This window comes from Dysidea avara, chromosome 8 (assembly GCF_963678975.1).
Source record: "Dysidea avara chromosome 8, odDysAvar1.4, whole genome shotgun sequence".
NCBI classification, from domain to species: Eukaryota; Metazoa; Porifera; class Demospongiae; order Dictyoceratida; family Dysideidae; genus Dysidea; species Dysidea avara.
Genome location: NC_089279.1, coordinates 23712743 through 23942206, shown reverse-complemented (window position 1 = coordinate 23942206; position 229464 = coordinate 23712743). Strand labels below are relative to the sequence as shown.

General features: G+C 38.2%; 9 protein-coding genes and 2 long non-coding RNA genes across 16 annotated transcripts; 6 read left to right on the top strand and 5 right to left on the bottom strand.

Annotated features, from left to right (window-relative positions):
* The first annotated feature begins 19288 nt into the window (after positions 1–19288).
* On the top strand, positions 19289–107139 carry LOC136264869 (probable serine/threonine-protein kinase drkD). The gene is made up of 5 exons (XM_066059631.1): positions 19289–19376; positions 37374–37847; positions 72444–72767; positions 90268–90931; positions 105775–107139. The coding sequence occupies exons 2-5, from the start codon at positions 37377–37379 to the stop codon at positions 106935–106937; spliced, it is 2622 nt and encodes an 873-aa protein (XP_065915703.1). The 5' UTR covers positions 19289–19376; positions 37374–37376; the 3' UTR covers positions 106938–107139.
* A 15587-nt stretch (positions 107140–122726) lies between these two features.
* Positions 122727–137382, top strand: LOC136262656 (probable serine/threonine-protein kinase drkB). The gene is made up of 2 exons (XM_066057017.1): positions 122727–123129; positions 136250–137382. Exons 1-2 carry the CDS (start codon positions 122916–122918, stop codon positions 137362–137364), a joined length of 1329 nt encoding a protein of 442 aa, XP_065913089.1. The 5' UTR covers positions 122727–122915; the 3' UTR covers positions 137365–137382.
* On the bottom strand, positions 126780–127368 carry LOC136262657 (uncharacterized). Its single transcript, XR_010704254.1, has 3 exons — positions 127322–127368; positions 127209–127270; positions 126780–127152 (listed from the first exon to the last, which is right to left on the bottom strand). It is a non-coding gene; the product is annotated as an uncharacterized lncRNA (long non-coding RNA).
* Positions 137383–143573: 6191 nt separating the features above from the next.
* On the top strand, positions 143574–153581 carry LOC136262654 (probable serine/threonine-protein kinase DDB_G0282963). Of its 2 annotated transcripts, none has more exons than XM_066057013.1 (5): positions 143574–143674; positions 144951–145395; positions 146923–147210; positions 149911–150385; positions 152060–153581. In XM_066057013.1, exons 2-5 carry the CDS (start codon positions 144961–144963, stop codon positions 153283–153285), a joined length of 2424 nt encoding a protein of 807 aa, XP_065913085.1. In that variant the 5' UTR covers positions 143574–143674; positions 144951–144960; the 3' UTR covers positions 153286–153581. The 2 variants fall into 2 exon arrangements, with proteins under 2 accessions (XP_065913085.1, XP_065913086.1); XM_066057014.1 differs by lacking the exon at positions 143574–143674 and adding an exon at positions 143997–144121.
* A 136-nt stretch (positions 153582–153717) lies between these two features.
* Positions 153718–156379, bottom strand: LOC136262651 (uncharacterized). Its single transcript, XR_010704253.1, has 3 exons — positions 156258–156379; positions 154055–154199; positions 153718–154000 (listed from the first exon to the last, which is right to left on the bottom strand). It is a non-coding gene; the product is annotated as an uncharacterized lncRNA (long non-coding RNA).
* Positions 156380–157112: 733 nt separating this feature from the next.
* Positions 157113–172275, top strand: LOC136263818 (uncharacterized). Of its 2 annotated transcripts, none has more exons than XM_066058442.1 (4): positions 157113–157223; positions 168318–168763; positions 169759–170085; positions 170646–172275. In XM_066058442.1, the coding sequence occupies exons 2-4, from the start codon at positions 168320–168322 to the stop codon at positions 172059–172061; spliced, it is 2187 nt and encodes a 728-aa protein (XP_065914514.1). In that variant the 5' UTR covers positions 157113–157223; positions 168318–168319; the 3' UTR covers positions 172062–172275. The 2 variants fall into 2 exon arrangements, with proteins under 2 accessions (XP_065914514.1, XP_065914513.1); XM_066058441.1 differs by having other exon boundaries at positions 157132–157245.
* A 6532-nt stretch (positions 172276–178807) lies between these two features.
* LOC136264467 (A disintegrin and metalloproteinase with thrombospondin motifs 10-like) lies at positions 178808–185457 on the bottom strand. Its single transcript, XM_066059215.1, has 28 exons — positions 185316–185457; positions 185133–185193; positions 184901–185072; positions 184711–184846; positions 184322–184469; positions 184079–184267; positions 183817–184023; positions 183552–183721; positions 183411–183497; positions 183228–183352; positions 183119–183171; positions 182954–183059; positions 182763–182897; positions 182553–182703; positions 182403–182501; positions 182203–182345; positions 182085–182148; positions 181925–182030; positions 181727–181869; positions 181552–181672; positions 181414–181491; positions 181192–181358; positions 180240–181133; positions 180083–180188; positions 179940–180023; positions 179731–179891; positions 179291–179452; positions 178808–179225 (listed from the first exon to the last, which is right to left on the bottom strand). The coding sequence occupies exons 1-28, from the start codon at positions 185433–185435 to the stop codon at positions 179073–179075; spliced, it is 4341 nt and encodes a 1446-aa protein (XP_065915287.1). The 5' UTR covers positions 185436–185457; the 3' UTR covers positions 178808–179072.
* Positions 185458–185644: 187 nt separating this feature from the next.
* LOC136264468 (pre-mRNA-splicing factor ATP-dependent RNA helicase PRP16-like) lies at positions 185645–206002 on the bottom strand. The gene is made up of 26 exons (XM_066059216.1): positions 205399–206002; positions 205045–205138; positions 204307–204392; positions 203582–203652; positions 203247–203402; positions 201913–202098; positions 201458–201616; positions 201132–201296; positions 200979–201059; positions 199635–199796; positions 198679–198825; positions 197587–197685; positions 196756–196867; positions 196441–196503; positions 192604–192759; positions 191655–191755; positions 191251–191297; positions 190262–190424; positions 189422–189586; positions 189029–189177; positions 188916–188970; positions 187259–187393; positions 186620–186745; positions 186394–186489; positions 185939–186054; positions 185645–185882 (listed from the first exon to the last, which is right to left on the bottom strand). The coding sequence occupies exons 1-26, from the start codon at positions 205964–205966 to the stop codon at positions 185810–185812; spliced, it is 3531 nt and encodes a 1176-aa protein (XP_065915288.1). The 5' UTR covers positions 205967–206002; the 3' UTR covers positions 185645–185809.
* On the top strand, positions 205965–207545 carry LOC136264470 (M-phase phosphoprotein 8-like). The gene is made up of 4 exons (XM_066059220.1): positions 205965–206069; positions 206265–206423; positions 206480–206593; positions 206648–207545. The coding sequence occupies exons 1-4, from the start codon at positions 206052–206054 to the stop codon at positions 207461–207463; spliced, it is 1107 nt and encodes a 368-aa protein (XP_065915292.1). The 5' UTR covers positions 205965–206051; the 3' UTR covers positions 207464–207545.
* A 56-nt stretch (positions 207546–207601) lies between these two features.
* LOC136264469 (progressive ankylosis protein homolog B-like) lies at positions 207602–212422 on the top strand. Of its 3 annotated transcripts, XM_066059217.1 has the most exons (13): positions 207602–207735; positions 207932–208145; positions 208756–208874; positions 208929–209012; positions 209189–209347; positions 209868–210002; positions 210054–210146; positions 210196–210276; positions 210325–210454; positions 210584–210707; positions 210790–210889; positions 211430–211585; positions 212271–212422. In XM_066059217.1, exons 1-13 carry the CDS (start codon positions 207637–207639, stop codon positions 212283–212285), a joined length of 1509 nt encoding a protein of 502 aa, XP_065915289.1. In that variant the 5' UTR covers positions 207602–207636; the 3' UTR covers positions 212286–212422. The 3 variants fall into 3 exon arrangements, with proteins under 3 accessions (XP_065915289.1, XP_065915290.1, XP_065915291.1); XM_066059218.1 differs by lacking the exon at positions 212271–212422 and having other exon boundaries at positions 211355–211573; XM_066059219.1 differs by lacking the exons at positions 211430–211585; positions 212271–212422 and having other exon boundaries at positions 210584–210740.
* LOC136264465 (uncharacterized) lies at positions 212334–223325 on the bottom strand. 2 transcript variants are annotated; one of them, XM_066059212.1, is made up of 41 exons: positions 223232–223325; positions 223110–223176; positions 222502–222538; positions 221527–222174; positions 221317–221434; positions 221065–221264; positions 219677–219782; positions 219424–219623; positions 219080–219367; positions 218759–218858; positions 218544–218704; positions 218275–218395; positions 218014–218219; positions 217678–217953; positions 217523–217619; positions 217310–217473; positions 217154–217255; positions 217018–217098; positions 216869–216958; positions 216581–216761; positions 216249–216382; positions 215916–216059; positions 215717–215863; positions 215515–215664; positions 215318–215463; positions 215085–215262; positions 214827–214985; positions 214618–214768; positions 214502–214561; positions 214376–214423; positions 214267–214316; positions 213865–214061; positions 213716–213807; positions 213596–213669; positions 213368–213536; positions 213259–213310; positions 213149–213210; positions 212929–213098; positions 212726–212784; positions 212586–212665; positions 212334–212533 (listed from the first exon to the last, which is right to left on the bottom strand). In XM_066059212.1, exons 2-41 carry the CDS (start codon positions 223137–223139, stop codon positions 212389–212391), a joined length of 5673 nt encoding a protein of 1890 aa, XP_065915284.1. In that variant the 5' UTR covers positions 223140–223176; positions 223232–223325; the 3' UTR covers positions 212334–212388. The 2 variants fall into 2 exon arrangements, with proteins under 2 accessions (XP_065915284.1, XP_065915285.1); XM_066059213.1 differs by having other exon boundaries at positions 223246–223300.
* Between the last annotated feature and the right edge of the window lie 6139 nt (positions 223326–229464).

Here is a 229464-nt window from a genome sequence, read left to right as displayed (position 1 = left end):
GAAGTATGAAAGGTAGTAGTAGCTATATACTGAGCTACAAAACAGAATTAATTTCCTCAATAATTTGAGATTGAATTTGGTAGCGATTTTGAATAAAATTTGTAAATGTAAAATTTGTTAATGTTATGAAAATTCAATGCTGGAAGTATGAATACTAATAAAGTCTATTAGGAAATTTTGAAAAATTGACCTTTTGAGAATGATTCTGGTGGTAATTGTGATTGCCATTCATGAGAAAGATGAATATTCTTTGCATCATCTACACCTAGAGATTGTAACTCTTTAAGGAGTGGCTACTATCACCAACCAATGACTCTAATTGATGCATACAAATTTTTCTTTTTCCCATCAACCATCAAATTATGGAACCAACTCCCTGCTGATGTAATTAATTCCTCTACCCCTAATGAGTTTTGTAATAACTTAAGTAACTTTTATGATCACACCTGTGCGAGTGGTAGCTGGTGAGGTGGAAAGCTCTTGTCAGTTGGTTGTGACCTTTTTTTTTTTTTTTTTTGGTCTCACCTTACCAAACTATAGAAATAAGTCTGGGTCAGCCCAGCCCCCCCTCATATCAACTACTTGCTCCGCCACTGATATAAACACTTCTGTGGCATTTTCTAAGTAATTTATTGTTAATGTTGTATTTCTTTCGTGTATTGGTATTTTGTTGTGTAATGTTGTCTTTGTTTTGTAATGTTGTATTTTGTAGTTATTTTTGTATTCTGGACAGTACCTTGTACAGGCTTACACCTTTTGTACTTGTCCTTCCCGGTCTGTGGTAAATTGAAGTATTTGCTCCAGGCCTGCCAACCTGGAAAGTAAAAAAATCTTGAGATTTCTGTACCTTTATTGTAGTATTGCAGTGTGTAGTAAAAAAAAAAACTGGTAGATGCACTTTTTAAACTTGAAATCCGTGACATTCGCGCTACAAACCGTGAGAGTTAGCAGGCCTCAAAAACCGTGAGATTCGATCTGCTGCCCTTGAGCAGGGTAGTGAAACCGTGAGACTCACGGTAAACCCGTGAGAGTTGGCAGGCCTGTTGCTCTGTATATACACTAGACTCACTACAATCTTCTTCTTCACTGCTTTGCTGCTTTTCATATCAACTGATTCATCACCAATTACTTCCTTGATAGACACATGCAGTAGAAGGAGTGGATGATATATAAATTAGATTGAATACTTGCAAACTAATTAAACCACCACGTGTTCTAATTAATGCACACCTCAAGAAATGAAGCTATGAAGATTGTGGGATTAGGATATCTACTGGCTGGAAAATTACGTTACAAGTAAGAATGTGTTACTATTATGCAGTAACTAGTGTTTCATGGATGTTTTTTACTGAGGGATGCTAGCTACACTGCTAACATGGATAGCTGGCTACTAATGCACTTGCCAATTTCATGCCCTACCCCCTGGCGTCCCCACACCCCAAGTGAAGATTTGACATTACTTCTTGTCCCCACCCCTTGGGCAATTGACAGTTGTCCAATTCACTGACCGATTTTTGGTAGTTGCATTCCTAATCAACAAAATCACACTCGCTATAATTTTACTAGCTACAGGTGCTAGGTGTATATATACCAGATTAATTACTAGTTGCATGCATGAAATATGCACTTAGTCATCCTTGAGGTGTTGTCAAATCCCCTACTAGGGGGTGGGGACATAGTGGGGATTTGACAGCCGATTTATCCCTAGTAGTGGGGAATTTAACACCACGATTTGTCAAATCCCCTGTATACCTCCCCCAACCACGGGCATGAAATTGACAGTGCAAATTCAGTTTTAAAAATATATATCAAGGTGCACTTCGTGTACCCCCGTATACCCTCAATTCGACCACTGATTTTGACATGAGAGTGATATCAATATTGCTTTACAGTGTGCATATTGAAAGGATGATATCCATTTTAAAGCCCAATTCACTTAGCCACCGAGTAGCTCTAAGCTGTACAAGTGAATGCTCTTATGAATCTATAAAAACTAGTAGTTATGTATTCATGTAAGAATCATTATCTGCATATTACTGAAGTGCTGGGGTCTTAGAATGGTTTGACATTCTTAATTGTGATACTGATTTCTGTTTCAAGTTTTAATTAAATTTTTATTAGAGTTGAAACTATCATGTTTTAAGCATTTGACTATTCTCTAGAGTAAATACTAGGTACTAAACTATTGCAATTGTGACATGTTTAATATCATTTTTTTTGAGTAACAGCAATGATACACAAAGTGCTGTTGTTCCTAACAAGTGACCTGTATCAAAATTGTAACACCAACCCACTACTACAGCCTTTATGGCATCATTCCATTTTTAAAAAATTACTGTGAGGTTTTGAACTGGGTCATGTGATCTCAATGAGTGCTCAAGTAGGTTTTTCACTATTCAAGTTAATTATAGTTCGCGTAAAATTTTCCCTTTAGTAAGCACATACTATGCAATTGCATGCATTGGGTTTTACGTCACTTACTCTGCGTAAAATGTTTCCATTAAGTACACAAAGGAGACATTGGCGTAAAATCTTCCCTTTATAAACAAAGAAAACATCCACATAAAATCTTCCCTTTATTAACAAAGGCAAGTTACCCCCATAATACGCCAAAGTATGCAGAACCAGATTTTCTTGTTAGTGGCTGCATTTTTGAAGCAGCAAATAATCACCTCTTAGTAGTATCTCACTGTTGATTTTTGCCATTTTGGCCCTTGCAGATGGTTGTGAAGTCTTAAAGCTGTTTTAAAGGATCTGAATGTCTTGAACCACAGCAACACGATAATTATTTTTAGAGGCGCTTAGTCCGCACGAAGGTGCTGCGTGGCTGTTTCACAGCTAGTTTGACTTTAGTTTCAGGCAAATTTGTAATAAATGCTAGTAAAATGTGTATATTTTCATGAGTTTTATGGCTTGACACAAAGTTCAGTAATTTAATTTTTAATCAGAAGTATTACTGGCTACTCCACAAGGTGAGGGGGGGGGCATTTGCCCCAAATGCCCCATCCTGGATCCGCCATTGGAGCAAACTATTGCCTGCAACTCTCAAGCAATTAATCATACATAGCTGATTATTGGAGGATAACTGTTTAGTGTAGCCTACCTTTTGGTACAATAACCTAAGCCGCAGGATTTCTAGGAAGTGAGTGGCAGCTGTTCAAACATCGCATTGTTCGTTAATCGATACTTGACTCTATACACAGGGGCGAATCCAGGAGCTGGCAAGGGGAGGAGCACAAACAAGCTAGCAGTTGGGGAGAACCAGACAATCTTTTGTTACACTTTACAGTGACCAGCACTGAAGGTCTTAATTGTTTTAAAAAACAGTTGCTGCATTTTGAAGCAGCAAATGATCATTTCTTAGTAGTGTATCACTGTTGATTTTTGCCATTATGGCCTTTGCAGATGGTTGTGAAGTCTTAAAAGCTGTTTAAAAGGCTCGGAATGTCTTAGACAACAGCAACACGATAAATAGTTTTAGAGGTACTTAGTGCGCATGACGGTGTTGGGTGACAATTTCACTAACTTCATTTCGTTTTAATTAATGCTAGTAAAATGTGCATATTTTCATGAGTTTTATAAACTGATCTTGGCCTGACAAATTTTAGTATTTTAATCAGAAGTATGGTTGCATGGCTCCTCCAGAAGGAGGAGGGGGGGGGGCTTTTGCCCCAAAATGTCCCATCCTGGATCCGCCATTGATACAGTACTATTGTTTTGTTTTATTTTTGTTGTTTTTTCCCTATTGCATGTACTGTACGATAATGTTTTATATTATGCTATGCAGCTCTATTATCATGGAGTTTCCACCTTATGGGATACTACTTAATGATGTTCAAGGGTTTAAACAAGGTCCTAGATATGGACAGCAACTTGAACATACTACTGTACAAAAGGGGTCTTTGATTAGCATTACTGTATCTTCAGATATCACAGCTCTGAGGGAAGCTCATAATCTCACTGTGAACTATCAATTAGATGTGCATTCATTTTCTACCACATACCTATATGCTAATTTTGATGACATTTTTGGCTTGTCAAGTTTGCAAAGGGATTTAATGTTTGGAGTAAAAGATTTAGATGACCGACTGAGTATGTTAAGCACCTTAATGTGGGTGGAGTCAGTGCTTGAGATAAGATCTGCAGTGTATGTTGCCATTTCTTCAATCCCTACTCCTGTAAGGGGTGTTGTGAGATATATTGGAGAACTACCTTGTGAATATGGAAGGAATTTTGGAATTGAGCTGTTGGTATGTATGTGTTGATAGTTTTAATTGTTTGGTAAGGATCATTGAACTTTATACTTTAAAGTACTGCGTAGTCTTACGACTGTGAGTCACTCACACACAAAGGGAAAAAATAATTGATGGTCAGACCACGCTATATAGATTACATTACAATAAAGGACAGTACATGCTCTCATAATGGTCAACAATTTGTGACAAAGGTTACTGCTTCCTGCATAATTTATTTCATAGCTACCTATACCTATTGCAATTCAAGTAAAATGGTAAAAACTGTGTCTGTCTATTACCCACTGAAAACTTTGGATAGGTAGCAAAATGATTTTAGTTATATAAACGTACTGTATATAGAAGAGCTGAGCCAGTACAATACTTCTATATAGTGGCTATAATAAAATGTATAGATTCATGCTAGGTATATGTATGCAATCTGATTTAATCACTTTGTAATTTTGTTAGGAAAGAAGAGGAGAAGGAACTCATGATGGCAGCTATAAGGACAGAGAATTTTTCAGATGTGGAGCAAATTGTGCCATGTTTGTGTCAATGGAAAAGTTATCTCCACTTGGCCCCAAAACTGAATTTCTCTCACATGGAGAAACTGAAATATCTGGCCCATTCAAGTTGAGAGATAGGGTTGTATTTTGCAACAAATATAACCAAAGGCTGAAGGGAACTGTAAGATGGATTGGAAGTAACAATTCTGTTTTGCCTGATGGTACTAACATTATGGGAATAGAAGCTGTAAGTGACCACAACATGCATTTGGTGTATGATAAATACACTCCACATGTTGCAAGGCTAAGTTGCATCATGTTTATGTAACAATATTTAATATGCATCATTCTATAGCTAGTGCACAAACAGTTTTTACGGTATACTTCTGACATAGGGATAAATACTATGCTTTATACTCTAACAGGATCAACATGTCAAGCATTTTGATATACCTTACAACATCAGAAAGATTAAGCACTGCTTTACATTGGAGAATGTTGAACACTCAAGTGTTCCTCCCTGTTACTTCAGTTCATAAAGATGGTTCTTCTTTGCTAAACAATGGAGGTGCTCATAGCACTGCTCAATTACACAAAACAGAGAATAAAACCCAAGACCTTTCTGCAATGTATGTCTTCATGATTCTGCAGAAATACAGTTTATTTGTCATGTCATTCATTGTACTCTTCCTGGTAGGAATTAGCTATGTGCTGGAGTTAAAATGGTAACCATTCTGTGTATTTATAAAACTTTTATACATACCAGTATTAGTAATAATAATAAGCAAATGCAACACCACTCTTTTAATGAAAAGTTTAACATCACAACAAAATTAAGTACACCTGCAATCTGGTCAATGTATTCATACACATGTTTATGAGACTTGTCCTATAATAACTCCTATTATTATTGATGGGTATACAAGCATATATAGTACCCTGTTAATCAGGACTCTTGAAAATAGGGTAGCACTAATTTCACGCTTTATGCCTTTTGTCTTAAAACTTGTAAAAATAAAATGTGAGATTTCTGAGCTCGATTTCAAGTCTTTTTATAATACAGCCCTAACCACTGTACCACTGCTGCCAGAGCCCTGAATTTTGTGTATTAAATGTACATACTTAAATGCAAGATAATAAAATATAGTGGTAATCTACCTATATGACTGAACCCAAACCCTAACTCTAAAAGGATTTAGTATCTAAGCTGAACCCAAATCCTAACTTTGTACTTCTACAGTCGGAGAAATGGTCCTGAACCAATTCTGGTATAAAATATATGTAGGGGTTCCCACTGGGCATGCAGTGCTGTGATATTAGTGCAAACCTTGAATTAAGGCAAGGGTAGCCCCTGGAATTTTGGTGACTGGTTTCCAAACTTTAGCTATATGCAAATTTAAATCTAGGGGAGTATGGGGGCAAGATTTTCCAGAAAACTGTGCAATTTGAAATTGGATCTGGTAGCAATATTGACAGTTTAAAAATATAATAATTATTATGTTGGGTATAATGTAGGCTGCTTAATTGTGCTTGCTTCTGGTACAGTAGCTATCAAGTGCAGACTAAAGAGTTAAGGGACAGAGCACATTTGACATTTGAAGCATACAACAGACATGGATGTTGTTCTGGGGGTCTGGGAGCATGCCCCCAGGAAGATTTTCAGATTTTAACACTTTTTATTAATAAGATTTTGAACTATGTTTTACTGTGTTCGCACAGGTAAATAAAGTAGCTAGTTAGCTAGTTAGCTACTTACAGTTCTTAAGAGAAATACAAAATGTGGCTGTTCTATTAGAGTGGTTGACTGCTCTATTAGAGTATTTTAATCTGAATCTTTGCACCATTGCAAATCACTGTAAAATATAATTTGATTATCTGGTACACTTGACCAGTTTCTGGAAACCTCAGAAACCCCCCTAGGTCTGCCCCTGTAAGGGCAGCTGCATAACCTAGACACCTGGAAATGGTCCTAAAGTTTCCCTTAGTATCAAAAGCTGACCTAGACAATCAGAAAACCTTGATAATCAGGACACTTTCAGTTAATTCCAAAGTGTCCTTCATATGATACTTGTGCACATTGGTGTATAATGTTTAAATAGTGAGATAAACAACATGTATATTGTCATGGTTATTTCAAAAAATAATGATTTTTCATTGGCTATGTACAGTATGTGTCTGTTAGCTTTATACTGTAGAGCCATGAAGTATTGCATGGAAATTACTGTTACAATAATAAAACTGCAGGTATTTACTGCAGGTATGTACCATACAGCAGGTTATTTTGAAGGGTACAGATTACCACCAACCAAAATTTATAGGGGGGATTTTGACTTCTTTAGCAACTTTAATGTATATAATGCAATGCTTAAATATTGTCATTTTGATTGAGCTGCAAATTTCATGGGGGACATTTTCATGGATAGCAGCCAATTATAAAAACCTCTAAATTTCCCCTTGAAAGAAGCCTGCTATATGATGTTTTAAGCTTTTCACATATTATAGGAAAATAATGTTGAATTATCTGAAGATGGATTTTGGGAAGGCAGAAGATACTTTGATTGCAAAGCAAACAAAGGAGTGTTCATATCCTTAAGCTCACTTCAATGTGACAAAAGATTGCTGTTAGCACAAGGTAACTCAGCTCTCTAAATGCTTTTACATGTCAACTCGGCACAATTTTGTTAGAGTCAAAAAGTCATTCTCATTGCTTATGAATTACCACTGATCTATACCCTATATGTACAGTATATATTGCTATATACATGTAGATTTCTCATGTGTTATATAGGCATTCAATCTCAATTACAAAGGAAAGTAAAAGTAGGTCATGACCTTACTCCTACTCCTTCTGCTCAACAAAAAGACGATAATCTTCACAAACTTGAAGTGGGGTCTACAGTACAGTATGGTGACCCACCACGTTATGGAGTGGTCAAGTGGATGGGGGTACTTCCTGACTGTGAAGAAGTTGTGTATGTGGGACTTGAAATGGTTAGTTTTCTGTAATTGGTGCTGCTAATAGTTCACAGCACAGGTTCAAATTTTATAGTTTGGGATTCATCTTAACTTAAAACATTTTACCATATACTAAGAAGTTAGCAGAAGTATAATTAAATTTTAAACGAAGGCAGGGAAGAGTTGAGCTCTGTAAGGATCAATGGGAGCGGCAAAATTTAAGACTAAAGCTGGTAGAAACCAGAATATTCTAATAGAACAGTCAACTACTTTATTATAGTGTCTGTATGCTGCAAATTGAAAGTTGTATTCTGTGTATTAATTGACAAACTGAACATTAGTAAGGACAAGTACATGTACAAAAACAAACTCAATATTACAATTTCTAGGTATAGCTACACTTTAATCATATTTATAGAACTTTGCATGGACGAGATCAAAGGAAAAAGTGTACTTTAAATTTCATAAAGTACACTCTCAGCTGGCCAACCGCTTCATCAACCACAAAGAGTGCTTTATTGCACCGCAAAGAGTGCTTTATTCGTTCAATGAAGCACTCTTTGCGGTGCAATAAAGCACTCTTTGTAGGCAATAAAGCACAGTTGCCCACGTGCCTTAGTGTAGGCTAATAGCCTATGGGGCTCGCGCCAGTACGACTAATCACCCAAGCCAGTGAAGGCTGATAGCCTCGCCGCGCTGAGTGATCAATCACCCCAGCCAATACGAGTTCCACCACTGGATTGCTTTTATAGACATACCTAAATGCTTCGATGATGGGTGGGAGAAGGTAACGTTGCTGTTACGTTTGTTAATGTAAACGGACAAGTCCTAGAGATATCACGGAAATACTTCACCATGTGACTCGGAATAGAATCGATTTTGGGTTGCGAACAAAACCTGCCAAAATACGCAATGAACGTCTACTATGCCAAACTATGGTGAAATACACGTGAGTTACTTTGTTAAACTAGTTTGTGTGCGTTCAAGCTGCTAATAGTTCGTGCAACGCTTGTTAATTACGAGTCCTAGTGTATGGTGAAGCTACACGACTAGAAAGTTCCATAAATCATTTAAAGCATAGCCTTGCTCGTGCTATATGAAAAATAAAGTACTCGGCACTTGGCCTCGTACTTTATTTTTCATATAGCACTCGCGGCTATACTTTAACATATACGAAATGAGATGACATTAACAAGCTCTAGCTTAATGGTTGAAAAGCTTATCTGATTGCCAGAGATACTATGACAGTATGACATTTGAAATAATTATAGACAAAGATGTACAAACTTAGAAGATGTTATAGTGTGATAGAATCCTTTCCTCAATCACTAACTAGCAGTGAATATTATAATTAGATTCCAGTGGCAGGCTATCGTGTTTACTGTTATAGGAAAAGGTGGTCAATAACTATTCCAATGGAGTATGGCAAGGTGTGAAATACTTCAAGTCACCACCTGGTAGAGGAAAGTTCATGCCACTGAAATTGCTTCAGCCAAATCAACGTTTTGTAGAAGTATCTACACCAAATCATTGTTAGTCAATTTTATTATGCAATGCACATCAAAAATAATATCCTAAAATCTGTGTTGTTGGGATATGTGTACTAGGAAGCTAAGGATCAAGCCTTTCTAAGGCATGCACATGTAATGTATTGCTTTTCAATTCAGTCCGTTTATAGTCACAGTTGTGTTGTTGCATTTCAGTTGTGCATGCATATACCGTTGCTGATGATAGCTAACTTAGTAGTAAGCAGTAACAAGTGATAATAAGTTAGGATTTTATCTAGGAAGAAATAAGCAGTGGAATGGAATGATGGAACAGATTAGATTATATTTAACTTGGCAATCAGCTAGACAATTTATGGTTGCATGCGTCTCATAAATGGAGTTTAACTAGTTAAACTAGGTTAATGTTGCAGTTGAGCATGCATGAGTGTATTATGATAGTGACTAACCCGAAGCTCCACCATGACTGGAGGGAAGATTGGGAAGGCACACACGTGAGAAAGGTTGGCAATAATTGGAGAATAACATTGCGCATGCGTTGCAAGAAAAGGGCACGTGGAGAGGTGTTAGAACACGTGGTGCTACGTGGCATAGTGAATCTTGTCATTTCGTTAACATACCACCTTTCCGGGAAAAAAAATGAAACAGTCTTGGTGCTATACCGGAAGTTCAATGCGGCCAACTCAGTGAGACATTCGTCGTTTCGTCAATATGCCGCCAGAAGGACACACAGGAGGGGCGTCTCAGAAGAGTCATGGAACTAGACCAGATGTTAATGCTAGTACATTTGTCGATATTCCGCCTAAAAGATACCGAATAGAGATGCAGTAAGGCGTTACAGCCAGAGATAACGGAAAAATCAGGGAACTTAATGGAAGCTACTGCTAATACAGGAACCAATGGAGGCTATTAAACGGCTCCCCTAACGCGGAATAACTTCCCCACAATCGTCCAGGAGATTACGAGATTGCTCCGTTCTTAACAACTAAACCTATGTATCAATGATGCCAAGCAAGTTCTAATTAGCTACAATGTATTTGTCTTCGTTGTTCATAGGGGACTCCCCTTCCATAGATGCCGTTGGGACCTTACTATTAGGGACACTCCTTGGTCTCAGGGTCCGCAGTGCCCTGGTGTAGACCACCGGGTGAAATAAGCAGTGGAATGGAATGATGGAACAGATTAGATTATATTTAACTTGGCAATCAGCTAGACAATTTATGGTTGCATGCGTCTCATAACAAGCAATGGTGTGGCCACAGAGAATGAGACAGTAATTATAGAATTATTCTGCTGCGATATTTGTTTCAACTATACTGCTGGGATATTATCTGTATGTGGTGTCCTTAGCTCTTGTAGATTTCTTGTCATCATTTTTCTTGTTCTCTTCTCTGTGTTCTTCGTCTTTCTACTGCACTATTGAAACACATTCGTATATAAAGACTTATATAGATAAGTATGGATGAATGTACTTTGAGGCTTGTTTAAAATACACACACTCGCCATTATGCATAATGATATTACTTGCTTCAGAAGATTTCAGTAACTTATGAATGCATTAAGCAGTAAATGGGTATGTAATAGTTACTGTAATCTGTGTATAGATTATTCATTGTTACCTTTGACCAGCTAGATGTGGGGTTTGTGCAGTATGTAAATAATACGTAGGTTGTTGACTGAGTTAAGCGACTCAGATATTATGTACATGCAAGCTATCATGGCAAGCTAGTTTGTTGGATCCTTGTCCATAGGATTCAATGTACTCCTGTTTGTAAATATACAGTCAACACATACAAACCTACATATAGCTGCTACTATTAATGAATGATCAATTATTTCAGCATCAACACCACCTGGGAACATGCAAGAAATACCATTAACATCAACTGGAGAACAAAATGTTTTTGTAGAATTACAACAAGACATTGCAACCCTTGAAGTCCAGATGGAACAATTACAGATTAATCATTCCGATCACAAAGTTCAGCTATCTGCTATTGACTGTACTGTCAACAAACTTCATATGAATTCAAACAAAATAGAGAGAACAGTTCAAGCAATAGAAAAAATGGCTAAATCAAATACAGAGAACATTCAAATGATGAATGCCACTGTATACAATGCTTTGGAAAAGGCATTGGATGCACAGAAGCACAATTAAGAACTAAGAGCTTCTCATTCTCAGTTACATAATCAATTATCTGCTACTCAACAAGAATTGCTGGATGTACACAAGCAATAAACAGTTAAAAGCAAGCAATACATTTTTACAGGATCGACTGTCCCACACTGAAAGCCAGCTATCCCTCACTCGACAACAGTTGTTGGGTGTACAGTCAATGGTGACCTGTATAGTAGGCTATGGGTTGTCTCACACGATCAATGCACAATTGGAAAGGACATTGCAAGAGGAGGTTGGGCTACTGTCCATGAAGCTACATTCAGAGGAGCCACTGTTGCTGCTAGGTGTCTTTATCAACTTATTACCATTCCAAGAACCAGGCATTTGTTTCAAAGAGAAATGGAAGTGGCTCTTCAGTGCCAGCATCAGAATGTTGTTACATTCCTAGGAGCTACACTAGAAGGTTCTCCAGTAATCTTGATGGAGATGATGGATGCTAGCTTGAGGAGTGCATATGAAGAAGAAAGAGTTAAGGATTACCAGATTAATGGTATTCTTCGTGATGTTGCTAAAGCACTTCATTTCTTGCACACCAGACCAGATCCAGTAATCCATCATGATGTGAGTAGTGCCAATGTGTTACTGAAGGTACTCTACAATGGTGAATGGCTGGCTAAACTGGGAGACTTGGGTACTGCTAACCTACAACATTACATAGCCACACCATTTCCTGAAGCAATGGCATATGGAGCCCCTGAAGCTGGTGACTATACAAGACATTCCGCCAAGATGGATGTGTATAGCTTTGGAGTTGTTATCATAGAGACACCCTTAAAGCACAGGTCCAACAACAATATCCACAGTATGATCAACTGGTCACCAGTTGTACCAAACAACATTCAAGTGACAGACCAACTATGTATGATGTTCTTGTACAGTTGGATGGGATTGCTGCTGCCAAGCATTGAGTATTACAGCAAAGTATAATAGATCTCTTTGAGAATTCTGTGTATGTATAAGCATGTTCTTGTGCAATTTTGAATATGCGTGTAGCAATAAATGTCTTAGTTTTGTTTTCTTTATTATTTTAAAATTTTATTTCTTTGTTAATTTTAGTAGTTATGCCCTTTGTGTTTTATCATTCTTATATAATTAGCTTGGAGCTATACACAGCTCATAAATTGACTAATGAATTTTGTCAAACCACTAATACACAGTGTAGTAGAGGGAGGATAATATGCAATAGCTATCTGTACTTATGCTATTCATAAAGCACATTTTGGTAGGTAGGGAGTATTCCTAAATAAATGGTATACATGATTCCACTTAGAAGGAATTGAGTTTTACATGATAATTATTTGGTGTAACAGGTCACTGTGCATACAAGTATCTTGAATGGTATGTTGTGATGTATGACAGAAATAATTTATGCCATGGATTTCTTATATATATAAAGTATGTGCTCTTGAGTTCAAATTGAATCTGCAAGCATTTTCAGAGACATCTATTTAGCTGTAATATAGTATATTCATAGTGTCAACTATGTATTAACAATGTTCCTATCTCTTAGCAACTAAGGGACAGTTACTTTTAGTAATCAAACAAATTAGTATGCCGCAACCTATAGGCTCCTTTCTAGGGCTGTACCGATACCGCATTTTACATCCGATACCAAAATCCAATATTCATTGTCTATTTCCAATACAGGTTTTCTAATGAACTAATACCATATACACAGCCGATACTTCAAAGTTGAACTATTATGCAAAAAGAGTATGTAGGATGATCACTATGGCTGCATTAAATTACTATAATTCATATTATGCTTTTTAACAATGTAATCCTTTTATTTCTTGGTATTTATGACTGTTCAGAAATGGCAAACTTGTCTATTTTTGTCAGTGAAAATCACAGAACAAAAAAATTCAACTACCCTACAACCAAAAAAGCAGTGCAAAAAAACCCTCAGAAAAGAAAAGAATTTGACTACCAGTAACCTATAGGACTTGAACCCAGGCCAACTCATACTAGGTAAGGACTGCTAGGAACCATTTAACAAATAAGTCACTTGAACAGTAGGCACTTTTCATGGTACTTGTACTACTTTTAATGGTGCATATAACTCAAGTGAAATATCTGTGTTGTAGACTTGCAATTGACCGATACTGAAACTCGTAATATCAGTACAGCCCTACTCCCTTCCTCTGACTGTGTGGGAGTACAACTGAAACATGCTGTTTACCAGGCTTTACCGATCACAACAATCATTGGATGACAGACCAGTCTATTTGTCTCTGAGATTGGCCACATAATTATTATGAGGTAGACAATCTCATAATTAAGGTATATGTTTAATGGTACGCATGTACTCACAAGGTACACCCTAATGGTAAACATGATTAAGGTACACAGAAGGTTATGTAACACTATTTAATGGTACAGATGAGATGTACATTACATGTACTCATAAGGTACATGCATATGTACAATACACCACAGCTGGCTTCAGTATCCTTGAGACCAAGACAAACTAAATTTAGATGGCCCATCAAGAAACCATGCTATTAATTTTTTTTAGTTCTTACAGTGACACTGCTGAGTAGAAATTTTGTATTAAACTAAGTGCTGGGTAAGAGCTATTCATACATTACTGTAGTCTGCTAATGCCTAGAAGTGCTTACCAAATATGCAGCATATTGCTGAGTAGAAGGAAGTGTGAATTGCAATTGGCGGTATGAATAGCATTACATATGAATCTAAAGTTTAATGACCCTTTACTACGTAGAAACCTGGGGGCCTTTGTACACTAAGGCCCATCAGGTACACTCAATGGTACATAAGATACATGTTACATGTACTCACAAGGCATTCCCCTAATGGTACGTGCATTACAATACTCACAAGGTACACGCAAGATCCACATTACATATACTGACAAAGCATACATGATATACTAAAGTATCAAGACTCATAGTAGTGAGGTGTGCGGCCAAGAAACTACAAATTACACGGCCACATTAAAAGACACGTGGCCACTACTGTGAGTTATTTACATGTAGGGACGGTTTTGCAATTACCCCTGGATTTTGCAATTACCCTTGGATTATGCAATTGTAACATCTCTCAATAGATTTGTATTGTTTAAAAAATCTTTTTGTTGTAGTAGTCGTAGTAGTTTTTTTGTGACCGGTATTAAAATGCATATTTAGACATATATAATTTCGCTTTATTTCTCAACCTTGTGTTACACCTAGCATCACGTTATACCAGTCAACATACCCATGTTTGTACTGTCCATCTAGTACTGACATTATCTACTTCTGGTTTGTCCATATGCGTATTTTCTTCAATTGAACCTCTAATCCATACAATATAACTTTTAAAGACACGATGTGGACACAAGCTCTAATGTCTGATAACCAAGTTGTGAAATTGTGCAAAACCATAAGCTCCCTAGGGAAGGCGTTTTAAGCAGAAATCTTCTAGACTCCATTTAATGCCACGCTTCATGCAAGCATTTATAATTGGTGGCAGATGTCTTATAAACAAGATGTGAAAGTTTGAAGAACATACAGAAGGTGTTTCAAGCATAATTCTTGTATTGCTACACCACACATGGTGTGCATATTAAAATTGCTTAGCCTTTGTGACTTGTCTAGTCAGGGTTGTAAGCCTTTTAAAAAGGCCTTTTTGTCCCCTTTTGGATAAAAGCATTAAACTTGGAAAAAAGTTTGTGTGTATGACAAAGATTATTTTTTGATAGGGAGCCACCTCAGATTTGACCTTTGGTGACCTTTACAGACAATTTAATGCTCAAAAACTGTCAGTTTTGTCTCTATTTCATGTTTGTATGACTAGGTATCAAATTGAAGCATTTGCCCTAAAGAATAAGTTGGTTTTATAGAAAGTCTATAGCTTATTCTGTTCTAAAGTTACAATGATTTTTGTGGTAGAATATGCCACTATTGTCTCCCGCTCACGTATAATTTTGAAATATGTACAGAAATAAGGTTTACTTTTCAATACTTTATATTTTTTTATTAAGGCTTTACAGCACAAGTATTGAAGGTCAGTAGGACACCCAGTCCTACAGCCTGTTCAAATTTGTTGAATTTTGAAAAGGTGGAGAAAGGAGAAAAAATCCATTGCTAGAATGACCTAGGCAGCCTCAAACCTGCAGCTATCTGATTAATACTCAAACGCTTACAGGAGTCTGCCAGGCAGCCAGGATGTTCAATTTCATGTATATGTATCCATAGGAACTCTAGAGAGTGACTTATTATCTCATGCAAAGTACCCCAGGTGGAAACAAATGGACATTATAGTATATTTATTAAGGATTTACAGCACAAGTGCTTCAGTAGGACGCCTGGTCCTACACCCTGTTTAAAGTTGTTACATAAAGTGTACTTATTCTGTATAACAATTTGACATATTAAATAGGCATGATACTTAGGGATAGATCAATTGACTGTCATGGGTTACATGCCCATGCAGGTCATTATTTTGAATGGCTGGTTTATGTATGAGGTACAATTTGTGTAAATTTTGCAAATTCTTGAAATTTTAACTGCATGCTTTTGTAGGAGTTCACACATTTCAACTAAGCTTTCTGGATTCTACTTTCATTGAATTGAAGACAATTACTTGTGTTTTGTAGACTAAAGTTTTCAATTGCAGAAATTTCTGCTATGAACTTGTAAATATAGCTATAGTAGTATCACTAATGTTTAGTAGCTATCACTGAAGGATATTTGAAACCACCCTATGCAATAGCAACTCAGTATATTAGTGCATACCATACCATATAAGCATTGTTCTTATTATAAATTTTTAAAGCTGTCACTGCGAAACCTCTCTAATTCAACACCCATATCTAAACCAGAATATTGCTGTAATCTGACTCCGTTTGCTATACCAATGAAATAAGATCAATATGTGCAGATATTATAATGCTGTTTGGCTAGTGGTGTTTATACTGCTATTGTAAATAAACTACCATTCCTTTACTATCTTATTACACCAGGTTAGTAAGCACAGCTTAATGCTAGTTCCTTGTACTACCAATCACAACACAAATCACAACACACTAACATAATGCTTGGTATACTGTATAATATTATACAGTTTAATGATACACATAGAATGAGGAATTGTTACAGGGTGACAACTAAACATATACTCCATGCTTAAGCATAGCTACTGGTTATTTTTAGGCATTAGCACCGTTTAAGTTTTTAACCAAGTGTCGACAAGTATGCAGTACGTTTTACTATACAATGTACATTCTATGTCTTCAAGTTAACTTTTATAGAAATGTGGTCTCTTAACACAGGTGGTCACTATATGTCGACAGGTTCCACCTTACAATTGTAAATGATATCACATATCTAACTCAGCATCTAATAATTATGTTGGAAATACAAATATGCACTATGTACAAGTACCATACTGCATGGTGTGCGTGGGCGGGAGAAAACAGGGCTATTTTTTGCTCTTATAAATGGCTATAACTTTGCAATAGTAAAAGTTATGGACTTTCCGGCTTTAAATATTAGTGTATTCTTCAAAGCAAGAACATTATGGAAAACTGACCATTTTTAAGCATTAAATTGGGTGTAAAGGTCACCAGAGGTCAAATCTGAGGTGGCTCCCTATCAAAAAATAACCTTTATGATACATACAAACTATGTGGCAAGTTTCACGCTTTTATCCAAAAGTGCACAAAAAAGGTCTTAGCACCCTAACTAGTCACATCTTAGAATGTAGCTAAAACTTCTGGTAGTGCTCAAACCAGCTTGTTACATAGCCTAACAACAAGCAGTCACTCCCATTGTGGCTTTCATCATGCATGCCTCTTAATATGCATGTTACATAGCAAAATACATCACATTAATTATTTGTGATATTAACAATAAAATTCTGACAGTTAAATGGGATAGTGACATAACCTACAAATTAGCTTAATCCCATCACAACTGTATACCTCATCCTGGAGATCATAAACAACTGAGATACAGTATAATGCTAAGATCTTACTAGGCCAGGTGAATCTCATCATTGACCTGGGTATTAGTTTGGTCCAGTACAATCAGGAAATGTCTGAGATCATAAACAATGCTGATTTTACCAGGACAGATGAATCTTGTCGCTGAAGTAACAGAAGCATCTGGCAGACCACACTCTGTAACTTACTCCTTCCTGATTTTAATATACAAAACGTCGATATCACACATTTGCTTACTGACTTTTTCCACCTGCAGCCAAAGTTCCAGGACTTCTGATGATGTAAGTGCATGGCAAATGATAAGTGAGTTACTTGGTATTTGGCCCATACACCTTGTCAACAATCCCACCATGAGTTAATACTGGAATTTGAAGTACTAGAAGTTTTCACCTGGCGGGTCTCAGTGAATTTGTACTGCATACACATACATCTAAAAACCAATCGCATAAATGCGGTTAATCAGTGTGTGTCAAAGTTGATCTAATCACCAAGTAAGAGTACTGTTCTCCACCCCTGTTGTTGACATATAGTATATCGCAGTAAACCTTCCAAGACTACAGAGCAAACAGAAGAGGATATAGTGGTAATAGTGATAATGAAGCAGAAATGCCAAATAGCTATGATGAAGCAAATAGTTAATCATGACTAGCTATAAAGCTAGTTAAATGCTTGAAGCTAATCATCTATCACAGCTAACTACATAACTATTGGTGAAAACATGACATATTAAATGCCATGATATATAATTAGCATCAGTAGATCAGAAACTCTGTAAAAGTGTAGGTTTTAAACAGTAAGTTTCATTAAATTTCAAAGTATTGTAAAATCAAATGTCTGGGGGCTGTGTCCCCAGACCCCCACATCTGAGTCCTACTACCACTGGAAACCCCTTCTAAAATCCTATATCTGCCCCTGATGTAAAAGCTTTTGTGGGCATTGCTGCACAAAACATAGCACTTATGAATTTAAATAATTACTAATCTACTACAAAAATATTTATGTATAGCTACTACTGTAACAATTATTTCATCCAAGTACGTGTACAAATTAAATAAAGCAGAATTAATATTAATATTCAGAGGTTGTCCAGGGACAACTCCAAGGGTTTACAGAAAATGGTCAAGCATATAATATTATATGTTTAAGTGATTAAAACAAGCGTGATGTTCAAGGTTCCAATTGAAATACTCTATAATATTTTTAGCTTGCTCTAATTCCTGAGATATAATATAATGTATACTGTGCCAGTAGAAACAAAAACAAGAATGCAGTATAATATTATATGCCAGTTTTTTTTATTTTTTGTTCAAATTTAGCTAGCTATAGCTAGCTATTTCAGTAAAATTTGTACATGACTCAGAATATTTACAATACTCTAATAATGGTCCCCAAATGGTTTAGAAGCCTGTGTGTGGACTGAATGATGATAAAAGCTGGTATAAATACGGACCAGGGTCTGCATGAATATTTCAGTATACAGCTATAGCTACTCATATTGAGGGGCCAGTGTAATTCTCTTGACCCCTCCATAGAGGTCACGGGGGATCCAAACATTTCGAATTAGTTGGACCGGGGGGACAAAAGTGTAGGGATCCAGTTTTCGCGTGACATGACACGCACGCAAGGGGTAGTCACTTCCATACCGCCTATTGATGCGCTCGCGACCGGGATCAAAAAGTTTGACCGCCAAAATATTGCCTTGATCACTTGATTTCATCTATTTAAGAGCCTTGATTCTTGATCGTCAACCCTAAAAGCTTACTAAATTCTCGTGTTTCCCAAAGTTAGCTTCCCAAAGGTGCTTGATCGCCACTTTTGCGAACGCCTTGATCGCTTGATTCAGTGCAAGAATACCCCTTGATCGCTTGATTAAATCTTGATCCCGGTCGCAAGCGCATCAATTGGTGGTATGGAGGTTACTACCCCTTGGCACGCGAGCACTGAAAACTAGTCTCCTACCCACGTCAGTGTCAACTCGGTTAAACATCTGTCCATGCCTCGGTCCATGCTGATTGAGATCCAGTTTTTTCTGTAAGAGGGTCTGAGGTATGTCACTTGTATTTAGAACATACAGTAGCTAGTCTAATGGCTTGCTGTATTTCCTTCTATTATTTATATGTAGAGGTCTACTCTTAAGTTCACTATTGTTCCAGTATCAAACTGCAGCTGGTTTATATATTAAAGTGATGCGGTACCGCAGTGATGTAGCTTCTTAGTGACGCGCGTTCTAGTTACTAAGTTCCTTTATGACTAATAGCCGGTCGAAAGGCAACAGTGCATAGCGGGTAAATCGCGTACCGTCGGTCTATCTTTCCCTAGTCTCGCGTAGCCAGACCGCTTTTTTCCGTATATTGGGTGGGGAAAAAAGGGTCTGGTGCAACTCCAATAGCTGTTTACTTCTGAGCCGTCCCCACATTCCGGGGACGCTAATTGAATAACATTGGTCACAAAGGAGGTGCCATGACGTCAGTAAGTTAACTAGAGATCTGTTTATCCTTTAAACGAATCTTAATTTGCTCCAATGTCTCTTTTATAGCGTCTTGAAAGTTAATCCTCATCGTGTAACAAGACTCACAACCGGAGCAGGAGTGTAGGAATACTTCATAGTTTTACTGACGTCATGGCACCTCCTTTGTGACCAATGTTATTCAATTAGCGTCCCCGGAATGTGGGGACGGCTCAGAAGTAAACAGCTATTGTAGTTGCACCAGACCCTTTTTTCCCCACCCAATATACGGAAAAAAGCGGTCTGGCCACGCGAGACTAATCTTTCCCTATGCTATTTTGTTTGCCCTTGTATGTATATATATATATATATAGGTTTGGATTCCAGAGTTTGGAGGAGGATACTGAGATGCAGTAAGGGGGTGACACACATGCACTCACTGTAGGTAGATCTGCGACCGTGGTCTAAGTCAAAGGTCAAGGCCACCAAAATTGTGCCAATTCAACGGTCAAGGAAAAAAGCTTCCAACCTACTATCGAAAAGTGCTGAAATATTGTGGCTAAGTCACCGGTCAAAGGTCGAAAAAGGCTCTTAGTCACAGGTGAAATTTAGGCCGGTCAAGTCTTTGACGGCGGTCACAGATCTACACCTACAGCGCGTACCTACGTGACACCCCTTGTGCAGTTTAAGTGCCGTTAAAATAAATTAGGAAATGGTTAGCTACTGACCCGAATTTTTTTTTGGGAATGACACAAACTACTCTAGCATGCTAGTTGTACATATCAAAACTACTCTGTACATTTTGTCAAATCACAGCCAAAACCTCAATTGTCAATTTTTTTTCACAGAATTCTTTAAGTTTTACCCTTAATTCTAAGGAATTAAACATTAAAAAGATGTAATATCTACTTAATCCAACAAGTGAATGTGTTACAGTATAATACTCTCAATAGCACCTTGACGTATTGTTTTGAAATATGTTAAGCGATTAGCCAATAGAATTATATAGTATTACACTTGTTTGTCAAGGTCCCTTAACAAAAACCTGTAATACTAATTTGATTGGCTTAAATAGTGTGGTGTGTTTCTATTAGAAGTAAATGTCCGACTTGACAACTAGTATTACCATGGTGATAGATGCCCCATGGCATAGCAACATATGGTTGCTTAGCAACGGTTGCTAAGGTAAACATCACTCTGAGACCATAGCAACGGTTGTTAAGTGTGATTGGTCTTTTGCAGTGGTTTTTTTTTTTTGAATTTCTGTTGCCTAGTAACAGTTGCTATGGTTGTCAGATTAATTTGCAATAGGACGGATGTCTGTGGTATTCGGGATTAATAGTTCTCGCATTGTAAACAGGAAGGAAATAGTGCTTGGCTTTGCTTCGCTACTATTTTACTCCTTCCTGTTTACAATGCTTGCACTATTAATCCTGAATACCACAGCCATCCATCCTATTACATATACTTATAACCCTTTCACTACCTCAGGTTTGTCAAACAAGCTGATTAAAAAAACCTTGTAATTCCCTTGTCCAATACAAAATACATGCGTTTTGTAATATATTCAGAAAACACAAAAGTACAGGCATTAGCACCCATAATTTCTACAGCACATTATACAATGAAAGAAAGCCCATGAATTGCCCTACACAATGCCGTCTGTACTGGGATTGTAATGTTACCACAGTGTCATTTATTCATTGTTGATTACAGCATAATGCGCACTCCATACAAAAGCCTATTGGAGAAATTGATTGCGTAGGTGGACAAATCCCAAAAGTACAGACTGTTATCCTCCACCAAATCCCCAAAACTTGGTATCATTGTATGTGTTGAAGCATACTGGTTAAGAATTCACCCGTACTTAGTGTTTAACTGGTAATTTTACAGAGAAGTGTTTTTCCAGCATATTTTTACGTACCTGATGATACGTAATTCACCAGAACAAGGCTCTTGCTACCCTTCCCATTCATCTCAAAGCAAAATCTAATATACCACATGACTTGCCTGACATTAACAAATTCGATAAACCAAACGGTGTTTCTGTAAACTGAAGTATGCGGAAGTTATAGTGGTTTGTTTACGAGGTGGTGTAATTTTTACTGGAAACGGGCAAAACCTTGCAGAATCCAGTAAATTTGACGTTAGTTTTGATATGATGGAGGCCAGTAAGTTTTTGGTGAGTTCAAACTCTTACCTTCATACAGACAGTGAAAGACATCATTATGCTTAACAGGCAAACCTCAAGTTATCGTTAGGGTCGGGTTCAGCCTTGGTTTCTTCTTCACCTCTTCTTATTATATTTATACAGGTTTCTTCTTGAGTCACATTTATAATATAGAAAAGTAAGGAAGGTGAGTAGCACAGCTGGTAGCACAGCTGGTAGCACACTGACCTAACACACAGATGTTTTATTTATTATTTTTGTTTTAGCAACCTTTTTTGTAATGCACCTATCAATGTCATGCCCCACCCCCACCCCTGGATAGGGTGGGGGGAATACAGGGGATTTGACAAAGTCTAGTGTCAAATTCCCCAGTACTGGGGCTAAGAAACTTGTCAAAACCACACTATGTCCCCACTTCAAGAGAGGGGTTTCTATAGGGGATTTGATTTACTTATTAAAATAATTTTTGGTTCAGCAAACTGTCGCCGTCAAAAGCCCCAGGGGTGGGGCAAGTGTAAATGTCAATTCCCCAGTACATGTGTGGGGACCCCTGGGGGTGGGGGTGGGGCTTGACATTGATAGGTGCATAAGTTTTACTATCGGTTCAATAACCAGTACATTATTTTGGTTCAGTATCCACTGTCAATAAATTATTTTAAAAACTCATATTCTAAATTCGGGATGATGATGATGTAATGAACTAGCTTGTCAGAATATACATACCTGTAGAATTGCGACGCCTGAAATACATAATGTTTGATCGGTTTTAACAAGAAAACTATTCAAGTGCTATTGTAAAAGAAAGTATATGTGACCGTCTCGGCAAAAACCCGACTTGTTCGTACAAGCATTTATTTTGAGAAAAGCAAACTCCAAAAGGGCTTATAAAATTATGCATGCTACAAAGACAAAATTATTATTCAAGTTTTTATCGAGCCATTACTCAGAAGGAAGACTCAAACTATACACCATATCATCCCCCTGCTTGTTAAGAATTCGAAAATCTTTACTTTGTTTGAGTAGCCCTAATGGTATGCATGTCACGTGTGTTTGTTTACGATGTGGTAAACGTAGGTCGTCATCATTTTTTCAACTAAACTGCTTTCATATCCATATGCATAAGTGACTAGGGCTAACACTATACCTTGGATGATTTGCTAATCCATGTTGGAAAATTCCAACATTGTAGACTAATTTAAACAGAAGTTATGGCTGCGAATGTAAGCTCCTGTAATCCATTGCTTGGACACTGTTAGTAGATAATGCTGAGAAAAAAAAATTGAAAAGTTGTCCGAAAAAGTTAGGGTTTTGCTGATACAGTCACATACCGTATAGCAGGTTTTTACCGCTAAAACTTTATTTTCGAAAATAGTGGCTAGCCGCAGTAATTAAATTCGTGCTTATTTTATCTCTTGTGTTTTCAACTTTTCGTGTCTTCTAGCCCTGTAACTCGATACGTACTATTGTGCCACCATGAAACAAAAACAAACTGCATATCCTTGAGAGGGTGCATAGTAAGTGCCCCACTGCTGCTGGGTCATCACGAAGCAGCACACATCCCCACTACAAGTAAGTTCTTCGCGAGGTTCTTTGCCAATGACAGAAGTCCAAAATGTCTTTATAAACATGGTAGCCATGTATATATCTGCTTAACAACCGAGGTAACAATGCTTCCATCTCCTCTTTCAATGCAAGTTGGTTAGAAACCATGCCCTCGGTTCCTATCCTATACTTAGGATATTGTAGTTTGTCAATTAGCTTGTGTCATAATGCATCATACTAAGAAACTTCAGTATGCAAATGATACACAGAAGTGTCCATGTCGATCCATATGTAACCAGCTTCAATTTAGTTTCAACTCATACCAGCCATGAAGACTAGAAATACAGTAAAAACTTGTACTGCAGCCAGTTACAAGCCTACGGGAATGGGTGCTAATGCAGCTTTGTAAATGAACTGAATCAAAGCCTGAGAAGAAGGTGAGCTTTGATAGTACTCGGAGAATGCAAAAAAGTATAGCTCATACTACAGCAACAACTTCACTATTATTTACCAGAACTCTTCAGTGATCTTGGTACGCTATGATGAAGTGCTTGGTATTGCTACCCTCACTGTAGATTTTCACCCTTTCCCATTATAGTGTGTGTGTGTGTGTACGTAGCAGTACTTCCAGTTCTGGGTCTGACATCACATTGTGACACAACTAGACTTTGTGGCTTAATATCTCAGTAGAACATAACTGAATTGTGTTTTTGTACATTGCATGATACAAACTACGTATTTATTCAATAAAATGGCAAGTGAATTTTCCATTTCAGTGGACCTATAAGCATAATTGTATCTTTCATTGTCTGTATGTATAAAAGTAAGTTTTTGGTGAGTTCAAGGCAAAATAGGGTTTGAAGGAACGAAGTTCCTGGAAGATGGGTGTGAGTTATGATGGAGGACTGCTGGATGAATAGGAATGAATACATAATTTATGTTCTGCATACTGTAACTGCCATACGATATTGTATTGATATGAGCCACTCTGTAATTTTGCCTATAAGGTGATAGCTACAAGACTCTAAGCTTGTCAAAGCATTTTTATTTCTACCATGTGGAGCTGTTTCCTCCCCATCTCTGAGATGAGTCACATTCATTATTGTTGGATCAATAAAATCCATATACAGAAACTAGGAGCATGGTTGGGATTTGATCAGCTTTTTTGCCCCAGTACTGGGAAATTTGGCATTAAAGGTCAACTATTATAATATATTGTTGTTAGTACTATTAGTTTTTGAGTTTCTGCATACTTTGGCTAATAATTATAGTCCTATAAGTCGCTTGTGGTATCATTCTGGAAGCCATACAGGAGAGTGTACAAGCTGAAGTACAGCAGAACTGAAGTAGCTGCAAGTATAAGTACACAACTACAGCCAGCATTGTGTTTATAAAACTGGTTTGCAGCTGTGTAATTATTTAACAAAGAAATATACCTACCCACTGTATAGTAGCTGGTTGTAATGCTGCTAGTAGATTTGAGAGTGGGAAAGATTGCAGTTTTCACGCTTTTCCACAAGTTAAAGATTACAAAAAAAGTGGACCTATGCAGTGAAAAAGCAAAGGAAAGACTGGGAAGGCCCAACTTCAAGCTCGCTAGTATGCTCCAAGCACTTTGAAGCCAGCTGCTTTGTTACTCGCTATAGGGGATTGCCAGCAGCCAAGTGCCTGAAGCCAGATGCTGTCCCCACTATATATTCTCAAGGTCAATTGATAGGTTTGAGCCAACTTGGAGTAGTTGCATACTGAGACTGGAATTTGAAAAGTATCAACAGAAGTCTGTAAGCTATAGAGCTAAATGTAATACAACTTGAATAACATTTATATATATACATATGACCCGCTGAGCGAAAACCCAACTTGTTTGTATAATTCTGTTTTTGAGATAAATGCTATTGAAATACCTAGGGTAAAAATATGGGCTGCATCTAGAATTATGCATGTTTTAATTGCTTCAGTAAACAGTGAAAAAAGAATCTAATGTAATATACATACTAATGGATTTGTCTCTTCATGGAGTGTAAGAATATTTTAGTTTCGTTTCTGTACCATAAAGCAAATGTGAGTTATGTATGTGTGTTTGGCTATGTTGTGATAAAACGTGACTTTATCGTTGCTGTTTCTAAGCTTGAACAACCTTCGTGCTAAATAGCATGGGTGTATTTAAGCCAAATACTATACCTTGATGAATGCCCCAGTTCATGGTGAATAGAATGACACAAGTCCAATTAACTCTGTAGTCCATTACACTCAAGACTTACGATCGATTAAACAAGTGCCTGTAATTTTTTTCTACATAGGCACTTTACAAATTGATTGTTTTGCTCTTCTTGTTGTCTATATCTCTATAACTATGAAAGTACTTACCAGATAAGGCTAAATCTTTAACAGCCCATTGTTTTTTTTCCCTCTAGACAACACAAAGGTCAGTTTGAGAAAAATGCAAACAGGTCGGGTTTTGCTCAGTGGGTCATATATATATATATATATATATATATACATAGATAATGGCATATGTCCTCTCCACTAGTACTGCCATGGATAATGTTCTTTTGTTAGAATCATCACTAACTCCGTTTAAGTGAAGAAATGGATACACTTATCCCCTAAACCACAGGTGAGGGCCTGCTACCTGTGTCGTTTAAAACAGAAACATTAGTCCATCCCAAATTAGTAGAAACACAGTACATGTTCAGTGTAATCTGATTGATGCTCCACCTGTATAAGTTATGATGCATGAGCCATCACCATTACAACACACAGGCATTGAACCAGATCTCCAGTCCATCACAATGTACCCAGATGATTCGTTTACTGATGTTGATGTGGATGCTTCGTTCTGCCTTAACCTAGAGGAATAAACCACAGAATAAGCCTGTATGACGGCATGATTTAAACATGCATAGTGACATGATTTAAACACACTGTTACATGTATAACAACATTGATTTAAACATGTTGTACTGTATAGAGATGACATTAAAACACCTCCATAAAATGAAATCAAATACTTAGTATTTCATTCTCACCTACTAAGCCTATTTACCTAATGTAGGTCATGTCATTTATCATGTATTGGTAGAATTTCAGACAAGAAGGGAATTAAGTTATATTCAAGAAGTATTCCCATTATGGCAATTGGTGGACTTGGAGAAGCCAACCATTTATCCATGACACATTTGTGGAGATTTGTTGTCAGTTTGTCTGTCACATTCCCTTCTTTCTCTTCTCAATTCTGCTTCTTCTGGTGTTTCTCTTTCAAACTGCAATTTGTAAAGTTCCCTGTATTATTTGTTTCTTTCATTTAGAGCACAAAAAAGGTATGAATTACAAGATTCTGGTTAGTGTTACAAAGTTAGTGACACTAAGTACAACCAAATATGGAATTATTTATGAGACTGGTCAGTGCCCGAAATCTGTGACACAATCAAATGTATGTATGACCAAATAAGGAATGATTTATGAGAGTCTCTGGTTAGCATCCAAAATCCATGATACAGTTGAACGTATGTACAACCAAATATGGAATGATTTATGAGGCTGGTTAGTGTCTGAAATCCATGATACAGTCAAATGTACCTACAACCAAATATGGAATGATTTATAAGATTCTAATTAGTGTCCGAAATCCGTGATACAATCAAACATATGTATGACCAAATATAGAATGATTTATAAGACTGATTTACAAGACTCTGGTTAGTGTCTGAAATCCGTGATACAGTCAAATGTATGTATGACCAAATAAGAAATATTTTCAAGAATCTCACTAGTGTGGGGCTCACTCAGGCTTACCCCAATTAGATTCATGATCACTGCAGATCATGACGTCACTCACGAATATGATTAAAACTAGAATGGTATTACATATGTGAGGATAGCTAGCTATTTAATAGTGGTCATGAATTGACAACAAGAAAAAAGAATTTACAAACAAATGTAAGAAAAAATTAGGGATTTTAAACTAGAGTAGGGAGAATGCAGTATCACTGCAATAAAAAGTACTGAAACAATCTGGATCAGAGTAGTACGTAATGTCCAGGTACTGTAAAACAATAAGAAGTGAATGCTTTTTGATTCTCCATAGCACAGTAGGGATGTTCACTTCTTATTGTTTTACAGTATCTGGACATTATGTACTACTCTGATCCAGCAGTACTTTTTTATTGCAGTGATACTATATAGATTGTCCCTACTCTAGTTTAAAATTCCTAATTTTTTCTTATACTTGCATACATAGCAAGTAACATACACGACAACCCTAAAAGTGACCACATTACATAATCAATGACAGAATCATACAATAGAATGATATTCTTAAGTCTTACGAAAGTCTTTATACATGATTGACTGGCGAAAGAAAAAGTGTAGTGTATTACTGGACAAGTAAGTCACAACATCTAAGCACATGATCAGTTTAGTTCACTGTACTATTTGCAAAGTTTGAAGCATTCTGCAAGGCTAAGCAGAATGCACCATATGGCAATGAGACAATAGACCAATATGTAATAGTATACAGTCACCCTATTAGAACATTAAGCTATGTAATAAACCACTCTAGTAGAACATTATAGTCACCATGTAGAGATCCACACAAAAAGCCAAGCTGTGAAAATATGGTGCAACCTTAAAAAACCTGGGTGAAAAAAATTGTGAAATCAAAGGTGGCAGCCAAGAAATGGCTGCAACGATGTTAATGCTAATAAATTTTAACAATGCACACAGCCGTTATTAAAAATTTTTAGCATTGCAGTCATTTCTTGGCCGCCACCTTTGATTTCACAACTTTATCACCCAGGCTTTTTAAGGCCACATCATTTTTTCACAACTTGGCTGTTTTTGTATGGATTTCACTTCTTTTTGTACTTTATAAGACCCCAAAACCAGCCTATGGCTAACTTTGAGGTTTGTTTTTACTCACATTTGTTCTTTTCTATGTAGATACAATGATGATTATTGAAGACCGACTTATAAATGTATTTCATTGCATGATTTAATTCAATATAATTTTGATACTATTGTAATACTCTAATAGAGTGCACATTTTTTTGTGGACTTCTAATAGAACATGCATAGAATGTTGTAGAACAATCTAGTATTTCTATTGGTAGATCTATGAAATTACAAACATTTGATTATAAGCAGATTTCAACTAGAAATTTCATTTATAAAACAGAAATTAAGTGAAGTGATCAGCCAAGGTAGCAGTGGTTCAGTGGTTAAGGGTGCAGGTGTTAGGATGGAGGTTCCTGGTTCAAACTCTGGTAAGTTTTTTTTGACATTTTTTGCACATCTTTTTTACCCCACGGTGACTGCTCTATTAGAGTATCTCGATCCTGCAATTTTACTCTTGCTTGGTTTTTGCTTTATAACTTTGTCACTGTAACTCTATTGCTATTCAAACTATCAAAAGGTACTACTACGATGATCAGCCTATCTACACACCAATTTTCAAGTTATTTCTATACTCGGTTTACCCTGTAGCCGTGACAGAAGTTTGATGATCTTTTTTCGTGAATAAACGCTCATAACTCCTTGAATATTCCTCAGGTTCACAGCAAACTTGATACGTGAATCCACCATTACACGCTCTTCGTTTGTGCCAAAGATCAAGGCAATCGAGTTGCATGTTTGCATTTTATAGTAATTTTTGCAAAGTGTGTGACAAGAAATCGAAGCCCCCGTAGCCCCCGTACAGCATAAGAAGAAAAAATGAAGAAATTAAAACAAAATTTTGAATGCCCATATCTCGCAAATGGCTGATTTGAATTTAATCAAATTTGCTGTGTGGCGTACCCTACCTGGGGGACAGCTATAATGCAAAATGGTGTGCTTTGGAGAAGGAGCCATAGAGCTATGCACGCATGAAAAAGCTGTTTTCTTTCTTACTGTCAATATACTCATGGTGTGTTTGCCGGCGCTCTTGGCCACATGACACACTACCATGTGTCTTGATTTCAACTACACCCTGTAGAGAGTTCAGCTACATAATAAGTGACGCTGCAGAGAGTTCAGTTGCATTAAAGGTCATCCTGTAGAGAGTTTTAGCTACAAATAGATCACCCTTTAGAGACTAGTATTCAGCTACTGTACAAACAAGTCAACTTGTAGAGAGTTCAGCTACAGTACGTTTGTTACAAGTCACCCTGTAGAGAGACTAGCTGCACCATGTAGAGAGTTCAGCTCCAAACTAGTCACCGTATAGAGAGTTCAGCTATATACTGTACGTAACAAACCACCGTAGTGAGTTCAACTAACAACAAGTCACCCTGTATAGAGTTCAGCCACAAACAAGTCACCCTATAGAGAGTTCAGCTACATACAGGTAAGTCGCTCCTGTAGAGCTACAATCAAGTCACCGTATAGTGAGTTCAGCTACAAACAGTTGTCCTGTGGAGAGATCAGCTACAATCAAGTCACTATGTAGAGAGTTCAGCCACAAATAAGTCACCCTGTTGAAATTTCAGCTACGAACAAGTCACACTGAGAGAGATTAGCTGCAATTATGTCATCCTGTAGAGAGTTTAAGTCACCCTGTTGAAATTGCAGCTCTGAACAAGTTACACTGTAGGGAGATCAGCTGCAATTAAGTCACCCTGTAGAGATTTCAGCTACATGCAAGTCATCCTGTTGAGAGTTCAGCAATGTTTCAAGTCACCTTATATAGAGATCAGCTACAATGAGATCACTCTATTTTTTGGAAAACTTTTAGGTGGGTTCATGTCCCCTCGCTAGGTCCTTTCCTGAGAAATGAGTGTAAGTTTAATGTTACTGTAAATAGTTGTGCTGTACCGCATGCTGTTATAATACTCATTTACTCTAAACTTAGCTATTATGCTTCCTGTAAAACCTCAGGAATCTAAATCTTGAACCCTCTCCCTATTCCCCTACATCAAATGTAATTAAACAATAATTCACTTTTTTCAATTGTTCAATTATACATGATGGCAGGTTTTTTTTTATTTATCAAAAAGTGAAAAAGCCTTGCTCCAGATGCCAAGCAAAGCAGAAATACATGTACATAGGCATGAGGCTATTATGCTCTACATGACTGCTTTATTAAAGTAGTACAAGTATGCAAATGTTCTATTAGAATTTCTGACTACATTTGAGTATAATATTAATCTTTTCTAATGGAGGTGTGCAAATAGAATTTTTTTTACTGTTGTAACAATTACTCCATAATGCCAGCATAATTCTTGATTCCCACATACTGTATTTACTTGGCTAAACACCGCACCTTCAATAGAAGCCGCACTTGAGTAGTGCCATGCTTGATTTTGAAAATAAGGCCTTAAACATTGGTTACAAGCATTGAGTGGTAGTCAAATTTGAATAATCGTTGCATTGATTTTATGAACTAGGGTAGTAAATACCATGGTGTGTAACCAGGTAAATATGATCTAATCCAAAACAGCCAAGCTGTAAAAAAAGTGCGGCCCTCAAAAAGGTTATGGTGAAAAAAGATGTGAAAAATCAAAGGTGGCAGCCAAGAAAAGGCTGTGATGGTAGGTTAATGGTAAAACTTTTAACAACGACAATTCAGGTGAATTTGGTGCTGCTTGATTTTGGCACCAAATTCATCTGAATTGTCGTTATTAAAATTTTTACCATTAACCTACCATCACAGCCATTTCTTGACCACCACCTTTATTTTTCACATCTTTTTTCACCATAGCCTTTTTGAGGGCTGTACTTTTTTTTTACAGCTTGGCTGTTTTGGATTAGATTTCACTTCTTTTTGTGTTTGCATTCCCCAAAGCCGGCCTATGGCCGGCTTTGGTGCTTTTTAACCTATCATTTTTTTACCTCAGGAAGAAGAAAAAGGTAAAGCAGATTTTTAATACTTTAACTATTTCTGATTTATCAGTAAATATACAAATTATATAATACATGCATTTATTTCATGCCAATTATTCCCTACAGGATAACTTGTTTGCAGCTGATCTCTTTACTGGACGACTTGAAATGTAGTTGAACTCTCTATAGGGTGATTTGCTTATAGCTGAACCATCTACAGGGTGATTTGTTTGTAGATGAAGTCTCTACAGGGTGGGTGATTTGTTCATAACTGAACTCTCTACAGGGTGATTTTGTTTGTAGCTAAACTCTCTACAAGGTGACTTGTTTCTAGCTGATCTCTCTACAGGGTAACTTGTTTACACAGTAGCTTAACTCTCTACGGGGTAGTTTCTTTGTAGCTGAACTCTCTACAGGGTGACTTGTTTCTAGCTGATCTCTCTATCTAATCAAAAACAGCCAAGCTGTAAAAAAAGGGGTGTGGCCTCCAAAAAATCCAGGGTGAAAAAAGATGTGAAATCAAAGGTGACAGCCAAGAAATGGCTGTGATGGTAGGTTAATGGCAAAAATTTTAATGATGACAATTCAGGTGAATTTGTGTTGCCAGCACCAAATTCACTTGAATTGTTGTTGTTAATATTTTTGCCATTAACCTACCATCACAGCCATTTCTTGGCCGCCACCTTTGATTTCACATCTTTTTACATCTTGGCTTTTTTGGAGGCCGCACTCTTTTTTTATAACTTGGCTGTTTTTGATTAGATATCACTTCTTTTTGTAATTTCATACCTAAACCAACCTATGGCCAGCTTTAGGTATTTCTTTTAATTTGTCTTTTTCTTTACCACAGATCTAGAGAGAAGATTATTATGAAGAAGATTTTAATGATTTGTTTAGCTACATGTACTTTAGGCAATAGTATTATTTTTAATTTTGTTGATTGATCATAAAAATAAGTCACACAGATTAAACTGTTTGCAGCTACAGGGAAATGTGTATGTAGTTCTTTTCTGCAGGGAGCCTCATAATGTAACTATACTCTTTGACTACATGGTGGATGGTTCGTAGTTGAACTCACCACATGGTGGCTTATTTCTAGCTGAAAAACTCTACAAAATGTAGCTGAATTATCTCCAGTTTCCAGTTGATCTCTCTACAGGGTGACTTGTTTCTAGCTGATCTCTCTACAGGATGATTTGTTTCTAGCCAATCTTTACAGGGTGAATTGTTTCTAGCTGATCTTTCTACTGGTCGACTTGTTTCCAGCTGAACTCTCTACAGGGTGACTTCTTTCTAGCTACACTCTCTACAGGGTGACTTGAAATGTAGTTGAACGCCCTACTGGGTGACTTGATCCAGCTGATTTCTCTACAGGGTGATTTGTTTCTGGCTGATCTTTCTACAGGGTTATTTGTTTCTAGCTGATCTCTCTACAGGGCTGCTTGTTTCTACTGAGCTCTCTCTTAAAAAATAGTTGGACTCTTTGCAGGTAACAGGGTAACTTGCCTAACTGATCTCTCTACAGGGGGTTTTGTTTGTGGCTGAATACTGTGCAGAGTGATTTATTTCTAGCTGATCTTTCTACTGAGAGATTTGTTCATAGCTGGATTCTCCATTGGGTAACTTGAAAAGTAGTTGGGCTTTTGCAGGGTGACTTGATCACGCTGACCTCCCACAGCCTCACTCTACAGGGTGCCTTGTTTCCAGCTGATCTCTCTATAGAGTGATTTTTCTAGTTGATCTCTCTACAACGTGGTTTTTTTCTGGCTGGTCTGATTTATTTCTAGCTGAACACTCAGAGAAAAGCCTATGAAAATGTGCTGGTAAACCATAAAATTTCATGTAGTTTTCAAGGGCGCTGTCTATAAATATTCATGGACACTGCCTATGAAAATTTGACAGTTCATGGCCACTTAAATCATGAAATTTTCTTGTGCCATGAAATAATTTGTCAGTGCTATAAAATTACCATGAAATCATGAGTATTTCATGGCATGGATATTACAATGAAATATCAATGAAATGACTTTCATGACACTTAATGGGGATTATTTTACTGTTCATGGATAATCCATAGGTGTTTCATGGCACTGTTCTCTGGTAGTGCTATACGATGCAGACTTCATTCTATCTGATCTTTCTACAGGGTGACTTGTTTCTGACTAATCTTTCAACAGTGTGGTTTGTTTCAAGCTGATCTTTCTACAGGGTGATTTGTTTCTAGCTGATCTCTCTACAGGGTGACTTGCTTCTAACTGATCCTTCTATAAGATGATTTGTTTCAAGCTGATCTTTCTACAGGGTGAATGAAATGTAGCTAATCTCGTTGCAGGGTGACTTGTTTCTAGCTGATCTTTCTACAGGTGATTTTTTTCCAGTTGCATAATTTCTCTACGGGTGACTTCTTACTGGTTGAACTCTCTACAGGCTGACTTGTTTCTACCAGACCTCTTTACAGGGTGATTTGTTTTGAGCTGATCTCTCTACAAGATGATTTGAAATGTAGCTTATCTCTTCACAAGGCTATACTGGTTTCTAGCTGTCTTCTCTACAGGGTGACTTCAAATGTAGCTGTTGAATCCTTCACAGGATAACTTGTTTCTAACTGATCTCTCTACTGAAAAGAGTTTGTTTGTAGCTGAACTCTCTACAGGGTTGCTTATTTCTAGCTGAATCACTCTACGAAATGTAGCTGAATTTTCTCTAGGTGGTTTGTTTTTAACTGATCTCTCTACAGGTGACTTTTTCCAGCTGAACTGTCTACAGGGTAACTTATTTCTAGCTGATCTCTCTACAAAATGATTTGTTTCTAGCTGATCTCTACAGGGTGAATTGTTTCTAGCTAATTTCTTTACAGGGTGACTTTTTTCTACCAGATCTCTCTACAGGGTGATTTGTGTTGAGCTGATCTCCTGATTTGTTTCTAGCTGATCTGTACAGGGTGAATTGTTTTTAGCCAATTTCTCTACAGTTTACAGCTCAACTCTCTACAGGGTGACTTGTTTCTGGCTGACCTTTCTACCGGGTAATTTGTTTCTAGCTGATCTCTACAGGGTGAATTGTTTCTAGCTGATTTGTCTACAGAGTGACTTGTTTCTACTACATATCTCTACAGGGTGATTTCTGTCAAGCTGATCTCTCTACAGGATGATTTGAAATGTAGCTTATCTCTTTACAAGGTTACTTGACTCTCTACAGAGTGACTTCAGAATTAACGGATTTGAACTCTTTATCCTGTGGGCGTGACAGGAGTTCAACCTTATTTTATGCAAATAATTGGTCATAACTCTGTGAATGTTAATCAGATTCCTATCAAACTTGATACTGAGATTTGCCTTAATGCGCCCTTTAAGTGTGCCAAATTTTAGCCTGATTGGAGCACGCATTCATGTTTTATGGTGGATTTTGCAAAGTGTGCAAAATGAAGGAAAAAAATGAACACATTAAAACAAAATTTTGGCCGCTCGTATCTACGGAAATGTCTGGGATGATTTTCTTTAAATTTGGTATGTAGATTCCCCTACCTGGCCGGCACTTCTGTAGCAAATTTGGTTCCAATCAGATAAGGGATCACAAAGTACATATATGCGTGAAAAACACATTTTCTTCCTGTCAATATACTCACGGTGTGGCACGCCGGTTCTTGGGCCGCACGACACACTACCGTGTGTCTTGATATACTTATTTTTCCTAAATTGTATCGGCATAATTACCACATCCCTATACAATGAGGGTTATAACCAAGTACAACAGTAGGGGAATTGGCTAATGCCCTGAACAAATACATTGTTAAATGCTATATATCCACAATATTACCTGTGGAGTATTGTTGCTGAAACTGTTTAATTGTGGCTTTGTAGAGCAAAATTTGCACTTGGTCTAAAATTTTTGGTGACTAAAGCATACGTATGTAATAGTTATACCATGGCTGCGAGGGATTTTGCTGATATATACACCCAAAGCGCGAGGGCCACAGGCCCGAGGGCTGCGGGTGTATATGTCAGCAAAATCCCAAGCAGCTATGGTACAAGTGATATATATCACTTGGGGCGCACTCACCTAATAGGTGAAAGAACTAACGAGAACTCATCCCATTTGTTTTATACAGTAGCATCTGAAGATCGATTGTGGTTTTAATAGCGTGGGCTAATAGCCATCAAAACGTTGTCCATACGTTAAAACGTCATTAATACGTTACTATGCTTCAACACGCAATGTTAGAAAACTTGCGATTGTGGGATGGAGTTTATAATGTTATCATATTTTTTTTTGTACTAAGTTAAGCCAACTAACTTCGCTATTGGGACAGTAAGTAAGTTATTATATTAAGTTAAGTACTTAGAACTGTAAGTTACTAACCTATTTCAACGTAGCAGTAGTAGCTTTGCTGTTCCATGGTCTGTTCAAAGGCTGATACGCGGTGGGTAGAAATACGCATCCACAATCGCCCAAACAATTATCTTGTGCCTTCATTATCCTTTAGTAACAACCAACTACTCTATCTTAGCCTATGTACTAAGCTTAGCAACCTCTACAAAACCAAGTCCCACAATACAAAGCTCTATGTCGCTCAATATAACGAGTCAAAGCGCATCGATTCTTTGAACTGGCTGGGTATCAAAGTCATTGGCAAACCGCTTTCCCAGGCAATATCTTGATATTGCCCGGGCAATATGCGAGTTAAACACTGAGCGGCGCCTTTGAACGCCCACGCTAAAGTGGTATATGTACCAATATTCCTGTCTTCGTTTTTACAGTACTAGTATACACCCATCATTCACTGTTTCTTTATACATCCTCTAACAGCCATTACTTATACATAAGTCATCTTAAAATAACTGATGCATCCAGTCTGAGAGTCTTTCATCCAGCATGTTTTCGATATTGCTTGTAAAGTATCACAGCAATTAACATGATCTAACAGTGTCCTGTAAATATACATGCTCTCAGGTTCTTCTGAAGACCTCTATAAGAATTACTAATTCTTGTCACTACAAAGTGAAACTAAGGGTGCATAGCATACAAGTCCTACACTGTAGCGCAAGTACCAATAATATTTTTAACTGTGTGCATGTACGTAAGACTAAGAGGTTTACCATTGTAACTACCTCTTATGTGCATCCTTGTATCATAACTATATGTATGTACTTCAGTTACAATATCATGGTAGTGCAGTTATTATGTTGGTATAGTACATACATTTGAAACTTGTAAAAACTGTGCTAAGATCAGCATGCAGAGGAGGAAAAGTGTGTGACGTTTGTGAAGCAGAGTATGAATGCCATTTGATGATTTATCATTTATGCTACATTAGCTATGTACTTTTGCTTGTACGTAGTTATGCCTAAGTAGGGATTTTTTCACATTCATATACTATGCAATCATGTCTCGTGCTTGCTTGCTACTGTAGCTAAATGCATAGATCCCTGCTTCATTCCTAACTTAGGGTATATATGTATACACTGTCTCAGCAAAACCCCAACTTGTTCGCACAAGCATGCGTTTTGAGAAAAATGAAATTTAACAATTTGTGCATGCTAAAAAGATATGATATGCGACTTTTAATTGGGCCATTACTCAGAGAAGGAATACTTAAATCAATTAAAACTATACACCATCTTATTTGCTTGCTCATGGAGAGTTCGTATCCCCAAGGGGATGCATGTCACATGTATTTGTTTATGATGCAGTAAATACAAACAGGATTGTCATCATTTTTTCATTAAACCGCCCTCATACCCATATGCATAAGTGACTACAGGACTACAACTATACCTTGGTTGATTTGTTGAGCAATTTAAACATTGTAGACTGATGCAAACAGAAGTTATAGCTGTGAATGTAAGCACCTGTAGTTTATTTTCAGTGTAGTTGCTGCACAAATTCATTTCTTTGCTCTTCGTACTGTCATTCCAAATCTACTCACCACAATAGGCTGAAACTTTGTTGATCCATTCCATGGACACTGTAGATAATGCTGAAAAAATTTTAAAAATTGGAAGTTGTGCAACAAAGCAGGTTTTGCTGAGATGGACACATATAAGGTGATGCTCTGTATCATTCCAGGATGTGTCTTATAATATAGGATATGTCTTGGGATATAGCACAACCTTATGCTATTCTTCTTCAAGATGCAGTTGGACATAAGGAAACTAAATCATTTTTTTCCTACGGTTTATCCTTTACTGATAAGCATGTTGTGAGGGGGAAACTACTTATAAGATTGACAGCTGAAGAAATTGGAGACCTGAAACATCAACTAATTTCTGCTATATCACCTTTGAATTTCAAGAACTACAAAGATCCCAGTATTAAGTTGTACTGTGGTGCTCACACTGTTCATCTACTCAACTACAAGCGAAAGGAGTTGTTACTGGCCATCAGTAATCCCTTTGACAGACTTAAAGCTATAGACAAGGTAGAATGGGCACTTACACTTACAAATCACTCTATTGTGTATGTGACAATTTCTGGGATGACTATTACTGTCAAGGCAATTATACAGTATATTGGAACATTACCCAGTGAACAAGGAACTCAATTTGGAGTTGAATTACAGGTGTGTTACAATAATTTTATTGTTACACAGTGGTCTGAATATTTGTAAGCAACGTATGTGTGTCTGTTCCTTCTTTCATAGCTTGGCTGTTTTGGGGTATATACCACAGTGCTGTTGTATTTTTGCATGCCAAAACCAGCTTATAGCCAATTTTGAGGCTTGTTTTTGCCCACTCTTTTACTTACATTTGACAGGTACAATGTGAGAATTTCGAGCAGTATATCAGCTAATTGACAACAATTCTTATCAAGGGCAAATAGAAGACACAAACTATAACAAAGTGGTCCTATCAAGACACACGATGGTGTGCAAACATGGGTCAAGCACTTGGGTCAAGTGCTTAAGCACATCCTCAAGCACTTGCTGAAGTGCTTAAGTACAAGCACAGTGCTTCAATGAAGTAAATGCTTCAAGTACAAAATGAAGCACAATGAAAGGACTTGATATAATACTTTAATTATGTGAAATTAGCAACAATTTACATCTGCAGAACTGTGAGCAAGGACAAAGGTTGGCCAGAACTCTGAACATCTGCAGAACTTTCACCACAGGTTCTTTCTACTTAATGATGTAACTTTTGATATGGTCACTTGTGCCTAACTGTTTCCACAGATTCCCTGAATTCCTGCTTCCATTTAAAGTTGTATGTAACTCTGGTTGGTCTAGATAATTTTTTGTTGTCTTGGTGCAGTGTTTACGTGTGGCCTTAAATGTCATACACAAAATCAGGAAGATGAAATACTTAAAAGTGCTTATATGCACTTCTTTCATAAAGTGCTTAAGTATCAGCACAAGCACAATGCCTCAAAACATTAAGTACTTGTAAGCACTCTCAAGCACTTCAAAATAAGTACTTAAAGTGCTTACAAGCACAAGTGCTTAAGCGCTTGACCCATGTCTGTATGTCGTGCAGCCCAAGAAGCTGGCACGCAACACCGTGAGTATATTGATAGGAAGAAAGTAAATGCGATTTCCACACATTCGTAGCTCCATGCTGTCTTTACAAAATAAAACGATTTTTGCTGTGGACATGCCCGCCAACATCAGTATTCCACATTCCAAATTTCAGCAAAATTGCATAAAACATTCCAGAGATATGCAACTTCAAAAATTGGCTTAGTTTCTTTATATTTTTCTTCTTGTTTTTCTTCATCTTTTTGCACACGTACAGAACTGCCATAAAAAACGAACGCCATATCCAATTACCTTGAAATTTGGCACACAGAAGGGGGAGGGGTATAAAGGTGCATTAATACCAAGTTTGGCTGAAATATGACAAACAGTAAAGGAGTTATTAGCAATTCTTCATGAAAGATAACACCAAGATGTTTTCACGCCTACAGGGTAAACCGCTTATGGGAAGAAGCTGAAAATTGGTGCATGAATAGGTTAACTGTTGAACATCAAACTTTTTTGCGGTTTGAAAGAGATCAAGCTAAAAACCACGAAGATGCAACAAAAAGACCAACAGTGTGTAATAATTATGCAATTGATATTAGCTAATAAATTTTAAAAATGACTACTTGCCACGCCTACCAGAAAAACAGCTTGGAGTAATGCTTTGAAAATCGCTGTACAGATGGAGAAATCATCTTAGAAAGGCTCTTTAATGGTGTAGAAGAATCAGACTTAAAGCCACAGAGTTATAACATGGAATCCAACTTGGTGTAGCAAGTGGGAGATTGAGATACTCTAATAGAGTAGTTATCCTAATAGAGCAGTCACCCTGAAGAGAGATCAGCTAGAAACAAGTAACCCGTATAGAGATCAGCTACAAACAAATCACCCTGTAGAGAGATCAACTAGAAAGAGATATCAGCTAGATACAAGTTACCCTATAGAGATCAACAAATCACCCAGTAGAAATATGTGCTGGAAACAAATCACCATGTAGAGTGATCAGTTAGGAACAAGACACCCAGTAGAGAGTTCAGTTAGAAACAAGTCACCCTGTAGAGTGATCAGCTACAAACAAATCACCCTGTAGAAAGATCAGCTGGAAACAAGTCACTCTATAGAGATATAAGCTAGAAACAAGTTACCCTATAGAGAGATCAGCTACAACAAATCACCCTCCTGTAGAAATATGTACTGAAAACAAATCACCATGTAGAGAGTCAGCTAGAACCAAGTCATCCTGAAAAGAGTTCAACTACAAACAATAAGAGTTTCAGCTACAGTTCAGTTTTGTAAGAAGTCACCTTATTACGTATGTGATAATCATTCAATAATATTTATTCAGTGTTAAATATACAAATATTTAATCAGACAAAAAGCTATACACACAGTTGCTTCTTTTGTTCCACAATTCCTGCAAAAAAGAAGAAAAAACAAGTTAAAAGGAAGCACCAAAGCCAGTTTATGGCCGGCTTTATGGCTTACAATACAAAAAAGAAGTGATATCTAAACAACTGTAAAAAGAGTACAGCCCCCAAAAAGGCCAGGGTAAGAAATCAAAGGTGGCGGCCAAGAAATGGCTGTGATGGTAATAGTGCTGGGTGGTATTGAAAAATAGCAAACGGTATACGTACCTTCCATAAAAAGTATCATGGTATTAATGTAAAAGCCATTGGTATTAAAGTAACAGCCATTTACCTCAACAAAAGCACCAAATATCCATGGTAGGTCAGCAAAACTCAGGTACAAATTAGAGTAAGTAGAATTCTAGGAAACGGAAAGCGGGAATGGAAACGACCAACGGAAAATGCCTGATAAAGGTTATCATGTCAATATACGGGTTAGATTTTACAGCATGATGCTTCTTTGTAACAATTTGGACTCTCCGTACAGTTCCGCTAAAACGATCAAAACTCTCTAATAGAGCAGTCACTGTCCATTAAAATACTCTAATAGAGCAGTCACAGAATGTTTTGCAAACCATGTATCTCACCAGGGGCCTTTTAGTATTGAAAGCTTGTGAATCACTGTACTATAGCTGGCAACCCTCAGCCTCTTCATTGGAGTCACCTCAGCCTGACACATACTGTATCTACCACATACCTAACTTTTATCTTGACAAGGTTGCAGCCATACACCTTCTAACATCTTTATGTAAACACTGTCAATTGATTAGAATACTTTGTAAATCACTTCATTCTTAATTGCTGAATCTTTTGTATGGTTTCAAGGAGTATAGTTATTTCAGCTTTTTAAATAGTGTTGATGATATAGCTAGTGTGTGTCATATAAGACCAGCCATGCACGTCTTGGAGCTGACAAGCAAGCTAACAGCATACATAACTCTTATCAGGAAGCTGCATGTAAGTGCATAGCCTATATAGACACTGTCTTCAGTCTATATAATTAGAATACTTCACAAACTTCTTCAAGCATGTTTCAGTGTTGAATCTTTTAAAATGTTTATAGTTTTAAAGGAATAGTTAACAGTCAGTGTTGATGACTTAGCTAGTCTACATACCTAATCTTTGCCAGCCATATCATTCACAGGTTTAAAGGTCCGCATAGTGTACAAAACATTCTTGACTGTTCCAGGGGCGTATCTAGCCCAAACATGATGCCCGGACAAGCTCATTTACATGTACGCCTACTCCAGTGAACAACCTGCGTGGGTTCATACATGCATTCATCAAATTGTTGTTTTCAAGTGCATGACATGGCTAGCTACAGTTATTAACTCTTATCTGTATGGATATAGAATAGCGCATCAGTCTAATCACTCCACACTAGTCTCAAGTTACGATGCATGTATCGATTGTGGGACTGCAGCATCACGTGCCACACAAAAGGAATCATAATGAACAATACTACTGAACCGATAGATTTCTTGCACCAGTGTACAATATAAGGGAAAATTATTGCTCGGACAAGATGGCCAATCAAAAGTAAATTTGATTGGCCATTTCTGAAATTGCATGGCCATAAGATAGAGGTGCACTATCCTAGTGTGTGAAACACACCCTGCAGTGCAAAGCACAAGCCTTCTAGGGGTCTGGGGGCATGCCCCCCAGGAAATTTTTGAAAAATGATCACTCTGAGATTGAATCTGAGACCACTTTCAGCTACTTATCACTGAACTTTATGCACATGCATTTTACAGAGAATTAATTGTTTATTAGTAATACATGTACAAAATTTGTGTTGCTGCATACATATTTTACAAAAAAAACTATGAATCAATGTATTGTACAGCCAGTTTGTAGACTTAGCTAGGCTAAATACTTTGTTACAAGTGGTGTTAAGTCAGCACAGATTGAATTATCAACTAGCTATTGCTAAAGTTTCTCTTGTGAATAGCAATAGATCAAAACTTACTCTCGAACTTTCCGTGTACAGAACACTTTTATCACGTGACTTTCATTCCACTTTCTCCAGCCACTGCATCTCTACAGATTATAACCACAAAATGGCCATCTTATACTTAATATCGTACCTCCACTTTGCAAACATTACTTTCTTTTCTTCTCTTGGAAGGCGCCACTCGTGTAGTCAGTGTAGTGATCGCTTCTTCACAACATCGACAGTAACCCACAATCGATAATTTGGGTAAATATGAGGTGCAATGCTCTAGCTTACGCATGCGCATCAAGTCGATCCTTCGACGGGATCGAGACTTCACGTAGTGATTAAATAGCTTCGGTAAGGAAAGTTAATGATACGACAACAATAATAACTATAATATTACATGTTATAAAGACTAATAATACAGAATTACAGTTGTAAAAATTTGATCGGCACAAATGGCCGACCAACGGCTACATTGATCGGTCAACAGCATCACATGGTCGGAAAATGGCCGAGGGCCGACTGTTATATTGTACTCTGTTGCACTGACTCGTACATGTGCGGATCACAAAACGCATGACACCGGTTCATCTACATACTCAGTAGGGGCACCCATTCCCTGCAACCACCCGCCAACTCTACCACACCCTGCTGAGTGGTCCTACAAAGTATCGTCAGCAGTTCTCTCACGTTATTCCCTCGTCGTAGTTGTATCACAATAAATCCGGGCACAGATTATTCAGCACTAGACCTCTACCTACTGAAATCAAGTAGCCAAACAGCTAGTCGTCTTGAGTATTTTCCACTTCACGCGGTCTATAATATACAGGCAAACTCCAAACTATCATCACTTCGATGCTCACTTCGATGAGACTACACTATTCATTTTGGGCGGGCACATCTCCATTTTTCAGATTTAAATATAGTAACTCGTAATCTACGGGGCTATTATTAGAAATCAGATTCTTAATTAAACGCGCAGCGCTTATTTTCAATGCAAGAATTCGCTGCAAGCGTTCCAGCGTTCGCTAGTCAGTGGTTCCCTAATTGTAATCGTGAACAGTGTATTCATGCGTGGCCCTTGTGCGTGGCTGCCACGCCAGAAGATCTTCTGATGCCCGGGCAAGGTGAGCTGATGCCTGGGCAAATGCCCTGGTGTAGATACGCCACTGGACTGTTCTAGTAGAGTATTTTAATTAGAGATGGACCGATACCACTTTTTACCGATATTTCTGATATGAGTATTTGTACTGAAATTATTTGCCGATACCGATGCCGATACCGATACTATACATTGAAGCCTAGACAAGTTTATTATAAAAATTTCATTGTTGTGATACATAGCTAGCTATTAAAATATCACAGTAATTGATTGATCTCAGTTCAATCAAGTTTTAAAATATTCATTGTATAACAGCTAAACATGATAAACATCATTGTGGATTACTAATTTCTTAATTTGAGGTAGTTTTCTTGTAAGCTTATTGATAAGGCAATTAATTGTGTGGGCAGCCGATAATTGTACAATGTTTGTTACAGCTTTTCAACCAAACTTTTTCATGAAAAAGCAAGCCAAGTAGTTACAAACTTATTTCTTGGGGAACAACTGCACTACCATTTAATTACAAAGGATTCACGTGCTCTAATATATTAGAATACACACGGAGCAATTGCAGCAATACTTGGAAAAGAGTAACAAAGGCTTCGTTTTGCTACTTTGTTAAGTTGCTGATTAGCTCAACTAAGTTATTAGCTACTGGAAACTTAGCTTGAGATGGTTTAATAAAAGTGGTGAGTGTCTACTGTGGTATCTGTACCTTGTATTACCGATACCGATCCGATACCGATACCACTGGTATCGGTATCGGTCCACCTTTAATTTTAATGCACGGTGACTGCTCTATTAGAGGGTTTCGATCGCTTTAGCAGAACAGTGCGAAAGGGTCCAACAATGTTACAAAGAAGCATCATGCTGTAAAATCTAACCCGTATATTGACATGATAACCTTCATCAGGCATTTTCCGTTGGTCGTTTCCGTTCCCGTTTTCCGTTTCCGTTCCCTTCCTGTTTTCCTAGAATTCTACTTACCCTACAAATTACCGCAAACAAACTTGTTTATAGTTTGGTTAGCTAACTACATCAGCACCTGCCTACAAACATTGTCACATGTCTGGTTACCTTCTAAATATGGGATGAAACAAGTCCACAGTGCCCAGACGGTATGGCAGTATTTAAAAAAAACAGGTGGTATCAAAAGGGCATTGGAAACAGTGGAAATTGAAACCTGAAACTGAAAAACTAAAATTGTTCAAAATTTCATATTAACAGGTACCTCTTAACAAAGACCACCTATATAATAAGACCGCCTCTAAAAATAAGACCACCTCATTATAGTAGTTATGTCAAGTAGGTCCGGCTATGGTGTACTCATAATGTAATAAAGTATCAATCAATCAGACAGTACTTAAAAGTTAAAATGACAGCTGCAAGGTTGTACAAAAGGATATCAAGACTCACGGTAGTGAGTCACGAGGCCAAGAAGCACAAAGCGCGCGCCCACAATAATAATAAACATGCGACCACTATTGTGAGTCATTTACATGAGGGATCGATTATGCAATCTTTTAAAATCTGCATGGCGAAATCTCAGCCTTACTAAAAGATTCTGCCTCAAAACCAGGGGCATGTAACCTTTGTATAATGAGTAACTACCACACAAAAAGCCAGGCGAATTGTTGCAGTAGTTTGTTCCATCGCCCACCCATTTACAATGCATTAATTAAATTATTTATTCAAATGTGCATCGTTCTTTTTTTTATTTTCTTCATCATTGCATCCCATTGGAGCGATTTTCTTTCAACCATGAAGTCATATCGTAAAAAGGCTGCAGCTATCAGGGCCTTTTTACACAATGTATCTGTACATTTAATTTTGCTAAAAGTTGTTCGTTAGTTTATGAGATCGCTTTTGTGCTCTTTGAAGATTCAAACTTGCTGCCGTGATGTCAAGGTATGAGGCGCCCGCCTCAATTTCCAAACCCAAGCAGTGTGGAAGTGGGCAAGGTCATTAGCCATAGCGAGCTGGCTGATTTGATAGACATTGTGCTGTCAACTCTTGGTTTAATTGTGAGTCCAGTCACTGATTTGTTTTAAATTCGCCACGGTATGCCTCCACTGACTCGTTATGGCCCATCATATGCAGGGCTGTACCATAGCTATAGCCAGCTGTTTCATACCCGCTGTAGTGATATAGTTGAAGTAACTTACTGCTACATTACCTGTGCACATCTTTAATCCCGCCCCAGCCCTTCAGTGCCTGTGAAACTTCAGTGTTCACTTAAAAAGCCAGCATCAGCGCATCACCTTTCAGCACTTAACCCACAATTATAGAAACTCTTTAATGATAGCATGAATATACTGTAATAGTAAACATTTACATTATGATTATCCCATAAAATTTTTAAAAATGGCTACAATAGCACAAGAAGCCAGATACACTAGTGTTTGGTTATGAAGTCCACCAAGAGTTCATAATATAGTAGTGGGGTCTTGGTACCACATATTAATTTTTCTTCACCATTTGCGCGATTTGTCCATTGACCATAAACTCACCCGCCAACATTCACAACATCAGTATCCACCCTGCATATACAGAAAGGGATACAGTATGGTAAGGCACAGCTAACTAAAAACATGCAATCATATAGTCAGACTTACATGTCAACAAACACTTAATTCCACTATTATGATTATTGCTAAAGTGAGCAACCCACATAGCCATTCCCAAGATGTATTCAGCATACTGCAGCAGTTGATGACCAATTTTGGAATATATTACTTGACTTGTTTTGTGGTTCTCACCTACATTGTTGACATAACAATTTTTGTTGCTAGGAGACATATAAACTAGGAGGGACTAATGGTTATAGCATAATGGTAAACAAGTTACACAACAGCAAAGGAAATTTTAATAAACTAGCAGTGATTGGATAGTTGATAGATAAAAGTAGAAGACAATTTGTAGTTTTTCCAGTCCTGATTGTTTGAGAATAAGCACATTAGCTGCTATAAGCATGAAAAAAGCAAGACAGACTAAATTTTAACACAAGGTTTATGATGCAAACTCATTATACACCTACCAATGTGTTACCCCACCGCCCCCCTTGGATGTAAAGCCTGTTAGTGGAGCTTTACAAGGCGAATTGACATAAAACTGCTGCTTCACTATGGAGCATTTGACAATCATTCATTAAGCACCCAAGTATTTTTTTCTACACTATGTCAAATCCCCCACGTTGCAACTGGAGCCAATAGTACATGGGGATTTGACACAATAGGCTTGTCCTACCATGGGGCATTTAACATTCGGTTGTGCTCACTATAGCCCTATATATGCCCGAGGGGGGGGGGGGGGGGGGGGGGGGGTGTTAGTAGGGCAATACATTGATATGTGCATTATATATAATATGGTACATCTACTGGGGTAAGTAGATCAAGCCTGTACCTTGCAGGCCTAAGCATGTTCCTCTCCTGTTTTGAAAAATAATCTTTTATTGCGTGCCTCTAACTAGAGTTTGCCTGACACCTTCAACAACACAAAAAAAAACGATCTAAAATGGTTAATTTAACTTTGACCATTGGCAAACTACAACACTCAACAATTATATCAGAGTATACATAACTCTATATATCTGCCCAGTTACTATATAGTAGGGTCCATGGTTGTCTCAGATCTGCTTATATTATTATCACATCAATCAATCGATGCATAGTAATTACGGTATACTGTATGTACGCATTGAGTTGAGCCCTCAAAAATATTAACTCATTTGTAGTATTGACTTACCTGCTAATCATTCAAATTCCTGACACATTATTTATAGCCAAAGTTTTCACCATACATTATAGGAAGCCATAAAAGTATATAGCCTATTAACCTTTCCTGAACTGTCGGTGGAAGCACTTGTTTGCTCTTGACATCTTTGTTGTCATCACCAACCATCTTGGTTGTTTGAAACGTTGAACAAATATCCTCTTTCATTTTTAGCTGTTTTCTCAGGGTTCAGCTCAACTTGTTTGCGGTCTGACCCACACAGCTAGAACAAGCCAGTTACGAGGCTCTGCCGGGCCTACACAAGCATAGTATATAATCCCAGGAAGCTACTATGGCATGGGAGATTCCTGTCTAAAATTACGACAGTAGTTATATAGCCGTTTACAATGACTTAGCTATACACGAACTTACCCGGCAATTTGCTGGGAGAATAGTGTGATGCATTCAGTGCCGTCAGGCTTCATGTCCATTCCGAGGCATACATTCAGCAACAACTCGCAGCTGATTTGGCTCCACTTGTCACGCACAGATTTCGACTAGACTAGTTATATCACCAACCCACTGCTTCAGCAAGAACAGTTAAGACTGTACGTAGCCTCGACTTTGCCGATTCTTATTAACGTGAAACATCACGCAAGATATCACGTGAGTCCTTGCGAGAATTTGAACATTATTTTCAGTTTGAATGAATTTTCTCTTAGCAAGTCACTTTTAGTAACACTTCTAAACACTGAACTTGGAAGCTTTTACTACTAATTTAGCTAGCTAATCTGTTGCTGAAGCTGTTATTATGCATACATGCATGCAGTGTCTCCTATGTAATATAATACCTAACTGTATGTTCTCTATTCAACCAAAAGTAGTGATATCCTGTGCCAAAAGCAGCCCAACTGTAAAAAAAAGCGAGGCCAAGAATGCACAAGTACATGTTCATGGAGTAATCAAAAGACATGATATCAAAATCTGGCCAAGAAGAGCATTTACAGTATAGGCACTTTTGTGCATTCATTTTCTATATACTTCACATTATCACATCCAGCTAGCTGTACATGTGTGCTTGCAATATAAACAACACTACTGAGATGATAAAAGATATTACACTACATTGTTACCAAAATTAATTTAACTAAAAATTTACAATTAATTTCTACTTGGCCATCTTTTTATTTTAATATATAGTGCAAAAAGATGGCGAAGTAGAAACTAATTGTAAATTTTTAGTTAAATTAATTTTGGTAACAATGTAGTGTAATATCTTTTTATCATCTCAGTAGTATTGTTTATATTGCAAGCACACATGTACAGCTAGCTGGATGTGATAATGTGAAGCATATAGAAAATGAATGCACAAAAGTGCCTATACTGTAAATGCTCTTCTTGGCCAGATTTTGATATCATGTCTTTTGGTTACTCCATGAACATGTACTTGTGCATTCTTGGCCTCACTTTTTTTTACAGCTGGGCTGTTTTTGGCACAGGTACTATCTTACCATGCCAAGACCTAAAGTCCATGGTCATGTCACAAATGAATATGGAGCAATTGCATGCATAATTTACTCCGCTGATACTGGATTTGATAGTGGATTTCTCATGAATTGTGCATGATTTAGGAGTTGCATAGTTACAAAATCAACGTTAATGATCTTGGACTTTGTGTCTTGATAATTGTTAGGCACTTGTAATAAGCATCTTCGAAGATTTAAAAACCTGAGGTGACATCAGTAATTACTAAGGCGCAGGTAATTACTGACATCATCTCAGGTTTTTAAATCCTTGAAGACGCCTATCACGAGTGTCTAACTATTACCAAGACACAAAGTCGAAGATCATTAATTTAACTATGCAACTCTTAAATCATGCACAATTCATGAGAAATACATTATCAAATCCAGTATCAGTAGAGTAAATAATTTATGCATGCAATTATACCCCATTTTCATTGTGACATGACCATGGACTTTAGGTCTTGGCATGGTAAGATAGTGTATCCTTATGTATAACCCTGCAGCTATCATTTTAACTTTTAAGTACTGTCTGATTGATTGATACTTTATTACATTATGAGTACACCTTATAGCCTTTTTGTTGGACCTACTTGACATAACTACTATAATGAGGTGGTCTTATTAGAGGCAGTCTTATTATACGGGTGGTCTTATTACAGAGGTGGTCTTTGTTAAGAGGTACCTGCTAATATGAAGTTTTGACCAATTTTAGTTTTTCGGTTTCAGTTTTTCAATTTCAGTTTTCAATTTCCACTGTTTCCAATGTCCCGGTATATCAAAACCAGTATGACTTAAATATCACAGATTACTGGTACGTATATCGCCCAGCTCTGGATGGTAGGTTAATGGCAAAAATTTTAATAACGACAATTCAGGTGAATTTGGTGCCGAATCCTAATGAAACTTGGAGGAGGCAATGCAAATTCACCTGAATTGTCGTTATTAAAATTTTTGCCATTGACTTACCATCACAGCCATTTCTTGGCTGCCACCTTTGATTCACATCTTTTTTCACCCTGGCCTTTTTGGGAGCCGCACTCTTTTTTTTACAGCTTGACTGTTTTGGTTTAGATTTATACTATCTTAGAAAATTCTAGAACAGCCCTAGACCAACAAAATGCTAGGGTATAAAAATCAAGCAAACAACAAACAATGTTCAGTTCTTTGGATGGCTTCTGGGCCTTGTTCTTTCACACCCCTTTCCCCTTCTCTTTTGTTAGTATCTGGGAGAGGGCACCAGCAGTGGCATTCTCTGAGCCCATCCAGTGTCAAATCTGAAACTTAAAGGGTTGTAGTGCCAAACCATACCACATCAGTCTGTTATTTGTGTTGTGGAACTTAGAGAGCCACTGCAATGCCTGGTGGTCCATATTGCTTCCCTAACAGGTAGACAGCAAAGGCTTCCACCCCCAGCTTGATAGCCAAGCATTCCTTCTCTATCACCAATAATCTTTGTTCTCTAGGTTGTAACTTCCTACTAAAGTATGCCACTGGATGGTCCACATTTTGTTTATCCATCTGACTCAAAACTGCATACTCCTACCCCTACATCAGATGCATCAACCTGCAAATAAAAGGCAAGGAGAAATTAACGTTTCTCAACACAGAATATGACAACACCTCTTTCAACATCTCAAATGCCCTACCACACTCTACTATCCAATTCACCCTCTCTGGCTCATGTTTCCTTATTAGGTTGGTTAGAGGTACTGCAATGGTAGCGTAGTTTGGAATGAAGTGGCAGTAGTAACCAGTCAGTCCCAAGAAAAAAAACGAACTTGCTTCTTTGTGACAGGCAATGGAAACTGCTCTATTGCCTGCAACTTGTCTCTGGCTTCACCACTCCATTACCAACCACATGTCCCAAACAAGTACACTTTGCCATTGCCAACTGACATTTCGAGGGTTTGGTTGTCAACCCCACTTCCATCAAGCTACTCATCACAGTTCTAAAATGTGCCAGATGGTCTTCCCAGGTGGTACTAAACACAGTCTGGTAATATAGGCAGACACCAGCAAACCGGTTCTTCCCTCTAATCACTTGGTCCATCATTCTCTGAAATGTTGCACTCCACAGAACCCAAATGGCATCATCCTAAATTGGTAAAGACCCTTGGAGGTAATGAATGCTGTCTTGTGGCAATCTTTGTCTACAACAGAAACCTGGCAGTACCCTTTGGCAACATCCAAAGTGGTAATATACTTGGCCTGACCCACCGGATCTAATATATCACTGACCCTTGGCATCGGGTATGCATCCAGTTCCGTCTCAGCATTCACCTTCCTATAATATACACACAGTCGGATGGTATCATCCTTCTTCTTGATAATCACCATTGGAGAAGCCCATTCATTGTTAGATGGCTTGATCACGCCTTCCTCTAGCATCATCTCCATCTCCACAGCCTCTCTGTACATGTGTGGCATATCAGTATGGCCATTGCCATATTGGTAGTCCTCCCTTAATACGAAAACGATGTTGACAGATGGAGGTTCTCCCACATTTCCTGCTCATAACTGACTTAAACTCCTCAAGTAGCTCCAATAGCTGACTCTTCAGCTTTTCAGACAACTGGATACCTATAGTGAAAAATTTACCACACTCATTTCTCCATTAAAGAGTGACATCCTCTCCATCAGAATCATCATCTTCAGCCATCTAGGAACATGTAGCCTCTAGCGGTTGCCACTTCTTCAGCATGTTAATGTGGAACACGGCTTTCCTCTTTCTCTTGTCCAACATGTACACTTCATAATTCACTTAATCTACTCTACGTAACACACGATATGGCCCTTGCCATTGAGCCAATAGCTTGTTAACACCTCCTCATCAGGCTCTAACTCTTTCTCTCTCTCTTTCTCTCTCTCTCTCACACACACACACACACACACACACACACACACACACACACACACACACACACACACACACACACACACACACACACACACACACACACACACACACACACACACACACACACACACACACATTGTGATCATACCATTTATTTGCGCACTTCTGGACTACTTCCAAATTCTCACTCACATCTCTTCCAACCTCTCTCTTACCAACAGAATGTGTGACAACACATTCTCATCACTCTTCTTACTTGCTTCCCACTCTTCTCTCAAGACATCAAGCTTTCCCCTCACTTCTCTACCATACAATTCAAGAGATGAAAATCCTGTGGTTGACTGAGGAACTTTGCAATACGCAAACAACACATATGACACCAATCTATCCCAATCTTTACTTTCCTTACTTATTAACTTCCTCAACATTGCCTTCAGTGTCTTGTTGAACCTCTCCACTAAACCGTCAGTTTGCGGATGGCAAGGGGAAGTCTGGATTTGATTAATGTGCAACAAATTGCAGAGCTCCTTCAGCAACTGCAACATAATGTTAGTGTCCTCATCAGACAAAATCTCCTTGAGGATGCCAATTCTAGAAAACAACTGTATAAGATGTTCAGCCACAATTCAGCAACAATAGAACAAAGGGAATAGCCTCCAGGTACCTAGTTGCATAACCAATTATGTATTGATTACCTCTTCTACTACATGGCAAGGACCCACAATATCCATGTATATTTGATCAAATGATTCATTCATCACCGGTAGGGGAGCTAGTGATACTCGTAGCTGACTCCTTTTAGCAGCTTTCTGACCTCTGGCAATACTCAGCCACATCACGAAATACTGTTGGCAAATCAAACCACTGTGTAATTATGCTGATTGGCTTATCTCTTCCAAGGTTCCCTGCAATTGAAATAGAGTAATGGAGTGGGCTAACTTACACACAGCATGATGGTAAGGTTCCACATGCCCAGATTGTTGGTACTTAACCCATAGATGGTACCATAACCCATCTTGCTCTACCACTTGTGATTTCCTCAGAACCTGAATCATTGGATCCTCAGCCAGAAGCTTCCGTAGCTCTCTTCAAGTTGATGTCACCCTCACATGCTCTCTGAACTCTAGCATGTTTATAATGTCTCTCCCTTCTCTCTGACCCAGACTTCTTCAGTCTCTTGTCTCTCTCACCACCTACAAACACATCATCATCAAAACTAAACTCACTTGGCAACACATCTCCCTTGGCAGACAGTTCCATCCCTTCTGACAGAGTGGGTGAAGACTCCTCGAAGACCCCCTCTAGAGCTGAACCCGAATTCTTATCTTCCACCTCAGCCCTAGACTCTATATTGTCTGACTTCTCTGCTGCTTCTCCACTATCTTAAGAAGTTTCTACTATCTCCCCCCTATTCTGCTCAAGTTGACTCTGCTTCAGCCTGCAAGTGCGGCCCCATATCACCACCGTAATATATTTCTTGTCTCTCTTCAACAAATCCACTCATCAGTCCCCAACAACGCTGAACGTGGTAGCTTGTCTCACACTGCTTCCTCCACTGTCACTACTCTCCCCTGCACACTAGTCTTCACAGTTGTAACAGTGTACTTCACAGAGTCTCCTTGTACACACTGCACAGTAACAGTCTTCCTCAAACCACGACCTTCTCCCTCATGAGGCCACTTCTCACCAGGGTCCTAGAAAAATCAATGCCCAATACAATGTCATTAAACTGACCTTCAACAAACCCCTCACAGCACAACGGCTGTCTCACTGGTTGCCTACTTCCACAATAACCAGTAGACTTGCTTATCCTGCACACGAAAGCCTTTCTAGGACAATTCCTTGAGGTATGCCCATGGCCTCCGTGTTTATAACAAATGAGAGGCTTCTCGTCCTTCTTAGATTTCTTCTCCACCTTAACCACATCCTCACCTTTCAACTTCTTACTACTGCAGTCCTTAGCCAGGCGTCCCAGATGACCACACGTATAACAACCTCTTTGCACTGGTACTCCTCTTCTAGTATTTGACTTTGCAGCTGGTGTCCGCAACTCCGTTTTCCTGAGTCTTCAGCCAGTCTACCAGCCTCCTGAGTAGTCCTAGGCTTTCTTTCCTTCACTTCCTCCGGTAGCACCTCCACAAACTGTTCCTTCACCACCACATCAGCAACATCTTGCCAGTTTGGACAGTCCTTCAGCCATTTCTCTACCAGGTCCTTAACATGTATAGCCAACTCCACCAGAGTCTTATTCTCCAGAAGCTGCACTGCACAAAAATGTTGATGATAGGTCTCCTCTTTTATATTGTAACACTGGAAAATGGCCACCTCCACCCTATTATAGTCCCTTGCATCCACATCTGTCATTGCAGCATAGGTTAGATGCACCTTCCCAATAAGTTGAGGTGCCAGAATAGCCACACGCTCACCCCATGAGCCTCCGCTGCTCTCTCAAATGTCATAAGGTAAGCTTCTATGTCGTCACCTTCAGACAACCTCATTAGCTTCAAGAACTCTGGCCCCACTTTTACTCAACGTGGCCTTTTCTCTGTTAACCCTTGAATGAGCTGTTCATACCTTTCTCTCTCATCAGCACGCTCTTGAACATGGTGTCTTCTTTCTTCCTCACACTGCTGTTTGTAATGCCTCTTCTCCTTTTCTCACTCCTTCTTATCCTCTTTTTTCTCCTCTTCATAACATCTCTTCTCTTCGTAATGCCTCTTCTCACTCATTTTCCATGCCTTCAACAATTCCTCTACTTCACTCATCTCCGCAGGTTGTTAGCATCTTCCAGAGCATAGCGTCTCTTCTGACAACTGCAACTAACCACTCTTGTCACCAACTGAGAGAGTTGCGAGCACAGTTCAGAAAGCTGATTGACAACAATTCTTATCAAGGGTAAATGGAAGGCACAAATTGTAACAGAATGGCCTTATTTATACTACAATTCCAGAAAATTCTAGAACAGCCCAGACCAGCAAAATGCTGGGTTACAAAAATCCCAAAAAAAATAGTTCAGTTCTTGGATGGCTTCTGAGCCTGTTCAATCTTGCTCAATTCTTGTTCATTCACATGCACATTTTTAAGGATGGGGTTACTGTACACTTGGATGACTTGTTTATATTTTAGTACTGAGTGTTCAATATATTTTCAACCCTAAAAAATAGAGACATGTAAGGAAGTAGAGTGTGAAACATATAGCTACTGCAGCATATGTATGTACATACTACATATTTACTCTAGTGTAACTAAGCTATATATTAAAATCTCCAGTGTCATAGCCATCCTTCATACATGGATTAGTGTTGCACTGATATGAGATTTTTCTGATAGCCGATATTGAACACTGTTTTCAAGCTGATAATTATAGCCGATCTGATATAGAAGAACATATCTATTTTGCAGCAATTTTTACTAGAAATTTGATTGTGAAGGACTAATTTAGCTTGTTTATAGCAGCAGTATTGCTACAGTACGACAACAGCTGACAGTACACTGAAGTAGTAATAACAACATTTGTGGTGCAAGAAATGCAACTAAATGCATTTGTAAACATCATTTGGTATACATGATCATGTATTTCTAAACACATACACATATCTGTATTTGCTGCTTTTTTCATTGTGGTGCCAATCCAATACCGATATACAAAAAAACAAGCTGATATATGGTTTTCCCAATAACCGATCCGATTATCGGTGCAACACTAACATGGATGCAGCCTGTAAAAGAAACCCGAAATGGATGTATGGATGTATCTTCTAACCCATGTAACTCAGATAGCATTTTTAGGTTATAAAAGTTGAAATATTTTGCTCCATTTATCCCAAATCTCACTGTCTTAATCTGTGCTCTGATCCAGTACCATTTCCTCATTTAAATGCTGGTTTCATGTGAGAAAATATCCAAAGTTTATGTAGTTTTGCTTGAAAATTTAAACTTCATTGCTTTAGTGTGAAATTGAATACTTTGGGCATAGTGGGAGAGATTGCACCTCACACCAGAAGCGTGACAGTTGAGAGGTATGGGTATTATGGCTAGTGGGGTTATAGTTATGATGGACTACTGGGTCAAGTTAAGGTAATGTTGGTACTGCGATAGTGTAGCAAGAGAGCAGTCACTCTAATATATCAGTCCCTCCAAATTCATGCTGATTGTAATTGCGTACTAATGTATCACTCATGTTTATATGCCAGTCAATTCCCCTAGAATTGCATTACTGTACATGTTTATCTCTTCCCCCCCCCTCCCACATACACACACACACACTGTGCTGGATATGCACTGTATGTGTAGTGTCTAGGTAGACTGTACTATTCAGTGCATGTACTGAAACAGCATTGAAACTGGGGATGACCCACTGATGGATACGACCTGGATTAATAAAAACCGAGGCATGTGCCAATAGCTATATTTCAGGTGCTCCACTAGCGTATTTAAACAGGTAGCTATATGGTAACTATTCTGGTGCACTCAGTCAGTGGACTTGGACTTGGTTCATAGACAGCACAACTTGTGTACTGTTAATGGGTGTGGCTTTGTGCTAGTGTTGTTTGAGTAATGCATTTGACCTTTGGTTTTAGTTATAGGAAAACGTTTTAGTTAAAGTTTTAATTTTAGTTATGTAACAATGACAGAACTTTATATAGTTTAAGTAAATTACTAACTTAGTATTTGTCTGTATACTAATGTAATATGTACACGCGTATGTTCAGTCATTAATTAGAATTGACTCGTGACAACAAGTTTGCAGTGGAGGTCCCACCGAGATCCCTTCCAATTGAGGATATCGGGACGCAGACTTCAGGAGGCTACCTTTCAGATGAAGAGGTTGATGATTCTTTTGATGTTGGCAGTTATTGGAGCAGCACCGCTACTGGAAGTCGACTTTAGGAGGAGACACGTGGTGAAATGGTGGTGGTGGTAGTGGAATCGCACAATATTGCAGCTGTTATATAGCCACATTATTAAGTTGTGTGATAAGTAGTAAGGGTATACCGGTATACCATAACACTGCGTGATGTCCGAGGACGTGCACGTCCAACCGTCGGGTAGTGGGCATGATTGGCCACGTGTTCCACTACCCTTCAACTCCAAGCGCCTCACCGCTGAACAGATAAAGCGTGTGGCTCGAGCACTTGATGTGCCAACAGAAGTGGCTGCTACTGAGGTACGCTTAATGATTGAGGGTAAGCTGAGAGAGCTGGGGCGCGAGCCAGCAAATGTGCAAGTACTCGTGTCCGCCAGCGGCTTGTCGTTGTTGGACGAAGGGGAGGAATTTATGGTTATTCCGGTCGACCACGATGGTGAGGATCAACATGAGGAACAAGAGAGTGAAGGCAGTTCCCAAGATGGGTCTGGCAGTGAAGCTGAACAGCTGAGGACAGAGCTACAAGGGGGCGAGAGCTGAGATAGAGGCCCTCAGTGCAACTGTTGCTGCTCTACAGACCCAAGTGGATGAAGGGAAGGAACGTATAAAACAGTTGTGGCGTACCAACTGTCACAGAGTTAGATAATGAATTGTCCAGCCGTGATGCTGAGATTGAGAGATTGAAAAGGCAGATCCAAGATATGCAACCTAGAGCTCCACCTGCAACAGGTGCTGAATCAATACTGGACACTAGCACAACCAGTATAAGCGAGTCTAGATCGCGAAGGGGCAAAGCCCCACCTGTCGATCCCTTCACTGGAGAAGACTTGACTAGTACCCTGGATGATTGGCTCCCATCACTGCACACAGCCGCAACATGGTACAATTGGACTGAGGAAGAGAAGCTGATGCAGTTAGCAGGGCACCTTCGTGGCAGGGCTCGACAGGAGTGGGACTTACTCTTGGATGAGGAGAAGGGAGGTTATTCTCGAGCAATCCAGGCACTCCGGGGAAAGTTGGAACCAGTCAACAAGGCACTGGCAGCCCAAGATTTTTGCCACATATCCCAGGGTGAACAGGAGACTGTGGCTGACTTAATAAGGCGCTTGGAGCGCACTTTTAAGGTGGCATACGGAAGGGACTCCATGCCACAAGAGACTCGCAGTGCATTGCTGCATGGTCAACTGCAGGATGCACTGAAACATGAGATCATGAAGGCCCCCGCTGTGTCTGGAGCACAGAATTATGCAGCACTTTTTATGGCTTCTCGTAATGAGAAGTGGTTGCTAGAACTTCGTAAGAGGCAACAGTATTGCTAAACTATTAATCCCCCTTCTTGTCCAACACGACAAACGTTTACCCCACCTAGTAACAAGACAGGTAGTACATGCTCACAGAATGAGTGCCAGAAGTCAGGTGATGTTGACAAGAGCAATTTCAAGTGCTATATTTGTGGCAAGACAGGTCACTTGCAGTGGCACTGCAAACAGAGGAGTAGGAGTGAGAGCACTACTACACATACACATAAGAAGGTTAAGGAGAAGCCAGGCACGAAGATAGTCAGTCTAGAGAAGAGTCATTCTTCAGGAGCAGCACCACAAGTGAACCCACGTGAGTTTTTGTTATCAGACTCTGAGGAGGAGAGTGAGATTCACTAGTCCGAGTACAGGATAAGGGTAGCAAGTCACAGCTAGTCCTAGTGGAGTTAGCTGGTGTTCCGGCAAGTGGCATTGTAGACACAGGTGCTGACATCACTATTATGGGACCAGAACTGTTTAAGAAAGTTGCAGCAGTTGCTAAACTGAAGAAAAGGCGACTGAAGAAGGCAGATAAGGTACCACATACTTATGACAGGCGTGAGTTTAAGCTGGATGGTCGTTTAGATCTTGACATTAATTTCAATGACAAGACAATGAATACAGCGGTGTACCTGAAGATGGATGCTCATGATGATCTGTTGTTGTCTGGGGGAGTGTGTCATCACCTTGGTATTGTTGCATACCAACCCAGTGTCTTGAGACAGACTACAAGTCAGAGTACATCATGGCCTTTTGGACGCAATGTTCGTGTTAGTTTAGTTAGTTCAGTGTGGCTAGCACCCTCTAAGGAAACGTTAGTGAGTGTACGAGATGAGTCTCAAGATCTGAAGGGTTCATTGTTGCTCGAACCAGTGTTTGATTTTACTCAGCAGTATGATGGCCAGTTACAGATAAGTGAATCTCTAGTGCATGTTAATGATGGTGGCTGTACGAAGGTATTATTGACTAGCACATCTGGTGCCACATGTAAGCTGGAGAAAGGAGAGTGTGTTGGGATGGCGTTTGAGGCAGTAACAGTAACTGAAGAAGCCACCACCCAAGCTTCTGGAGAGTCAGGGCAAGCTAGAAGTGCTGATGGAAATGTTGATGATGGTCCTCAAGTGACAGTCCAGGCAGTCACCTCAGATGACATTAGTAAGAGGAAACGAGACCTGATTGCCTCAGTTGCAGAGATTGGTAAGGAACTGCCTTGGCAGGACAGAAATAAGTTACAAGAGTTGTTGTGTGAGCACCACAATGTTTTTGCCATAGAAGATGGTGAGAGAGGAGAAATTGCAATGGTTCAGATGGAGATAGACACTGGTAGTTCTGGATCCAAGAGACAGCCAGCTAGAAGGATTCCTTTTGCTGCAAGACAAGAGATAGCTCGTCAGTTACGCTTAATGCAGGACCAAGGAGTGGTTCACCCTTCATCCAGTCCATGGGCTAGTCCAGTGGTGTTGGTCCGTAAGAAGGACGGATCCTTAAGATTTTGCGTAGACTACTGGAACCTGAACTCTGTTACAAAAAGTGACATATTTCCTCTCCCACGGGTGGATGATTTACTTGATCAACTCAGCAAATCCAAGTTTTTCTCCACGTTAGACCTAGCATCAGGTTACTAGCAGGTTTAAGTCCATCCAGGCTCACAGGAGAAGACAGCATTTGTTACTCACCAGGGCCTGTATGAGTTCTCTGTCATGCCATTTGGACTAAAGAACGCCCCAGCTGTGTTTCAGAGACTGATGCAAAGGGCGCTGATGGGCTTGAATCCTGATGAGGGATCCAGTTTTGTATCTGTTTACTTAGACAACATTATTATCTATTCAGAGACACTAGAAGATCACTTAGAGCATTTACGTCTAGTACTGCAGCGTTTTGCAAGGGCTGGGTTAAAACTCAAACCTTACAAGTGCCACTTTTTGTGTGGAACAGTAAAGTACTTAGGACATACAATTACTCCTCAAGGTATTAAACCTAACAGTGATTGTGTGGTGGCTGTGCAAGACTACCCTGTACCTACATCAGTCAAGGCAATTAGACAGTTTGTGGGGCTAGTTTCCCACTACCGGCGATTCATCAGAGGATTTGCTAAGATAGCTGAACCACTCCACGCATTAACACGTAAGGATGCTGTGTTTGAATGGAGCACAAGCTGCCAGGAGGCTTTTGACACACTGAAGAAGGGTCTGACTGAATCACCAGTGTTGGCCTACCCCAACTTTACAGAGAGTTTTAGACTGGAGACTGATGCATGTGTGCAAGGGTTGGGAGCAGTTTTGTCACAGTCACAAGCAGATGGTCGCCTTCACCCAGTGGCTTACGCAAGTAGAGCCCTATCAGACCCTGAGAAGCGTTACGCGGTAACAGAGCTAGAGACTTTGGCAGTAATGTGGGCCTTGAATCACTTTCATGCATACCTGTGTGGACATGACGTGATAGTATACACAGATCACTCAGCAGTGAAGGCAGTTCTTGAGACACCCAACCCAAGTGCCAAGCATGCTAGATGGTGGACCAAGGTTTATGGAAGTGGTGTGAAGAGTATCCAGATAGTTTACAGATCCGGCAGAGAGAATTTAAATGCAGATGCTTTGTCTCGTAATCCTCAGGGTGAGGCACCCAGCTCTCCACCGGAGGAGGAAGTGCAAGTGGCTACAGTGAATTCTAGTGAGGTGGACATACAGCAGTTACTGAATAGTGATGTTCCACAGTGTGTTGATCAGAGAAGTGATTTTGGAACAGAACAGCAGAAGGATAGAGAACTGAGAGTTTCTGAAAGATGGATCCCTTCCTGATGATAATAAAGTTGCTAAGAGAATAAGTTGTCAGTCCTCATGTTTCGCTATTGTTGGTGGTATACTGTATTTTGTTGATCCGAAACATGACCATCGTAAGAGATGTGCTGTGCCAAATCACTTAAGGAATCGAATACTGGAAGAGAATCACAGTGGTCCAATGGCTGGTCACTTCGCAGGTGAGAAGTTGTACAAGTCTTTAGTAACTCATTGGTGGTGGCAGGGAATGTATGGTTATGTCATGACTCAATGTATGTCTTGTCCTCAGTGTGCAATTGTTAATGCCGCAGGTCATGTGAACAAGCCCCCACTTCACCCCATTCCAGTGTCACGACCATTCCAGATTGTTAGAGTGGATGTTATGGATCTTCCACTTACCAAGTCAGGAAACCGGCATTTTGTAGTGTTTCAAGATTACCTGACGAATTTCCCCCTAGTTTTCCCTGTGCCAGACCAGAAGGCTGTGCGCCTGGCCAAGCTACTAGTTGAAGAGGTAGTACCACTATTTGGAGTGCCCGAATACCTATTGTCAGATCGAGGTACTAATCTCTTGTCACATTTAATGACTGATTTGTGCAAGATGCTTGGAATTAAGAAGCTGAATACAACAGCTTACCATCTGGAGAGTGATGGGATGGTTGAGCGATTCAACCGAACGCTCAAGTCTTGCTTAAGGAGACATGCTGCTACATATGGTAATCAGTAGGATAAGTATCTGTATGGTGTACTGTATGCATATCATAACATACCCCATGAATCTACAGGAGAGAAGCCATCTTACCTTCTCTTTGGGATGGACTGCAGAACGCCAACCGAAGCAGCTTTTGTACCACCCACCAGATCTAACTTGTCAGACATAAGTGATTATAGGGAACAGGTAACGACAGCTCTGTCTACAGCAAGAAGTACTGCTGTTAAGAATATTCAGAGGGCACAGAAGAGATACAAACTCCAATATGACTGTAAGGCTAAGACTATCAATTACAAACTTGGAGAATGGATATTAGTACGTTTCCCTGCTGATGAGAGTGGTAAGAACCGGAAATTGTCGAGGCCATGGCATGGCCCATATTGCATTACTGATATAAACAGTCCAGATATTAGTGTTGCAAAGGTGTATTTTCCGCAAGACAAACAGATCACTATACACCAGAGTAGGGTCAAGTATTGTCCAGTAGCTTTCCCTGCTGGCTTTTATTGGTATGGTGGCAATCAGAAGGGGCTAAGCAAGGTCCCTCAGTGGGTGCAGAACTTGTTGTCTAATGGAGAAGACAGTCCCGATAGTTTGCAAGCTAGTGATGTTGATAGAGAAGAGGAATCACTGATGTGCCGCCTTCAGATGTTATAGCTGATAAGGAAACAAACGAGGCTATAGAAGAAGCAGAAGTCTCAAGTGGTAGTGATGGATCAGTTTCCATACCTGAGGCCAAGTCTACCAAGCAGCAAGTGCTAGATAGATCACCCAAGGGTCCTTACCAATTACGGCGACATCCATGCCCTTCTGGGAAACAGATGGAAGCTCAAGCTAGGGTCTAGCTTCATCAAAGGAGGGGAAGATGTAACAATGACAGAACTTTATATAGTTTAAGTAAATTACTAACTTAGTATTTGTCTGTATACTAATGTAATATGCGCTCGCGTATGTTCAGTCATTAATTAGAATTGACTCGTGACAACAAGTTTGCAGTTACCATCATTAATAATAGTTTTAGTTGTTATATTTTTAGTTGCCATCTTCAATATAGTTATAGATTTGGTTGTTAGATTTCAAGAGTTTTAGTTTCAGTTATTGTACAGTATGATAGTACCATATAATAGGGATCATCATGAACATCCAGCCAACAATGTCACTGCTGCACGTATACCCATGCACGTGGCTTTTGGATGTAGAGTTTATAGTTTAGGTGCAAATATGTAAGTAGATTTATATACAAAATGAATTTTAGTTGCAATGATGTAGTCAAATGCTAGAAATTACACAGCTGCAAATTGAAAAGCATAATTTGTTGCATAACCTTTTGGCATTAAATCCTTGTGATGATTATTATGTAGTAGCTGTAACATGGGCATGAGTGATTTGCCTGAAATATACGCACCAGCACAAAGGCACAGCCCGAGTTCAAGTGCATATATTTTCAGGCAAATCACAAGTGCCCATATTACAACTAATATATTCCACTTGGGTGAATCAGCTGCAAGTGTGGGAAACTGCAGGAATGTTTTGCAAGTGTATTTATATGGATTTCAATTGTGGATAACATCATAAGAGCAACGGCAAGGCTCTGCTGAGAGGCCAAACGTATGGTACAAACCAGCCAAAAGTATACCCCCGCGTGCGCATACACAACGTGTACACGTGATTTCAATTGTTATGTACACTAGTGTGCCACTCCACGTGTGTAGCTACTCATCATTAATGTTCTTTTCCTTTCAGGACAGCATCACAAGTCGGAGTACAACTAAAGAATTAAACTAATACCTCACCAATAAACCAGCTAGTAATAACGCTAGTTGAGTCTTCGCTACACGTATAATATGTCCATCAAACCACGCACCCGCGGTCACTACCTAGATAAAAACATTCCATAAAACGTGTACCTCATTATGTGTACTCTTTTCATAGAAACAAGTCACTTCATCCTGACCATGAGTGCAAATCCGCTGCTAACCATAAGTAAGGCGCCGTGCAGTAACGAATATGCAGTTAGCTACCACAATCGATCAAGGAATAGCTAGCCAATCATGTGATGCTCCTCATCCTACATTGTAAATTGGAGTCATGAAATATTCCCTTCATATACACCACTGCACCAATTGCAAGTTGCAGCACTGGCTGCAGTGGCTGTCGTACAAGTACTGGACAGGCATATGGATATATCAGACTGCCAATTCAGTACTGGACTCATGGAGGCCAGTACGCCCAGGGAAGACACACTGAGAATCCATCACCCCCATAAGCATACACATCAACATAATCACGGCAAGCATACAATTAGTCAGAGTAAGATTTGTGCTATTACACAATTTTGCTGCATCACGTGCTTCAGAAAATAGTTGAGTTATGGCACGAATGAGTCTAAAAACGAGGCGACATGTGGTAATAACCCCCCATTTTTTTCCATTGTCTTTTCCATCTTGAGGCTAGCTCAGGGTGTGACAGTGCAGGCTTTCTATTAGGAACATTGTGGCATGCGGTAATTCTTGTGGCTTCAGAGAATGTTAGAATCCCCAAGCATTCCTACCTCCAAGCCTTTGTAGTAAGTATACATCATGTAAAATTGTTGAAAAGGGGCCTATTTGAGAATTAATAGGAGAATCCATGGAACCCTGCACACCTACCAAAACAACCACCATCTGTTGACGGTGGCAACCCGCTCACAACAGGGGAAGACCTGCTGACCGGGTTAAACTGACAAGCAACATTAAACACTACTGAATTACTATACCATGAATAGCTAAATGTTACTGCACACAATTAACATACAATCTCTAGGGCACAGAGAAATGTGTTACAGTCTCTGTTGCCATTGTAGTGGAGACTTTCCATGCCATTGATTGGTTAAATGTGTTGTTTAACATCAAGAACAATTCCACATTTCCAGCATACACAATTGAGACAATACGTGCACAGTTTATGTATATTGTATAGCCAGCTACATGTAGTCACGTACCACTAAACACTATTTTTCCATCATATTGATTACCATCAGACCAATTTACTGAGCAGCGATTCTCCACATCCGAGTCACCCACAGGAACACTAAGTTGTTCGCAGTTTCACTCAATAATAGATGTTGACTTGTCAACTCAACAAGCACATATTCTTTTGCTACAGAAAGTGAAGGTACACCAACATGACACAGTGCAGAGCTTTGATACTATGACATTCAGTACAGTTACATTGTAAAAAATGCTAAAACTATTGTACATTGCAAATGAAAAGAAGCTAAACCTATATTGTAAACGAAGTGCTAAAGCTAGTGCTAAAGCTATTCAATGGCTTTTAGGCTTACAGATAATGCATGAGGAACTTACAGCTTTTTTACGCCCCTTTGTCCTTCTTTCATGCAGAGTGGCCAAATACATCGCTGTGTATGAAGAAGGGTAGGCACTTGACTACGCCAGACACACAAAGCTCAACTGAACCTTAACTTTGACTATTATTAAAATGAACAGGAAGCTGTTTTCTGTAGACACCTTTAAAAATAATTAATTAAGCCTAAAAGAGAATTATTAACCTAGCGCGATGTTTCCAGCACACTCAGGTTCTAACTCGAAATTATCATATCAGATACCAAGTTGAGCTGTGCCAGTGAGTGCTAATGGTGAACGAAATGTATGTTGTGTAGATGTGTGACTGCCAGTGCATGCAGACAGATTGCACGATATGTAGCTACTGAGGATTTCCAAAACGTGATCCTGTAAGTGGTCACTTCCTGTCTTTTACTTATGGGACAGTGTAGACTGGAACAAAGGTTGTGATTCAGCCAAGTCGCTTGCTAATAGATTTTATACTCGTGTATTCGTGTTTCCCCATGACATGTTATAGGAATTTTAAATTTCTCGTGATAGGTGTGCACATGAACACATTGCACTTAAGCATTGAAAAGATTTGGAAATCCTCAGTAGTAGCTACGTAGCTAACAGTGGCTAGCAATCACGCGGAACACACGCAAGCGTATAAGCCACGCGAGTACCAGCTCAAAGGTACACGCGTGTCACACATACGTGTGGTATACTTTTGGCTGGTTTGTATCATAAGTGTATCAACACGAGCATGCAGATCGCTTCGATTGTGTGTATGCAATTAAACACAGGAAGCCCGAATGTGAGCTGAGCAACTCATAATGAAACTTAAGTGCACTATAAAGTACTTACTATACTAGCCATGAATAAACTAAAGCAGTGAATATGTCTACAGCACTATAATGGCCTAGTCAATTAAGTGCCACGCCCAGTTACTGCGAGTGTGTGATATTGTGCCAGGTGTCAAAACAGCAATATAAAGGCGGTTCAAGTGCACTAAAGTACTTACTTTACTAGCTATGAATAAACTAAAGTAGTAAATATATGTTAACACTAATGGCCAAATCAATTAAGCACTACGCCCAGTGTCTGGACATCACCACGTGACTAGAATGCAATCAGAACACTAACCTGTGACCTTCTCCGTTCAAAACAACGAACTATCTTCTTCCCCAAGTCCATGATCTATGCTTTGGCTCACTTTACAAAACTAAAACCCACTATCAGTCCTGTGAAGTGTCATTATATTAAAGCAGAGGAGATCATCAAAGAAATCTGAGAATACTTGGAATGCATTAATGAGAATAGGAGGTAGCATATACAAGTTATATCCCTCCTAGGAGGGATATAACTTGTATATACTACCTCCATTTCTTGTTAATGCATTCCTGAGCACTGATAGCTGTGCTGTTATACCACTTATACATCTTCTCTTCCCTTTGAAGTGAGGTGTGAAAGCGGTATATATATATATGTATCTTTATAGCAATACACTCTTAGATACTTTTATATTCATTGGCAGATAGTATGTGTATAGTAGATAATTAGCTATAGTTTTACTATAATATAGCACAAGCATTCTACTAGTAGATCTTCGGGTGTAGGCGACCTCCCTTGTTTCACTACTTTTTATTTCTATAATCCCTAATCGAACTTAAAAATTCGTAAATTTTTCCTTGGACATTAATAAGCTATATGTGTTGAAGTTTCACTATAATATAGCACAAGCATTCTACTAGTAGATCTTCTGGTGTAGGCAACCTCCCTTGTTTCACTACTTTTTATTTCTATAATCCCTAATCGAACTTAAAAATTCTTAATTTTTCCTTGGGCATTAAATCCCTACTTCAGTCTATACCCACAACTGAATTAGGGATTAAATGTCCACCAATATATCTTCGGGTGTAGGCGACCTCCTTTTGTTTCATTACTTTTCTATTTATATGATCCCTCATCAAACTTAAATTCTTAATTTTTCCTTATACTTGTTTATTGCTTTTTTTGTAGCATTATTATGACTGGTTAACCCACACATGCCACATTAGAATGGCACCAGGCTTATTGTTTTCATCTGAATGGGAATCCCAGCTATCAATTACTGAATTAGTGAAGTGTCCATTATGCTTTATTTTCAGCTATGTTCAACCCATTACACAGTATTACAAACTAAAAAACACTAGGTGCAGTCAATCAGTCGCAACAGAAAACTTGGACGATTCCCATCAAAAGTAGGGAAGCCATCACATGGCCCTACCGTGAATCAACACCCAACCCTACCAGCAAAGATAATGGGACACAATTAAAGGAGGACACAGGTAAGTCCATAAAGCATGCATGCATTGTATGTACTGTGGTATGCCAAAGGGCACCAGTTCAACTGAAGTGATGTCAAACAGTAAAAAATTAAGCCTGTAGACTTCCTTATCGAGTTACGCTTGTCTGAAGGCATCAGTCCAGCAGTCAGTCAGTCAGTCAGGAAATTCTCACAATTTTTTTTTATTTTGCAGCAACTTTTTGGAAGTGTTTCAGGTTGTACTGAATTAAGGCACTGTTATACTTATCCAATACTGCCAGGACACCATGAAGGTATCGTGAAGCTGGTTTTAGGGTGATATTTTTGGCCAAAAAAGTCCAAACCTTCATGATCCCTAATATCCAGTACTATTGTACTGTATGATATCAAAGTGCATACTTTTAGTTGAAGTTTTAAGCAAGCAACAAGTTTTATAATTGTAGGTGGTAATAAGTACTTTTAGTTTTAATTAATTGTGTACATGGTAAGTACTTTTAGTTTTAGTTTCAGTTACTTGTAAACATTAAGTAATATTGTAAGTTTCAATGTAAAAATTAAGGCATTTTTAGTTTTGATTTTAGTCATAAAAAAACTTCCAATTTTAGTTTTAGTTTCAGATAACTAAAAGTAATAGCCCCAACTAAAACCACTTTTAGTTTAGTTAACTAAAACAATACTACTTTGTGCATACGATTCTAATCTACTGAGGTTTAAGTTCCATTGCCGAGGTTTAACTACCATATCCTCCCACTTTTTTACTTTGAGGAAGGGCTTTAGTGAGATAGAAGCCACTATACTTCATTTACTTCTTACCCTGGTTTATAGTAATGCTGCAGGGAATGTGATAATGCTGGTTAACCAGCTATGACATCCTTCAACATATTCTTAGAGCTCGCGTGAGCTTGAGTAGCAAGCTATGTAATCTCGTATGGCACCAGGCTTCAATTTCAGCACAAAGGTTTACCAATTAGAGATTTTTTAGTGAAAACATTTATAATCTGTAATTAATAAGCCACCTGCGCTGATATACTGGTCTGGCCACGCAAGACTATCTTGCTTCTTGAGCTTATTCTATAAGAATATTTTGAAGGATATCACACTAGTTAACTATCGCCGTCACATTAATTCCCTGCAGTATTACTATACATCAGAGTAAGGAGTAAGTACTATCAGCAGAGTGGCATAACAAACAGTAGAAAACATGATTATTAAGACAGATTTTGCATATTCACTGCTTGCATTCAGCATTTAGTAATAGGCTGCCCAAAGGGCTTCTAAATAGCACGACTCAGTAAACCCAATATTAATAGAGTGTGTAAAAACTAAAAATACATAGGTCAGTCCGGTTCAGTGTTCCAATCCAGCATTGAAACTGGGACGGGTCACCCGAACTATTATCCATTAAGTCTGTCTGAATAGAGATGTATGTGCCAATTCCAAGTGTTAGGCTTTAAATATTTGAAGTGCTCCATTGTAGTCCTAGAGCAGTTTAACATGCTGACTTGTTCTTTTTTAAAGCAAATCTCTATTTCTTGTATTTTAATTTTTAAAAATTTATTTTTATACTAGTTTTTATAACCCATTAACAGATACCACGATAATGATATACTGTAAAACAAAAGGGACTGGTAGTGGTTGATATTTCACATGCTAAACATATTTTATATCAAGCTAATCAATTATTTAGTTGCATGTACAGTATCCAGTACAAACCAACACCGGTGTATTGTTTCCTTCCAGATAAGTGTACTTTGCACTACGTATACAGTTTTGATCTATCGGCAGTGTATAGTCAGCAGTTATCATTGCAATGTGCATTTAAAAATAGGTCATGAACATAAATGAAGACTTAACATGGAAGGGTATATGTGGTTTTTGTCCCCAAAAGGTGCTCAGATTTTGTTGTAGGCCTGTGGAAATAATCACAAACCATGGTAGTAGTTCATAATAATAGAGATTACCCCTGTATTGTGCCAAAATCCTAATAGAACACTCACCTAAACACTACCTTAGGAAGCTCCCCACAACCACAAAGAAGCCTTAGAAGTTAAGACATATAAGTCCACTGGTAATTTGAAGTCCAAAGGTACCCGTCCCTGATTCAGGAGCAACTACTAAGAATGTTTCTGTATACCATGAAATGTATACCACTGTTTAACTTTTAGACATGGCAAAGGCAGCTACATTTTGGGTTGTGTAGCAGTAATTTCAGTACACTCTTCAGGCTATTGATATACATAATTATGTATGTATCACTATCAATGCATATGGGCATATAAAATTTGCCTACTTTTTCAAACTTTTATGACGCATAACTTCTTATGCCATCATGCTTTATCCATGTAATTTCACCCCGTGTTAAACATTTAATTGGCTATATGCTGGCTGTTCTTATTTTGCTATAAAAACTTATTGAAATAAACTGGGTAATATGCATGCTACATAAAAATTATATACATGTATTAATCGCTTCGGTATGCACCAAAACAAAACTCAAATCAATGAAACCTGTACACCATAGGATTCATCCTTTCATGAAGAGTCAGACAACTTTTGTTTTGTGTTCATAGAGCAAATATGACATCGAGTTATGAGCACTTATTTAATGCTGCAGAAATAAATTGTGCCATTGTCATTTCTTCATTAGAATGGCCTTCATCTTTGTCCACATGGAGGAGTATGGGAAAAGCTATATACCTAAGTTACACAACATTCCAGTGTAGTACCAAGATATGACCTGTTGTGTGATGGGGTGTAGTTTGTGTCCACATGCCATGTTTTTGCATGCCATGTCACATGTTATTGTCTCACAGACATAACAAGTTTAGAAACATAATCTTGGAATAAAAAGCAACGAGGCTTATTAAATGAACCAGTGTGCATGTCTGTAAGTCATTTTTGACTTCATTTTCAAACAGGAACAGTCTTGCTAGATACCTTAACCTTTTACTTGCATACACAGTTTTTTCACATCAATCTGTATATTACAGTTTAATAAAACAAAAGAAGCTTATCGTGTGCACAAATACTTATCTCTAGATCATTTTCCCTGCCATGATTAGTGTACATGGGTGGGTCGTCGTGACGTACTATCTAGTAAACTTCACTAGATATTATGCATTGCACGAAATTAGCTACATATATCAATATGACAGTTCACTCATAGCCTCTTGCCTTGAGTCTACTGATACCTTCCTTTAATACACAAAGAAATCTTGTCGTTTATGAACTGATTACTTGTGAATGCCACGTATCTGCAGTGGTTTGTACATGGGTGCCACACTTGCAGCTGGTGGCCACAGCATGTATTTCTTCAGTGTGATGGCCAATAGGTAGCTATAACCTACCTAGACCATATGATTTATGCTGTATATAGCTACGTATATAGCACTTGCACACCACTACAGCATGTGCAATATAGTGAGTTAATCATAACCTGTAGACTTGAAATGTTGCTTGAACATACGTAATTTATGGTAATGTTACTCCACGGCTGTGGTAGAACTGGTGATTCTGTAGTGTCTATCCTTGAGTAAGATGATAAATATGTACATAGCTACCATTCATGATTTGCATTATGGCATTGGATGCTTGAGTTATGCTGATCTTGCACCATGTTGTAGTGTGTTTATTATATTTTATATAGCTAAGTAAGGTCTAACAAACTAATCTATTAATGAATTTAGAAAAGAAAGTACATAAACTAGGCATACATATATATTAATTTTAAAATAAGGAATAGGATTGCTGAAAAATCCACAAAACTGGAATGTGGTTACATTGAGTAACCCCCCATTTTGACTTATTTGCTAGTTAATCAGCTGAGGGATTTGTGGATTTACTCAATGTAACCACATTCCTTGTAGTGTTGTTCCAGTATCAGCTTATTATTTCACTCCAGTTCTAGAATCATAAACCTTTGGAATTACAGTTCCAGTCTAGAACTATAACTGTTAGAATTATGGTCCCAGTTCCAGTTCTGGAATCATAACCTTTAGAATTATAGTTCCAGTTCTGGAACCATAGCTTTTAGAATTACAGTTCCAGTTCTAGTTCTAGAACTACAACCTTTAAGATTACAGTTCTGTTTTTAGTTCTGCATAATTAGTTTAGTGCTCCATTTCTAGAACAATGCACAGTGCATGTGTGCTAAACTATGGGTTTTGATTTGATTGTGTTATGTATCTAAGCAGAGCAACTACTACAAAACTAACTATACATGCAAGGCATTGATGCTCCAAGGCTTTGATTATGAGGGATGATTTGAAGTTAATTATCAAACATTAAACTAGATATAAACACATTTCAGAATGACAGAAACACCTAGGTAGTGAGAATTATTGGTTTCACTTCAGTGTTGCATTGGGTGTATACAATCACTGGACTGGATCGTGGACTAGACCAGTGGACAGACCACATGGACTGGACCAGTGGACAAGCCATGGACTGGACTAGTGGATAAACCATGAACTGGACAAATTTCTTTCTTTTTATTGCAAGTATTTAGGAAACTGGTTGTAACTACAGTATTTTTTCCACAGCGGCCCTAAATTTAGACTATACATAAAAGTGGGCCTGTCAACTTACAGCTTGTATATGGAAAAGCTAGATCGACAGATAAACTACAGCTACTTAATTTTGCTTACTTGAATGCCCATAGCTTGTGTCAGAGGATGCATATTACTGCTATAATATTAAATGTTAAGAACAGGAAGGATGGTGGACACACACGCACACACAGAGTTTAACTGTAAATGGAAGTATTTAATGCTTCAGTTTTTAACAGCTATTTTGCACGTATTTCAAGATTAACTAGCAAACAATTCTTGCTCAAAACATTAACAGACATTATTTGTGACCGGATTTGCAAAAAGGGGTCTTCCACACACATCCAATTCTATGAACGTGGAAGACCATACCTTAATGTTCAAGAAAGATACAAGCCTGAAAATTTCTCCATCCATAAACCTATGTTAGTGCACACTTCTGACCATATTTCATGTCAATAACTTTTTCCAATCTGAAATTATGAATTGTCAAAGTTCATAAATTGGATGTGTGTGGAAGACCCCTTTTTGCAAATCCAGTCACATTTGTAAACAACCCTAGAAAAAGAACAAGCAATGCAGGTGGGTAAAGTTGATAGGTTCATTTGCATATTCTACACAGGTGTAGCACTATCATTTCTTTTATAGCAGTATAGCTAAGTTCATTATCTCAAAAGCATGGAAGTTAAAAGCCAAAATTGTCCTCAGAAACAAGAAAGAATTAACTCTAACATTACTCTAACATTGTAATGGTTTCACCAAGCCTGAATATTTATATAAGGCACGAGTCCAGTTGTCCAGACCTCCAGTTCAGCCCAGTGTTTCTAGCTGTATAACCTTTTGCATCATTCTAATGAATACTTATCAGTTCTTGCTTTTATCAGCACACTAACTGTAGCCATGTAATGAGCATCATATTTGCTATTTTTATTGATAATAACTAAATGATTATGACCAATTTCAGTTCCAGTATTAGTTCCAGTACTTGATAAATGTTCATTTTAGTTCCAGTTCTAGTTCCAGTATTAAGGAAAATTAATTATTGTTCTAGTTCCAGTTCCAGTATTGAGAACAGTAAAATTATTTTTCCAGTTCCAGAACTGGAACTAAAATAGAATTGCTGGTACTGGAATTACTTTTAGTTCCAGTACTGAGAACTGGAACAACACTAATTCCTTGTCTATTTATTATAGCAATGCCTTTTTGTTTCATGGTTTTCAGCAATCCTTATTCCTTGTTTTAAAATACATATTTAATATGTCTAGTTATAATAACTGCTCTAAGACTTTTAGTTTAATAGTTTGGTTATAGTGTGTGCTTTGTGCATAGGAATACAGAGGTCATGGTGTAAGTAATGGATCTTTTCAAGGAATACAATACTTTGAGTGCAAAGATGATTGTGGTATGTTTGTGGCACTGGACAAGTTGTCGGACAAACCTATCACTGTCAGAACCACTGGTAGTGATATTGGCAATGTTGGTCATAATTTCAAGGCTGAGAAAAAGTTACATCATCAAAAATCAGTAGATCAATTTCTGTCATACGAACTAAACGACAGAGTGGTAGCTTTTGATAACAAGGGAGGTTCAGTTGCAGGAAGCATCAGATGGATTGGCAGCAGAAGTGGTTATAAAACTGTGGGAATCGAAACTGTACGTTTTGTGTCATAAGTGGTTTTATATTATGTATGATAAATGTGCATGCAACTCTGGTTTAAGTGTAGTTAATAAGTCAATTAAGCAAGAGATAAATGTGACCGGATTTGCGAAAAGGGGTCTTCCACACACATCCAATTTACCAACTTTGGCAACTCATAACTTCAGATTGGGAAGAGTTATTGCCTTGAAATTTAGTCACTAGTAAGCACCAACGTAGGTTAATGGATAGTTAACATTTCAAGGCTGTATCTTACTTCAACACGACGTTATGATCTTCCAAGTTCATAGAATTGGATGTGTGCGAAAGACCCCTTTTCGCAAATCCAGTCACAAATGGAATATGGCGTGTGGTAATATTACTACTAGTTTACACAAGAGATTAGTTGAAATAAAACCAAACATAGTGGATGAAAATATATGTAGTTTGTGGACAGGGAGCTTGGACTTGCATGTACGAATTTCACAAGGGTAGGGATACTAATGGGGTAAAATTTATAGTGAGAGTAGTGAAATGGCTGGTACAACTAATACCGTGCAGATTCCAAGGAAGCCTGGGGGCATGACCCCACTGGAAGTTCGAAAATTAGCCTTTAGAGATTGCAATTTTGACTGAAGTTTATCTAACAGTATGGTAGTACTGAAATTTCCACAAAAATGATGCACGCCACCTAAAATGCCACTTTCTTTACATTTCCAAAGCATATGTGTGGGCAGGAGAAAGGCACAAGTTGCTTGTAAAAGTTGCTATAACTTTGGATGATTCTTAAGGGTAGAGTAAGAAGGTTATTGTTTTTGTAAGGAGTTTTAGTTATAGCTAGTTTCTTCAATAATTTTAGGTTTTAGTTTTAGCAAGAGTTAATATGGAGAGGAGAGTTTTTACACTGTATAGTCCTGTAACAGATGATTATACAGAAGTTCAATGGCTTCTTTTCTGTGTAGCATATAGATTTCTAGTATTTATTTGTTTCCTTACCGCAATTAGTTAGCCACATGGTGAAGAATATTCAAGAATATTGTCCTTCTGAACCAGCAAGTCACTGAAGACTATATAATGGACGGTGCTCCTTTAATTACAAAACGCTCAAAGGAAAGTTTCGCTTGTTAACATGGTGACGCATGGCCAAATGCAGCTGAAAATTCCAAGCGGTACTCCATCGTCTGTTACTAGTTTTTCAGACTTGCTCACAGAGTTATCTCGTTATTAGCCTTGCTCTTTAATGCAACAGCACTGCTCTTGCTGGCCAAGTTGAACGCACGCCATTGTGTCTTCATGGTTAAATACAAACATATACTAACCAGTGTATGCTACACGGAAAGAAGCTGTTTAACTTCTGTGCAATCATTTGTTACAAGCATTCCATATTATTAACTCTTGGTTTTAGTTATAGTAATCCTTTTGTTATAGATTTAGTTATGGTTATATTGTCTTCATTGTTTTAGCTTTAGTTATTGTTTTAGTTATGAACATGAAAACCTTTAGTTTTAGTTATATTTCATAAGAAAATCTTTTTGGGTTTAGTTATAGTTTTAGTTATCTTTTACAGCTCTTTTAGTTTCAGATTTAGTTTTGGTAAATTATCAATCTGTTGTGTTTTAGTTATGGATTTTGTTTTAGTTATATTATGGATTTGTTTCTAGTATTAGCTTTAGTTTACTAATGCATAAATATTTGTCTTACTAAAAGTAACACCCATCCTTTACTGTATCGATTACAACTTGGTATTGGCTGAGAGCTCATGACACAATGCTTCAAATAGTAATTGAAGTATTTGTGCTCCAGATACTACAAAAAAAACATCGGTTGGCATTAGGTAAATGGAGGAAGTATGATTGGGCAATTTAAGATATATATGTATGGTCGACTACTGTGACTTCACCCTTCCTGGTATCTTGCTTGGTGTGGCCATTGACTAAAAAAGAAAAGGTAATATGTTAAAATATATATAGTAGCTGAGACTCAGATCTATCGTTCAGTAGTAGGATTGTTACTCTGGGAAACTCTACTTGGATTTTGCAGCTGTTGGCAATTTGGTGGTTGACAATTGAAGACTTACACTATGTCTCTACAGTGCCCATACAGTGTACACTGCACAGCTATGCAATCCAATCTCCAGATGCCTTATTTTTACTCCTACTACAAGGTGACTATGCTCCCATTGTCCTAGATCTGCTGCAAGTCACTATCTAATTGCATGGCCAGACTACTATACTTTACATATATCAGTTAGAAATTATAAATGCCTATTCATGTCTGCACTGACAGCTAACTGATTTACGATTGGCGAGTGATGTTGCATAATGAGTACTCTAGCTATGTATTACCTAGGTACTGGTTCAATGCAGACAACTATTCCAGCTTTTAATAATCAAGTAATCGCTGCAGATTACACATTCAAGCAGCCTGATGACAGAAATTTTGTGCTTCATGTGGCTCATGAAGGCAAAGACTTGATAGGATTCTTTAATACCCATTGTGACCAGAACTGTGGTGCTCTCCAAGTGGCCTAAATCCAGACTTTTCTTCAGAGTATTGATCAAGACACACGGTAGTGTGTCGTGCGGCCCAAGAAGCCGGCGCGCAACACCCGTGAGTATATTGACAGGAAGAAAGAAAACGCAATTTTCACACCTCCGTAGCTCTGTGATGCCTTGATGAAACAAGACGATTTTTGCTGTGGACATTCCCTCCACCTTCAGCACTCCACATTCCAAATTTGAGCGAAATCGCTTCAAGCGTTCCCGAGATATGCGACTTCACAAATTGGCTTAGTTTCTTCGTTTTTTTTTTCTTCTTATTTTTCTTCCTCTTTTTGCACACTTACAAAAACTGCTATAAAACGCGAACGCAATATCCGATTGCCTTGAAATTTGGCACACAGAAGGGGGGTATAACGGCGCATCTCTGTACCAACTTTGGCTGGAATACGATAAGCAGCAAAAGAGTTATGAGCGATTATTCACGAAAAATAACACCAATATGTTGTCACGCCTACAGGGTAAACCGCGTATGGGAAGAAGCTGTAAATTGGTGGGTGAATAGGTTAACTATTGAACCTCAAACCTTTTGTGGTTTGAAAGAAATCGAGCTAAAAACCAGGAAGATACAACGAAAAAACCAACAGTGTGTAACAATTACGCAATCGAGATTAGCTAATAAAAACTACTATACTTGCCACGCCTACCAGATAAACCGCTTGGGGTAATGCTTTGAAAATCGCTGTATAGATGGAGCAATCATCTTAGAAAGGCTCTTCAATGGCGTAGAAGAATCAGACTTAAAGCCACGGAGTTATAACACGAAATCCAACTTGGTGCAGCAAGTGCGAGATCGAGATACTCTAATAGAGCAGTCACCCTAATAGAGCAGTCACCCTGAAGAGAGTTCAAAAGATCAGCAAGAAACAAGTAACCTGTATAGAGATCAGCTACAAACAAGTCACCCTGTAGAGAGATCAGCTACAAACAATTCACCCTGTAGAGAGATCAGCTAAAAGAAGTTACCTTGTAGGGAGTTCATGCAACAATTGAAAGAGATAGTTCAGCTAGAAGAAATCACCTTGTAGAGTTCAGCTACAAAGAAACTACCATGCACAGAGTTCAGTTACAAACAAATCGCCCTGTAGAGAGATCAATAGAAGAAATTACCTTGTAGATAGTTCAGCTACAAAGAAACCATCATGTAGAGAGTTCAGCTACAAACAAATCTCCCTGTAGAGAGATCAGCTAGAAGAAGTTTCCTTGTAGAGAGTTCAGCTACAAACAAATCACCCTCTAGAAAAATCAGCTAGAAGAAGTCACCTTGTAGAGACTTCAGTTACAAAGAAACCATCATGTAGAGAGTTCAGCTACAAACAAAACTCCCTGTAGAGAGATCAGCTAGAAGAAATTACCTTGTAGAGAGTTCAGCTACAAAGAAACCACCATGTAGAGAGTTCAGCTGCAAAGCAATCACCTGTTGAGAGTTTGGCTACAAATAAATCTCTTTGTATAGAGAGATCAGCTAGAAGAAGTTTCCTTGTAGAGAGTTCAGCTACAAACAAATCACCATGTAGAAAGATCAGCTAGAAGAAGTTACCTTGTGGATAGTTCAGCTACAAAGAAACCATCATGTAGAGAGTTCAGCTGCAAACAAATCACCTGTAGAGAGTTCAGCTACAAACAAATTTCCCTGTAGAAAGATCAGCTAGAAGAAGTCACCTTGTAGAGAGTTCAGCTACAAAGAAACCATCATGTAGAGAGTTCAGCTGCAAACAATCACCTGTAGAGAGTTCAGCTACAAACAAATCTCCCTGTAGAAAGATCAGCTAGAAGAAGTTACCTTGTAGAGAGTTCAGCTACAAAGAAACCATCATGTAGAGAGTTCAGCTACAAACAAAACTCCCTGTAGAGAGATCAGCTAGAAGAAATTACCTTGTAAAGAGTTCAGCTACAAAGAAACCACCATGTAGAGAGTTCAGCTGCGAAGAAATCACCTATAGAGAGTTTGGCTACAAACAAATCTCCCTGTAGAGAGATCAGCTAGAATATCAGCTAAAAGAAGTTACCTTGTGGAGAGTTCAGCAATAAAGAAACCATCATGTAGAGAGTTCAGCTGCAAACAAATCACCTGTAGAGAGTTCAGCTACAAACAAATTTCCCTGTAGAGAGATCAGCTAGAAGAAGTTTCCTTGTAGAGAGTTCAGCTACAAACAAATCACCTAGTAGAAAGATCAGCTAGAAGAAGTTACTTTGTAGAGAGTTCAACTACAAAGAAACCATCATGTAGAGAGTTCAGCTGCAAACAAATCACCTGTAGAGAGTTCAGCTACAAACAAAACTCCCTGTAGAGAGATCAGCTAGAAGAAATTACCTTGTGGAGAGTTCAGCTACAAAGAAAAACCACCATGTATAGAATTCAGCTGCAAAGAAATCACCTGTAAAGAGTTTTGCTACAAACAAATCTCTCTGTAGAGAGATCAGCTAGAAGAAGTTTCCTTGTAGAGAGTTCAGCTACAAACAAGTCACCCTGTAGAAAGATCAGCTAGAAGAAGTTACCTTGCGGAGAGTTCAGCTACAAAGAAACCATCATGTAGAGAGTTCAGCTGCAAACAAATCACCTGTAGAGAGTTCAGCTACAAACAAATCTCCCTGTAGAGAGATCAGCTAGAAGAAATTACCTTGTAGAGAGTTCAGTTACAAAGAAACCACCATGTAGAGAGTTCAGCTTCAAAGAAATCACCCTGTAGAAAATTCAACCACAAACAAATTGCCCTGTAGAAAGACCAGTTAGAAGAAGTTACCTTGTAGAGAGTTCAGCTACAAAGAAACCATTCTGTAAAGAGCTCAGCTGCAAAAAAATCACCTGCACAGAATTCAGCTACAAACAAATCACCCTGTAGAGAGATCATCTAGAAGAAATTACCTTGTAGATAGTTCATCTACAAACAAATCACCCTATAGAGAGATCAACTAGAAAAAGTTACCTTGTAGATTATTCAGCTACAAACAATTCACCCTGTAGAGAGAGCAGCAAGAAGAAGTCACCTTGTAGAGTGTTCAGTTACAAAGAAACCACCAGGGGCGGATCCAGAGTTTGGAAAGAGGGGGGGCACCTTTCTGAAAAACAGTTGAAGACCAAAAAAACTTGCTGAAAACCAGTTGAAGACCAAAAAAAAAGAAAAAAAAGGTCACGACAATAATAGCTAGTTATCCTTACCAACTATATCACATCTGTTATGTAAAATAAAATCCTATTTATAGCTTCATAGGTAAGCTACACTGCCTCATGAACATTGTGACTGCTTTATTAGAGTAATTGACTGCTCTATTAGAGTATCTCGATCTTGTATGCAATTTCTTGAAGGGGGGGGGGGGGGGCATTTGCCCCAAATGCCCCATCCTGGATCCGCCATTGACCACCATGGAGAGTTCTGTAATAAATATATGTATTATATCTATAATATGTACATTTACTGATAAAATCAGAAATATTTAAAGTACATCTGCTTCATCTTTTCTTCTTCCTGTGGTAAAGAAAAAAAGACAGGTTAAATAAGTCCCAAAGCCGCTATGGCCAGCTTTGGGGTATAGAAATACAAAAAGAAATGACCCAAAACAGCCAAGCTGTAAAAAAAACAGTGCGGCCCTCAAAAAGGCTATGGTGAAAAAAGATGTGAAATCCAAGGTGGCGGCCAAGAAATGGCTGTGATGGTAGATTAATGGTAAAAATTTTAATAACGGCAATTTAGGTGAATTTTTTGCCAAGACCAAGCGGCACAAAAATTCACCTGAATTGTCGTTATTAAAATTTTTACCATTAATCTACCATCACAGCCATTTCTTGGCCGCCACCTTGGATTTCACATTTTTTTCACCATAGCCTTTTTGAGGGCCGCACTGTTTTTTTACAGCTTGGCTGTTTTGGATTAGATACAGTTAACACTAGGCATTGTGTGAAGCACTGTAATGAGAAAAAGTGTTTGGTCATGTGAGACTAGACACCATGACTTGCAGAGGTATTTAGTACAAGTATAAATATATAAATGTAGTGAAACAAAAATTCGGGTCTTTGTGGGAACCCTGGTCTCGGGTCCACGGGTCCACCGTTTACATCATCCCTATGTTCACTGCATGCATAGGTTCACATATGTTCTACAGGTGGAAAGAAATAAAGAATGAAATTCTACTGCTATATGTAGCATCCAGGTAGGTGGCACTATGGCAGGTGTTGAGGTTAGTGGCAGCACTTGTACAGTAGCAGTCAGTGGTATGGTCACTTGCAGGGTCAGGGAAAGATGACTTGGAGATAGGAAGTTGCTATAGCAGCATTCGTCAAAAGTGGAGCTTAGTGGGCAGTCATGATCAGTGGTTGCTGAAGGGTGTGGGTGATCATCGTCAGTGGCAGAGAGGCATGGTCGGTTATGAGAGGTGGCTGTAGAGGAATGTTTATGATCAGCTGAGGAGCATGGTTGACAGATTGCTGTAGAGCAATATTGAAAATCGTTGTTGCTGGCTGTAGGAGGTTGGCAGTATTGACAGTCATTGTCACTAGTGGCAGGAGGTTGGTGATGGTACTTGGCATCTGTGCGGGAACATTGATGGCAAAGGCGGGCAATAGATTATTGCTCGGTAGAGAAGTATTGCCTACTGAAGTGGTGTTAGTCTGCAGTTTGGGAATCAGAAATCAGAGTCGCTGATGATGCAGTTGGATTGGAGGATGATGGAGTAGCTTTCACTGCCGTTAGGATGCTGCCTTGAGTTGGTACTGGAGCAGATGACCAGATAGCTGATGCTGACGTGTAAGTGTCTGACATGTAGTTGACATTGAGGAAGTACTTGCTGGGGCATTATGAATAGCATCGTAGAGGCAGCGAGTCATGAAGGGCCTTGTGTCAGTAGTGATGAGGCAGTTTGATGATAGGTAGAGTCAGAGAACTTTGCTGACAGTCGTGTGAGTTGATGGATTGAGTACTGCGCTACGTCAGTAGCTCTTATGTACACCAATTAGCAAGGGCGGAGAAAGCATCTACAAGTTGAGTAGGCAGACTGTCATCAGTATTGAGTTTCTGAACTGCCCAAGACAGCATGGGGGTCTGAGGGCATGCCCCTACACCACCCCCCCACCAAATTTTTGAAAAATGGGTCTTCTAAGACTATAAATCTGTGGACACTTTCATGCCCATAACAAGCATATAATAAGACTCACAGTAGTGAGTCGCACAGCCAAGGAAGTAAAAAGCGTATGCCTTAATAAATAAGCATGACCACTACAGTGAGTTATTTACATGTTACCAGCATGTCTATTGTGCCAATAGCAAATTAAGTGTAAGTTGCTTTATTAAGTTTATTTGTGTGCATATGGGTTGTTAGTATGTTGTGTAGTGTGGGTTTATTTAGACACACGGTATAATACCAAGGCTCACTTCGGTGTATTGCACTTACATACACCCCTCCTCCTCAGTCATTGGAAGTTTACTGTTGATAAAGCCAAAAGTAAACTCCCTCTGAATTCGGGTGCAATATGCTTTGTAGCTATAGTTTATGTAATAGTTATGCCATGGCTGCAATGGATTTTGCTGATATACATAAACAAAGCATGAGGGCCGCAGGCCTGAGAGCTAAGGGTGTATATATCAGTAAAACCTGACACAGTCGTGGTATAAGTGATGTATATCACTCTACACACTCGCCTGATAGGTGAAAGAACTACAGAGCACTCACCCCGTTCCTTTTATACATCAATTACAATATCTGATGATTGATAGTGATATTAATAGCGTGGGTTAATAGCCGTTAGAATGTTATTCATACGTCGTTATGCTTTACACACAGCGCCAGAAAAATCGCATTTGTGGGATCCAGTTTTTTAGCTTAAGCATTTTGTAATACAATAAGTCTACTAACTCTACTATTGGGAAAGTAAGTAAGTTAGTATATTAACCCTTCGACAACCATAAGCCTATATTTGGGCTTTGATGCATGCGTCTATACAAACTCAAATAACTTCTCAGGTATTAACAACAGAAAGATCCCACAATCACCACATTACTTACCATGAACTTCCCAATAAAATGGCACCAAGCATCAAAGAATTTGAGTAAAACGCCGTTCACCTGCAGATATACTATTGGACATTTAATCCCTATATGTATGACTGAAGTAGGGATTAAATGTCCACTAGTATATCTGCAGGTGTAGGCAACCCCCTTTGTTTCCCTTTTTTAATGATCCCTGATCAAACTTAAAATTCCTATTATTTCCTTATACTTGTTTGTTACTTTTTTTGTAACATTATTATGATTGGTGAAACCATGCATGCTGCATCAAAAGAAAGAATGGTACCAAAGTTAATTTTTTTTGTCTGAACACATGTCTCAACTATCAATTACTGACTCAAAAGTGAAGTGGCCATTACACTTCACTTTCAGCTATGTTCATCCAGCGCTACAAACAAAGAACAGTGGAAGAAGTGCCTTTGCAATCAATCCAGTCACCATGGAAAATGTGGATGATTTCCATTTACAAATGTAGGAAAGCCATCGTGTACTACTGTGAATTAACACCTTGTGCTGTCAGTAAAAAGAATTGGGACAAAAGGGTGGACAAAGGTGCATACATTGTCCGTACTGCAGTATGCCAAAAGGCACATGTAGGGCTGAAGCAATGTTGAACAGTGAAAAAATCAAGCCCGCAGCCTTAGCCATTATGGAGTTACGCTTGTCTGAAGGCATCAGGCTGGCTGGCTGGGCTGGGCTGGGCTGGGCTGGGCTGGGCTGGGCTGGGCTGGACTGGGCTGGGCTTGGGGGTAAGTAGAATTCTAGGAAAACAGAAATGGGACAGAAACAGGACGGAAAGCGGGAACGGGAACGACCAATGGAAAATGCCTGATGAAGGGTATCATGTCAATATACGGGTTAGATTTTACAGCATGATGCTTCTTTGTAACATTGTTGGACCCTCCGTACTGTTCCGCTAAAACAATCGAAACTCTCTAATAGAGCAGTCACTGTTCATTAGAATACTCTAATAGAACAGTCACAGAATGTTTTGCAAACTATGTATCTCACCAGGGGTCTTTTAGTATTGAAAGCTTGTGAATCAATGTACTATAGCTGGCAACCCTCAGCCTCTTCACTGGAGTTACCTCAGCCTGACACATACTGTAGCTACCACATACCTAACTTTTATTTTGACAAGGTTGCAGCCATACATCTTCTCACATCTTTATGTAAACACTGTCAATTAATTAGAATACTTTGTAAACCTTTTCATTCTTAAGTGTTGAATCTTTGTATGGCTTCAAGGAATACTAGTTATTTCAGTTTTTTTAAGTGTTGATGATATAATAAAGTTTTAAAGAAACAGTTAACAGTCAGTGTTGATGACTTAGCTAGTCTACATACCTAATCTTTGCCAGCTATAGTTGCTCCATCATTCACAGGTTTAAAGGTCCGCATAGTTTACAAAACATTCTTAACTGTTCTATTAGAGTATTTAACGCACGGTGACTGCTCTATTAGAGAGTTTTGATCGCTTTAGTGGAACAGTGTGAAAGGGTCCAACAATGTTACAAAGAAACACCATGCTGTAAAATCTAACCTGTATATTGACATGATAACCTTCTTCAGGCATTTCCGTTGGTAGTTCCCATTCCTACTTTCCGTTTCCGTTCCGTTCCTGTTTTCCTAGAATTCTACTTACCCTGGGCTTGGCTGGGCTGGGCTGGGCTGGGCTTGGCTGGACTGGGCTGGGCTTGGCTGGCTGGGCTGGGCTGGGCTGGCTGGCTGACTGGCCGGCTGGCTGGCAGTAGAAAACTTTATTGATTTTTTTTTAATTTTACGACAATCAATCGGAAGCTTTTAACATTGTACTGAAGGCACTTTTGGGCTTAGCTATACCTAATCAATACTGCCAAGGCTCCAGGAAGATATTATGAAGTTGGTTTTTGGGTAATATTTTTGGCCAGAAAACCCAAACCCTAATATGCGGTACTACCGTACTGTATGATAGATGCTACCATACTGTATAATATAACTAGCACTTTGAAATTCCATGGCATGTTATCCTTGTGCTATAAATACAGTTACATAACTAACCATAGATATGCATCACTTGTAATCATTATCTACTATGAATGTATATGAATTTAATAATTGCAATTTACGTAGAGATGATGCATTACAATTATCATATATAGGTTCACATCGTATACAGAAGTTTTCAACCTTTTGATTGAATCATGTTGAAATGTGAATGAAAGAGCCTTCAGTAAGTGGAAGAACTGACAACTACAGCCTTCAAAAGCCTGGGTGAAAAAGGTTGTAAAATCATAGGAGGCAGCCAAGAAATGGCAGTGCTAATTATTTACAGCTTAGCTGGTTTTGCATGGCCCCGCTTAAAAACAAAATTTATTTGACATAAAATACTCATTTTGACATACAACACTTGGGCTCCTGTTAATCCGTGTAGTAGACCTCCATAGTTTGCATTAAACTACTCACAAAGAATAGGTCTACAAGTCATAGTTGCAACACACCCATGACGTTTGTATCTGATTTGTAAACACGACACCTGAGGGCTGCAGGCCCAAGGGTGGAGTTGTTTACAAATCAGATACAAACTGAATAGTTGTGTTCTACTGCTGAGAGCTGTGTATAACAAACGATTTTACTCACTAATAACATATTGACGGTTGGTTAATTCATTGTTAGCTAGTTTATTCATTGGTAGCGCATTTCCTATGTACGGGTGTGAGGTATATATCGATGCCAATTACTCCAGCCATTGCACTGCTTCAAATCGTTTAGATGCCAAAGGTGAAGCCCCCTTACTTTTGGCTCCACTTACAAAGGCCAAAGGTGGAGGGCAGCTATGGTGCAATAATTATGTGTCAATGTACTCATGGTGTGGTGTGCCAGCTTTCTTGGCCGTATCATGTGTCGTGATTTTTCATAGCTTGCACACAACATGGTTGATACTTAATTGATTGCTGACTGTTTTATTAGAGAATGCCAGTCTGATGCTGTGACATGCATTTTAGATCAGGACACATGATAGTGTGTCGTGTGATCAAGTACAGCTAGTGCGGACGCATTACAGACAAGTGTGTATTTTACAGGAACCAAGTTTTCACGCATTCGTAGCTCAATAGTGCCTGAACAGAAATTAACCAATTTTGCTACAGACATTTCCTCGCGGTAGGGTACCTCCTCTTCCAAATTTGAGTTGAATCTGCCCAGCCATCACTGAGATATGCACCTTCAAAGTTCATCTTATTTTCTTCGTATTTTTCTTCATATTCTGCTTCTTTTCCTTCTTTTCACTCCACTCGCTATAGCGCTTGCATGCTGTAGTCAATTGACTTCCAATTTGGAGGGCAGTAAAAGCATAATGCAGCACATTTACAGCCCAATGTTCGTACAGATTGAACTAAGAATAACTGAATTATGTGTAATTTTGAAAATTACAAAAAACGATTTGTTGTCACACCTACAGGGTAATCCGCTTGACGGAATAACTTAAAAATCAGTCTGTGCATGAAGTTACTATTATAGTGCAAACATTTTGTGGTTTGAAAGTACTGAGAGTATTAGCTAAGGAGATACGTATAAAGCAAAATCATACATAAATAAATAAAATAAAATACATGTTAAAAAGTGTGATTGAGATACTCTGATGGAACAGTCACTGAGATGTAACAAAACGTGCGCAAAAAAAATTGGAAATTTTTTTTTCCAGGTTTCAAACCAGGGACCTCCACACCTATATGCCCTTACCACTCTATCACCACTGCCAGTTGCTCACCTCACTTAATTTCTACCTTATAAATGAATGTTCCGGTTTAGTACACTAGAATGATAACTCGTATATTTGTCAGTGGAAATTCTAGAACATTCTATATGTGTTGTATTGAAGTGCTCAGAAAAATTGTGTGCTCTATTAGAGTACGACAAAAATTATGAAAATAGTGTGTGTCGTGCAGCCAAGTACAGCCAGTGCGGGTAGGCAACATACTCATTTTATCAAAGCAAAAAAAAACACCATTTTCATGTTTCCATAACTCAATAGTGCTTGACTAGTGATTAATGATTTCTACTGTGGAAACTTCCTCAGGGTAAGACATCTCCCGTGAGTTGTACATCTCCCATGAGTCGAACCTACCCGGCCAACTATCTTCACGCCTTCAAAATTCAGTCTTTGATGACTCCTGTAGTAAATGGGAAAAAAAGGGCAAATGCAAGTTAAAAGGAAGTGTCAAAGCCAACCATAGGTTGGCTTTGGAACTTGCAATTACAAAAAGAAGTGATATCTGCACAAAAACAGCCAAGCTGTGAAAAAAGGTGCAGCCTTAAAAGCCTGGGTAAAAAAAAGTTGTGAAATCAAAAGTGGCAGCCAAGAAATGGCTGCAATGATGTTAATGCTAATAAATTTTAATAATCCACAGCCATTATTAGCATTAGCATCGTTGCAGCTTTTTACCTAAGCTTTTTAATGCTGGGTCATTCCATACCAAATCAACAAAAAAAAATCCTGACCCCTTTGGATTTTCATGAAATTTGGCATAGACATGAACTCTACTAAGAAACTTTCTCACACCAAAATTTGGCCCATTCTATTGATCTCCCTTTAAGATATGACCACTCCAAGTTTATTACAAATACTACACTGGTTTAATAAAATGGCCATAACTTTGTCAGTGATTATCACAAAACCTTTCTGTTTAGATTTTTGGAATGCTTATTAAATTCTCTTTCACATGATATATAATTCATTATAATTACTCAAAGGAAAAGGTCAAACCACAAAAATGTGACTTTTTCCTTTGATCTTACTTTTTTCAAAAAAGGAAATTTCTATTACTTTCATTTTTTGTTCTAATGCCCTTCTTTCATGACAGTAAGTTTGAAGTTGGGATGACATGTAGATCATGGGTTGTGGCTACATACGTAATTTTACATGCTACCGGGGGTATAAGTATGAACACTACTATAACAATACAAACTTTTAAATTAAATTATAGTATGGAATCTCATCAGAACATGGCCAAGTTGCAATACACATACAGTTGGAGGCATAGTATAGAAGTATCATAAGGTGATTAAACAGCAGTATCAATACTCACCATTTCTGAAGCCATACCACTATCCCCTATTGCTATGTATATCGATGCAGTTATAATAACAACATGATTTGGTGCAAACACCATCAGGAGTCCATAATATGAACTCCTGATGCCATATAGTGGGAGGGTTTAGTAGCAAATTATCTTATGATACTGTAAGTTTTGTAAGGGAAAAGGGGTAGTGTCTAATCACTGGACTGGACTGGAATGGACTACTGGACTGGAATTTTTTTGGTTTTACACATTTTTAAGGATGGAGTTACTGTACATTTGGGTGACTTGTGACAACATTTCAGTACTGAGTGGTGAATATGATACTTTAATCCTAAAAAGTAGCTGTGATAGCCAATTAAATGCATTTCTGTTCACTGCTACTCTACTGTATGGAATGTAGATATGTATACCCAAAAATGTTTCTCTCACTGTTAGGCACACATGATTATTGTGATACAACTTCCTATAACATATATGGTGTGTGTGCGTGGGGTGTGCGTGAACACACATACTAGATCCCATTGCATAAATGGTTATTGCCAGAATGAAATGTCTACATTCTGTAAATTGTACTACAATGCCACTTAGTTAATAGTAGTAGAAAATTGCATGGTCATAGGACAACAACATACAGTATGTACAAGTTTAAAAAGTAATGTGCAACAATCCCCATATGCATTACAGACAGTTATGTACATATCATGGACTCCGTCACCAATTCACCATATATGTTATAGAAAGTTGTATCACAATAATCACGTGTGCCTAACGGTGAGAGAAACATTTCTGGGTATACACACATGTGAGTATCTGCTATACAGTACAGTAGCAGCGAATTAAATGCATTTAATTGAATCCATTTAGCTTATTCACAGTAACTTTTTAGGATCAAAGTATCATATTCACCACTCAATGCTGAAATGTTGTCACAAGTCACCCAAATGTACAGTAACCCCACCCTTAAAAATGTGTAAAACAAAAAAATGCCAGTCCAGTAGTCCATTCCAGTATTCCAGTCCAGTAGTCCAGTCCAGTGATTAGACACTACCGAGAAAAGGTTAAACAGAATTGTGGAAACTTCACAATATGCCTCTATTAAAATAATGAAGTTGGAGGGTTTTGATTTGGTACAGTGACTGTATAGAAAGGCCACCATATAAGGGCCAACTATAAATTCTCCAAATGAGATACAGTATGATCTATACACTAATCCACCTGTCAAAAGCAGCCACCTGCCTGAAGGTGACCGGTCCAAAGTTTTCACCAGCTTAGATAGGTTCCAATGTAAATCATTCCTTATTTTCCAAATTCTCCACCAAATATTTCCTCCACCAAACTTTTCTGTTATTATGTAGCGTCAGCTGACATGTACAGATGTCCTACAGAATAACAGAAAAGTTTACCTGAAGAATTTGGTGAATAAGGAATGGTTTACCCTCCAACTTCATAATGTTAATGTGAAGTTTCCACAATTTGTCAAACCTTTCATAAGATAATTTGCTACTAAACCCTCCCATTATATGGTATCAGGAGTTCATAAAATCTCTATTATGGACTCCTGATGGTTTTTGCACCAAATCATGTTGTTATTATAACTGCATCGATATCCCTAGCAATAGAGGATATTGGTGTGGCTTCAGAAATGGTGAGTATTGATACTTCTGTTTAATCACCTGATGATACTTCTAGTGCTGTACACCAGTGTCCAATTAACCAGTTATTAACCAGTGTTGTCTAGGTCAGCCAATAACCAGTGAAGAAACCTTTAAACCAGTTATTGCCCACCCACTTGGTAAACCATAAATTACCGCTGCTGACAAGTGTTAACATCATAACATAACCTCAAAGAATGTGTAAATATGTGATTGTAATAACTGTTATTGCTAGACAAGATGTTGATGGTCACTTTGGTACCACCCTAAACCTTCCAGCAGGCTTGTTGACTCCATTATGTCTGCCAATATACAAACAAACCAATTAACCAGTTATTGCCAATTATTGCCAATTATTGCCAATTATTGGTAGGCAATTAACCAGTGCCAAAAATTTTGTAGGTGTACAGCACTAGATACTTCTATACTATGCCTCCAACTGTATGTGTATTGCAACTTGGTCATGTTCTGACGAGATTCCAAACTATAATTTAATTTAAAAGTTTGTATTGTTATAGTAGTGTTCATACTTATACCCCTGGCAACATGTAAAATTACGTATGTAGCCACAACTCATGATCTACTTGTCATCCCAACTTCAAACTTACTGTCATAAAAGAAGGGCATTAGAAGAATATTTGAACAAAAAATGAAAGTAATTGAAATATCCTTTTTTGAAAAAAAGTAAGATCAAAGGAAGTCACATTTTTGTGGTTTGACCTTTTCCTTTGAGTAATTATAATGAATTATATATCACGTGAAAGAGAATTTAATACGTATTCCAAAAATCTAAACAGAAAGGTTTTGTGATAATCACTGACAAAGTTCTGGCCATTTTATTAAACCAGTGTAGTATTTTGTAATAAATTTGGAGTTGTCATATCTTAAAGGGAGATCAATAGAATGGGCCAAATTTTGGTGTGAGAAAGTTTCTTAGTAGAGTCCATGTCTATGCCAAATTTCATGAAAATCCAAAGGGGTCTGGATTTTTTTTTTGTTGATTTGGCATGGAATGACCCTGCTGGACCTTTTTTTTACAGCTTGGCTGTTTTTGTGCGGTTTACATGTAGTCTAATTACTCTGTGCATTGGCAAGGGGTAATGTAATCAAGTTGTACCATAGTTCTCCAATTCGCTGTCAATAGTGAACTCCTCATCAGCAATGTCACCTGTGATTCAAATATGGTGTAAACATCGTAATAAATGTTAAGAATAGAAGGGTAAGTCATTTGCCTTCTTAAATCAACTGAATTTCTTTTCTTATTAAGCTTTTATTTGCCTAAATATTCATGAGCAGATTTTAGATTTTCATTGCATGTGCGTAAATTGCATTTTCAATTGTGACAACAAACTGGAAAACCACAGTATGTCTGTTGTTGTTGTGGACATGTAAATTGAGGACATCTAGGTATCTGCGCAACTTGAAAACCAAGTCAGTAGTAGAATCCACAAAAAGAAATGGCTTTAGTGCTCTTGAAATTGTTTGGAATAGTTATCAGGAACCACAGAAGTTGTCTTTTTATTTAGTAAAGTATTAAATAATGTCACAACATTATATATCATGAATCTCAAAAGTGTTCGCTATACTTTGTAGTATCAGAATTACAAGCTTCTAAAAAGACATGTTATGTGGATTTTATGTGTAAAGCTAATCAGCTAATAGCTATGTGTAAGTTGTATCAGTTGGTTGGTTAGTTACCACTCTAGCAGCCCCTTACAGCTCTTGCCTATTCTAAAAGTTTTATCCTGTAACTGAATAACCTTCATTAGTGAAATACAAGCAATATTTGTAAACAGGAAATTCACACATGATTACAGCTTAACTACACCATTACTTAATCACATGATTGTAAATGCATCATAACATCATATCCTCAGTATACATTTATTGGGGACACCTTCATTCCCAGATGAGCTCAATGACTTCAGTGAGGTAGATCCTCTGTGCAGCGTAAAATGCATGCCATATGCTTATCATCAGTCTCTTTCTCCCCATAAACCAGTATAGCTTACAAATGTACTATGTCTCTTAAAACAGCCTCAAGTAGTTTGAGGTCAAAACCAACAGTACGGTAGTGTAGCTACCATGTTAGTTTGATTTTGCCTGATGTGCAATTTGGATCAGTTTTGTAAAATCTGGTCACGTTTAAGGCTAATTACCTTCTTGGAATGTACACAGTAGATAATGTACACAGTAGATGGTGTTAATATGTGTAGTAGACATTGTGCTTTATGGTTGGCTATTTTAGGATGCTCCAATAAATTGCAAAGATTTTGCTGAGTGTCATGGTGGGATGAACTACTTCTTCACCCCCTCCAAGAGACGAGGAAAAGATCATCAATTGTTTTTGCCTTTTTTTTCAATACTGAAAGAAGAAGAAGTAACTTCCAAACTACCCTCACAAAAGAATGACAGTTCAAAAGCAGAACAAGTAGCAATGCAACTTGCAAAAGAGCACAATGAGTCATCAGAGGCAGTTAAGGTGCAACAAGCTAAAGCCCTTGAGAAAAAAAGAGCAAAAGAGCTTTTGAAATTGGATAATAAAGATGTTGATGACACTATGAGTGTTGCAAAACAAGAAAGAATTCTTGAGGAAATCAAAAAGTACCGAAATAACCAAAATTCCCAGCAGGATCAGTCTCAGGGTACTGAACACAATCACCCTCAACCAACTAACCACCAGCAGCATGAGAATCCTAATTCGCATCATCAGTACTCTCAAAGATATATTACTGAATACTCCTATCAAACTGTTCCAAATATATTGCAAGCTGAAGAAATGGAACCAGTGCAACACATTCACAAAATTCCCAGTGATACTCAAGAAACAAATGATAGAGAATTTTGGAAAATGGAGCAGCAGAATCAACTAAAATACGCTTCTAGTTTTTATCATCAAAGAATTACACAAGGTAAAGTTTAAACTGCATACAATATCATTCAACAATGATTGTATGATGAAATTAAGTAAATATTGGCAATTGTTATTTCATCAATACAAATAAATTAGTCATTATTCACTAACATTTTTTTACAGTTGCTGCTAGTTATCGTTCATGATTTTGTATCACATATCTAAACAAATGTGACTGAATTTGACAAAACCAGGCTTTGATGCACAAAGCTTTGTTAGGAGATATGGCGATTTTAAGTAATCATTGTGTAATAACTTCCGAGTGCCTACAGCTATGCAAACAAAATTTGCACCAATTATTCATCTATTTACTAGCTATCACTGAGTGGGTGTATAAATTTCTGATACCCAAAATTTGCCCTGTTTTGGGCAGCTTTTTTCGAGCGGGTAATAGTATCACAGGTGGTAGTAATAGGGGTGGAGGGTGGGGGTGGTGGGTGGGCTTAATATAATGGGTATAAAATGAAGTAAGAAGATGAATGGAATCCAGAGGCCAAGTTTGGATTCTCAATGGCCCTCCATGGCCCTCAAATCACTCCAAATTGACTGAGAACACTATTGGTGAGCTCTCTGTGAAGTCCCAGCTTACTACACACCATTATCACAAAACCATGGCCATTTAATGGCGCCAATCTCCCACTCATGGCTTTGACAGGATCGGAAGAAAGCTGCTACAGAAACCAGACTTGCCAGTCCTGAAGGAAGCACAGTGTGGAATATGGTAGTGTATTAGACCAGCAATCCATTTCTGGTAAAAACATAAGTTTGATTTTGTGTGTGTGGAAGCCTGGTTATATGAAATCCGGTCACAAATGAAGTAGTACATTCTGATTTGAGAATGGGATTACTTTATTATTGAGCTTCAGGGTGTTGCTGCCAATTGTAATTGAATTTTTTTGATTAATTGAACTACAAACCTCCTACACCATTAGTAATCATACGTATGTAGGTACAATATTTAAATCCAAATATAATTAATACATGGCTTGTAAAGTACTAATGCCGGAATGGACCACTGGGCTTGGCTTTTACTTCTAGATTTTTTTGAAGTACTTGTCTAGGGAATTTGACTGTCACATTTTAACTTCTAGTTCTGTACAACTAAGAATCCTCTGGGTAATAATAAAAATAATCTCTCAGGATTGTCTGCTTCACTAAAACATCCATGTGTCTGAGTAGTGCAGATATATGGTAGTAACAAGGAAATACATATTTGCAGTTGTGTAACCACACCAGTAGTACAACTCACTAGTCCTTATAATTTTATGAGCTCACAGTTATGCAGCAGCTACCATATAGTTACTATGTTGTATGTCAGTTCTATGACACTTTTGAAGTTGAACGTGCAGTTAACCATAAGCTATTAAGAATTCATTTGGTGTGTTAAATCCAGTAGATGATCTTAGAAATTTCCTTTCCGCTACTTACTACTAACAGCATTTAGGGACCAAATGTAGGCCACTTGAAACACATACACACTATTGACATGCACATGGTAAATTCTTGTATCAGTCAGTATTCACTTTTAAAAAACCTGGCATCTTACTATGCAGCTATTCTGCTTAATAGGGCATGGTAGATTTTGTTTTACAATAACATCTCAACATACAGATTTCTGTAACAGTTTCATAATACATGACCACCCTATTTCTGCATTCCTCTGATCAATCATTGAAGTGCACAGGTACCAGGAATAGCACCCTCCTAAATAAATCTAAATTATTAAATATTAAATTGGATAATGTTGTTTATGTGAGAAAACATTTTCAATGATTGATACCCTATAAATTTTGATTTGAAGGTTTAAGGTGTGGCTTGTAGCAAAAAATAAAAACACACAACATGACAGCTAATGTATGTACAGTACCCTGACAAGTATTTAGAAATGAAATTAAGAAGCAAAATTAAAGCAGCAATCCATTACTATAGGTATCCAACTATTTTTATATTCATTTTAATATGTAAAATCATGGTATGTATATGGAATAAAACACAAACTATATTATGAGCATCACACAATCTATAATCCAGTCCAGTATCCAGTCCAATGTTTGTAGCTTTTCTAAAATTTCTATCTAGACTCATGGTAGTGAGGCACGTGGCCAAGAAACTACAAAGCGCATGCCACGATTAAAGCGCATGTGGCTACTACCATGAGTTATTTACATGTAGGGACGGTATTGCAAATTTATCCCTGAATTATGCAATCATCCTCTCATTAGAAATGTACACTATAGCAGGCGCTGGAATTGTAATTACGTCATTTTTCTTGTTACAACCGCGAAGGTAAGAGCAGGTTCACTTTATTATGCTGATATCTCAGCTTGTGTTAGTGTAATCACCATATTATCATTGAATATAACTGCCTTTTTTTGGATTAATACTGGCAAAAGATAGTACTGGATTGCCCGTACTGTGGATTTTGCTTATCAAGCTCCTAATCCAAAAATAAACTTTTAAAGACGCAGCATGGATACAAACCCAACAGTCATAAACGTGCTGTGAAAACGTGAAGAACATAACTTTCCTAGGGAGAGTGTTTTCAGGATGATTCTGTTTAGCGCCACCTATGTGGTATCATGCAATTGTCTTTACTCGTATAGAAATTGTCATTCAGACCTGGGGTGAATGAAGCTAATGGTACTCACACGCAGTAAAGACAGACAGCTAGCAATTAATTGCTCATATCACACACAATGGCTAATAGATAATTTGATACATGCACCAATAGCCAGACAGCTAGTGATTAATTCAATTGCTCATATCACATGTCACGCAAGTAAACAGTGGTTAATGCAGCAATGCAATTCAATATTTTCACAAAGTGTGCTTTTAAACATAAACTGCTGTCCCATGTTGGCAGACAAATACGTAGACAATAATGATTATAGGCTTTGCTTCTTAAAGTTGGATCTGCAATCATGTGCTCCAGGGGACATCAATCTTCAGTGCTGTCAGGGAGGGAGGAGCATACCCTTAGACCCCCCTAGAATGAGTGTGCTTCACACACTATCCACTTATGTGATAGAAATATTCATAGTGACCTGATCACAAATAAAAGCTAAGCCAGCCAGGTAGAGGGCCCAACTTTTACTTTCAGCCCCCTGATTTCTCTTAGCAGCATTCCAACTTCTCTGTATGTCATCCAACTGTCCAACACTTGACAGCCAGTTCTGGGGATGGTGGCAAGGACATTCCATCTAGCCCGGGAGAAAATCCACCACTGTCACACTCTACTCCACTCTGAGTCACATGTGTGGATTTAAGAGTAACAATATGAAGTTATATTATTACACACACACAGTAAACTATATATGCATACACAACATATTGCTTGTACAAACTTCACATTGGTCCTACTAATATAGCTTAGCATTTGTATTGGCCATATGTGACCGAATTTTGGAAAACCGTCGATATACGCACAATAGTACTTTTATAATAAAACGCATTTAAAAATTATGGGTAAAAATGCAAGCTCCAGAAAAAATTGTACGCAAGTTTTTATTGCCTCACTGGTGGGCAAATTAAGCCTCCATTGAATAAATCCTGGGCATCATCGTGTTCGCCTGTTCATAGGGAATACAAAAGGCTTTGTTTCATCTCCATACACAAAAGGATATCAAAGTTACAGACGTTTGTTTATGTTGCGGTGATGAAGGAATTTACCGACAATCGTTTTTCAGTGCATTTGCCTTCCTTCTCGAACACAGAAGCATGCCTGGGGAAAAAAGTATACCTTGGTGGATGCATAAATTCATGGCGAACACAATGAGCGAAGATTCAAATCTGTACACCATTGTATCAGTAAGTTATGATGGTTTATGTAAATGCCTGTAGATTCTTTTCTCGATAGCTTCTGTACATATCAATTTATTTGCTCGTCCGGCTGTCTAGTACTATATTTCCAACGCTGCTTAACTTATGAAGCTAAAACTTAGCTAGTCCATTCCTCTGTCCCTATAGAAAACAAAGAACAAATAAAATGCATTTTGAAAATTGTGCGGATATCAACAGTTTTCTAAAATTAGGTCACATATATTGTGCTCGTGTACAATGTATGTGTGTGAGCGTGCTAAAAAAGTACATGTGCACATGCGTACCAGTTTGTGATTGATCTCCTTTAAAAGAACGTTGTCCATTTGCCAACAACCTGTGCTGCAAGTGGCAAGCCACCAATAATCCTAGTGACTGGCATGCCTTCACTTTCGATCTGAAGAGAAGAGATCTTGGTAACAAGTTTGTCGCGCACTATAAAGCACACTTACCATACACAGATAGTCAAAAATGAGGTTCTACAAAATCTGATTGTACATAAATGTACCTGGAAAACCAGGATACCTTCATAATCAAGGTAGTCTCATAATCTAGCCACTGGTGGTTAGTACCATTACTAGTAATTGATCTGTAAAATAAAGTGATCTGGCCGATCCGATCATGGCTATTGGGACACCAAACATCTTACTTAAAATGACATATTGTGAGATAAATCATGCACGTTAACATAACAGTATACAATACACAAGCAATTAATATTGATTTCACATTAGCCACAACCATTATTGTGATTGAATATGGTCATATCAATGATGACCCTTCACTCCCCAGTATCTCTGTTTGGAGCACTGCAAGGACTTTTTAACACCTAGTAAGGGCACCATCAGCTCACCTACAAGGGTATTTCAAGAGAAGTGATATTTGTTTACATCAAGTAGAACCAATATGTGGTATATATGTGTGAACATGTATAGTATGTATAGTGTTTGCACATTTTGTGTGTGTCTTGTGTTTGTATTTATGTGTGTGTGTCTATGTAGTGAAATTAAAATAGTATAATCTGGTGTACCACATTTGTGATCTCTTTAATAGACCCTCAGTAATAGACCCTCAGCAAAGCATCTTGTGCTGCTAGTGGCAAACCAAGTTGCTAAGTTGTCCTCAGGACACTACAGCCACTATAGTAGCAGCTGTAGCTGGTCAAAGTATGGATTGATATACTCTAATTGAACAGTCAGGACATAAAAAATACTCTATAATAAAACAGTCATCAAATGATGTAGCAGAAAATGTCTAAATATTCAAATTTCTGTCAGAAAACACTCCCAAATGCAAGTTACTATGTTATTTTTTTCCCAGATGGAGAATTCCCCCAGACAACTTAGAAAAGCATGCATGCATGCTTTGCAAATAAGTGCTTTGCAAATAAGCATTTGTACACATCTTTAGTGGTAACCCTGACTGTAGCTATTACTTGGCCTGACCAGTAAATTGCAGTTTCCACTGACCCTAGTTCTAATAACAATTTACAGCTACTAGGAATCTTGTAGTTTCTTGGATGCACCTTTTTTTACAGCGAAGGAGATTTAAAGTAAAAGTAGCTTAGCTGGAAATAAACAAAGCCCACATTAAATGTAAATATAATATAGTAAAACGTTGATGCGTGATAGGTCTGATGGCTACATTTGGTAAAAAAATTAAGGGTCCATTTGTGGCTGGATTTTGGAAAAACGATCCAAATCGCACTTTAAAAGTTTCGAGATAAACGGTTTTAAAGAATCCAAGCCAGCATAACTCCAAGAATAGCAAGCACGTGTATGAAATTTACACTAAAGATGCATCAATCTGTTACCTTTCAGACCACTTCCAGTACTTGTAGCTGCTTGTAGAGTTTCCCGCCAAATAAAATAGAGAACCTGAGCTGTTGGACACGCAAAGTAGTATCACGAGTGCTCGCAAAGAGGTGGGGGGTGGTGGGGTGGGAAAGGTTTAAACCTCAAAATGGAGACAGACCACGATTGGAGTCCAGAGACAAGATTACAGGGCTGTGCTGGCTGCTTAGTGGTTGATATGTAGCAAAATCCACAGAAAAAAACGTCTGGCCTACATTATCAGGCTGTCCACCAGTAAACCACTGATTCTTGCCAAGCCAGGTCCTTCACAAGGCCTAAAACCGCCATTCAAGCTCTACACACACCCAGAAAAGACGTCTGTTGAAACCAGCCTCGAGTAGTTTGAGTGGTACTGAGTGTCAAAACTACCAGTGTTGGGAGTAACGCATTACTTATGTAACACGTTACGTAATATTATTACTTTTGTGGGAACTAAGTAATATAACGAAATACGCTATTAAAACAGGTAATATAACTCAAGTTACTTTACTAACAAATGTAACGCATTACCTAAGTAATATAGTTACTGTAACGAGTATAATATTACGTAATATTATTACGATAAGTAATGAAGTTACTAATATCGTTAGTAATCCACTAAGTAATGCCTAGACACAACGAAGTAATGAAGCCTACTGAATGAAGCTTATTCACCAGCTTCTTACTTATAACCAAGATTTGTACATTGCCCAACAACGCCATCATGGCACGTGATATGGTAGTAGTTTCACACGTGACAGCTTAAAGCTGTGGACACAAAATAATATAATATGTAATATTATTATAGTTACTTTATTTTTTGGGTAATATGTAACTGTAACTAAATAGTTCTGTTGCAAGTAATATGTAACTAGTTACTTGTAAAAAGTAACTTGCCCAACACTGAAAACTACTAGTATGATAGTGTAGCCATCCACTGGTGGTGTTAGTTTGATTTTGTCTGATGCGCGATTTGGATCAGTTTTGTAAAATCTGGTCACATATAAATTATTTCTGGAGCATCACATGAGATCATGTGACCTGCCAAGAATCCTGGAGCAGTGGAAAGAAGTCTAGTCAGTGTATGATGGCTGGCACTGGTCATGGAGTGATTCTGAAGTATGTTTTTGTATGTATGGCTCCTTTACAGCCAGATGAGTGTTATATGTGACTGGATTTTGGAAAAGCAATCCTAATCGCACATAAGAAGTTTCGAGATAAATGGTTTTAAAGAATTCAAGCCAGCATAACTCTCCAAGAATAGTAAGAAATTTACACTAAAGATGCATCAATCTATTACCTTTCAGACCACTTCCAGTACTTATAGCTGCTTGTAGAGTTTCCCACCAAATAAGATAGAAAACCTGAACTGTTGGACATGCGAAGTAGTATCACGAGTGCTCACAAAGGGGTGGGGGGTGGTGGGGTGGGCAAGGGTTAAACCTCAAAATGGAGGCAGACCACAATTGGAGTCCAGAGACGGGATTACAGGGCTGTGCTGGCTGCTTAGTGGTTGATATGTAGCAAAATCCACAGAAAAAACGTCTGGCCTACATTATCAGGCTGTCCACCAGTAAACCACTGATTCTTGCCAAGCCAGGTCCTTCACAAGGCCTAAAACCGCCATTCAAGCTCTACACACTCCCAGAAAAGACATCTGTTGAAACCAGCCTCGAGTAGTTTGAGTGGTACTGAGTGTCAAAACTACTAGTACGATAGTGTAGCTATCCACTGGTGGTGTTAGTTTGATTTTGTCTGATGTGCGATTTGGATCGGTTTTTGTAAAATCTGGTCACAATGATGTTATTTGTTGTTTTTTTGGTTGGTGGTGTTGTTTTATTTTTTTTATCTGCTGTACAAGTTAGGCACTGGAGGGAAAACACTGGAGACAAGTTAATTGCATGCAATCATCATGCATCCATTGCATGATTTATTGTTTGAGAATTTAACACATGATCATTTGGCTTATATATCCACCCACAGACAGCCAAAGGCCAGCTACTGAACACTCACCTGAGCCTTGAGATTTTTTGAGAAAATTGTGTTCTATGTGAATGTTTGTCTAGACCCATGCATGTGAGTAATAAGTGTTTAAAGTCACAGAGTAGGCCCTGTGGACTACCAGAAATGACATATCATTTAAGAATTATAAATGTTATCGACAAGATAGAAGCCAATATTTAAGCTTTGGTGCATACCTCTGTGTAAGCATACTAGCGTACATGTGCACAACACAATCTAATTACGTACATTACTCTATAATGCAAATGTCCATGCAGAGTACTACAGTGTATCTGCATAATATTCTTTCCCTTTCTTACTCAGTCAATGTCACATAAAAAGCACATGTACATGAAGTTACTTAGTTGATCAAAGTCTACTGCTAAGTATAAAACTGGAATTTTCAACTAGAGTAGGGACCATAGCACATCAATTAAAAGTACTGAAACAAACTGCAGTGTTGCATGATATTAAATCACAGTAAAACAACAAGAAGTGTTATATCCTTACCATGCATTTCCGTTATGGTATCTTGAGCACAGCAGGGATATAACATTTCTTATTGTTTTACTGTGATTTAATATCGTGCACTACTCCAGCTTGTTACAGTACTTTTTATCGATATGCTATGGTCCCCACTCTAGTTGACAATTCCAAAAGTTTTTGTGTACTTGTTTGTTAGCTTTTTAAAAAAATAAAATTATGTCTGGTGAACCCACACATGCTGTATCAAAAGAAGTGCCACATGCCCCAGCTTCATCTGAAAAGTAAAGTATCCATTATGCTTCGTTGTCAGCTATGTTCAACCTGTTACACAGCATTACAAATCAAGAACTGTTCAAAAAGCACCTCTGCAATCAAAGTAGCCACTATGAAAAATACATATGATTTTCATCACAAAGGGAGGTATCTTGCGCTACCACCAAATCAACACCGTTTGCTGTCAGCAAAAGATAAATGGGACACAAAGGAGGACACTGGTAAGTCCATGAAGAATGCATTGTACATACTGTGGTATGCCAAATGGCACGTGTCCAGCTGAAGCGATGCTGAACAATGAAAAGATCAAGCCCATAACCTTAGCCGTTGTCAAGTTACGCTTGTCTGAAGGCGTCAGTCGGTTACTCAGTCAGTCACTAGAAAAATCCATTTAATAATTTTTTTTTAATTTCTTAGCAACTTGTTGAAAGCATTTTGGGTCTATCCAAAGGCTTGTTTGGGTTTAGTGAATGTTTCATAGGGCAGAGGTTGTATTCATCACAGTGGATTTGTTTTATTTCATGATAATGATTTATACCTACGTATGTATCTCTTCTTTTTAATGTCAAATACAGTATGTAGCCATGTTTCTTCAGTGCCATAACTCCTTGCAAAAATTGACAGTCTTTAACTTGTAATTGATAGTCTCAAGCATGGAATGTGTTACTGTTTGACACAGCTTGGCACAGCTTCAAGTTATAATGTTTTGGGATCTCCAAATGATGACGAAGTGCCAATTTTGAAGCAGTAATGGTCTGAGACTGTGTGTCTGAGTCTGTAGCTAAACAAGAGTCTTGCAGGGAGCTTAATAAAGAACTACTAATCCAATTTTGAATTTCTCTATGCCTGACTTGAAATTTGCACTTTGTTATACTGAACCATTTGAGCAATTTGGAATCAAAAAAAGTTCAAACTGTTAGTGTTGTATCTTTACCACCACCCAGTTGAACACAACATGGCACACTCTAATTAATACACACTAGACACACACACATGCGTACATTCCAATGTGTATTTATATAACACTCCTCCCCTCTAAGAAAAAAAAAGTACACAATCTAAGAGAGAGAAAAAAATGGAGGATTTAAATAATGTAAATACAGTGTGTGTGTGTGTGTGTGTGTGTGTGTGTGTGTGTGTGTGTGTGTGTGTGTGTGTGTGTGTGTGTGTGTGTGTGTGTGTGTGTGTGTGTGTGTGTGTGTGTGTGTGTGTGTGTGTGTGTGTGTGTGTGTGTGTGTGTGTGTGTGTGTGTGTGGAGTAGTAACAGTTATGTCTGGTTACGGCAGTTCCTCAATTAATCGACGTGGTTTGGGGACGTACTGAAATTGTTCCTGGTGTGGTACTCATGGCTTCGTCAGACTCCTCTTCTTCGACCACCACCAATGGTATAGGGTCGTCAGCATCAGCTACACCACTGTCAGGTACCAGGACTTCTTGCTGTGGTTGCATACCTAGGCGAGGTTTCAAATGATCAATGTGAGCTTGTCTGGTGTACCCATCAACATTAACTTTATAGGCTAGGGGACCCAACTTTTGTACTATGTCAGCAGGAACCCACTTGCTAGTTGCTGACGGCCGCAAGTCTCAAAGATATACTGCTTGTCCTGGCTCAAAAGTACGGGGTGAGTGACTTCCAACATGCTCCTCTGTGGCAACAGCCATTCTTTGTGACAAACATGGATGCACCAATGACAGCCGTGTCCTAGGTGCACAGCCAAGCAGGATCTCTGCTGGAGTGAGGCCCGTTACTGAGTGAGGGGTATTACGGTAACTAGCTAAAAACTTGGCAATTTTTAATTCAATTGTGTCCAGTTTGCTAGCCTTGTTCAAGGCTTGCTTCACTGACCTAACCATGTTTTCTGCCAACCCATTGGATGAGGGGTGGTATAGCGGCACTCTACGATGAGTGATACCATTGCTGGTCATGAAGTGGCAAAATTCTGTAGATGCAAATGGTGGTCCATTGTCCGACACCAGTGTCACTGGAAGCCCATGGGTTGCAAATACACGCCTTAACTTATCAGCAGTTTGTTTTGCAGAAGTTGAAGCCACCACAAACACCTCTGGCCATTTAGAGAAAGCATCCACAGCAACCAAAAGCAACCAGTTCTTTCATTGGGCATGATCAACATGTATACGTTCCCAAGGACCATGTGGGACTAACCAGGGGTGTGCAGGTGCAGTAGAGGGGGCAGAAGCTGATAAAGAGCACTGTTGACACTTCTTAGCTAGACTCTCAATAGCAAAGTTAAGTTGGGGCCACCACACATAACTCCTGGCCAACGCTTTCATGCGGCACACACCCACATGATTACTGTAAAGTTCATCCAGAAGCTGTGCATGAAACACAGTTGGAATCACTACTCTGCTGCCCCAGAGAAAACAACCATCTACCACTGTAAGATCATTTCTCCTATTGTAATATGGTAGGAGTGGTTCATCTCTCTTACTTGGCCATCTGCCATGCTGTACCGCTTTAATGACTATGGAAAGTGTTTTGTCTCGTTGCGATGCCTTAGCAATCTGTGGGTAACTGCTCTGTGTCCACAACCACATGCACCTGCTCAGCCCCATCACATTCTTCAGTAGCACTGGGTAATCTGGATAAACAGTCCGCGCCGTGGTTTGCGTACCTGGTGTATGTTCAACCTTGTATTGGTATGCACTCAAGACCAGTGCCCAACATTGCATCCTTGCAGCTGCAAGGGGGGGTATACCCTCTTTCCCACCTAATATCTTACACAATGGTCTATGGTCTGTCACTAATGTGAAACCTCTCCCATACAGGTATTGATGGAACCTACGGACCCCAAAAATGATTGCCTATGCTTCTCGCTCAATCTGGGCATAATTCTGTTCTGGCCCTGTTAATTTCCAAGATGCATAAGCTATTGGTCGGACACCACCATTCTGCATTACATGGGCCAGGTATGCTCCCAGTCCGTAAGCCACAGAATAGCTTTATGGGCTTCTTCACATCATAGTGAACAAGCATACTTCCTTCACACAAAAGTTGTTTTGCTGCCACAAACGCCTTTTGGTGCTGTGCTTTCCAAACCCACTGATTATTCTTGCGCAGCAATTGGTGGAGCGGGTGTAAGGTGTGGGACAGTGCTGGGATGAATTTGGAATTGTAAGTGACCATTCCCAGGAATGACTGTAATTCTTGTCTATTCTGGGGGGCAGGGGCCTCCTGTATCACTCTTACATGGCTCTGTGTTGGCTTAATTCCTTCGCTGGAAATGAGGTGCCCCAAAAATTCTAGTTCATTCTGAAAAAACACATTTTGCTTTGTTCAGGCGTAACCCATATTCACGAATTCTACCTAATACTTGATGTAGGTTTGCCTCATGCTCAATGCGAGTACGACCCATAACCAGAATGTCATCAATAAAATAAACTACGCCTGGAATCCCGTGGAGAACTTGGGCCATGGCTTTTTGCCAAAGTGCTGGGGTTGTGGATATCCCAAAGGGAAGCCTAGTATGTTGGAATAGTCCAATGTGTGTATTGATGGTGAGGAGGGGTCGGCTACTGTCTGGTACTCGCATCTGTTTGTAAGCCCGAGCGAGGTCTAATTTGGAAAAGGATTCCCCATTGGCCAGCGTACTAAACATTTCCTCTGGGGTGGGCAAGGGGTACACCTGTGGTGAGATTACAGGGTTCACAGACACCTTGAAGTCCCCACAAATATGAATTCCCCCATCCCTCTTATTAACAACAACAATTGGTGCAGCCCACTCACTTTGCTCTACTGCAACTAGCTCCCCTTCATCAACCTGAGCCTGTAGTGCTGCCTCCACCTTCTCCTTTAGGGCGAACGGTACTGATCGGTGGCGATGAAACTTTGGAACAACTGAAAGGTCAACAGTGATGGAAGCCTCAATACCTTTTAGTAGACCCAACTCTTCTCTGAAAATGTCTGCATAGTCACTAAGAATAGATTGTGATGACAGGGTTCCAATACATGGCTTGCCGTTCCAGGTAGCCCGCTTCAGCAACTCAGGCACATCAAATTTAAGCAGATACATCCAGTCTCTGCCAAATAGTGGATATCGTGTAGAGACATCCACTACTATGAAAGTCACTTGAATTTCACAGTCATTCACTTGTACATTAACTTGGCACTCCCCCTTTACCACCAAGGGTGTCTGGTCATATTGCCGCAAGGTGACTGTGCTTGGAAGAAGACTGCAAGCTGCTGATAGTTGATTCTGGAACAAGTTCCATGGAATGGCGGAACATTCAGCTCCAGAGTCCACTTCCATGTCAATAGCAACACTGTTGATCTTCACATTTACAATAAATTTGTGGTGAGGGTCAGAGAGTTGACAAATGTTCAAGTGTCCTTCAGTTCCACTGCTCTCAACATAGTACTCTCCAATCTCATCTTCATCTAACTCTTCATTATCTTCTAGTTTATGTAGTTTGCTACTGGTTTTCCCTGGCTTGCTTGTTCTATCAGCCTTCTGTTTGGCTCAACACACTCGGGCCACATGTCCCAGCTTCTGAAAGAAACGACACTTCGTATTGCAAAATCTGCAAGAACTAGCAAAATGACCGTGACCCCCACAACGGTAACAGACTGCTTTGGAGGCAACAGAATTGGTATTTCCCTCACTTGTAGTGATTGGCTGTGGTTTGCCAGTTTGCATACTATCAGACTCCTTTGTAACAGCCTCAATCGCTCGAGCTCTCTGCAATGCTAATTCTGTAGTTAAGTTTGCTTGACATAGTAGTTCTTGCTGGCACTTGGGGTCATTGAGCCCACAAACAAACTGGTCCTTTATCGCTGTCTCTAGGTATGCACCAAAATTGCAGGTTTTCGCAAGGGCACGTAATTCAGCAATGAAGTCAGTAGCAGATTCGCACTCACGCTGGTTCTGTTTAAAGAATTTAAACCTTTCTGCTATTTCAATCATCTTGGGACGAAAATGTCCGGTGAGACGTTCCAGTATACCCTCCAGCAAAAGTTCACCCACTGGTATATAGGGTTCGCCAACACCTTGAGTTTAGCGAAGGTTGTTTGGCCCAACAACGTGAGAAATATAGCCTTCTTGCGGTCGTCCCCTTCGCCCAGTCTAATGTTATTGGCCACACAATAGAACTCAAAACGTTCGTAGAAGTCCTCCACTGATTCTTTCCGAGGGTCAAACTCTCTGATACTGCCGTGCGCCATCCTCGTCGCCAAAATGTTGTATCGTTACCACCACCCAGTTGAACACAACATGGCACACTCTAATTAATACACACTAGACACACGCATGCGTACATTCCAATGTGTATATATATAAAAGTTAGTAAAAGCTGAGTCAGGTAGTCAGTCACACAAGGCAAAGGTGGTTTCCATTGTAGCACTGTATGTATACTGTGCACCTTTGTTTGTTTTGAGCAAGTATCTGCTGAGATGAGGTACATCTAATGAACTAAGCAAGGTAGGTAGTGTAGTTTTCGTGATGTCTCAATATTGCAGTCTGTGTTTAAGTATGTAACTGGGACAGTTCAGTATAAGTAGTTAACCACTCACGGAAGTCACTATTTGTACGTAAAAGTGATGATATGTAAAAACCACTACTTTATGTCCACCTTATTAATATAAGAAACACCATTAACTTGCACAGCTGTCTATAATGGATGATTCATGGTAGTTTGTACTGGTCGGTATATGAAATTTTGTCTAGTTTACTTCATATATGGCTGCCTGGTTGCTTAGGTTTATACTTAAGACTTTTCTACTGTTCAAACCATTATGCTTGAATGTGTTCTTTCTTCAACAAGTATTTCAAGGTTCTCAATGCATGTATTTCAACTAGCTGTGTTTTCTAACACACATCAGTACTGTGATAGGTACTTTGGAAAACCCATTGGAAGACTTGCGAGTGTCTTTGAGACCTTTGTAAAATTTCTCTAACTCCGTCAACAGCAATTGCTTGTATTGTTAGTACTTTGTCCAGCTCAAGTTAGATGCTTTTGAAATGTAGGATTTGTGATCCTAGCATTTTGTTTACAGGATGTTTCATAATTACAGTGCCATGTGCTCCAGATTTGTTAGTTGGTATTTGCCTTCAAATTGTTTCAGCTCAGATTCTAAATGTTCCCTTATGGGTAACCCTAGCTCCTTTATATCTTCATGAGCATGGAACCTCTCTGATGTCATCCTTTTAAAGAATGTGAAATTCTGGTGTGTTCCTATAGTCTACGATTACTGAGTAAGATTGCTTTCTGTTTTGCTTCATTACTGGTGGGTATTGATAGCAAAATAAACTGGCATTTGTACTCTGTATGTCCATGCATTGTAACAGCATTGAGTTTAACTATACCACAAGTAAAAGTTATGCATGGTATCAGGTTTATGACATTATTTTGTTATGTGCAGAATAAAGTTTAGTATGAATACATACTGTGTAGCTTTACTTTCTTCTACAATTTATAGATTCATTGCCAGATGCTACTAATCAAGAGTGCAATGTCACTACACAGTTGCGTCAAGACCTTACAGCACTGGAAAATCAAGTCAGTGAGTTGCAAACTCAGGAGTCTAGCCACAGAGTCAGCAGTGAACAGATAGCTGCCATTAATGCCACTGTCAATAAACTTCATCAAGATGCAAATGAGACAGAGAAAAAGATTACAACAGTTGAAGAAATGGCAAAATCAAATATGGAAGCCATTCAAAGGATGGATACCAATGTGTTTAATGCCTTCCAAAAGGCACTGGATGTGCAAAAAAAATATGAACATCTCCAGCATCAGTTGTTATTCACACAAAACCAGCTATCTCTCACTCAACAACAGTTGTTGGGGCTACAGTCAATGATGACCTCTAGTAGGTTATGGGTTGTCTCACATGATCAGTTTACAATTGGAAAGGAAATTGGTAGAGGAGCTTGGGCTACTGTCCATGAGGCTACATTCCGAGGAGCCACTGTTGCTGTTAAGTGTCTTCATGATGTGATCACTTCTATTGAAACAAAGGAGTTGTTCAAACGAGAGATGGAAATGGCACTCATATGTCAACATGAGAATATTGTCACTTTCTTAGGAGCTACAATGGAAGGTGCTCCAGTAATCTTAATGGAACTGATGGATGTTAACTTGAGAAAAGCTTATGAGCAAAGACGTATCCTTGATCACCAAGTGCTAGGTATTCTCTATGATGTTGCTAAAGCACTTCATTTCTTACACACCAGACCAGATCCAATAATCCATCGTGATGTGAGTAGTGCCAATGTGTTGCTAAAGGTACTCTACAATGGTGAGTGGCTGGCCAAACTGGGAGACTTGGGTACTGCTAAGATACAACAACAAACAGCCACTGCAGGTCCTGGAGCTATAGCTTACGGAGCCCCTGAGACTGGTAACCCTGACATGCATTCCCCTAAAATGGATGTGTACAGTTTTGGTATCCTTATTCTAGAAACTCTGACCAGAACCCATCCATTTCAAAAAGTAAATATCCTGAAAGCACAGGTCCAACAACAATATCCACAGTCTCATCAACTGGTCACCAGTTGTACCAAACAACAGTCAAGTGACAGACCTACAATGTATGATCTTCTTGTACAGTTGGATGGAATTGCTGCTACTGCTAAGTAAAAATTTTTTGCCTGAAACACACAATTTTAAATATTTTTCATTGTTAGTGTATACATTATTATCACATACGTTTACAGAATGTTGTACTTAAAGTTTAGATTTAGGTTTACTGTTTTCTATAATTATGCTTTTAGTTTTCTCTATAATGCAACCTAGCTTATAGCCTACTTTTGTACTATAACATGTATGATGAATATAGATGTTCAAACAAGTTACTTAAATGCTATCTCTGAAATTCCCGGTCAGCATGAACCAGGATTACTGTGCTAGTCAAAACAAGGAGCTGGAAAAAGCACTGCATGAGTCCTGGTCTGGGAGTTTTTCTACATTTAATGTACTATGTTGCTGGCTCTCTGCTTCATAGGCTTTAACCTTTTTGCAGGTCCCTATAGGGACAGTGAATAATAATAAAGATGATGATAGCATAATATTATGCATGTTTGTCTTCCACATGTTCATTGGTACGCCCTTCTATAGTAGTTTACCTTTAAGCCTTTTGATAAAAACAGCAGCATCACACTGATGGTCAGAAACATCTAAACATGCTACATATAGGAGGTCTTTCAGTACCTAATTAAATAATGATTACCACCAACAGATACATGTAGTACTGGTGAACAAGCTTGGTTCTCATGGCAAAAGAACTCTGATTCTGAACTTTAGTAGAGATAGTGCAGCTTCTCTTTGCTAACACTTTTTCCTTACAGTAAAGAGATTGCAGACCATGAAGCAGTGGAAAATATTTGAAATGCAGAAAGACTTTTGGCCAAAACAGTTTCAAGCTTTTGTTAAAGAATAATAGAACAATTGAAAGTAAGAAGGTAATAGTCATTCACCTCAACTAGTTCAAGCTGTTCAAACACGTCACTCAACTAGCAGATCGGTGCTATATTTGTCAAAATCTTTTTTTATCACACTAGTCAGAGAGAGAACAACAGAACATCTTTACCATAGTTTGAACTATTGGTGTTTGGTCATGATGATGTATGTTAATCTCAGATAACATGGTCATGATGCTGCTGGCATGGTATGCAGTCCAAGATACATTATAATTATGAAGATTATAATCACATGTACAGGAACCAAGAAAATGCTGTTTTCACACATCTTTATAATACCTGAGTGGAAATTGACCAGTTTTGCTGTTGAAACTTCCTTGAGGTAGGGCACCTCATACCATGGAACCTCGGGAAGTATTATACTACAGTGAATTGATGGATACCTTCAACAATTGACTAGTCTTTCAATCACTAGATTGTACACACCATGATTAATTAGTAGTAGTTAAGATCTAATCCAAAACAGCCAAGCTGTAAAAAAAGAGTGCAGCCCTGAGAAAGGCTATGGTAAAAAAAGATGTGAAATCCAATGTGGCGGCCAAGAAATGGCTGTGATGGTAGGTTAATGGTAAAAATTTTAATAGTGACAATTCAGGTGAATTTTGTGCCAAGACCAAGCGGCACCAAATTCACCTGAATTGTTGTTATTAAAATTTTTACCATTAACCTACCATCACAGCCATTTCTTGGCCGCCACCTTGGATTTCACATCTTTTTTCACCATAGCCTTTCTCAGGGCTGCACTCTTTTTTTACAGCTTGGCTGTTTTGGATTAGATTTCACTTCTTTTTGTATTTGTATACCCCAAAGCCGGCCTATGGCTGGCTTTAGGGCTTTTTAACCTGTCATTTTTTCTTTACTACAGGAAGAAGAAAAGATGAAGCAGGATGATTTCTTTGTAGCTGACCTCTCTGCAAGGTGATCCTTCTAGCTGATCTCTCTACCGGATGACTTGCTTGTAGCTGAACTCTCTACAGGGTGATTTGTTTGTAGCTGAACTCTCTACAAGGTAACTTCTTCTAGCTGATCTTTCTACAGGGTGATTTGTTTGTCTCTACAGGGCAATTTGTCTGCTGCTGAACTCTCTACATGGTAGTTTCTTTGTAGCTGAACTCTCTACAATGTAACTTCTTCTAGCTGAACTCTCTACAGGGTAACTTGTTTCTAGCTGAACTCTCTACAGGGTGATTTGTTTGTAGCTGAACTCTCTACAAGGTAACTTCTTCTAGCTGATCTTTCTACAGGGTGATTTGTTTGTCTCTACAGGGCAATTTGTTTGCAGCTGAACTCTCTACATGGTAGTTTCTTTGTAGCTGAACTCTCTACAATGTAACTTCTTCTAGCTGAACTCTCTACAGGGTAACTTGTTTCTAGCTGAACTCTCTACAGGGTGATTTGTTTGTAGCTGAACTCTCTACAAGGTAACTTCTTCTAGCTGATCTTTCTACAGGGTGATTTGTTTGTAGCTGAATTCTCTACAGGGCAATTTGTTTGCAGCTGAACTCTCTACATGGTAGTTTCTTTGTAGCTGAACTCTCTACAATGTACTTTCTTCTAGCTGAACTCTCTACAGGGTGACTTGTTTGTAGCTGAATCCTCTACAGATTGATGTGTTTGTAACTGAACTCTCTACAAGGTAACTTCTTCTAGCTGATCTTTCTACAGGGTGGTTTGTTTGTCTCTACAGGTCAATTTGTTTGCAGCTGAACTCTCTACATGGTAGTTTCTTTGTAGCTGAACTCTCTACAATGTAACTTCTTCTAGCTGAACTCTCTACAGGGTAACTTGTTTCTAGCTGAACTCTCTACAGGGTGATTTGTTTGTAGCTGAACTCTCTACAAGGTAACTTCTTCTAGCTGATCTTTCTACAGGGTGATTTGTTTGTAGCTGAATTCTCTACAGGGCAATTTGTTTGCAGCTGAACTCTCTACATGGTAATTTCTTTGTAGCTGAACTCTCTACAATGTGACTTCTTCTAGCTGAACTCTCTACAGGGTGACTTGTTTCTAGCTGATCTCTCTACAGTGTAACTTGTTTCTAGCTGAACTCTCTACAGGTTGATTTGTGTGTAGCTGAACTCTCTACAAGGTAACTTCTTCTAGATGATCTTTCTACAGGGTGATTTGTTTGTAGCTGAATTCTCTACAGGGCAATTTGTTTGCAGCTGAACTCTCTACATGGTAGTTTCTTTGTAGCTGAACTCTCTACAATGTGACTTCTTCTAGCTGAACTCTCTACAGGGTAACTTGTTTCTAGCTGAACTCTCTACAGGGTGATTTGTTTGTAGCTGAACTCTCTACAAGGTAACTTCTTCTAGCTGATCTTTCTACAGGGTGATTTGTTTGTAGCTGAATTCTCTACAGGGCAATTTGTTTGCAGCTGAACTCTCTACATGGTAGTTTCTTTGTAGCTGAACTCTCTACAATGTACCTTCTTCTAGCTGAACTCTCTACAGGGTGATTTGTTTGTAGTTGAACCATCTACAGGGTGATTTGTTTGTAGCTGAACTCTCTACAAGGTAACTTCTTCTAGCTGATCTTTCTACAGGGTGATTTGTTTGTCTCTACAGGGCAATTTGTTTGCAGCTGAACTCTCTACATGGTAGTTTATTTGTAGCTGAACTCTCTACAATGTAACTTCTTCTATCTGAACTCTCTACAGGGTAACTTGTTTCTAGCTGAACTCTGTACAGGGTGATTTGTTTGTAGCTGAACTCTCTACAAGGTAACTTCTTCTAGGTAATCTTTCTACAGGGTGATTTGTTTGTAGCTGAATTCTCTACAGGGCAATTTGTTTGCAGCTGAACTCTCTACATGGTAGTTTCTTTGTAGCTGAACTCTCTACAATGTAACTTCTTCTAGCTGAACTCTCTACAGGGTGACTTGTTTGTAGCTGAACCCTCTACAGGTTGATGTGTTTGTAACTGAACTCTCTACAAGGTAACTTCTTCTAGCTGATCTTTCTACAGGGTGGTTTGTTTGTCTCTACAGGGCAATTTGTTTGCAGCTGAACTCTCTACATGGTAGTTTCTTTGTAGCTGAACTCTCTACAATGTAACTTCTTCTAGCTGAACTCTCTACAGGGTAACTTGTTTCTAGCTGAACTCTCTACAGGGTGATTTGTTTGTAGCTGAACTCTCTACAAGGTAACTTCTTCTAGCTGATCTTTCTACAGGGTGATTTTTTTGTAGCTGAATTCTCTACGGGGCAATTTGTTTGCAGCTGAACTCTCTACATGGTAGTTTCTTTGTAGCTGAACTTTCTACAATGTGACTTCTTCTAGCTGAACTCTCTACAGGGTGACTTGTTTCTAGCTGATCTCTCTACAGTGTAACTTGTTTCTAGCTGAACTCTCTACAGGTTGATTTGTGTGTAGCTGAACTCTCTACAAGGTAACTTCTTCTAGATGATCTTTCTACAGGGTGATTTGTTTGTAGCTGAATTCTCTACAGGGCAATTTGTTTGCAGCTGAACTCTCTACATGGTAGTTTCTTTGTAGCTGAACTCTCTACAATGTGACTTCTTCTAGCTGAACTCTCTACAGGGTAACTTGTTTCTAGCTGAACTCTCTACAGGGTGATTTGTTTGTAGCTGAACTCTCTACAAGGTAACTTCTTCTAGCTGATCTTTCTACAGGGTGATTTGTTTGTAGCTGAATTCTCTACAGGGCAATTTGTTTGCAGCTGAACTCTCTACATGGTAGTTTCTTTGTAGCTGAACTCTCTACAATGTACCTTCTTCTAGCTGATCTCTCTACAGGGTGACTTGTTTGTAGTTGAACCCTCTACAGGGTGATTTGTTTGTAGCTGAACTCTCTACAAGGTAACTTCTTCTAGCTGATCTTTCTACAGGGTGATTTGTTTGTCTCTACAGGGCAATTTGTTTGCAGCTGAACTCTCTACATGGTAGTTTCTTTGTAGCTGAACTCTCTACAATGTAACTTCTTCTATCTGAACTCTCTACAGGGTAACTTGTTTCTAGCTGAACTCTCTACAGGGTGATTTGTTTGTAGCTGAACTCTCTACAAGGTAACTTCTTCTAGATAATCTTTCTACAGGGTGATTTGTTTGTAGCTGAATTCTCTACAGGGCAATTTGTTTGCAGCTGAACTCTCTACATGGTAGTTTCTTTGTAGCTGAACTCTCTACAATGTAACTTCTTCTAGCTGAACTCTCTACAGGGTGACTTGTTTGTAGCTGAACCCTCTACAGGTTGATGTGTTTGTTACTGAACTCTCTACAAGGTAACTTCTTCTAGCTGATCTTTCTACAGGGTGATTTGTTTGCCTCTACAGGGCAATTTGTTTGCAGCTGAACTCTCTACATGGTAGTTTCTTTGTAGCTGAACTCTCTACAATGTGACTTCTTCTAGCTGAACTCTCTACAGGGTAACTTGTTTCTAGCTGAACTCTCTACAGGGTGATTTGTTTGTAGCTGAACTCTCTACAAGGTAACTTCTTCTAGCTGATCTTTCTACAGGGTGATTTGTTTGTAGCTGAATTCTCTACGGGGCAATTTGTTTGCAGCTGAACTCTCTACATGGTAGTTTCTTTGTAGCTGAACTCTCTACAATGTGACTTCTTCTAGCTGAACTCTCTACAGGGTGACTTGTTTCTAGCTGATCTCTCTACAGTGTAACTTGTTTCTAGCTGAACTCTCTACAGGTTGATTTGTTTGTAGCTGAATTCTCTACAGGGCAATTTGTTTGCAGCTGAACTCTCTACATGGTAGTTTCTTTGTAGCTGAACTCTCTACAATGTAACTTCTTCTAGCTGAACTCTCTACGGGGTGACTTGTTTGTAGCTGAACCCTCTACAGGGTGATTTGTTTGTAGCTGAATTCTCTACAGGGCAATTTTTTTGCAGCTGAACTCTCTACATGGTAGTTTCTTTGTAGCTGAACTCTCTACAATGTAACTTCTTCTAGCTGAACTCTCTACAGGGTGACTTGTTTCTAGCTGATCTCTCTACAGTGTAACTTGTTTCTAGCTAAACTCTCTACAGGGTGATTTGTTTGTCTCTACAGGGCAATTTGTTTGCAGCTGAACTCTCTACAAGGTAACTTCTTCTAGCTGATCTTTCTACAGGGTGATTTGTTTGTCTCTACAGGGCAATTTGTTTGCAGCTGAACTCTCTACATGGTAGTTTCTTTGTATCTGAACTCTCTACAATGTAACTTCTTCTAGCTGAACTCTCTACAGGGTAACTTGTTTCTAGCTGAACTCTCTACAGGGTGATTTGTTTGTAGCTGAACTCTCTACAAGGTAACTTCTTCTAGATGATCTTTCTACAGGGTGATTTGTTTGTAGCTGAATTCTCTACAGCGCAATTTGTTTGCAGCTGAACTCTCTACATGGTAGTTTCTTTGTAGCTGAACTCTCTACAATGTGACTTCTTCTAGCTGAACTCTCTACAGGGTGACTTGTTTCTAGCTGATCTCTCTACAGTGTAACTTGTTTCTAGCTGAACTCTCTACAGGGTGATTTGTTTGTAGCTGAACTCTCTACAAGGTAACTTCTTCTAGATGATCTTTCTACAGGGTGATTTGTTTGTAGCTGAATTCTCTACAGGGCAATTTGTTTGCAGCTGAACTCTCTACATGGTAGTTTCTTTGTAGCTGAACTCTCTACAATGTAACTTCTTCTAGCTGAACTCTCTACAGTGTAACTTGTTTCTAGCTGAACTCTCTACAGGGTGATTTGTTTGTAGCTGAACTCTCTACAAGGTAACTTCTTCTAGATGATCTTTCTACAGGGTGATTTGTTTGTAGCTGAATTCTCTACAGGGCAATTTGTTTGCAGCTGAACTCTCTACATGGTAGTTTCTTTGTAGCTGAACTCTCTACAATGTAACTTCTTCTAGCTGAACTCTCTACAGGGTGACTTGTTTCTAGCTGATCTCTCTACAGGGTGACTTGTTTCTAGCTGAACTCTCTACAGGGTGATTTGTTTGTAGCTGAACTCTTTGCATGATTGTTTCTTTGTAACTGAACTCTCTACAATGTGACTTCTTCTAGCTGATCTCTCTACAGGATGACTTGTTTCTAACTGAACTCTCTATACACTGTTAAAACGAGGTGTTACAGGTACACCCATCGTAAAGGTGTTCATGTACAGCCATGGCATTTACAACACCCTAGGGGAGTATTGTAGCACTTGGGGTGTTGTTGAACACCACAAATGTCATTTTACTCCCCAATAATAGCTAAGCCACTGTAAGGGTGTTTGCCTACACCTAGGTATATTGAAACCCACAATTGGATGCTTCTATTGAAAATTACCTTATAAGTACAGTTTGCTAACTTCTATAAGAGTGACTTGGAAACAACTATGTGGTAAGTATAAGGTGTTGCAAATATATTATTGCGTACTGCTAATGTGCTTTGTTGTTGGTAGTCATTGAGTATAAATTGAAATCAACATGAAGGTTACTGGAATGCTATAGCAAGCCTACATTTCTTTTCAACAAAATGCCACCATGGAGAGCACTAGAACACCTTTATAGCTATTCCTAGAACACCCTTAGGGAGTGTTGCAATGCCCTTGTAACACCTTTTAGTTGCTCCTATAGCACCCCTGGGGAGTACTACAACTCCCTTCAAAGGAGTTTAATTTAAACAGCAGTTAGAACTCCCCCAAAGGTGATTGGATTACACCCTATTTTTAACAGTGTAGCGTGATCTGTTCATAGCGGAACTTTCTACTGGATGATTTGTTTGCAGCTAAACTCTTTGCATGATTGTTTCTTTGTAACTGAACTCTCTACAAGGTAACTTCTTCTAGCTGATCTCTCTACAGGGCAATTTGTTTGTGGCTGAATTCTCTACAGGATGATTTATTTGAGCTGAACTCTCTACATAATGGCTTCTTTGTAGCTGAACTCTCTATTAGGTACCTTCTTCTAGCTGATCTGACTACAGGGTGACTTGTTTGTAGCTGAATTCCCTACAGAATAACTTGCAATGTAATATAACTGTGTAAATTATACATGCAGCTGAATGCTTTATTAGGGTGACTGTTCTATTAGAGTATCTCGATCTCGCATTTGCTGCACGTAGTTGCCTTTCGAATCATAACTCAGTGATTTGTAATCCGATTCTTCTGTACTACTGCAAGAACTTTCTATGATGATTATTTCAGCTACATACTGATTTTCAGTTCATTGCTCTAAGCGGTTTGCCTGGTAGACACGAAAACTAATAGTTTTTTTATTCATAAAAATCGATCGCGTAATTTTGACACAGGTTGGGTTTTGTGTCATATCTCCATGGTCTTTATCCCGATTCCTTTCAAACAACAAAAAGGCACTCCTACGATGGTTGCTCCATCTACATATCAATTGTCAACTGATTCCTCCAAGGGGTTTACCCTGTAGGCGTGACAGACCTTCGACCTTATTTTACGCAAATAATCGGTAATAACTCCGTGAATGTTCATCGGACTCCTACCAAAGTTGGTACGGAGATCCGCCGTAATGAGCCCTTTAAGTGTGCCAAATTTCAGCCCAATCCGAGCACGCATTTGTGTTTTATGGCGAATTTTGCGAAGTGTGCGAAATGAAGATGAAGAAAAAAACGAAGAAATTAAAACGAAATTTTGTTCGCTCGTATCTCGGAAATGGCTGGACCGATTTTCTTCAAATTTGGTATGTAGACTCCCCTAACTGGGCGGCACGTCTCTAGCAAATTTGGTTCCAATCGGATAAGGGATCACAGAGCTACATAGGTGTGAAAATTGCATTTTCTTTCTTCCTGTCAATATACTCACGGTGTGGCGCGCTGGCTTCTTGGGCCGCACGACACACTACCGTGTGTCTTGATAATGAACTTGGAAGTGAAAATAAAATTAGTGTTTGTAATATTGCCACTCAAAAACAGCCATGCAGTACTGTTCGCATAGATTTCATTCTTTTTGTATTTTTATATGGCCCCAAAGCCCACCATGATTTGATGCTTTTTGTTCACACACATCCACACGTCTTCTTATCTACAAACAGAATCATGACGATTGTCTTGTTATAGAGCATAAATTTTATTTGAATAATATTGTAACACTCTAAGAGAGTGCACATTTTTAAGACTTTTAATACAACACATAGATTGCTAGAATAATTGTGACCCGGTCTGCAAAAGGGGTCTTATAGCCTTTTCAACTGCATGAACTTGGCAACTTTTAACTTGACTTGTGAATGTGATATCACCCTGCAATTTGGTCTCCCTATACCCCTAACGTAGCACTACAGCATGGTGTAATGTGAAGGTGATAGGTTGAACACATGAGGAGTTATGATTAGTCACATTTGACAACTTGGATAGGCTAAAAGATCCCTTTTCACAGACCGGGTCACAATTATTGGCATGCGTTACATACTAGCTTAGTAAAATTGAACTAGGACTACAGTATATACGGTAGGAATTTAAGTGAGCTGAGCAGCTAACAGCAGTAGTTCAGCAGTTAATTAAGGGTTTTGTTGCTAGTGTGTGTGTGTAGATCCTTGGTTTGAGCCATGGGTATATTTTCAGTGTTTTTCAGTTCTTGATGATTGTTCTATTCTAGTAGAATATTTCAACTCTGTGATTATGTGCTCATCAATTTAACTTTGTAGCTGTCACTGCAGCTCCTTTTTAACCACAAAAGTTGGAGCTATGATGGTTAACCCAGAGGTGGATCCAGGAGCTGGCAAGGGGAGGGGCGCAAACAAGTTCAGATCCACACCATTAAAATTGCATTACTGTGCATCTTTTCTACCTGTATTTGCCATGCACTGTTTGTACATGCCCCATTAGTAGGTTGTCCCGTTGGTGATTGTACTTGGTTGTATTTGCACCGGTTCTAGTAATAGTTATACAACCAAGTAGTAAAGATAATCTAATCCAAAACAGCCAAGCTGTAAAAAATAGTGCGGCCCTCAAAAAGGCTATGGTGAAAAAAGATGTGAAATCCAAGGTGGCGGTCAAGAAATGGCTGTGATGGTAGGTTAATGGTAAAAATTTTAATAACAACAATTCAGGTGAATTTTGGTGCCACTTGGTCTTGGCACCAAATTCACCTGAATTGTCGTTATTAAAATTCTTTAAAGCTATACAGTGATACGTGAGGGGTAAGACATGATTCAGAATCTTGTTGATCATGTCAGAAATCTTAACAGGAATCTAGAGAATCTTGGAATCTAGAATCTCTTAAATAATTTCATTCCTCCATAAAATATAGTAAAGCTCCGCATTCTGTCACGTGAACTGCTGGCGAATGGGTGTGGTAAGGGAAATTACATTACCATATTATGTAGCTAATAGCTTCAGCGGAATCCAGGAATCTGACTGGAATCTCAGAAGCATCTCGGAATCCTAAGAGAATTTCACTGAGATCCGGAATCTTGTTAACGAATTCTCGTGTGTCGTACCCCTAATTTTTATGTTTGTAACATCTCAAGTCTCCATGCCAGCTGCCAGTGGATTCATTCACGTAAATAAACAATACAAGAAAACATTAAAACATATGCCACGCTCTTTACAATACAGTTACATATAAAATACAACTAAACAATTTTGTCTTATGCAGCTGGCATGGTGAACATCCTTTGTGCATGTTGGTGTCAGGCAATCCAATATGTGCTTAATCTTTTTACCTTCACCTGGCGTAGCTAGGCTCTGGCTGGCTTGGCTGTCTTCCTTTATCTGGTTCATCTGGTTGCATACTCCTACAGTATTGTGTAGCTATCTCCTGCAAGTTGTATATGCATAACTATAGTGTGTCACCCATCACTGTGCCATTGCTACACCACTGATGAACCCTATGTAGCTCTAGTTGATGTTGATATACTGTGCTGTATATTAGCTAATAATTTTTATCTGATGATGTTGCCTATAATGTATTGCTGCATACAATACTGTAATAATGTATAGTTCTCTCCTGTATGTTTTGTATACATATACTTTGTACACATCACTGTGCCATTACCACACCAATGATGTACTGACACTTAGCTACTAGTGGCCTTTAGTTACGATGCCACTATTGTGTTATATCTGTCACTACTGTGACATATTGAGATGATTTGGGGATCGTGCCTTCACCACCTAATAGCCTCACCGGGGGGCTGTCACGTTGGTGTATGTACTTGGTTGTATGTGACGCGGTCCTAGAAATAATAAAAAAGTAATAATAATAAGTAACTCATGCAAGTTGTCATGATGATTTTTGTATTATAATAATGATTGCCAAGAGCAGGTGGCCGACTTAGGGTTGTGGGCTGGCAGATTGGATCCTCGAGAGGGTTGCCCATGGATGAAAGGCCAGACCCTAGATCGTAATGAAACAAGAAGAGATGATCACGAAGAGAACCACAGGAAGAACTTCTGTACAGGAGGGGACTTGTGCCCCTCCTGTGCCTTGTCCTGAGTATGATGTTAAACTGCTTGCATTGGGTCATCAAGTTAAAGCCTCATGACTTGATGTTACTTAACTACACTTCCTGTAAACATCATGCACATCTTATGACAACCATGTGATTTATGTATGTCCACTTGCCCTTACATGGTGTTGAGAATTTTGTATAAATGCATGTATGCTATTACCTGTTTCATGATTTGTCCAGACTACTGATAGCAGTTGTTTTAGTAGCAGCTGTATTTGTCGGAGTAATATTGACTACCCTTGCTCTTTACTCCACTGAATACTTCAATAATAATGTAATGTATGTGAAATGAATTACAGTATACAATTTAAAAATGGTATGACACTGTACAGTGGTACAGTACATAGATGTACACGTGTACTGTACTGATAACACAAGAACTTAGGTTATCAAGATTATTTAAAGTAGGAATCTAAAGCCTAAAGGGGTTTGCTTCAATTTTGTAAAACATTTTGTAGCAGCCAAGTCTCTCACCCTTTTCAACAGTAGCACTGAAGTAGCTGTGCTTTCAGGTTGCTGCTCGTACCAGAGTTGCTGCTGCTGCTTCTCATTTTTTTAAAGTATTCTACTGTCAATTTTTCAATCATCTATTAGCTTACAAGACTAGACTGACTTTCTCCTTTGTTCAAATGATCGATAATTTCAAGCTTGGCTTCCAATGACACACAAGTATGCTTTCTTTTCGTAGCCATATTATTTTTCACAAACAAATGACCCAAAATTTTTAGTGTACATAATATTATCTAATCCAAAACAGCCAAGCTGTAAAAAAACAGTGCGGCCATCAAAAAGGCTATGATGAAAAAAGATGTGAAATCCAAGGTGGCGGCCAAGAAATGGCTGTGATGATAGATTAATGGTAAAAATTTTAATAACGACAATTCAGGTGAATTTTTGTGCTGCTTGGTCTTGGCAAAAAATTCACCTAAATTGCTGTTATTAAAATTTTTACCATTAATCTACCATCACAGCCATTTCTTGGCCGCCACCTTGGATTTCACATCTTTTTTCACCATAGCCTTTTTGAGGGCCGCACTGTTTTTTTACAGCTTGGCTGTTTTGGATTAGATTTCATTTCTTTTTGTGTTTCTATACCCCAAAGCCGGCCATAGCGGCTTTGGGACTTTTTTAACCTGTCTTTTTTTTCTTAACCACAGGAAGAAGAAACGATGAAGCAGATGTACTTTAAATATTTCTGATTTTATCAGTAAATGTACAAATTATATATATATATATATATATATATATAATATATATAATACATATATTTATTACAGAACTCTCCATGGTGGTTTCTTTGTAACTGAACACTCTACAAGGTGACTTCTTCTTGCTGCTCTCTCTACAGGGTGAATTGTTTGTAGCTAAATAATCTACAAGGTAACTTCTTCTAGCTGATCTCTCTACAGGGCAATTTGTTTGTGGCTGAATTTTCTACAGGGTGATTTCTTTGAAGCTGAACTCTCTACATGGTGGTTTCTTTGTAACTGAACTCTCTGCAAGGTGACTCCTTCTAGCTGATCTTTCTACTGGGTGATTTGTTTGTAGCTGAACTCTCTACAGGTGATTTGTTTGCAGCTGAACTCTCTACATGATGGTTTCTTTGTAGCTGAACTCTCCACAAGGTAACTTCTTCTAGCTGATCTTTCTACAGGGTGATTTGTTTGTAGCTGAACTCTCTACATGATGGTTCTTTGTAGCTGAACTCTCTACAAGGTGACTCCTTCTAGCTGATCTTTCTACAGGGTGATTTGTTTGTAGCTAAACTCTCTACAAGGAAACTACTTCTAGCTAAACTCTCTACAGGTGATTTCTTTGCAGCTGAATTCTCTACATGGTGGTTTCTTTATAGCTGAACTCTCCACAAGGTAACTTCTTCTAGCTGATCTTACTACATGGTGATTTGTTTGTAGCTGAACTCTCTACAAGGAAACTTCTTCTAACTGATCTCTCTACAGAGAGATTTGTTTGTAGCCAAACTCTCTACAGGTGATTTCTTTGCAGCTGAACTCTCTACATAGTGGTTTCTTTGTAGCTGAACTCTCTACAAGGTAATTTCTTCTAGCTGATCTCTCTACAGGGAGTTTTGTTTGTAGCTGAACTCTCTACAGGTGATTTGTTTGCAGCTGAACTCTCTACATGATGGTTTCTTTGTAGCTGAACTCTCCACAAGGTAACTTCTTCTAGCTGATATTCTAGCTGATCTCTCTACAGGGAGATTTGTTTGTAGCTGAACTCTCTACATGATGGTTTCTTTGTAGCTGAACTCTCTACAGGTGATTTGTTTGCAGCTGAACTCTCTACATGATGGTTTCTTTGTAGCTGAACTCTCCACGACATAACTTCTTCTAGCTGATCTTTCTACTGGATGATTTGTTTGTAGCTGAACTCTCTACAGGTAATTTGTTTGCAGCTGAACTCTCTACATGATGGTTTCTTTGTAGCTGAACTCTCCACGACATAACTTCTTCTAGCTGATCTTTCTACTGGGTGATTTGTTTGTAGCTGAACTCTCTACAAGGAAACTTCTTCTAGCTGATCTCTCTACAAGGTAACTTCTTCTAGCTGAACTCTCTACAAGGAAACTTCTTCTAGCTGATCTCTCTACAGAGAGATTTGTTTGTAGCTGAACTCTCTACAGGTGATTTCTTTGCAGCTGAACTGTCTACATGGTGGTTTCTTTGTAGCTGAACTCTCTACAAGGTACTTTCTTCAAGCTGATCTCTCTACAGGGAGTTTTGTGTGTAGCTGAACTCTCTACAGGTGATTTGTTTGCAGCTGAACTCTCTACATGATGGTTTCTTTGTAGCTGAACTCTTCACAAGGTAACTTCTTGTAGCCGATATTCTAGCTGATCTCTCTACAGGGAGATTTGTTTGTAGCTGAACTCTCTACAGGTGATTTGTTTGCAGCTGAACTCTCTACATGGTGGTTTCTTTGTAGCTGAACTCTCCACAAGGTAACTTCTTCTAGCTGATCTTTCTACTGGGTGATTTATTTGTAGCTGAACTCTCTACAGGTAATTTGTTTGCAGCTGAACTCTCTACATGATGGTTTCTTTGTAGCTGAACTCTCCACAAGGTAACTTCTTCTAGCTGATCTTTCTACTGGGTGATTTGTTTGTAGCTGAACTCTCTACAAGGAAACTTCTTCTAGCTGATCTCTCTACAAGGTAACTTCTTCTAGCTGGTCTTTCTACATGGTGATTTGTTTGTAGCTGAACGCTCTACAGGTGATTTGTTTGCAGCTGAACTCTCTACATGATGGTTTCTTTGTAGCTGAACTCTCCACAAGGTAACTTCTTCTATCTGATCTCTCTACAGGGAGATTTGTTTGTAGCTGAACTCTCTACATGATGGTTTCTTTGTAGCTGAACTATCTACAAGGTAATTTCTTCTATCAAGAGTACATAATATATATATTTAGATATATATATATATATATATATATTATGAACTCTTGCTTCTATTGATCTCTCTACAGGGTGATTTGTTTGTAACTGAACTCTCTACATGGTAGTTTCTTTGTAGCTGAACTCTACAAGGTGATTTCTTCTAGCTGAACTATCTCTTTCCATAGTTGCATGAACTCCCTACAAGGTAACTTCTTTTAGCTGATCTCTCTACAGGGTGAATTGTTTGTAGCTGATCTCTCTACAGGGTAACTTGTTTGTAGCTGATCTCTATACAGGTTACTTGTTTCTTGCTGATCTCTTGAATTCTCTTCAGGGTGACTGCTCTATTAGAGTATCTCGATCTCGCACTTGCTGCACCAAGTTGGATTTCGTGTTATAACTCCGTGGCTTTAAGTCTGATTCTTCTACGCCATTGAAGAGCCTTTCTAAGATGATTACTCCATCTATACAGCGATTTTCAAAGCATTACCCCAAGCGGTTTATCTGGTAGGCGTGGCAAGTAATAGTTTTTTATTAGCTAATCTCAATTACGTAATTGTTACACACTGTTGGTTTTTTCGTGGTATCTTCCTGGTTTTTAACTCGATTTCTTTCAAACCACAAAAGGTTTGAGGTTCAATAGTTAACCTATTCACTTACCGATTTTCAGCTTCTTCCCATACGCGGTTTACCCTGTAGGCGTGACAACATATTGGTGTTATTTTTTGTGAATAATCGCTCATAACTCTTTTCCTGTTTATCATATTCTAGCCAACGTTGGTACAGTGATGCGCCATTATACCCCCTTTCAGGGTGCCAAATGTCAAGGCAATCGGATATTGCGTTCGCATTTTATAGCAGTTTTCGTAAGTGTGCGAAAAGAGGAAGAAAAATAATAAGAAAAAAAAAAAACGAAGAAACTAAGCCAATTTTTGAAGTCGCATATCTTGGGAACGCTTGAAGAGATTTTGCTTAAACTTGGAATGTGGAGTGCTGAAGGTGGAGGGAGTGTCCACAGCAAAAATCGTCTTGTTTCGTCAAGGCATCACAGAGCTACGGAGGTGCGAAAATTGCGTTTTCTTTCTTCCTGTCAATATACTCACGGGTGTTGCGCGCCGGCTTCTTGGGCCGCACGACACGATTATGTGCATAATTTTTATATAGCACAGTTCTGTGCAAGATGCATGTATGCATACTCATATTATATGCTTTAGACAGAGTTTGCATTCCTGTATATAGGAAGTGGAACTTTGTACTGCAGGTGACTTCACTGAACTAGTGGAGAAGGACTTGAATGCTACTAGTAATCTTGTCCAAAATCGACGTTACCATACAATGTCTTATCCTGCGGGTGAAAATAAGGATGCACTTAAAAGGACAACTGAAGTGTGGAATAATGATAACCTTGTTAAGAGTACTGGAAGTGTAGCAGCAGAACAAGCCACTATACAAACCAATGGAAAAAATATATGGAAAAGAATGAAATCCAAAAAAGAGAAAAAACAATTACAACCAGCCAAACAGTCATCACAAGATAGAAGAAATCAAGGTAATATGTTGCATTGTGCTAAGTTATTTTAGTCTAGATATCACTTCTTTTCATTGTTGTAAGCCCCAGATTTGAGACTTTCTAATTACTTGTCTTTTCTTAACTACAGGAATTTAGAAGAGAGAAGATTTGTATTTGTGCTTTATGTGTTTGTTTGAACTAATTGTTACCTACATGTACTATGACATGGCTTGTTAAGTAGCTGAACATTTTACAGGGAGATTTGTAGATGAACTCTCAACAGGGTGACTTTAATGTAGCTCAGGATTAATTTCTTGTAGATGAACTCTGTACAGGGTGAACTTGTATGTAGCTTGACTCTCTACAGGATGACTTGTTTGCATGTAGCTGACCTCTCTACAGGGTGAACTAGTTTGTGGCTTACAAAATGACTTGTCATGTAGCTGAACTGTCTACTGGGTGACTTGTTATGTAGATATACTGTGCTCTCTACAGAGAGATAACTGAGAACTCTTTACAGATTGACTTGTAGCATAGCTGAGCTCTCTACATGGTGAACTTTTATGTACATATGTAGAAGAACGCCTTACAAGGTGAATTGTTTGTAGCTGACATCTGGTGACTTGTTTGTAGCTGATAGAATGACTTGTCTATAGCACTGAACTTTATTGTAGCTCAATGCTCTGCAAGGTGACTTGCTATGTGGATGAACTCTCTACAGGGTGACTTTTTATATAACTGAACTCTCTGCAGCACTTGTAACAAAGCTGAACTCTCTACAGGGCAACTTGTTTGTAGATGAACACATTACAGGATAATTTGCTATGTCGCTGACCTCTCCACAGGGTGAATTGTTACATAGTTTGTAGAGAATTGTTACATAGTTGAACTCACTACTGAGAGAAACTTGTAACTTGTGATTCACTACCAGATGATACAGGATGACTTGAAGCATAGTGAACTCTGACTTAAAACATAACATAACTGAATGCTCTATTAGAGTGACTTATTTTTACATAACCAACTGCTCTGATAGGGCATCTGCTCCTTGATCATACTATAGTGTCGAGTACTATAGCTGACTATGAAGCAGAATTGACAATTCATGTTTCAGTGATAGATAGTTGGGATGTTCAGTTGCAATTATTTTTTGTAATGTGTCTAGTGGCATCTTCCTTTGATGTGGTATGTGATGATAATGAAGTGTTATTACAAAAAAGTAAATAAACAAGTATAAGGAAAATTATAAATTAATGTTTGAGTAGGGATCATAGAAAGGAATAAGAAACAATGAAACAAGGGAGGTCATCTATATACCACCAATTTAATTAACTCTGGAATCCACCCTTTGTAAGAAAAAAAAGAGATTGTATAATTATAATAAGAGAATGAATGTCTATCATTCATTTGGCAAGATGCTAAATGTTCAATGACTAATGCAGTGAAACATTATTCTACTAATAGTTCTATTAGAGTAAAGCAATTGCTCTATTGCAGTATCTTGGTCTCAACTAAATTGACAACTATACCCTAAAGTTGCTTCAAAATGCAGGAATAGTTCTTAAGTCTTTCACTGTATCTTTGTATTCAAAATTTCCTAGACATTCATTCTTTGTGTTTCGTATTATGATTATACAATCTCTTACAAAGGGTGGATGCCAGAGTTAATTAAATTGGTGGTATACTTGAGTATACAAACTAATACAGTTCTAGTGCACAAACCCTACATGTAAAAACTATGTAAGATCAGAAAGCAACTACTCGTGGTTACAAGTTCAGGGAACTGGGCTCTGCATGTACTTGCCAAGTTACATCATTTGCTCAATATACTGCTTGCCGCCAGCTATGTAGGAGTGAAGATTGTAATTGCAACACTGTGTGATTAATTGCAACACTGTATGATAAATTGCAACACTTTGTGATTAAATGTAACACTGTATGACTGCATAGGCTGCTAGCTGCTGCCTAGTAACAGCAAAAACACAGAAATTATTCATCATTGTAAATTTCAAAGTAGCTTAACATTCTTAGTAGTGTTGTTCTAGTTACTTAAAACTAAAATTACAATTGCTTTTAGTTGTGGCTTTTACTTTTAGTTATCTACAGAAGTTTTATGATTTTTTAAAAGATTAAAACTAAAATTAAAAGTGCCTCAAATTTTACATTGAAACTTCTAAACATATTCATGTTTACAAAAAACTGAAATTAAAAGTGCTTGGGCACACAAGATGAGCGCTCTGAATACGAAGACCAGAAAGTACAATATCATACACTATGATAGTAGTGTATAGTAGGGACCACAAAGGAGTAGGCGTGGCCCACGAAATAATATCACCCAAAAAACAGCCTCAATTTCCCCTGACGACGATGAGGCAGTATTAGTTAGGTAAAACTAAGCCCAAACAAGCTTTCAGATTGACCCAAAATGCTTTCAACAAGTTGCTACGGAATTTAAAAAATAAATTATTTAACAGAATTTTCTAGTGACTGACTGACTGAGTAACTCTGAGTAACTGACTGACTGATGCCTTCAGACAAGCATAACTCGATAACGGCTACAGCTATGTGCTTGATTTTTTCACTGTTCGACGTCACTTCAGCCCGACAGGTGCCTTTTGGCATACCACAGTACATACAATGCATTCTTCATAGACTTACCAGTGTCCTCCTTTGTGTCCCATTCATCTTTGCTGACAGCGAAAAGTGTCGATTTGGTGATAGCAACTGATGGCTTCCCTTCGGTCGTAACGGAAATCATCCGTATTTGTCATAGTGGCTATTTTGATAGCAGAGGCACTCTTCAACCAGTTCTTGATTCATACTGCTGTGTAACGGGTTGAACATAGCCGACAACGAAGCATAATGGATATTTTCAGACAATAATTATAGATATAATTGGGGCAAGCGGCACCATTTCTTCCGGTATGCGTGGATTGCAGAGGTGCTTTTCGAACAGTTCTTGATTCGAAATGCTGTGTAATGGGTTGAACATAGCTGACAACGAAGCGTAATGGATACTTCACTTTACAGACGATAATTGGGGTGCACAGCACCATTCAGATGCGGTATGCAAGGGTTCACCAGTCATAATAATTATTACAAAAAAAAGTTTTAAAAAAGTACACAGAAAAAATTGGAATTTTCAACTAGAGTAGGGGCCACAACAAATCAATAAAAAGTACTGAAACAAGCTGGAGTAGTACACGATATTAAATCACAGTAAAACAATAAGAAGTGTTATAGCCCTACTGTGCTCAAGATACCATAACAGAAAGGCACAGTAGGGATATAACACTTATTATTTTACTGTGATTTAATATCGTGCACTACTCCAACTTGTTTCAGTACTTTTTATCAATGTGTTGTGGTCCCTACTCTGTAGTACGTTCACGTTGAGCTGAATCCTCAAAAACGATTAATAACTTACAACTGCTACATCACATTGGCCTTCTGTATTGCTCAATACGTAGCGCTTCTCAATCCACTAAAAATATATTAAAAGCACTTCATTCGAATGTAAGACACTCCACTTATGACACTGTAAAGTTTCGCCGTACATTATCAATGGGGAAGCCTCTAAAGTGTAGCCCTTTGATGTTCATGTTGACACATGTTTGTGGCGAAGCCAGATATCACACACCCACCCTCAACACGCATGATTTCACCATCTGTTATGTAAGAGGCTGTAATACACTTTTACAAGAAACATAAAACAGTTTTAGTGTGTGTAAAACAGAGTTGCATAAGTAGAAGAGATGGGGCCACTGTTGCACTGTGTTTAGAAGATAAGTGGCCTGCTTATATTCAGGGAAAACTTCTTCAGCCTCAATTGAAAGAGAAAAAACCAAATTATAACAGCTCAAAATATGTTATGCAGCATTGGTGTTCCTGCAAGTGAGCCAAACAACATGTATTTTACTTCACATTCACCACACAGCTGCCTATCGTCTTCTATTCCCGTTTAGTCAATTTGTCATTTTAATCCTTTTCTCATCACTTCGTCACACATGTACAGTCTTTCCAGCCAGCATTTTGTTTTTGAATTTACATTCCCAAAATACTCTAAAAGTTTCAACAAATGAAATAATACTGTTTGTATGAATTTGGGTTGATAGTACCTGTAGTGACTTCCAAACACTCCTGCACTGATTAAATATACAAGGGATGGTATGTTCAACTTCTGCTAGCATAATAAAGCAATGATATTTTTTATTAAAGTGCACACACTTACACTTCATCTGTATTTTCATGTCTTCACAGAGTTTAATCCCATGACTCCTGGGGAACAAAATCAAGTTGTAACACCAATACTGCAACTGAATATCAAATAATCTTACATCAGATGAAGTAAGCCCAGAAGAAGACTTGGACCCGTTGCTGCTAGTGGAAGATTCATTAATACCACCATCGCCATCTTCACTATCACTGCTGATTTGGGTGAGGAATTGCTCTAGAAGTTCTTCATTACCCAAGTCTCATCCAAGTACACAACTGGTCTTCCTTCAGTTCTGTTGTACCTCGTTCATCTTTAATATTTATGATGCTGATGGACTATGTAAGGCTGCTCATAGCATATCCTGCATATACGTGTAGTGACATTAAAGCACAAACAGTTTCAGTGCTAACCTCTTGTCATTAATCGTCTTGTACTTAAATCCCATATCACTCAACACTCTTTAAAGCTATGTTCTACTCCCAGAGAAAACACCATCATTCTTAAGTTTGGCCTAAGGCGGAGTACGTGACAAAGTTCCAGGGTTCAAAATTTAACTTACCAAATCTGAGAGCGATAGATTTCCTTCCTTCCGTACAACGAATGGATCTTGTCTGATGGCATCTCGGTCAAAACTGTCTGCATCAACATGGACTCATGAACATTTGTACCTGACGATTACAATTGAGCAGGCTTGTGCTAAGTGCTTTTTGTACCTTTTTGTTGGCGTAGATAAACCGCCTTTCTTGCGGTGCTCCATTCTAACTCTTACAATGGATGTCCTTGAAATCCCTGCGTGGCGTAATGTGTGCCAACACCCAGTAAAGAAGCCTTAGAAGGCATTACATACGATACCGGTGGCCTTCGAGATTCTCTCCGTGATGTGGATAGAAATTTTACATTTCTTTGCTTCTTGCTTAAAGTACTCCCATAGTTTCACAAGTAGATACTTCGTTTGGCTGTTTAACTTCTTTCCAATAGGGTTTCACTCTGCACTCACTGACAGTGCACTGGATGCCATATTCTCAACAATTAAGTGCGTGCCCGTAACATGGGCTTACGAATAAATGCGTCATGAACATTATGTTTAAAGCCTTTGATATTGTATGGCTTCTTAATCAACAACCCAGGATTCAGCTCAACGCGAACTTACTATAGTTGAAAATTCCTAATTTTTCTGTGTACTTGTAACACTTATAGCACCGTGTATTGTCTTGAGGCAAATACAGCACTCAGCTTTGTGTTGTGCTGTATTAGCCACTTAACACACACCCTCAAGCTGTATTTTCTGTACACACATGCGGCAGTGTTTTACTACAATGTATTACAATACATGTACCAGCACACATAAAGAAGTCTTACTTACAAATTCATATACAAATAAAGAAAACTGATGCAGTAAAGCTTTACTTACCATTTAGGATACCGTATTAAAGTGCTGAAACTACAAATTACCCTAGCCACCAATATGTTACACAAATAATATGGTGTTAACTAAGTTCCTTCACTGCTCTATTTACTATCACTCATTCAGTAAACAGTGACAAACTTTTTTCTACAAAGCCATTCATTTTAACTGAAATGTAACCATACTGTTAATCATGCAACGCAATGCAACAAAACAAAATTATTTTGGTAATATCATAAATTTTACATGACTTTTTTTAGTTTCTGGTATACCTCTACTTTGAAATGGCTGCAATGATGTTGATGCCAATCAGTTGTACATTAATTGGCTTACAGCATCAGCAGTTGTATATATGTAATAGTTATACCATGAGCAGTGTTTTGCCTGATATATACGCACAAGCCCGAGGGCGAGTGCATATATACAGGCAAAGCACGAGTGCCCATGGTATAACTAATATGTTCACTCACCTAATTGACAAAATCTTTAGTTACTATACCCTTCTCTTATATAGGGAACCAAGTAAGCTGTGATAGTGGGATTGAATTTTGCCAAACAAACTGTGATTGTGGGGTTCAATTTTAATACATCAAACAGTAGTTTGATTTTATTATTGCTAATATAGCAATTTTAAGAGACTAGTGTTAATTATGTTACTTTAATTGCTACATTTACAAAAGTAAAAAACAAACTACTGTTAATGTATTAAAATTGAATCCCACAATCACAGGTTGTTTGGCAGAATTCAATCCCACAATCACAGCTTACTTGATTCCCTATATAACAGAAGAAGATAACAGTATAACATCAAAGAAATCTGATGATTTCTGGAAATAGTGTGCACACCTATTAGGTATGCAATGACTCAAGTTAACGAGATACACGCACTGGTGGTAGTGCGTATATCTCGTTAAGGCAGTGTGTAACGAGATATACGCACTGCCTTAACAAGATATACGCACTGGTAGCAGTGCATATATCTCATTAACATTTTGAGTCAGTGCGATATGTGATATATATGCACTGGCTTTCCTTTGATCTGAGGTGTGAAAGTGGTACATATGTATAGTAGTTGTAACATGGGCACGAGTGATTTGCCTGAAATATACACACGAGCACGAGGGCGCAGCCCGAGTGCGAGTGTGTATATTTCAGGCAAATCACAAGTGCCCATGTTACAACTAATATATTCCACTTGGGTGAATCACCTGCAAGCAGCGGCGGAGGAAGTAGTTGATATGAGGGGGGGCTCCGCTGAGCTGACCCAGACTTATTTCTATAGTTTGGTAAGGTGAGACCAAAAAAAAAAAAAAAAAGGTCACAACCAACTCACAAGAACTTTCCACCTCACCAGCTACCATTTCTAGCTGATAAACTACATAAAAATCCTTACATAGCTCGCTACACACTGACTACTTTATTAGAGTGACTGCTCTATTAGAGTATCTCGATCTTTATCACGGTTTTCAGCCCCACTCCAAGAAAGATAATTTCGTGTGATATCGTTCTGGGGGGGGGCTGGGCCCCCCCTCAGCAGACCTAGGGGGGGCTTTGGCCCCCTAGCCCCCCCCCCCTTTCCGCCGCCTATGCCTGCAAGTGTACATGGAAATTGCTGGAACGCTTTGCGAGTGTATTTATATGGGACCATGTGACTTTCGATTGTGGATAACGTCGTAAGAGCAACGACAAGGCACTGCTGAGAGGCCGAACGTAAGTGTATCGTCACGAGCATGCAGATCGCTTCGATTGTGGGTACGCAATTAAACACAGGAAGCCCTTTAATACGAGCTGAACAGCTCATAATGAAGCTTAAGTGCACTATAAAGTACTTGCTATACTAGCCATGAATAAACTAAAGCAGTGAATATGTTTACAGCGCTATAATGGCCTAGCCAATTAAGCGCCACGCCCAGTCACTACGTGTGTGTCATCCCGCCAGGTGTCAAAACGGCAATGTAAAGACGATTCAACTACACTAAAGTACTTACTTTACTAGCCATGAATAAACTAAAGTAGTGAATACTATTAACACTAATGGCCATATCAATTAAGTGCTACACCCAGTGTCTGTGGGACATCCCCACGTGACTATTGAATGCAACATGTTTAATATAAACTAACCTGTGACCTTCTTCGTTCAGTAAAACAATGAACTATCTTCTTCCCCAAGTCCATGATGTATGCCTTGGCTCACTTTACAAAACCTAAAACCCACTATCGATCCTGTGAAGTGTCGCTATATTAAAGGAGAGGAGATCATACAGTTTCATTAAAGAAATCAAATGATTTCTGAGAATGCTTGGAATGCATTAATGAGAATAGGAGGTAGTATATACAAGTTATATCACTCCTAGGAGGGATATAACTTGTATATACTACCTCCTATTCTCGTTACCGCATTCCTGAGCAGTGCTATTATACCACTTATACACCTTCTCTTCCCTTTGAAGTGAGGTGTGAAAGTGGTATATATAATCTTCCACTTGATTTCACAGCTTTTGACCATTAGTGTCTAGAAGGCTGCCTTGGCTATTTAACAACCATAAATGTAAAATGTATAATATGTATCCCATCCAAAAACAGCTTATAGCTGTAAAAAAAGTGCGCGTCCAAGTAAAGCAGAGTTAACTGCGACAAAAAGTAATGATATCATAATGCGGCCATGTGCGAGGTGTGCAAGTTGTAATATTAGCTAATCAGATAATACAATGTTATTGTTAAAGTGTTAATGAGAACTATGTGATGCTGCTAGTTTTGAAGTGTGTGAGCATCTTCATAAATGCCACATAAATTTAATTCTCAATAAAGCAATGTGTATAGATTCTCTGATAGTAATAAATAGTTTGAGTTTGGCCACCTTTCCTTTGTTCGTAGCATTGCTGTATACAGGAAAGGCGGCCAAACTCAAACTATTTATTACTATCAGAGAATCTATACACATTGCTTTATTGAGAATTAAATTTATGTGGCATTTATGAAGATGCTCACACACTTCAAAACTAGCAGCATCACATAGTTCTCATTAACACTTTAACAATAACATTGTATTATCTGATTAGCTAATATTACAACTTGCACACCTCGCACATGGCCGCATTATGATATCATTACTTTTTGTCGCAGTTAACTCTGCTTTACTTGGACGCGCACTTTTTTTACAGCTATAAGCTGTTTTTGGATGGGATTTCAATACTTTTTGTTAGAATAAGCAATGCACTGTTGATAACAGTAGGTGAGTCAGTAGTTTCCATGGTTTTGACAGAAACCCCAGATTACAGTGACAGAATATTAAAATATAACTGTAATTTTAGTGGCCAGGGCCGCCCACATTGGGGGTAACTGGGGTATTTTTCCCCCTACCACAGCCTGAAGGGGCCACTTGAATACCTGTTTAAAGAAAGATCGATATACTCTAATAGAGCAGTCAGGATCTAGACCCTTCCTTGCCCCTGGGCCCCTCTTTAACTCTTTTCCCTGGGCCCTCTAATTTCTCTGGACGGCCCTGTTAGTGGCATGCAACTGCAGTCAACTAACACCCATTTTAACTAGTAAACCCTTAACAACACTTTGCCTTTCATCTTGTACTGCATTGAAACGATCAAGATACTCTATTAGAGCAGTCACAAAATAGCTGTAACACAGCCATAGGCGGCGGAAAGGGGGGGGGGGCTTAGCCCCCCCTCAGAATGATATCACACCGAAATTATCTTTCTTGGAGTGGGGCTGAAAACCGTGATAAAGATCGAGATACTCTAATAGAGCAGTCACTCTAATAAAGTATTCAGTGTGTAGCGAGCTATGTAAGGATTTTTATGTAGTTTATCAGCTAGAAATGGTAGCTGGTGAGGTGGAAGCTCTTGTCAGTTGGTTGCGACCTTTTTTTTTTTTTTTTTTTTTTTTTTTTTGGTCTCACCTTACTAAACTATAGAAATAAGTCTGGGTCAGCCCAGCCCCCCTCATATCAACTACTTGCTCCACCGCTGAACACAGCAATCAATATTTAGCATAGTTACAACTTCTGCTTAGCATCGGATTGTATAGTTTAAATTACTAGCTACTTACAGACTTTACAATATAAAAATATGGCACTTGTAGAAATGTGACTGTTTTATTAGAGTATCTCGATCTACTTCAAGCATTGACTAATTCAAGTGAAGAAGCTACGCCCCTGCCAAGAGATCTTGTGAAATGAAATGAGAAAAGGCAAGTATGTACAGAGACAATAGAGGGGCGCGTAATTATGTCCTGTTGTAAATAAACGCCTTTAAAATTTATATTACTACTAAATAAACGCACCAGAATAGGCTTGTGTGGCTGTTGTCTCCAAGGTTGTCTCATTATTTGTCTTTTCGTGTTGAAGGGATTTAGTCGCAATTGGTGAGTTTAACTATACATGTATTTGTGTTGTAAAACTTAATTGTAAAAAGGCGATTAGCACATATCATGATAAACATGTATTTGTCACAGTAGAGTCTCTCACGAAGTCACGATTATTATGAGACATTGGACCAGGGTAAAAAATTTACTGCTATATTTAGAGGTTGTAGCGTTTGTATATCTTAGTATCTTAATAAATAATCCCCCATGATCACTAATCACTAATAGTACAGTGAAAACTGGTCATTATTCAGGCCGTAGGGACAAAATTTTCTAACCTTGCCTTTTAAAGAGGTGGCTGCATTATGCGGCCTTAAAAAAAGGTAAGAAGCATGCTGTTCTAACTGGCTATAGAGATGGATTTAGTGTATGACAGCGTATGAGACAGTGAGTGCTGGCAGCAAGGGGGCAGCCAATCTGTTAGAGCACCAAAAGCACTGCTTCAGACATAGGCAGTTGACTGTCAGCCCCAAGTGTAAAAAGTTTCACTGTTGGTCCTTATAAGCTCCTGATGAAGAAAGTGATGAAGTCATTATCCATAGGATATATTTTTCAGAGTATCCATTTCAGTTCTACAATATAGTAGCCAAGCATAAGATGAACATAACACAGCATTCCAGTAGTTTAGTGGTGACCACAACACTGCCTGAGTTAAACTGTGGTGAGATTTGAGACTACCAGAAGCCCTGGAATGTCTTCAACACATGAAATACCAAATATCTAATGCCTGGCTTTCATCCACAGTGGACCTGTCTTGGTGGCCACTTGTACAGAAGGGAAACAGCTAGTTGCCACACCCCTTAATTATCAATTTGTAAAATCGTTAGCAAAATTGTGTGTGCGAGCAAGTGCGATGTGGCAGTGCCGTGTATATGGTTGCTGCCTAGCAGTGACACATCACGAGTATTGAAGTCACAATGCGTTACTGTATCATCCATCTAAATACAATCTCTGAATGTGTCATTTTGTGTAGAGAGCAATCTTCCACAAGAAGTGACCTGCAGGTTTCAGTGTATATTGTTAACCATTAATATTGTTCACAATATTGTGAACTATATGTACAGTGAAACCTCACTTAGTGGCCACCTCTTTAATAAGACCACCTCATTATATTGGCCACCTCTAGTAGGTCCCAAATATAGCTAAGCATTACTTATGACCTCATTAATAAGGCCACCTTGTTATTCAGGCCAAATTTTTTGGTCCCACAGCCTGCCATATTAATGAGGTTTCATTGTACTTATGTGAATTTTTATTTTTCGTAACTTTTCTTCAGGTTTACTGATGGGCACTATGAAGCATTGTTGACTGGTACGTGTATAATGTGGTGACTTGAAATGCTAAAACAGTACGTAGCGTGTCTTGTATGTACATGTAATGTGTTGTAATGTGTCCACACATCCACACATCTTAGAAATAAATGTAATTGTATTCTCTATAAATAGTCAGTTCCATTGTGCCACTGGGTCATAAGTTGGTTGAGTATGGATCATCCAGGGCACTTGAGTCACATTTTGTCCTGGCCAAGTGGATCTCATCCACTGACAGAATATACAGGATCAGATCACGTGTATAAATTACGGTGGAACTTGTTTATTGCCACCTTCACTCATTCAGCAGGTAACAGTGTATAAATTCTCAATTGGAATTGGCTTTTCAAGAGTGGTTGTCTTTCTATACTAGTGGCCATTAAGATAGGTTGTACTGATAGAGTGTACATACTAGAGATGCAACAATATCCTCCACTTAGTGTCGTTTGATAGTGATGCAATGGAGACTATGTATTATTGCATTTAAATACTATACTATTATATTGCAACTCTAGCACGTATTTATAACAGGAATGTTTGTTAACCGTTTAGACATACTGGAGCCACACCCACTCATCTGGATTCTACAAATGGAGTCATACCAACTTGTTGTCATCATACTCACTCGTTACTCCCATTGTGTTTGGATGAATATACATGCCGTCATGTGAGACTTGCTACCATGGCGGGCCACTGGAAAACATTTGCATAGCAGTTATATTACAGTCATTATTGTACAATTCTTACATTATTGTTGTGAAAAGTGTTTGGTATTCATGTGTCTCCTCTGTATGTTGTAATTACATGTGTAATTTTGTGTGGGGGTGCTATAAAATGCAATAATGCATGGTGACAATTGTATTAGGCGATTTTGCACACTTCCTTTTAAGCTAGCTACATGTGCTAATTACTCACAGCTTGTGTCAACAACTGGTAACCGCAGTTGTACTCTTGTGTCATTCTTTAAGCCGCGCCCTTAGAGGACAAATTATGTGGGGGCGACTAATTTCAAAACGAAGGATGGTATGCAGCACCATAGATTAGCTATATCTATGGACTATAATCTATGGCAGCACACTTCTTGGTGGCTATATGTACTGATTAACTACATAGAGCGCCAGTTCATCAATACCCAGAGACCGCAGTTGTGCTCTGCGTCATTCTTTAAATTCCGAGTAAAATTCTTAGAGAGCAAATGACGTGGGGGCGACTAAATTCAAATTTCAAACTAGCCATTCTCGAAAACAAATGTTTCAATCTGAACGAAACTTTCAGAACAGTTTAAAGACACATTGCCCTACATGCCAAGCGAGTATTGCGGAAAACAACAATCTGGGATTTGTATTTGGCCTCTAGGTCGACTGAGGACGACTGAAACTTCGTTTGGTGCTGAAATCACGACTGTAGGGTAATCATGTATGGTGAAATCGATGATGTGAATCTTGAGGTGATTGAGTGAATACTGAAGCGATAACAGGGCGATCAATGTTCGGAATGCACAAAGGAACGCAAGGCATACACCTGCGGTTGCGTCTAACCGCATGCGATAAAAAAAATAATAAAAAAAAAAATGAAACGTCCCCTTTCATGTCGGCAATCTCGATCACGAAACAATCGGCATGGATTTGCTTCACTGCTTGTGTGGTAGTTACTAGTGACACGATGAGTTCAACTCCAGAGTTTCAGAGGGATAGCGTAAGTGACGGGTGGATTACAGGAAGGCCAAATTTGAGAACGTTCGTTCTTGTAAAATCCTCACGTAGTGGTCGCGTCATTTATTGTCTGCGGCGCGCGTTTCTGCTTTACTGGCCGCGCGACTCACTACCGTGAGTCTTGATGTATACAACATAGGAGCTACTATATCAATTGAAGAACAGAATTCCATTTCACAATTACGTCAAGGCCTTACAACATTAGAAAACCAAATTGAACAATTACAAACTGGCAGTAGGGAGCAGATAGCTGATATTAACATCACTGTCAAAAAACTAAGTCTGAATGCTATTGAGACAGAGAGAAAGATTTCAATAGTTGAAGAAATAGCAAAAGCAAATATGGAGGCCATGAATGATGCTTTCCAAAAGGTGCAAGATGTGCAGAAAAGCAATGAACATCTCCAGCATCAGTTATCACTCACACAAAACGATCTATGTCTCATTCAACAACAGTTGTTGGGGATGCAATTGATGACAAGGTCTAGTAGGTTATGGATTGTTTCAAATGATCAGTTTACAATTGGGAAGGAAATTGGTAGAGGAGCTTGGGCTACTGTCCATGAGGCTACATTCCGGGGTACCACTGTTGCTGCTAAGTGTCTTCATGATGTGATCACTTCACACGAAACAAAGGAGCTGTTCCAAAGAGAGATGGATATGGCACTCATATGTCAACATGAGAATGTTATTACTTTCCTGGGATCTACAATGGAAGGTACTCCAGTAATCTTGATGGAACTGATGGATGTGAACTTGAGAAAAGCATATGAAAAAGAAAGAGTTAAGGATCACCAGATACATGGTATTCTACATGATGTTGCTAAAGCACTTCATTTCTTACACACCAGACCAGATCCAGTAATCCATCGTGATGTGAGTAGTGCCAATGTGTTACTGAAAGTACTCTACAATGGTGAGTGGCTAGCCAAACTGGGAGACTTGGGTACTGCTAACTTACAACGACAAATAGCCACCATAGGTCCTGGAGCTATTGCCTATGGAGCCCCTGAGACTGTTATCCCTGAACAGCATTCCCCTAAAATGGATGTGTACAGTTTTGGCATACTTATCCTAGAAATTCTAACTAAATCCCATCCTTTTCAAAAAGCAAACATCCTTAAAGGGCAGGTCCAACAACAATATCCACAGTATGATCAACTGGTCACCAGTTGTACCAAACAAGAGTCAAGTGACAGACCAACAATGTATGATGTTCTTGTGCAGTTGGATGAGATTGCTGCTGCTAAATAGTCCTCTTTGAAGAATATAATTACACACGTACATGTTTTTCCCACTATTTGTACATTGTATACAGTAGTATAACTGTACTTAAAGTTTAGACTTCAGTTTATTAGTTTTCTGCAGTACTTACTGTACATAGTAGTATTTTTGCAGGTTGTGACTGCATAGCTTTGTGGCCTGATTGTAGTATACACATGCATAATATCTCTTAGTGTGTGTGTGTGTGTGCGTGCAGATTAATTACAGTACCAAACAAGTTACTTTTAATAATGTAATGTCCAATTTAAACAGTCCATTAGCTACTTGTCTGAGATTGCTGTATTCTTTTTAAATATTTCAGTATGTGTGCACAATAATAGATTGCTATTATAATTGTGTTGGTCACAGGAGCGTGCCGAGGGGGTTTCCAGGGGTTTCAGGAAACCCCTACTGAAATTGTCAGTAGCAAGACAATCATAAGACAGTGTATTGCTGCTGTTGGCAAACACAATATCATCACAAGTACATCAATCTACATCATTACAATCATGACCTGTGGGGCACAGCCTCCCTCTCCAAGCAACTCCCCAAAGCAATTATGGCTATATATTAAAGATCAAAATCCTCTAATAAAGAAGTTAGTGAAATACTCTAATAGAGCAGTCACCATGTACAACAATAATTTAATATTCTATATACAGTTGCTGTGTGAAAATTTGCATCTGCAGCACTATTCCATGGGTACACTTAGCTTGCTAGGAATTTCAGGACCTTCACCAATTTGTGTTTTAGGCCACATAAGCTTAAGTAGTATTTGTTTCGCATCACCATTTTTCTTACCTCATCAATGATTTTTTGCATCACTGGTGGCTAAGGGAGGCCAATTAGCACCTTTTATTGTTGGTATCGTGCTGGAGCAATCTAAGAAAATTGCATTTTGAAATTTTAGTCATGTCTACAAAACACAACTCTGATTTCTAAATTGTTTCTATTTCTAATACACATTATTCTAACTCCATTTAAAGTGAAGTTGCTGCTATTATAGTATATCAAAAGATTAGCCTTCTACTCTAGAAAGGGGTAGCTATATAAAGAATACCTGTACCTCAAGGTGTAGCTACATGTGTACTAATAACATGTAAAAGACACAAGTAAAGTATGTTTATATGTACAGGAAACAGGTATATATCACCTTTTTTACTCTTGACCCAGGGCTGTGCCTAGGATTTTTCAAAGGGGTTTCCACTAGAAAGTATATCCAGGATGTAGGGTCTGGGGGTTCAAGCTCCCAGAAGATTTAATTTTGCAGACTGTCAAATGCCAGTAAGGTTTAATATTATTAGTTTCTCATCCTCCTGTACTCAAAATAGCAGTGCGGGAAGGCAGATTTTTTTTATTTTGACACATAACTGAATTATTCTATTTGCTCTATAGCTTGGTTAGCTATTCAAATCTTTGGATCTACTTGCAAAGACTGTAATGTTGATATATACATACTGTATGCAGGGTCTTTTTGTGGTTTAGTATAGAGATTTAAAGCTTGATAACTCTGCCATAATAATAACTAGTTTTGAACACTTTCAAAAGCATAATTAGTAAAATTTTGAACATAATAGGATAAAGTAGGCTAAAACACCTAACTTTGTTTAGATTGAGTAATGCTGATACTGGCCTATTATATGTGCTGGCATAATTTTGAGCATAACAGTGCAGTGACAAGTATAATAGGCATGCAGGCCATACTGTAAGTCCTGGCAAATGATAATGCTACAGATATAACTTGAAAGATTGACATACTTTATAGAGCTGACTAGTTGATATAACCATTTATTAGTGCAATGTCTGCCAAGGAAACAAATTATGCAGCAATGAAAATGTTTTTGTTTTCGGTGACAAGTTGAAATTATTAGCTATCATCCATTCAGAAAGTGAAAAGTTTTTGGGAACACAGGTATAAATATTGAGCATAATAATTATGAGCATAAACAGGCCAGGCAAAATTTTTGAGCACTGCAGCAAAGCTTAATGGGTTAAAGTAAAAGCATAATAGCTGACAGCATGATTAACGAATAGCTACATACAACTTGATTGATTATATGCATATTTGGTATTGTGCAATATCAAGCACCACCACTCTAGTCCACCGGCACCTTTGTTTTGTAATCATTATTAAGCACAATTTCTATATATGTACAACTATAAATGGTAACTAGGTAGCGTAAAAATAATTTTAAAAATATCAGATGCATGCTATGGGTAATACAATCATACAGTATGACAGTACTGTATAGTAGGGACCACAAAGGAGTAGGAGTGGCCCATCAAATAATATTACCCATAAAATTTAAACAGCCTCAATTTCTCCTGACAACAATGAAGCAGGTGAAACTAAGCTTTCAGATTGACCCGAAATGCTTTCAACAAGTTGCTACGAAATTTTAAAAATAATTTATTTAATGGAATTTTCTATTGACTGAGTAACTGACTGATGCCTTCAGACAAGCATAACTTGATGACGCTAAGGCTACAGGCTTGATTTTTTCACTGTTCGACGTCGCTTTGGCCCGACAGGTGCCTTTTGGCATACCGCAATACATACAATGCATTCTTCATGGACTTACCAGTGTCCTCCTTTGTGTCCCATTCATCTTTGCTAACAGCAAAAAATGTCAATTTGGCGATAGCACATGATGGCTTCCCTGCAACAGAAATCATCCGTATTTGTCATAGTGGCTATTTTGATAGCAGAGGTGCTTTTCAAACAGTTCTTGATCCGTACTGCTGTGTAACGGGTTGACAACAAAGCGTAATGGATACTTCATTTTTCAGATGATAATTGATATAACTCTGGCGTGTGGCACCATTTCTATCTTTTGGTATGTGTGGATTGCAGAGGTGCTTTTCGAACAGTTCTTGATTCAAAATGCTGTGTAACGGGTTGAACATAGCTGAAAACGAAACGTAATGGATACTTCACTTTCCAGACAATAATTGGGGCGAGCGGTGCCATTTCAGATGCGGTATGTGTGGATTCACCAGTCATAATAATTTATTTACAAAAACAAGTGCACAGAAAAATTTGTAATTTTCAACTAGAGTAGGGACCATAACACATCGATAAAAAGTACTGAAACAAGCTGGAGTAGTGCAAAATGTTAAATCACAGTAAAACAATAGTAAAACAATAAAAAGTGTTATATCTCTACTGTGCTCAAGATACCATAATGAAAATGTCACATCAACACAATCATGTCACGTGATAAGGTGGTAGTTTCACATGTGACAGCTTAAGGCTGTGGAAACAAAGTAATATTATAATATGTAATATTATTATATAGTTACTTTATTTTATGGGTAATATGTAACTGTAACTAAATAGTTCAGTTGAAAGTAATAATATGTAACAAGTTACTTTTAAAAAGTAATCGCCCCAACACTGCTGGCACACAAATTGCATATTCAGCAGATTCATGTCTAGATATTACATCATTAATATCATTACAGCACTAATGCATCAAGTGCTACCAACCACATAGGATCTTGTTACTATATGGAACTTTGATCATCCATACCTATAATTATAGCAAAAAGACACTTCATAGGTGTGAAACTTCGTAGCAAGAAGGTATAATAGTTACTCTATCCAAATGTGTAAAGACAGGAATTTTTAAAAAGATTCTAAAACTTTCAAAATGACTTTCCTATGACTTTTGTCAGTGCAGAAAAGAATGGTTTTCAAAAATTAGTTCACATTTGAGTAGGTATCACAAATGAAAAGGCATGAAGGGAGGTCATCAACACCTGCAACTTTAATACCTTTGGTCATATAATTATATAGCTATAACAGTATTGATAGGAATTAAATGTCATGTGTCTAGTATAGCTGCAAGTGTAGATGACCTCCCTTGTTTCGTTGCTTATTTTATCTGCATGTGATCCCTACTGCAGATGTAAAATTAACTAATTTTTATTTACACTTGTACTATAGTGCTCAGCCAAAGCAGGGGCTAAAAAACAGGGGCTAGTTGTGGCCAAAAAGCTAGTTGTAAGTGACTTTTGGCTAGTCTCACGTTGCCAAACCCTATTTCTCCGCACGGCGCTTATCGATTGGAAATTATAAGCGCCTGTTCCAATCGATAAGCGCCGTGTGGAGAAATAGGGTCTGGCAACGCAAGACTAACTTTTGGCTAGTTGTAAATGGTAATTGGGCTAGTTGTAAAAGTCAGGCTAAAATAGCAAGCTGCACCACAGGTAAGTATAACCTCAAAGTTACGTATAATATTATTATAATATTATGCACATGTGTGCAGCTTAAATCTCTTTTACAGGGATTTGGCTAAAAGTGCCACAAGATCCTATCTTGAGATAGCTATTTTGCAAAAAGTTTCTCCACTTCACTATTTGATTAGAGATTGCCTTACAATTCAGCCTATAGTCATAGTTACTTTTATTACAGTCCACAATTAAAATTTCCCTAAGATCTAGCTAATAAAACAATACTTTATTCTAAAAAACTACTTTCAAACCCTGCAACTATGTGCCTATATACATAGTTCTTTTTATCCTTTCAATTCACCATTTCCTTAAAGCATCCAGATTCCTGTCATTTCTCTCCAATTGCTTCCAGACTCAATCTCATCACAGCTACATTACAAAAATTTCCTGGGGCAGTATATATGCCCCAGCCCCCCTTCAGCCTTCCCCATCCACTGACACTTCACTATGCAAGTTCTCTATTCACAACTTTAGCTATTTAGACAACCACAACAATAATTATAGAGTACAATATGTATAGACATCAAACATAAATGCAAATTTTGTTTACATGTGTAACAAATCCCAACCCCCACTCTCAGGTTTGGCTAGTTGCAAAAAATAGTTTTTAGTCACTGAGCCAAAGAATGACTAAGAATGTAGCTACATATACTTTCAGTAGCTATGTAGCTAGCTAGCTAGCTTCAAAAAAGGTTCAGTGGCTGAAAACAGAGCTATATATGACATAGTTGTAGCCAAAAGTCTATAGTTAGTTGTAAGTACGTGACTTTTGCTGCACGGCTAGTTATAAAATGGTGATGGGGCTAGTTGTTCAGTCTACTACTAGCTACAAGAATTACCTCAAGATTCAATCTATATTTCAAAATTTTCTCTCAGTCGTTTGTGGTCCATGCCAGTACCATTAATTTAAATTACAATCCAACCTATAGCTAATCATAAATACTTCTTTTGATATTCTTTTTTAAATTCCATCCTTAAAATCTAATTATGATTAAAATCATCATTAGGCAGCTTAGGTATAGTTGATAATATCCAGGAGGGTTAGACTATCAAAGCAAACAAACAAGTAAGTTGGTATAGTTACAACATATCTAAGTTGAGTATATATTAATGTAAAGTTTCTGCTTCAATGATGTGATCTGGAGACTGTTCCACTGTTTGATAGTACTAGGGAAGAAACGTTACTCTGTTTGTATATAGACAGTTGCTTTGGTTACTGATATATCTGTACTCTAGTTAGTTGAGGCAGAGGAGGCTGGATGGATGGTATGTCATGGTGTAGTGCTGGCAGTAAAGGTATAGGCGGCTAACATGTAACTTCTACTTTGTAAACTCTTCCAGTTTTGCTGGTCTAACAGGTGCGTAACACTATTCATTGAATTATACACTGATGTGACCCATCTTGCAGCATGTCGTTGGACTTTTTCTAAAGTGTTTATCAAATATTGTTGGTGGGGGTCCCAAACACAATCATGCAGTCTCATATTCCACACTCGGACATACAAGTCATTGTTAGATAAGCTGTAATGATATCTCAATCATTTTCCCCAAATTGCTTCTCATCACAGATATATTTCCCTGGGGATCATGCCCCCAGAGCCTGGGAATTCCATTAGTCTTCCCCTAGCTCTGGCACTTTGCCAGGCACAGGCCAGTACTTTAGCTTTTTAAACAATCATTAGACCAATTACAATGATCAACAAAATGATTACACAGCGCAATCATTTTAGTATAATTTAAACTGATCACAAGTGATGTGGAGTCAGTTTATGATGTGTCCACATGGTCCAGAAGTTTTAGGTACTTCCATCTGTCTGATCTCATTGGTGCCTCATGCCTGACTAGTAGCTGCTTCTAAGTATATTACAGCCGTTATCAAGAATACTTTAATAGGTCATGGGCTTCTATAATCTATGCTTACAATTGTGATAGTCACGTGACCACTTCGTTTAATTAATTTGTCACATGTATGTTAAGCGCGTGAAAGGGTGGGGACAACGGACAAGTTATAACCGTTGCAACTGCTGTTGAATTAACTTCTATACTATCCCCAGTAGAAGTGTAGGTGAGTTATGTTGAGACTGAAGGTTGAGATGTAAGGGTTGGATTCAAACTAGTCTTGGGGCGAGACTAGTCAAACATGGTGTGCCGCTGTGAGGATACCTACACCGTACAGTCTGTAATGAAAATCACTCCCGAAATTGTTTCATAGTTAAAATCTTACCAGTTTAAACCATTAGCAATGGTGTTTTCGAAAATTCAATCGATAATAATTATTTTAGAGGTGCTTAGATATAGACGTCTATAGCACGCGTCACAGTTTTATTTGCATTTTGCCACAAGTGTTCTATTTCGGTGGTGTACTGTGAAATGCCTCAAGTCAAGGGTCGAGGCTTATTTTTCAACTTTGGGGAAGTTCTGACTACAGAATACATTGGATAGGCACCCCCTTGCAGAATCTTCAGGACATCAAAAGATATTGTACCATTGTCTTGTAAAGAAGAAATTCAGGGTTTGTGATGTAGGCAAATCTGTAAGGGATTAAGAACTACTAGAATGAAGGGCTTTTTTTTCTCCTGTATGTATAGCCCATACTGGAGGCATACGTAGGAGCTTATAAGTGCAAAAGGTGCAAACTTGTTTGAACTTACTGACATGGTACTTATGGACTGGCACGAGCATGCTGACTTGTTTCTTTTTCAGCCATCTTTATTTCCCATATTTTAATATATTTTTGAAAAATTTACACAAGTTAAATGGTACTACATATGTGCCAAATTTTAGGTACCATAAAAGGGGAAAATTTCGCTGGGCAAGGGTTTTGTGCCTTACCAAGACGATTTGCAGTAAAACTTTTGCGGCAAAGCTTAAAATTGTAAATAACACGTAGTAAAATGTTTCAATTTAGTGAGGAAACTTTTACAGTTTGCTTTAAACAGCGAAAAATGCAAAACTTTTGCCCAATGAAACTTTCTCCATTTACAGTAATTCATATTAATGTTGGTATCCATTCAATGTGAGTATAGCTATAATCATCTTCACAGTTTCCTTCCTCATAGCTCCTATAGTTTGCTCAGTGAATTTGCTTGTTCATTAGTATATTTCATGCCTTGTGGCACTTATGAGCTCCTAAGGTGTCTAACAGTGATGGGTACATTTGCTGCATTATAACTCATGTTTGCATATCATGATATTTAGCATTTGATGTAAAGTCCCAGAACACACTCTGTATATTGCAACTTCCTATTTATAATAGTCATCGCTCAGTAATTCCTGTCCAGTTATTCTACCAGTTACGCACATAGCTAATGTTACTATGGATATTTATTCATCTGTTTTAGTTTTTTAAACATGAGTCGGATGACCTATGCTTTACTACTTGAGGAATGTAAAGGTTACAAAGAGACTGGTCAAACATACAGTGAGAAAACAGTCCAAGCTGGAAATTTGCTGGAAACCCTTAAGGATGCCGAAGTGGCTCAAACTGCTGCTAAATTTGATCCACCTCTAAATTACAAAATTCTCATTGATAGCACAGTCAAACTGTACTGTGAATCAACAGCAGTTTATCAACTAACAACTACAGAAAATGATATTTTGTTGGGAGTGAGGAGTATCAATGATCGTATGCAAGTGTATCGCAATGTGGAGTGGGTTGGCTTGCTACACGAAGGATCACATGTGTTGGTACAGGTACCTCACATTAGCCATCCAGTTCAGTCTATTGTTCACTTCATTGGATATCTACCAATGGAAAGTGGAGTCCATTTTGGTGTGGAATTTCTAGTGAGTATATTCATTCTTGTAAACATGTTAGCCTTGCAATTGGAAATTAATGGTTCACCTGCAGTTGTAGGTGATTCCCTTGTATGCATGCATACATGGTTGTGCCAATTTGGTATTGTTGTTTCCTTGAGCAAGAAATTTTACTCACATTGCTCCAGTCTACCCAGCTGTATATTGGGGACCTGCTGGCCTGGTGTCATCTGGGAAAGTAACACTTGGTGTTTTTTTTACTGGGAAAGCAGATGCCTTGTCTCGCTTAGCGGTGTTGGAGTCATTGTGTAACTTCAGGTTCTGCAACCTCTCTCCATGAGATCTGGACAGTCCTTCTGCGGGTTACTAGGCCTGCCCCAGGAGGATTTTCCTTCACAAGGGTCACGTGCCTGAGTGGTGCACAGGCAATCCCAGTGCTGTGTGGCAATAGCTGTGTTTTACATGGGTGCTGTAAGCTTTGCTGGCTTTGTGTGTGCGTGCGTGTGTGTGTGTGGCAATCTTCAATTTTATGGCAAGCTTTCTGTAAGCTGTAAGTATATACCGCCTAGGAAACTTTTACCTTTGAAATTGAAATTTGAGACTACTAGTATATAACAGTTTATTAGAGTAGCTACTATTGCTAAATATTTTCCTGACATATATTAAAGTTTATAGAGTGACTGTTCTATTAGAGTATTTTAATGCCCGGGTCACCTGGGTTCCTCTGTATAAATAAGTTTATTTAATGGTCCAATATATGAGTATACAAAAACTACAGATGATAGTATTACAGCATAGCTATGTAGATACATTGCCATATTATCACAATTTGTTCAATTCCACCTAGGGAGTTTCCCACAGACCTACTTTTTCGTATCTCCCATTCACTTTTTATCAATTTGACCCAGTCACCTGTTTCTACTTGTTACTTAAATATTAATGTTTACTTTTTGGTATAACACTGTTACATGTATTAATGTACAGTAGACGTACATCATACATGGCTGTTGTATTACTGTGACTACTTTGTTATCTGGCTCAAGTAAGGGAATCCTACATTGACAGACCAAGGAGTGTAGTCACCATGCCTTGTTGTTATCTGTAGCAAGCACAATCATTATAATAGCTAGATCATTAGGAGGTGTGGTCACTTTCTATAACAAACCACTCAACTAACAAGATTGGAGATGAAAGGTAAGGCCAGGAAATGTACAGAGTTTTTGTTACCCAAAAGGTACATGCCACACATATGAAATGGTGGTCGTGTGCTGTGTAATTTTAGCATTGCGACTATGGTCAGGCTGGTAGAGTAGCAAGCAGACCAAAAATCATTTTTGGAGATTTACAATTCAAATATTTTCTCTTTACTATGAGATTTTCTTATCTTTGATGTTAGATACACTAAGACTCATACTCTCCCATAAGGGTGCATGCATTTTGTCAAGATATTCCATAATGATATTTGGTGCACTCCAAAATAATGCCACCATTTTGGGGAGGATCCCTACTACCATGCTATGTACATAATACCACATTAATACTATTATTTGATAACAGGATGAAGATAGCAGAGGTCTAGGGACAACAAATGGACTTATTGAAGGCTTCCAATGTTTCCAGTGCGAACAGAACTGTGGAATGTTTGTAGCAATGGACAAGCTAGCAAAACCACAGCCTTGCTCTTCATCTATAAGTCAACAGCCAATTGATAGTACTCCACTCAAGAAAGGTGATAAAGTAGTGACATATGATGATCATGATACTCCAGTGCAGGGAACGGTTCAATGGATTGGAAAGAATAGACTTGTCATGCCTGATGATACAATGATTATTGGAATTTATACAGTAAGTGTACACAATACTTAATACAATAGTATCTGCAAATTATGTATGGAACTTTTGGTGGTATGTTACCTGTCTGTGTCTCTACATCATTCATTTTACTGCACGCTATACAAAGCAGATTCTGCTTTACACTTTTGCTACAATCATTGATATACATGCTAAGTGTAGTATGTATCTCTATGTTACTATGTGCATACCATGCATATTTTAGCATGATCATGAAGGTTTGCACATATTGTACAACCAAAATATTGACCAGAAACCACAATACCTTCACAGTGCCTTGGCAGTATTGGTGAGGTACGTAGATCCAAGCTTGCTACTTACTTACTAACTTGTTTCCTTGTTTCACAAAGCAGCCAGTAACAACCATGATGGTGAGTAAACTAGCTGCACACAAAGAATGTAGTTCAACACCCACAATTGTCTTCTGTATAGATAAACTTATAGCCACTCCATGACTCTGCCTCACTGTGTGATTCTAATCAAAGCTCATCACTCAATTTGCAAGTTGTGCTTGTGTAGCTACCAGCTAGTTCACTGTCTGGTCCAAAATTTATATTAAAGACAAGTTCTACAGTACAAACTACTGTTTTTGCTTCACATGCAGTCTTTGTAGTTATAGCAAACCTAATCATCTCAATCAGCATATCGTCTCCACAATACTGAGCTACCTTAATTCTAGCTCTTGTTAGGCATCCTGATGGCGTTATTCATGACTGCTATCTAAGTGGTATACTAAAGTGTAGTTAAATGCATGCATGTGTAACTAAACCTGAGCATATAAGTTCCTGGAACATTTGTATAACGGTCAAACTTTGGTGTGTGTTTATGGCTGCTTTATGTACATGCTTGGGTCCATTAAATGCTGAGGTGCTAAAACTAAGCTATTATTCTAGCGTATGTGTGTTGTATTAGAGTCTGTATACTGCAAATATGTTCTCAGGAGTGCGTCAGGTCCTATGGACAGTAACTCTATAAACAGCAAAATAGCACATTGATAAAAAGTACTGAAACAAGCTGGAGTAGTGCACAATATTAAATCATAGTAAAACAATAAGAAGTGTTATATCCCTATTGTGCTCTTCTTGAGCACAGTAGGGATATAACACTAAACTACTAAACTAAACTACTCCAGCTAAACAAGCTAAACTACTCCAGTACTTTTTATCGATGTGCTATGGTCCCTACTCTAGCTGAAAATTCCAACTTTTTGTGTACTTGTTTGTTAACTTTTTTTGTAAGATGAAATTATAGTGACCAGTGAATCCACGCATATCGCATCAACATATAGAAATGGCGCCGTGCGCCCCAGCTACCAATTATCATCTGAAAAGTGAAGTATCCATTACACTTCGTTGTCAGCCACTGTATGTTCAACCCGTTACGCAGCATTATGAATCAAGAACTGTTCGAAAACGCTTCCAAGATGAATGAGACACAAAGGAGGACACTGATAAGTCCATGAAAAAATGCATTGCATGTACTGCGGTATGCTAAAAGGCACCTCTTGGGCCAAAGCGATAAAAAATCAAGCCCGTAGCCTTAGCCGTTATCAAGTTACACTTTTCTGAAGGCATCAGTCAGATAGTCAGTTAGTCAGTAGAAAATTCCGTCTAATATATATATATTTTTAAATTCCGTAGCAACTTGTTGAAACATTTCTGAAAGCTTGTTGGGGCTTAGTTTTACCTAACCAATACTGCCTAATTGTTGTCATGGAAAATTGAGGCTGGTTTTTGGGCGATGTTTTTTCATGGGCCATGCCTACATCTTTGTGGTCCCTACTGTACAGTACTATCATACTGTATGATGGTAAGTTTATTAGGACATTATATGGAGGTGTATGCTCAAGTACGTTACATCACCAGCATGACAAAGCACACCTTATGGAAATGGAAACAAAGTGTGGCATGGCAGCACAATCACAGCAGGATAGCCTGCTAGTGACATGAAATTACTTTTCCAAACTTTCCCTTCAGCTCAAAAGCCTTCCTATCAAAGCAGCTTTGCTGCCTTCATGCAAGATGATTGAAGTATGGTACGTACCGCTCTAACACAATGTTGTCTTGCAATAGTGTGAGCGAGTAAACAACTTGCTAATTAAAAGGGCGTGGCACCTGTTTTACTTGCGAGTATTTATCCCAACCGAAATGGAATAAGTACCGAAATGAGATAAATACTCGTGAGTGAAATGGGTACCACACCCTTAAGTTTTTTAATCACTCACACTCTTGTGAGATGACGTTACATTTGAGCAGTACTGTAGCAGCTCATTCTGTGTATCCCAAGAATTGATATACTGTATGTCACAAATATAAGTTACCATTGTTGAATTTTTGCTCATATATGTTAATAGTGTATGGTGTTGCATGCTTCCTTGTCCATAAGATATTCAATGTGCTCCTGACGTCCTTCACTTCGTGTTTCATTGTTGTAAGTAAAGATTCCAAATTGAAAGTCAATTATATAAGCTGTCTCACCACTATTACCACTGGTATGCACTAAATAAATTCCTGGACCTGAATATTAAACAATGACTTGTTTAAACACCAGGTACATGTACAAAATCACTTATAGGAAATGAATACCTGGGCTTTTGTATGGATAAATACAGTATATGCAAATCTGATTTGTCAATACACTATCATGTTTTGGTTACTGTTTTTGTACAAGATTGCATAATTGTCCTTTCCACAGGATACAGTTGTACCTGATATTAACAAAAGATTTTCTAAAAGGATAGCCGGAATGGATTATCGAATTGCTTCAAGTGCAGAGCACACCAAATTGTTTCTACCACTGCCATGTTTCTTTAAGCCTGACCATCAGAGTGCTAGTCAAGAGCACAGACAAGGATATAGCACCACAAATGCGGAGCATCTTGATGATATACTATTGGATCGTGAAACACAGGAAAAAATTTTAGAGGATATAAGATGTCGCAGACTTTCTAGTCAAGGTCAGGAAAACATAAACCCACAGCATGACCAGCAGCAGATGGAAGGCCCAGTGCAGATGCAAGATGATCTGCTTTCAAAAGAATGTTCTAATGACAGCCAGGGTCAAGCAGAGCCATTAAAACAACAGAATCAGAACATAGATTCCAGTCAAAACATTGTTGGAGCAAAAAGAGATGTTGTTAATCAAGGAAATTCTTCTGTTCATGATACAGGTAATTATTTTGAAAAAAAAAAAAATAAGTAGTATAGTAGAATTCTGGTGGTGCTAAGTCCTAGGGAAGGATGTGTACCAATACCAGTATGTACATATACATGGGCGGTGGTGATATGGTGCATAATTTTTTGGATAATATTTAAATAGTAGACCCCTTGGACAAGTTTTAGTGCTGCTAACTCTATATCACTATTGTAAAGTACGTAGCAAGGGTTTTTTTACCGTAAGAGAACAATTGAAAGAGTAAATTTCAATTAGTGTACAATGTATGTGACTGCCTTATAAAAGTATTTTGATTGTGTTTATTTTAATTGCTAACTGTTCTCTAAGCCCAACTTCTAATTAGATGTGGTTGCTGGATCTCAAAAGCTGTAATGCATCAAATTCATGCTGTGGTTACTTTGAAAGGTTGGAGAGCCACAGTAGGGCTTTCCCTTACCTCTGAAATAATAATCAAGTTTGTGGTACTCTTATATTATACACAAGCAAGGTGCCCATGAATTTAAAATATCTACAGTTAGGTAGCCAAACATTTAAATTAAAACTGCAAATAATTGAATCTTTTAGTAATTGAAACCCACAAGTAAAGTAAACTCGTACAATTTTTATCACTGTGAACAACTGCACATTTAGTGCACCTGACTATTGGTTGACATCAGCTTGTAAAATTAGTGTCAACAACTACCTACTATCCCCTTTTGTCAGAGCCTTAATCTGCCGCTACGACCTATTGCTTTACAACCTACATAAAAAAGTGCGTGGATTAAGCAGCATAGAATGAAATCTTGAAAGATATATGTACAGCCCGTGTATAAAATTTTCAGTGTAATGTACCCAGTACAAAAGTGCTGCTTGTTTTGGGGAAAAAAAAAAAACAATTATCTCTTGCTACAAGATACATGGACATTATCACACCATAAAACAGTTTAAAAAATGATTGTTTTAAAAACTCAGAGGTCATGTCTTTGTACTTATACAAATCATCTCAGTTAAATCTTCTTTAAAGTGTTTTACTATACAATGGTGACCATTCTAATATGTGACCTGATCTTGGAAAACCTACCTTTTTGGCACATGGGTCAATTTTCTGTTTTATAGCTTAAATGAGGTACTAGGTGCTCATCTATCTTGTGTTAAAATTTCAGCGTAATATCTTTAAGCATTCCTGAGATATGGCCGATTTTCTGTCCTGTACATTACAAACTAACTTTATGGTAATGTATTGAGTTCTGTGGGTGATTAAGGGTGACAAATCACTTTGTTTACTAATAATTCCATTCTTACCATCTAAAATACTTTAAAAGACATTTCTGATAGTTTAATGAAGTATTCTTGGTACTTTTCTGCAATTAAATGCCATGTATCATTGTCTAAGACTAAGTTTTAGCCATTCCAGCACCTGAACAAATCACCCAATTTGTAAGTTACTTATTGTCCCACGCATGTGAAATTACTACATGGTCTGATATAATCATCCATATCTCCTAGGAAAAAGAAGCTATGGGTGTGAAACTTCACAGCAAGAAGGTTTAATAGTTACTTTATCCAAATGTGCAAAAAAATTAATTTAAAAAATATTGTTGAAATTTTCATTTGAGTTTTCCCAAAAAGTTAGCCTGTGCCCAAAGGGTAGGTTTTCCAAGATCCGGTCACCTATGATCATGGTTTTTAGGATCGGCATCACCAGATGGTAATGTTCATCAGCAAACTACCACCACACAGCTGCATTTGAATCTTGCAGAACTGGAGAAACAAATCAAGCAGCTGCAGTCTCAACAGGCTGGCCATAGTATTAGTAATGACCAAGTAGCCACCATTAACACTACTGTCAATAAACTACATCAGGATGCTAATCAGATGGAGAGGAGGGTTAGAACAATTGAAGAAAGCATTCAAGGAATGAACACCAGTGTGTGTAGCACCTTGCAAATGGCTTTGGATTTAAAGAGAAGCAATGAATCTTTACAAACTCAATTGTCCAATGTTCAACAACAGTTGTTGAATGTGCAGAAAAGTAATGAAGACCTCAAGGCTAATAATTCTCATCTCCAATGTCAGTTGTCATCCACACAAAACCAACTATCCCTCACTCAACAACAGTTGTTGGGTGTGCAGTCAATGATGAGGTCTAGTAGGTTGTGGGTAATGTCACAAAATCAATTTACAGTTGGAAAAGAAATTGGTAGAGGAGCATGGGCTACTGTTCATGAGGCTACATTCCGAGGAGCCATTGCTGCTGCTAAGTGTCTTCATGATGTTATCACTGTTCCAAAAACAAGAGAATTGTTTCATCGAGAGATGGAAATGGCACTCATTTGTCAGCATCAAAACATTGTCACTTTCCTGGGAGCTACAATGGAAGGTGCTCCAGTAATCTTGATGGAACTGATGGATGTTAACCTGAGAAAGGCATATGAACAAGAAAAAATTAAAGATCACCAGATACATGGTATTCTTCATGACGTTGCTAAAGCACTTCATTTCTTACACACCAGACCGGATCCAGTAATCCATCGTGATGTAAGTAGTGCCAATGTGTTACTGAAGGTACTCTACAATGGTGAGTGGTTGGCCAAACTGGGAGACTTGGGTACTGCTAAGATACAAAAACAAGTAGCCACTGCAGGTCCTGGAGCTATAGCCTATGGAGCCCCTGAAACAGCCAATTTTAAATTGCATTCCCCCAAGATGGATGTGTACAGTTTTGGTATCCTTGTCATGGAAACTCTCACTAAAATTCATCCATATGAAATGGTGGACACGCTTAAAGTGCTAATCCGAGAGCAATTTCCACAGTATTATCAACTGGTCACCAGTTGTACTAAACAAGAGTCAAGTGACAGACCAACAATATATGATGTTCTTGTACAGTTGGATGGGATTGCTACTACTAAATGACACGTTTCATTTGGAGCACATAATTATTACCACTGTGCAAATTTTGTAAGTTTATACGCATCTTAATCTTTTAAGATGACTAATGTTTTTAACAATTGCAAATTTTGCTTCTTACTTTTGTAACCTGTTTTATACATGTAATTTAATGCATAATTATGTATATATATATATACATATATATATATGTAGTTGTTAGCTACATAGTTAGTTACCTATCACAGTTTGTTATAATCATATAAGTCAATTAATGCTTAATGTTTTATTGAACTGAGGTTTCCCCATGTGCAGGCGTATATACGTACAGTATATCTCTATAGAATCATTGTGTTACAATGGGAGGAAATGTGGACATTATATATCTTCAAATTCATTCACGTGTTAAATATGTTAACTAGAAATTATACACTTTTATAATAGTTATTTTGCGTGCAGTTAAATTATGAGATATGTATGTATGTATATGTTTGGGTATTAAGGTTTGCTGCATGTCCTCTATAGTTCAGCCTTGTGTATTGTTCAACCATTCCATTGTTCTAGTTTTATTTTTATCAAACAGTAATATGTAAACTTATTCATCCCACATCTCTACTTTGTAAAGCATCTGCTGTGTTAAAAAATAATTTATATCATTAATTTTTATCCTGGCTTTCCAAAATGCAAATCCACATTCTATATGTACTCTTGTGAGCTCACAATTTACTGAGTGGAGTAACAGCTACAGATGGAAGATCATAAAAGTGGGAGTCTCAATATTATACATACACCGTACCTTATGGTATATATCTCAGGTAATAACCTAGACTTTTCTATTCAGGCAACACCATCACATAATCAGTAGACCATGTGGACTTGCTCCTTAGGAGGGAGCACCAGATGACCAGAGATCATCTTCATTTATAGTTCTGTAGTTAGGCCTGCATCAAATATACCAGTATGATATATAAGCATAATGGGCTAGAACATTATGCTAGCATACAGGTGAATATTTCAAACTATGGAGCTTAATTCCATGGAAATATATAGATTGACCCTAATTATGATAGAGCACTCAGTGGAAACCGCAATACAGCCCTTAACCCTCTAATAGAACAGTCACTTTGTAGTGAAATACTGTAATAGAGCATTCAACGATTAAAATGTTCCAAGATAATTGTAAGAATTTTTGCTAACCTAGGAGCATAATGGGAGCGCTGAAGAGCATAATAGGTGAACATTTTGTGAAATTCTTGAAAACATTTTGGGCATATTTCATCTGTAGTTTAATTCCAAAGATTGCACATCATGTCTGAAAGTCTCCATGATTCCCTTGATCCATATACCTGATTTTATACACAAGGTACACTATAACCTATAGCTACTCTATAAAGTTTACAGACTGCAGTTTCTACATGAAATTCAATCAAAAGTTAACTGATTATTGAGTAAGGAAGGATTTTTAGTATGCAGTAGAATATCTGAGATTCAAAGAGAAGTAGCTACATGCATTGCATTCGTTGTCAAGTTTAATTTATATTTATCTGATCTGTCAAGGACATGCAGGGTTATTATTATTATTGTATAATGTACAAACCTCAATCACGAGTATAATGTACATGATTAGTTAACAAACTAAACTAAATTACATGTAACTATAATAGTAAAGATTTAAAAGTATCAACATTATCAGTTTCCACGAGGTGATCAGGTAGGTGATTCCATAGTCTAATTGCTCTAGGGGAGAATGATTGCATGTAGGAATCAATTCTTGAGGGTAAATGTGGGGTATTTCCTGCTACTATTACGGGTGGTGCTTGGGACTTTATGCAGGATATGATCATAAGGGATATCTACACACTGATTAATGATTTTGCGAAACATAACTAAGATTGAGCCATCTCTTCACTTTTCTAATGATTTCCAATCAAGTTCATTTAACATTGTTGTAACACTAGAACGTCGAGAATAATCATCGAACACAAACCTAGCAGCCTTCCTTTGAATCATCTCTAATTGGTGGATGTTAGTCTGTAAGTGGGGTGACCAGATGACTGCGGCATATTCACAGATGGGGCGGATACATGAGTTTCACTAAAAGGCTCGAGGCTATATAGTCTACACGGACTCCACTCCAATGGAGTGCATGTTAGCTATTACCAGGGGCGTAGCCAGACTTTTGGTGATGCCAGGGCCTAGCTGTAAGCTAAAGACCAAACCTACTGACAATATCTCCAACAACGTAGCCAAGATTTTCTTGAAGGGGGGTTAAGATTTCAAGTGGAATGTTCTTGGGGGAAGGCCTGGGTGCTTCCCCCTACACCATGTCTAAACGAAAATGATGCATACACAAAATGTGCCCTTAGGTAGTAACATTAAAAGGTGTTTGTACATCTAGCTAGCTAAAACCTACACACTGCTGTTTATGCAGCTTATAGAAACTATAAACCTATTGTAGCAAATACTTTACTCCCAGACAGCCAACCTAAAATTTTCTAGCACACGAGAACCCTCCACACTCGAGTTCCTTAGTTGGCAATACTTCCTTCCAGGTCAATGGCAGATCCAGGATGGGGCATTTGGGGCAAATGCCCCCCACCTCTCCCTCAGTGGAAGAGCCATAGCTACTTCTTTTGATAGAAATACTATACACCTCGTCACAGTTGTCAGACCAAAATCAATTTATATAAAACTGCATATTATCACCAGTTATTGCAAAGTCACCTGAAACTAAAGTTAAAACAGCTGTCAAACTGTCACCCAGCACCTTCATACGTAATAAGCGCCTCTAAAATAATTATCGTATGCCTGGTGTTTTTAAGACTTACATAGCCTTTTAAACAGCTTTTTAGACTTCACAACCATTTGCAAAGGACGTAATGACAAAAATCAACCTACTAAAGAGTGATCATTGCTGCTTAAAAATACAGCAACAAGAGAATATGCTCTCCCCCAACCACCTAGTCTACAACTTAGCCTGTTTGTGCCCCTCCCCTTACCAGCTCCTGGATCCGCCCCTGCAGGTTTACATTATTCTTGGTCGGCTCTCCTGTTGATGGTCAGTAACTTTAGACTTGCTTGTACTCCAATGTATTCGAGACATCACGTGTCTGCAACATGTGACAAACCATTCATCAGATAAATATACAATAACTATTCACAGTTTGTGCTCACCTGACACATGCATATTAAACACGACCACTCAAGTTTATCGCAGCTGCTGCCTTGTAATATGTCTGGCTCAACCAATCTACACTCCTTCGCCATTTCCACCACGCATCACATGTGCTATTGATCACGTGATGCAAAGATCTTGATGATTTGCAGCAGTTCAGCATCAATGCAATGCGGCCCTCAAGAGTAGTACAGAGGAGCGCTAGTGTGCAAGTAGCTACCGGAGAGCTCCAGGGCTGTAAGATTTGACGTGATTCAGTTTTAGTTTTAAAATACTCTGCCTCTGAAGGGGGGTTCGTCCGAATCCCCTTCCCCCCCCCCCCCTGGCTACGCCCAGGGACACCTCCTTATTTATAACTACATACGTAGCTTAACATAATTGCTACACTACTTCTCTGAACACTGAGACTGATTTATCTCGATCTGACTGTTCTATTAGAGTATCTCGAATTATTGATGCCCGGGCCCGGGTGGCCCGGGTTCTGGCTACGCCCCTGGGCTATTACAGTTAGGATACAGTGCATGTAGCTATAGCTATACTTCAAATTTTTTAGGAAGGCATTTCAAACTGGAAATCCACCTTTCGACTAAAATATTGCATGGTGTATCTTTCAACTGTGGATCGAGATAGCATCAGAGATAATAGTAAGCGCCCCTCTATTATTAATTTCTTTGCATGCGCATACTGTAGGCTGATTAGTCAGTTACAATTTCCGGCCGATCGATCATTAAATTACCCAATTGAAGTTTGTCAGCGTTTCCGAGACCTCTTCAACAACATAACTGTAAAGGTTCGACTACATAACTGTAAAGGTACTGTCTGTACATAATGTAGTTTCAAGTTTAGTATCCACGTGAATTTATATGAGTGATTTATAGTGCCGGTAATTAGCTAAGGCCAATGAAACTTGATTAGTAGTTTCGCGTCATCGCCCGCATGCTTTTGGTATACCCGCATGGAATTTCATTATTGGTATTTCAGATCGAAATACTCTAATAGAGCAATCATTTTTACTCGAAAGTCTAATAGAGCAATCAGCTATGCTCTAATGGAAAAATCACTTGTTTGGGAGTTACAGAAATAGCTGAATATTCTTTTATGGATTAGTAATGTACTTTAGCTACTTAATGCAAGAGTAAATCAATGTAGATCTCACTGTTTTTGGCAGAAATCTTCATGTTTGGGATGTGTGTTGTGCTTTTGGAAAATAATGAAATATGAATAATAACCGCCCGTCCGCATCAAATTTTCAAAAATCTGAGCGAGAAACTGGTAATCAAGTTTCATTGGCCTAACTGTACAGACTTCTCTGCGAGTAGGTTTCGGTTGCACTGAGTCTAGAGTAGTTTGCGATTGTCTCCCGGCAACGACCCATTCTTGTGTAACAAAAGAGTGGCTTTCATATAGCATAACTGGTTAAGGCTGTTCTGGAACCCTTCCAGCTTTTAATTTTGGGCGGTTGTGTGAATTGGGTGGGGCCCCGCATGCACTCTGAGCGAAGCCACACCCAAGTTCTTTCGTGCTGATACACCAAAAGGACTGAGGAATCGGATTCTCTGCACAATGCATCACTATCCAGCGAGGGGCCCGCCACGCAAAGCCTAGATCCGATCCCATGCATGGTTAAGATTCAGTGGGATTTTAGCTAGTATTTTCATAGTTAAAATATTTCAAATCTTTATAAATACAGTAAAATATTTTACATAAAGCATGAGTAAAGGAATTTTGAAACATTACATCATGATGTAGCTACACACACATCACAGTGCCACTGTCTTATATCCAAACTTGCTTGTAATTGTTCAATGCAAGCCATGTGGTACCAAGTCTCACATCAATCACAACAGATCATTTTTTTCACCCGTATCTGGGCAGCGACATGTACAAAAAATGTTAACGGTTATAAACTTTGAACCTGGTCTCTTATTTCTCAGTATGGGAAGAGAGTCATTTGTTTAGCATCCAAACACCTTAATAGGTGATCCCTCATTTTCACTTGATCATAACAAATAGTGGAAGGATCTTGTCCATTTGCTAAGCGGGTACAATATACAGCAGAAAATAAGCCACAGTCCGTTGTTCCTGATTGAGTGTTCACTTGTCTAGCTTCAATTGTGAAATAATCATTCTTGCTGTTTACCAATTTAGCAAGAATCACTTGCATTGTAGTGGTTATTCATGAATTAAGTGAATCATACACAATAATATCAGCTTTGCCATCACTCTCTAAAGTTGAGGCACAATCCAGTGGTTGTTATTTACATGCACCACTTGTAGTGAGCTTTTTGGCATAGGGACTACATTAGCTGACTGCAGTACAAGAGTGTTTCTTAAGCCTCCAATGTGGTTGAATTGAGTTTTAATTAAATGCCGCACTGCACTTAGGTGTAGGTCATGCATTCAAACAGTGGTTGTTGGTTAGCATTTCCTTCTCAGCCAAAGTAAGTTTATAACTTCCGATGCGTATCCATTCCATGGAATTTGAGCAAATCTCTACAAATTTTTCCTGCTCATCTGTAGTATCATCTATCACCATTACCTCACTACTTGCCTCCAAACATATTTCGTTTATAGACTGAGTCGAAGAAGCTGTTGTATCAAAAGGCTATTTTAGTCTTACTCGGAATAAACGGGCAGGTGAAACTCTTTCTGTTTCTTGAAACAGCCACACTGCTGTTGTTTTTCTTATTAGCACACTTTGTCCCTTAACTAACACTTGTACGTAAAGTGTAAATACATGCTGTTTACCACCAGCTACAGGGTCTCTTAAAACATTAGAGTTTTGAGAGCCGTGCTTGTGCTTGTACATGGGAATTGTTTCTGATGGCAATTTTTCAACAGGTAATAATGCTTTATGTAGATTTAAAAGCTTTGCCTTGGCTGCTGTTGTCAATAATCCTTTGCTTTCCATATTCTTCACATCAATTTCAACTGATGCTGGTGAGTCTAAGCATGCTTCAGCAACAACTGATAACTTTAATGACTCACTCTCAGGAGAATTGCTGTCCTCAGGTCCATCTACAACTTCTGACTCATCAGTATCATCATTGTCATCAACTTCATTATCATCAGCACTTATATCAGGCATGGTGTACTCTTTATCCCACAATAAATGTACTTTCAATAACTTATCCATCCCAAATGTTTCAAGTGCTCTCTTCACTTTTGCTTCTTGCTCATTCTACAGCACTGGCTATATCAGCGTTTTTAACGTTAGCTAGTGATGATTCACTTGACACTGGACACTTGCTTGTTTCTGCTGTATGACGCTCAATACCAGGAAATTTCACAACACCTTCCTGCAGTTCTAGCTGTATATCAATCCTGTGTAACCTCCGTAGAAGTCCTAATATACTGAAGTTCAACACAGTAGAAAAAACAGTACTCATGCTTCTTACGGTTCTAAATGTCTTCTCGCATGTCTGCAATCCTAGAAGCCAAGGTACAAAATAGTTGCAATCACCATTCCACTGATCTCTAATGACTATGACATAAAAGACTATTGTGTGAGCATTCAATTCCAAGCACATGTAGCAATTGTGGGTTATAAAGTTATGTTTAAGTGTATACTGAGGGTGAAGGAGTACCTACTGTTGCCAATAGCGAACAAAGAAATTGGCATACCATATCTTCTCCACTCTGTCTAGCGGATCAAGTGTCTTATCCAGATAACTATCAGTAATGTTCTGAATCATCTTCGCGTAATATTTAATAGCAGTAGAACCACTGATTTGGTCCAACAATAAGCTGCCTTCATGATGTGTAAAACAGCATCAAAATTCTGTCTATCTTTGTGGTCCACATCTCTTTGCCTTAAAGTATTGTTCCTTACCCAACTTTGTACGCAACATTTGAATGTGATAAGCTCCAGCCTCATATGTTGGACCCATTTTAAAGCTACATCCGAATTCAACAAATGTGCCTTAAGCTTGACAGCTAAATGAATTGTATCCTGTACAAATAAAACACCTTTCGGCATTGTGCAGAACCAACTATTCCATGTTTTGGATACATCAGTTGCAGGTGAAAAAGATTTCAGATCTGGGACTGTAGTGGTTGTCATAAGTACCCTCATACTCTTCATAATCCTGGAATCACCATCCCCACTAAAGTTTAAAACTGTAATGCCTCTTTTTGCACACTTGTTGTATATACATTGCCATCTTTGCAATACATGCTTGGCAGTAAATTTGTTATCTGTCCCTAGGCATGTTAATATATAATGGTGGAGCATTATGGTATAGTGGTTGAGCCATATAGACAACAGCATATTTAGAAATTACATTATTTTGAAACATGCTTTCTATTGCACTAAATGACGTAGCTGTAAATGAATCAACCTGTGGCAAACCATGTTGGCCAATTGGTAAGACAAAACCAACACAACGGTCAGTTTCTGTGTCATAATCTACTTGACCTATCACCCTGGTGGAATCTTCTGAAATAGACACAATGTTAGGTGCCTTACTGTACTTTAACGCTGAAGTCAGCTCAATCAGCAGCTATTTTGCTATAAAAGACAGCAGGGCAATAAAAGGTTTAATAATGTTGCTAGCTGTATTAATCAAGTAGTTTAACCATGTGAAGTGGAGCCAAAATGGCTGGAATTCAGTTGTTTACTGATATTCAGAGATATGAAGTACATAATATGATACAAGTTCTGTAGTGATCGTATGAAAATATGTACTAATATTACACCATGTAGGTATTCAGAAGTATAACTAATGTAGTTATGGAATTACTTCACAAAATGTGTTAAATAGTATTGTGTCATTCAAGTAGTCCGCAGATATTATGGTGCTTCATTCTCACATGCACAGAAAGTAAAGCCTTAGTCGCCAAATTGACAATTAGGAAACGAACTGTTTTAATAGTGAATATCTGCAAACCACATGAAAATTTTTGATTTGTATACACTTCCATGAACTTAATACCAAAATCTTTGCCCACTACATACAGCCTTTTATCCAGCCAAGTATAGGTGATGTGGGTGTGCAACTGGAAATTCCCTCGGGGTAGGGTACCTCCTATTCCAAATTTGAGTGCCACCACTAAGATGGATATCTTTAAAGTTCATTTTGTTTTCTTCCTGTTTTTCTTCTGAATCTTCTTATTGTAATTCTTTTGCACACTTTTGAAAAACTGTAATAACTCATAATTATTATGCATTTGTCAATAATATTATCACTGGATTGTACGACAGGAGAACTATTATCACTGGTGCTTTGTTTTGAACTTGCAGCTTTAATGAGCACTTCAAGAGTGCCCCATCAATTGTAGGCTGGTTTGAAAGTTCAGTTGCATGGGCAGCACACTTCTTTATATGCTTAAAATAGTTTGACATCTGATAATGCTGGTTGAGTTTTTGTAATTGAATGGCATGGCGACACAAAATACAGAGAACTTTCACATTAAAACATTGGTTGGCCTCCTCATTTACAAGCACTATGTAATGTGTATTATACTTCAGATGGCTGCAGGCAGCATTTTTGGGGTTTTTAGCCCAATCTTGTATGGAGCCACAAACTTGAGATGTAATATCATTTACTTAAAGTGGCCTGATGGAGGAATTGTCAATTATTGGTTTGCTGTTACCCCGACTTTTCTTTAAAGCTACACCACTTCTACTTGAATCACACATGTGTTTAAGAGAGGGGTTACACTTTTCTTTAACTTTCTTGACAAAAGTACATATTCGAAGTCAGTGGCCCAGAGGAAACTGAAATGGTAAAGCAGGCTATCCAGAACATAATCCAAAACTTAACTCAGGGTCCTCTCTGTGCCTTTCATTAATGTATAATTCAATTATGCTAATCGAATTACCTTCGTTCTCTGTGGTATCCATAGCCTGGATGACATCTTTCTCATCATAGCCAGATAGGAGAAGACAATTCATGACATAAGGAGGTAGTTCACGTTGCATGAGTATAGAGACATTGAAGTCGTTATGATGATCATTAGATGCATTGGAATGTGACATAGCCATATCCCTATACAACAAGATCAATATCATAGTTATAGGACACTATAGTATGCTACAATATTATATGTATGACATTATAACTTCACTTATACTCTACCATGCATCTTACGATATAATTATTGTGTTTAATTAGATGTACTTTGCTTGTGTACTGAATTATCTTACATTTCATGTACAAGAAAAAGATATATAGATTGGGTATCAGAGCTATGGAATAGACGATATGCATACTATTCGAAGAAAAATGATCAATTAGGCTTATGTGGTGCCGAGTCTCAATGGTGCCTCATTCTCACGAATCCCATACAAATGTATGGGCAGTGGATGCGGCTCAGACAATAACTCACCACTAGAGCTATGGGTGTAGCGTCTCAATTGCAACACATTACTTTCAAGTTAGAAGAATTTGTTATTGTTGAAGAATCATCTGTAGCTGGTCTACTGTAGACGCAATGAAGCGATTTGAACTTTTTCCCATAGACCACAATACATTCAGTCACTGTTGTGGCATGTTAAAGAATCACGTGTTTATTAGAATATTTACAGTACGCATATATCGTCTATTCACTTGTTGATTACACAATAACAAAATAATTAGCTACAAAGAAGCAAAATGGTTACTCTATGCAAACACAATGCATTACTGTCCAAAAGTAGACTTCTTATTTCTTAATTTTATGGGGGTATGAGGTTAGCATACAGCCACTGTATAATTTAAAATAAATGATTGGTGAAGCTATGATATCACTTCTGCTGTATGTGAATAAAAATGTGTGATATGTAGGGCTTTCATAACTGAAGAGACCAAGACTGAGATAAAGACCTACTGTGTGTGTTTGCATAGCTGGCAGTGGCCAAAAGAATTCTGCCGGATTGCTGACCTCACACAATACAGCCACTAAACTAGTTATTCTTAACTGCATGACCATAGCTAATATAACTCACCAAGTGACTCATTAGCTACGTCTGGAACCAAAATGCCACTACTGAATATGTGGTTAAAAAGGTGGGGTCTTGTCCTCCAGGACGAGCTCCAGAGGTAGTTAGAGACTTCTCAAAAGCCTGCTCCAGAGTCTCTTGAGCGGCTGAGTCTCCTTGGGTGAGTCTCCTTCCCAGACAACAATTGATGGCTCGGCGGGAATGAACAGGAAGCAGCCCGGGCACTAACACGGGAGCTAACACTATAATCGGTAGAAGATAAATTATAGCTCAAGAAGAAAACGAAGGCTTTCTTTCTTTGCAGCTGACCACATGTGCACCTGCACCTGCTCCTGCTCGAATAGGTGAGATAAATTAATGGAGAATTTTTCGAAGTTTACAGAAAATTTTTTCGAGATTTTAGGATTCGTATTGGATTGAAAGGTGGACTTAAAAGATTTCATCCAAGATTTTGAGATTTTCGGAGATGTTAAGACTAAATGATCTGATTTGGAGGATTTGAAGAGATTATTAAGATATAAAGGATTTCACAGGATTTTGCAGGGATTTTAGTGGATTGAGTCTCAAGATAAGCCTAGATCCGATGCGTGTCGGGCCCCCCGCTATCCAGAGAAATCTGTCTTCACATATAAATAAAGCAATGTAGCTAGCTAGCTTCCAAGGCAAACACACTGCTAAAAATGAAGAGTAACCACCACTATAAAGAGTTCCCAAAGTAGGGAGGATTTAACACTCCTGGAGAGTAACCAATACTCTGAAGAGTATTAATCTTAGAGTAAGTGACACCTCCTTCAGAGCATGTGTTACTCCTTCAGAGTATTGGTTACTCTCCAGGGGTGTTAAATCTTGAGAATTCTTTAGAGTGGTGGTTACTCTTCATTTTTAACAGTGTATTGTATAACTTCTTAAAGCATAACCTGACTAAATGCTCATCAGACATCAAAGAATCAGTCTATCTTACATTAGTTTGTCCTTCAATGCAATATGCTGCAGTTGTTTGTGATCCTTACCATAATAACATCGAACAATTATAAAGTACAGCATAGGGCAGCTAGATGGCTCCTGAATGACTTACGCTGTTACAGCTCTCTTATACAGCAATGATGCAACACCTCTCCTGGCCTAGCCTTCAATCTATCTAGATTACAAACATTTTTCAAAATTGTACATCAAGAGTGCCCACTGTTAATTCCTTCCATGGACAGATCTACCAGACTATTAGGAGCGGATCCAGGGGGGTTCAAAGGGTTCCATGGAACCCCCCTTTTTAAAGAGCCTCTCTTACTTGAGATACTCTAATAGAGCAGTCACGATCGAGATACTCTAACACAGCAGACACAGTATTCTTTAGAGCTTAAGAGTAGTGTAGCAGGCTATGCGTGGAGTTATTAATAAGGAAATATAGTTGGTGAGGGTATCTATGATGAGGGGGAGCTATTGTCAGCAGGTGATGACCTTTTTTAAATTTATTTATTTATTATTTTTATTTTGGTCTTCAACTTACAGCTAGGCTGAAGTTACAATTCCAGAGTGGAACCCCCCTTTAAAAAGTCTGGATCCGCCCCTGACTATATCACCCAAGATGATTCATTTTACCAAACTCATCTACTTTTTTGCACCAACAAAGTTTTTATATTATGGAACAATCCACCATCTAATATAATTGAAATTAACAACATTGCATGGCTCTATTCAGTAGAACTTATAGCTAGCACAGTATAGAACTAAAGAATTGTCATTGTACAAGGTGATAACTACATTACTACCATCCTGTGATTGTACTAATTACTTTTTTCCTGAGCACATCGCTGTGCTGTCTGCTCAGAAACAATAAATAAATAAACCCTTTAGTACAAAGCCAAGTCCCATCTCATGACTGCTTGGGTCTCGGGTGTGCCCATGCACATACAGTATATTAGTTGGCTCCATAGATAGTAGAAGGCACATTAGTTCCCTCTCTCTACAACCTAATTACCAATTAGGATTTTGGCTTGGGTTCAGCTTTGGCTGGTAAATCCATTTATAGCCCATGAAATGACTTGCAAGAAGATTCTTGCAAGACTTGAGTTGCAAGCGACTTACAAGAAAAGAACATTTTCCATGCAAGAATCTTGTAAGAAATTTCCATACAAGAATCTTGCTTGCAAGTCTTGCTCATCATTTCATTCCTGGGAGGATTTGGGTCACCAAGCTCAGTACAGAGATATTCCTGACAGGCAAGATTGTTTCCTTTCTATATACCAAGAACAATTCCTGACTGGAACAGTTTAGACATTGTAGATCTGGACTACTTAGATTTGCCACTTTTAAAGATTATTTACATGATGTAATTACTTAAATACTAAACACATATGTTATAGCATTTTATTTACCCTTAAAAAGTTTTAAAAATTTCAGGTTTTGGCAACTGGCAGCAGTGTTATATACAGTGGTTAGGGTTCTGATGTATTACAAAAAGTGATGTAGCTTTGAAAAATCAAACCTGCTGTCATAGGCGATAAGATCAGTTTTCCCAGATCCACTCACCTAACAAGTAGTCAATCAAGATAGCACAGTCACCCTATTAGAGCATTCAGCTGAGTAACAAATCATCTCACAATATTCTGGCTTCATCTGAGATAAGAGTGCCAGGAACATTATAGTGTATACCAAACTTTCTCTTCTAGTTCTGTGAATTATCACATAAGGTTGAGCAACAGCACTGCTATGTTTCATGACTATATAGTCAAGGTGCACTGATGCATATCTACGTATATGTTATCATTTTTACATATGAATCATACTAAAGTTTGGTGGCTGAAATGCAGTTGTGAATCAGCTTTTCCTGGCTTAAACATACAGTATAAGAATGAATACCGAAACAACAAGGGAAATGTAATAATAATAATACATGAATGCGCACTTGTGCCAGTGTATACGAAGACCATACTTTCAAGCAGCATGTATCTTTACTATGACTTCCCCTAATACTATACATGCAAGTTAAAGAAATAAATGTCAAGGAACTACTCAAGAGGTAGTACAAATTTCACAACGCTTGATTGATGCCTTCAACATAAAACTTGTAAACACTAAAAAATTCACACACAAAAAAAAAAAAAAAAACAGCCAAGCTGGGAAAAAAATGGTGCGGCCTTAAAAAGCATGGATGAAAAAGTTGAGAAATCAAAAGTGGCTGACAAGAAATGGCTGCAATGATGTTAATGCTAATAAATTTTAACAATGGTACATTGTTAATGAGGGTTCAACCTGTAAAGATCTGATTGTGGTGAATTATGGTTCTGCCATGAGGAAAACTGGATCCATGCATTTCATCTGTGGGGAGCATTAACATTATTGCAGTCATTTTTTGGCCACTACCTTTGATTTCACAACTTTTTTCATCCGTAGATTTGTTGCACATTACTTCATCCATCACATTCTTGAAGGTGCTACCACATTAGTCGTTGCAGTGTGAGCATTTCGCTTGCTGATTAGCTACTTTACTACTTTGCATTCGATCTTGGTTGTCTGAATATATTCAAGTGCAGTACAAGGAAAAATCAGGATTTTAAGTTCAATTAGGGATCACAGAAATGAGCTGAATATCAAAGTTCAGTGTTTCTTGGTCAAAGCTGATTTGTCAGGATACCCCGGTATGGCCTGATCTGCCATCAAGAAGAAAGAAATACTTGGCAACTGGCTTTTGTGTTGTTACTACTTCAAATTGTTGCATGCAGTAGTGCTCAAGTTGAATAGTTCCATGGGGTAAATACAGATGCGTAATGTGTCATTAGATGTGATGATCATCACCATACTACTGACTCATGCATGATCAGCTGATATATGCTCAGTGACCTTTGCTATGCTAGCATTCTCCCTGGATGTAGCTATATACATGATGTAAGGATCTTTGGACAGACTGTAATAGGGATGTGGAATGATGGGTGCAACAATCACTTGCATAATTGTATATAGTGGTACATATCAGTGAAACACTCACATTCTCAACAGAAATTGCTGAGGATGGGGTCGTTTGGATGTCTCAGCTGATAGGTTCTGGGGTGGCCAACACCAAAGGGCTTTTTTTGATGTTAAGGTTTTTAACCCAACTGCCTCATCATACTGCACCACTCCAGTGTCTTCACTGTATTGGCGATTTGAGAAGGAGAAATGCAAAAAGTATTAGCAAAGGATCAGAGAAGTTGAGATGGGATCTTTTTTACCGTTAGTGTTTTCCACATTTGGTGGAATGAATGGGTACAGTAATGTTGTTTACAAAGGTCTGGCCTATTTGTTGTCTTTGAAAAGGGGTGCTCCTTACAGTAGTGTTATGACCTGGCTACACTGTTGCCTTAGTTTTTTGCTGCTGCATTCAGCAATTACTTGTCTCAGGGGAGCACGCTCCCATAGTGGCTCTGCCCAGTTAACCATAGGGCTCTTGACATTGCTCTGATAGAAGGTCAGGTACCTTTCCCTTAATCCATTTAATTTTCTGTCTTTCTTTTGGCTAGCACTTCAACATCTAGTGAAGGGATGGTGGCAAGGGGTGCTGGATACCTGGGACATATCAGTGTTGCTAATCAAATTCAAGCATGACTAATCTGCATATCTGATACAGAAATTAAAGACATCATTTCTGTTAATTGAGTCAATGCCAATGACTCAAACTATTTATGTGGTACCACCTTTACTGAACTACAATACAATGCAGTACTGCAGCTGGTACTTCATGTGCTTTTCATGCTCTATGGGCCTACGGCTTTGTATTTAATAGTTGAATTATATTGGTGTGTAGGTCTACATACTGCCAATGTGAAATGCTGTAGCTATAAAAGCTGTTTGACACAAATGTACGTACATATTGGATATCATGAATTGCACACTTACATTTGTTTTAGATATGGTATTCTCTATATCTGTTTAGATGTTAAAGTGGTATTTTAAAAACATGTATATAAGCTATGTATATTCTATTTGCAGAAATGACGCTACCATATGCTGTGCTACTTAAAGATGTAAATGGACATAAAAAGAGTGAAATATCCACAGGCTTTACTGAGAAATATGTTAACAAAGGGGAATTACTAATTGCTTTATCACCTAGTGAAGTTAAGAAACTGAAACATCAAGTTGCCACTGGACCACAGTTGAATTTTAAATGTCACGAAGATCAGACTATTGCTGTACACTGTGATGACGAAGATGTGCATTTGTTAAATGGTCAGCAAAAGGAACTTCTACTTGCAATAGATAGTGTTATTGATAGGCATAATGCAAAAAACAAGTTGGAATGGGCTGAGGAGCTTACAAAGGGCTCTGAAGTATATGTAGCAATTACTAGTATTCCCAACACTATTAAGGGCATTGTACGATACTGTGGAGAGTTGTCTGGTGAGAAAGGAACACGATTTGGCATTGAATTAATGGTATGTTCAATTTTATTTGTATGTCTATCAGTAAAGAATCCTTTATTGAATAGATTACAATCATATATGACTGTATAACAATCTTTAATTTCGTAAGTAAAACTGTCAGTTTGATGCTACTGCTTAACATTTAACCAATGAACTATTATAATAGTGAAAATCAATTCAATTTGGCTTCAGTGAACCAATTATATAAATTCATCACTGTCTTTTGCATAAGGTTAAAGCCATTTTCTCAGTAGCTACAGTACCGTACTTGGGCGGATCAAGTCAAAAGATGCATATTGTTGGCTGATGAACTCCTTTTGATGTAAAATTACAATGTGTATTTAATCATTCCATAAAGGACAGCTTGAGGTCCATCACATCTATAGCAATACAGTTTTACCAATGAAAAGGACAACCTTAGTACAACAGCAACTTTCATAAGATAACTCAGATTCTAGAGTGTTCATCATTAAAAAAAATTCATTGTAACTAGCTTGTATATGCCTTATCATCCAGAGCATTCCATTGTGTTCACTCATTGTTATTATCACTATAAGTAATTGGCTTTCATCTTGGAGTTAATTTTGTAGCTAGCTACTTATGAGCAATTTTTTTTTTTCATTTCAATTAAAGTAGGGATGTAGCAACAAAATTTTAAGTGAGGGCAGTAAGAATGATGGTAAGTGGTTGATTCAATTTGCACATGCAATGTTCCTTGACTCTCAGTATGTAAAGCATGCTCTAATATGGGGCCTAGGGTATGTTCCCACAGAAAAATTTAGAATTCTGAAATTGAATTTGGTTACTAATTTATTTGAAAATAACATATGAATGTTTTAAGACTGCTTTTAGTGTTCGAGTAACTGACTGCTCTATTGGTACAGGAGTATCTCAATCTTACATATAGAATGGGCTAAGCCTTCTTTAAAATAAAAGTAGAGGGGCTCTAGTCCTCATAACCCCCTGTTGCTATACCAATGAATTATAAGTTATGCTGTTGCACACAGGAACACAAGAGTCGTGGTTCAAGTGATGGATATTTTCGGGGGAAGGAATATTTCAATTGTGAGAAAAATTGTGCAGTATTTGTAGCATTGGATAAGTTATCACTTCACCCTACTGTCAGCATGTCAACACCTGGTATCACTTCCTCCAAATCTAAACAAGCACTTCAGCTTCAACAACCAATAGAACAACATCAGCATCATCCCATGCAATTCAAAAGAGGTGACAGGGTGTCAGTTGTGAATAATACTGAAGATTTAGTCATGGGGACTGTGCGATGGAGTGGTAGAGGTACTGGTCCAAAAGGAAATATTGTTGGTATAGAAACTGTAAGTTATCACACTTGTACATTTATAAAGTATTGTTGATTTCACACTTTTTTCACCCAACCTTTTTTACACCTTGGCTATTTTTGCATAAATAATTAAAACACAGTACCTGATTCTTATAAGCTCAGCTACATCACACTAGGTCCAGATTTGTTTTCTAATATGAGATAAAGCTAGTAACAATTTAGGTATCACTTTGGAATAAGGTAAACATTAGTTATTGTGGCATTCAAAGCAAATTAAGTTTCAAATTGCAGCCATAGCCACAGTCAATTTTCTCCACACTTTTCTGAAATCATCATTTGCTCAAGCAGCAGAAAATTGGCTTTTCACGATCATTTTAGATATATTTTAAATTGTTATAAAGTATAGGCACCTAACCAATGCCACCAAGTCATTGAGATGTAGTTGAAAGTTGATATTTTTGTGGTAAAACGGTCATGATCATGGTCCTAGTTAATATTAAGTGTTACTGTACCCAGTCGTACACATTAATTTTTTTCTGTTGTTATATAGTATGCTGATAATTATGTGTTGCGCTAATTGTTCAATTGCTATAGGATGTTGCAGTGAATCTGAATAGCTACCCTAAACGTGAAGTTGGGATGAATCACTACTTTAAACCTTCCAATGAACAGCTGGGTGCAGATGTCCAGTTGTTCTTGCCTTATGATTGTGTCATAAAAGAAGATGCATCAATGAACAAGGGAAGCTCTCAAGAGAAAGATACATCTTTTCCAACACAAGAACCTACAAAAACTTGCAATGAGCCACTGGAAGCAGGAAGTGATCTACAGGCGGCCAAGTCTTATGAAAAACAAAAAGCAAGTAGCCAGTCAAAAATGGGTGAGAAAGAACATTCATCCACCTCTACTGGATTAAAAAATACTCTAATGAAAATGCATCAAAACTTTCAAAGCCTAGATAAACAAGTGAAACAGTTAAAAGTAGATCATGATGACCAAAAGATTTCCGCTAGTAATACAATTACTAAACTACAAGAGGATACAAATGAGATAGCGGGAAAAGTCATAACTTTGGAAGAAATGGTCAAATCAAATACAGACAACATCCAAAGAATGAATTCCACTTTGAACGATGTTCACAAAAGCAATAAAGAGTTAAAAGCCCTCAATTTTTATTTGCAGGACAAACTATCTCTCACTCAACAACAGTTATTGGGTATACAGTCAATGATTACCTCTAGTAGGTTATGGGCTGTCTCACATGATCAGTTTGCAATTGGGAAGGAAATTGGCAGAGGAGCTTGGGCTACTGTCCATGAGGCTACATTCCGTGGAGTCACTGTTGCTGTCAAGTGTCTTCATAATGTGATCACTTCTCATGAAACAAAGGAATTGTTCAAACGAGAGATGGATATGGCACTCATATGTCAACATGAGAATATTGTCACTTTCTTAGGAGCTACAATGGAAGGTGCTCCAGTTATCTTGATGGAACTGATGGATGTCAACCTGAGAAAAGCTTATGAGCAAAGACATATCCTTGATCGCCAAGTGCTGGGTATTCTCCATGATGTTGCTAAAGCAATTCATTTCTTACATACCAGACCAGATCCAGTAATCCATCGTGATGTGAGTAGTGCCAATGTGTTACTGAAGGTACTTTACAATGGTGAGTGGCTGGCCAAACTGGGAGACTTGGGTACTGCTAAGATACAGCAACAATCATCCACTGGAGGTCATGGAGCTATGGCATATGGAGCTCCTGAAGCTGCTGATTTTAGAAAATGTTCTCCCAAGATGGATGTGTACAGTTTTGGAGTTGTCATGATTGAAATTCTCACTAAAACTCATCCATTTCAAAAGGTGGACACCCTTAAAGCACAAGTCCAACAACAATATCCACAGTATTATCAACTGGTCACCAGCTGCACCAAACAACAGTCAAGTGACAGACCTACAATGTATGATGTTCTTGTACAGTTGGATAGGATTACTGCTGCTGATAAATGATACCTTTCATTTGAAATGCTAACAAAACACACATGCGCTGATATTATTTTGAAAGCATATGTATTACAACAAGCATGTATTGCGGTATATTGCTAATTTAGTGTATTGACTATGTTTCTTTTCTGATATTGTACTTTATAGCTTGATTTTTCTTTTTGTAACCTGTAGCTAACATGATGCAGAGGTATACAAATAAGTTTTACTGGCTATAGCTACCTAGCATTAATATGCATGAGCTGAACTGCTATATAGCATTCTATACATATATACAAATTGGCTTATTTTGAGGGAACTCTGAGAATAATTTGTCATCCAATTCTTCAAGTGTCCAATCTTTGGCCAAGACACAGAGTCAGAGACCACAGCATATTATGCATCACTGAAACAATTTTCTTCTTTTTTATTCCACTCACAACACATGATATACTTTTGTTTTGCAGATAGCTTTAAAGTGCTGACAGCAATAAATTTAGTTCTACGTATTCATCACAGCATGCATTAGGATGATACTGTTTAATGCAGGGTCAAATATTTCAATACCTTTCTTGTATATAATTCTTTATTGCTTAATCATACAGCAAGCAGACTTCAAAGGATATAGTTGTGCTACATATTTCGGTCCAGTTTTTACTGTAATATTTTTCAATATACTTTTCTTGTAATTCAAGGAAAAGTTTATTGTTTAATCATGCAGACTCAACTGAAAGCAGACTTCAAAGTATATAGTTGTACTAAGTATTTGGAGTTTTCATTACCTCTAGGCAAACCAGCTGAGCTGACTGCCCACTGTGCCTAGTAAACATACCCAATCTTAAATCTTAGATGGGCCATACTTCTTCTGCATATACTTATGAAATTTACTCCAGACCAAATGGTAACTTGAATATACTAGCTAGCTGTTAAGACTCCCAGAAAGGGCTAATCAGTTCCTTGATGACAAGCATGAAGAGGTTGAACATGCTTGAACATGCCAGGGCCAAGTACATACAAGGTTCACCTGTTCAAGTTTAGCTACTGAAGTTCACAGGCTGTTCCTGTACTCCAGAAACCCTTGCTCATGATATCAAGAAGGGGTGGCAACAAACCAAATAAAAAGATAGACACTGATGTCTATGAAAAGAAACAGAAAATTGACAGATAATTACTAAACCTTGAAAGTAAACCACCCACTGCACATAATGCATACTTTTGAATTCACTAATGTCATATGGAGGAAGCCATATTACACGATGTACATGTGTATGACATCATTATTATCATCCTCTCCCACTCTCCATGGGCAAGGTATGACTTCTTTATTACTCTTGTTATGTGTAAAAGAGCCGGGATGACACTAGGAGCTATTACATGCACTCATCACTGTGGGAAATTTTTGTTGTCATGTAACAGTGCTACTGGATTACATTATAGCAGTGAAGCTAATGGCTGAGTTTCACTTCACACTACATGGTAATAGTCATCACACTATAATTATAGCGTAAATCGGATGGCTGCAGGTTCGAGGCTACCTAGGTCCAGTCATGGATTTTTTCTCCTTTCTCCAACTTTTCAAACACACCTTAAGTAGTTAAAGTCTAAGTAGCTAAAGTCTTTGAGCAGGCTGTAGGACCAGGTGTCCTACAGTCCTTCAGCACTTGTGCTGTAAAGCATTAATAAATAAATAAATAGCATCAATGACTCGGTTATATTCTCAAAAAGTGTGGCATTTTAAAAAGTGTTAAAAAGAACACACGTATATACACATTCTACATGTATGGTTAAATCGCCAACTTCTGTGTGATTATATCCAGGTATATATAAACAGGTTAGTAACTCTAGAACACGTCAGGTCACTGATACACATGTTCCACCTTATCTAAGGAATATTCTGAATTCCTTAAGCCATTCTGGAGATGGCTTAATGGGAGCCATTCAGCTGTACCAACTTTGCTCCACAACAAATACAATGACAATATAACTGATGGTAGAGGCATTTAATGTCTATTTTAGCCCAGTGTTTACTGCTGATGATGGTTCTGAAGTTCCAATGTTGAAAGAATATTAATTTATCTATTCACCACCCTCATTTTACTGCTATATAACAATGGCGGATCCAGGATGGGGCATTTGGGGCAAATCCCCCCCCCCCCCTCAAGAAATTGCATACAAGATCGAGATACTCTAATAGAGCAGTCAATTACTCTAATAAAGCAGTCACAATGTTCATGAGGCAGTGTAGCTTACCTATGAAGCTATAAATAAGAATTTTATTTTACATAACATACGTGATAGAATATATTTGGTAAAGGATAACTAGCTATTATTGTTGTGACCTTTTTTTTTTTTTTTTTTTTTTGCTCTTCAACTTTTTTTCAGCAAGGTGCCCCCCCCCCCCCTCTTTCCAAACTCTGGATCCGCCCCTGATATAAGGATTCATATTAGGAGTTAATTGCTTTACAGTGTGACAAGGTCTGTGACCCAGATTTACTTCCTTCACGTTTACTGAAGTTGGGCACTGAATTTATTGCAGCTTTACTGGCACAATTGTTTCAGCCATCACTCTCATCTGGGAAGCTGCCATTAGACTGGATCAGTGCTAATGTTGTCCCAGTCCACAAGAAAGGAGACAAACATATTGCAAATAACTATTGCCTAACCAGTTTGACTTCTTTTATTATCAAAGTTATTTATTTATTTATTATCAATTTACCACAAGGGAAGGAACGGTACAAAAGGCAAGCCTGTACAAGGTACTGTCCTAATACAAAACACATACAACCACTAAACAAAACACACACAAAATAACACTTACAAAACAAAACAAATCAACAACAATTATAATTACATCTACAAAACAACAAATCAGCAACAATAAATTACATTTAAAAATTACAACAGAAATGTCTGTAAATAGCGTGGCGAGAAAACAGAACGGCTCTCAATTCCCAGAATACCGATTGGTACTTTGTTCCACACAAAGCAATAGAAAGGATCATCCATCACCAACTTGTTGCTGCCCTTGAGCAACTCAATCTTCTTGATGACTGTCAGTTTGGCTTTGCCACAAGCGTTCAACTACTTCACTACTTTTGGAAGTAGTTCATGATTGGGCCCAATCTCTGGAACATTATAATAGCACCCACCATCCACTATTACTGTTGAAGTTGGAGGCTCTTAGAATAACTGATGATATATCATTTTGAATTGATTGAAGACCTTCTTAACTGCTCATCACCAGCAAATTGTCACTAACAGTCAGTTTTCTTCTTGGCTTCCAGTCACTTCAGGCATGCACCAGGGCTCTTCTCTTCTTAATGATATTTCCTCACAGCATCAAAGTCAAACTATTTGCTGATGGTGTCACTATTTACAAGGAATTGAAGTATCTTCTCCTGATGATGTTTAGTTGCTTCAACTTGACCTATCAAACATATAGTGCAGTGGGCCAAAAAGTGGTTCTTGCATCTATATCAAGTTGGAAAACTGTTGGCGTAAACTGGCCAAAGCTGTGATAGCAAGTTGGCAAAAACTGTAATGGTGATAGGTAATGGTAAAAATGGCAAAAACTGTGATGGTAGGTAAATAGCAAAAAATTTAATAACGACAATTCAGGTGAATTTGTTGCCGAGTCCTAGTGAAAGTTGGAGGAGGCAGTATACAAATTCACCTGAATTGTCATTATTAAAATTCTTGACATTTACCTACCATCACAGCCATTTCTTGGCCGCCAACTTGGATTTCACAACTTTTTTCATCATGGCTTTTTGTGGGCTGCACCCTTTTTTTACAGCTCGGCTGTTTTGGATTAGATTATAAAAAAGAACATACATACTCATGGTAGGTGATATGCTATAATCAATATACTGGGTATTGCATGTGTGTGTCTCAGTATTCTCATATCACCATTTGTTGTTAGCTAGCTAGTTCTCTAATGTACAAGTGTAGCATATTAAACTGCATTTGTAAAGTGCTATTAATACAAATTATTGTATCTTATAGAATGATGATACCATTAATTTTGTGATCACACCGGTTAGCTATAATGATAATTTGTCTCGTGACATGAAGCAAACAGACCCAGTCACACATGCACTTTGAGTATTCCATTGTCTAGATCTTATTAAGGGAAATACATTTTATGTACATTAAATCTTGAGTACTAATTTACGCTTTATATGTACTAAACATAATCATAGCATAGGGCCAGCTGCAGCAAAGCAGTTTACATATGTATCTATTATTTTACTACTATTTTATCATAAATAAAATATTGAAATAAAATATTGTTAATGCATTTTCTATGTTTAGCGTAACATTAATTTGTGAGTTGAGTGTACTGTGGTTGTAAGTGGCTCATCACTAGGGACCCGCCGATTATGCTGGCATAATTTTGAGCATAATAGGTAGACTACCTAAAAGCATTGAGCATAATGCCAGCATAATAGGTTAAATATTTGTACGATAGTATAAATTCTTGCTGGAAAAATGACAATTGCAAAATAAGATCAATATACTCTAATAGAACAATCATCAAACTGACTGTTCTATTACAGTATATCGATCTTCTCTCTTACATGCAGCAAGAATTTATTATTTGTGTTCCAGCCACTCATTTTTTTCTTTCTATACAGTGTTAAACTAATAGCAAAGCATATGAACTAAGGCATGAACATTAAGCATAATCGAGCATAATAGGTAAATATTGAACATTAATTTAAGCATAATAGGTGAATTTTTGAGCAGTGCAGCATAGCATAATAGGTAAAATTATGAGCATAATCGGCGGGTCCCTACTCATCACCATGTGTGTATGCATCTGTTAGATCCACATAATGCATATATATAACTAATTTTTTATGTAATTAAAGTTGCCGAAATTATTTTTACTGTTATTAATTTAAGGTTGATTGGCCATGCATTATACAGTAGAACTGAGCTGAAGACTAAATTACATAGTTAATATAGGTTACCTGAATAATTATGCACTTAGATAAACCTTCATAGATTTTACTATTAACATCAACACTGATATCATATATTGCATGGATATTTTAAATGCATATTGTACACACAAATACAATTTTTATTAAACAGTCAAAAAGATGAAGCTCTTTTGTGCATCTGTAAAATACAAGCAGCATGGATAGATATGCATAGATTCACAATATGAAATTAAATTAAAGTTAGTATAATTAGTTCGTGTATTTTAATTTCATCATGCATGCACTTATCTAGTGCACACCATAGCTGGACAAGCACACACCAATTATGCCAGCATAATAGTAGCAATACCAGCTTACACAATTTTGAGGATAAGAGGTGGTGTACTAAAGTACCAAGTGCAACGCTAGCATGATATAGGCAGAATAAGGTAGCTATTGCCTATGACCATGGGCTATAATAATGACTCTAATAGAATAATTGTTATAGTTTTTTTTTTATTAGATACAGTGGCTACATTATTAGAACATGTCATAAGACAGGAGGGCCAGGGGGCATGCCCCTTCCCCCCACACATACACACACACGTTTATGGGACAATGTTTGCAAGAGATACTCTAATAGAACAGTCAGGATTTAGATACTCTAATAGAGCAGTCACAGTATACAGAGAAGCAGTGTAGCAAGCTACTTAGTTATGTATGTATAGTTATAAATAATGAGATATGGTTAGTGGAGGGCAGCTGTTGTCAGTAGGTAACATGACATTTTATGGGAAATAATGCCAATACTCTCAAAAGATGAATAGAAAGCGAGGTTGTAGCAAAACTGCAAATAAAACACTTCATAATAAATATTATGAGCATAATACAGAAGGTTAAATTTTTATCACTGCAGCTTTGGTAAAGTTATAAGCACTATAGACTGGTGCTTAGCAATGTCCAACCAAACTTCAAATTTCATGATTTTAACCTAAAGGTACATCTGTTAAAGACCACCTTGAAAGTGCTCAGTTCAATTACAAGCAAATATTGTCTTCAAGGTAAAAGTTATGGCTAATAATGTACAAGATATTGTTGCACCATTGTTCAATAGAAAATATGGTGTCACCTGTGACCACCCAAAATTAAGTCACTCACTTTGCCTCATAATTTCTGAAAATTTTAATTTAATAGTCAGAATTATTTTTGACAGACATTTACAGTGGGGTCCTCAGTTACGTAAGTAGTGTGTGTAATACAGTATCATACTACCTACATTTACCTAACCTTCACCAAAAATCCTTATCATTTGATGTTTGTAACATGTTGATTGAATCACTAGTTTTTGATGACTATATATGCCTTGCCTGTCTGGGGTCCTCCACCTACAGTCACTAGCATGTCTGCAATGATTGCAGAACAGGTGCATTTGTGTTACTAATTGTTTAATGAAATACGGTCGCCTTTCAGAGCATCGTCAACAATTAAACTGGTTGCCTGTCTCTGATCAAATGAAGTTTAAATCTATTTGTGCCATTTTTGTTACTATCACAACAACAGAAAGACATGCTTGGTTCTCAATCCTATCTGGACCACAACATAGATATCATACATGATACACTTTGCAAGGACAGCTTCACTAACCTGCAAACTTGTCAACTCTCCTCCAACAAAAACTTTTCCCATTAATCTGCCACTATTCTCTCCCTGATGTCACATGTGTAACTTATAATTATGATGAATTTTGTATCCTATATTGTATAATTATAGTATAGCAATATTATTGTAGTTGTCTAGTGGTTGTGTTTTGCTGTGTGTTTATTGTTGTGTGTGTACTCTGGTAAATAGGGAAGAACAGCTTTTGCCAACTATTGCGAGGTTAAACAAAAAGTCATTGTACAGTATGTGTAATGAATAATACTGGTATAAAGATTGTAGTTGGATCACAATTGATAAAATACTAACTGTTCAGTAACATACAACAACTATACATGATCTAAAATATAAGTTACATAAATATTTAAAAATCAATTACGTTCGTGATTAGTTAGTAAGTTTTGCAAAAGTCACTTGTCATGGAAACTAGGCATAAAAAGTGATTAACAGCTAATCACTGACAGAGAAAAGCACCACATCTTCTTGTTGTTCGTAGTTTCTGCCTCCTGGCTGCACACAAGTCATCATTAAGGCGTATACCAGTTAGTCCATCCTCACAATACACCTCTCTGCTCCTTATACAATTACCATTCTCATTTAAAAAGCACTATAAAAAATTATATGATCATAATTATATTGAGGACTTCAAAACGTAAACACAATATTACTCACATTAGAGTAATCAGAACCGACCCACAGAGGGATAACAAAGTCTGGAGTAGGAGCAGTGGTTACTGTTGATGTCACTGGTGTAGTGGTGGATGTTGGGGACACATCACACATCACGTACTTCCACATCACAGAGTAAACTGATCTTGATACTCCAACAAGAGCCTGTAATGTATTGTACATAACTGACATAAAAATGTTAACAACATATAAGTTAGCACTTTTGTGTAATATCAATACTTTAACAGAACATTCAACATTAGTTTACTACCCTAATAAAGCAGTCACTTTTACATAAGTTATAAATACTCTAATAGTGCAGTCAATTCGTTAACACCGTAGCATACTACTAAAGAGATTGTGGGATATTGCAGAATGTGATATGTTCATGCAAACATCATAAACATGAAAATAGAGGGATGGTTGTGGTTTATATTATTGACCTGAACTGTTAGTGGTTGTGCTAGCGGTCCTTCAGTTGTTATTGCCTCCACCGGTGATCCAACATAGTGGAACACTACACCATTACTATCAGTGATATCTATAGGAGATCTGCTTATCCTAAATCTGTTATTTAGTAGGCTCGCTCCATTTACTGATAACGCTGAAAAACAACAACATAGCACTGTATTTCTGCTAGTGTTTAGCTTACCAAGAAAGTTATCTGTAGTAGATGGTTCCTCATAAATCATAACATGTTGGGCTCCAGTAGGAATAGTGACTAGATCATAGTAACCTATTGTGTGTGTGGTGTCGGTAAGTGTTGGGCTTGCATTGGAAAAGTGTTTGACTTACCAAATCCAACAGGTTGCGGTGAAGATGAAGATGATGTGATTACTGTGGCACTGCTGTTGTCTCCATTACACACTCCACACACATCATATGTGACACACTCCACCGGCTATTAACAAACACCATAACACTAGTCTGTATTACATGGTTTATGACTTACTGTAGGATCTGGAATTGGAGTAGCAGTAATGAACGTGGAAGAACTAGTCACCGAGGTTGTTACAATAGAACTAGTTAATCTGGTTGTAGTAGAGGTGATCATTGGAATAGAGGTTGAAGTAGTCATAGAAGAGGTAGTTGGAATGGAAGTTGTTGGAAGTGGTATCGAAGTTGTGGATTCTGAAACCGTAGTTGAAGTTATGGTGGTAAACAATAAAGTTGTCATTGGCACTGGAATGGAAGTTGTAGATTCTGAGATAGAAGTTAGTGTAGTTGTAGGTAATGACAGAACAGAAGTTGTCGGCACTGGAGCTGAAGATTCTGGAATAGAAAGTGATGTGGTCTCTGATAATAGAGTGGTTGTTGGTACAGAGGTTGTTGAGGAAAATTCTGACATGGAAGTTGACATTGAAATAGCAGTTGTCGGCACAATGGAAACTGTAGGTTTTAAGATGGAAGTTAGAGTAGCAGAAGGTAACAGAGGAGTAGAAGTTGTTGGTATTGGAATGGAGGCTGCCATAGATGACGATCCTGGAATAGAAATTGATGTAGTCATTGGTACCACAGTTTTTGTTGGTACTGGAACAGAGGTTGAGAAAAGCATTGTTGAGGTAGAAGCTGGAATTGTTGACACCAGAATGGAACTTGTTGGTATAGCAGAAGATAAAGACAAGCTAGTTGGCTGTGGTGAAGAAACTGGAGTGGTTCTAATAGATACTGTGGAGCTTTCAACAGCAGAAAAAGTGATCACCAGAGAAGATGGTAACACAAAACTAGAACTTGGTGTTGGTGTAGTAGTAGTGGGTGGTGGTGGTGGTGGTGGTGTAGGTGGTGTTCCACAAAACTGGTATTCCCATGAAATTGAATATGTTCCAGCTTCACTAGTAATTAATATCTGTTAACATAGTAACATAATAATCACATACAATAGATGGTATATACCACTGGCTCACTCTTATGAATAGCTCTTCAGGTAGTGGACCATCAATTTGTGCCACATCTAAACCAGATATTGATCTGTTGTAGGTTACAGTGATACCAGCTACTGGTATAGAAAATGAACCAGTTGGAAATAAGCCAAAATCTGCATTTAAAATCTCTTCATCTCCAAGTTGTAGAGCTACAAAATGTATAATGTAATTTATTAAGATCATTTACTGAGTCTAGTTGTGTACCTATGACAGCTGATAATGAAGTATCTGAGATTCTGACATTTTTAGCACCAGCAGGAATAATACCAACATTACTATAACCTATTAGAAAATAGTGTAGTTTTAAACTACAAGTACATTAGGCATGAATGTTAACCTTACCAAAACTACCAGACCCAGATGCTGAATCAGCAACACTTGTAACATCACTTCCATTTCCATTACATACACCACAAATATCCTCTTGTAGACCAGAGTTGAGTACATTGTCACATCCCAGGGGCTACATGGTGTAGATAGTGCATAAATATTTAGTTAAAGAACACTGATCACTCACAGTACATGCTCCTTGTATACAGATAGCTGAAGAACTACTGTCAATGCTACACTTAGTACCATCCACCACACTTAGTGCTCTAATAGCTATAATTTCACTACCAATGGCCCGACAAATTAGCTGGCAGGGAGTAACTCCAACAACTGTTAGAGGAACAGTCAGTAATCTTCAGGTAGTAAAATAGTATATGTTACTGACCTGGACCAGTAAATGCCTCCCAACGGTAAAATTCTCCATTAAATGGTAGAATATTGGTATCAGCACACTGTACATCTCTGAAGTCTGGAGCTCCATCAGGGCAAGCCTGTAGGAGAGATGTAATCAGTAAGCCACTCACATAGTTATAATTAACACTTACATCAGTATTACACACTTCATATTCTCTTGCTTCTCCTACACAGAAAGCTCCACCAAACGCTGGACTAAAATAATAACATTATTATAAACACTTTTGTGTTGGATGTGGTTGTACTCACGTTGGGTTGTTACACCGTCTCTCCCTAAACCTCACTCCAGACTCACACGATCTACTACACTCGCTGTATGGTCCAAATGAACTCCATCCTCCATCAACTGGCTCGATATCACCAGCATCTTCACAAGTGCCTCTTACACAGATCTGAACACATCACAGTTATTATAAAAATGTATCAATTAATTCACTCCTAATCCTTACCATATTTTCTCCACAGCTGGTACCATCTGCTGGTGGAACATTTCTAGTAAAGCAGTTACTGTTGGGATCAGGTTGACACCAAAGACGTGAGCAGATTTCCTACAAGTCACAATGGATTATAATTTGGCATTATCTCTATAAATTGCATACTTCATCAGCAAAACTCCCAGGGCAGAATCTGGCTGCTGGACCATAGGCTGCACGACACTGAGCATCAGCATCAAAGTTGATTCCCTCAAGGGCAGATGCATTAAGTCTATCACCAATTGGAACATCATCAAGACATTGACCATTGCCAGAACTGAGTATAAGTAAAAGCATGATAACACCTGTGGAGTTACACTAAGGAGTGTGAATTACTTTAAGAATGTTCTGAGGTAGTCAGCAGAACAAGTAGACCACAGGAATAGTTCTTCTTGTCCACTAGCAGAAGGTGCCATGATCCTTTGTGATCCAACACAATCATTCATGAATCCATCATGCTGCATTCCCAAACTGATGAAGAAACAACATAATAACTTTTCAAGCTGAAGGATGTATTTCTGACTTACTTGTGGCCAGTCTCATGGGCTAACACAAAAGCTGATCCCAAGCCACGATCTTCATTGATTGTACAACTTCTACTGAAAGAACACATGCCACCAACGGGAGCAAAACCTGTACACAGAGGTATACTGTATAACACACTAGCTATAAATGTAATGCAAAGTACTTACCAACTACTCCACTATTGCAAACGCCAGTGTCATCTTGAGCACAAAGATCAACACTACAAATATATACAACACTTACACTACAGTCATATAGTTACAGCTAGCTCCATACCTTGTAATGTAAATGGCATGATCATGGTGGAATGGACTGGATTCATCTTCATCATTCAGGGCAGTCTGGAATTCACAAAATGTGTTCAGAGCAGCATTAGCATTCTCTGGTATAACAAGTCCATCCTATGTAGAATGACAAAATTTATAACATTGTACTATTGTACTACAATGAATTACGTACCTCAGGTCCTTCTAATTCCAATATCATCCTGGATATTACAATGTCGATTTGAGTCTCCAGTGTTGGTTCACAATAAAGACTAGCCACCTATTGTATATCCATACTGAACACTGAAGCAACTAAATCACACTGTTTTCTTACAATATTCATCATGGCCATAATGTAGTTTACTATGAGGTCAGCTCCATGGAATTCTACCACTCCATAATCAACATAGACTAAGGTCTCCATACTTCTCACCGGTACTTCCTCACGTCTCTTTCTCTTACTGTCCTGGTTTAAGCCATTAAGATAGACATCCAGCATTTCATCTGTGAATTACACTCACTAAATACATGAAATACACTAAATAGTTCATGAAATACACTAAATAGTTCATGAATACACTAAATAGTTCAAATTATACCTGGAATACAGGTTGGTTGCTGTCCAGACCATTTATTGGTTCCAAGACAAAATCGAGTTTGGTCACCATTCAAACTTCTTCCTTCATCACAGCTGTAAGTAGCCATAAACAGTCCATTATCAATGTCATATCGAACATCTACTCTCCCCCAACGTGGGTTAGTGAGGTCTGGGCACAGCAACTGTGGTGATCCACCAGCAGCTTTAACTAAAGGTACAGAAACAAATAGAATCTTTCTTTTTACAATAAGCCTATGACATACCATTAGGGTTCCTAGGTACACACACTGGAGTAAAGCCACTCCACAGTCCAGTGGGTAGACATCGTCTAACTCGTGGTCCCATACGTTTGAAGCCTTTGTTACACCTATAAGTAGCACGGGAGCCAAGTTTGTTACTGTTTACTGTTAGTCTGCCATTCTCTGGTTTTTCCAAGTCAGAACAAGGCAAAGCTACAACAACAGAAATGACAACATGTCACTACTAAATAATCTTATAACTGATACCTCCATCATCGCTGGCTCCTCCAATGTTCTCTATTTCAGGCAGAGGTGACCGTTGTACTTTATAAGCAATGTGGGGAGATCCTTCACCACTGCTTCTTACAATTGGTTCTATCAGGTAACTGTCTTCATCAGTTTCCACCACACCAACCTGTGAATAAAAGCACATTGATTAGCTAAATTATAGGGTTGTGACTTGTATACACTCTCTGGTATTTTGACAACATATTATAGTACAAAGGAAACACATTTTAACTTTGAATGACTTCATAATGAATAGGACTCTTGTTCAAACTAAGGAAGTCTTATTCGCTTTGTTTGTACACACAAAATCTATTGGTTATTGTAGTTGTTAAAATCACCTTCTCATATTATAAGCTATATGCCCTCACCATTTCACCTCCACATAAGCTAACAGCTACTAATGAATCAGTGTTGCCATCAATTCTGCCAGTGTAGTAACAGTTCTTTGGAAATGAGTCTATCGTCTCTAAACTACCATCTTGTCTTCTCATCTGAACTACAGAGCTGTACACAAACAATTAATTATTTCAGCTCATCAACACTTTAAATGATTTTTACCTTCTGGAAAGCAATCTACTGTTTAAGGACAGTGTAAGGTTGAGGATCTCATCAAGGGTCTCTATGGAGTAAAGCAATTCTCCTGCAGCAGCAATGTCTGGTGAGTCACCCCCTCCTGTTGACCTCTCCTCCCTAGGGTACGCATATGCCAGTTTGTATTCTGGAATATTCCCTGCAGAATAAAATGGCATTAATACAACTGTGAGAGGTATTGTGTTTAAAAAATACACACCATTGTCATATACTTCTTTGCCAAATATTCTCTTCAGATGTTCTTCACCAATGGGTACCTCCTGTAGTAAGTAAAGCAATTTATAGTAGCTACAGTTCTTGATTTAACATTTAACAATGCTGTAGATCATATTCCCCATTGCATGCATAAGTACATGTATATCTAAAGTTCTAGCAGGCTTACCCAGTTTAGTTCACAAATAGCAGTTGTGGCAGTTGCCAGTAAAATCAGTAAGGTTAACATCATTCTATAACACAGTTCTGTTCTTTGCAGATATAACTCAAGATATGATTTGTGAAACATCTCTGCTGCCTCTTATATGCCCTACCAGGTGACTTACAAGGTTTCGTTTACATGCAAGGGTACAACATACCCCTTACATCATACAAACACTAAACCACATAAGGCATAGTTTATGGACACTGTTCACCAAGTATTATGCTATTGTATGTTATCAGATCTAGAGATGATGTGCAGAATTAAATAAATATATAATATGCAAATTCCAGCAATTAATCTGCAATCTTAGATGGCATTGTAATGTAATCTCTACATACATAGAAATACAAATATTTTAGAATGTTAGAGCTCTGTGTGATGTGATGTTAGGTGTTTACAATCATGGTATGCAGATAGTTACAAATTTTATTAGCTTGATACAAGCCACAATATCTAAACTATAAGCCAATTCTTCTGGGAGTGTGTCGAGGTGTGCCTGGCTCTTTTCTCCCTGGTGTGAATATCGGTTTTCTACAAAATGAAAGATTGTTAAAAGTAGTACAATCAGGTATATAAGTGTAACTGACTTCTTTCCTGTGGCTACTTTCCCTTCTTCCTCTTTACGAGCTTTGATTTCTTCTGAAGCTGCTTGTAACTCTGCCTCCATTTCATGTAGCTTTTGCTTTGCTTTCAATTTGTTCTCCTACAAAATTAAACAAATATATAATGTTAATCTGGAATGCAATTAAAGTCAAAACACATGTTCTTTTGACCAGTCCAGGCATCATAATCTGCAAACTGTGGCACTTTTGCAGCTTGTTCCCTTTTCTGGTAGGATATGATGTAAGAGAATCACCACACAGCAAAGCTCAGCATATTAATATCTAAGGGTGTGGTATCCTATTTCATTTTATTTAACACATCTTCTACAATATTAAACGTTGCTAGATTTCAAACTGGTGGATAATTTAAACTTGTACAGATGCAGTCTGTTTGATGTGTTTGATCACGTAGACCTTGTTATATATAAAAAACAGCTTACCAGTCTTGATCTGTTGGATTCTTTGACACTAAAAAACATAGGTCCAAGTTCAGCCAACCAGTGTCCATCAACAGCTGTAACACACTGCATGTATTCCTGTGGGCAAAAAAATGATGCATAAATAAATTATAGCCTTTCAGACAAATGAATTATTACACATATAAATTTTCCAAAAAGCACAGACGTACGTACAAGTCCCAGTTGCAAAAACCTACAGTGCATGTACCTTAGAGGTCATGATTAGTTCATGGTATACAACATAGTCTGGAGTAAACCCCATGCCATACAGGGCACTGGTTGGATGTAGGTGGCATGGCATTCCACTACGACAGTTGACATATTCTCCAATACCCTGTCAATAGAAAACACTGTGAGTACTTGTGTTTGTATGGGATACCACACCATACTGATTGCTCGTATGTGAATGATACATGTAAGCTACAACACACCTTATACATACATACATACATACATACATACATACATACATACATACAGTGTAAGCACACACATGTAACAAAAAAAACTTCTACACACGCATGCACACACATACGCAATCACACACAATTGGCTATTGTGTTAGCATGGTCACACGTATCCAGCAAAATTCCTGGCATGGCCACGCCTACTCAGGTGCTGTGAGTCAACACTGACAAGTGAAGGTATGGATACCAAAAAGTCCCACCTGAACCTTACATGATATGTGGATTGTACTTTCCGAGTTAATACCAAGCACCCATATGTGAGTCAAGTTTCTTACTCAAGGAAACAACAACAGCCAACTGGGTATAACTGATCTTCAAACCTGGACTTTCTCATGCACACTACACACACACTGCATGCAAGCACACTACAACATACATACTTTCAGTTTGGCTGCTTGATGAAAGTAGGCTGAGCATATACACTTGCGGACAACATCCCAGTCATTTCCACAAGAGATTACTGGCATCTTCCTCTGGTCCATAATATCCTTCAGCTGTTGCCTCACTTCTCGTACCTGAGGAAAGCCACACTCTGCAGTATTCTCCACTATGACTACAATTCTAAAACCATATGCAGCCATCAAAGTAGACCCATTTTTGGCTGAACATGATAACACCACAACCTAGTTACCCCTAAGAATCAAGATTTAATTCACAACTATATCATCACTTCATATTTCCATATTCTTTCAGCCTATTCACTCTCAGTATCCAGGCAGGATAATGTTTAGACCATGATCTCAAGTACTCCCCATATGGTAACATGGTTTTACATAATATAAAGAGTCATCTTTTTGATGATTAATCTTAAGGTCTATCAGTGAAGGTCTATCAGTGACCTTTTAGCTGTGAAATGCAAAACTTCAGATGTCCACATATTCATTCAAGATTGGAGCTTCTATGCTTTGGGTGGGACACGGGACAGAGAAATACTGCATACAATCATTGATATACAAGATAAACAAGGACAAACAGGAAGTAATGTAGCTTTACCAACACAGTGGAGAAAACCTTCCCCATCTATTAATAGCCTATAGGGGTGATGTAATGCAAAAGGGTATCGTGCAATATGTCATGTGAGCATGTAGTTAAAACCAAGCAGTAAACAAACTGTGTGTTGAAACAATAGATCAGCAAGTCTAACTAGACAAATTCTATTATCAGAATTAGACAAATTTTATTCATGTACAAGGGGACTAGAACAAACTGGAAGGTTATCATGAGGTGACCACAATCATCAGCACTTCCCAAGACTCCTTGATATCCCAACAGAAATCATAGAAGTTTGGAGTGTGCTCATATGCAAAATGGAAATCTGTGAGCATAACTTTACAATGTCTTTTTATACCAGTCATTACCTACATAATATGACCGGATTTGCAAGAATCCCATATTAGAAAAATAGCCTTATTTTATTAGACAATTATACAATACACGCAATGGGTGAAATTTTTACGAAATCGAAAAAAAAAAATTCTGTAATTTTTTTGAGTGTTGGTTTCACAGTGAAGGAAGCTGAAAACTATGGTAGTATCATGATCCCCAAAGCAAGAGGAGTTCGAAAATCTTGTTGCATGTCAGTACTCCCAAGCAGAGAGAAATATCAGCGCTGGTTTGCCTTACGTAGGATGAACGGTTCGTTATCATTTTTAACTCACATTTTTGTCTTCTCCCTGGTTGTAGAAAAGGCCCAGAAGACAATACTTACCCAGCAATGGATTCACCTGTTAATGGAGAATCTGATGATGCAAGTTGCATCTCGGTAGAGGACTGTATTCGAATGCTATGACCATTTATTTAATCGCCTGTAGTATATTTTCTGTATTGTTACTGTACAAATCAATTTTTCTGCTGTTGCCATTTTGTAGCACTGTAACTTTGAAAGTTCTTAGCTTCTAGAGCTGAAACTTCGTTTGGCCATTCCTTTGGCTATCTGGATAAAGAAATGGAATTAAAAATGGAATTTGAAAAATGTGCTAACATATGGGGTTCTTGCAGATCCGGTCACATATATGCATGTGTGCAGGATTACTTTACCTTCCTCAATGCCTTGATGTGAATAAAGTGTTCATTACACCACTGAACTGAATAACTATAAAAGAGAAAGTTTGTAGTTAAAAGTATGTATAAATTTTGTTGTGGTTGTTTACTTGTTTCCCTTCCACTGCTGGTAAACATGTAATAGAGTGAGATGGTCACTTTCTGGAACAGAGAACTTCTCTCGAGCTTGATCACTCTCCTCTTCCCTACCCTTAGGTCGGTAGAAAATGGAGGGAACTGACAACATCGATACTATAACCTGAAAAAAAATGCAAAAATATAAACAAACAGGAAGCTATGAATCCAGCAAGCATGGAATTACAAACAGTGTATGTGTATTGCAAAAAAACAAAAATTATTTCTCCTGATTTCAAACAACTCTGTAGGCATCTGTACACATACACAAAAACTTTGAAGCTGCAGTACACATATTTTTATATGCTAATTATGTTCTTTAAGATATTCAGTTTCAAAATGTATTCTGTCTACTATAAGACACTTACCAACACTTCAGCACTGCACTCCATGTCCACAGATACTATCAACAACTTGGACAGAGCCGGGTCAAGAGGGAACTCCACCATTTGTCTGCCAAGTGAGGTCAGTGCTCCGGTATTGTCTAGTGCCCCTAACACCCATAACTGAAACAATGAATTGAGTATGTTGTCCTATAGAAATGACAAACAAGGAACACACACTGGAAAATGTTAAAACGTATGCAACGTTTGAACATATGAATAAATGAACGTGCGTATATATCCAGACAGTACTGCAAAATTGCAACGCTAATAAGTACAATGCATACAAACACAAAAACTACAAACAAAAAGTTTATTTAAAATACTAAGAAATTTTGCATAATACTTACAACGTCATGATGAACTATTTTGTGACAAGCTCAAATAACATGATTTCTTTCCATGCTTATTGCATCGTTATCTTATTATTAACATATATGGCAAAAAATTGATTATCATTTATTACTACAAATATATTACAGGTACCAGTATACTAGTTACCTAATTAACCCTCAAGTAAGGCTTCAATTAACCTTTATTACAATATGGCCACCTGACTATCACACCCTTCCTTCCAGAATCTTTATCTTGAACCCTGATGATAAAAAGTTATCTAAGGTTAAAAATAAGTTAATTGAATTGTAGGAAGCTCAATTCTGCACTATAAGCATTCAGGAAGGGAACTAGAAAGCCATAGAAGATTGAGCAGACTTTAAAGCCTTACAAAAGTTTTATCATGCTGGGTTGCTATGCACACATTGAAACCATACAGGTGGGATGAAAAATCGGTTTGACATTCAGGGTGTGTCAAATAGTGTGAATTACTTGAGGTGGTGGGTCCATGAAATGAAACTGGAGCAAATCTTGAACTCCGAGTGACTTCAGCAAGAGTACCACATTTGAGAGGTTGGTACGCTGGATCTCCGGCACAGTAGCTGTCAACATTTCACCGCGGTATGCTGACTGAGTGTACAGCCGATAGCACTGCCTGTAAAGTGAGAATACAATCATTACTAAGAAGCCATTTAGTGAAGTCATTATACCTTACTAGGTTAGCACAACTGACTCACCAACTTTTGAGTTAACAAAATTACACCAAATACAACAGTTGGGAAAAAAAGTATACTTGTTTTCTCATATCACTCTATTCACAATGGAGTTGGAGGATACCATCTTTTAAGGGTTCGTTGGTCAAACGATAAATAGCAGAAGAATTTTAACTGCCTAATACATCGGTGTTAAAATGTTTACTCCCAGAACTTGGCATGTATTCTGACCAATCAAAACACCATAAACCATACAGCACTTTTATGAATAATTGTGTGCAGCTTTAAGGGTTAAACCAAAAGCCTAAGCTGTGGCTGATACATTGTACACATGAAGTGGTCACTATAATACTGACAATGGGGACCAATATATAAAGCCATAGGTGACAATGTATTAGAGCACTGTTGTGTATATGCAATTGGGAACAAACTAGTGTCTGTTAGTGCAGCTTGTGTTGTTATCTATAACAGGAAGCATTTACCATTTTCTATGGCCCATTTTTTCAAACAGCCAAGAATTTTAAAATAAAATATAAACGGTCACACATATGACATTGAATGAACTGATACATCGCATACATGATCACATATAAAGGGTTGGTCATGTCAGTACATTAATGAATTATCTATACAGGTGTCACAGTTATAGTAATGCATATTTGCATTTACACATGTCATGTATATATGAATGTAAAAGATTTCTATATGATGTCACTCTATGATGTAAGATGACATCACATATCATAAACATCATTATTATCATCTTACCCTGCTCCTGTCCTGCCTGCCCTTCCTGACCTCTGGTTAGCATTGGCCTAGTAATATTACCATGACAACATAATGGTAATACATGTACAGTGTGTGCGTGTGTGTGTGTGTGTGTATGTGCGTGCGTGCGTGTGTGTGTGTGTGTGTGTGTGTGTGTGTGCGCGCGCGTGCATGCCTATACAGCAGGGTTGTGCAATAAAGCCAAGAAACTACAATCATTATGATAATCAATATGAAGTAAAAATGTCGATAAAAGTTCCAGTAGCATAATAGCTGGTGGCAATCAGACACTTTTCTCATGAGGAAAGCTATTGATATGCAGTACACTATAGACAATGATTATCATAAGTCTTTTGTAGGGAACACATAATCGTGATTTTCACACAGCTCTAGTGTAGATTCACCTGGCTAATGGGGTAGACCTGTAAGGCGTCCATACCAATCCTCGGATTGTAGACCTTCAACTTGCAATAGCCACTGTCCACCACAAACATTATCCCATCAACTGCAGGGAAGGCGGTAATTTTTTAATTGTACTTTACGTGCATTACAATGATACACAAACATGTAACAAATATACAGAAATACAGAAAATATATTTGGAACAAGTGCACATATAACAAAATGTGTACATACGTTCCAAATATTAAAGCCATATGTACAGTACATATAGTATAGTCAACTTTAGGCATGTACTTTCGTGCCTATATAGTCAGTGATTTCATACACTAATAGTCTAATACACTCATACAAGATACAGCACACACATATACACAGGCTGACGTTGTCACATATAAAAGAACTCTATAAGACATGCAAAGGTTTCAGTACACAAATTAGGTACATTTGTAAAAACAGTACCAAGACAGTTGTCTTGACTAAAAGCTACAAAAGCTATACATGAGGTTTCTAAACCTCCTAACTATAACCTTTGTACATTACGTGCATACAAATATGTGCTAACAAAATAATGCCATTACCCACATACAAATGTGTGTATGATCATCTAAACTTTGATATCAAATATGATTAGGAAACCATGACCCCCACAGCATTGAACAAGCACATATATACTTCATCTGCATACACACATTTGTACTTTAATAGAAGTTATGTATGAACATGTACTACACAACAAGGACTCTGTGTGTATGTATGTGTGTGTGTGTGTGTGTGTGTGTGTGTGTGTGTGTGTGTGTGTGTGTGTGTGTGTGTGTGTGTGTGTGTGTGTGTGTGTGTGTACGTGTATGCCTGTGCAAATATAACACACAAATATTGACTATACAAAAAGACAAACACACATACATTGTACACAACATACAAACACTACACACACGCACACATACAACTTACCTGTAAGGGAAGTCTCCGCAATATTAGTGGCTACTACACACTTCCTCACTCCATCCGGAGCCTTCTGAAAAATCTTGGCCTGCAGATCTGATGGCAGTTGAGAGTATATGGGAAGAATGGCCAGTGGAGGAGAATCCTCTAGTTCTGATAACCGCTCTATGTGAAGAATACGGAGAGAGATATCAGTGATGTACACACACATATGTCTTGTAGCTGTACCCCACATGCTAGTGTACACACACAGTACTACACACATCTTAGGACAAAGAAATTTCTTATACTTATGTATATGCATCAATAAATAAATTATAAAGGTGACACTTGAATGCACGTAGTACTAACTATAAAGTATTAGCCATAAAGGAAAGCTACTGAATGTCATCCCAACTACATAAGATCTGTACACTGTTTTGCTTAGACAAACTTGGCCATATCGAGAACATTTACTAATACAGTACCACAAAATAGGAATGCCAATAACACAATACTTGGCAACATGCCTGTAAATCACTAACCTATATACTCCCTTGTACATATCAAAGAATGTGTCAATTTAACTGTACAGTAAAAATTTTAATTAATGAAAACAACACAGTCTTTCAAACAAAGCACCATAACTTCTACAATAGCCAGTTAAGTCCTAAGTCTGGGTAGATTTTTATCAGTACTCTCCAACTCACAGAATGAGACCAGGTTTATAGCAAACTTGGGTAAGGGTTTCAGGTATGCATACTAAGTTATTTCTCCAGTAGAAACATGCATTTCGGCATACTATAAAAACGTTGTAACAAAAGTTCAGATGCTATTGTATAAAGAAATCCAAGGGCCTTGTTTTTATGTATGGTTTGTCAGGATTCTAATGGACGTACTTTTGCATTTTTCGTACATACAGTAATGCAAATACACGTATTTTCTATAGGGTAAGGAACAATGGCTATTGACATGATTTTTCAACTGATCAGTGGGACCAAGCTAAAACTATAAAAAGGACATAGAGTAGTTTTTAAGACATATACCTTATAAGAACTGAAGTTCAAATTCAGTGCTGTGAAAAATTTACAATAAAATTTTCTGATACAAGTGTGCAATTACGTATGTACTACAGTGTTGATCCACTTAGCAAACTTATGAGTAACACCAAGCCCTTCATTCTATGTATACAGCAGACAGCTAAGCTGAGATACGTATATACAGTGTAGTTTAAATTCTATTAACAGAACAACACACCTTTCACCCCACATGTAACATTATCTAGGTGTATGTATACAACAATTATATACAGCAGCCACTTATTCCAGAGATGTTTGTTTATATCATAAACCACAAATGAGATAATAATTCTATAGCACATCTTACAAGATAGACCACTGCCCACTGGCATCTTTGATACAAGTTTTCAGCATACAGGAAGGGATCCGCCTTTAGAGAGAGGGGGCAAAGATACGAAGATGTCATCACCAGTTTCCTTGTCAACAGCCAAAACACAATGCCCTACAAAGCACTTGACAGAAGTTCAGTGATGAATGAAGTGATGCAGCGTTAGCAACAGGAAGCAGCATAGTAGGCTCAAACCCCCACTCATATCCCAAGCAACATCAGATCAGACAAATGAAAACAGTTTCCACAGATTATGTCACTGCATGAGCTACCGTGGTTATTTAATAGAGCCTGTAGTGGGTATGTTGAGTCAAATGGCTGTCCCAACATACAGAATAAAGTGAGTCTTAGAATTTGAAAAGAAGAAAAAAAAACATCTATATAATAGTTAGACATGCAGGGTTCTACCATAGCAAATATAGTGTCCCAATACTACCTATACTAACTCTGTATACACAACTTGAGATCTACTTGATTTTTAAGCCATATATAGCATGTAAACTTCAAAGGGTTCTATTTTTGAATATTTCAAAGAAAGCTTTCTGTACGAAAATAAATTCCCAAGAGCTGCAGCTCTTCAAAACCACAATTATTAACTACACAATTGTGACCGTCTCAGCAAAACCCCGACTTGTTCACACAAGCATGCATATTGAGAAAATTGAAACTTTAAAATAATTCGTGAAATTACGTATGCTACAAAAATCTACGCAAGTTTTTATCGGGCCAGTACTCGAGGAAGGAAGACTCAAATCGATTAAAACTATATACCATCTTATTCGCCTGTTCATGGAGAGTTCGAAAATCTTTGTTCGTGTCTCTAGCTCCAACCGTATGCATGTCACGTGTGTTTATTTACGATGCGGTAAACGTAAACAAGATCGTCATCATTTCTTCTACCAAACCACCTTCATATCCATATGCGCAAGTATCTACAGGGCTAATACTATACCTTGACTGATGTGCTGATCCATGGTAAATGTTTTAAGCCAAATTGCAATATTGTAGACTAATCCAAAAGGAAGATATGGCTGTGAATGTAAGCGCCTGTAGTTTATTTTCAGTATAGTTGCTGTACAAATCGATTATCTTGCTCTTCCTACTGTCTAGCACTACAATTCCAAAACTACACACCACAGAAGGCTGAAACTTTGGTGGTCCATTCCTTGGACACTGCAGATAATGCTGAGTAAATAAAAAAAATTTTTAATTGCACGCTGAGACGGTCACAATTAGTGATTACAATGGCTTAGCAGCATCATTGTTTCAAATGGTCTTTATTGGTACTGATGACGTCTATCGGGATCGATAGAGTTCAGTTCAGTTATTTTAACAGCATTAAAAATTATGATACAATCTTGTGATTTTATATAGGCCTAGAACACATAGTAGTTCAAACTAGTCTGACTGGTTTAGAATGTTCTAGTATAGTCTAGTGTACAAAAACGAAGTCCTATGCATAAATCAAGAGTTAATAATAAGATAGGAGAGTGTCTAACACCGTATAGTCCTATAACAGATGATTGCGCAGAAGTTAAACGGCTTCTTTTCTGCGTAACATACAGACTAGCTAGTATATTTTCGTATTTAACCACAAAGACACAAGGGCGTGCGTTCAACTCGTGTTATTGCGTAAAGAAGTGTGGCTGTTAACCTCGAAGATAACTCTGGGGGAGAGCGTCTGAGAAACCAATAAACATTGAACCAAAGGCGGAGTATCGCTTCGAATTTTCACTGCGTCGCCACGTTACCCTACCTTTGAGCATTCTTCAATTGAAGGAGCACTGTTCCCTGTACATACAGCTCAGTCTTTAGTTCAGTCTTCGAATATTCTCGAGGATTCATCACGGTGCGGCTAAACTAATTGCAGTAAGGAAACGAACAAATACTAGAAGCCTATACCTTACACGGAAAGGAAGCCGTTTAACTTCTGCGCAATCATCTATTACAGGCCTATACAGTGTTAGACACTTTCCTCTCTTATTATTAATTCTTGATAAAATGCTATAAGTTAACTCCTACAAAGTGTTAAGTGACCTAAAGGTAATTATATGAAATTATTTATTGTCTCTTGCATCATCTGCAACAACCTCTGTCATTATAATATATTCTGCAACTACTCTTGCAGAGACTTGTTAGCCATTGACAACAATTTACTCCACTCAAGACTTCAGAGGTGGTGGGGATTATTTCTGCTGACCTGAATCTAGTCTTTTTTTTAACGTTTGTTAAACCTTGTTTATACATACAGCATGTAGTTACTATACATCACGGTTCTTTGAATGTCTTTCAAAACAACTCTCCATCCCCTACAATTTCCTATTTTTGAAAATTCTGAAATTGGCTACTCTTAAAACCAAAACTCCAAATACCCTCTGCAAAAATACTGTATCTACTTCAAAATTAACCCACCATACAAAGTATTAACAACAATGACAATTCTTATACACATATTCATACCTGCTAGCACTTCACATGTGACTTCAATCTCCTCTTGTCCAGGCATAAATATTAGAACATCACCTAATGAAGATATTAAGTACAACACATGAAACTACAAACTGTCAGAATGACAACTTGCACACTACATGAAGTGTGTAAGGGTACTACAGCATACAACAAATCACCACACAACATGCATGTAGTATTATACTGCAAGTACACAAAGGATGCAAACATACTAATACACTACACACACCATATGCTACATACACTACATACAACATGTACTGTACAATACATACAAAACACTCCCAACATACACACATAGCTCACCTTCAGATGGCTGCAGGTGGATCTGAAGAGCTTGTTTCACAGCAGCCTCCACATGGTCATTACACACAGTACGACTGTACAGTATATCAACTGGGAAAGTACGTCCTGGAATCTGGTGACGTAAACAAAACAGTTTTAAAATTAACTGCTACACATTACAACACTGTATGGAAGCAACATACATAGTGTATGCATGTACTGTATGTACGTGGAATTCCGTCAGCATACATTTCTTATTTTTTAAGAAAAATAATGCCATATGCATTCTGTACAGTAGTGAATGCGCATGCACATGTATGCACATGCACAGTACATGCACGCACGCACGCACACACAAATACAATGCACAAATACAACACACACACAACAACCACCCACACACAAATACAACACACACACAACAACCACACACACACACACACACACACACACACACACACACACACAACCACACACACACACACACACACACACACACACACACACACACACACACACAACCACACACACACAACCACACACACACAACCACACACACACACACACACACACACACACACACACACACACACACACACACACACACACACACACACACACACACACACACACACACACACACACACACACACACACACACACACACACACACACACACACACACACACACACACACACACACACACACACACACACACACACACACACACACACACACACACACACACACACACACACACACACACACACACACACACACACACACACACCCACAACACAACACACATGCACACAAAAACACACACACACACAACACTAATGCATCCACACCTTGAAAACTGGAACATTGCCAAAAAAATCTGAAAACTTGTCAGAATCCATCGTAGCTGATGTGACAATCAGTTTCAGATCGTTCCTCCTAGCAACCACCTTATATAGTAACACAAAGTAGAAAAATGAAACACTACAGGCTTTTACAGACCCCCTAGAATCCCCACTTGAAAACTTCCCAAAATGATTTTTTTTTTATAAATAAGTGCCAATTTATGGTAGCAAAGTTGAAAACTATACGTAGAAGTTTAACAGTTATATTGGTTAGACAACAAAGTATAAATCTTATCGTAAAATCTAATACTTACCTAACTTATTATTACACAGCTACCATACAGCATTACAATAGTTTGTGGAAGTGAACTACAAATTTGTTTCCACACCCACTGTGTGCATGTGGTTTATGACTTGTTACAGCTTCACGTATACACCAATCAAAAGTAACAAACTGTAATGTAAACAAACTTTACCAAGTACAGTAGTCATTGTCAATTCAGTTGTGTACATCCTAGTGTATGTATATCCCAATGTGTGTGCATGTTGCCATAGGAACTGTTAAAAATAACCACTGCTGGGATTAACCATGAGCCTACAGGTGTAAGTTTGTCTTGCAGCAACATGAAAAAGTTTGGAACACCTTACAATGTATCTGAAGACAAGCTATAACTGGCAAGCAGTTCTCCAAACTTAGTTCACAGTATTAGGAATTTTATGTGGTTGTATGTTAGTACCCACATAAAGTTAGTACACATTTCCTACAAAAGAAGACTGGCTGTGAAGAACAAAGTCCTTAACAGACTATACTAAAAGTCTTCATCAGCACAGGCTTCAAGAGATTTTCAACTCCATGTGCATGCGCAGCTTACAGCATGTAGATGACTATTTTTTCTTAAATGCTTACTGCGCAATCCTGGCTAAAGCCTAGCATGTAAACACACACACACACGCACGCACACACACACAATGAAAACCACAAGATCAAATGGCATTCTTCTAACTTGGCTACAAAAACTAACACGACTACACCTTGGTATTAATAAAGTCAGTTTGAAATATAATGCCAACTGGCAAGACACACATATTACAGCTTACCTCTCTCAGCAATCCAAACAAGACGTCTGTATTTAATGATCGCTCATGAGCCTCATCCATAATTATAGCACTGTACTGATCAAGGTCTGGTTCCCGTAGTGACTCCCTTAGTAGTATACCATCTGTCATGTACTTGATGATGGTGGACTACAAGTGGTACACCAATAAGAAATGTATAGAGGTGTATTACATACAAAAAAATCACAAAAACACATCCATATATGAATGCACCCCTACATTACAAAAACGCACAGGTCATGAAATGGCATGCACAGGTGCACTATCAAGATTTAGACTATGGTACGAATAGTATGCTTTGAAGTTGGTTGTTAATGAGGTATTTAAAATCCAATAGATACCAGCAGGTAGGTATCTAAACTGATTAGATACCCATGACTAAATTTTTTTTATCACGTGCGTCAAGTGTTTTGCTGGATTCTAGTCACAACAGCCATCAGAAATCATCACTAGAGTGCAAAGAAAAGATCGCTGAATAATAGAAATCATCTAGGAAGCCTACCAGTGAGTTGTTTTAATACTAATTTGATCAGGAAGCCGCCATTATTTGCAGCCGCATGAGCCATAGTCTAAATTAGTTATTGCCCAAATCCATGGTATCTTCACCCTCGGTTGTTATTGTGCCATTCCTCAGGTCTCTAAAATAGCGAAGATACCTGGATTTGTGCAATAACCTACACTTATTGTGAACTTTTGGCACCTAGCTACCACATCACACATCAAAACGGCAGAAAGCTGGCCTGCAGCCAAATAAATTAAATGCAAACCTCAAGAGCCTTACCAATTCTAAAACTATCTATCACATAAAGCCATACACTATTATAGCCCATGTATAGATATACTGTACACTAGATTGTGCTATAAGGGATTAATAAATCCTAAAATGTACAGCTCTTTCTGTAACTAGGAGATATTTCATTATTAGAACTGTGAAGTACCTTTGAAGTGACATCTTCAAACCTGATAGAGTAGCCAACCTCTTCCCCTAGTGACACACTCATCTCCTCACTGACTCTCTTAGCAACCGACATGGCAGCCACTCGACGAGGTTGAGTACAGCCAATCATACCAAAAGAGCTGTAGCCATCCTCGTGAAGGTACTGTAAAATAAGAAATTATGGGTTTTTAAACACTCAATAAACGTACTGTAACAATGTCCTCATTATGTCATATATTAAAAGATTAATAGAGTGAAACTTGTAATTGCACTGTGGTGTACCTGTTTAAAAGTATGACATACTACTGCAAACTATGCATATGTAAACTAATGTATTGTGGCATTTTAAAACTCCTGCAATGGCCATGTTAAGGCTATTATATTGTTGCTTTACTTGAGCTGTAGTACACAACATTTCACGTTGGGTGGTACTGTAGGCTACAGCGGTGATTTTACAAACAAAGGGTTTTACCAGAAACTGTACATGTACATCATGAATTTGAAACGCCAAAAAACATTTTGAGCGTGAATCTAGATAAAATGTACAGCAAGGTTACTCCCTATCTTGATTTGTTATGTACATGTACAGTGTATGTAGTCTTAAGATATTAATGCTAATATGGATCCTTCTCAAAATATTTTTCTCTTTCACTTCATTTGAGACTGGGCGTTTATTTTGAATTGAACCGAGTGATGCCTGGATTTTAATTGAATTTGAGTTATGGTAGAATGGATCACTCATGTGATTTTACACATAGCATAATATGTAAGATATTATGTAATGCTAGACATTTAATAGAGTGATAACTTTTGAGTAATTAGATAACTGTATTGTACACGTGTGCATTGTTGTTACTTTTGTTGTAAGATTATGCTAGCTAACTGCTCATCCCTTCATTGATAAGTTGGAACAGCAGCAAGAATTAAAGCCACTAACAGTAGATTCCATTAATACCCTGGGCCTAGATTTGAGACCAAGCGTTTATTTCCCAAACCTCCTGACTTATAATGAAGACATTTTCATTGTTGCAATTTTTACTGCAATTTACACCTTCAGAAGTTAGTGTACACTACGTATTTCCAGCCTCACACAGTATTCATCAGTATAAGAACAAAGACACGTGCACCTAACATGCGTGAACATGTAGCTATGGATACTTCCACCTCATTGCTGAACTGATATCATTACTGAAATCAGACAGCATAGAACGTGCATGCACCACAATGAAATCCATGGCTTGGTTCGCATTTTTTAAAATATGTACATATATTACATGTCATTGAATAGCTAAGGGAAAAAAGTTAAGTGTCTCTATTATACACTCACAATAATATGTTCACTAACCTGGGTGAGTTGTGTTGTCTTCCCGGAGCCAGTTTCTCCCACAATCACTATCACACTGTTCTCCCTGACCACATTCAACAACTACAGCAGCACAATGGTAAACACTAGGTCAGACCACGTTGCTGCGGTCACATGTAACATCCATATACTCACATCTTGACGGACTGCATAAATGGGTAAGTATTCCCTTTGTTGCTTGACTGTCTTTGACTTGGCAAATGAGCTCACTGCTTTGCTGGACCCTTTCATGTGCTCAGCAAACTGTTGTCCAGATTTGTAATCCTTTGAGGCATCATCATCATCTGCCTTCACCTCTTCCTGTACAAAACCATATAGTCACTCTAATATAGTAGAAAAGTCAGGCAATACATCCTATGCAACGGGCCTGACTTAAGGTTTCATATTCACACTTGAATTACTCTAATAGAACACACTTGTACTCAATACAGTTGACTATATGGTTGAAATTTACATCTGACCTCATCTGGTTTCTTTTTAATGCCCAGTATCTCTCCCAGTCTGGTGCCTGCTAGTTCCCAGTGTTTCTGTTGAGCCTTCTTCCTCTCCTTCTCCTCTCGATGTCTTCTCACCAGCAAACTGCCCTTACCAGCTATGACTGCCATGTCTGATGTGCTGTCCTACAAGATGAAACAAGCACACATCACATGTACAAGTAGTATACACAACTGCACTCACTCACTCGCCCACTCACTCAATTCCTCGCTTGCTCACTCACTCAACTCACTCGCTTGCTCACTCACTCAACTCACTCACTCACTATACCACCTGTACACTACTCAAGTGCTACAAGCTAGTGCTAGTGAATCCTAATGGGGCAGGTACCTCACAGGAGGCTGTACTATGTAAGGTGTGGGTATTCAAATGCACAAACACACACACACACACACACGCACGCACGCACACACACACACACCTTTATAGGTACCACAGGTTCCGGTTGTTTAGTAAACACAATCCTTCCATCCAGAAATGGTGGTACAATATTATGTACCAGCAGATGCACCTTAGCCTCCTGCACTTCTTCAAAGTCCTCATCAACCTGAAGTTGCTGCACCACCCCACTGGTGAGTAGTCGGTTGTTTTCCCACTTCTCATTATCCTATTAAGAAAAAAGCACAGAAAAAGGAAAATATACAACACATCTTACTAAAAGTGATTTTGTTCCTGCACAAAAGCATTTTGATATATAAGCTAGGCCTAAATCCCATTCATTTATACAGTATATATAGTTTAGTGTTGCACCGATAATCAGTTGAAGTATCAGTGACAGCCGATATTAGCTAATTTTACATATTGGTAACAGCCGATATTAGCTAATTTTACAAGTATCGGTATCAGCTACAAAGCGGAAATAGTTTACCGATTAACCTAAACCCACAATCAATCATTAATGATGGCAATGAACAGGTGAAAGTAAAGAAGGTGGTGAATGTAGCAGTAAATGGTTTGCTGTAACTGTTTTGGCTTGTTTGTTTGCATAAGTATGGTTGCAAGGCTGTATATATTTATCAGCTCCCCACGCAATTAGTTGACCACTCTTCACAAAGGATCTGGAGTCGCACTAAAAACACTGTTTGATAAGCTGGCTTAGATGTTTTATAACTACTTGGTTTCATTTTCCATGAAAGGGGTTAGTGGAAAAAGTATAGAAAACACTGTAAAGGTCATCTGCCCACGCAATTGATTACATTGATTACATTATCATTACAAATACAGTTTATACACATAAACTTTAGGTGATTCTCTGCTCCTCCTCCCCTGTTCTGAAGAGTTGAAGAATATCAGCATATCAGTTACAGGAATAGGCAAATAATCGGTATCGGTAAATGTGACAAAATGCATATCAGTGCAACACTAATATAGTTTAGTTGTGTTCAATCACTCTAATAGAACATACACTAGTGATGAAATACTCTAATTGAACAGTCGGTTATCACGCTCAAACAAGGTACTTGGATAAACACATAACCAGGGATATGCTGCTAGCTACAAGGTTGAGAGTGATAAAAGAAAAAAAATTGGCAGAGTACATGTACCATACACATTTGATACTTGTACAGTGCTCCAGAAGGATTACAAATTTTGATAGTGCTTATAATAATATATAAATTTTAAATTACATAAATCCAGACGCTGATAATTTCTAAGGATAGTAAGAATAAATACAACCTTCCAATAAACAGATTATTTACAAATACATACTATGCAACAGAATTTTTTATTAATTCTCGTGCAAACTCTTTTTACCTGGTTGATCTGTCTCTGCTGAGCTGACATCCTCTTCACAGAGTTTTTCACTAGCTGTTCCTCTTTCTTCTTGGTGTACTCTTCTGACATGTCAGCAAAAGGGTTATTAGTTTCATCATATCCTTCGTCATTTCCGTACCATGCTCGGTCTAACCTCTAGGAGAAACAATCACATGTGATAATCTGTACATGTTGAAATTTCCTTTAATAACAGTAGACTCGTTACAAACGTACATACACCATACATGTGCATACTGTATACATACAAACAGACATAAATTATGGTTCAGAGAGTAAAAACTAAAAAGCAAAACATTTGTTATTTAATTTCATACTTTTTGTTCCTCTTCCCAGTTGACTTCATCCTCTGGATTAGTAAATTTTAGACCTTCGCCTTTTCCATCACCTGTGGCAATGACATGTACTGTATGCAAAATTGCAAACAGGAACTATACCATACAAGTGTGTTGCGTGTGTGTGTTGCATGTGTGTGTTGCATGCGTGTGTTGTGTGTGTGTTGCGTGTGTGTGTGTTGCGTGTGTGTGTGTTGCGTGTGTATGTGTTGCGTGTGTGTGTGTGTTGCGTGTGTGTGTGTTGCGTGTGTATGTGTTGCGTGTGTGTGTGTTGCGTGTGTGTGTGTGTTGCGTGTGTGTGTGTTGCGTGTGTGTGTGTGTGTTGCGTGTGTGTGTGTTGCGTGTGTGTGTGTGTTGCGTGTGTGTGTGTGTTGCGTGTGTGTGTGTTGCGTGTGTGTGTGTGTTGCGTGTGTGTGTGTTGCGTGTGTGTGTGTGTGTGTTGCGTGTGTGTGTGTGTTGCATGTGTGTGTGTTGCGTGTGTGTGTGTTGCATGTGTGTGTGTGTTGCGTGTGTGTGTGTTGCGTGTGTGTATGTGTTGCGTGTGTGTGTGTGTTGCGTGTGTGTGTGTTGCGTGTGTGTGTGTTGCGTGTGTGTGTGTTGCGTGTGTGTGTGTGTTGCGTGTGTGTGTGTGTTGCGTGTGTGTGTGTGTTGCGTGTGTGTGTGTGTTGCGTGTGTGTGTACTTATATAACTATTTAGTGCACCTTACCTGATTTCATTCCATAACTTTTCCTCTCACTTGCCCAAGTGTTGTACTTGTGTGAAGGAGTTGGCATTGGAGTATTATCCACTGACCTGGGAGAGACAGCAGTGATGTAGCAAATTGTAAGCATATACCACATACAGTAAATATATGTAATAGAGGCAGAGTTAATTCCAAGTTGGACTCTTCCACTATGAGCAGTGTTTAGCAGTGCTCGTGGCACGTAGCACTTACATATGTTCTTAGTGCTCATCCCATTTTATGGGGCTTAGCACTTATACTAGTAGCACTCTGGTGATACAGATGACTATTGTGATCAGAGCTACAGTACATCCACTCATTAAGGTACACAATAAAATATCAAGATTAGTGTACTGGCATATACTAGAGAGCTACTGTATGAAGTTAATAGGGAAAGATATGTGATGAAAAAATCTTCACAGGACAAACTGTTGCTGTTTCACGGCTATACTTGATTTATAAATCCATGAAATTTACATCAACAGGTAGAATGAATGTATTACACATACTGAACACGTACTTTGTAACCCTAAGGCTACTAGCACTGGCACACTATTTTCACAATAAGGATGATAGGCTCCAAATCTAGATTAGTTAATTGATATATTGTACTAAGACTTTAATGCTTTGAAACAGTTACCATGTGAATTTTTGAGGGGCTATATAACATTACATTGTGTTGTGTTACTTATGTACAAAACCATAGACATGAATGTACATTACCTGCTAGTAGGTCGCCTCCCAGGAGTAGCATCCCATTTGGAGCGTGGAGTGGTCACTCTCTCATCCCAGTCTGACCTCATCGGAGTGTATCCACCTTGATAACAACAATAAAGAACAGAGTTATATCACATACAGTATGGTCCGTTAATTGCCATCATAAAATTATGCTAAAAACAGTCCACACAACAATCTATCTACACAGACAACATATATTCTGAACCATTCTTTTACACATTAAATGGAGAGGCACCGGTGCTGTTCTAGATTATATCTCTGATAATATATCAATTTGTACTGTACTATTAGGTCACAATCTGATAGTGTAAATACTTCAAATACAAATCACATATATACCTCGCGACAAGGATGGCGTCTCTTCCCATTCATCCCTGTCAGAACGCCTATCATCTTTGTGACGGCTGGATGTTTCAGAAGGTACATGTTTTCTCCTGTCTTTGTAACTGTCATCATCTCTCCTACTACTACTACTACTACTACCACTATTACTACCACTCTTTCTTTGTTGTGAAGACGACGCAAACACTCCCTTGCCTTTACCATGGTCCTGCCTATCTTGTATTCTTTTTAATGCCTCACTACTAACACCACCTGGGTGTGAAGGTGTTTCATTGGCTGTAGTCCTGTAATTGCGCTCCTTTCTACCCGAACGGCCAAAACTGACTCTAGATAAGTCATCATAATCTTCAGTTCTTTGCTTTTTTTCTTCTACTGTGCTCTTTGCATCGTTCTGTTGTCTCTTGCGTTTCTCGGCAGCCAGTTTGTCAAGGCCGAGTAAAGAAACCCGAGCAGTAGGCACTTTGAACACATGATCACTTTGAGCCGGTTTCTTCAAAATGAGTCCTACAGGTTTGTCATCTTCGCTTGCTGATAGACAATGTGTTGATGGGTCGAATTCGGTCATTACTCCCAAAAAGGCGCGTTAATTGGAATAAAATTAAACCTTTTATCACGTGAGTTTTAATTTTGAAAGTGAGAAGTTTAGCGTCATGTCGAAACTTTATCAAGTGAGTATAGCGCTGTCAGCAATGGAGTTTGCACAATTATCGCTGATGTGTGCGCTTGTTTTTTCCGGCCCATTGATTTTGTAGGGACTAGGTGATTTAATTTTGCGGCTAGATGCGCACACCCTTCTTGGGATTCTGTAATTACGAAATTCTGCTAAGCGTATTTGATGTGTCTTCGTCAATTTTTCCTTATAGGTGCACTCCATTCGTGGACACAGAGAAATTGACGGAGTAACGCAATACCTCGTCCACTGGAAGAAGTTCAATGATCAACATGACTCGTGGGAGCCACAGGCCAATTTGATAGGATGTGAAGAAGTGATTGAAGAATACAAGATGGGGCAAGAAAGAAAGGTTTGTTGCAAATTTGTGTATAATAGAATCTACATCTTATGTATGCATGCACACAGGCTATGCCAAAACGTAAGACCAGGCAAGACCGTGAGCAAGATTCTAAGTTGGTGACCCCCAGAAGGAAAAGCACGAGAATCTCGGCAATGTATAAAGCTGGTTCTCTTAATGAGGTACATTTATTGTGTGGTGTATATGCTATCTTGTATGGTGTACTAACGTTCTAGGAAGAAATACCAACAGATTCTGATGCAGACAGTGTTAAAGATGTTAATGTAAAGCCTAAGAAACGTGCCACCAGAAGAAAGATGATGGATCCAGGTCAGTTGCCATCAGTAACAACCAAGGAAGAACAGAAAGAAGACCAAAAAGTAGTGGAAAAGACTGAGGAAGTTAGTGTACCCATAATGGAAGAACCCAAAGAGAAGAGAGAAACAGAGAAAATTGAGAAACAAGATAGTTATTCAGCTTTAGTAGCTACAGGAGATTTCATTGGTGCCATGGATGATTCAAGGTTGTTACGCCATTATAATTTGAGGCATAGAATCCAGCCTATGACACCACCAGTACAACCAGCACCTTCCACGTCAATCTTGCTCTCTAGTGATGAAGAAGCAGAAATATTGTCAAGGCGTCCGATGCGTAAAGGAAGATCTCCACACAGGAATGTTGGAGTAGCCCCTGACCCACCAACAGAAAACTATTCAATCCTCAAAAGTACTGCTAAGTACACTGTGTCCATTAAGGAAGGCGATCTATTGGTTAGGAAGGTTGAACAAGAAGCGACCACCAAGATGGTGGCACCTGCAGTTGAAGACAAAGTAGTCACTCCTGTAGCAGAGCAGGATAAAGCCAGTGAGCCATTAATCAGTGATGTTGAAGAGGATACAACAGAGACAACCACAACCACTGTGTCCCATGTTAGTAGGGAGAGCAGGTATCCCTTGTGGATGAGATTAAATTGTGCTGAGTTTTTGTTGTCGATGCTCATAACAGCACTTCTGTTCATAACTTATTGGTGCTGGAACAGCGATGTCTGTTAAACATTTTAACTCTAGTCACTTAACATGAGAAGATATATTATATCATATTTGTTTGTCAATGTATATATTTTTGCTTAGTATTTGTAATGTGTTGGGGAGGGTGATTTGGCAGAACTATTAACAACTCTTTACTCGGTAATTCGTGAAATAGTATAGTCCGTTCGAAAATACAAATGCTCATCGCACGTGAGGTAATCGTTGACCTTTTCACTCTTACGAGATTTCTCATACCAGTCGCCTTCACTGACATTGCAGTGGATGTTGGAGAACAGGTATTATTTAGCCAGACTAGCTCATGTAGCTGACGCCTGATGGTGGAGCTGGATTCCAGTTGCACTAAAGTATCCGGAAATATGCCAGTAGCGAACGTTATTGGCTGCACATAGGCTGTCCTAGGGTTTCAGTATAATATGCTACATGCTATAGTGTGTGCATTTTTCCCATTACATTTTGTTACAACTGATGTAGTTTTTGAACCGGAGCATAGCCCAGAGTTCCAATGTGGTAAACACCTTGGCAAGCTTTGGACTGGCCTATGTGTTGGTCAAGTTTTGTGTCGGTGTTCTGGGGGAAACCAAACATGTTGGACTAGTACTAGTGAAGGACAGACCAGGTTGGATAAGGACATGGCTATACTGCACCATCATGGCTTTGATAACTTGTCTGTTGTTAATCCTTATTGGTAAGAATTGAGTGCATAGTGTGTGTACTCTACGTACTTTCATGCATTGTTAGACTTGTTAATGAGTATATAGGAAACTTTGTGAAAGGATAATATGAGTCCCCACTTAAAACCACCTGTTATCCGAACATCTGTATGCAGGGGTGGTGGGGAACGGGACCTGTAGACCTGTCAGAAAGATTATTGAGCCCCCCCCCTCTTAAAATTATCTATAGCTGTCATTGAGAGCCTAGCTCAATAGCATCAACAATATTCGAGATACTCTAATAGAGCAGTCACAGTATTGTTCAGAGGAAGCTATGTGTGTAGTTATAAATAAAGAGCCTTTTTTTTTGGTCGTCAACTTACAGCTAGGCCATGGCATCATCAAGCTAGACTCCCAGCCCCCAGCTGTGTGTTCTGAATTTCCAGGTTGTTTAATGGCTACTTTCCAGTACTTTACAATATTAGTGATTATGTAGGTATTTCAAGTATTGATAGTAACAGGCTCAATGCATACAGACAGGGGCGGAGGAGACACCTTAAGGTATGGTATTGTTGGTTTTGAGGTGTCCCATATTATACAGCTTCCGTAATTAGGTATGGTACTAATATAGTTGTGTATTTGTAGCTGTTACTCCATTGGGTCAGTTACTGTTTGAGCGATTGCATCATGTGACATCATCAGTTGGTCACATGTCACAGGTGGCACTGTTGTTCATGTGTGCCTACCCACTGTTTGATATGACCGTGAGTAGCCCCACCCATAAAACTGCTCCTTCTCATTGGTCATTTATCCTGTAGGCATGGCTACATGTTGGGATACTGTTGCAGTGGCACTACAGCAGTGTAGCAGGTATCACATTCCTGGCTGACATATTGATGCAGGTATGATATGAGCAAAGCAAGTACAGTAACTATGCATATATATCTAGTATGTCTTCTTGGAAATGGTATAAAGGATTATACTGTTCAATAGACAGCTGCTTATTTTAAAGACATTTATTGTGTTATGGATTTTTGTGTGTTTGTTATATACCTTTTTCTCTCTTACGTATATTCAGATGTTATCGGTTGGCATACTCCTGCACACTCCATTGTTATGCAATAATGTAATAGCCATACCAATACTGGCACTGTATGCTGGTGTGTTGGTGAGGTGTTCCATCAGTCTAGTGATGTTCTTCAGGCTTGTGTTCCCACATCTGAGTAGAGAGAAAATTGTAAGTTGCTATTGTTATCTCTAGAGTTCTTATTATTGCACAGTAGATGTTACTGAAAATCACTATTAAGAATTTACATACATACGTATATGCAAAAAATTCCATAAAACAAGGCAAAGGAGCCTCTCATGATCGGCTTTCCTTTTGTTTGGACATAACTGACAATTAAGTTGTGAAGTTGTGTACTAAATCAAGTAGAAATTTGAAAGCATTTAAAACCAGAAGTTGTTAGCTTACCCAATCATTATATTTATCATTTGGTGAAATGAAATTCCTAAATACTGATATACCGAGGTGACACTGTATATCTCCATTATTTACTATTGGTGGTTCTGTACAGTGCCACCTGCACACTAAAAAGTCTTTAATAGGGCCTATACTCAATTTGCTACGTATGCATGTGTATATGTGCAAACACAAAACTGTATAAATTTAGGAGAATTATTACTGGTCAGAGTTAATACATCCTAGTGTCTGTACAAGTATATGTCATGCAGTGTGTTATTGATGCTTCACGTAGGCACCCATAACTACACTGAAACTGGCGAAATTTCTGTGGCCACTAATGCTCAGCCTGAGTATCCAGCGGATCAGCCGACCAGTTGTGAACCTTTTGGTGGCTCGATCGTCGAGTAGTCGCTGCGGGTCAGCAGAGGTTTGTGTACAACATGATTCATATCCTTAATTTCTTAATTATAATACTAAGGCTATTGCAGTGTTGACTACCACATATCCAATTGGACATCTACCTTATGGCTGGTTGAATCAACTTCGGACAATCTCTCCAGCATTTCAACAGGTCTTTATTCTTTTGTTTTACTTCTAACTATATAATGTTCTTTGTTCAGGCTATCAAAAATAGGGGCCGTTTGATATCTGGGAGACATATTGGTATATTCTCTGTTTGCTGTTTGATATTCTCCTTATCAGTAAGGAAGATATACTTTTATGATCATTATATGTGTAAATTGTTGTAGGTAGCATTTTTGCTCTTCTGGACTCCCGGACTTTCAATCACTATTCTCACTAGAATTCTCAATATTCCTAAGAATTTGGCTGAGCTATGTGTTGGTCCACTGAAAGTGTTTACCTTTTTTGGCATAACAGGTGAGGCTTAAATTATAGTGTGTATATTGTATACATACATATATATCTTTGACCTTTTGTCCACTGCATAACATTTAGAGTACATAGTATCTCATTCTGTCTATATTGTGTACTGTTACGTTTGTACAGTGACCACTCGATCATCCATCAGTGGTTGGCTAGCACTTCACAAGAGGACAAAACTGTTAGTTCCTAGTGGTCCAATTAGGATGGTAGTCATTGTGAGTTTTTTGCTGTTACTACCGAAACTAGGGTGAGTTGTATTGTATAATGTACTGTAACTAGGGTGAGTTGTATTGTATAATGTACTGTACAAATATACACATATTTGGCAGGTTACAAGGAGCTATGATAGGAGTAGTGGCACTGTTCATGGGATTTGCTATAGAGGCAGTTGTGATTGTAACTGTGGTATTGTCAACCATCCTGTGGAAGGTATTGTTATTAGTTGTAGACTGCCTTTGTACGTATGTACCGTACATTTGTACGTACAGATGTACATTCATGCATACACACACAGACATACGTATACATGCGCATGTACCCATTCACACATGTACATGCACGCACACGCGCGCGCACACACGCATGCGTGCACACCAAATTTTTGTTGTTGTTGTAGTAAGAGCTAAGTACGTAAGTACACGTAGGTTGTACCAAATCCTTTCTGATAAACAGTGAACTTACATAAGAGCATACACTGTATTTATCTCGTAATGTCGTAATGCAAGTAATATGCATCCCAGAATTCACATAAACAATTGTTCAGTCACCAAACTGCTTTCCTACCTAGGAAGATTATCTGTACTTCTACTAAACGTGACAAAAATAATTTCCATTATTGGTACCAACATTGGATGCATGTTTGGCTGTACAATAACACTTGGCTATACATTGTAGGGTTATTGTGACAAACCTCATCTGGTGAATTTCACAACCTGTTATACTATGTATGTATCAACAACTTGGGTTTAGTTTATACAGCAGAGAAGGGGAAGACATTTATCAGATGAACAACAGGAGCAACTTCAAGAAGACTTTGAGTTGCGAGACATAGAACACACCCACACCGAAATTGCCAAGGCCACTGGAGAACTTGATGGTGTACATTTGAGATCAGTAACCTTGAAGGTACGTAAGATTTGCTTTAGTAGACATATGTCATATTGATGTATGCTAGCATACACGATCTCATGTAGCAGTTCAATTTGTCAAGCCAAGTGTGTGTTCTGTTAGAAAATAATTTTACATACTTAATTTGTGTAATTTATGCACAAATTTATGGGCTATACCCATATTTGCTGTCTGCATTCACTTTGCACAATAGCATAGTACTTTTTTGCATTGGGAAGACTGATTTTAAAAATTACATTGAAGGACAATTCAATAATTGTGCTCCAGGCCTCCAGGGTTTTGCTGTATGTAATTCAACACAGTTCAAACAAATTACGTATACACTAGGGCTGAAACATATTATCCAGATTATATTTCAATATCTAGATAGTGGTTTGAAACCATTAGTTATAGTTGCTAATAATTTAAAGCAATTTCATGATGACTTTTTAATACATTGAACAATCGCAATCTTGTACAAATGCTATGCTTGCTTCTGATAGTATAGCAAGCAGGTTCATGGCAAAATATGTCATGTTTTATAGTAAGTGATGATGTCACTATCCATAGGATATCCGGAAAGATTTACTTTGGGATATCTGGATGGTAAAACTTGCTATCTGTTTCAGCTCTAACATACACATGCTTGCATTATTTTAGCTTGTACTATTATAGTCATAACTTCCTTCTATTATTTACATAGGAATCTACGACGTGACATTAATACATACCTAAAACTTATTTATTTATGGCATTATAATATATGTAATAAAACTCAACTGGCATATTTGTACATATATATTTGTATAAATCGCATATTTTTAAATATATAGTGAATACATGTCAAGGTCAGAATTGGGTGTACGACCTTCTTTGGCTAATAGTTCTGTTATATCCTTCCTAATTTCTCCAAATGTTGGACGTCTTTCTTTCCTCAACAACCAACACTGCTCCATGATATGATAACTGCAGACAATACACACATACACACGTATCACACATGAATTGGCTAACATACATCTGGTCAGTGCATTGATCAGGCTTCTCCAGACGTTTACCACTTCTTAAGTACGTTGGCAAACTTGCATTGGGTACTCCCTACAGCATATAACATTGAAACTTGGAAGGGATATCTCACTAGTTTTACGTGCTACAAACCTTGTAGGGTATTTTTCCTAATGAGAAAATCTCCCACAAGACAACACCATAACTCCACACTAAAAAAACACAATCTTGTCTGATACTGTGTCTGATTTAACATAACTACATAAAAATGTATCTATATTTTTAATGCAGAACTTCAGCATTTTACCCAGTGCAATACATTTATGCCAAGTGCAAGCTCCTAAAGCATAATTTACCGTCACTAAAAGTGGAGAACTTGCGATATTCAATAGACTCTAGAGCCATCCATTTAACAGGAAGTTTGGCCACATTACTGAGTTTGTAGTACGTATCCTCCTTAGCCAAAACTCTGGATAATCCAAAATCACTGATCTTAGCATGTAGTTTCTCATCAACCAATATATTCCTATAAGCAACATAACATAAGGTGAGCCATGTGTTAACACTGACTGTCACCTGGCAGCTAGATCTCTGTGAATGAAGAATCTTGCAGCAAGGTACTCCATTCCACTAGCAATCTAAGGATCTTGCAGTAGGAGAATTAATTGACCATAGTTAACATTTACCTGTACAGCAATGTCTAGCTTATCACCATTTGATATCTGAGGTTCATCACTCCTGAAAATGATTTGAGACAATAAGTGTATGTTACTTATGGGAAAACTTGTAATTTACTTGGAGAGGAATGACCTCAGGTCTCCATTCTTCATAAATGGTATGACCACTAACATTGGTTCATCCACAGTCACAACTCCCAATAGAGCTAGTACATTAGGGTGACTGAACTGTGCTAACATGTGTGCTTCTCCAAGGAAGTTCTTTTTGTCATCCTCTGAAGTACCTTCTGAAAATACAAAAGCAGTCTCTTATATTGAATACTACACTGCTATACTGTCAATTGACCTTTTAACATTTTGACAGCTACCACTGTATTTGTCTCTCCACTAATGATGCCAGATGCCAAACCCTTCATCACTCTGTGTATTATAATTATTATGTAAATGAATATAATGTCATAAGTACCTTCCAAATTCTCCTTTCCCTAACTGTTCCAAAATTGTCACTCTATTTCTTGCTATTTCCTTTGATTTCAATGGAGTCTTTTCATCAACAACCTGCACACATTGTATTGTATATATTCTGCTGGCTACGCACAACAGTTAACTGTTTACATAATAACGTGTGCTCATTTCCTCATAGAGTTGTTCGTTATCATAGTCTTCTGGTGTAGCTATTCTATTCAGTTTGCTTGTACAGGTATCTGTAGTTACAGCAGCTGTAATTGTATTAGCAGACATCTCCAGATATCTAGCTCTGTGTTCCTCATATCTGTTATGGCTTTGTGCTTGAACATTTGTATATTCATTTTCTGTGCAAACAAAACACTGGTAATAAATATACCCGATTAATTACTAGTGAGGAGGTGGAAATGACAAGCAGAATTTTAAATGAGCTTTTTGAAGCACATACACCACAATTTTGAAATTCACATGTGTTCACATGATTTCTATATAATATATTATAGCATCATAAAATGTTGCTATACTTCAAGTGTGTAGCACTGCAAAACTAACCGACAACAGGGGACTGCTCTTTTCCCTCCAACTTCTCATTATCTGCATTTCTATTAATAACGTGAAACATTATACACTGTATGGTAAGTGTGGAATATACATGACTTACTCAACAAAGCTGGGATTTGCTACTACCATGTCAGAAGTGATCCTTTTACTACAAAGTACAAACACAATGAGATTAATAAGATAGTGTTATGCATCCATTTATTATGCATCCATTACAAATACTCACAAGCCAGGATTTTGTATAGTATTACTGTTCTTGTCCATCATTGACTTTGTGGACATTGATCTGCAAAAATTGTAAGAATGGTAGTAGCGCAATTGATAATATTGTTGTTATCTCACATAGTTGTCTTGCCATGTTTCTTCCTCCTATACACTACACATAAAATACAAATAGTTATGAGAAGTAGCAGAACAACAGCTCCTCCTGCTACTGCAGCAACAATAATAATTACTGTTGTATTATCTTCACTATCACCGCCACCACCATTGGCTAAGAAAAAACATTATTTTTATCAAAACAAACTGAAAGCATGTGTTATAGTGCTCACAATCAATGGTAGCTGTTGGAGTAGCAGTAGTTGTAGTAGATAGGAGAGCAGAAGAACTTGTACTTGTAGATGACATAGAAGGTTCAAATATTACAGTAGTTTCGGTTATAATAAATGTTGGAGACACCATGCCAGTTGTAGTAACAGTGACATTGGTACCTGTCATACAACCCAGATAAATACACACTACGTATACACACATGCACACTACATACATGTGCGCTAGCTCACAAACATTACTACTACACATCAAATCACCTAGAGGGAAAGTGTTAATCATGATGTTAGTTGGTGGTCCCAGTTGAAAGCCTTCAATGTATGGAGACACAGAGACATCATATTGTGTATCTTGCTCAAGGTTAGTAAGATTAGCAGAAGATGCATTACTTGTTATATTGACAGAACCACTGACAGCTACTCTCTTCACACCAATAGGCTAAACAGAATAGCCATCATGTTATCATTATTTTTTGTAGAATTGTAATATTTACCTGATAGAAAATGTAAAATCCAGCCACTGGGTTAGAATTTCCCCGTCTATCTGTTACTGTTGTAAGTGGTGTCCAACTGATCACAACCCATGTGCTCGATATTTGAGAAGAATCAGGAGTCATCACTGTTGCTCTACTGAGAAATGCTGAAAAGTATGCACAAATAAAAACGTGACAGAGTGATTGTAGTTACTAACCATAACAACCATTATCTTGAGCATTTCCAGGACTTCGATTACATTGACAGTCACTGAGAGAATCACTGGGCCCAAATGAGGAAGAGTCTTCAGGACATTGTGTGCATGTGGTGTTTCCAACTGTATCTTTATAATGGTCTGTTCTACAAGCTAACAAAATATTAGTTGTAGTAAGAGTTGTTAACAAAACATAATTACTAACGAAGGCAAGTGGCTCGGACAGATCCCACCAGTTCATGTCCTCGATCACAAGAACATGTTGTATCTCCTATAAAACTGCTCATGCGGGCTGGACAAAGCTGACATGGTTCATTCCCAAAGTAGGGTTTAAAGTTTCCTTCATTGCAAGCTAAATACAAAGAGGATGTTATGCAAAATATGACAGAACCTTAGTAACTTACGAATACATGTTCCATTTGATGATGCAGTGTAACCAGGAATACATTCGCAGCTGGTAGCAGTAAAGCTTCCATTATTGCCAGTATCCACGGGACATGACTGACATCCAGTCCCATTAAAACCACCAAACATATTGGAGCCACAGTCTGTTATTGACATTATGTGCTTTTACGTATTAAAGATTATCATTTACAGTATATATATATTATGTTTATGTATGGTACATACGTACATATATAATAATATTATGTATGTATGTATGTATGTATGTATGTATGTATGTATGTATGTATGTATGTATGCACACTGTTGTACATATGCATGTACTTACATACCTAGTATTGATAGTCCTACTGGGTCACCATCAATATAGAACACATCATTGTTGTGATGTTGATTGATTGTAAATCTTGTTTGAACTTCCAAACTGAATGGATTATTGTTGAAAGGAAGCCTGATTGTGATATTGCTGTATGCAAAGAGATGGTGAATAGTAGTAAGCATACGTAGTAGCACTTATATATACATTTGAACTATGTACGTACACAGGAATGATTTTAAATAAACCGATTAAGCTGTGAAGTTACTTATAACACTGAAATATTAAATTTCTATGCAGTCGTACGTAAACACATACCATAGTTTTATTTCCCATGCAATTACGTACCTCATTTGTGCTGATACGTTAACAACTTCTACATTAACACCATCACCACCAGTAATCCTCAGTCGATATTCTTGTATAGTAGTTTCTGAGGCTACTGAGTCAGGTGGTATTATGGATATGTCTACATCTTGTCCACTGCTTGTTGGTGATACTAGTATTGTTGCTTCATAGTCAAGTGGTTCTGAGTGCAAGTGATTTATATAATAATGTATGTGAGTATGCATGTATTGGCATTATATACACACAAATGACACTTTGTTCTTAATCTTTAAAGAATTCAAACTGTACCTGTACAATTTTCACCAATGAACAAGCCATCATAACAGTCACACTGACAAGAGGAATTAATTCTACCACCAAAACACACTTCATTTCCTCCTATTAAAACAACACCATTACACACACACACACACTAACTACTACAGTAGATTACTGACCAATAGTGACAGTAGAGCAGTCACAAGTGAGAGTGTCAGTATCACAACTGCCATTATATGGACATGGAGGATTACAGTATGCTATAGAGTAAAAACATGTGCAACACATTATTATGTTAGAATTGTACAAGCTCACCAGTTTCACATTGACCACCGGTGAAGCCATCCTGACACATACAGACATCATTGTTAATACAAATTCCACCATTCTGACAGTTTGGGCTGCACACTGGACCCACTGAAATATATAAACATTTAGTAAGTATAATTCCAAATTTATGCAATTACTGACAAGTTTGAATAGATATTAAGTTGCTTTCTTCTGTTGTTGAAGGATATACAGCAACCACTTGGAATGTGTAAAGTGTGTTGAATGATAGACCACTAAAGATGTAACTGTTAGCATTCAGTGTAACCATGTCCACAACAGGTGAATCGACTTGTCTAGCTATGACACTATGTTTATGAATAGAATAAGAAATGGCACACACAACCAATAACCCACTTGTAATTCATTATGTCCGTTATGAAAAAAGATGGTGGATCCCAGAACAGGCGTACTGCAGTATAGTTTATCATGTAGTGATATGCTCTTGGAGCAACTGAATTGATAAAATGCACCTTTAGTGGCTATGTCATTGTAGAGATTAGAATCCTTACCATCAATGCTGATGCTTTGAACAGTCTGTGGTCCTTCACCAGCAGAATTTACTGCAGTTACTCTCACTGTTAATGGTGAGTTGTTCCCAATATTGACCTCAGCAATATTATTGGTAGCTCCTTGTAACTGATCTGGGTCAGTATCATCAGTGTACAGCTTGTAGCCAATAATTGGTCCATTGGAATAATACACTACGTTCCATTGAAACACTGCCAGTTGAGATGTTGTGTTGTATGAAACTAATATAAGACTGGCTGGCCTGTCGTTAGGAGGAGCTATAACAAAAAGCAATAGCAAGCATATGTACATAATGTGATATGAGGCACACCACATACAATTGACTAATGTGGTAAAGGTTGCAGGCGGTGATCTTGTTGTTTGACCACCAGAAAATGTAGCAATCCATACTACAGTATATTCTATTCCTGGTTGTAACAGAGTATAATTCAAGGAGGTTGTTAATGTTAAAGATTCAACAATCACTGGACGCCGACTGGTCATCATTACAGGGTTTGCAATCAAGGGATCCAAGTAGGTCAACCTGCAAATAAAGAAACACCCTCGACAAATCTTTAAAATAATGTTTTCTTTCTTACTCTATCTCATATCCTGTAAGTGTTATTGGAGGTGTTATCATTATGGGGATAGGTCGTGACCACTCCAGTAGTACAGACATACTTGTGGGTGCAATGGTAGTGAAGTTGAATATTGGATTAACTAAATAATGACCAAAACAATATACATACAACACACATACATGTGCTTATCTACGATACATGCAACACACACTACACACACACATGCAAAACATAATTACACATACATGCACAAACTCTGGTTGCATATATGCTACATCTCTAATTACCTGTATGAAATTCCACTCTAGAGCTGTCAACAATAACAGATGATTGATAAGTGGATTCTATTATTACATTTCCTAGAGTTCCAGAAGTTATTTGTCCTTGACAGAAGGTTTGTGGTGGTGGAGTTGGTGGTAAATTCATTACTACTGGATCACCATTAATTCTGTGCATCAACAAAATACAAATGACAGTGAACACAATGTATCCAAACATTTACCTGATGGTGTAACTAGATGGCATAGTCCTTGTTGCAGGATACCATGTGAAACATGCTGACGTGTCAGTGACATCGATTACAGTAATATTGTCAATTACACCTATAGAAATATCACAGTATGCAGTAGATCACAAAAAGTGAATATGTGAAACTTTATTGTTGAGAAATTAAAAAGTTCTCAGTACTGGGGTTGATAAAAGATCCTCTTACGTAAGAGAACTGCAAAATATACAGAACTACAAATTTACTAAACTTTGTTCAATGTATGAAGATCTGTTATTCACAAATACTTATACATACATTAATGTACATACACAGTACCTGATATAAATATTCTTTGTGGTGAAGATACTGGACTTGAGCCAAACAGATTTACTGCTCTGACAACAACATCAACGTATTCAAATTGAGAAAGTTCTGGAAAACGACTTGGCTGATAAATTGTATCACTTGTGTTTTGTTGAATTATTGTAACATTGGTATTACTAGTAAACTCTATAGTGTAAGATTGAATGTCTCCATTGGAAAAGAAAACTGTACTCCACTCAACACGAACATTATAATCAGGAAGATACCAGACTGCAGTAATAGTTGGTGAAACACTGGGTGCTAAAGAGAGTGAAAATAGTAATACAAACACACTAATATGCATGTACTCAACTGACCATATCCTGGTAAGCTGTACTGGATAGGGGTGGACAGTACCCTTTGTCCATTGAGATGAGATGTCACAACAATGATAGTATATGTGGTATTGCCAGGAAGTGAGGCAAAAAGAAATGAACTATCAAATGGAGAAGTGTTTCCCACACGATCTACTGGTGCTATCCCTTCGGTTTGTGCTTGGCTTTCATTATATAGCAACCTAGCACAAGTATACATGTACAAGTTAAATAGGGAACGTCACACATCTCTTACCTTATTGTGTAACCTGTGACATTAACTGACAGCAACTGCCATGCGACATATAGCTCTCCATTATTATCACCTTGTCTTGCTGTAAAGTTTGTTACAGCTTGCAGGACTGGGGGAATAGAATACATACATTATACATGCATATGCAATACTATGCATGCGTGAACAACATAGTATGTGCTACTACAAGAGAACTATGGAATAGGTATCTGATATGACTGCAGAGTCTATATAGGTACAATTGAAGTCTATGGAATTTAAAAACCTTCAAGCCCATAGCAACACCCTCCCTGTGCTTGTGAGCTAAGCATGTCCTCAGGCCTTTGTGTTAATAAATTACATAGACCCCATATAACTATTATCAAGAGTTAATATTTATTCATAACCCTATTTGTTGTTACAAAGCAACCAAATCTTTCAAAGTAATGTTGACATAACGACCATGCATGCATGCTTACGTGTCATAATTAAGTGCCTTCATTACATCACTATCTGTAAGGAATGCATACTCATTATTCTGTTAAACCTCCCAGCTATCATACTTTGTACATTTGTTATAGTGTACGTGCTTGAAGGTGTGGATATAAGGTGACAGATTTAGGACTCACTAACATATTCAAGGATTTATTGCAATAGGATAATATGATTGTTAATCTCAACAGTATCTAGGCTACCATTTCACTCAGAGGAAAGATACACGCCTGCAACAAAGGCCACCAACCAGTTGTGGCAGTGTTGAAAAGGATAATTTGGGTACGTAAAACATTTATTCAAAGGATAATTTGGCTACGTAAAACGTTTATTCAAAAGATTGCTATGTATTGCATGAACTAAGTGTAAACATCCTTACATACAGAGGTACACTGATATAAATATCAGTATTGATACGATAGCAGATATTCCAAGTGCCATATTTGCACAGTCTATTTAGGGTTGATTGTGTAGCACTGTGGGTAAAGCATGAGACTTAATAAAATGCCAACTGTTTCATAATGGCCAAGGGTTCAAGCCTCAAGTTAGACTAGCTTTTTTTGTCTTTTGCTCAGACCTCTTTTTCGCAAATCTTTTTTTTCCTTTTTACAAAGCATTGCCTTTTAGCTTTTTTGTCATAATCTATCACATTAATTTTATTGTAGTACATGCAGTATCATACTCAAAACCTTTTATGTGCAACTCACTACTAAAATATATTGGTATTGGAATTGGTAATTCTGTACCCAATATATCGGCTATTGGAAATTTCCATATCAGTGCACCTCTATTGAGATAATATCAACTCGTAATAATATCAGCTGAGACTTACATCATTAAATAGCCCTAATACATGCAGTACAAGTGTACATATGTATGTATACACACCAAACTATATACACATACACTAGAACACATACCATCTCCTGGAATAGAGAAATTATTAGTTGAGGTTACAGAAACTGCTCTAAGTGTATCCACTCCAGCAATTGTAGTCACATTAACTACCAGAGTAGTTTGCGGAATGAGTGGCTGATATTCAAAAGTATATATCTGAGGGTCTACAACATTGGTAGAAGGATTTTGAGCATTATTTACATCTCCATTGTATTCAGCAATACTACAAGTGGAAAGGGAAACATTATACCATCATACACTTCATGCTGTCATACCTGATCACATATTCTTGTATTGATATATAAATACCATAATTGTTTTCAGTGAATATATTTGGCACAGACCACCTGATTAAGTCATCAGTAACTGAAAAGCTCACCTCAACTTGCAGATCTACATAAACATATATGGGTGTAGTGAAAAACCACAAGGAATGCAGTTAAGTGTAGGCTGTAACTACAAAATATGTTGTGGTTAATGAATACCTAAAGGATCATAGAGCACAACTGTCACATTGACTGAAAGTGTCTCAACAACTCCAGCAGATGAAGAATTAGCTGTACATAAAACTGTAAACTGTTGTACTCCAGTGAAGTTATAAGATGCTCTTCTGACTGAACCATCGGGATTTAAAGACACTCTAGAATTAGTAGTATTAGTATCTGGTGCCAATGCATAACTGAACACTGTATCAGTTAATCTTGTGTAGTTTGTTCTTATTGTGACGACATGTGCCCCAAGAGGTCTAAGATAGTGAGTATATGCCAAATATCCACCTTCTGGTTCAGTACCAACAAAATAAAACTCTGGTGACACTGTAATATTGACTGTGGCTGATACTGTCTCCATTACTCCATTTCCAGTGGTATAGTTAGCATAAACAGTGAACACATAGTCACCCTCAGTTAGATCAACTGTGTTAACTGCCACTCTGCCCAACTGACTGTGCAAATAAAACTGTTCATCAACATTGTAACTGTAGTAAACAATGTTTTGTAACATTGGGTTGCCTATGCCAGGGGCTGGATTAACACGCACTTCAATGATCACATGATGTCTAGGTTGGTATTTTGTAACTGTCCCAGTATAGGTCTGTTGTGAGAATATTCCTGCTGTTGATGTCTGTCCCCTCACTAGCAAAGAATAATGTGCATTCATACAATGTATAAATCAAAGGTTCTCACACAATGCCCGCCGTATAAATCATAGGTCCTTAACGGGTACTTTAGACCAGCTCAATTCTACTGCTAGTTATAAACTAGGAAGTTGTGTAAACTTGGAGTCTGTAGGGGCTATATGCACTGTATACCGGGATGAAATTCCTTCCTCAGAGGATACTGTTACAGTGCCAGTCACAATATAGTTCACAATTATAAATACTTATTGTACCACTTTGTGTATTATGTGATATTGGGTGTGATAATATACGCCAAGCAAGTTACTGTCTTTTCAATCCTCACCTGATATAAACAATGCTGCAAAAACGATGATGGCAGCCTGCATGAAAGGATAATAAAGTAGCAACTATTATGCCAAGTGCAATATTTATTTATTATTATTATGCACTTGTCAATTTCATGCCCCACCCCCCCCCCACCCCCGGGCGTCCCCACACCCCAGGTGGGGATTTGACATTGCTTCTTGTCCCCACCCCTGGGGAAATTAACATTTGTCCAATTCACTGACCGATTTTTAGCCATTAGCCGTAGTACTCTAATGGCTAAAAATGGAGAAGTATAAAATAGCCAAAGAAAGTTGCGAATTTTGCAATTTTTACAGGAATTTTTCTACTAAGACGAGACCTCACGCATAAGTAAGCAAATCTCACTCATCAGTTTTAACCTCACGTCTCACTCCTAGTGCACTTTACAGGTTGAGGTCTCTGAAGTTGGACAGGCATCTGATCATGTCAACTGAAATGTGCAACTTGAATTCATTGCACTGCAACAAACGCACTTTGGCCTGTACACGAGATCAATAGTTCGCGGTACAAGCGAAATACATTAACAAAATGAAAAGGTCTTCTTCCTTTCGAACTCTGTACCAGAGCGGATGCAGGCGGTCTCACCTTCGTAAATAAGAGAACAGCTCCGCCCATTATCCCGCTGGCCGATGCACACCTCCTTACCAATTACCTGCAGTAACAACATTTTAATAATGGCAATGTTACGGGTAAGAACACATACTCACCTAGATTTACTTACCGACTGCGCGGAAATCTAACTTCGATTCAGCTGCAGCAATGTGTTCCGCCGTTGTGGCGCCCCAAATTTTTTTGAAGTCGACTGGCACTCGATTGTAAATAAAGTCCACAATCGAGGGGGGCGGCGCGAGATTGATTGCCGGTATGTCACACCTGAGAAAACTATCATAGGGTTAATTAATTTAACCGTCTTGTGCCGGCTTTGTCGTGCATGCTCCAACTATAGGTTTGGGAAAATACTGAACACTGAAAACAAATTTTATGCGGCTTTCGATATTGTATATATGGTAGCTACGACTACGAGCAGGGTAGCTATGGTATTTAATATTTCATTAGCTAAATCAGTTGTCAGGCAAACTTGATTACTGACTTGTTTCTCATCCACAAAAATTCGGATTTCCATTTTTCATTATGTAAAGAAAATACTGCAAATCAAAGCTGTCTCGAGAGCTCAGTGTATTAAGAAGGCCCGGCATTGCTATTGACACCGACAAACAGGTGGCAACTAGTACTTATGTTTTACCAATACATTTGCTGTGCTGTAAAATGATAGCCAGCCTTCTTAGCATCAAAACTGATACGGCGTGTGCACATGATTAATAACAGAGATAGAGGCGGTGTGGTAAAAGGGATGTGGGCAGGGATGAGAACTATATTTAGTTGCTTGACCTAAAATGCTGTACATTTGAATGAAATGATTTTGAGATATTGTACAGTCTTAGTAAATGGAAGTGGACTATTATTATTTATTTTAATCAGCAGAACCCTCCAAGGGTATAGTACCGATGTAGCTAAGCTATCTTATATCCTGGCTGTTGAACGCTCTGTTGACCCAATTATTGTTGAATTGCGGCATTCTCTCTTGTCTAATGACTTTTAGGATGCACCAGATGTTGTTTTTGATGCTCTTTCTGCTGCTAAATCTTCTGTTTCTAACATCCATTCCTCTACTTTTAAAAGAAAGGCTCGTACCAGTTTACGGTCCCCTCATGTTTGCTATTGGAATTCCACTCTTGAACCATTGACTGTACAGAATAAATTCCTGAATATAGTTGCCCTAGAACAAAATTGTCCCTTGTGGAAGTGATCAATGTATGGTTTACCTGAAAAGCAACTTTCTTTCTTAATACGTGCCGGTTGTGACACCTTACCAACACCTATGAATCTGGCTCGGTGGAATATAATCACTAGTCCAGTTTGTACCCTTTGTCACTGTACTCAACCAACAACTAACCATGTTTAACTGGTTGTTCTGTCGCACTTTATCAAGGTAGATACACTTGGAGTCATGACTCTGTTCTGCAGGTTCTTGTTCACAACTTTAAGAAGGATTTACCACCATGTTATAAGATTTATACAGATCTTCCTGGCTACCAAACACGTATTAGTCCCCCAAAGTACTATTCCACCTCATATTACATCCAGACCTGATCTGGCTCGTGGTAGTTTCCACAGATTCCATCGCGTTATAGAACAACTAGGGTTGCCAATGCTCAAACAACGAAGAAATGAAGCAAAAGTGATAATGATGTACAAGATACTGAACAATTCTGTACTTATAGACCATAACCTAGAATACAACACTAACCATACTCGAGGACACTCCTTCAAACTAGTTACATTGCCAACCAGAATTAATACTTACTATGATTCCTTTTTTCATTCAACTGTCACGTTATGGAACGATCTGCCGGTGGGGGTTGTTACTTCTAGTAACTTAGAACATTTTAGAAAGAGTTGTAACAGTTATCTTTATAACTGACTATATTATTTTCTTATCAAAATATGTACATTTTTCCTCTTATAGAGGTTGTACATTAATCAAATATAATAATATAATAATTATTAGAACTCTCTGTAGTTACTAATACTGAACATCACCTTTTAGCTGCAAGGAACCGTAAAGAAGATCGCTATGGTACATTACTGACTGACCTTCAACAGGCTGGATTTTCAGTTAATCTAGTGACAATTGGGGTTGGCTGTTTGGGTCATTTCATGCCAGAGACTGTCTCTAAACTAAGCAATGTATGCCATCTACCAAAGAATACTATTCATTGTATTCTTCAACAAGCAGCTCATGTTGCAATCTCCTGTTCATACAGGATCTTTAATTCCCGTGCTTCCACTACTTGGGATGTAATTGATCTGTTTACCTGTTGAGAAGCCATGTATAATTGTTTAGTTTTGTATGTAGTTTATTTATTTTTTTGGTCTTGCCAGGGCTCCATACTTTTTAGTAATAACTTGGTAACCCTGAGACTTGACTCCTGACCTCTTGTAATTATTTGTTCATGTAATTGTCATTATTATGACGTTTATCTCTCAATAAATATCAAGTTGCACTGGGTGTAGTGATTGCTAATTTCTGTTGAAAATATTTCTATGCTGTCTGATTCAATTATCATGTATTATCATCAAGTCTTTTCCAATCTGGTACAGTTCTTCAAGTGTTAAGAAGGGGTACTTAGCTATATATGTAGCTAGCTACGTCAATTTTTGGTAGCTGGTGTACTAATTCAAGGTTGTGTGAATACCAAGTCCTCAACACAGATGACTTCATAAGAAGATAACAAAGTTCTATTAAGTAAAAAGTTCTCATTTGTGACATTCTTGTAATGTGTTAATATAGGTCTGTGTCAATTATTCCAGCATAATAATAGGCATAATAGGCTAAAGTGTTATACAAACATAATGTTAACATATTAGGTAGATATTTCAAACTATAGAGTTTAATTCCATGAAAATAGATTAATACTCCCTAATAGAACAGTCAGTGCATGGAAACTACAATAGAGCACTCAAATGCATTAGCCCATAGATTGATACCCTTTAGTAGAACAGTCATCTCGTAGCTAACACAGCATTCACTGATTAAATTTTCCAAGAAATGTTACTAATACCTTATGTATAGTTCAAAGAGCTATTCAGTTTTCACTTTAAAATAAAATTGTTTACAAGGTTGTGCAATGATAATGTCTCAGTACAATGGCTCACACATACTGCCAACTGGTTATAACATAGTGCCATTAATAGTGATGTTGAATGATCATTAGCAAAGACGCTTGTACTGTAACTGAACCAAGTTCATCATTCTTCAAACAGTATCAATTAACAATTACAAAACAAAAATTCCAATTATAACTTTTCTATGTACACATGATCACCTGGCACCACATCCATATATTCTGCAATGTTCTTGCATCTACATTTTACTGATTTGGTACAATCTTTGGCAGCACACACAGGTAGTAAATAAAGTGTTCCAAACAGGAATCCACACTTTGTTTCCAGTTGCAACTTCCAGCCCCATCTCTCTGGAGATGATTCACTGGTACATTGCAGGTTGGTTTCACGTGCTTCATGCATTTTGTTGGGTGAAAGTTCTCCATTGTCCTTTGGACTCCTGGTGTACATGTGCAAAGCACACTAGCATCCACAATCACCCACCTAGGCAGGGGACAAGCTTCTTCCAAGGAAATTACATACATTCTCTGAGTAGCATGAAAATAATTTCAGCAGTTTAGAATGTTTTTAATACTTGTTTGATTGCAGGTATATCTTCATCTTTTCATTGCTTACAAAGTTGTTCCTATCTAAAATTGTAAACTAATGACATGGGTAGCATGTAGGAACATTTTGGTGCTTTTGTTCGGAATGTTCACATTTCTTTAAATTTTGCCAATAAGCCATCTGACTACAGCTAAAATGGTAAATATAACTACCAGTTCAATGTGAGTGTATATTTATAGTGTAGAGATGTCTGCAATTGAAGCTTCTACAAAATTCGATTGCATAATGTGAATCATGTCAAGATATTGACTTCTCAGTTTTATTTTGCAGGCAGCCTTTTAGCCTTCTCAGTAACATTAGTTGATCATTGCAAATTTTTTTAAATTTTAATCCAGCTAGGGATGCTGTTCCTAATCCTATGTATAAGCGCGATTCTTAGCTTAAATTTCCTAATGTTCTTACAACAAATGAATGGCTAAATAAATGCATGCACTACACTGGTGACTGGCTAAATATCTACTTTGAAGCTAAAAAAATAGTGTGGGATAAAATTAATATGCATGATTATGAATAATTAGTCTGAATAACTAGACGATAAAAATCTGGCATGAAAAGTCAAGCTTTCACTTTTCGCAGCATTTACAGTGTTTTCCACAATTGCTGAACTACAGTACGCAAAAGGGTGGGGAAGACACCAATGCTGATTATGAATTGCTGTATTTGTTGTACGTATATAGCACAAGCCTGAGCAAGGTAGCTATAACTGAGTTGTTTTTCAACCTGAAGTAAACATGACATGATGCTGCACAGTGGGTAGCTAACTATGTATTAATATGACCCTCAGTGCCTGCCTGCATGGCCAACCTTTAAATCTTCAAACTCTTGCTTAAAGCACTTAAATAGTACTCATTTACTCCATACCATGAGATCTCTCTTTTCTGTCAGCCTGACTCGTATATTCTGCATAACAGAGACAGAGTTGCCATGGCTATCAAATATTTCTTTATATGACTATATCTGTTAACACTTTCTTAATATGGAATGCTTTTCCCTTCACATTGCAACCTGTCGAATCAGTTGTGTTCTACATTACAATCTGCCTCCTTATTGTTCTTGTATTTTATATTGTAACTGTGTCCTATATAGCTGTTTGTATAGTGAGAGTTGTAACTGTGCTTATTTGTGTGTAGTTATCCTGCATACCTGACTCTGTATGTATATAAAATTAATTATTTTGCATATAAGGAATACGTGCAACTGCAGGCTAAACCAAGAGCTAAACCTTTTGTGACTGACATGACAGTATCTTTCAGCAACTGAATGCCCTGTATATAAAGCTAATATCTTTACTCACAAGAAAAGTTAAATACTCAAGAATGATGCATATGTAATATCTACTAACTAGTTTCAAGTTCTCTAGTGTTGCTCCTGCCATGCAATAAAGGTTAGTACAAATCAATTAGTTTAGTTTAACATATTTTAATGTTGTTCACTTATTAACACTCACCTTTGTTCCTTCCTTTTATCTTGGTGCTTCACCTGCTAAGTGTTGCAGGCTGCCCACTATCAACTGATGGTGGGGTGGTTTGGTAAGTGCCTGAGGTCTCGGCTGCCTTGGGTGCAACTTAAAATACACTGCTAGTTTTGTTCCTAATATTTTAAGCAGGCCAAATTTATAAAGTGTGGAATGATACTTGAATGACAGATACATGGGTAAGCAGGGAAGAATTTGGATTAAGAATACCTTCCCAGTCTTCCAAATTCTTCCAATGCCGGCCACTCCTAGTGCCTACTAGGCAACATCCTAGTGAAACCTCAGGCGATCCGCTCCTTCTGTAAGGATTGGACGTGCTGCAACTGCAGCCTTGTGTAGAGGGTGCAACAAGCACCTTACACACACACACATACGATGTGTGTATAAAGTTGGCTGACACAGCCCTGGCACACCTACGGTGCAGAGAACACAACGGCTGACCTAGCCGTAGCACACCTATGGTGCAGGGGACAAAATGGCTGGCATAGCCCTGGCACACCTGTGGTGCAGAGAACACAACAGCAGTAACATACAATGTACAAGTACGTGTGAATTCTACATTTAACAGCTATGCATGCATACAAATGAACACTATCTGCTCACCAGGTGCTGGTAAGTATTATCAATGGTTGCTGAACCAGTGGTGACACAGGTATTGCCTACAAGGAGGTAGTGGTGTACCCCCCTTCGACTTGCCAGTGTAGTGCATTCAAGTGATCTGTAGGCATTACAAGAAATACGAGACTGTCCTGCCAGAGATATTTGAAAGCAAAAAAAAATTTCTTTTGGTCTTCAGCAGGAAACCTTACACTTGTAATTGCCTAACAGGTGTCAGCTAGCAGCTCAAACTAGCTAGTGAAAGCCAAATAACTGCCATATATATATATATATACACACATAAGAGGACTGGTAGATATCGTGAGTAGGTTGTAGCCACTGATTGCATGAATATGTTGAATTTCTTGGGGTAAAACACAAAGAGGAATGTGGGGTGGGTGGGTATTAATTTCCTTCTGGTAGAGCTCTCGTCAGGTGTCACGACACATAGGCTGAGCACGTGCTACTGCGCATGCGTTAAGCATTCTTAATAGAGCCCAACTACTCCAATTAATACTTGTGTGATGGGTATACCGTCTCTGATTCCTGACACCCCTATATCAGTAAGTTTTTTAT

What these genes read in the sequence shown, in the direction of transcription:
- LOC136264869 (XM_066059631.1), top strand. Translation starts at nt 37,377, where the DNA reads ATGTCTTGGGATATAGCACAACCTTATGCTATTCTTCTTCAAGATGCA. An exon ending in AATTTGGAGTTGAATTACAG is followed by an intron (nt 37,848 to 72,443) that starts GTGTGTTACAAT and finishes CTTTGTGCATAG; the next exon opens with GAATACAGAGGTCATGGTGT. An exon ending in AAACTGTGGGAATCGAAACT is followed by an intron (nt 72,768 to 90,267) that starts GTACGTTTTGTG and finishes TGGCTATTTTAG; the next exon opens with GATGCTCCAATAAATTGCAA.
- LOC136262656 (XM_066057017.1), top strand. Translation starts at nt 122,916, where the DNA reads ATGTCTTATCCTGCGGGTGAAAATAAGGATGCACTTAAAAGGACAACT. An exon ending in ACAAGATAGAAGAAATCAAG is followed by an intron (nt 123,130 to 136,249) that starts GTAATATGTTGC and finishes TATACAACATAG; the next exon opens with GAGCTACTATATCAATTGAA.
- LOC136262654 (XM_066057013.1), top strand. Translation starts at nt 144,961, where the DNA reads ATGAGTCGGATGACCTATGCTTTACTACTTGAGGAATGTAAAGGTTAC. An exon ending in TGATTATTGGAATTTATACA is followed by an intron (nt 147,211 to 149,910) that starts GTAAGTGTACAC and finishes TCCTTTCCACAG; the next exon opens with GATACAGTTGTACCTGATAT. An exon ending in TTCTTCTGTTCATGATACAG is followed by an intron (nt 150,386 to 152,059) that starts GTAATTATTTTG and finishes CATGGTTTTTAG; the next exon opens with GATCGGCATCACCAGATGGT.
- LOC136263818 (XM_066058442.1), top strand. Translation starts at nt 168,320, where the DNA reads ATGACGCTACCATATGCTGTGCTACTTAAAGATGTAAATGGACATAAA. An exon ending in GATTTGGCATTGAATTAATG is followed by an intron (nt 168,764 to 169,758) that starts GTATGTTCAATT and finishes TGTTGCACACAG; the next exon opens with GAACACAAGAGTCGTGGTTC. An exon ending in ATATTGTTGGTATAGAAACT is followed by an intron (nt 170,086 to 170,645) that starts GTAAGTTATCAC and finishes CAATTGCTATAG; the next exon opens with GATGTTGCAGTGAATCTGAA.
- LOC136264467 (XM_066059215.1), bottom strand. Translation starts at nt 185,435, where the DNA reads ATGTTTCACAAATCATATCTTGAGTTATATCTGCAAAGAACAGAACTG. An exon ending in AGGAGCCAGCGATGATGGAG is followed by an intron (nt 184,268 to 184,321) that starts GTATCAGTTATA and finishes CTGTTGTTGTAG; the next exon opens with CTTTGCCTTGTTCTGACTTG. An exon ending in GCCCATGAGACTGGCCACAA is followed by an intron (nt 182,898 to 182,953) that starts GTAAGTCAGAAA and finishes TTTCTTCATCAG; the next exon opens with TTTGGGAATGCAGCATGATG.
- LOC136264468 (XM_066059216.1), bottom strand. Translation starts at nt 205,966, where the DNA reads ATGACCGAATTCGACCCATCAACACATTGTCTATCAGCAAGCGAAGAT. An exon ending in TGCGGAGACTTCCCTTACAG is followed by an intron (nt 191,756 to 192,603) that starts GTAAGTTGTATG and finishes CCTTCCCTGCAG; the next exon opens with TTGATGGGATAATGTTTGTG. An exon ending in AACTAATCATGACCTCTAAG is followed by an intron (nt 186,490 to 186,619) that starts GTACATGCACTG and finishes TTTTGCCCACAG; the next exon opens with GAATACATGCAGTGTGTTAC.
- LOC136264470 (XM_066059220.1), top strand. An exon ending in AGATGGGGCAAGAAAGAAAG is followed by an intron (nt 206,424 to 206,479) that starts GTTTGTTGCAAA and finishes GCATGCACACAG; the next exon opens with GCTATGCCAAAACGTAAGAC. An exon ending in AAGCTGGTTCTCTTAATGAG is followed by an intron (nt 206,594 to 206,647) that starts GTACATTTATTG and finishes CTAACGTTCTAG; the next exon opens with GAAGAAATACCAACAGATTC.
- LOC136264469 (XM_066059217.1), top strand. Translation starts at nt 207,637, where the DNA reads ATGCTCATCGCACGTGAGGTAATCGTTGACCTTTTCACTCTTACGAGA. An exon ending in ACCCACTGTTTGATATGACC is followed by an intron (nt 208,875 to 208,928) that starts GTGAGTAGCCCC and finishes TTTATCCTGTAG; the next exon opens with GCATGGCTACATGTTGGGAT. An exon ending in TGGCTGACATATTGATGCAG is followed by an intron (nt 209,013 to 209,188) that starts GTATGATATGAG and finishes ACGTATATTCAG; the next exon opens with ATGTTATCGGTTGGCATACT.
- LOC136264465 (XM_066059212.1), bottom strand. Translation starts at nt 223,139, where the DNA reads ATGGGCGGAGCTGTTCTCTTATTTACGAAG. An exon ending in CATTGGTGAAAATTGTACAG is followed by an intron (nt 216,762 to 216,868) that starts GTACAGTTTGAA and finishes ACTTGCACTCAG; the next exon opens with AACCACTTGACTATGAAGCA. An exon ending in GTTCTCCACTTTTAGTGACG is followed by an intron (nt 212,785 to 212,928) that starts GTAAATTATGCT and finishes GTGTTTTTTTAG; the next exon opens with TGTGGAGTTATGGTGTTGTC.